Source organism: Amblyomma mixtum, chromosome 10 (assembly GCF_055824585.1).
Source record: "Amblyomma mixtum isolate Tamu chromosome 10, ASM5582458v1, whole genome shotgun sequence".
Taxonomy (NCBI): domain Eukaryota; kingdom Metazoa; phylum Arthropoda; class Arachnida; order Ixodida; family Ixodidae; genus Amblyomma; species Amblyomma mixtum.
The window spans coordinates 120540445-120828802 of NC_143021.1; the positions used below are offsets into that span (position 1 = coordinate 120540445).

At 48.4% G+C, this 288358-nt stretch overlaps 3 protein-coding genes and 1 long non-coding RNA gene across 5 annotated transcripts; 1 reads left to right on the forward strand and 3 right to left on the reverse strand.

Annotated features, from left to right (window-relative positions):
- Window positions 1–3199: 3199 nt before the first annotated feature.
- On the reverse strand, window positions 3200–53677 carry TSG101 (tumor susceptibility gene 101). 2 transcript variants are annotated; one of them, XM_089562542.1, is made up of 11 exons: window positions 53360–53677; window positions 49920–50004; window positions 42804–43033; window positions 41497–41620; window positions 34888–35043; window positions 30664–30824; window positions 26461–26580; window positions 23325–23417; window positions 19435–19568; window positions 15687–15789; window positions 3200–3576 (listed from the first exon to the last, which is right to left on the reverse strand). In XM_089562542.1, the coding sequence occupies exons 1-11, from the start codon at window positions 53402–53404 to the stop codon at window positions 3496–3498; spliced, it is 1332 nt and encodes a 443-aa protein (XP_089418668.1). In that variant the 5' UTR covers window positions 53405–53677; the 3' UTR covers window positions 3200–3495. The 2 variants fall into 2 exon arrangements, with proteins under 2 accessions (XP_089418668.1, XP_089418667.1); XM_089562541.1 differs by having other exon boundaries at window positions 26461–26583; window positions 53360–53676.
- A 17465-nt stretch (window positions 53678–71142) lies between these two features.
- Window positions 71143–194363, reverse strand: LOC149326794 (sodium/iodide cotransporter-like). The gene is made up of 16 exons (XM_089564675.1): window positions 194333–194363; window positions 191727–192001; window positions 171126–171191; window positions 169578–169629; window positions 161209–161276; window positions 147824–147981; window positions 134808–134948; window positions 112905–113034; window positions 110178–110266; window positions 107238–107347; window positions 101729–101796; window positions 92678–92764; window positions 84383–84543; window positions 81045–81163; window positions 71617–71714; window positions 71143–71487 (listed from the first exon to the last, which is right to left on the reverse strand). The coding sequence occupies exons 1-16, from the start codon at window positions 194361–194363 to the stop codon at window positions 71401–71403; spliced, it is 1740 nt and encodes a 579-aa protein (XP_089420801.1). The 3' UTR covers window positions 71143–71400.
- Window positions 132659–134079, forward strand: LOC149326795 (uncharacterized). The gene is made up of 2 exons (XR_016285937.1): window positions 132659–133137; window positions 133589–134079. It is a non-coding gene; the product is annotated as an uncharacterized LOC149326795 (long non-coding RNA).
- A 65796-nt stretch (window positions 194364–260159) lies between the features above and the next one.
- LOC149326796 (uncharacterized) lies at window positions 260160–261373 on the reverse strand. Its single transcript, XM_089564676.1, has 2 exons — window positions 261304–261373; window positions 260160–261016 (listed from the first exon to the last, which is right to left on the reverse strand). The coding sequence occupies exons 1-2, from the start codon at window positions 261371–261373 to the stop codon at window positions 260160–260162; spliced, it is 927 nt and encodes a 308-aa protein (XP_089420802.1).
- Between the last annotated feature and the right edge of the window lie 26985 nt (window positions 261374–288358).

Here is a 288358-nt window from a genome sequence, read left to right on the forward strand (position 1 = left end):
GGGGTACAGTGTGTTACATGGTGAGACGAACACGTCACGGCAGCCAGAAAGAGGAAACTGACTCGGTCGCGCGCGAATGCCGCTGGTTACGTGTGGCTGAGTACTTGCCGCCACTGCAAGCACGGCCACATACACAGGCACCGCTGGATTGGTCGGAGTTGCAAAGACATCATAGATGTGACATCACGGCAGTTCATTTTTTTGCAGCCGCTTTGAATGTGGAACGGTTGTGAGACTTCCTGGTTTTTCTCAGCAATGCAGCCGCCTTTCCGCACAGAGAAAAAAGGTCAGTAGTGTTTCCGGGTAACAATCCCTCAGTCTTGCTAGTTTGATGTCCCTATTTGGTGTCCCTTTAACGGAGCTTAACACTGTGAACATGTGCAAGGTGATTTCACTTGCATTTATTTTTCATTTTGGTTCCTGTTTTACTTTTCAGCTCTTCACGTGCAGCCCGAGTGTAATGAAAAATTGGATCTTATGCAGTTTCGTCTATTCCAGATGTTCCTCTGTGCAAATCATTTACTGGTGGTTCGGGAATTCCATGCGGTGATGCAAGTTCACTCATGTGACACACACCATCCCTCTAAGGCAGTTGTCACCTTCGCAAGAAATTTTACTCAGGAAAATCATGCTAGACCCGAATTATTCGGCAAAAAAAAAAAAGGTCCACAAAATATAAGGTTCAAGTGGGTGCAGTGCCACTACCGTAGGCAGCAGACAAACTTGAGGATCCTGCCGTCTTCGACAGGCAGCATGGGAGTTTGCGTGCCTGCACGTCGGGGTTCGTACATGCCTTACCGATTGCTCTTGCCGGGAACTCTGAAGGCCTCTTTCTCCCCGCGTGCCTCTCCTGCTTGCAAGCCCTGGCCCCTTGTTCACGCGCTGAGTTTATCGCCCAAGTTTCTGCCCGACGCTGTGCCTCCGTGTGACTGATAAGGAGCTTCACCTGCAAATGCCATGACCCTAACACACGACTGAGGAAGAAGCTTCGAGGCGGCCCCAGTGTGTGGCAATGCCACAAGTGATAGTAGCATAGATGGAGACATGAACATCTTTAACCCTTTCAGGTGCTTTGTACACAATTGCGTAAGCACCAAACTTACAGCTTCTTCTGAGAAAATGGAGCACTCAACAGTGATTTCATCATTTCAGTCAAATTGAGCACCCTTCTTGTTGCAAATAGGCTGCTTTTTTGGTATCATGTAGTGAATGCAGCAAGTAATATTTCACACAACAGTGAGCTAGGTAGCACTTTGTCCGCCATTTTTGAGCAGACAGATTGTGCCGCGAGTGAAAACATCGATTGTTTTTGCTCAATTTCGAGCGTAATGTGCATCTTCAAAACACAAAGTGATTCCGCGATCCCTAGGGTGTTTACCTGACACTAGAGAATATTTCGATGTTACTATTTCTAACAAATCTGACACTGTACGGAATTCTCCACATCCTTGTAAGAACTGACCTGCTGGTCTTTCACGCTCGAAAACAAACAAATTCCCTTTCTTGAGGCCTGAATATACTACTTAGGTGAAAAAAATAATTTATTTCAGTCAAAACAAAAAACAGCGCCTGAAAGGGTTAATTTGTGGAGGCTGCATCCGATCGCCCAAAGCATCGAGGGATGCTCGAGCCATAGAGTGTGGACCTGTGATAGCACTTGATAGCAATGTGGTAGCACTTAAGCTGTCTTCTTGCAAAAACTGCCAGGTTTCTCTGTCACGAAAGTCCTTCATTCGTTGAGTGAGTTGTGATGACATCAGCACTGCAAAATATGAAAATCTTAGGAGTACAATGTTCGAGTACCTTCCATTGCATTATCATATGGGATTATACCATTATCACTAGCTAATCCATCTTGATGCACCCACTAATCCACCTTAATGCGTTTTTTGGAACGGGGCTACTTCCAAAAATTTTGGAGTCCCTTGGAATTTTTGGTGCGGGCCCACTTCTCAATGCTATATTATTTTCTTTAAGAATGTTGTTAAGAAGGACCCAAGTTTTAGCTTAAAGGAAAGAAAAGGCGCAGTCTCACTGGGTGGACATCTGGAATGTTTTGTTCCGTGAAGGAATTACGGACTGAAAGGGACAGACCATCATGCAGACAGACACTTGAATCAGGTGTACACCTCTAGTCATGCACAACACGGTCCTTTTGTCCTTTGCTGTGGCTGCACATGATGCTGGTTCAATCCCAGCTGAGACGGCTGCGTTTCGAAGGAGGCAAAATGTAACAAGGCACTCATGTGCTCTGCAATGTTGGTACATGTTAATGAACTTCAGGTGGACATAATTTCGGAGCCCTCCACTATGGCACCTCCTACTTCTTCCCCTCCCTCCCCATGTGGCATGGTTGAGGTGTCCAGCATGGTTGAGGTATGCACTGATTTGTGAGACCATTACTGTGCCATTCCTTTCCTCAAAAACAAATTAGTAAACATACGATGTTGCCAGCCTAGCCCCGACTATTACGCATAGGCTGGAAACATTCACCGTAAAGGTGCGCTGAAGAGGAATCTGAACTTGTCTTTTTGCCGCGGGAACTCGATCTACACGTTCCTAGCATTCTTAGAAACTGCGAGTTATTGCCCTGTGTGGCCGCTTTCCCTAATTAAATCGAATTAATGCCCGGCTCCCACCTTTTTTTTTTAATTCTCCCTCGTACGGTGCGGGGACAACCAGCGCATGGAGCGCCTTTCACCCAGTCCCGTGGCGGCTTGCCGCTCTGCCATCAGCGGAGTAATACGTAGTAGCAAATAGTCCGCGCGTATTTTTATTTCTGCGGGCTTATTTTGCGGCTATATTATCTGCGAATGAAACTATTTATTCATGGAAACCTAAAAAACAAAATAAAGCGAAAGCAATGCCTCCACGGGACTGGGTGAAAGGCACTCCACGCGTTGGTCGACTCCGCCCACCGTATGGGGGAGAATTAAAAGAAAAAGGCGGGAGCCGGACGTTAATTCGACTTAATTGGGGAAATCGGCCACACAGGGCAATAAGTCGCAGTTTCTAAGAATGCTAGGAACGTGTAGATGGAGTTCCCGCGGCAAAAAGACAAGTTCAGAATCCTCTTCACTGCACCTTTAACAGCCAGAGCTCTTGAATTGCATGGGGCCAACCCTTTAGTGCAGCTTTTTGTGTAGTGTTCTGAACCTGCCTCTAATTTCCGCGTAGAAATCACAGAACACACTGCCGCTCGTATTCCATCATCATCATTTAATTCAGGTTGGCATTACAGCATGGCCACCTCCATCGAATGACCAGAGCTCTAAATGTGAACGGAAAGTGCGCAGCAAACAGAAGTCACTCACTGAGCAGCTTGCGCATTACAAAAGAAGCTGCTGCTGCACGCACAAGTGTGTCATTTCTCTGGAGCCTGAAGTTGTTCAGAGAGTCAAACCAGAGGACACTGCCCAGCCCACTTCATCAAAACAGATTTCTTCCACACGTGGGCCTGTCTTGATGGAGCAGCGGCCAAACCGGGGTCCCAGACTACGGCAGCTGGGCCTTCTCTCGACACTTCTGCATCAGTGCCCGCAGCAGAAACTGCTTCCTGGACAGCTCCCGGACATGCTGCAATGGGGGGGGGGGGGGGGACAAACCGGGGCAAACACTGTTACTACCACACTCACACCAGGCATCATCATCAGCCTGACTACGCCCACTGCAGGGCAAAGGCCTCTCCCGTGTCTCCCCAATTAACCTTCTCCTTTGTCAGCTGTGGCCACCGTATTCCTGCAAACTCCTTAATCTCACCCGCCCACCTAACTCTCTGCCGCCCCCTGGTACGCTTGACTTCTCTTGGAATCCACTTCTCTTGGAAGCGCCGGTCCTGTTGTCCTCTTTTCTTTGTCCTTCTACTTAGCGCTGTTTTTTCCCAGCAACATGTACCAACTAGCTCAACTCTCCGTTTTATTGGAATCCACTCCGTTACCATTAAGGACCAGCAGTTATCTTGCCTTCGCATTACATGCCCTGCCCAAGCCCATTTCTTCCTCTTGATTTCAACTAGGATGTCATTAACCCCCGTTTGTTCTCTCACCCACTCCGCCCTCTTCCGATCTCTTACGTTGCACCTATCATATTTTTCTTTCCCTAGCTCGCTGCGTTGTCCCTGACTTAAGCTGAACCCTCTTTGTTAGCCTCCACGTTTCTGCCCCATAGGCGAGTACTGGTAAGACACCAGACGTAGCAGAGATGGATGCTCTGACTGGTGGCGCGTCTCACTGTCACAGATGCAGTGCCATTCGTGCCAAGGCTGACACTGCTTGCTTAGTCACACTACATTTCCACCGCCATGGCAACCATTCCTAGCATGCAGTCTCTCGCACGTGCCACCCAGCACGCTAAATGCTTTCTAATCCCTTCAGGCACTGCAATTACCATATTTACTCGCATAATAGGCGCAGTTTTTTTTTTTTTTTTTTCAGGAAACCCCGCTTGAAATTTGAGGTGAGGTAAACTTTCCTGAAATTTTCAGACTCGCAAAATTGAACATACCGCATAAACGCACCCACGTATGGGCCGCATCCTGTTTTCCCGAAGGAAATATTAAAAAAAAAAAAAAGATCCGTGTAAGGGCCGCACCCATACTTCCCGCAACCAACGCAGGAATAGCCCTCAAAGTGCGCGCCGTTGCTTGCAGCCAGAGCTGATCGGGGACGCAGCAGAGCGTGTATTTCGTGGGTCGTGGAATGTTTGGGTGCGGCCCTTACACGCATTCATACGGCAATTTTGAAGCATTTTAATACTTCTACCGTAGAGACAAGGTGTAATGGCACAACAGGCACGTTCAAAGTCATGTATTTTTTAACACACAAACCATTACAAGAAGAAATGAGACAATGCTTTGAAGCAGTGTCGATGTTGCGCAAAAATGGCGATCAGAAATTGGGGCTGTCGGCCTACATGCGAAGCCAATGTATTTGTGGCGTGTGAGAGCTATCTGTGGGACCACCGATGGCCGGTGTTCACTGTGATTTTCATAGATTTCATGATTTTCATTTCATAGTTACTAAAATAGAACCCAATAAATTCAGGCAGTTGTTAACAGCACATTTCAAGGGCTGAGTTATTTTGTCGTGTTTATGAGTGTGTGCATGTGCTTTTTTTTTCTTATCTCTCTCCAAGTCGTTCTTGAGCTGCTGTGTCTTTCTTATGTTAATACTTTTGATAATGTTGATAATGTTAATGTTGACCATGAACCCTGCACTTTGTATTTCTGGTTGATGATTACCGACCACTGTATTATGTAACTGCTGCTACCCCCCCCCCCCCCCCTTATGTAATGCCAAGGGCCCTTAAGGGTAAATAAATAATGATGATGATGATGATTGGGTCATTGCACAGCTACTGCTTATAAGTGATGACTCCATGAACACCTGCTTGTGGCGTATGCACCTAGGGTACCTACACGTACGGCACTGCCGTAGAAGCTGGGGAAACTGCCTTTGCGACAACCATCTTGGGCCAAGCGCAGAAATGACGCGCTATGGAGCGTTGGCCGGTATTCCTGTTCAGCTTGCACTTGCACTAGCAGGCTCAGACGTGTCCAGTTCTCACACGTATACAGTAGAACCTCGATGTTATGACTTTCCGCATAAAACCGTCGTATAACTGAAAATCTCACACAAGCGATGCATTCGTGTAACAAACTCGTCTGCCACTCTGGCTTTCGAGAATTAGTTTATTAATTTAAGATCTTTTCTGGCAAGAATTAATGCGCGACAAGACGGCACAAAGTAGGAGAAAAAAACGACAGGACAGGCGCTAACTTGCAACACTTTATTGTCTTCATAAACCGCCGCGTATATATCACACACAAGGGGGAGGGGGGGTGTAAAGACAGACAGGGGTGAACACAGTTGAAGAAAGCACGTGCGTAGGAACTCGAATGCGGCAAAACAAGAACAGGTGATTCAGCAGATAGTACGTATTTACTCGCGTAATAGGCGCACTCGCATAATAGGTGCACCCCTAGTTAGGGCGCGAAAAATCAATTTTTTTTATGGTATGCCATATCTAAAAACTGACATTCTTTTTTGTATAGCATGATCGACGGGGTGCTAACACATGCACTCCCACTCTGACATATTCGATTTATGAAGACATTAAAGTGTTGCAAGTTAGCGCCAGTCCTGTCGTTTTTTCCTCCTTCTTTGTGTCGTCTTGTTGTGCTTTAATTCTTGCCAGCTATGAACCAACATGCCCCGGAGAGCGTTTTACTTAAGTTCTTTTGTCTGTGTGTTATACAAAAGCACCCATTTTCATTCTGTGAGAATTAGTTCTGCAAACATGTGCAGCCAAGGCTTTCTGGCATCGAAGAGGAGGCTTAATGAGGCACGCGTCCCTGTGCATGTCACGTGCACCCCAAAAACGATGATTTGGATGACGTCCCAGAAACATGGCTGTTCCAACCCTTCAATGATGTTTTGCAGCATGCAGCATGGCCATGCCAGCGACACGCCTTTCTGTTCAGACTTCTAGGACCACTGTCACTCCATGGCAGCAGTGTCTGTACTAGGAACTCTCATCACAAACGAAAAAATAAAACACAATTATCGATTATCACCCACCGGGTGATTTGCACTTTTCAGCAATGGTGGTGCCCCCACACGGTTTTGTTCTCAAGGGGGGAAGAGGGTCTTAGAAATAAATTTTTATCAATGAAGTCACAGCCATGAAACCTTCAGGGAACATGCATTTTTGCGTGCCGATTACAAGTATGTAATTTAATTTTATGCACAAGAAGTCCTTGCGCACTTATGCAATACGTTGGGTGACTTTTGCCGAGGGTTTGAAAGAAACTCTACTGCAGGGAACTTGTTAGACTGCATGCCATTGGTTTCTCATGACATCAAGCTATGCAATAAGGGTAAAATTATCATCCTGCCTGTTATAGGAGGTGAATTATAGGATTCTGAAATCATCAGTTCCTTCTCGTTTGTAAAGTGGCAAATTCAAAGCCCTGTAACTCAACTCCTATGATAGGCAGGATGATAATTTTGCCCTTGTTGCATAATGTGATGTCAAGACAAGCCAATGGCATGCATCCTAGCAAGTTCCCAGCAGCAAAATTTATTGAAGGCTCTTGGCAAAAAGTTACATAGCGTATCATATAAGTGCACAAGGACTTGTTTTACATAAAATTATATTGCATATTTCAATTAAGCAAGCAAGAACACATATTTCTTGAAGATTCCATTATTATGACTTCATTAACAAATTTTTTTTCTAAGACCAGCTTCTCCCATTAAGCAGTTGAGTTTGGTTTGGTTTGGTTTATGGCGTTTAACATCCCGAAGCGACTCAGGCTATGAGGGACGCTGTAGTGGAGGGCTCCGGAATGATTTCGACCACCTGGGGGTTCTTCAACGTGCACTGACATCGCACAGTACACGGGCCTCTAGAATTTCAAGCAGTTGAGTGGTGATGAGTGTCCACAGTGCAAGCTGCTACCCTTGGTGCAATAGATCTGCTGACGTGAAAAGTGGAAAACAATCGTTTGTGTAGTGTCCCCCAGTGCATGAATCGCCCAGTATGAGGTGAACAGAGCCTGCACAGTTCTCCTAAGTACCAAAAATTGAAAGCACTTTGGAGTTGGAGCTGTGGATCGGGAATAAAGTGACTGATTCGAATGCAGTGCTCATATAAAATGAGCACGTCTAGAAAGATTATTTCTTCTGGCGTCACATCGGTGAGTTGGCTGCCATAGCGTGACTGGTTACGGCGTTCCTCGGTCTGGTGTTTTATGACTTCAAGTCATATGACTTATAACTTCATGCCCTGTGTGATTACCATGGCTGAAGGCCGGCACCATGTAGTCACTACAGATTGCCATGCACTCTTACGACATGGTGGCAAGAACGAAGAAAAAATAAAAAAGCACAAGCTAGCTAGGGAGGTTGCAGGTATGTGTGTGGTTTGAATGTGAAGTGTTGAAGATGTTTTCACAGTGGCGCCCATGAAACATTTAAAAGTAGAGGACAAGATTAAAGCAGTGCATAGAGCTGGACGTGCTAATCGCTGTAATTTACGATATACAGTCCGCACCCATCAGCATGGCTCAATTTCTTCTGAAGAAATTTTTGTTCAGTACATTGTCCACACCGAATAATTTACGATATACAGTCCGCACCCATCAGCATGGCTCAATTTCTTCTGAAGAAATTTTTGTTCAGTACATTGTCCACACCGGATACATATAGCCCACAGAAGCAATAATGTGTGCAACTGGCACATAAAAATGTATCTGTCTGCATGCAAAGCGAAAGTATACCTTCATAACAGAATAAGTATAAGGGAACTTCATGCCATATCCAGTGATACTGAAAGATACTGTACTGTTCGCGCCTATAGTAAGTGCGCAAATTTTCAGCTTCTAGACATGTATAGCCCGTGGACTGTATACCTGAAGTTACGGTACATGCAAGTCAATTAGTTAGCCATGCATGTTAAAAAGTTGCAGAGCAAAGTAACGCAACAGACGACCGAAAAGAGGCACATGGAAGTGTTTACTTCGTCCCCTGCCTTCCTTTGCACTTCATGGCTCCAACTGCTCAGTGGATCACATGACAGGCATTAAAAGGTGTCTCATCTTCTACAATCCACCTCTGCACATCTGAAGTGCGCGACAGAGTCACTTTGACAAGCACAACAGGGCTCTTTCATACGTGCACATTTCCATGGCCCCTCCATCACCGCTCCGTTCCCTATGACGACGAATCATAAACGCCAGCTCATTTCCCCCTGAGGTGGTCCACGTAAACGTACGAATGACGGTGTGTTTGGTAGAACAGCACAATGGCTTTCATTTCTGAAGTTTTAATCAAGGTGACCTTAGTTTAAAGCGAGAAAAAAAATCGTTGAAGTTGAGATCTTGCGCTACGAGTTACGTCATCTCTTAACACTTCATCACTGCAGAGTGCGGCACTTGGCATGACACATAACCACTACAGCTTGCCCTCAATCGGAGCCGTGCATTTCTAAGGCTGGAGCTAAGGCAGATGTCGCACGACATTCAGCGATAAGCGAAATCGTTTTGGAAGTTCCAACAGACTCGCCAGGTGCCAGGCAGCCAAGAGCAGAAAAATGAGGGCATTCAATGTGACGTCCCACATGGACCACAAGAAAGGAACGACCAGCCAACACGGCAACCGCAACACCTATCCCTCATTTATGTCCGAGTGAAAACGCGGAGAGTGCGCTCCTCGGAGCACGAGACATGCTGGCCATCATCATCATCATCAGCCTGACTACGCCCACTGCAGGGCAAAGGCCTCTCCCATGTCTCTCCCATTAACCCTGTCCTTTGCCAACTGTGGCCACCCTATCCCCGCAATCTCATCCGCCCACCCAACTCTCTGCCGTCCCCTGCTACGTTTGCCTTCTCTTGGAATCCAGTCAGTTACCCTTAAAGGGATACTGAGGCGGTTTTCGAATCAGCTAACCTTCTAGGGGTTTGAAGTAGTGTCATTGCTGATCACGTCTGTGAAATTATTTTCTCGATTTTGGCTAAAACAGTGGCGCAAACACCAATTAAAAACGCGATGTTTAAATTTCCCGCGCCCCGCGCGAGCGCAGGAGAGGGGAACAGCGGAGAGGGAAACCTCGTCTATGTCGGCCAGCGTGACGTCATGTTGAGGAGCCGGGGATGCTTCGGCGCACACGAGCGCGCTTTCAGCGCGCGTTGTTTCTCGTGCTGCATGCGTTGCGACGTACAAAGCGTGTCAGCCGACCTTGAGAATCAGATTCAACAGGTACTACTCTGCGTTCGTGTCCACGAACAACTACGGCCGCGACTGTGTCGTCTTCCACTGTTTTCCGCAAGACAACAAGCTCGCAGCGCAACCGCCCGCTGCTGTTACAAAGAATTCAAGCCGACTAAAGCAAGCTTACTCTGCTCGAAACACTTTCGTAAAAGCGGCTACAGGCAGAGCTTGTCCTAGTGTGATCTCTGGAGATTTCTGTCGAAAAGGCGCGGCTGAACCATGACACAGTTCCATCGATTTCCTCGCGCATAAGAGGCGTGTCACCATTCCGAAGAAGCGCCTCTTTTAAAAGTAGAAACATGCTCACTTAGCCCCTGAAGAAACCTTATAGAGGCTTAAGCATGTGTCGCTCTCCTCAGCTTAGGTGCGGCCAGACCACCTGAGACGTGCTCAGCAAGGCTCGGTTAGTGATTTTATACTCGGTTCGACGTCTCCAAGCAAGCAAGCAAGCAAGCAAGCAAGCAAGCAAGCAAGCAAGCAGAGCAAAGCACAATAAAGCAAAGCAAGCAAGCATCGAAGCTCTTCATATGCGGCATCTGGTTTAATCCTAGCTAAGCAATTAAAATGAAAGCGTTCGACGTTGATTTCGGATGCAAATTTATGAGTGAAATGAATGCCAACCAAGTTTTTGCAAAAAAACACCGCAACCTTACTCGGTTTCTTCATCAAGTTGTGGCAGCGGGCGAGTTGCAGCTAGCTTGGCTTTTAAACACACATATAGTTGGCAACTACTTCACTGAACCTAAACTGTAAATCTAGGAAGGGCGAACGTTTCCGAGGCAGCGATTAATATTTTCTGGCATCTGCTGAACGCGCCAGGAGTGAAGCGTATTTGTGCGCGTATTTGGCTTGGTTTCCAGCGCACCATGATTGCGTCACTATCTTGTGGTCACATGCCTCGCAGTGCTTGGCCACTGCGCTTCGCTAATTTTGACACCAACTTTGTGCTCCTTCATCGTTCACTTGAAATACTTTCTTGCCCCAACCTGCAACGCCGGGTACTGAGAACAAGATTTACACAGTGCTTTGGGCCTTTTCTTTAGGATGACGCTCTTCCGGGCGAGCCAGGAGGCGTCCGGTGGTGGTAATTGACTTGAGTATTGTTCGCACCCCTTCCTTTCCGAGAATACGAGCCGATGTTGTGCTGGCACCTTTTACGCATCGTCTGTATCGCGTCATTGACGCTGGCGTACGCTTGTGCTAGGCATAGAATTTTTTGCTTGTGTCTTTTTTGGTTTCAGGCGATACGTGGAATGAGCAAACTGTAGTATCCTTTTCTTCGGTGGCCAGTAAAAAAAAATAGTCGCCGTATTCGCTTTTACAACGACACGGAAAGCTGCGATCTGCCCTCAACGCAGCGCCGGATCCGCATCGGCAGCTTCTCCAGTCCTCAAAGTGACGTCACGACCTCTCTTGACCAATCACGGGCGGCGGCGCGCCGCGCGGCGTGCCCCGCGGCACAGGCCGCATATTTCGGCTAAAAAAGGCAATTCGCGCTTGTTTTTGCCTTAATTGGATGCGATATTCCAGTATACAGCATGAAAAACTATAGGATGCCGCTGCCAGCCCGATTTTCAGAAAAAGTGCTTCAGTCTCCCTTTAAGGACCAGCGGTTATCTTGCCTTCGCATTACATGCCCTGCCCAAGCCCACTTCTTCCTCTTGATTTCAACTAGGACGTCATTAACCCTACCTTGATTAAAACAAAAATCACCTTGATGAAAACTTCGGAAACAAAAGGCAATAAACTGTTCTACTTAACCCGCCATCATTTGTATTTTTATCTGAACCACTCCAGGGTAAAGTAAACATGCTTTAAAGAGCACTTTTCTGCAATTTCAGAGCTCGGCTCTGCTGTGTTGTGGTCCGCCCGAATGTAGTCATCTGAGGCAACATCCACCCAACTATGCGTTAACTACGCGTTGCCGCAAATCTAGCTGCGTCTGATCGTGGTGTTTCCGACAACGTCATTGTCACAGAAGTGGCGGCAGCCTGTAAATTTCTTTTGTTTGTATAAAACTGATGCATCCGCGTTTCTTTGTATGTGCCTCGGGAAGAGCAAGAATGCATGCACGCTTTTTCCAGTTATTTAGACAACCCCTCGCATTGCGAAAGTGGAGGCGGCTCAAAGTCGACCCCGATACTGCCGAAGTCTGGAGCTGACCATTAGCAGGAAAGAAGTTGCGGCTTAAGTGACTGCCTTTTTGGTTGTTTTACTTTTTTGCGTTTCCAAGGTCACCGAATCGAGAGTCGAAGCCTGGGGCTTCTTTTTAGTTGTGAGTTAATTTTTTCCTCCTGGAAGATGGCGGCCATACAGAGTCAAAGCGTAGGTGCCTACGTGTTCTTGTTGCGCTTTTTGGTGTTTCGTTTTTTTGACGCCGACGCTGTGGCGCCGCGAGTGCTCGCTCGCTAGCGCCCGAGGGCTTTAAAAGGGGGCCGTATGGAAACGAACTTCAGTCCGCTCGTCGGTGGAAACGCTGCCGCCGCGAACTCCCGGGTCTCCGAGCCGCCGCACCGCATCCTCGAAACCGCAAGCTGCCCTGGACGGACGTCGCCTTCGGGGGCCGCACTGACTGCGTGTTTGGGATGGACTGTAGCCGCGCTTCCCGGTTCACTGTATGTTTGTTCACCTTCCGACTTTTGATCGAATGTATCTAATTGGCCTCTCACTTGTGTTCTGACCTGTGTAGAAATATTCAATGTATAACTTAATTCAGTGTGTTTACTGCTATGTGCTTTCCGCAATTGTTTTGTAGAATGTAAATTATGTGTCTGTGAAAGCTGCCGCATTGTTCAATCGAAACTATAAACGTTGTTTTGTTGTTGTTACCTCTTAACACGCCTCGGTCTCAGTCTCTACGTTTGCTTACCGGCTACGCCGGGCATCAAACGGCCACCCCCTCATTGTCCGGACTCGGTGATGATGTCGACTAGTCACCGAACCCGTGACAGTCATCTATGGTTCCTGGACCCATTCAACGACGAAAGTATAGTAGTGCACGTGCGCAAAGAATGTGTGAGCCGCGCTGTCTGCTACCTGGTTCTGCCTGCACGTGGTAGCCGCACACAAGGTGAGGCCGACTCGGCGGGCGACGCACACCGCATTACCGGCACGGCCAGCAAGGCATTCAAACTCTTCAAATCGCTACCGCTAGTTCATCCACATTAGCTTCACTTTCGACGCTGTCACTCTCCCCCGCTTCCATTGGGGATGCTTCTCCCAGCCGGCTCACACACAGGCAATGACTGACCATTGGCGCGTGTTTGGCCGCCAGTTATTTGCAGTTTCAATGGCGCCTTTTAAGGCGGAAGCCTTTAATGCCTCATCGTTGTAAGCAGGAGTTGTACACAGAAATTCCAAGCTTTTCAATTGGTCGAAACGGTCGTGACGTCACAGTGGGCGAATTTCAAACGGGGCCAACTGTACCTTGGCTAGTAACCATGCAACCAATTGAAGGGATCGTATAGTGATGTTCCAACTAAGTGGAACTGAGTTTAGTTCATTGCTTAATTAACCGATTAGCCTAATTAAGTTTTCTAGTCAGACCAGATAAATAAATAAAACCGAGAAGGAATTTGGTCAAGTTCGGGAATCGAACCAGGGTCTCCGGAGTGTGAGACGAGCACGCAACCACTCCGCCATACCAGCTCGATGGTTTGGAATGAACAAAGGCGCGTCTAGTGAATACAGTGTCTTCATTCACTCCCATCTTCCTTCCTTCCCTTAAGGGGGGACCCTGGTCTTTGAAAAAAAAATTTTATTAATGAAGTCACAGTTATGAAATTTCCAGGCCACATGTAGTTTTGTGCATTGATTCTGGATATGTCATTTAATTTTGTGTGAAACAATTCCTTGAGCACTTGTGCAATTTTTATGCAAGTATTTTGGGAAAAGTATTGCAGAAAATTTGCTGCAGGAAACTCGCTGAAATGCATGCCATTGGGTTCTCTTGACACCAAGGAATGCAATAAGGGTAAAATTGTCTTCCTGGCTATCATAAAACTTAAGTTATAGAGTTTTGAAGTTGTCGCTTCAGAAATGAGAAGAAAAGTGTGTATTCCTGTTTCTGAAGTGGCAGCTTCAGTACCCTATGACTCAAGTTCTATGATAGCCAGGATGATAATTTTACCCTTATTGCATTCCTTGGTGTCAAGAGAACCCAATGGCATGCATTTCAGCGAGTTTCCTGCAGCAAATTTTCTTATATGCTCTCTCCAAAAGACTTGCATAAAAATTGCACAAGTGCTCAAGGAATTGTTTTACACGAAATTAAATGACATATCTAAAATCAGCACACAAAAATACATGTGGCCTGAAAATTTCATTGCTATATCTAGATCAATAAAATTTTCTTTTCAAGACCAGGGTCCCCCCTTAAGGCAAGGTTCAAGTGTCCACCGAGATATGCGAGACAGATACATTTCCTTTCCTCAAAAACCAATTTACCGACGAGCAAGGCGTACAGCCGAACAGGCGATGGCGTTCTGTGGATTCCCTGGCAGCATTGCAAGATGCTGTCGCGTTCTACACTCAGAGGCGAAGCTTAACATCGTAACCACACATAAGTGACACTAGCAGCAACACCATGCTGAAGGCTTTCGCCTCTCCGTGCTTTAGGTCAACAAAGCGCCCCCTGAATTTTTTGTTGCTTTTCTGTGTTGACATGTTCTGTCTCGGCGGAGTCTTGGGGGCTCGGAGGCGCTCTTCAAACTCCGCGCTTACCGGTTGCGCGGATTTTTCTACTGCGGAGCCCAATTAACGGCCACCTCTTCATTCGTTCTACCTGACTTACGTCACTACGCTTGTTCGTTGTATCTGAGACGAATTGCCATTGTGTTGGTTTCTGTTCTGATGTTTTGTTTTGTACCTAGTTTTATATAGGCTGGCCCAGAGCAATAAAACACAGTTGTTAGTCAGCGCTTGTGTTTGCGTCCTTCTCGTCTCGCTGCAAATTTCCAGAATTGCCATTGCCTTAATGCATATTTTGACGGTAGCGCCGCACTCGTTTGTAATAAGCGAGCGTTCGTTACATCTGCGGTCGTCGTAAGTGGGCTCGACTGTATTCAGTTTCACGAGCTGTAACATTTTTTATTGGTAACAGACATCTAGGGAAGCAGGTTGGCCATTTGTTTATTTCCTGCAGGAAGTTGATATGTAAAATTCAATGCCAAAGTCATATAACTTTTACATTTTATTTACATTCTAAAAAATATTTATACCGTCGAAAAATATACGATCTAAATCACATGGAAAGCCAGAATCTGTGCAAATGTCATTAATATATTCCTGGAGCGTTCTAAAAATTACGATTTTTTTAGTCGATTATTCAGCAATGGCTGGTTTCACATCTTTTCGAAACATTCAAACTGAGCTTACCAGACAAATAAATTTCTTTTCAGCAAAAATATTTTAGGCTTAGATTATGGCGGTTGCGATGTTTCCACGAATTCCTTTTTTTTTTTATAAACCGGAGATGTTTGAGAGTGCAACGTCTGGGACGCTTGGGGCGGAGTGACACTACGCTGAAATGAATAGTTGTGGGAGACAAAACGTGTTGCTCAGTTTAGACCGAGTGGTTTTGACTATAACCGTTTCTTTATCAAAGGTACCCGTTACTAGGTACCAAAGGTACCGTTACTAGTAATGAATAACATATACAGTTGTGTGATGTAAGACGTGAAATGGGACCCCAGTTTCGCATTACTAGTATAGCCCGAGTACTTGCTCTATCCAAGTTACTGTTAATGGGATTCTACTCGACTTGCCCCTTGTGGGTTTGGAGTGGTGGGTCATCCTTATCGACATTCACAGTACGCAAGAGACACACGCATAGAAGAAATGAGTTATACTCTCTCCTGTGCTACGGATGGCCCCAGGGTTTCTCCAGTGACCACCAACTGAAAGAGCACTGACCTTGAGGAAGACATCCAGGTCGATGACCCCCTTGCGCAGTGCCTCCCCCAGATAGTAGATGGCGTCCTCCGTGGCATTCTCCTCAGCAAAGGCATTGACCAGCCTGCACACAGAGAACATGGCAGATGATCCCTTCGAAAATGGCAGCGAGATGAAATATACTTCAACTCAGTGGACTGAGGCTCCAACTCCCTGGATGTCTTCTTTTCTGCGGATGCACGGTCATCCACAAGCCTGCCTAGAGTGCTCTGCTGTGGGTTTACGACAGTCACCACTGCCGGGCGGACCTTATATACCGTATAAACGCGTGTAAGGGCCACACTTTTTTTCCAGACTCGAGGGCCAATTTTCATGGTGCGGCCCATATATGCGATGTGCGATTTTTTTTTTCAAGTAAAAACATGCCAATCAGGGAATGAGCGGCATTTATTCTACGTTCAATCATCACTCGTGGAGTATTTTGACTCTTGACCTGGTGCTGTGATCTGGTGCACGCTCATCCAAAGAAGCCGCGCAGCATATCAGCTGTCAACGCATAGCTGTTATTCCGCACTTCCATCCCATAGGCAGAGCAGCTCTTCTTCCAGTTCGGGAAACTCACACGGCTTGCCTCGGAAAGCGCAGTTTTTGCAGCTTGTGCTTCTCAATGCATCTTTTTGGTTGCACCATTGTCAGACGCACTTCTCGGCCGCATCAAATTTCCTGCCCACTGCACGCTTGCCGTGTTCGAGAGAAAACTCCCAGCCATGTAGCTACTATTAAGGCATCGTGCTCCATCGTGCTAAAACTGCAACGCTCGGCGGCAGCACGCAAAAGCTACAACCATCACTACTACGGTGAATACACTAACACGCCACAAAAGCAAAAGGCTGGAGCTCACGATATTGATGCCGACGTGGATAGCAGGAGAATGCAGCGAAGGAACAAGTTGATGATGATGATGATGATGAGCCGCGGCCTCAGGTGCCCTCTATGGACGGCACTTGGAAGCTCCTGTGTGCATGCATGGCCTCCGCGATCAAGCGCACCATTGCTCGCAGCCGGAGCCGATCACGGAGGCCATGGCGCGTGTATTTAGAAGGCTATTCGCTCCTGGGTCATGGAAATTTCGGGGTGCGGCCCTAACACGGATTTATTTTTTTTTAAACATTTTCTTCGGGAAAACGAGCGCAGCCCATACACGGGTGCAGCCCTTACACTTGTTTATACGGTAGTTTCTAAAGACATTAGGAGTTAAACACGATCCACGGAAACGTGTATGCATTATAAGGCCTAGTTTTGAGCCCTAGGCCACTCGCAAATGACACACAAGTGTCTGTACATGTGTGGACAAGGTCTTAGTTGTATGCCAATCAGCACACAGATCCACTCTCGGCTGTACTCGAAGAGGACGGGCTGCTCTCACTTCAAGCCATTTTGTCATAATCAGAGTACAACCATGATTTCAAAATCCTATAACTCACCCTCTATAACACGCAGGGTGATAATTTTACCCTTATTGCATAGTTTGATGTCAAGAGAAACCAATGGCATGCAGTCTAACGAGTTCCCTGCAGCAGAATTTCTTTCAAACTCTCGGCACAAGTTACCCAACATATTGCAAAAGTGCACAAGGACTTGTACATAAAATTAGTTCACATATTTGTAATCAACACGCAAAAATGCATGTTCCCCGAAGATTTCGCAGTTGTGACCCCATTAGTAAAAATTTATTTCTAAGACCCTCTTCCCCCCAACACCTCTAAAAGAAGGTAGCTATACTACTATCATGTTTTGATATCATATTTGAGCCTCCGTTTTCAAGGCCATCTCAGCCAAGCCAGGGACTGAAAATGAGCATACAGAATCATGCCCCGAGCCGACCTATCTGTGCTATATTTGCGGGGCCAATGGTAGTTTTGGCCTATCAGCAGGCAGTAGCAAGCCGCCTGTGTGCATAATCCTGTACATAGAACCAGTAATTTAACAGCTTTGGCAGGTCATCCCAGTGCCACAGGATTGAATGCCAGATGCATCTCACTGACCTGAATGATGCATTTGGTTCTGCACATTTCAAACTACGCGGCTTCACTGCCTACACGACGTGCTAACGCTGGCAGTCTGTTCAACAAGCAATGAAAAACTTCAGCAGTTTGCGAGCACGCGTCACGTTCGAGTACAAAGCTGCGGCCACAGCAACAACACGACCTTTGGTGGTGGATGGCGGTTCATTTGGCCACTCACTGGCATCATCAGTTGCGACGCAAGAACATGCGAGTGTTGGAAGGCGCACTGTTTCATCATCACCGATCTCTGTTAGACCATAACAGTTGCCCTTGAAATACATCGTCACTTGCCTTGCTGTTACATTGCGACATCTTAACCTGGGCACACACCACGATGTCAACATGTTGCGGATCACCCCACACATCATATTTTGGTTGGGTTTGGTATATGGGCTCAGAAAAGCAAGGTTCCAGGCTAGTTGGTAATAGCGTTCAAAAAGAAGAAAGCGCAAAGAAACAGGGACACACGAAGAAAGGACACACACACTCGAGCGCTGACTCACAACTGAAATTTTATTCTGGTGGAAAGACACTTAAAAAGGGAGGGGGGAAGACCAACTCCCTCATGTTTTCTATTTAAGTGTCTTTCCACCAGAATAAAATTTCAGTTGTGAGTCAGCGCTTGTGTGTGTGTCCTTTCTTCGTGTGTCCCTGTTTCTTTGCGCTGTTTCTTCGTTTTGAATTGGTATATGGGGTTTAACATCCCAAAGAGACTCAGGCTATGAGGGGCGCCGTAGTGGAGGGATCCGGAAATTTAGACCACCTGGGGTTCTTTGACGTGCCCTGACATCGCACAGAAGATAAACTTCTAGAATTTCGCCTCCATCGAAATTCGACCGCCGTGGCAGCGGGATCGAACCCACGTTCTTCGGGTCAGAGTTGAAGTTTCTCGGTCATCTGGCGAGTGCCGATGGCGTTAGGCCCGACCGCGAGAAAACTGCTGCTGTCGCCGATTTTTCCGTTTCTACAATCCAGAAAAGTGTGAAATGCTCTGAGTAGCAAGTGTAACTGGGTCAGTGGACTGCTCAATCGTCATCACCATCATCATCAGCAACCTGACTACGTCCACTGCAGGGCAGAGGCCTCTCCCATGTCTCCCCAATCAACCCTGTCCTTCTTCGCCAGCTGCGGCCACCGTATCCCCACAAACTTCTCAATCTCATCCGCCCACCTAACTTTCTGCCGTCCCCTGCTACGTTTGCTTTCTCTTGGAATCCACTCCGTTACCCTTAAGGACCAGCGGTTATCTTGCCTTCGCATTACATGCCCTGCCCAAGCCCATTTCTTCCTCTTGATTTCAACTAAGATGTCATTAACCCGCGTTTGTTCCCTCACCCACTCCGCCCTCTTCCGATCTCTTAACGTTACACCTATCATTTTCCTTTCCATAGCTCGTTGCGTTGTCCTTAACTTAAGCTGAACCCTCTTTGTTAGCCTCCACGTTTCTGCCCCACAGGTGAGTACCGGTAGGATACAGCTGTTGTATACTTTTCTCTTCAGGAATATTGGTGAACTGCCACCCACGATCTGAGAGAACCTGCCATATGCGCTCCACCCAATTCTTATTCTTCTAGTTATTTCCCTCTCATGATCCGGATGTGCGGTCACTACCTGCCCTAAGTAGACATATTCTCTTACTACTTCCAGCCTCTACCGCCAGCCATATTTCTTCCCCCCCCCCCCCCCCCCACCATGGTACTCACTGCTTGTAGAGGGGGGCGGTGGTGACCACTGCCTCGTCCACGTTGATGGCCCCCTGGCTCTCCATCTTGCGGATGAGCTCCTTGAGCTCCTCGTTCCGCTCACGCAGGTTCTGCAGGTTGGCCTCCAGCTCCGCCTGCGTGTTGTCACCACGCCCCGCTCACATCCCGCCTGGGTCTCCTCTTTTTCTCACTCTTCAAGCAGCCATGCGTACACACCCTAGTTTTTCATGCCAAGCCAAACACATCTTTAAACAATCTCTGAAACAGTGGCTGTCAAGGAGACAACAACATGTGCGTGCCATGCACTCAGCCTCGTGTCACAAATGTGCCCTCATCCATTATCAAAAATTTCAATTAAAAAAAGAACCAATAAGGCAGTACATTTGCTTCCCCACTCAAACAGTGAAAGTTTGTGAATCTGAAGTTGAAGTGACCAGAAAGAAAATTTTGAACTAACGAATGACCTAAAAGAAGCTGTCACAAACTGCTTGCTTAGTTTGACTTAAGGCGGTTTTAACGTCCCAAAGCGGCTCATGCTATGAGGGACGCCGTAGTGAAGGGCTCCAGAAATTTCGACCACCTGGGGTTCTTCAACGTGCACTGACATCGCACAGCACACGGGCCTCTAGAATTTCTCCTCCAAAGAAATTCGACTGCCACGGCCGGGACAAACTGCTTGCAAATGGTAAATTTATTTGGTGAGTGGCCGGGCAATGGGTCCCAGATTTTGAGATGAGAACCGCATCGCAATGAATACTTTTCATGTTTCCATGAAAACTACATTACGTGCACACTGCGGGCAGTGTTAAAACAGGACTGCTTTGGAATCTAACGACCGCCTGCATCCTTCACGGTGTGATGCAGTGGAATTTACCACATCGCACCCGTCACAAGTGGCACTGTTGAGCAGAGGAGGCTTGACCGCACAAACAGCACGCGACGAGAACTCAGTTTTGATGCACTGGTGGAAGAACAGAACCACATGGACGCAAGTGAAGGAAATAGCACAGAAGCCGCAATAAAAGAGAACGGGTGGGGAGAAAACCCTCAGAAATCCACCAATCACAGTCAGAAATGGTGCCTATAGCTGGGTTTAGTTGGTTGGCTCATCAAGCCACTGTCGCTGCAGGCTGGCACGACGCTCAGAAAGCAAAACCGAAACCAAGCGGTCCGACTGTTTGGCTGCCCGTTCGTCGTCACACCTGCTGCTGTGCACAAGTCAGAGCTGTGCGAGCAACTACGCAGCTTGAAATTCAGGTTTTGAGTAAGGCTGTGTCGACGATCTCTTGCCGCACCGTTCATATCCGGATATGGCCTCCCTTCGAGAGCGCGCTCGAATTAATTGATGCGAGACCCGTCCGTAGCGTATGGTCTGACACCATAGTCTTACATAGGTGCTGGCTGGGACCGAGCTGGCAGTTGGAATTATCTAGATTAAAACCAGTGTGCACTACATGTGTGAGTGAAGGCTCAAACCCCCTTAGGTTAGGTTAGGATAGGTTAGGTGAGGCTAGGCTAAGCTAGGTTAGGTTAGGATAGGTTAGGTGAGGCTAGGCTAAGCTAGGTTAGGTTGACCCTCCAGGCCTGAAAGGTGGCTCCTCTGCAATACCCTCTGGTCGGTGCACGTCTGAGCATCCACCTACTAAAAATGCATCTCCACTTACAAGCCTCCACCCAGTAGCGGAACGGAAAAACGGTGGCGAAACCAAATACGCAACAGGAAGGCGATCACTGTAGCCAGCACTGCTGACGTAGATCTGTTGCATCACATCGCACGATGGCCTGGGCATTCCTTTTCCAGGCATTATTTCAAATCGCCTTCCGGTCATTCCACAAAGGGCAGCTGGTCCCCCCTTCCCCGAGTGCTTTGCCAGGACCAGTGTCTCTTCCCCCTTTAAGTACTTTCATTTCATTATGTACTTTTCACAGAATTTATCATAATCCTCACCTTAAAGAGAAGTTATTAAAAAGACCACCCTATATTTCAGCACACATTGATCACCGCCACAAAGTTTGGATCCCTCCTTGTCGTACAAGATGTTTTCACGATTCATTCATACCCAGAACTTGTGTCAGCTGGAATCACCTTCCCCACAATATTGCTGTAATTACTGACACTGCTGCATTTCGTAATGCTGTCATTAATTTTATATAAGTATGTGTCTATAACTTTGTTAATTTATTAGCTGCTGTTTTCTTTTGTGTTTTGTTTTGTGAAATGCTGCCTTTTGTTAATTCTGTTATTGATTTTGTACCAGTGTGTGCTGTAACTGTATTCAATTTTTCTAGCTGCTGTTTTGTTTTTGGTACTTGCATGTTATTCCCACTCCCCTCTGTAACGCCTAACGGCCCTGAGGGTAAATAAATAAATAAATAAATCAGAGGGTGTTTAAGGGGGGACACTGGTCTTAGACCTATTTTCCTTATTTTTAGTCTAGTCCTAATGAAACTATACCACCTTGCTCAGTCTATTATACTGATTTCAACAATGAAATGAGATGGTTCCCAAGATAATTAATTTTAATTAGTCATCCATTAGTACCTCGGTGCGAAAAAAAACTGCTCAATAAAAAATCATTTTTAATCCATAGCTCCATAGTACAGTGAGTAAAGAGTGCAATAATCAAACCATTTTTCCATTTTACCCTCATTAGTAATTTTACAGCACTTGGAATATCAATATTCAAGGCGTGAATGTAATGCATCGATAAACTTTGTGAAATTATAAATTTTTGAAGTGCGATTGAACAGACCTGCTTCGATTACTGCACACACTGTGCCTTCAGCTTCCCTCAGCAAACATTGTGACATCTCTGTCTGTCCTAGATGTTGAGATATCGACACACTAAGACAGCCAGAGGTCCAAAATTTTCATGCCATTAAGTTGTCTGCTCCTGCATAAATTCAGCCCACACGGTGATCTGAATTTAATATTATGGTGAAAATGATGACTTCTTGAAGGAAAAAAATTGGCACAGTTGGTAAATAATAGCTGTAGATTCCATAAATGTCATTTTTTGACAATTGATTTTTCTGTCATTTTTTGGTCTCAAAGACCAGTGTCCCCCCTTAAGGCGGATGCCTCCAGCACGATGGCATAGCTGTCCCTTTCTGCGTCCTCCTCACACACACACTGACCAGAGGCTGTGTTGGCCTTAGAAGCATAAGACAGCGCAGCAGACGCAACCAAGAAGAGAGGACGCAAACACAGATGCAAAGCCTTCGGGCGGTCGACGTCGGGTTGGTTTTCTCTGCCCCAAACAAACTGGGAAAACTCTGCAAGCTGGTCAACTGAGCAGATACGTTGCCAAAACAGTGTGGGAAGAAATGTGAAAAAGCTTTCGTTGACTGCCCAAGGGAAGTCGTCCACGATATCCCATTATCGTGTGCACCGTCATACATTGGACAAACTGGGCGCTGCTTGAATGACAGGCTCAGAGAGCATAATAGAGATATTAAAGACGGCACGAGAAAGAACTTGCCTGAACACGTGACCACTTGCCAGTTCTTAAACGCTACAAGAACCAGCTTGAATGTGAAATATTTCAAGCGTATGCCAGTCATCAACGAGCAGAGAAGTGTGTCAGTACTCCTTCCATTAACTTGAAAAGAAAAGAAATTAGATTTCTCGATGGCTGATTGCAAAGGAGCTTCTCACCTAGTTTTACAGTTTTCATGTTTTTTATCATGCGGGAAAAAAACAGCACCTGTGTTTGTGCCTTCTCTTCTTGGTCCTGTCTGCTGCGCTGTTTCTATGCAAATAATGTACCCACTAGCCCGGCTTATTCCTCTCTTGGCCTTAGAAGAATGCTCCAGAAGACCCCTTCTGTGTCTCTATGCACAGCCCACGAAGAGAGAGCAGGAGTGGAAGTGTGGCCCCCCCCCCCCACCTGTTCTCGGTCCATGCGGCTGATCATGTCATCCAGCTTGGTCTTGCCCTGGGTCAGCTCATCGTGGGTCCGCTTCAGGACATCCATCTCCGCCTGGTGGAACAACAACAGAAGCACTGTCGTCACACACACCTTCTTCCTCCACACATCTGTGTTACAACTCCGTTATTTACTTATACATGCACACTATTTATTTATTTATTTATTTGCAGATACTGCAGACCATACATATACATGGCCCAGGCAGGAGGGGCATCCGCGGCAAAAACATGAGTACACATATAACAAGCATACAGCTGTTCAGAAACAAATTTCGCACAAAAAATTTATAACGAGCGAAGTACAATTAACAGCGCAAGAATGGACGCTCCAGTTCTTTAACAAAGTCACTGGCTGCGAAAGTGTGCGAAGGCAGGGAATTCCATTCAGTGGTAGTCCTGGGAAAAAAACTATGCTTATAGGTCCAACCCGGGCCAAGGTACAGATATAACAAGCAGTACAAATATAAAAACAGGCCAGTGCGATAAAATAAGCCTATGCACTCATCATCAGCCTGACTACGCCCACTGCAGGGCAAAGGCCTCTCCCGTGTCTCCCCAACTAACCCTGTCCTTCTTTGCCAGTTGCGGCCACTGTATCCCTGCAAACTTCTTAATCTCATCCGCCCACATAACTTTCTGCCACCCCCTGCTACACTTGCCTTCTCTTGGAATCCACTCCGTTACCCTTAAGGACCAGCGGTTATCTTGCCTTCGCATTACATGCCCTGCCCAAGCCCACTTCTTCCTCTTGATTTCAACTAAGATGTCATTAATCCGCGTTTGTTCCCTCACCCACTCCACCCGCTTCCGATCTCTCAACGTTACACCTATCATTTTCCTTTCCACAGCTCGCTGCGTTGTCCTTAACTTAAGCTGAATCCTCTTTGTTAGCCTCCACGTTTCTGCCCCACAGGTGAGTACCGGCAGGATACAGCTGTTGTATACTTTTCTCTATACACTAGTGTTTTAAATATGTGGAAGACAAAATGCAAAACTGCCCTTGGGACTGTGCACTATTCAAGTTGGATGCCATGACAGGAAAACAAAAAAAGGTATCAGAAGCAGTTTTTAAAAAATCTTCACACAGAGACGTGTTTATTATGTTTATTGTGGCTTGAGCGTGTCATTGCTTCATTTTTGTGTTGTTCCTTCTTGACATGAACTAAACCATTTGTGACACAAAAGGCAGTTTTTTTTTCTTTTCGGCCTGTGAGAAAGGGAAGACAAATCTGCTCTGGCATAAAGTCGCATCCGACGGTCAGTATCGGGAGAAAATGAAGTGTAATGCTTGCCTCTGTGCCTGTTCAAGCTTAGAGACCGACTCTTTGTAGTATGGGTGCCACATTACATGTGTACTTAAGCAAGAGTCGCGTTTAGTCTGTGGTGAAAAACCTTATACAAAAAGGGTGACCTGTGGGCCCACAAAAGCTCATTTTAGGATGCACCTGGTATAGCCAAATCTTTTGTTTCCTGTCCCAACAACGCATGTTTTGTCCAGCTAAGGCTTGAAGTTATGGCCCCGGCAAGATGATGTTTATATTCAGTCACACAAGAAAGTAGACGGCCTTGCAAAGCACACACACAGTCCAGCTGTTCATGCTTGTGAGTAACTGCCCTGCAAACTGTCTTGTGCGGGTTCAACGACATCTGCCACTGAGCACACCAATTGGTGCGCTCATGTACAGCTTTGTAATGTTTATCCGTTCCTACTTAGCACCGCCAGCATGCAGCTCTACCACACATTATCTGTGATGCAAGAAGCGACCAGATTTATCTCTACTGATCGCATCCAGGCAGAGACGATTCTACGTTGATCCAGAATGTTTTAGTAACTTTGCATGTTTTATGTCAAAATTTCGCTACCAGCTACGAATTGAGCACGACCAAGAGCAGCGTGCATTATGTTCGACGACCGCCGAGCTCGCCTGTTGCTACGCTGTCACCGAGTCATTCAGTTCTTTGCGGGTGCAAGTCAGACTGAATAAACAGTTTTGATTAGAAGCCATTTAGACTGTCTTCCTGCTCTATGGACTGCAGTCCCCACTATGTGACAATATCACCACAAAGCACTGTTCGGGAGTTTGCAACTAGGCATCGGAAGGATGGAAAAGCAGGCAGTGTAACTGTGGCCATTCACAACTTCTGTTTTTCAGCACAAACGGTCATGAAACTTTTGCAAGTGCACCAGCGAGTCAAGGTGGCACTACTGTTTTGGTCACATGCCTTTCGTGACTTCAGGGGGGACCCTGGTCTTGAAAAGAAAATTTTATTAATCTAGTCATAGTTATGGAATTTTCAGGGCACATGTACTTTTGTGTGCTAATTCTAGATATTGCATTTAATTTCATGTAAAACAATTCCTTGAGCACTTATGCACTCTTTATGCAAGTATTTTGCGAGGAGTTTAAAAAAAAATTTGCTGCGGGAAACTCGCTGAAATGTATGCGATTGGGTTCGCTTGATACCAAGGAATGCAATGAGGGTTTTAAAATTATCATCCTGGCTATCATAGAACTTGAGTTATTGGGTACAGAAGCTGCCACTTCAGAAGCAGGAATGCACACTTTTCTTCTAATTTCTGAAGCGGCAACTTCAAAACCCTATAACTTAAGTTCTATGATAGGCAGGATGATAATTTCACCCTTATTGCATTCCTGGGTGTCAAGAGAACCCAATGGCATACATTTCAGCAAGTTTGTGCACGAAAGTTTTTTCAAAGCTCTTCCCAAAATACATGCATAAAGATGACATAAGTGCTCAAGGAAGTGTCTTACATGAAATTAAATGACATGTCTAGAATTGGCACACAGAAATACACGTTCCCTGAAGATTTCTTAACTGCGACTTCATTAATAACATTTTCTTTTTTTCAAGACTGGGCTGCCCCCTTCAGTGTGGTCCTCTGTTGCGCAAGTTTGAATGCACTGAATGACGTCCGTCCTTTCAGTTTTGAAGGCAAAGAAGCAGCCTTCCGATAAGTTTCATATTTTAGAACAGGTGTACCTCTCAGGAGAAAAAAAAAAAAAGCAGACAGTGATGATGATGGAACAATGAAACAGGGCAATCTCACTACCCAACTGCTCACTGGTCCTCACCTGTGCCCCCGACAGGGTCTCCTTGAGGCGCGCCCTGACCTTCTCCTCGACGGCCGTCAGCAGGGAGGCCCGGATGTGCTCCTGGGTGATGGTGCCCGTCTGGGAGGACGCCTGCTGCTGCTGCTGCAACACGGGGGGGGGGGGGGGGGGACTCCTGTATTCCTTCTACAACACACTGTCCGTGCAAGCATGAGGAGGATAGTATACTGCAGAAGCAGAGCTCTATTTGCGGCTACTGAAAACCACACCACTCGAGGAGAGGCTCAGAAATGGCGGACTGCTGAGCACGCTCCGAAGCCAAAACTCAGAACCACCTCCACTCAGCACTTCGTGTTCTGCCTGAAGCTGCCTACGATTCAAATACTGCAGCACTGATAAATCACATTACCAAGAAGCGTAATCAGCAAATTTTTTTGGCCATACTTTTCTAGCTTACCCCTTTGAAGTCAAGAGTTTGCCGAAACGTCATCTGGTCAGGTAGAGGCATAATAAAAACATAGGGTCACTGACCAAGTCAAAATTTTTAATGAAACGTATTGACGTTTCGGAACAAGGAAGCTGTAGGGCTTCCGAAACGTCAATACGTTTCATTAAAAATTTTGACTTGGTCAGTGACCCTATGTTTTTATTAAGCTTACCTCTTTCAGGCGCAATTTTTTGTTTCAACTGAAATCAATTGTTTTTTACACCTAGGTAGTATATTCAGGACTCAAGAAAGGGAATATCTTAGTTTTGGAGCATGAAAGAGCAGCAGGTCAGTTCTTACAACAATGTGGAGAATTCCGCACAGAGTGTCAGATTTGTTATAAATACAGTCAAATCTCGATATAACGAATTTCAAGGGACCACCGAAAATCATTCGTTATTTTGAAATATCGTTAAAGTGAAAATCGCATAGAGTAGCGCCAATAATTAGAGATCACCTACCTCAGCTCTACAGCAGCGGGTATGCTGGGAAATAGTCATTTCCGGCCAATAAATACACACGGTTGAACACATAGCATTTATTTGAAAAAATCGGTGATCTTTTTCTGCTTCGTGGAGCACAAACGGTGCAAGACAAACGACTCGATGTCGTCGACTTTCTTGTGTACCGCTTCGGGCACACTGGCGGAAGCTCCAAGGAAGATGCGCACCTTCCCAATGGCACTCAAGACATCGGAGCTTGAGACGCAGTTGTCCGGGCGATCAGCGATCTCCGCCTCCACGTCGTCACTGCCATCGTCCGGCTCGCGAACGCTGCTCACGATGTCCTCGGTTGGGAGCTCCGTCGCCGTCCACGCAGCCTCCGCGTCGCACTCGACGTAATCGTCAAACGTCACCGAAGGGTCTATGGAGAGCTTTTCTTGCGCCTCCTCCCACAACTCGCTTGTGTTGTCATCGTCTTCGCATTCACGATCCTGCGGATGGGCTGGCGCTTCCTTCAGTAAACCTGCCTTCCTCCAGCAGTTTCGAATGGTGATAGGACTGACCTTCCACCACGACCCGGTGAGCATCTCCGCGGCCTGCTTGACGTTTATTGTGGTTGGCTGGTTCATTCGAAGCTTAATCAGCAGCCGTTGAACTAGGCGCCTTCGAAATTCTCCCTTCACGCTCTTGATTATCCCCTGGTCCAGAGGCTGGAGTAGTGAAGTGCAATTCGGGGGCAGGAGCTCGAGGCGCACATTCATCAAGCGAATGTTCACAAGATGCGCCGAGCAGTTGTCAACAATCATCAGGATTTTCCTGCCTTCCTTCTTCATTTCGCTGCCGACCTTGAGGAGCCACTCAGAGAATATATCGCACGTCATCCAAGCACGGCTGTTGGCTCGGTAGTCACACGGCAGCGACACTACATTCTTCATGCAACGAGGTTTTAAAGACTTCCCGATGACGAGAGGCCTGAGCTTCTTCGTGCCAGTTGCATTACAGGCAAACAGCACGGAAATGCGAACCTTCGATTTCTTCCCGCCTTTGCACTTCATTCCCTTAAAATGCATCGTTTTCTCCGGGAGGAGCTGATAGAGGCACGCGGTCTCATCGGCGTTAAAAATATCATCCTCGGAGTAAGACTGCACGACTTCTTGAAAGTGGCCGTTCGTCCACGCAGCGGCACCCTCCGCTGCTTTTTCTTCTCCGGAGGCCGTCTGCCAGGTGATCCCGCTTCTCTGATGAAAACGGTAGAGCCACCCGGCACCTGCTTCAAAACCAGCGACTTCAAGCACTGCGGCGAATTCCCGCGCTTTTTCCTGTAGCATTGGCCCAGACACTGGCACACCTTGCAATCGGGCATCCTTGAACCACGTCAGCACTGCTTGATCCACGTTCTGAAAATTCCCCAGCCGCAGCCGTTTCCTGCTTGGAGCAAGCTGAGACCCCCGGTGAAGCTCAGCTATTTTCACACGATCCTTCAAGATGGTCGCAATGGTCGACGGCGCCACTCCAAGCTCCTTGCTGATGTCGATCTGCCTTTTCCCGGCATCAATGTCCCGAAGAATGGCGACTTTATCCTGCAGCGAAAACTGCTTTCGCTTCTTTTCGGTGGGCACCGCAAAATTCATCATCGTCCGAGGGGCAGAGTGATCGCGCGGCAGCCGAATATCAACACGTCCTCAACAAACAGAAAGACAATGGCACGGGCGCTCCGCAGGCTCAGGTTAGTGTGCAAGAAAAAGCAGGCCTAGTTACGCATGCAACCCACCTGCATGTTTGGATTTGGCTAGTTTCCCCGGACGCGGCCTCCGAGATTGACTACTGCCGGAGCTGATCGCGGAGGCCACGCATTGTATTGCTCGCATTCCCGCGATCGGTTCCGAACTTGCCGCTTCCCTTTCTGCGGTGGATGTAAATTCGTAGTAATGACGTATTTAACTTGAGTGAAAGCGATAAAATTGCAGTCGTTATTCTGAATTATTCGGTATTTTGAAATTCGTAGTACTGAAAAATTTTTACATTGAAAGCATACGCCTTCGGAAGGGGATTTTCGAAATGTTTGTAATTCTGAAAAAATCGTTAATCTGAGGTTCGCTGTAACGAGATTTGACTGTAGTAACATCGAAATGTTCTTCTGTGTCAGGTAAACACCCAAGGGATGGTGGAATCGCTTTGTGTTTAGAAGATGCACATTAAGCTCGAAACTGAGCAAAACCCATCGATGTTTTCACTCGCTGCAAAATCTGTCTGCACAGAAATGGCGGACAAAATGCTACCTAGCTCACTCTTAAGTCAAATATTACTTACTGCATTCACTACATGGTACAAAAAAGCAACTCATTTGCAACAACAAGAAGGGTGCTCAATTTGACTGAAATGATGAAATCACTCCTAGGTGCTCCAGTTCCTCAGAAATAGCTGCAAGTTTGCGGCTCACACAATTGTGTACAAAGCGCCTGAAAGGGTTATCAGAGCTCCACCTCCACTGAAAGTGGTGTCCTTATTGCTAAAAGGTGGTAATCTGTCCAGAGAGCACAGGGCACAAAACTGAGCTAGTTGGTATACATTCATTGTGAAAAATCCAGGTGCTAACAAAACGACACAGAGGGGACAGAGTGCTTACTTGCCACTACAGAAATTTTTATTCAGAAGCTTCCATATATGCAACAAAGACCACAACAAACCCAGAGTAATCATATGCCGCATGCCGACCGATGTGCAGGAAATTACCTCCAAGTTTTCAATTGCTCTTTCAAAAAACTTATCTCTCTACTAGACAAGCCAACTGAAGGGTCACTAACACATGTATGCCCCGTTTCTGCAATATGATAGGTTTCAACTGCTCCCGTCATTGTCATAACTCCAAACAGTATGGTTCTTTATAGTGGTAACTGCAGCAAGCGCAAAGCGTGTGTTCTTTTTCGTTACCGAGATTGTGTAACGCGGGAGATAGTTGAAGCCTATCATATCGCAGTAACGGGGCACACATGTGTTAGTGACCCTTCAGCTGGCTTGTCTAGCAGAGAGATAGGTTTTTTGAAAGAGCGATTGAAAACAGCGAGGTAATCTTTTCCTGCACATCGGTCGGCATGTGGCGTGTGATTACTCTGGGTTTGTTTTGGCTTTTCTTGTATATATAGAAGCGTCTGAATAAAAATTTCTTGTAGTTGCGAGTAAGCGCTGTGTCCCCTCTGTGTCGTTGTTTGTTAGCGCCTGGAGTTCTCACAATGAAGAGAGCACAAGTTGGATTTTGTCCTCGCAGCCCGCAGAGGAGAGGCAGCAGATACTCACGGTGCTGGCCGGTGGATAAGGGTAGCCCGCAGTGGCCGTGGCGGTGTTGGCAGTTGGGTAGGGCGGGTACGGTGTCGTGCCCATCGCCGGTGGGTACACAGGGTACGGGGGCATTCCTCCGGCCCCCGTGGTGGCCGGGGTGGCACCCGCTGTTGCAGACGCTGCACGCACACCGCGTACATACGTGGTTGGTATGTGTGTGCACCTCTGAGGCACTCATCACCCCATCCCCTTCAGAACACTCCTGGCTAGAGCAGCTTTAGCCACAGTTAGCAAGCCAGCAAGTTCCTATGTTTATAACTTTTTTATCAGGCAGAGCAGAACAGTGGGGCTGAAAACTAACACGCAGAAAACCAAAGTATTATTCAACAGCCTAGCAAGGGAACAGCAGTTCGCCATTGATGGTGTGGTGCTGGAAGTAGCAAGAGAATACTTCTACTTAGGGCAGGTAGTGACCGCAGATCCGGATCATGAGAGGGAAATAACTGGAAGAATAAGAATGGTGTGGAGCGCATATGGCAGGTTCTCTTAGGTCATGAACGGCAGTTTACCAATATCCCTCAAGAGAAAAGTATACAACAGCTGGATCCTACCGGTACTCACCTATGGGGCAGAAACGTGGAGGTGAACAAAGAGAGTTTAGCTTAAGTTAAGAACAACGCAGTGAGCTATGGAAAGAAAAATGATAGGTGTAGGGTTAGGAGATCGGAAGCGGGTAGAGTGGGTGAGAGAACAAACACGCGTTAATGATATCCTGGTCGAAATCAAGAGGAAGAAGTGGGCTTGAGCAGGGCATGTAATGTGAAGGCAAGATAACCGCTGATCCTTGAGGGTAACGGAGTGGATTCCAAGAGAAGGCAAGCGTAGCAGGGGCAGCAGAATGTTACCTTATATTGCTGCGCATAAGTCAACGTTTTTTTTAAAATGTCCTTCAAAAGTTGGGGAGTCAACTTATAATCGGAGTCGACATATATGCGGAGTCTTAAAGTCAGCCTATATGCGGGGTCTAAACTAATTTCGACCGAGTCGCAGATAATATCACGCTCCGTGTGCTCGTAATTTCATAATAGTTGTCAGACACGGTGCGAAAGGGGATCTGTTTAAAAAAACTTGAATTTATTTGAGATATGCACCAAAGGTCTGTTTTAAAACAATAGTAACTTGTTATCGACAAACCTGTTGGGGTCGCCACCTATGAACTTAATAGTGGCGCCCTCTAAGCTGACGCGCAGCTAGGGGGTTTGGAATAAATCACTGCAACCCTGCAAGTTGGTCTTCATGGAAGTCTCGCTTCGAGGACTATGCTGCTGTCTCCGGACTGCGGAACGCTCCGCAAGACGTGCAAGTACGTACGCTTCTGTACTGTATGGGCCCGGAAGCTCGCTCGCAGCTAGACACCTTTTCACTCGCCGCTGCCGAGTTAGCCTCTTACGATGCAGTTGTCAAACGCTTCACGGAGCACTTCGTGCATCCCTGTAATCAGCTCTATGAGTCGTCTCGCTTTCACAAGCGCGTTCAACAACCTGGCGACGCATTTTACGCCCAACTGTTCAAGTTAGTGAAACGTTGCAACTACCCGTCACCGGCGGTGGAAGAACGCTTGGTCCGGGACAGGTTTGTCGTTGGATTGCTCGACACGCGTCTCTCCGATAAGCTTTGCTGCTCCCCGAAGCTAACTCTAAAAGAAGCTTGGACGCAAGCTCGTCAGTCTGAGGACGCGGACAAGGAACGTTCATTTGCACAGGCCACCTCGCAAAGCATGGTCAATATTCATGCTGCGACTCGGAAGTTTTCGCGACGGCCGGTCGACGACAGAACGCGCTCAATGGACGCGAAGTCTGAACGCTATCGTGACACACCGGTCTGTTTCTTCTGCGGCCGCGCATATCATGCACGCTCAGAGTGCCCGGCAAAGAGCTTTATCTGCAACAGCTGCGGCAAGAAAGGTCATTTAGCTGAAGTTTGCCGCTCCAGGAAGTTGAGGCAGGCCAAACTCAAAGCTATCCAAATGCATGCTCTCGAGACGCCAGCTGAAGCCAAGTATGTGGATATCACAGTCGACAACTACACAACTCAGTTCAAAGTAGACTCGGGTGTCAAGGTTTCCGCAGTTCCAAGTGACTTCCTCGGGGTCCCGGCGGAGCTCGCCAAGGTAGACGCTATGTTGACAGGGCCCGGTGGCCAACCTCTGCGTGTACGGGGTTCGTATTTGGCACAGCTATCTTGGCAAGGGAAGACCAGTTCCCAGCGTATTTACGTCATTGAGGCACTTTCAGTACCTTTACTGGGTCTGCCAGCCATCCAAGCTCTTGGAAGTTGTGAAATTTCTGGGTACTGTCAACACTCCTCAGCCAACGCTTCATGCGGAACTGTTCCGTGGCCTCGGCACGCTCAGAGATGAGTACACCATTCGCTTGAAACAAGATGTTGTGCTGTTCTCACTCAGTGCACCTCGACGGATACCAATCCCACTTCTGACACCATGTTGCGTGGGCGTTCCCGTGCTGTTGTGCCGGGAGAAAGAAAAAGAGAGCCAGGCGACCACTCCGCTCCAGGACCAAACACAAAGTGATTTATTCCCAAACCCCCTAGCTGTGCTTCAGCTTAGAGGGCGCCACTATTAAGTTCATAGGTGGCGACCCCAACAAGTACTTTCCTTTTTTTTTCTTTTTTGCTAAAACGTGGGTGGGTATGGCGTGAGTGTTGCCTTTTTCAATCACTTAGCATTGCTTAAGAACTTCTCACAGGTACGATGCACGATGCTCACACAAGCATGTTTAATTAAGCCTCACTAGCCTAACTGGGTAAATGGGGTGCGTCTTATATACAGTGGAACCTCGATTCTACGTCCCCTGGTCATGCGACGACCCGCATTTTACGACAAATTTGTGCGGTCCCGGCAAAACCCCCATAGAGACAATGCATTAAAAACCTCGGTTATACGACGCAAATTTTAGAAGGACCCCGCTTCGTACGACGTCTGGCTCGTACCGTCCGTCAAAAAAGGTCGTCAGCAAACGCAGGCCGGGATGTACCGTATTTTCGCGATTCTAAGCACCCCCCGAATCTAAGCAACCCCCCTATTTTTTTGCGCGGAAGAGAGCGTTGCCGATGACGCCAAGTGCACTTGCTCTCTTTTTCGTCGTGCCTGTGCAGTCGGAGTCCCGAGGAGGCGCGGCCTGCGCGTTGTTGTTGTTGTGACTGAGAGAAGGATAAAAAGGAAATTGCACGGGTCTGCCTACTGGCTCGAGCCGAGCCACCATCGCTGCCTCTTGCAGACAGAGGAGAGTTAAGAGATCAGAGGAAAGATAAAGAGAAAAGATAAGACGCGCGTCGCAGCAACAAATGCGTCCACCGGAGCGGACGCGCTCGCCGAAGCGAGGATATAGCGAGGACAGCGGCGAGGACAGCGGCGTCCACGGCGCTTTTTGTGTTGCTGCGTTCCGACACCACAAGACAGATGGCGGCACAGAACTGTCTGCAGCTATTTTTCTTTTGAATGTTTCCTAAATAAAATGTTTTTTCTCGCGCCCGTTTCATCGGGATTTCGCCGTGAAAAGAAAGGCCCGGGGGTGGGGTCTCACTTTGGGCATCGCGATTGTGAAAAACAGGGGGTGCTTAGAATCGAGTAAATACGGTAGGCACACTTTAGCCAGTCGATAACCGGTGCACCTTAATCTTTCCACCTATCAAGAAAACCGCGCGAGCCGCTGCCCCGCTGCTCACGGCAGCCTCAACGGCCATTTTATCTCTGCCGGCAAAAATGTGCTGCATTTGTGTTCCGAAAAAAAAGAGAAAAGGATGACGATGAAGTTCAGGCGTTAAAAAATAACACGCTTGATTTTCGATTATACGACACCCGGATTATACGACGGTTTCGCGCGGTCCCCTGAACGTCGTATAATCGAGGTTCCACTGTACCAACTTTTTCAATGACAGCCTGCATATATGGCGGGTGCGTCTTATACACCGGAAAATATGGTACTCGGCAATATACGGTAGGTGGGCGGATGAGATTAAGAAGTTTGCGGGGTATACGACAGCCGCAACTGGCAAAGAAGGACAGGGTCAATGGGAGAGACATGGGGGAGGCCTTTGCCCTGCAGTGGGTGTAGTCAGGCTGATGATGATGATGATAAGGATGGAGCCTAGAAGCAGTCCTTGTAGCGTCACCATAACAGATAGACACTCAGGCGCCCCATCAAGAAAAGTGCCCATACTCACGGTAGGGGGTCCATGGGGTGGGCATGGTGGTTCCCCCCGGAGGGTAGGGAGGCATGGCCGCTCCAGATGGTGGGTACGGTGGCTGCCCACCCCCCATGGCCGAAGGGGGCATCACTCCGGCCGTGGGGCGGAAGAAGCCTCCTCCCCCGGAGGCACCTGCACGGAGTACCAAAGGTGCAATGTGACGCCAACACTACGGGCAGGATGCGAAAGCACTAGACAACTGCGCCAGCTGTCTGTCATGAGGAAGGGCTTCACTTAGAGTCCATCTCGCAAGTTGTCTGTAGCGCTGTGGCCATTTGAGCCAATCAGAAAACATGTTCCTCTCCCCTAATGCCACAATGATGGCTCCATCCTAAGGAAGGAAAGAGCACCAGTGTCCTGCTACTGCACGATGGAGACACGGCCAACTCAAAGGATGCCATGCTCATGAGTAGAGGCACACCACTTCGCAACAAGCCTCCACACTTCTATGCACATGCGGATTTTCTCTCCCTAATTTAACCAGCGAACGAAAAGCTCACTGTGCTTTGAAAACACCATCCTGAATGGCCTTTTCAGTAGCTGCAGTAATTGTTTAATAACCACCACACCACTGCAAAACCATTTGAGGGACTGTTTTTGATATTCCTACTAACAACCTGTGAGATTCTTTCTGTTCTCAATGAAGCATGTAAGGCACAGCAAAAGATGCATCTCCCCTGGCTATCACAAATGGTGGCAAAGCCGGTTAAAGAAGGCACTTCCCCCCTTTTCTGTTCAGAGAAGCTCAAGCAAGAGCAACGATTAGTGGAGCCTCCATGATGGGAGTTACCTTGACTCAAGCAACAGCAACAATTAATGCCGCCTCTGTGGTGGGAGTGAGATAAGGGCTTGGAACTGTACCATGGAGCTGCTACGCTGTTTCATTCATCTTTTTTCTTACAGCGGATTTTCACTTTCTCTGTCACAACAGAAGAACCAATTCTGTTGCATTCCCCGCCACTTCTTTGCTCTTGCTCTTGCCCCAACGCCAGAAAGAATGCCGCAGCTTCCTTGGTTTGGCATCATACCGTATAGTGCGGAATATAGGTCGAGGTTTTTTCCGAAAAATATTACCAAAAGGTCACCCCTTGACTTATATACCGGCCTTTGGCACAAACTGAATAGTCGTCTGGCAACATGTGTGAGCCGCGGACATTTTGGCATCCGCATCATTATCGCTTCCATGTTGACGATTCTTTCCTTCCTCTTTGTCAACCGACGCGGCTAAACGTTGACGGCGGTAATCGTTCTTGGCATTGCAACGTATTAATTTCATGACAGCCCGCAAAATGAGTACTGGTACTCGATGTACCAGTAGGGACCGGTAGTGTGAAGAGGCCTTGCATGCCCTCAAGCAGCCATTGACTTTGCCTTCCGTGCTCCCCACTTTGATGAGGAAGCGCACACCATTCTTCACACTGATGCTAGTGGACAAGGCATCGGCGGTTCTTTTGCAATGCTTCATCATCATCATCATCATCATCAGCCTGACTACACCCACTGCAGGGCAAAGGCCTCTCCCATGTCTCTCCAATTAACCCTGTCCTTTGTCAGTTGCCGCCACTGTATCCCTGCAAACTTCTTAATCTCATCCGCCCACCTAACTTTCTGCCGTCCCCTGCTACGTTTGCTTTCTCTTGGAATCCACTCCGTTACCCTTAAGGACCAGCGGTTATCTTGCCTTCGCATTACATGCCCTGCCCAAGCCCATTTCTTCCTCTTGATTTCAACTAGGATGTCATTAACCCGCGTTTGTTCCCTCACCCACTCCGCCCTCTTCCGATCTCTTAACGTTACACCTATCATTTTCCTTTCCATAGCTCGCTGCGTTGTTCTTAACTTAAGCTGAACCCTCTTTGTTAGCCTCCACGTTTCTGCCCCATAGGTGAGTACCGGTAGGATACAGCTGTTGTATACTTTTCTCTTCAGGGATATTGGTAAGCTACCATTCATGATCTGAGAGAACCTACCATATGCGCTCCACCCCATTCGTATTCTTCTAGTTATTTCCCTCTCATGATCCGGATCTGCGGTCACTACCTGCCCTAAGTAGACATATTCTCTTACTACTTCCAGCACCTCGCTACCAATTGCGAACTGCTGTTCCCTTGCTAGGCTGTTGAACATTACTTTGGTTTTCTGCATGTTAATTCTTAGCCCCACCGTTCTGCTCTGCCTGTCTAACTGATTGATCATGCTTTGCAGTTCTTGTCCTGAGTGGCTTAGCAAGGCAATGTCATCAGCGAATCGCAAATTACTCAGGTATTCTCCATTAACTCTTATCCCCAACTGTTCCCATTCCAGTCCCCGGAATACCTCCTGTAAGCAGGCAGTGAAGAGCATTGGCGAGATCGTGTCTCCCTGCCTGACCCCTTTCCGTATTGGAATTTTATTGCTGACTTTATGGAGAACTATAGTAGCTGTGCAGTCGTTATAAATATCTTCCAATATTTTCACATAACACTCTTCTACACCCTGATTCCGCAATGCCTGCATAACAGCTGAGGTTTCCACCGAGTCAAATGCTTTCTCGTAATCAATGAAGGCTATATATAAGGGTTGGTTATATTCTGCGCATTTCTCTATCACCTGATTGATAGTGTGAATGTGGTCTATTGTCGAGTATCCTTTACGAAAGCCTGCCTGATCATTTGGTTGACTAAAGTCCAAGGTTGTCCTGACTCTATTAGCGATTACCTTAGTAAATACCTTGTAGGCAACGGACAATAAGCTGATTGGTCTGTAATTCTTCAAGTCCTTCACATCTCCTTTCTTATGAATTAAGATAATGTTAGGGTTCTTCCAAGCTTCTGGTACTCTCGAGGTCACAAGGCATTGCGTATAGAGGGTGGCTAGTTTTTGTAGCACAATCTCTCCTCCGTCCTTCAACAAATCTGCTGTTACCTGATCCTCACCAGCTGCTTTCCCTCTTTGCATTGCTCCTAAGGCTTTCTTTACTTCCTCCTTCGTTACTGGCAGGATGTCCCATTGCTGTGCTTGACTGCCTCCATCAGTAACTTGATGATTACATTCCTCGGTAAGGTCCGTTGTAGCGACCACAGAATGGTAAGGTCTCGTGTTAGCTTAGATTTGCAATGCTTCACTACGTCTCAAGAGCAAGTTCTGGCGCACGCCAGCCATTCCCTTACTGCAGCTGAGCTTAACTACTCAATAGCAGAACAAGAATGTCTCGCTGTTATTTCGTCTGTCCAAAAATTTCGCCCCTACTTGTATGGTTGCCATTTCACCATAGTTACAGATCACCACGCACTGTGTTGGCTGTCAGCATTAAAGAACTTATCCAGTTGCCTGGGTGACTGGGTGTTCTGCCTTCAAGAGTACACGCTTACCATCACGCACATATCCGGCAGAAAACACCTCGACAATGACACCCTATCTCACTGCCCATTAGCTTCTGCTCTCGCACTTCCACCTGCAACCTCTTCTACACTCTGCCTTTCATGTCCGCCTTCCGTTGATCATCTGGATGCTGCACCCATCGCTGTGGCTCCGGTGGATATCCGCATTGATTTCCCGTACCAGCAGCTGGCTGATCCCTACTGCTGCACAGTCACTGCTTGTCTCTACGGTCAATCAGCAGCACCCAACTGTCGCTTCCGACATCAGCTCTGCCAGTTCCGATTCCAGCATGGAACATCGCTACACTTGCCACCGTATGAGTCACCGGTGGGTTCCCGTTGTTCCTTGGTCCCCTTGTCATCCGAGTTTTAGAAGCTTACCGCAACGACGTCACTGCCGGTCATTTAGGTCACCACAAAATGTACAACCATATCAAGAGCCGCTACTTCCGGCCTGGCCTTTCTACAAGCGTCGCCAAGTACAGGGTCCGTCAAAAGTTCCAAGGCCACAGGGTTTGCTTTTGAGCAGCATAGTCGAGCTGTTGAGATACCTTCGAAGCTCAAAATATCTGTAGAGAATAGAAGAAGAATCGTTCTACCATCTGAGAACCTCGATAGCTCTATCGGAATCTTAAGTGCCAGGATATACCGATGAAAAGCGGACCATGTGGCCTAGGAACTTTTGACGGACCCTGTACATACCATCCTGCCCCTCTTGCCAGCATCGTAAGCGGTCAACATCTCCTCCTGCTGCCCCCTTGCAACCTCTTCCTTGCCCATCTGTGCCTTTCGACTCTGTCGCCATCGACTTGTTTGGCCATCTACCCACCACGCTAGCTGGCCACCGTTGGGTTGTCACCGTCACTGACCACCTGACACAGTACAGTGAAGCAGATGCTCTACAATCCGGTGCCTCTTCTGAAGTCACCAACTTCTTCCTGCACGTGGTAATCTTGCGCCATGGTGCTCCCCGTATCCGGGTTAGCGACCATAGGAAGACGTTTCTTTCACAAGTACTTGAGGAGGTACTTCATGCAGCCAACACCATCCACAGGACATCCTCCAGCTATCATCCTCAAACCAATGGCCTCATCGAGTGTTTTCCCCGCACGTTGCCCGACATAGTATCCATGTACACCAGTCCCGACCTCAGGAACTGGGACATTTTCCCCTCTGTCACCTTTGCATATAATTCCGCAATTCAGCGTGCCACTTCTTCCCTTTCTTCCTGGTTTACGGCTGCCAACCTTCATCTGTATGCGACGCCACCTCCTTCACCGCCCCAGTCTTTCTGCCCACGTCACTGGGCGAACAGTTCCCTTCTTGTATGGCCCACTGTGATCACCTTGTGTGCATCAACACTGAAGTCGCCCAGCAAGTACAAAAACACCGTTACGATCAGCACCACCGTACTGTCCCCATTCAATCCTGTGATGAAGTTCTCCTTTGGACACCTGTCCACACTCCTGGCTTGTGCGAGAAGTTTCTTCATCACTTCATTGGGCCTTACACGGTATTATAACAAACCTCTCCCGTCAACTACAGTGTTGCCCTTTTCCACACCAGTGCCAATCATTGCCGACGCTCAGAAAAGGCCATTCACCTGTAGGGCCGGGCTGTCCTGGAATGAAGACATTCATCGAAGCGGTGGCTCACAATATTTTGGGTCTGTTATATCCCACAGAAAACGCCTCTCTTCAATCATTGCGATCAGGTCATTTTCCTGGTGGCACAAGAACAACGGCGGCATGTTCACGTGCGGAACTGGCACACTCGTCTGGCGGTGTCTACATGGGTGGTTCTCACGCACAGCCATGTCAAGACATTGCTGGAGCTCACGGCCGAGGCGGTCCCTACATGAGGCGCAAGCCATTCCTTTTGGCTCCCTACATGGCTCCATTCATCATCAGAAAGTGCACGCTTGCAAGAGGGATCCTAGGAAACGTGCTTTATCAAGGCAGCCCCATCCGCCAGCTGACAGTGGCCACGGCGGCCTTCCTGTTTGTATGCACCTGCTTGCAAGACGCTGTACCACGGCAGGCAGCATTGCAACGAAAGGAAACGCTCTTTCTTGCACTTTGAAAATGTTTCCAAGCACAAAAGGCACAAAAGTGGCGAATCACCGCAAAGTGCTTGCTTTGGTTGGCTGGTTTATTGGGGTTTAACATCTCGAAGTCACTCAGGCTAAGAAGGTCGCCATAGTGAAGGCCTCCAGAAGTTTCGACCACCCGGGGTTCTTTAACGTGCACTGACATCGCACAGTGCATGGGCCACTAGAATTTTGCCTCCATCAAAATTTGAAAGCAGTGGCCGGGATCGAACCCGTGTATTTCAGGTCAGTAGCTGAGCGCCATAACCACAGAGCCACCGCGGTGTCTCCAGGAAATTCGCCCGGCCAGCGAACAGGGCAAACGGGGCCCACGAACACTTTTTGTTTATTCTTGTGGTTACCAAAAGCTGTCATACCGAGGCAACACCCCAGCAAACCATTCTTGTTTCTCAGCCATTCATGCAGTGTCACAAGAATTGTGAAGAGAGTTCGTTAGGCGACTAGCTGACAGCTTGCTAGCGAACGTATTTGGTCGATGTCACTGCTGTGTTCCCGCAGTGTGACACGGGCTTACGTGTCACAGGCACCCCCCTAAACATACCTCTCTCTGGGCAGGCACATGAGTGCCTACCCAGAGAGAGGTATGTTTAGGGGATGCATGCAACATGTAAGCCCGTGTCGGAAGAGATCAGAAGCAGGCAGAGTGGGTGAGAGAACAAACGCGGGTTAATGACATCCTTGTCGAGATCAAGAGGAAGAAATGGGGGCTTGGGCAGGGCATGTAATGCGAAGGCAAGATAACCGCTGCTCCTTAAGGGTAACGGAGTGGATTCCAAGAGAAGGCAAACGTAGCAGGGGGCGCCAGAAAGTTAGGTGGGCGGATGAGATTAAGAAGTTTGAGGGGATATCAGATGGCTGCAACTGGCAAAGAAGGACCGGGTTAATTGGGGGGAGACATGGGAGAGGCCCTGCAGTGGGCGTACTCAGGCTAAAGATGATGATGATGATGACGAGTGCACCAGTCTACGTCAAACACGACCCTCACAGCTGCATTTCCATGAAGGCGAAATGCGGGAGGCACCCGTGTGCTGCACGATGTCAGTGCACATTAAAGATTGTCACCCATCCCAACCCCCTTCCCCAGTGCACAGTGGCAGGGGGAGATTATGACCCCACCTGTGGTGGCCCTGGGCGGGTAGGCGGCGGGTGATCCCTCCTCCTGGGGCTTGGTGAAGACGGGCGGGGTCTCCCCAAACACGATGATCATCACCTGGATCAGGCCCAGCAGGTCCGACGAGGCCTGCCACAACAGAGGACGACGGGCAGGTCAGAATCAAATTAATCGTCAATCACTGGCTGCATCCACCGCAGGCACATCACACCCGTCAGCTTCCAATTAATCTTGTCCTGTGTCAGCCACGGCCACATATATTCCAAGTGCTGTAAAATTACTAATGAGGGTAAAATGGAAGGCATTTTGTTGACCTAAAGTGCAGTGAGGCGAAAGCCTTAAGCACGGTGTTGCTGCTTGTGTCACTGATGTGTGGTTAAGATGTTAAGCTTCGCCTCTAAGAGTGGAATGCGACAGTGTCTTGCAACGCTGCCAGGGAGTCCACAGAATGCCATTGCCCGTTGGGCTGTACGCCTTGCTCGTCCATAAATTGGTTTTTGAGGAAAGGAAATGTATCTGTTTGGCATATCTGGGTGGACACCTAAACCTCGCCGTAAGGGAAGGGAGGAAGATGGGAGTGAACGAAGACACCGTTCTCACTAGACGTGCCTTTGTTCATTCCAAACCATCGAGCTGGCGTGGCGGAGTGGTAGCGTGCTTGTCTCGCACTCTGGACTCCGGGGTTCGATTCCCAAACTCAACCAATTTCCGACTCGGTTTTATTTATTTATGTGGCCTGATTAGAAAGGTTAATTGGGCTAATTGGGTGATTAATAATTAACTAAACTCATTCCCACTTGGAGCATCACTATACGATCCCTTTAATTGGTTACATGGTTACTACCCAAAGTACAATTGGCCCCGTTTGAAATTCACGCACTGTGATGTCACGACGATTTTGACCAATTGAAAAGCGTGACATATCTGTCGACAACTCCTGCTTACAACGATGAGGCATTAAAGGCTTCCGCCTTAAAAATGGTTTTGATTATATTGCACTGTACCCACCATACTATGTAGCCATACATTAAAAACGATTTTTTATTGAGCAGTTTTTTTTGCACCGAGGTACTAATCAATGAGTGATTAAAAATAATTATCATGGGGACAGACTAATTCATGAGAAAGGTCATTTCATTGTTGAAATCAGTATAGATAAACTGACCAAGGTGGTGCAGTTTCACAAGGACTGGGCTAAAAATAAGGAAAATAGGTCTAAGACCAGTGTCCCCCCTTAGGAGGCCGGCCCATTCCTCGACAGCTTCCCTCCCAAGCGTGCAGAGCAGAAGAGCAGGCAAACAGAGAGGCTCACGGGGTTCCACTCGTGCAGGTAGGGCAGGAAGACGCGCCCCGTCTGGTCCACGTGGCGGGACACCTTGATCTGCATGTAGGCGGTGGGCTTGACGTAGCACATGGGCGAGTTGTAGGGGTGCGTGTCCAGCAGCCAGATGCAGACGGGGATGTTGTAGGTGGCCCCCTTGTAGGTGACCGGGATGGTGCCGTCCAGGCAGAACAGCTCCTTCTTGGTGCCATCATTGAACACTGTTAAGGGGGGGGGGGATCAACATCCCTTCTTTTACCAGCACTGCCTTCCTTCTGTGCGGTCACCGGGAGATGGCTGCAAGCACTATGAAGGGGCAGGGTGCCGCTATGAATGTACAGTACGGTCCACTGTTAAAGGGAACATGCGATCGCATGGCCTCCGCGCTACGCGAAGCCATGTTGCCTAGATGCCGCGAGAATGGGCGGCATCAGGCACATGCGCGAAAAGACCAGCTGACATGCTTACTGTGCATGCATCTTATGCCGTAGATTCTCGCACATTCCGGGTGGCAGCGCTTCGCGAAGCCCGGAAGCCACGCGATCGCACGTTCCCTTTTGACAGTGGACCATACTGTACATGCCAAAAAGGTAGCAGTGCTCGGTGAATGCACGCCAGTGCAGCCTCAAGATCGAAAAAAACACACTGGTGGCGGTGTAAATCTGCAAAGAAGCATTAGCAGTTTATCTGAACCCTGCAAGGTGGGAAGAGTGTTTCAAAGGTGAGTTTTCTATTTTTCGACTTAGAGCGATGAAATCTGGCACAGTGGCTCAAAACAGCATCAAACAATCAGATATAGAGTTTCACAACGACAGCTTCAGCACTAGGTTCCCTCTGATCACTGTTTATGTGTTGTCACTTACGTGTGGAATGCCTCGCATGACAAAAAAAGCAGGCTACAGGCCTGTAAATGCTTGTAATATATTTACTAAGACGTGTGGTGTAAATCAAGACTCTCGTAATTTTTTAATTTCTCTGTTCTTTTTTAAACGACACAGTATGCATCTTCTCTTTATAGTTAGCGCAATTATCTTACGCTTTAATTAAAGGTACATTTATTTACTCTGATTACACCTCCTTTTATCTCAATCAACAATTCTGGTTTTCAAATTTGGTGCCATGGTTGCCTTCTCGTCCTCTTACAATATCCCCTGTCCCCTATAGTTGGCCACACAAGGTTAACCCTCGCCGCCAGGAAAAAAAGGAAAATCCAAGAAGTGAATAGGAGGCAGGAGAGTTGTGAGAAAGAAGATAGGAAAGTGAAAGATGGAGGGGAGGACAGGAAAAGGCGACTGCCGATTTCCCCCGGTCGGGTCAGGCCGGAGGTGCCGTCTACAGGAAGCTGGAGCCAAAGCGGTGTGTTGATGATGACAAAAGTATTTTTGTGGCATCTGTGGCCAGAGAGCGTTATGGCCCAAGGTATTTTTCTTCCACTCAAGGTGGGGTCCAAGACCCAGTTTCCAAGCATTTCACCCTGAAATAAGTTGAGCACCAGACCAGGGGAAATCTTGCGCCCATTGTATGTCACTGGTGGGTACCCGGCGGCACTGGGGATCGAACCCCGCATCTCTTGCATGCGAACTGAATGCTCATCCACTAGGCTACCGCTGCGGTCAAGGCAATGTGTTGCCTCTGCCGAGGGGTTTAACCCTTTCAGGCGCTTTGTACACAATTGTGTAAGCGGCAAACTGACACCTTTTTCTGGGAAAGTGGAGCACTTAAGAGTGATTTCGTCATTTCAGTCAAATTGAGCACCCTCCTTGTTGAAAATAAGTTGCTTTTTGGTACCATGTAGCGAATGCAGTAATATTTCACATAGGAGTGAGCTAGGTAGCACTGTGTCCGCCATTTCTGTGCAGACAGATTCTGCCAAGAGTGAAAACATCGATGGTGTTTGCTCAGTTTCGAGCGTAATGTGCATCTTCGAAACACAAAGTGATTCCACGATCCCTAGGGTGTTCACCTGACACACGAGAACATTTCGATGGTACTATTTCTAACAAATCTGACACACTTTGTGCGGAATTCTCCACATCATCGTAAGAACTGACCTACTGGTCTTTCACGCTCGAAAACTAACACATTCCCTTTCTTGAGGCCTGAGTGTACTACTTAGGCGAGAAAATAATTTATTTCAGTCAAAACAAAAAATGGCGCCTGAAAGAGTTAAAGGTCCAAATGCTTGGCAATGGCTCAACCACCAGGATCCCCTTTTTCTCAAACATGGTGATGCCACGCACGGCTAAGAGCGGGTGCTCGGGTCCGTGGTGACGCACTGCTCATCATCATCCCCCAACTGCGGGGATGTCCCTGCAGATGCTCAGGAACCCGTGGTGTCGCAACTCGCCCATGCGGGGGGGGAGCTGACACGTGCATCTGTATATATACACCCATCACCGACAATAAGGGGCAGTTGTTCAAGACACAAGGTGAGGCGGTTGTCTTCACGGCTCTCCGGCTTCACCGGTGTAGTTGGACAGGACACAAGATCATCCACAACATAGTTCCAGTTTCAAAAGGGTGGAAATTTGGGCTGGTTGGTGCATGATCTTAGGAATAAAAAACAGCGCAAACGGGGACAAAGCAAAGAGAGGGACACGACGCTGTCGTGTCCCTCTCTCTGCTTCGTCCCCGTTTGCGCTGTTTTTTATTCCTTAGTTCCAGTTTCTTTCAGGAGACGTGCCAGTGCCATTGGACCGTCCTGTTCACACATGCACCCCCCCCCCCCCCCCCCCTCCCCATGTTTGAGCTGGGATAAAAGCCGCTGGTTTTTAAACTGATCTATCACTGCTTTAAACCATGACGATTGGCTTTGGTATCCGTGCCCTGCTAACATTGTATAAGTTTATTCTTTTGGTTTTATTCTTTTGGTATCCGTGTGCTGCTAATATTGAATAATTTTATTCTTTTTTGTTCTGTAACAATGTAAGTTCACTCCTGCTTGGGCTAAGCAGTGGCCTGCAGTATTATGAAATAAATAAATAGAAATAAATAAATATACTACATAGAGGTACGCTACAGAAGCGCTCCCATCTGAATTTGCTTCAGAAGATTTACTACACTGATCAAACATTAAAGAAGCTCTGAAAGGGGTTCTCAATAAGGTTGCAGCATGCTAGGATGCCAAAGGATGCCACTCCACAAATATCCTCCAGAAATAATAATTTTTCGAATGCGCTTGTTAGAAGCAGAGTTATCTGCCGTCAAAATTTGAATTTCAGCGTCTCCGTGCTTTTCCCTCTCCGCTTGTCACTTTTTGCACGCTGAAAGGCCGACACTCCACCGCTGGCCCCAGTGCTCACGCACACAGAAATTCCCAGGGGAGGGTGGGGGGGGGGGGGGGGGGGAGCTTCCTGACCTGCTGGGGCAATGCGGCTGACCGGTCGTGAATATAACCAATAGCCATCTCTTACACGGCGTACGCAGAAGCGTGAAACGGAAGAGGGCATGAGCAAGAAAAAGTCACCCGAAAAATGTCGCCAACTTACGCACGTGACTGTGTCCGCTGCTGTGTGTACAAGTGCATTATTTGTCTCAGGTGTTCGTGACAACACAATGCAATGATTGAGCGTGTTTATGTACTCTCATCGAAAGGTGCTTCAGAGGCACAGCCCCTTTAAAAACTGGTTTTCTTCAGCAAGAGATGTTGTCGGGCTAGTTGGCTTGATACTTGTAATGCCATGAAAGGTTATGCGCAAAAAAAGACGACACGAAGAGAGAAGACACGACAGGACGAGCGCAAACTAACAACTAGTTTATTCAGAAGTTGACACCTCTAAATATAAGACGATGAGGTGCACGTGCGGTGGATACACCCACAGCATGCCTTGTAAACGTGATAACACCATCATACCCTACAAGATAGATCTTAACAAAGCCGACTCGCTTCTGTACAAGTAAAGAAAAGTAGTGCTGATGCAACTGTGCGCATTCTTAAAGGGAAGCTGAAGAGTTTTTCGAATTCGTTAAAATGCTCACGTGTGGATGTGGCAACTTTATAAATCATGCGGGTAAATTTTTTTTACACATTCATAACTTAGGAGCGACGTAATCGCCGTTTAAAATTACGCGGTAGCTCCGCCCCCCGTGGTCTGCCGAGCGCTGCTGATGACCCTGACGATGCGAGCCAAAACCGGAAACCGCGGAGTGGTGACGTAAACACCGGTGATCCATCGCTTCAGAGCCTCCGCGGCCGTGCTTGTTTCTGCGTGCGTGCCATCATAAGCTGCTTCGAGCTGCCGTGTGTTTCTTTATTTGTGCGTTTTTATGTTTGTGGTGAGGTACAGAAAGGTGTGCAGCATCGAATGAAGCGGTGGACCCATCATGCCAGCGTTCTGTGCAGCCCTCGGCTGCACGAACATCCGCGGCCGCGACGATGTGGTCTTTCATTATTTCCCTCAAAAAAAGAACCTCTCCGCGAAGTGAGCTGCTGCTGTGAAGCGAAGGGATTTCAAGCCGTCAAAGGCAACAGTGCTATGCTCTGGCCATTTTCGTGATTAGAACTATCACCAGAGCCTGTCGACAATGCATTCACTGGGCATGTCAACAGTCAGCTTGACTGAAACCCGGTGCAATACCGTCTGTGTTCTGATAATTTCATTAATTTCTTGGCAGCACCAGCAGTCTTCTTCATTCTACACTGGAATGCAGCGGACGGAGGAACACCTGTTTTGGAAGTAGAGTGTTTACAATGACATCACCCAACTGCCAGGAATACATTTCTATTAACGCATGTAGTCGTAAAGAATTGCCGACTGCCGCATGGCTTCATACATTAATAATAATATTATATAATTGCGCGCCAAGTGTGCTACAGCCAGCCTTGCGATTCGTCCTGCTCGGTTGCAGCACGAGTCCATCTAGTTAGTGAAAAAATCCCTTGCCGCTAGATCTGAGAACAAGCACGATAAAGGCGGCGCAAACGGATGAAAGTATTCTTACAAGAACTTGTAGCATGAACCAACTCGCCTAAGCAAGGATTTTAATTTACTGCTAGCTCCCATCTTGGCACGCAAAACGGAAGGCGCACGTTTGTCACCTAGACGAGTTTTGTCGCAAAGCGCTGCGAACTTGTATGTTATGAATCGAGCCGGCATGCAGCTACTATGAAGTGGTGCAAGCATAAAATTTGCGTGTAAAAAGAGCCTGGCAACTTCTTGCGCATGCCAATGATCTTTGTGGATTACAAGCAGATTTGTGGCAGCACTGACAAGCGGCAAGACAAAAATGCCGACGATCGCATCCCGCTTACATCGTATTAGGAAAATTACGTCAGGCAGTGCTATACTGCATTTGCTCACCTCAAAATTTATCCATTGTATCTCTGAATGTAGTTTGGCAAGAAAAGTATACTTACTAAAGTCATTTCCAACACGTGGAGATGCTGACACTTCGCTTTCGTTCGAGTCAAAATCACGGCTTGCACCAGCAACGTTTCTTTCTTGGAAAGGGTTGCTCTTTGCAATCGGTTCTATTATGTAGGGGATGACGCCAAGATACTCCGGGTAATCTTCGATGTGTTCCATCGTCAAATAAGGAAAATAACAACCTCGAACCGCCGAGTACCGCGGTTCATGTGCAGCGGCGGCGGCCGAGCCGACCGAGCCAGCGCCACTGTTGACGTCACGAGGCGCCCAACCAATCACAGGCGGCAACGAGGCGCGCGAGCTCGCCCGAGGCTGCCGCTGCACTTCTCGCCAAAATAAAATAGGTTTGCGCTTTCCTTTGCCTAATTTCGACGAGAAATTCGAATTCCGAGGGTGGAAAACTGTAAAGTGCATCTCTCCACTCATTTTCTGGGAAACCTTTCAGCATCCCTTCAGACCAAGAAGGATTCCATTATTTCTCGCGTCACAGCGTTGCTGCCCTGGCCAACAGTGATCGTGCAGGGGAGCATGAGCGCACGTTAAGTGATAAGGTGAGTGGCACAAATTTGGCCGAACATTGCCGAAAATGCCAGTGCAGACCTCGACTGAATGAGATTAAGATTCTTGGCCAGGGTAGCAACACTGTGGCGCGAGACATAATGGAATCCTTCTTCATCAAGAATGCACACAACTGTGTCAGCAATACGCCTCTTACCTTGTATAGAAGTGAGTCACTTTGTTAAAATCTGTCTTGTAGGATATGATAGTGTTATCGCGTTTACCACGCATACTGTGGGTGTATCTGTCGCACGTGCACCTACTTGTCTTATATTTAGAGGTGTCAACTTCTGAGTAAACTAGTTGTTAGTTTGTGCTCGTCCTGTCGTGTCTTCTCTCTTCGTGTCGTCTTTTTTTGCACATAACATTTCATGGCATTACCGGTTTTCTTCTTTCTCCACCAGGTGAGTCTCCAGTCACCAATTAAAAGTTCAGGCCTTGTCTGCTCCGCTTCCTAATTGCCACAATGAGTGGCACCGCCCTTCTAGCTAGAAATGAAGGTACTACACTGCCCCTCTCTACAGTGCCCCTGGGGCATGTACGAGGGATAAATGGATGCACAAAAGAAACTACACAGGAGAGAACTAGCAAAAAGGGAGTGATTACTCACTGACATCCACCCAAGCGCAGCCATACGGCTACAAAGGAAAGCTATACAGCTTTCTCAGAAACTTCGCAGTTAGAGAAAAATTCGTCCTGGTCCAGGGTTAGAACCGGGGACCACCGCTTCACCGGAGCAGTCGCTCTACCAACTGAGCTAACCGGGACGGCAAGCTTATGGTAGGGCGAGAGCGAATTTATGAATAGCTCTTAGTGGGAACTGTGTTGGTCAAATGTTTAGGGTCAAATGTCAATTCGCTCTCGCTCTACCATAAGCTTGCCATCCCGGTCAGCTCAGTTGGTAGAGCAACTGCTCCGGTGAAGCAGTGGTCCCCGGTTCGAACCCCGGACCAGGACGAATTTTTCTTTAACTACGAAGTTTCTGAGAAAGCTGTATAGCTTTCCTTTGTAGCCGTATGGCTGCGCTCAGGTGGATGTCAATGAGTAATTACTCCCTTATTGCAAATCTACTCCAACTGGGGGTTTCCCCTAAAAAGTTTACCAGGAGAGAACTAGCTGTCAGCTCCAGTCAGGCCTCTTCCACAAATCCCAAGTGCGAACAAAAGAAGAGTGCCCTCCTCACCAAACTGTGCAGAGGTGGGCGACAGGTTCCGGTAGTGCTGCAGGGCATTGGTGATGTCCTTCTTGGCCTGATCCGCATAGTGGTACTGCGGAACCCAGTGAGACCACACACACACTTCATTAGGGTGCGACTGGCAAAGACCAGGCACTGAGAATTTTTTCACTCATTCAGACACACCCGCAAAACGGGACGCGTTCACACGGCGAAGAAATACACATGGACAGCGCTGTCCATGTGTATTTCTTCGCCGTGTGAATGCGTAACATGCACCAACTGGCCCAACAAGCTACGCTTCTTCAATCAGACACACTCTTTCTGGGCCCATGCAGGAGTGGTTACCTAAAATACTGCACAGCTGTGTGCAGAAAAAAAATAAAAACAAATGGTTGGTTGGTTGGTTTATGGGGTTTAACGTCCCAAAGCGACTAAGGCTATGAGAGACGCCGTAGTGGAGGGCTCCGGAAATTTGGACCACCTGGGGTTCTTTAACGTGCACTGACATCGCTCACGCTAATAAAACACAAAATGGATGGAACAGGGACAATTAAAGGGAAAAACTGAGGGGACGCCCAAGTCTCCTTAAGAGTGGAAAGTGACAGCGTCAGACTTCACATTTGTCGCAACTTCTGTGCATGTTTGTGCCAGTTTCTTTGCAAATGTTGGTCCATCTCAAATGCTGCATTTGGACTGCTAGCTACAGCAGCATACATCCACTATGCCGTGATGGTGCTGACATACACCACATGGCCGCACGGTCTTTCATGCCATCTTTTTTGTGCTGTGAGAAAAGTGAACACGTACCAACTAGCCCAAATGTCTGCTTTATGCAGCAGAACAATGCTTCTGCAGTAATTCACTCGATTTGGCCGTTGCGTCGATATCATTAATATCGGACTACACTTGCTCCTCGAGAAGTGGCACTGTTCTGGCACGACACTTTTTGGTCTCCTCGATTTGGTTGCACTTTCTGCACCAGTTCAGGCGGCGCTGCCCTCGCGCCCTCGATTTGCCAGTGCAGCTAGAGCCACCTACACTTCGGCACTCAATTTGATGCAGTGCTGCACGAGTTCTCCTGCACTTTTGCACTAGCCTCCCGGTGAGTTCTCTTCTCATGCAAGTCATGCAAGGTGCGGCTATTTCCTCGTTGGCGTTGCATAACCCTTCTCGCAGCGCCGCCCCTCCTCCTCCGCTCTAAGAGTGCGTTCGCCGTATTTTCCCATTTTCGTTTGTTTACTGGATGTTTCTATTGCACTGATCTGTGCATATTGCTTGAATTATTGAACTTCGGTTTTCCCGCATTGAACTTACACTGATACCGCGAAAACGCTACCACGTTCAGGAATTGCCGGATAAGTGTTGTATTTGGCATTCGAGGGAAAAGGCAAGAAATTAATTTATGCTTTGAGCAAATGCAGCGGGAATGAAACAGACTAGATGCAGCATCACTATTCTCTCCATACACTTTTTGAGAGCTGGATGCATTCCTTCTAGGACTGTGGCAAGCAGTAGGTGAACTTCACACAAATTTATTTCCCTCCAGTACAAAGCAAGGAGTGCAAACATTATAAGAAAACCCAAGTCGCGGCTACGAATAATTAAACCAAGGTGCACAGATCAGTGCAATAGAAACATCCAGTAAACAACCGCAAATGGGAAAATACGACGAACACACAGCTAGAGTGGAGGAGGAGGGGCGGCGCTGCGAGGAGGGTTAGGCAATGCCAACGAGGAAAGAGCCCAAGGTACTTCGCGCTCTGTAGCAGACGGCTCCATGGCCACGCTTGTTTTAGTGAGCGGTGTTGAGACCATGGTTGAGACAGCTGCATACCTGTGCTAGACGTGGCATCTACACCGTGCTCTCACTAAACAGCTGAAATGACAGTGTGCGTACGTGTGTGTGTGCGCACATGTGCACATGCGTAAGCGAATGGCGGGCATATGGTGCACTACGTATCGGTTCTCATCTTTCTGTCCAGCCTCGCATGTTGCTTTACACCACTTCTCTTTTGTGTGCAAATATTATTACTACTCGCAGCACGATGGAGCATTTGTATAAGAGGCAGATGGTGAGATGTTTTTCAATACGTGGGTGATCGCAACGTTTGTGATGACTCGCTACGACGTCAGTATACCTCCGCTTACAGCAGTGATCGACTGGCCTTGTGGTCGCCGTCAGCCCACACCTTTGCCTGCCAGTTGATCTCCGATAGTCACTCTGCCGTCACCGTCTGGCGACAGTGAATGTGAGTTGTTGAGTTCAAATATAGTCCGAGTTATCAGACAACTCTTTTCTTCTGTAACTGCGGCAGTCACTTTTCGATAGAACGGCAACAGCCTGAATCACATGTATGGACTGTCAAAGACTGTCTCGAGCAGAAGTCTGAGTAACCTCTCGAATTCAAAGCTTGTTGCCTCTTCAAAGCACCCGTTGAATCAGTGACGGTTGACCGGCCTGCGACACTTTACACAATGCAATGGAAAGGACGGTGTCAAATTCTTCCTCACTTTTGAAATTTACAAATTTCTGAGCCACTCCACTAGATGTGTCGTTTCGTCCAAATGCTAGCACAGCTAGCACAATCCTGCGCATATGTCAAACCACGTGACAGACACCAACAAACGGCCGCAGCAGACGAACTTTCTGCACTCTTGCATTCCATTTGGCCGCTGCACGGAGAGCACTAGTGTCAGGCTACACTCGCGCCGCAAGAACTGCCACGGCACTTTTGTGAACTAGTGCAGCGTGCAGCCAAATCGAGGAGGCCTTTTGTGAACTAGTGCAGAAAGTGCAGTCATATAGAGGAGGCCTACGGTTTGCTCGTAAAACTGGTTCTGCGGTCAGGAAAGTTTCTTTTTGGTGTAAGGCTACAGCCAACCAATTCGCAAGGTGAAAGCGGCTAACAGCGCGGACAAGCTAGCTCTGACAAGTGGAGTCGATAACGGCCAGGGCCGAGTGAGCGACGGTTCCAGCCTCTGTTTCAGTGAACACAAGGGGTACGTGACTTCCCCGCCACACACGGAAAATGAGTGCGATGATTACCAGCAGTCAACGGAAAACATCCGTCACGCGCGATTTTGGCTACAGTGCGTGTACTACAACTCGGCGGGGCAGTGAACGCCGCTTCGGACAGTCGAGGGCCCCGATTAGGCCGCGGTGAGGCAAACCAGACGTGCTCTGCACGATAGGGAGCCTCATGCAGCTTTTCTTTTTGTCTTTTTAACGCTGTATTGAGGCATATGACCCGCTGTCAGGAAACTGTCGATTCCAGCGAAGCGGTGGTTCCGTGACGGAAACCATCCCCCCCCCCCCCCCCCCCCCGTCCCCCACCGCCCTTCCCCCTCCAAGACTGCACAAAACAGCAGTACTGCAACACTGCAGCCAGTGACCGCACAACAGATCACCACTACGCGAAGACGCCGACTGCGTCGTGCTGACTTACCTTTGTAAGTAGGGACGACAGGTACTGGTCCAGAGACTGGGGCATTTCCGCAGAGGCGATCGGTTCGAACGGGCTAGCACACACTGCTCGAATGACGCACACTAGGGCAGGGACGCCGTAAACACACACACGGCGACGCTGTTCACTGCAGTGTCCATGAAAGCTCTTAAAAGCCAACGCACAGCCACACACCACACAGAGAGAGTGAACTCCTACCAACACCCATCAGCGCTCACGATAGTGCGACCGCCAGCAACATCACTGCAACAAGTTCACAAACCACCCAGTCAAGATCCCCACTGCTCCCTATGAGGCCTATCGGGGGGGGCCTCATCGGTCTAAAAATCAGAGGTAAACTGGCTGTCGCGGCGCCTGCTGCCAATGAGATAAACTATCAAAGAGGCAAAGGCAAAGAGAAAGAGATAGCGAGACACTTAATATACAGTTTTTGTGTCCATAGAATTTCAAAATGTTAATATTTAGAAAGTTTTTTAAGTTGGTAGCGCTTGCATAACGAGGGCCGGCTGGTCATGCAGCTGGTCTGAAGTGAGCCAAGCATTACACGAACAAGTTCTTATCTACCGCTAGCTGGCGCCACCATCTGCAAGCCTGTGATAGACTTCTGGCGCGCACGCGAGTCACCAGCCATTGCCTTTGTGTGTCCGCGTCAAATAAAGATTTGTCATATTACTCGCTCAGCCTCGTCTCCATTCCTCGGGGCTTCGTCCAACTGGCTAGCCAATTCCTGTTTATCGCGTGCGACTGATGTCGGCGTGTATATTGCGGAAAAAGGAAGGGGAAGCAGGTACTATGACCAAGGCCCATGACAGGCCAAGGCCCACAGCACTGTGCCAACGCAAGAATATAAAAAACAGCTAGTGTCAACGAAGCGACTTCGAAAAGCTCCCGTTGCTAGCGCCAGCTAAATGCGTTTTGTGTGTCGGGAGAGGAGCAGTATTTTAAATCTCTACACATGGTCAGGTCCTTACAAAGGCAGTGACAATGTAAGGACTTACGTATGTGTACGTATGTGGCATGCGTTGCACGCAGTTGCATCGAGTTCCCTTCTGGTCACGTTCTATTACTAGCATTTAACAAATAAAAAAAATTGTCGAAAACGCGTTAGCAAAGCGTAGTTTAAAAAGAGAGTGGAGTAGTATTGGTAGTATCTCCGCGGTTGGTTTCTGTTCGTGCAGTACTCAGAGACGAGGAGTAACCCATCACTGGGCTATAATGCTCTAAAGTAACTGATATCGAAACCGTGGCCTCCGCGATCGGCGACCGACTCTATCGCAGAGGCGGTAGACAACATCGAAAAAAAAAACGTGCCCAGTTTCGGTTTTGCTTTCGTTGCTGCCGGGTCACAACTAGCAGCCAGTTTGTGCAAAGATGTGCTACGCCAAAAGCTATAGTTATTTCAGGTTGTCTACATATGGTCCTCACAATGCTTATCTGTATCTACATGTGCCCACGCCAACCATGCTGGTAGGTCCGTTCGATGCGTCTGGCGTCTTCCTCTATGCCTGACGCCTGACGTGCACCTGTTCACGGCCGCTCCATAAGCGCGCATGAGCCGATCCAAGGGCACTGCTTGTGTAGGACAGACTTCAGTTTCCAAATCGGAAAGCGTGTTTTGTTTGAATTTCGATCATGCAGCTTGAACTTTAATTCAAGCTATCAGCAGCCACCAACAGGCTTCGAATGAATGAGAACTTGTGTCTGAGTGAATCAGGGTGCGAAAGCTGCTGAAAAAGTATAAGCAGGGTAACGAAGAATGCTGAAAGGAAACTGGCAATTTCGTTTCCGAGCTTCAAAAGCGTGTTCGGTTAGCCGCCCTGTTGTGCTGTTCTGTCTTTATTTTTAGGTTTTAGTCGAAAATTACAATTTTTTTGACGTCAATTAAGAAGCTTGTGTTTAGTTAATATTGACTGCGGCAAGTGTTTTAAATATTTAACTAGGATTCCACAGCGCACTGAATCTCTTGGAGAGGCTTCTCTCTTGGAGAGGCGAATAAATGAATCAGAACTTGTGTCAGAATGAATTAGAGCGCGACAGAAGCTGAAAAAGTGTAAAGAGGGTAACGGAGAAGGCTGAAAAAAAAAACTGTTTCGAGCTTCAAAAGTGTGTTCGGTTATCCGCACTGGGATGCTCTTCTGTCTTTAATTTTAGGTTTAAGTCGCAACTTATAATTTTTTTGGTGTCAAGAAACTTGTGCTTAGTTATATTTAAGTGCAGGAAACGTTTCTATTAATTAATTACGCTTCCACAGAGCACTGAATCTCTTTTGCACGCGTCGTTTTTCAAATCGAAAAGACTTTCGATCGTGCAGCTTGACTTTAATTCAAGCTGTAAGCCGCCACCAACAGCTGGCGAATGAATGGCAACTTGTGTCTGAATGAATCAGAGTGCGACAGCTGATGAAAAAGTATAAACAGGGGAATGACGAAGGCTGAAAAAAACTTGCAGTTTCGATTTTGAGCTTGAAAAGCATGTTCGGTTAGTTGCTCTGTCGCGCTGTTCTGTCTTGATTATTAGGTTTTAGTCGGAAATTATAGTTTTTTGACGTCAAAAAACTTTTGTTTAGTTAATCTTGACTGCGGCAAGCGTTTTAAATATTTAACTAGGATTCCACAGCGCACTGAATCACTTGGAGAGGCTTCTAAAAGACTTTATCCCAGCCCACAATATTCAAATTATCTGGACCCCAGCCCACTCGGGTCTGGTTGGAAACGAGGCCGCCCACAGGCTCGCCCGCTCCTCTTTACCCCGGGGAGCCGTGGACACCTCATACGAATTCAGCACTAAAGAGGAAACCAATACCTTTAATAGCATCACAGACATTCAGAAAAAGAACAAAAGGATCTATGTTCCTCCGGATAGATCGCTTAGCTCGGCTGAGGCCTATGACTGGAGAAGACTCCAAGCTAGAAACTTCGCATCCCCGCTCTGGAGGAGCTGGACAGGAGGTGACACGAGGAAGGATGCGGAGGTGTGCGAGTTCTGCGGGCATATCGCTACACTCGAACACATACTATGGAGATGCCCCAGTGCCCCAGGATATGGCAGAATCAATAATGCAGAGGAATGGGAGACCATACTCAGAAGTGCCGACCTTAGCATACAACGATACGCTACCCGCCTGGCAGCAGAAGCTACGCGACTATACCGTTGCTAGTCTTCCAGCTGCGACGCTGCCCCTCCCCGGACGCCTGCGTGCGGACCCGGAGGGGCACGGGTCTTCTTCTGGCGGAAATAAAGTTTCTTCACTCACTCACTCACTCACTCACTCACTCACTCACTCACTCACTCACTCACTCACTCACTCACTCACTCACTCACTCACTCACTCACTCACTCACTCACTCACTCACTCACTCACTCACTCCGTTTTCAAATCGAAAAGCGTGTTTTGTTTGCCTTTCGATCATGCAGCTTGAACTTTAATTCAAGCAATAAGCCGCCACCAACAGGTTGCGAATCAATGACAACTTGTGTCTGAATGAATCGTGTGCGACAGCTGCTGAATAGTGTAAAAAGGATAACTAAGAATGCCGAAAGAAAACTGGCAGTTTCGGTTTCGAGCTTTAAAAGCGTGTTCGGTTAGCCGCTCTGTCGCGCTGTTCTGACTTTATTTTTAGGTTTTAGTCGGAAATTAAAATTTTTTGACGTCAAGAAACTTGTGCTTAGTTATTTTTAAGTCCAGAAAACGTGTTTAATAATTAACTAGGCTTCCACAGAGCACAGAGAGGCTTCCGTTTTCAAATCGAAAAGCGTGTTTTGTGTGCCTTTCGATCATGCAGCTTGAACTTGAATTCAAGCTATAAGCCGCCACCAACAGGTTGCGAATCAATGATAACTTGTGTCTGAATGAATCAGAGTGCGACAGCTGCTGAATAGTGTAAGCAGGATAACAAAGAATGCTGAAAGAAAACTTGCAGTTTCGGTTTCGAGCTTTAAAAGCTTGTTCGGTTAGTTGCTCTGTCGCGCTGTTCTGTCTTGATTTTTAGGTTTTAGTCAGAAATTACAATTTTTTGACGTCAGAAAACTTGTGTTTAGTTAATCTTGACTGCGGCAAGCGTTTTAAATATTTAACTAGGATTCCACAGCGCTCTGAATCTCTTGGCACGGCCGCTCAATGGAGACCCTAGCAAAAAAACTGATAGAAATTTCTACAAGTCTCTTAAAAATATGTATAGGTCGTACAGGTCCTTCTATTAGTCTGATTTATATTCCTACCTGACCCATAGAACTCTGTACCAGACTGGTAGGGAGCAGATAGATCTCACTGTGCCATGTACAAGACCTGATAGGATGATGTATCAGTCTTTTACAGAAAACAGAGATCCTCATACAACATATAGAATTCCAACTGACACACTAATAAAGCCCGGTAGAATATTACAGAAGAGGGCAAATACGGGCTGGTTGGTACATGTTTCACGAATTGGAAAAGCGCTGGTGTAAATTCCTAGTCAAAGTTTGCTTCAGTTTCGTGTCTTTCAGGAGTGCAGAGATATTGCATTTTTTTTCTCCACCTGTTCTGTGGTTGATGTTGATTGCTTTTTGTAGTTTGCTTATAGCAGTTTTCTTTTATTTCCTGCTACTCTGGGCTCAAGCTTTTACTGTTTAATGCGAAAATATTATTCCTGTTTTAAATGTGATCACCCTTCTGCTATTCCTGTTGTGTTCTTGACGAGAAGGTATGTGTTCATTTACAGTGAATTTCTAGTCAGTGGCTCCTTTCGTTTGTTTTATGGTTTACAACTTGCAGGATATGCAGTGTTTTGAAATACTTTCTGTCACTCCTCCTGTTGGTGTGGTTGATTTTTATTGGGTTAATACTTTCTTCACAGCATTTTTTTTTGTTTCCTGCAGGACAAGGCAGGTGTGAATACGATGTGGGTTTCATTGTTATTCAATGTAAAAACCTTTGCTGTTTTAAATGTGATCAATTTATTAGTCGTTTTTGAACTGCTTGGTACATTAATTTTGTTGTGTAGATTTTTATTATGCATTCCTTCACAAATTGTTTGCTTCATCATTTGAATTATATGTACTGCGTTTTGTGATAATACAGAAAGATTGTTTTTTACTTATTTTCTTGGCTGCCGAGAAAGCTTGTTTCTCCTCGATGCACATACTACACCTATACAACACATATAGGTACTGATAGGCGCCATAGATCTGGTACACTAATACGAATACTCTAATACACTGATAGACTTATATACGCAGAATAACGCTGATACATCCAGAATAGAACTAAAAGGAATTTTATCAGTGTATTAGTTGTATCGTTTCATAATGCAATAGACAGAACTGATAGGATTCTTAACAGTTTATCCTATCAGAATTTTTGCTAGGGGAGTGCGCCTCCATTGAGCGGCCGTGCTCTTGGAGAGGCTTCCGTTTTCAACTCGAAAAGCGTGTTTTGCTTGCCTTTCGATCATGCAGCTTGAACTTTAATTCAGGCTATAAGCCGCCACCAACAGGTTGCGAATCAATGAGAACATGTGTCGGAATGAATCAGAGTGCGACAGCTGATGAAAAAGTATAAACAGGGGAACGACGAATGCTGAAAGAAAGCTGGCAGTTTCGGTTTCGAGCTTCAAAAGCGTGTTCGGTTAGCCGCTGTTTTGCGCTGTTCTGTCTTGATTTTTAGGTTTTAGCCGGAAATTACAATTTTTTGACGTCAAAAAACTTGTGTTTAGTTAATCTTGACTGCGGCAAGCGTTTTAAATATTTAACTGGGATTCCACAGCGCACTGAATCACTTGGAGAGGCTTCCGTTTTCAACTCGAAAAGCGTGTTTTGTTTGCCTTTCGATCATGCAGCTTGAACTTTAATTCAAGCTATAAGCCGCCACCAACAGGCTGCGAATCAATGACAACTAGTGTCTGAATGAATCAGTGTGCGACAGCTGCTGAATAGTGTAAAAAGGATAACAAAGAATGCAGAAAGAAAACTGGCAGTTTCGGTTTCGAGCTTTAAAAGCGTGTTCGGTTAGCCGCTCTGTCGCGCTCTTCTGACTTTATTTTTAGGTTTTATTCGAAAATTACAATTTTTTGACGGCAAGAAACTTGTGCTTAGTTATTTTTAAGTCCAGCAAACGTTTTTATTAATTAACTAGGCTTCCACAGAGCACAGAGAGGCTTCCGTTTTCAACTCGAAAAGCGTGTTTTGTTTGCCTTTCGATCATGCAGCTTGAACTTTAATTCAAGCTATAAGCCGCCACCAACAGGTTGCGAATCAATGAGAACTTGTGTCTGAATGAATCAGAGTGCGACAGCTGCTGAATAGTGAAAGCAGGATAACAAAGAATGCTGAAAGAAAACTTGCAGTTTCGGTTTCGAGCTTTAAAAGCGTGTTCGGTTAGTTGCTCTGTCGCGCTGTTCTGTCTTGATTTTTAGGTTTTAGCCGGAAATTACAATTTTTTGACGTCAAAAAACTTGTGTTTAGTTAATCTTGACTGCGGCAAGCGTTTTAAATATTTAACTGGGATTCCACAGCGCACTGAATCACTTGGAGAGGCTTCCGTTTTCAAATCGAAAAGCGTGTTTTGTTTGCCTTTCGATCATGCAGCTTGAACTTTAATTCAAGCTATAAGCCGCCACCAACAGGTTGCGAATCAATGAGAACTTGCGTCTGAATGAATCAGAGTGCGACAGCTGCTGAATAGTGAAAGCAGGATAACAAAGAATGCTGAAAGAAAACTTGCAGTTTCGGTTTCGAGCTTTAAAAGCGTGTTCGGTTAGTTGCTCTGTCGCGCTGTTCTGTCTTGATTTTTAGGTTTTAGTCAGAAATTACAATTTTTTGACGTCAAAAAACTTGTGTTTAGTTAATCTTGACTGCGGCAAGCGTTTTAAATATTTAACTAGGATTCCACAGCGCTCTGAATCTCTTGGAGAGGCTTCCGTTTTCAACTCGAAAAGCGTGTTTTGTTTGCCTTTCGATCATTAAGCTTGAACTTTAATTCAAGCTATAAGCCGCCAGCAACAGGTTGCGAATCAATGACAACTTGTGTCTGAATGAAACAGAGTGCGAGAGCTGCTGAAGAAGTATAAACAGGGTAACGACGAATGCTGATAGAAAACTGGCAGTTTCGGTTTCGAGCTTCAAAAGCGAGTTCGGTTAGCCGCTCTGTTGTGTGTTTCTGTATTTATTTTTAGGTTTTAGTCGGAAATTACAATTTTTTGACGTCAGGAAACTTGTGCTTAGTTATTTTGAGGTGCAGCAAACGTTTTTATTAATTAGCTAGGCTACCACAGAGCACTTAATCTCTTGGAGAGGCTTCCGTTTTCAAATCGGAAAGCGTGTTTTGTTTGCCTTTCGATCATGCAGATTGAACTTTAATTCAAGCAATAAGCCGCCACCAACAGGTTGCGAATCAATGACAAATTGTGTCTGAATGAATTAGTGTGCGACAGCTGATGAAAAAGTATAAACAGGGGAACGAAGAATGCTGAAAGAAAACTGGCAGTTTCGGTTTCGAGCTTCAAAAGCGTGTTCAGTTAGCCGCTCAGTTGTGCTGTTCTGTCTTTATTTTTAGGTTTTAATCGGAAATTACAATTTTTTGACGTCAAGAAACTTGACTGCGGCAAGCGTTTTAAACATTTAACTAGGCTTCCAGAGAGCACTGAATCCTTTGGATAGGCTTCCGTTTTCAAATCAGAAAGCTTGTGTTTGAGTTTCGATCATGCAGCTTGAATTTTAACTCAAGCTATAAGCCGCCACCAACAGGTTGCGAATCAATGAGAATTTGTGTCTGAATCATGGTCAGAATGAAACAGAGTGCGACAGCTGCTGAAAATGTATAAACAGGGTAACGACGAATGCTGATCGAAAACTGGCAGTTTCGGTTTCGAACTTGAAAAGCGTGTTCGGTAAGCCGCTGTGTTGTGCTTTTATGTCTATTTTTAGGCTTTAGTCGGAAATTACAATTTTTTGACGCCAGGAAACTTGTGTATAGTTAATCTTGATTGCGGCAGACTTGTTTATTATTTAACTAGGCTTCCACAGAGCACTTTATCTGTTGGAGAGGCTTCCGTTTTCAAATCGGAAAGCGTGTTTTGTTTGCCTTTCGATCATGCAGCTTGAACTTTAATTCAAGCCATGAGACGCCACCAACAGGTTGCGAATCAGCGAAAACTTGAGATATCACTGTGAAAACTTGTAGATTGTGATTCCTCTGCAATATCGGGGCGATTACTGCGAGTAATTTAAGAACCACATGATAGGATAACCTTTAATATATATATATATATATATATATATATATATATATATAGAATCGGATGATTTGTCAAAGAAAACATACACTCGCCAATTATGCACAGAAAATAAAAAGAATTGGCGTTTTGGCTACCGTATAGGTGCTTGATCACAGGTTGCGCAGGGTGCGAAGGTATTTTTCGCAGGGTGCGCAGGTGTATCTCTGGGAGAGTGCCACGGGTCCGGTTATTCGTGTTTGGCGTGGATTGAATGTACAATGATTCTATGCGAAGGCGTTTTGGTAATGATTTTTTCTTTGCAATTACACGTGCTGCGTCCCAGCCAATGGTATGGCCAGTGTCCGGATAATGTTGCGCTAAAGCTTTTGTTAGATTTTCCTTTGGCGACGTCATTTTGTTGCTGTTTGAGTCTTGTCTTGAATTTTCCTGTTTATCCGATATAGGAAGCGTCACAATCACGACAGGGGATCTTGTAGACCACACCTGGATAGATATCGAGGTCAAGAGGGTCCTTGACTCGCAAGAGTCGTTGCCGAAGTTTGCACGAAGGAACGTGGAACGTCATAATCTGAAAAGATGCGAGCAAGGTTCTCACTCACGCCGTGGGCATACGGCATCGGAACCCGCCTCTTTGCGCATGATACAGTTCGGATAGTCGGAGCAGAGATAACTTAATATACGATCCGAATATATATGCCTAATATACGATCTCGTGCATGTCCATCAAGCGTGAACAATAGATGTGCAAAGTATGTTAATGTCCACCAAACGCGGACATTGGACGCGCCATATATCTTCGGCGGCTTTAGTGCCACACTCGAACATATAAGAAAAGCCTGAATCCTAAGATGTGCGCCATGGAATGAATTTATTACAGTTCTCTTCCATCGACAATTACTCAGCTTTTTGGCCATAATGCAAAACCTTGATAATGCAAAACATTGCCATCGTTTCTGATAATACGCTGAGGAATCGACCTCGTCCGACTCACAAGCAAGGCTACGAGCGAATGTCCGCACACGCTATGACAAGGCAGAAGCTGCGAGGCCGGACGTTCCCAGGCGGCCTCGCCTCGCTGGTGGAAAGCGGAGCGCCACGCCGACATCTGCACACGACCAGTTACCGAGACGAAGAGGCTAGAGGGAGCTGTCCCCCGCGCGCGAGCGCAGCAATCACGCCATCCGTGGCAATGCGGCTCCGGCGCCCTCCCTTGTTATTTCAGGTAACAGTAACTGTACTCCGTTTCATACATAGCAGGCGGCGCTGCCAAAGCTAGCGCGCCTGTTCGCGCAGGCTAAGTCCGCACGCAAAAAGTAGTTCGCCATACAACCAAAGCGAATGCGAACATATCTCGTAGCGACAAATCTTAAGTGCCGTGACTGGCACCTCCTGGACTTCGCTTTACCTTTTGCCACATTTTCGTCCTGTGACTCGTCGAGGTTTCGAGAAGCAAAAACTACACGCTGCGGTATGATACGTGGTTGGTAGGGTGAATCGCTCCTACTAAATCCGCGCCCAAAAAGTTGTTCCCTCTCCGTGAAAATTATGGCCGGAGAGCCCGAACACTGAGCGCCCCAAAGCTTCGACCGTGATTTTCAGTGCTACCACATCTTTTTATACCGCTCTTTGTATTCGTCCAAACTATGATCGGAGTTTCGAGAAGAACGAATGATACGTGGCGGAGTAATACATTTTCGCGGACTCACTGCTTCAGCAACCTCCGCAGCGTTGCCTGCTATGTATGAAACGGAGTATATAGGGAAGACTCATGGTAGGGAAGCAAACCGGAGAGGACGGAGCGGGGCGGGGCGAGTCCCCGCAGGTCTTAGGTTTGATTCCCTTCAAATTACCCCTATTGTCTTTAACTGCATGTCATAATGATGCTGGAGTCATGCTGCGACCTTGTAATTGGAATTTATGTTTTAGCCTGTTTTCTATTCCGCAGCTCCGCGTATGATGCAGCGAACCTCTCGAACAATCGGGATTTTCTCGACACGCCAAAGCCAACTACGACGCCGGGTTTCCCCTCTGAACGGGGCTCTTAATCGTATTTTGTCGCCAGCCGGCGTTGCCATTTTTTCAGCAGTAAATGCCTTGTTTGTGTCAGCCAGTGTCGTTCCTTTGTTCCCCCCAGAGCAAGGCCCGACGTGGTCGGCGTGCGCTCGGTAGCGATCACAGGGTGGGGTCGGCGGTTTTGAACTGTGTGAGCCGCGGTTAAGAGGGGAGAACGCATTCCACTGCACGGAACCTTGGGTCCCAAGTCATAACATGCAGCGACGACATAACCACCCTTCAATCAGACCTAAACGCTGTTTTTTCGTGGTGTAAACATGGCTAATGGAACTTAACATCAATAAGTGTAAATCTCTGCGTATCCAGGACTGACAGAAGTACCCCCACTTATTTCCTGAATCATATTCCCTTAGAATCAGTGCACTCGTACAAGTACCTTGAGCCTGCCCTGACATCTACGCACGACATTGAAGCGGGAGGCTCTTCAAATTCGTCCGTTCTCTGTGATTAGGGATCAGCGGCCGTTGACGCAGAATGCACTCGTGATCTCAGTTTCCTTTTCACAAATATTCGAAGCCTCTTGAATAAACGCGACGCCCTATCCTCCCTGATTGACATGTGTGGTGCCGATGTGATTATTTTCACTGAAACATGGTTGTCTGGCAAAATTGATAACTCTGAACTGTTTGATTGTGAACGACATTATACTGTTTATAGACAAGATCGCTCTGGGCGTCAGGGTGGCGGGATTTTAATCGCCGTTGCGGATGACTTGCTTTCTTATGATGTTCTCATACCCTCAGAGTTTGAATTCCTTTGCACATGTATTAAGATAAATCATAAGGAAACCATATTTTGTGCCTGTTATCGACCCCCCCCCCCAATCAGCGATCAGTTTTTGTGATAACCTCCATGACTGTCTAAACAAAATTGTACTCAGGTTTCCAAAAGCACCAATTTTTCTCTTAGGCGATTTTAATTTCCCTGCTATATCATGGACGGAAGACCACCCTGTTGTTTCTTCAGAATCGCTAACCTTCCTTGACTTATGTTCAACATTTAACCTCTGTCAACTTGTGAAAGAGCCAACTCGCATTACAGCATCCACTGCCAACACTCTGGACCTTGTTCTAACAACCTGCCCTGATTCCGTTTCATCTCTTGCACTTTTGCTTGGACTAAGCGACCATTCAGTTATCAACTTCACTATACCGTCACGCGCACCCCGCCCAGTCAAACATTGTGAGGTAATTCGAGATTACAAAAATGTAAATTATTCTGCAATCAACACCGAACTAGAAAAATTTGCTGACTTTTTTTTCCCTCAGATTTTGGGAACGTTCACTGCACGATAACTGGTCTCTTTTCAAAGACAAACTGGAAGCCCTCACTGATAAGTACATCCCACTCCGTAGAATAACGTGCACTAAACGTTCACCATGGTACAGTGTTACCTTGAGGCGACTGCTAAACAAAAAAAAAAACGCATCTTTCGTCGCTGCACGGCATCTAACTATACTGAGAGATGGAAGGCTTATCATACTGTGGCATCGCAATACAAAAATGCCCTTTTCGCCGCCGCGGTGGCTCAGTGGTTATGGTGCTCAGCTGCTGACCTGAAAGACGCGGGTTCGATCCCGGCCGCGGTGGTTGAATTTCTTTGGAGGAGAAATTCTAGAGGCCCGTGTACTGTGCGATGTCAGTGCACGTTAAAGAACCCCAGGTGGTCGAAATTTCCGGAGCCCTCCACTACGGCGTCTCTCATAGCCTTAGTCGCTTTGGGACGTTAAACCTCATAAACCAAACCAAAAATGCCCTTTTCAGCGCGGAACGCAACTTTTTCCAAGATACCTTGCCCAGATTACTGATTACTAACTCACGCAAGTTCTTGACTATCCTTAACGTGAAAACAAAAAAAAGATATGATACTGAAAGATAACCAAGGCGCCCTGGTCCCACTAAATGAATATTGCACATTATTAAATCGTACATTTTCTCTATGTTTCGTAACAACTACGCCAGTTACTCTTCCCGACATGCCTACCTTTGATTCCCAGTTGATGGATGCCATCACCATTGACTGGGAGGGAATTCACAAACTTATTGATAATGCTAAAATGTCATCTTCGGCAGGTACTGATGGTACCAGCAACAAGATGTTGAAAAGCACTATTACTTATTCTTCTCTTAAGTTGTCCGAAATTTTTACTCAGTCATTGCAGGCCGGCGTGCTCCCTGACCGGCGTGCTCCCGTGCTGCCTGACGACTGGTGGTTCCAGTACACAGGTCGGGTGATGTTCACAGCCCTATAAACTACAGACCAATATTATTAATTTCTATTCTATGCAAATTACTTGAACATGTAATCTATTCTGCCCTCATAAGTCACCTTGAGTCCAATTATTTTTTTACAGCCCATCAACATGGTTTTCGAAGAAATCATTCATATGAAACACAGTTAATCGCATTTACTAGTGGCGTCTTTGAAGATTTGGATCGTTCTTCGATTGTTGATTGCATATCCATTGACTTTGCTAAAGCCTGCGATACCGTTTCTCATCCTCTTCTACTTTTCAAACTCAGCAAACTAAATATAGATATAAATATGCAAAAGTGCTGCCATCTACCGCAAGAAAACCGAAACAAGCAAGCGACGCCATGTTGGGGGCTTGTGGTCATGGAGTCAACGTAGTTGCTTGGTGTGGACCGTGTGCGATCGCTTTACTTTAAGTTTTTATTTTTTATTATATTTTAAGTTTTTCATTTAAGAGCTTTTGGTGGCTTTCGTGTTTTCTTCGGACATGGAGAATGCAGACACGGATGGTACAGCCGTGACAGTTAGCCTCCTGCGCCCACTAGCTATGTTCCTCAGGAAGTCATTTTCTGTGAAATGCTTTGAGCAGATGCGGGCAGTCGCAATGTTGAACGGGAAATCTCTCTTTATGGCGATTAGCCATGCTTTGCGCATGTTCAGCTCATCTGGGATGCAGTGGAAAGACACCTGCAAAAGAAAAACGCACAGTAAAATATGCTGCATACCTGGAAATAATTTTTTTCTGCACTTGGCTCAATGCATGCTTTGCTAAACATCTTGTTTACATTGGAACTAAGAAGAGATTTTGTAGTTATGTTCTTCTGAAAACTGCTGCTTAATGGACAATTGCAAGATAACTTCGTGTACCATGCTACAGTGAGGTTAATTATCTGAAATAAGTAAGAACAACAATTAGTCGAGCATTAGGGACGATACGTTATGAGCTGTTTTCAAATTGACATAAAGCCTAAAATGCCTGGTGATAGCATAACCACCTAGTGGCTACGGCGTTGTGCTGCTCAGCCGAAGGACGTGGGCTCGATCCCGGCTGCGGCAGCCGTTTTTCTGATGGAGGCGAAAAACGAAAACGCCAGTATATCGAAGTTTCGGCACAGGTTACAGATCCCCAGGTAGTCAACATTAATCCGATGCCATCCACTACTGCGCGCCTCATAGCCCAGGTGTAGCTTCGGCGCGTAAAAATAATAATAATAAAGACGACCTGAACATCTGGGTTGCTCGCATTTCTGCTCCCCACGATTCGTATTCGGCAAAGTGATCGCCCGACCATGACTGGCGACGCTGCACTGTGGGTCATACCTTGAAAAATACGATCTTCACAAAATACGCGACGATCGAAAAGCCGACCACGAACTGTAAATGATCGATTTACGCTGCCTACAACGTACGCAAGTCACTGACACGGGCTACGCGAAGGTCCGTTGCGGATCCGTTCGCCTGTGACACTTCCCAAATTTAAGATTGTATAAGTCTTGCATAAAAGCTAACCGAAGGTTCAGGATAAAAAAACGGGCACATGAAGCCGAGCGGCAGACACAAAACTAATCCCGCGTGAGAAACTACTAGCTGACCGACGCAGTGCGCCGTAACTGCTAGCAGGCAGGAGCGCTCCTCGGCAAATACAAGATGAGCAAACATCCGACCTATTAGCCTTTTTAGTTCTGTAAATGTCATTTGTGTTGCGACTTCGTCTACGATCTGATTGTTAACTCTCGAAAAGCACTCGACACCCGCAAGAGGCTGCCTGCTGCCTCGCATCGTGCTCCAGGCGAGAAATAAAAAAAAGTGCACGAAGCTAGCACTCTTACCTTGTTTCCTTGGTTATCCGTGAGTCCTCTTTGTGTGCAGCAAGGTACAGAGTAATATTTGGGCATCTTGGACGACGATAAATGCCAGCGTGCGCGTCGCTATTCCCGCACTGCCATATAATACGGTATCCGTAAGTCCCCAACATGGCGGAAACGCGCGCGGTCAACGCAAGGGGGCGCCAGTTTTTGCATAAGGTCTATTGAATGTTTTTTGGCCGGTCGTACTCAGTATGTAACAGTTAATGACCATGATTCTAATCTTTCTCCAGTCACATCGGGCGTTCCTCAAGGATCTGTTCTAGGACCTCTCCTTTTCCTAATCTATATTAATGATCTTCCTGACCTCATAACATCATCTATCAGGCTGTTCGCCGACGACTGTGTAATATACAGAGAAATTTCCAACCCATCTGATACCTTGGTTCTTCAATCTGACCTTAATAACATTTCTGCTTGGTGCGACACTTGGCTAATGAAGCTTAATGTATCTAAATGTAAAGCAATGAAAGTAGCACGAATACCTTACAAAGCTAACCCGCATCCATATATTCTAAATGGCTCCCCTTTAGCTTTTGTTTCTGCATATAAGTATCTTGGCGTACACATTACCAATGACCTCTCATGGAAAATGCATATCGAACACATAACTAACAGTGCTAATCGAATGCTTGGTTTCCTTCGCCGTAACTTTTCACTTGCTCCGGTTAGTTTAAAACTGCTTCTGTACAAAACTGTAGTCCGATCTAAAATAGAATATGCGTCTTCCGTGTGGCACCCCAACATCAAGTCACTGATTAATACTTTAGAATCAGTTCAGAATCGTTCGGCACGTTTTATCTTGACTAACTACTCGCGTTCGTCTAGCGTCACACTCATGAAGAGAACTCTGGACCTTCCAGATCTTTCACGGCGGCGTCATCTTTCTAGGCTTTTCGCTTTCCACAAAATATATATTACACAAACCAATCGCTAAAACAAAGTCTTTTCACTGCCCCAAGTTATGTATCATCTCGTATTGATCACCGACTCAAAGTGAGTGTTCCAAGCTGCAGAACTAACCAGTACTTTTATGCTTTCCTGCCAAAGACCAGCTCAGACTGGAACCACCTGCCCGCCAGCATCGTCTCCATTTCAGAACCAGAAGCTTTCAAGTCTGCGCTTCTTCATCACCTGTGTTAATTGACTCTCCTTTTTATATTTGTTTTTGCATAAATATACTTACCACTCCTATCTGTAACGCCTCAACGGCCCTGATAGTAATGAAATAAATAAATAAATAAATAAATAAATAAATAAATACGTCCAAAACTAGAATACGCCGCATCCATCTGGGACCATCATCATGAAAACCTTTATCATTCACTAGAAATGGTCCAACATAAAGCAGCCCGCTTCATTCTCTCCAACTATAACAGGACCGCTAGCATATCCTCAATGAAATGAAGCCTTAATCTGCCATCCTTAGCATCACTTCGCAAAATGTTTCGTATCTGCCTATTCCATAAGATGTTTCATCATCCACACCTGCGCAGTGAATTAATCTCTCCCCCGCATCACCTATCATCAAGATTAGATCATGCCTACAAAGTCGGTGTCCCATTTTGCAGAACTAACGCTTTCTTTCAGTCGTTTTTACCTCGAACAGCAATGTCAGAGTGGAATCACCTTCCCGCACCAACAGCAACCATCAAAGATTACCACCTTTTTAGGAACGCCTTAGCTAACATTGTATGATGAGACACATCTGGAACTTTTTTGATAATAGCACAATTTCGTTTATTGCATTATTGTTTTTTTCTCTTGTAACCACTCCCCTCTCTGATGCCAATGGCCCTGAGGGCATACCGAATAAATAAATAAATAAATAAATAAATAAATAAATAAATAAATAAATAAATAAATAAATAAATAAATAAATAAATACACGCTACCCTTATGCCCCCAAGACACGCGTTCATTCAAGGGAGGCCTTGTGTGCCTTGACCGACAGTGGACGTGTCTGCGAAGTGGTATTCTAAGAGGTGCCCAGGTGGCTTTTAAAGCGGTTTTACCTTTTACCAGCTCTAGGAGTTTGTTTACATTGCGCATGTGCGCTGTTTTTTTCGTGTGTGTATATTATGACGTGCTTCTTCCTAATAAAAAAAATCAGTTGTACGTTCAGCGCTGTGTATGCGTCTTCTCTCCTTCTTGGTCTGTGCGTGTTTGCGCTGTTGAACCATCATTATGGCTATAGAAGATCCATTGATGCAGTAAATTTCAGGTTCTTTATCTTCTTTCCTCGCACCAGAGGTGCCTCGCCAGAGACGGTCTGTTTAACTTGAAGACTGAAGCATGATCTTCGCACCAGGGGTGCCCCGTCAGAGACGGTCTTGTGATGATTTCAGACGCAGGGATAAAGGGAATACTGATGTACAGTTTATGTACAGCAATTTACAATAGATACAAGTTAAGGCACTAGAGACAAATTAAATGGCACAAAGATACAAACCAACAAAAAGGTGGAACTGGCTAATACTAGGGGAAGGCCCCTACTCGGCGTAGCCGAAGATGCATAGCATCTCACCTTAGCGCAGAACCCCGCTTCCGGCTCAGGGACCCGGTTTTAAAGCCCTAAAGGCCCGGCCCACATTTAGTAGCACCCAATCATGCCACACTCCCAAAATGATTGGCTCATCGAGAGCATGGCCAGCCCTTCCCCTTCCGTAGGGCAAAACGCCCTTTCCATTGCAAAATAAAAGTAAAAACAAACACAAATACACACGTGCGCGAATCGGTACCGCGGGGCGGGGGACACCCGTTCTTCCCAGCGCGTTCGCGAACGGGTGCGTTCCAAGAAAGGAGACGCTCCGCGTTGAGTACCCCCAGCCGCGTTCCAATGACCCCGCGTACACTACCGATCCCTTACAGATGCCATCGCATCATATGCTTAAGACCAAGCTTAAACTTTCCGCTCCGTTGTGTGGATGATGACACAAGCTGGGCCATGCGTGGTCGACTCCATGTGCCGGGGCCGCGGCCCAGTTCGTGGTCCTTCATGTTCGAATTGCGATGATGACATAGAACGTCGCCTGCTATTGACGGTCATGTGGATTGCACTGAAGTCGTGTTATCTGCGCAGTTCTCTTCCTAAGGTTCCCATTGTGGGAGTTGCTGAGTTCGCGCTCACGCTTCGCTTTGCCGGACATGAGTTGATGGAGCCCTGAAAAGTGCGGATACGGACAAACCATTTGGTGCCGTCCTATAGTCGAATACAACTATAGAACTCAGCAGAAGGGTTTGCTAGGCTTACTAATTTATGTCCTTGTGTAGCTCTACGACTACAGCTTTCACAGAAACACTGCACGAAAAGACACGGATAAGACAGGGCACGGGACTAGCTCAGACTCGCAACAGATATTTATTTGCAATCAAGCACGCCCTTACATAGATCGTAAGATGTGCGCGAATAAAGTGTGGCTGATCTAGTACTTGGAATATCGCTTGCGTCGAGATAAGCAGGGTTGACATTAAAGGCTCGCTTAATCAGTTATTTCCGTTTTTTTTTTGGATAAGAAAATTGTTTTACGAAAGCAGGGCTAGTTCATTGGTGAGGCTTTGGCCGAGGCAATGGGAAATGTCACTATCGGTTGAACGATGACAATGGGCTTGAAGGGCTCAAACGTTGGCCTCTGCCTGCAGAGGTCGACTTTCCAAAGACGAGTCACGGCGGTCCCGTTCGCTGACTGCCACGAATCGGGCCACCTGTAAAGGGTGAATGAAAATACATTACGTAACACCGTTGCCTTTTCTGCTTTGGCTGCAGCATGTGCACGAGCATCAAGTTTGATCTGTACGCTTAAACAAGTGAAAAACGGCCATATATTCTCTTACCACCGTCGAAGGCTGAAAGAAGCCGAATCTGCGCCAAAGCTTCAGCACCAGAGGACTCGAGAGACGAAGGGCGCTCTCCAGGTCGCCCACCGGTCGAGCTGCGTAGAGAACATTATTTCTCATTGTGTTGCACTATCGACGTTATCAGCTATCTTCAGTCCGCAGACAAGGTACATCATCACCATCATCATCATCAGCCTGACTACGCTCACTGCAGGGCAAAGGCCTCTCCCATGTCTCTCCAATTAACCCTGCCCTTCTTTGCCAGTTGCGGTCACCGTATCACCGCAAACTTTTTAACCTCATCCGCCCACCTGGCTTTCTGCCGCTCCCTGCTACGCTTGCCTTCCCTTGGAATCCACTCAGTTACTCTTAAGGACCAGCGGTTATCTTGCCTTCGCATTATACATGCCTTTATGAAAAGTTTACAGCCCGAGTGGGTTTGCTTCTGAGCCGTGCCTCTTGCTGCATGCTTAGAAGTACTAACCATCGGAGAGAGGAAAAACGAGCGCCTTCAAGGAATTTGGTACGTTGCTGATGCATGACGAGCCACAGGATGCGGCCCACCTGGGCTATAAACTTTTGACTAAAGCTGTACATGGTAAACGTAGGGAAAGGGAAGCGAAAGACAATACTCGTTTTGCTGAAAGGTTACGGATCGGGCTAGTTGTCCATACACGTAATTTCCAGAAGCGCTTCAAACACGGGCACAGAGAAAGACAAGGACGACCGCGACTTTGAATGCTAGCTGGATTACAATTATATGCTGTTCCGCTAGTCATGTCTCCAGATAGTTTTATTAAACACAGTTTCATTCTGGTCATGATGATCGCAGAGTTCCGAAGCGTTGAGTCGCAGCGTTTTTTCTTTTTTTTTTCACATTCAGCTCTTGAGCGGCCGTTACTGGTTTTCACTTCGTAGTAGTCGTCGGCGTAACCAAGCGGTGCGTTGCCATCGGATAAGCATCGGATAAGCGTTGCCATCGGATAATGCCATGCACTGAGCCATGCACCGCCATGCAGCGGAGCTTCCCAAGTGCGCAGTCCACAGGCACTTGTACTCTGTTTTTAACCAGCGAGTGACCGGCGGTGGGAGTCGAACACCCCACCTCCCGCAGCCGAGACGGGCGTCTTAGCCCCTACGCCACGACTGCGGTGATTGACTGCGGTGATTGGCAAGTCAGACAGCCGGAAAAACCACCATGTCTAGTCAGCTGTGATACTCTGAAGTTTTCTCTTCGAAACGAAGGATCGCTTACAGTGTTTGTCTTGAGACACGCTGGTTAGAGCGTACGAGTTTTGAGTCGGAACTCCTCACTTTGCAGTGAAATTCGGTGACACTGACGCCTGCATACTGTGGGACCGTTTTAAGCGCATGTACCACTACTGCATTGATAACTTTGTGCCGAGCAAACGTAAGAAAGTTAACAAACAGACTCCATGGATGACGCGTGACATCATACACCAGAAGCGCAAAATCAAACGATTAAAAAAGCAGCGAGTGCAACCTGGCATAATCAAGAAACTACAGGAGAACCTTTCACAGTCAGTCCGCGATTCCAAAAGTTACTATTTCAGTACGTCTCTACCAAACTTTATAAAGAACGCACCAGAAAAGTTCTGGAATTACATAACCGGAAAAAAGGCTGTTGTGTCACAGATATCAGTCAATAGTTCCATAATCACAGACCAGAGAGCCATTGCGCAGCATTTTAATACACATTTTCAAAGCGTGTTTTCGAATTCCAGTTCATGTACCCCAATAGTCGCACAGTTTCATGACACCGAAGTCAATTTTGTTTCTTATGCTGGGATATTTTCTATGCTACTGAACTTGAAAACCAAAAAAGCATGTGGCCCTGATAACATTCCTAACATTTTTCTGCGAAGATATGCCGAATCGGTTGCAAAGTTTTTGTATGTACTGTTTCAAGCATCCTTGCGAACTGGGAAATTGCCTGTTGACTGGAAGACTGCCCGAATCATCCCTGTACCTAAGAAAGGAGATCGTTTAATGCTGTCAAACTACCGCCCAATCTCCCTTATTTCATCTTGTTGTAAATTAATTGAACACGTCATTGCTGATCGCATAAATGAATTCCTAAATCGGCACTCCATTTTATCCAAATTTCAGCATGGTTTTCGTAAAGGATATTCAACAGTAACCCAATTAGTAACAATTGTTCACTCCATTGCATTAAGCTTAGACAATAATGGCCAAGTTGACCTAATATTTTTAGATTTTAGCAAGGCTTTTGACAAAGTCCCTCATGATAAATTAATTCTAAAGCTTAAATCTATTGGCCTTCCTGAGATATTAGTTACCTGGATTTCAAACTATTTAACTAACCGTAAGCAGTATGTCTCGATTGATGGAGAGGAATCGGGAGCTCTTTCAGTCACTTCTGGAGTGCCTCAGGGGAGCGTACTTGGGCCTTTATTGTTCTTACTATATATTAATGACATCGTCGACACAACTGTTCCGGGCGTTGAGATTCGATTGTTTGCGGATGACTGCTTGCTGTACAGAGATATTACATGTTCAAATAACCAGATTGACCTAAACACTTCTCTAACTAACATCCTTACCTGGTGCCAGAAATGGGACATGGCTTTAAACAAAGAAAAAACAAACTTCCTTCGCGTGACACGTAAAAAAAATATTTTTGAGCACAGGTACCATCTCGGACAAACACCACTACAGGAAGTTTCCAGTTTTAAATACCTGGGTGTAACATTAACTAACAATCTGTCCTGGAATTCACATGTGGAAAATATCTGTTCGTCCGCCTTTCGCAAACTCTATTTTTTAAGAAATAAACTTTCCAAAGCTCCCCCTCAGGTTAAACTTCTCGCGTTTAACTCACTAATCAGGCCTAAGCTCGAATATGCATGCGTGGTGTGGGATCCTTATACTAATACTAATATTAAGAAAATTGAAAGAATCCAAAGAAAAGCCATAAGATTTATTTATTCTAAATTTTCACCTTTTGATTCTCCGTCTGAGCTAATGAAATCTAACCGTATCCAACCTCTTGAGGTAAGAAGAAAAAATATTCGACGAGAATTTCTTTCCTTGCTCATAAATAACAAACTGGCTCTTGATCCTGCACCCTATTTATCGTTTTTAGCTACACGCATCACACGTCACCATCATCCCGGTTCACTTACCCCGTACTTTGCTAGAACTGACGCTTTTAAATTTTCCTTTTTCCCGCGTACCATCAGTGAGTGGAATTCTCTGACATGATAAAATGTAAGCGCATAGTCATCCTGCATGCCTTTTTTTATTTTTATTTTTAGTTTTTCTTTCTATTTTACTTGTTATTTCTTTTTATTTTACTTGTTACCCGTGTATCTGTGTTATCTTGTTCTGCTTGGATCTGTAAGATGATCTGCAGTATGAAATAAAAAAAAAAAACACGAACCACATTTGCAGGCTGAGTGCTCGAAACTGGGTTGCCCCCGAAGGGGCGCAGCGGGGTTTACGGAGCCTGTTAGCTTTGTTGTTAGCTTAGAATGAGGAGGAGGATGTGATGTGAGCGGAGAAATGCAGGACCGGCAAGGGGTTGCCGTCGAACGATGAGCCTACGGTGAAAACGTAACTGCGGGGCGGTTACTACGAGAACCGCCCAGAAGGAAGAAGGAGGATATAGCTAGAGTGAAGGAATCCCCAACCGCAGGAGGAGTTGGGAGAGCACGGCAAGACCACAGGAGGAATGTAACACGGTCCATGTGCGGCGGCGGCTGCGAGACTCGTCGCCCGAGGAGAGCGTCATGTAGAGCGGCGGACTGGAACACACACTCTTAATGTTCCACGTTTGGTGAGATAACAGCCTTATTTCTTAATCCGCCGCAATCCACACATATGAAAGGGCTCCAGAAGCCCTTACAACAACACACAAACGCGCGTTAATGATATTATAGTTGAAATCAAGAGGAAGAAGTGGGCTTGGGCAGGGCATGTAATGCGAAGGCAAGATAACCGCTGCTCCTCAAGGGTAACGGAGTGGATTCCAAAAGAAGGCGAGCGTAGCAGGGGACGGCTGAAAGTTAGGTGGGCGGATGAGATACAGAAGTTTGCGGGGATAGGATGGCCGCAACTGGCGCAGGACAGGGTTAATGGGAGAGACATGGGAGAGGTCCTTGCCCTGCAGTGGGTGTAGTCAGGCTGATGATGATGATGATGTAAGGGCTCTGAAAAATATACCGGTTGCTAAGCGATCATAGTACTCTAGAAGTCTATTACCAACGTGGCTGAAAATAAAATTGTATCACTCTTTATTCTACTCCAGGTTATGTTATGGCATCTTAACATGGGGCACAACGACATATTCTAACTACAACAGGTTATTGGTCCTACAAAAAAGAATGTTAAGAATGTGCGAAAACTTCCATGGAAACATCAGAAACTTACCCACACAACCACTTTTCACAAAATATTCTATGCTCCGGGCCGACCAGGTGTACTATTTCAAGTTACTTCTATGGATTCATAAATACAAACTCTATCCAACTTCCTCAGGTAATTCATCTCGTTATTCAATCCGAAACCCTACACTTAGACTACCAGCTATAAGAACAAACTATGGACGACAAACATTAAACTTTCAAACAATTAAGATGTTGAACAGAACCGATTTCAATGTAGATTTCTACAAAAGATTTCCTGTATTCAAAAAAGAGTGTAAAAAGGTTTTGGTTTCAAGCGGTTTTTCCTTTGCTTTGTAAATACATTGTGTGTTTTTGTATGCGTATTATCAACTAGAAAGAAGGAAGTCAGATAGAAAAAAAATATTTTGTGCTTTCTCTGTTCCAAAGTTCATTATTTTAGCCTTGCTACTACCCTGTTTTTATGCATTTATTTACATTTCATTATCAGATGTGCAAATGTTTTGTTTGATTCACAAGTGCAGTGCCGCTTGCCGAAATGTATTAATATTTTTTTTTTTTGTGCTGAATTTGTATTGGGGGGCCGAGGCCCCGTCAGGCGTTGTTACGCCTTTAGCTTCGGCCCCCCCTTAGACACGTTCTAAGAAACAAATAAAGAAAAAAAAAAGGTGATTAAATACCGATCAAGGAGTGTGTCAGGCGAAGAGACACAATCTCCCTGGTACTGTTCGCCGCGTATATACAAGAGGTGTTTAGAGAACTGGATTGGGAAGAATCGGGAATAAAGGTGAATATCTTAGCAATCACCGGTTCGCTGATGACATTGCTTTATTAAGTCACTCACGGAAGAAATTGCAAACCATGATTAAGGACCTAGGCAAGCAGAGCAGAGTATTGGGTCTAAAACAGAATATGTAGAAAACTAAGGTATTGTGTAACTGTCTCGGAAGGTAGCAGCGGCTTATATTAGGGAGGAAGATTTCAGATAAGGGAACAAGGCTTAGGGCAAGTAGCGAGCGCAGGTCCGGACCACGACAGTGAAATAACTATAAGAATAAGGATGTCGTGCATTATGAAGTAGTAAATTTCCAACAGCCAGCTACGTCGTCACCTTCAAAATATGTAATATTATTTATGCTAATTTCTAAAGTCCACAATTAATTCCACTTCTCGAAATGCATTTTTTATGCTGAGAATTGTGACCGCGGCTAAGGCGAGCTTGCTCCAATTCCTCCACAAGGAATGACCAAGAGCAAAAAAACGAAGACGCAAGACTTTTTATAAAGTTTATCTCCCCTTTGTGTTCGTTTCTGGTCGATTTCTAGTAAAAATTGCTGGTTTGTTTTGGTGCAGTTATTCAGCAGTGAGAAATTTATGCTTCGCCAAATACTCTGCAGTGCTCACAGAAGCATGTGTTTTCGATAGCGCGGGCAGCTCTGAGTGACTGACACAACGGACGGCTTAGACCGGTGAGCGATGACAAGCCGATAGTGCACTAGAAGAAACAACTAATGTTCAGCCGCCGGAGGTATGACTAGAAATATTCGCCTACATGAGCTAACACAGGACAGGGAGCCCGAGTCTCATGCTGCGAATGCATGCTGACGCACTGAACCCTGGTGTGCCCCCATTCGATCCCCTTCTTTTGAGGTTTTTCTTCGCTATGTAGATGTTCGCTCTGCAGCGAAAGCCGTATATTAACACTGAGCAATGGTGCGATTCAGAAGTTCATCTTTCTTTCCACCTTTCTCTTTCTTTCTTTCCCTCTCTCTTTCTTTCTTTCTCTCGCTCTTTCTTTCCTTCTCTCTTCCTTCCTTCCTTCTTTCCTTCCTTCCTTCCTTTCTTTCCTTCTTTCTCTCTTTATTTCTTCCTTTTCTTTCATTCTCTCTTTCTTTCCTTCTTTCTCACTCTCCTTCCTTTCTTCTCTTTCTTTCCCTCTCTTTTTTTCTTTCCCACCTTTATTATTTCCTTCTTTCTTTCCTTCTCTTTATTTATTTCCCTCTTTATTTATTTCATTCTTTTTCTCTTTCCCTCTCTCTCTCTCTGTCTTTCAATCTTGGTTTCTCGTTCCCTTTCGTTCTCTCTCTCTCTTTCTTTCTTTCCTTCCTTCTTTCTGTATTCCTTTTTCCTTCTTTATTTCTTTCTTTTTTCTTTCTTTCCTTGTCTCTTTCCGTCTTTCTTTCTCTCTTTCTTTCTTCCTTTCTTTCTTTGTTTCTTTCTTTCCCTCTTCCTTCCTTTCTTTCTTTCCCCCTTCCTTTCTTTCTTTCCTTCTTCCTTTCTGTCACCCTCTCTCTCTTTCTTTCCTTCATTATTTCCTCATTTCCTTCTTTCTCTCTCTATTTCCCCCTCTCTTTCTTTCTTACTTTTTCTCTCTATCTCTCTCTTCTCTCTTTCTTTCCTTCTTCCTTTCTCCCTCTCTTTCTTTACTTCATTACTTCTTTCTTTCCCTCTTTCTCTCCGTCTTCCTTTCTTTCCTTCTGTTTATTTCTTCCTTTCTTTCCTCCTTTCCCTCTTTCTTTCTTCTTTTCTTTCCTTCTTTCCCTCTTTGGAGAGGGCTGTCTCGGGCTGGTTGGTTCATGTTGAATGGTAGACTTAACAGCGCTGACGGACGGGACAGAAGAAGACAAGACAGTGCATGTGTCTGTCTCGTCTTCTGTCCCGTCTGTCAGCGCTGTTTAGTCGTACCCTCTTTCTTTCCTTCTTGCTTTCTCTCTCTCTCTCTCTCTCTTCCTTTCCTTCTTTATTATTTCTTACTTTCTTCCTTTCTTTCCTTGTATCTGGCCAGCCGCGGTGGCTCAGTGGTTATGGTGCTCGGCTGCTGACCCGAAAGACGCGGGTTCGAACCCGGCCGTGGCGGTTGAATTTCTTTGGAGGAGAAATTCTAGAGGCCCGTGTGCTGTGCGATGTCAGTGCACGTGAAAGAAACCCAGGGCGTCGAAATTTCCGGAGCCCTCCACTACGGCGTCTCTCATAGGCTTAGTCGCTTTGGGACGTTAAACCCCATAAACCTAAACCTGTCTCTCATTCTTTCCTTGTTTCTTTCCTTCTGTCTTTCCTTTTGTCTTTCTTTCCTTCTCTCTTTCGTTCTTTCTTTCTTCCCTTCGTTCTTTCCTTCTTACTTTCCTTCTTTCTGCCATTCTCTCTCTCGGTTACCTTCCGTCTTTCTATCTTCCTTTCCTACTTTCTTTGTCTCTTGCTTTCTTTCCTTCTTTTTTCCTTTCTTTCTTTTTGTCTTTCTCTCTCGATGTTACTTTCCTTCTTTCTATCTTTCTTTCCTACTTTCTCTGTCTTGCTTTCTTCCTTTTTCCTTTCCATCTCTCTTTGTATCTCTCATTCCTTGTTGCTTGCTTCTTCCTTTCTTTCCTTCTTTCTTTCTTTCCTTCTTTCTTTCTTTCCTTATTTCTTTATTTCATTCTTCCTTTCTTTCCTTCTTTCTTTCCTTATTCCTTTCCCTTTTTCTTTCCTTCTTAACTTTCCTTCTTTCCTTCCTTCTTTCCTTCCTTCTTTCCTTTTTTTCCCTTCTTTCCTTCCTTCTTTCCTTCCTTCTTCCTTCTTTCTTTCCTTCTTTTTCCTTTCCTTCTTTCTCTCCTTCCTTCTTTCTTTCCTTCTTTCTTTCCTTCCTTCTTTCTTTCCTTCCTTCCTTCTTTCCTTCATTCCTTCTTTCTTTCATTCCTTCTTTCCTTCCTTCCTTATTTCGTTCATTCTTTCCTTCTTTCTTCCTTCTTTCTTTCCTTGTTTCTTCCTTTCTTTCTCTCTTTCTTTGTTTCTTTCTTTGTCTCTCTTTCCTTCCTTCTTTCTTTCTTTCTTTCTTTCTTTCTTTCTTTGTCTCTTTCTTTCTTCCTTTCTTTGCTTCCTTCCTTTTTCCTTCCTTCCTTCCTTCCTTCCTTCCTTCCTTCTTTCTTACTTTCCTTCTTTCTTTCTTTCTCAACCTTGAGAGTAGTCTCACTATCATTAGACCTGTCTACAAGGTCTAGTTTGTGCGCCCTTCGCGGGCAGCCTCGTGTTTCACTGATCTTGAGGCTTCCGTGCCAGCTGCCATTTCATATGAGTGAACACTACCCCTGTTCCTCAGAGGATTCGGCCCCTGTCTACAGCCACAAAAATTTCTTTAGACAGTCAGCAGACTATCTAGAGAATTTTGCCAATAGACTGTATAGTCAATCTGTACATTTATGGCCATACTGTTAGTATATTTTTGCCTGCTGACAATCTATAGCTTATGAGTAGACAAAAGGAAGTACTTACAGGAAGTCAACAGAGTTCATGGGTTTAACGTTCCAAAGCAACTCAGGCCATGAGGGACGCCGTAGTGAAGAGCTTCGGATAATTTCGACCACATGTGCTTCTTTAGCGTGCACTGACATCGCACAATACACGGGCCTTAAGCATTTCGCCTCCATCGAAATACGAGCGCCGTAGCCGGGACCGAACCCGCGTCTTTTGGGACAGCAGCCGAGCACCATAAACACGGAGCCACCGCGGCGCAAGGCCTATAAAGAGTGCATCGAAATTCTTTAGCTCGTTTTTATAAGGGTACAACAGTTTCTCGTTACAGCCGATGAGTATTACGCACCAGACGCGCATAGAGTCAGCGTGACCACGTGGTTTTTGTTATGTCGGATCTGCCTTTCTTTGATAAGATGTTAACAGAAAATTGGCGGAAGACTGCCGCCACTGCACTCACTCAATAGAGCAGCCTGCCACTCTGGTATGTCAATAGTTAAATATGTCAATAGTATGTCAATAGCTTAAAGCAAGACAGTAAGAGCTTCATGCGACTTCTGACTTGTTGACTGGAAGCTCATTTCGGTTTCCGCGGCAAAACAACGCCGACGCTCGGGACATGCGGTGCTGGAAACGAAATTCCCGTGCCAACGGCTTTCACCACTGCTGGCTAACTCTGCGGTTGATACCGTGTTCAGGCAGCAAACCTTCGTGGAAGAGGACAAGCCAGCTGTCGGCGCAGGACAATAATTTTCTCTGGCACTCGTCACCAAGCCGAGGCCAATCTCCAAGAGGCCTACGTCAAAAACATACCTGTGACGCTGCTTAGGGCCAAGCCGAGCACCACGGTGGAGCACATGGAGAACAGGCAGCACCAGTAGGGAGACAGCCGGTACAGGGCGAGCACGTCCGGCCTCGAAGAGGGGTCAGCACTGCAGCAGAACAGTGGCCAATCACTTAGGGAAACCCCGTGGCTGCCACTATCGATTATGAAGTGGCCCTTGAGTCTCCATTTGAACGTGGTGGACTAACGCCGCTGGCACGCTCATTGTTTACTTATTTTCCGTTGGAAAACAAAAAACAACTATCGACAAACGAAAGGGCACAATAGGAAATGGGAGGAAGTCATCTCAAAACTGCTTCGCAGTAGTGTGATGTCAACTAAAACGCTACTACCCTTTCGTTGTCCACGCCTCCTCCTTGGGAATAAATCTGCATTCTGCCCCGTCGTGGAGAGCAAGCATAAAAGCACCGCAGCGCGTTATGGCGCTGATGTCGGCTACCGTACCGTCCTCTCGCTGCCTTCGCGGCTTGGGTGTTCATCAGACCCGCCTCTCTTCCAGCCGGACAGGCCGCACCTCTTCGGGTGCTTTACGATATACTCAATCTCAGCAATTCCTGGCGCCACTACCAAAGCTGCGATGAGCGTCGGGTATAAAGTGTGCATATGGGATAGTGTACGCTGAAAAAATAGTGTGCATTATAGTGTACAGTCGGGGACAAAAGTCTCTGGACCACGTAGTCCGCAAACGAAGCCCCTAGCTCTATAACAAGTCGCCGGCTGGAGACGACAGTTGTGGAGGTGACAGAACATGATTACCTTTCGCCTCCACATGTGTCATCTTCATTCGCCGAATAATAATATAGCTATCAGCCTCGTTTGCGGAGCACGTGGTCCAGAGACTTTTGTCCCCGTCTGTACATGTGCCAAACGCTATTGAAAATTGTTATTCAAAATCCAGACTGACCATACGCTCTCGCTACGTATGCTATTTACCGAGTTTACCGAGCGCGGCATTTGAGTACGCTATAGTTTCCAAAATGGCGGCGCCCTTCGAAGCAGAACCCCTCGCTTCGAGCCGGGTGCGTCATTGTCACTGGCACACTCACTTTAAGATGCGAAGAATACTGTACCTTTGTTGAGAGCCCCTTTGAGACCACCTTTAGACGAATCCTTGGGAGTGAATATGTAAGCAGCTCTTATTTGTTCTATAATTGTGCTAAACGAATCCGACTTGGATTATGGCGTCACCCGCTCGGATGGTGATAAACTGCCGTAACGCGCAATTTTAGTAAGAAAATCCAAAGCTTCATGCCATTCCACTTCACAGAGAGACCTGCTGGAACCGGCGCTGGTCACCTAATCAAGTGATGCGGAATTTTAAAATTCAGGTTGTCCACATTTTTGACCCACCGACGGTGCCCCTGGACTCCCACTGTTTGCAAACAGCCCGAAGTGAATTCTTTATTTGCTACGGACGAGGCATTTCCGCTCTGCTGCTTCCGTTCTCCTCCTCTTTCACGCCTGCGCTCTAGGAGTAAAAGAAGAGGGAGATAGAAAAGCAGATACCTAACAGTAAGGTGAAAAAATTATGAGGTGCTCTTAACACTCCATACGTGCGGAAATGCGAAAGCTGTGCGAGGTCCGCCATTTGAACTTGCGTCTTGAATATGGCTAAGTGGCCGAGCTGGCGTCTGCTGCGTTACTGCGCACGTGCCATGTGGAGCGCCAGCGTGGTACATTGAGAGGGCGTTTTCAGTGGATGTCGCATGATGGCGCTATGACACACCGAGCAAAAAATTAGATTGATCGGAAACGTACTTTGGTACTCGCTTAATTGCAACATCTGTAATTTATCTGCTCATAATTGCTCATGTGCGCCTCACTACATATCTCGAAGATAGGTTTTTGAGACAGCTTTGTACCCACTACACGCGCCTTTATTCAGTTGCGAACGTGGCTTCCTTATCTGGATGCACCTGTGTGCCTCCCAGACTTTTGATGTTTTTGAGGGTGGGGATATGCAGGGGCACGGTGGGCTCGTATTACACAGTCTGGTGTTTTGAGGCATAAGCGTACTCAGATTTTCCTTGCCGGTACTATTTCCATGCAAAAAAAAAAAACGTCGTAGCGCAGTGGAATTGTCCCCGTCGCGCAGATGTGAAAGCGCGACACTTCTGTCCACTCCACTCATAAGGTAAGAAATACTTTCGTGTTAAAAGAGACCGTCATCGCTTTTGAGACACGTAGTTGTGTGCATGGTGGCGGGCAAGGATATCATTTGCAAAGCAGTGCCAGCGCTTCGAACAGTAGGCCGGGTCACTGAATTCCTTGGAAAGGTACAAAAGGGACGCCTGGAAGTTCGAGTTCTGGCGTATACTCTACCGGTAACCAGAGAGCCACAGTGCTTTTGTTTTTTTCTTCAACCAGTTTAGCTGCAGCACCTCACGAAAAAATGTTATGGCTATAAAACTGGGGATGGGTATGGCATTTTGTCGAATGCCCTCTCTGGGAAGCACCCATTTGGAATAAGGTTTTGTTTCTCTTAAGTTTCCACTCGATTTGTGTTCTGTGTGGAGGTGTTGGGCCGCTCAGTTAGGCTTGACGAAGCGTCCACTTGCATCAACTTCGCGGCCTTGCGAGCAATTTCTCTAAGAAGGGCTAATTTCTCTGGAGTCACAGTATCTGACTTGCTTTGTTAAAGCGATGTTGCTCACGTACCACTTCAGGTGCACGCTGATTGGGCACACCAGAATGACATCACACATGACATCATGGCCACGCGGACCGGCCACAGGGCCAATCCCAGATTGATCCCCACAGAGCGACGTCACTCGTTAGATCGCGAGTCATCCACTGGAGCTTACTTGTGGCGTTGATGCGTGTGTAGCGGCACACACGCAACATACATCCACACCCCTACTCAGAAGAGGTCAGAGTGGGTCAGGGATCAAACACAAGTTAATGACATCCTAGTCAAAATCAAGAGGAAGAAATGGGGGCTTGAGCTAGGGCATGCAATGCGAAGACAAGATAATCGATGGTCCTTAAGGGAAACGGACGGAGTTCCAAGAGAAGGCAAGCGTAGCAGGAGGCGGGTGAGTGGATGAAATTAGGAACTGTACAGGGATAGGGTGACCGCAGCTGGCAAAGGACAGGGTGAAATGGAGAGACATGGGAGAGGCCACTGCCCTGCAGTGGGCGTAGTCAGGCTGATGATGATGATGACTGACGTGACGATTTCGCACCGCGGCAGCTGTTGCTGAACTTCGCATTGCTGCATATGCAGATGTCCGGCCAAGCTTTTCTTAACGGTCTCGTTAATGGCCTTCAGGGAGGAAGCGAAAACGGGACAATCAAAACGTCTCACCGGCTGAAGTTTGCCTGCGGCGACGTCTCGTTCAGCGTTGTGTTAGCGGCACATCTGTCGACGGTGTAAGCCATGGAGAGTGCCTCCATCTTGGACAGGAAACGACCGGCCGTCTGCCACGTCTGAAGGGCGAAGACTCCGAGAGCAGCCCATGCCGTCCCCTGCGCAGCGGATACGAGAAGCCCCGAGAGGAACGCGGTCACGGCCGTGTGATCCGCCGCACTGTGGCTGCGTTTCGGTGGAGGCGAAAAGGCGCCCGTGTGCTGCGCGATGGCAGTGCGCATTAAGGGTGGTCGAAGTTAGTCCGGAGCTCTCTATCATGGCCCCACTTTCTCTTTTTCTTCTTTCACTCTCACCTTTCTCCCTCTCCTCACGGGGCGGTTCGGATGTACACCGAGATGTGAGATAGTTACTGCTCCATTTCCTTTCTGCAGAAGCAATTTTCACCTTGTCGGAATAGAGGCAGAGCCTCAAAGGAGGGAGGTGTCTCACTTACTTATTCTTGCAAGACCTTTGCTTAGGCCTGAAAAGGTGCCAACCATGAGAAACGCCACGCAAAAAAGGGGGGTTTAAAAAGCGTGAAAATAGTGCCAAGAAAGAAGAACAAAAGACAGTTATGAATAATTAGCGAGGCATCAGTGGTACTTTATTGGCTACATTTGAGATTCAGGTGAACACAGAGCTTATGAGGTGCACAGCGAAGGCACGGAAAGTAGATAGAACGGCGGCACGTAGCGCACATAATTAATGACTGGTTTATTCACAAGATTCATGTGCATCCATCTAGGAAGCATTGCGCTTTTTGAGAAATTACAACTTTTTGTCAAGAGCTTGTTACTTAATTGCTAGAGTTTTCGAAGGTTCCACAGCGCGTTTCAGCCGCCGTAAAGAGTTAACGCGTCCGGCTTGCGATGGGGGAGCCGCTGTGCGATTTGATTCCATACTAACACTCAGTTCTCTTTCAGATACGCCTCCAGAGGGCACGTTACTCGTACGACACATTATGGTTTCAGCTGAAATGCGCTGGACTCTTCAGAGGAGTTCGATACGAGAGAAATGTTTACTCCTTCGAAATGGTTTGCTGAAAGTATTTCACCCAGTGTTGCAAGGATTGCGGTACGCTGACAGCGGCCGCTTTGTATTACCCCTGCTGTGAGACTGGCTACGGCCCATGCAGGTGGCAACTCTCTAAACATCCCAGCTCTCTCTGCAGTGTTCGTGCACGAAAATCCGACGCACCTGTTACGCTCGACTCCTCCCGCTTAAGCGCCGAAGCATTGGGACGGCTCCTTGGTGCCGTATGTGTTAAAGACGCGTAACGCCGGTCTACAAAGAATCTCCAGACATCTGGAAACTGTCAATAGACAGGACTTCGGAGAGGCGTCGGCGTGGCGGCCCCGGCACCCCGAAAGCAGGGAGCGGCGTCAACAAGGGGACCCCCTGGTGGTTTATGGGGGGACATCCGCTGCACGGGAACGGCTAAACTCCCATTAGCGGTGCCAAACCCAAACGAAACGCAACGGCATGGTGTGTCGGCGGCTGTTCTGTGTTGTTTGTGGCCAGCGCGGGTGCTGGCGTGCTCGCGCTTCGGTAACGGCTTCCGGTCTTCCTGGAACCTTTCGGCGCAAGTGCGACGCCGGCCATCCGTCCCCGCGGCTCGCTGTGAAGTGCAGGCGTCGGACTCGTGTTTCGGCTGACGAATGGCTCGAACTCAACGGCTTGTCATCGTTGCCGCGAGGGATCGGCCGGACAGCATCTTCGAAGAAGTGGCGAGGGTGAACTGGGGGACGTCCTTGTGGGCGGACCACTACGAATGGACACGTGACCCAGTTCACAGTGATTGGACACATTTTTGATTAACCAATTTCCCTAACTAGGGACCTGGGGACAGGACACCCTATTTAAGCCGCTGTTCGGCATGGGAAAGTGGCTTTTTTCTTCAACCTTGTAAACTTGTCTACCTACTTTCCTTCTTGTCTCACCTTTAATCATGTATTAAACCTTCGTATTTTACCTGTTACCTTGTCTGGGAAGTTCGTTCTATGTGCCGGCAGATAGAGGGAAATTATGGTATGGTAGGGAACACAACTGGCGCAGTCGACAGGATCTGCTTAGGCTGAGCGGAAGAACTTCACCGGGGACAAGCGACAACGACGACGAGAGTGGCGGAGGGAGCGACCGAGCTACCAAGGAGACCCACCAGACCTCCAGGCTCATATGACCCAGCCGGGGCACCGACAGCGACGCTTCGGTAGCTAGGCGAGTACCCGTTTGGTTTCTTGTGTTTGCGTGTAATGTCAAAGCCTTGGGTTTTGAGGAGTGACATCGCTAAAGAAACCATAATGGCGAATCCGGGTGTAGATGGGGAAGGGGGAGAGGTGCCGGCGCTAACAAGCGAAATGGTAGAAGGCCGTAGTAACGCCTCGCCACAGACGGCGTCCGAGCAGCAAGAAAGGCTGCTGGAGTTACAATTGAAAATTGCTGAAAGGGTCCTAGAAACAGTACGTTTGCAATCGCAAAGTGGAGTCGCGTCCGTCGAGGGGAGCAGCCGCTCAGGTGCGGATTTGCGGTTGGAGGAGGACCGGAGACTAAAATTTGCTAGCCTGTTGAAGGGGGTACTCGCGACAATGCCTACTCAAGAAGCACTAGTGCCGGGTTGGTTCGAAGACATCGAGGCAACATTGGAATCCTACGATGTACCAACAGAGTGGTGGGCCGGACTTGTGTTGCCGCGACTCAGTGAGAGGGCGCGGGGACTCCTTACACGTCTGTCTTCAGATGAAAGGCGAGAATATGCCATTCTAAAACGCAAAATTTTGCAAGGACTCAGATTATCAGCTGCGGAGTACAAACGCCTTTTCCAATCATCCAGCAGGAGACCGGAAGAGTCGTGGGAGCAATTCGCGGTCAGATTAGAGAATTATTGGGAGTACTATGTCGAAAGCAGTGAAGCAAACTCGTTGGAGGAAATTAAACAGCTGGTAGTCTCAGACCGTCTGAAGGATTGTCTCAGCGCAGACGCAAGAGCACACATTGTGCTAAATCAAAGCCAAAAGCGAGGATTCCTTAAGCCCGAAGATGTTGCTACGATAGCACAGGCATTCGAGGAGAGTGTCAGGTGCAGAGTAACAGCGGGAAGGACATCAAGTGCGAGCGAAAAGCAGAAAGCTGAAGGGACACTGACATCGCGGCCTTCAGAAAACACTAGCCCCCATTCGCGGCGCCGGAAACAATGTTTTAATTGCCACAACTACGGGCACGTAGCAAAGGAATGCCCGCAGGGTGCATTATCAGCGAGGGAGGCGACAAAGAAAAATTGTAGCGAGAACAGAGAGGTCGTTGCTCGGGTAGCCGCACCACTTGAGGCGGGGGACGCGCCAGTGCGAGTAACAGAAGTCGGCGGGGCCAGCACAGTTACGATAAAGAGTGCAGGTCGAACATTCGACGCGCGAATAGACTCTGGGGCGGACGTAACCGTCATTCGCAAATCACTATGCCCAAGGTACGACAGCGCGGGGTCGACTATCAGACTGACAGGCGCGTTTGGGGAGCAAGTAGTTGCCGAGCTGGCATACGTGCCGATGTCGACTACGGAGGGCGCTCCAGGTGTCTCATTTTACCCCTCGGAGAAGGGCATACTGTGTGCAATCACCGACAAGTTGGCAAAGGGCATAGACGCGCTGATAACCCCTAATGATTACGAGCAGCTCTTGGAGGACAGAGTGGCAGCACCACCTATCGGCGAGCCTGAGGGCGAAGATGAGAACTTAGACCCAGGGCAGGAATCGTGCGAGAACGAGAGCGAGGAAGTAGTGCGCGCAGGCGAGGTGACCGTCGAGAGCACCTCGCAAGAGGCAGCGCAAACGACGCGGCAGACATTCCGCGAGGCGCAACGGATGGACGAAACGCTGAGAGAAGCATGGACACAGGCGAAGGAAGGCACGCACGGCATGCTCGTGCGCGACGAGTTGCTTTATCACCGAGAGCACGTCGCCGGGCACGAGGGCTGCCAGCTCGTTCTGCCATCAGAACGCCGCAAGGAAGTCGTAGAAATGGCCCATAATTGTCAGATGAGAGCCCCTATGCTAACACAGGACCGCGTGCCGATCTCACCTTTAGCTAGACCGGGCGTCGCATTCCAAGTGGTAAACATGGACTGCGTAGGCCCGCTAAAGCCGCCTTCCGCTAGAGGACACCGTTATGCTTTGTGTGCAGTGGACGTCCATTCAAGGTGGCCAGAGGTAATATGTTTGAGGGCCTTGACTGCGAGGGCTACCTGCGACGGGTTACTTCAGATATTTGCGCGACTAGGTGTCCCAGAGACGATCTGCTGCGATCAGGGCACAAATTTCACAGCTAAGTTGACTCAGGAGCTCCTTGCAAAGCTAGGCCCAAAGGGCATTCGACGAGGTCAAGGCTAGGCTAAAGTCCGCGACAGCGCTACGCGCGCCAGATCCCACGCGAGAATATGTTCTCGCCACAGACGCGTCCGACTTCGCCGTCGGCGCGTGTCTAGCGCAACTCGACGAGGAGGGTGGGGAGTGCCCCGTGTCCTTCCTGAGCAGGACACTGAGTCCGGCCCGGGCCCGTTGGGCCACCATTGAAAGGGAGGCTTATGCCTTCATTTGGGCACTAGATAAACTCGAGGAGTGGGTGTTCGGCACTAAGGTGCGAGCATCACCGACCATAACCCTCTTCACTACCTCACCCTTTGCAGTTCACATAGTGCTAAGCTCACTCGACGGTCGTTGGCTCTGCAAAAGTACAACCTCACAATAGAACACAAAAAGGGGGTCCAAAATGCCAACGCCGACGCCATGTCAAGGCTTGTGGGTGCCGGCTAATCTCCAGCGGGATCTCTGTGTGTACGGGGGAGGGGTCAAGTAGTTTTTTTTTTCTTTCTCTCTCTCTGTCTCTCTCTCTTTCCTTTTGCGGTATGGGGAGATAAGTGGGAGAAGGCTTTGACTTTGCACGCGGCGCGGGAGGCCATCGGGAACTCCCGGCCGCCGGGGCTCGGGCTTGTCGAGCTATAGGCTCCCTGCAATAGCCAGGCGGCGCCGCTGTCGCGCTGCTTACAGCGCCGCCACCATACTTTTTTTTGACACTGGGTAGGCGGACGCTCGTTGCGGCGTGCGCGCCCAGTACGAATTTGAAGATGTCTGTGGTTTTATATCGCGGATTCAAGCCTATTGATGCCATCGATGTGTATTTTCGGCGACCGGAGCTCGAAAAAGGACGTCGCCTTTATGAGAGCAATCATGTGCAGTCAGTGAAGGAAACGGACGGCGCTGAAATTTCGGCCGAGGCAAAGCTTCTAGAAAATCCGCACGCTGCACAACCTAACCATTCTCCCAGACTCCCTCGCAACGCTTTTGTGGCCGCAGGGCACTGCGCGCACCCGTGAGCGATCAATGGTGAGCCTCTGTGCATTCCTCGAAGAGGCGGGCTTGACGTCCCGCCTGTTCTCCGCCAGGTAGTTACGTGCAGTGACCAAACGCTCCGCGTGTGCTACCTCGGACGATGAACCGCTGGACGCCCCCACTCCAGCTGTTTCTGTGTTTTGTGTCGTGCGCGTGTGATTGTACTGTGATCTTCCAGATCTTCACGCGCGTGCAACCTGTATATATGTTTATATTTACCATAGAGTTGTGCACGGGCTCGGGCCGGCCCGAAAGCCCGTACCCGGCCCGGCCCGGGCTCGGGCCACGGTATATTTGTCTCCGACGGGCCGGCCGGGCTTCGCGAGCGAGTACTTGGCCACAGAGTCGACCCCTTGCTCAGAGTTTGAGCTATCACAGTTTTGGAGAAGCAAAGCAGCGACGTACTCAAAGCTTTCTCTTCTTGCCAAGAAAGTGTTAGCCATTCCGGCTACCAGTTCAAGCAACGAGAGAAATTTCAGCGCTACCGGGTTCATTATGCAGGAGCGCCGCACTTGCCTCAAGCCGTCATCAATGGACGATTTGTTGTTTTTACATAATAACTTGGAGTGATAACTCTCTACATGCGCCGTGTTTGCATATACTCACTAATTTTCATCTCGACCATGAGAGCCGAGCATTTTAAAAACATTGAAATAAACTGATTTTCCTTAAATTATCTCAGTTTCATCGTCAGTTCAATTTCAGTTTTGCAGGTCGGGCCGGGTCCTGGCCGGGCCTTATCTCGGGCATGGCCCGGGCGGGCTTAGGTTTTTTCAGTGTCGGGCTGGGCCGGGCCTCCGTCAGTAGTGTAGGGCTCGGGCCGGGCGCGGGCTGAAATTTGTGGCCCGTGCACAGCTCTAATTTACCATGTAGATATGTAAATAGATTTATTGACAGTGTACTCCTTCCGCTGTCCTTTCTGCTATCCCCTCACCCCCTTCCTTTCACTTCTACACACTGCCTGCTATCCTTTATTTCGCTGCCCCAGCTCAGGTGCTTCCAGCTGCGATAGCAGGTGCCGGGGCCGCAAACATTCTTTTACCTTCCATATTAAATGTACCAATAACCACTACTGCTACTACTACAACCTAGCTGTTTGCGCCTTTCTCGGGAAGCAGGGCCGGTCTGGGCGCGCCGAGCTGCCTACTCAGTGCTTGTCTCTTCGGCCGCGAGACGGCGCCACATGTAGCGGCAAACTACACTGCAGGTTGCCTATTCTGGTGTGTTGTGTTGCACGCTAGGAAAACCATGCAACACAGTTGGTGCGGAGGTGTTACGCTCGACTCCTCCCGCTTAAGCGCCGAAGCATTGGGACGGCTCCTTGGTGCCGTATGTGTTAAAGACGCGTAACGCCGGTCTACAAAGAATCTCCAGACATCTGGAAACTGTCAATAGACAGGACTTCGGAGAGGCGTCGGCGTGGCGGCCCCGGCACCCCGAAAGCAGGGAGCGGCGTCAACAAGGGGACCCCCTGGTGGTTTATGGGGGGACATCCGCTGCACGGGAACGGCTAAACTCCCATTAGCGGTGCCAAACCCAAACGAAACGCAACGGCATGGTGTGTCGGCGGCTGTTCTGTGTTGTTTGTGGCCAGCGCGGGTGCTGGCGTGCTCGCGCTTCGGTAACAGCTTCCGGTCTTCCTGGAACCTTTCGGCGCAAGTGCGACGCCGGCCATCCGTCCCCGCGGCTCGCTGTGAAGTGCAGGCGTCGGACTCGTGTTTCGGCTGACGAATGGCTCGAACTCAACGGCTTGTCATCGTTGCCGCGAGGGATCGGCCGGACAGCATCTTCGAAGAAGTGGCGAGGGTGAACTGGGGGACGTCCTTGTGGGCGGACCACTACGAATGGACACGTGACCCAGTTCACAGTGATTGGACACATTTTTGATTAACCAATTTCCCTAACTAGGGACCTGGGGACAGGACACCCTATTTAAGCCGCTGTTCGGCATGGGAAAGTGGCTTTTTTCTTCAACCTTGTAAACTTGTCTACCTACTTTCCTTCTTGTCTCACCTTTAATCATGTATTAAACCTTCGTATTTTACCTGTTACCTTGTCTGGGAAGTTCGTTCTATGTGCCGGCAGATAGAGGGAAATTATGGTATGGTAGGGAACACAACTGCACCCATTGCTCCAAACGTCCGAGGTTAGCTGACTGACAGCGTTCATTTCAGGCACGGTTGGAAAGACGTGCTTCAGCAATGAAGACAGCAAAAAAAGAGACATGGATTGAAGAGCCTCTTTCTTTGGCTCACCGAAGAAATGCGAACTGGACAGAGATGACGGGATAGAGACACTTTTTTTAATGCTTTATCTGTCTATTTCACTTTAAGTTCAAGGCGCATGAGCGAACTATCCCCTGAAAAGTCTTACTTCTAATACGCACAGTATGGTCAAGGCTGGAGACTGAATGGCTGGATGTTAGTAACGCCCCCTATGAAACGGGATGGCAACAGGTGCCATCGTGCTTGGTATATCTTCTTCTTTACACTTCTATGAATCCATAAGTCAAACTTAAGGGTATCATCTATAATTTCGCTTCTTTTGTCTTTATAAAACTTCGAGTGATTTTTCAGATTGACGACCAATTTTTAATGCCTAAGATGTATCCTTACGTCACGGCCTTGCCGTTGAGCCACAAATCTTCAAATCGCTTTTTGCTAACGTCTAGCGCAGATTCACCCACGTTACCTTTGTTATCTCTCAAAGCCAGGAGCTTGGGGAAAGTGACTGTGCCTGCATCGACATCCGGATGGATATTCCCACTCTCTAGTAAGATGTGTTAAACCCGCTTAGCGAGTCGGACACGCTGCGAGGAAGCAAAAAAATAAAAAATAAAGAGAGGAGAGAGGGGTGAGTAATGCTCTCTGCTCACCTTGGCATTCGCCCAGGGCAGCAGGAATGCGAGAATGATGATTGCTGCAAACGGGCCAGACGCTGCGGCGTAGAGCGCGATGAAGAACTGCGTCGCGGAGGAGAAGATGCATGAACACAAGATCGGCAGGATCGTTTCAATAATAAAGGGAACGCGGGAGGGCGTGGGTTCCGCGCTTTGCGAGGCACTGCCTCCCAGAGCCTCGGCTAGCATGGGTGGCATGCGGGGAAAGAGCAGCAGGCCGTGCTTACTGCGCATGACAGCGCTTCGCGAAGTGCGGCAGCCACGTGCTCCCAAGTTCTCTTCCACACCGAGCAACTCCGTAGGCGAAATTCTATGGCTCTCATCTCTGAAGAACGGTCGATGTTTCAGAACTTCTCTAAATTACAGCTATGGCCATCGTTGCGTTGAGGTACGATAGAATGTTAATGGACTTCATGCAGGTAATTATATACCCTAATGTGTATGTAACACGCCGTAGTATAGGGCACATCAAATAACTTCGAAGCTCTAAGATAGGAACTCATCTTGGACGGTTTGGAATGGCTTTGGAGTTACAATACAGCTCGACGAGACGAGGGGGAAAAGAAAAGAAATGCACGCACGGGCGCTGTCCCACAACTACTAGTTTTGTTTCTTTCCAAGGCAACAAATATACAGCATAAAAAAAAAACATGAAAAAAAGAACTACAAAGGAGATGTGTAAAATGGGTAGAAAAAGCGAAAATATGCCCACAGGGCAGACTTTTCTCACTATGTACTGATGGAAGATACGCAAGCACTTTTTTCTTGTCAGAGACGGAAGAATCACTTCCGCATCCACCACCAACGTTGGCTATGAAGCACTTACCCATAATCTCCCTCGTGTGCTGATTGCATCTTTTCTCGCGCACCGAAGTTTCGCGGGTGACGTTTGCAATTCGCCAAGTGCTCACATAATTGAAAAGGCGCTGTCGGCGATGAGGACTTTTTATGCTCCAATAGCCGGGTACTGAGGCAACACGGCCAGTGTGGCTGACAAGAAAAATTAAAGGTAAAATTATAAGTTAATATCTCGGTAGTCCCATTACGGAGTAACATGCACCCGGAATTCAACGAGGGAAGACGCAAGGGAAGGGCAAAGGCACTGCACCATATACGAGGTCTGGTAGAAAAGTATCCGACTTTATTTTTTTTTGCGAACACCTGATGGATATGAAACAAGCGCGCTTACAGCAGCCGACCTTGAACCCTCGTGCGCATGCACGAATTTTTTCCCGCCTGCCGATAGCGTCAGTGGCTGGGAAGCAGCGTTTGAGTGAGGCAGTGCGCAGTGCTCTCGTCGGTTTTTTGTTGCAAGGAAAATAGCGGAGGGAGAGGAGCAGCGCTACTACCTCACATTTTGCCAGAAACTTGGCGATAGCCAAGAGGAAACCATTCGAAATGTTCAGACGGCTTTCGGTGATGATGCTATGAGCAGCACACAGATTAAGCAGTGGTGCAACTGGTTTAAAGACAGCCGCACATCGGTGGAGAGCGAGCCACGCTCCGGTCGGCCATCAACATTTCGAAATGACCAGGTAATTGCCGAAGTGAACGCTGTGGTGATGCGGGACTGTTGTGTGACTATCCGAGAAATTGCGGCAGAGGTGGACATCAGCAATTTTTCTGCACATTCCATTATCACCGAAGATTTGGCCATGGAGAAAGAAGCGGCGAAATTCGAGCTGAAGCTGCTGACGGTGGAGAAAAAGCAGCTTCGTGTTGAAGTCTCACAGGAGGTGCTGAATTCCACAAACAGTTACCCTGACTTCACCGAAGCCGTAATCACTAGTGACGAGTCTTGGGTGTACGGGTATGACCCGGAAACCAAATCCCAGTCGTCACAGAGGACGCATTCCACGTCATCAAGACCAAAGAAGGCCCGCCAAGTGCGCAGCAATGTCAAAGTGATGCTGACTGCTTTTTTGACTCCCTCTGTGTGGCACACCACGAGCACGCACCCCACAGGGTCAAAGAATGACTAAATAGTACTACAGGCGTGTCCTCCATCGCCTACGTGGTGCTGTGCGGCGCAAGAGACCGGAATTGAGGTCAACAAGAAATTGGCGCATCCCTCGCGGCATTGCTCCTGCACATTCCTCGCATTTGATTCAGACTTTTCTGGCGAAAAACCAGACTCCAGTAGTTCAACAGGCTCCTTACTCTCCTGATATGTCCCCCTACGACTTCTGGCTGTTTCCTTAAATGAAGAGGGCATTGAAAGGAGCGCCATTTCAGTAAAGAAAGGACATTATGGCTGCAACGACAGCAGAGCTAAATTCCATTCCGAAAAGGGCCTTTTCGGAATACTTCCAACAATGGCAGCACCGCTGGGAGATGTATATGGAGCCCCAAGGAGACTACTTTGAAGGTTATTAGGTTTCTAACGCTCCAGTATGCCAGTTTTTTTTCTTCGGCCAAAGGTCGGATACTTTTCTAACAGACCTCGTATATGGCAGAAATGTTGACATAGTCACAGTATACGCATCGGATATAGCACAAAGGCGGATGAATGCGCCATAACTATCTCAATACGAACAAGGCCATCGAAGCGATCAATAATTAGCGTCACTGACCAGAAAACTGGCGGTCGCAACTACTCACAGCGACAAGCCTCCCCTATCGCGCATACCATTCTACATTGCACTGATTAAATGACGAAAACTCGCCTCGTCTGGATACCTGGGCATGCGTCTCTCTCTGGCAACGAGCGCGTTCATGTGACCGGCACAGATCGTATCCTCTGGGCGTCAGTGGAGGGCTAACTTTGTCCAGAGGAGGCGGAGCTTATCCCACTCACCTATTTGCACATACTCCAACATTACCCACTCTATCGCTGAACGTAATCACCACCTCACAAAATAGTCCTACGAGAGGAGGCGGCCTTTTGGAGCCAAATGCAGACAAACACTTTCCCCATCTTGCGCTTGGGGACACATTATGTCCCACGGGCTACCCCGGAAGTTACCCTCTATGTGGCGCACATCCAAACTTCTACCATTCCACATGCCAGTCCCCAAGTACATAGTTGCGAGGTTCGGGCTGCGGACTCGGTGAAGGTTAGGAACTGCGAAGTCCGGCGATTCCAGATCGTCGAGGTTGCCTATGAATGGTTGCCTCCACGCCAGGCCTTTACGTTGTGCTGCGACGAAGGTGACTCCCTGAGCCACGTAGCTGAGCTCCGTTGATCCCGGATCCTCGAAGGCGCTCTCTCGTCAGCAGTTGTCCACCAGCCTTGTCCTTATCCCGCCGCTGCCAACCAGTTTGTTGCGAGGTACGGGCTGCGGACTCGATGAAGGTTAGGTATTGGGTCTTTATTTAGAGAATTTGGCCCCCAAAAGAAAAGGGGGCCCTTGGAAGGTACAGACTGGCTCCCCGAGCAGCCGCTCTCTTCCACTGCTGGAGGAAGACTGCTTGTCCGTTGTCGGCCGTGTTTTCGAATGCCGTATTCACGTGTCCAAGCTGGGGGTTTCTCAGACGGAAGCGTCCTTGCCCGATGACGGTCGCATTTTCGGACGCCGTGTTCACGACGAGGCCGGCACCCTGAGGCGCCGAGGGTAGGCCGGAACGCTCGCGGCACAAACAGTTTCCGGAGCTCGAGGGCCCACAGGCCAGCAGGTCATAGACCAGCAGCAACTTACCATTCCCCGCCCCTCCCCTTTCCAGTGGGCAGCCGTCCTGCTTAGCACAGCCCTGGACGATCAGCATGACCTGATCGCCCGATCCGCCATAAATAGGGCCTTGGACTAAGGGATTCAACCTCTGGAGGCTCCCTCCTTGTTGCAAAAGCAACACTACGCTAGTCGCCGAGCCATTTCGCGGAGATGAGGTAAGGCCAAGCTGCGCATGCGCGAGGAGCGGGTGACGTGACACGGCGCATAGCTGGCGCGCCGGGGCCGCCGCCGGAGCAGCCACCGCGCGCTCTCCATCGCCTAGCCGACAGTCTCCTTCTCTCTCTACCTCCCTCTCTGATGCGTAGTAGCGATTGCGCATTGCCACCTGCGTGGTTTGTGGTGTATATAAGATTGACACTGGCTTAGCTCCGCTATGCCGAGATATACGTAGCATGAGGTGAGGGCGAGGTGTCCATATCTGGTGGACACCTGAACCAGAGGGAAGGTGCATAACTGCCCTCTTGCAACAGTGGGCACCTCAACCGTGCTTTAAGCTACGTGGTGGTAGTGACAGGTGTGCGCTACATGCGTCGGCATTGACAACGTTGTGCCAGAAACGCGGCGCTGGACATATAGGCCTTTCAGCCTTCAGTGCGTTCATGGACGTTGGCGTTGTCAACGTTTTACACTCCGATCATTTTAAAGAAAGGAAGGAGAGCGCGCGCGCGGTGAGGCACGGCAGCTGTGCGTAGTGACGTCACTTGCTCCTCGCGCATGCGCAGTATGGTCGTGCAAGAGCACGCGAAACGGCGAGACTATCGGCAATGTAGCTCGCGCAACAAAATATGGCTACGCGCAGATGTTGTTTTCGCAATCCTCCAGGATTAACCAGAGCTATACTAGCCAATTTTTTTCTCTCTGCCTTAAGAATAAATAGAGAGACCGTTTGTAAGACAGCGATCATGCCTGCTTTTCCTTTCTTTTCAGAGTTTTTTTTATTCAGGCAGCAACGGTTGCCTCGGAGGCAGAAAAAAATGCAACAAATGCCTGGCTCAGTGTCGGCCCCCCTTTCCAGGCATATCGTTCAGCAGCAGTGCAATCATATATTGCAGCCACATCGCTTTCTACAACTTTCAACAATAACCCCATCAACACGAGATAGTGCCCATTATTAATTAATTTCACGAGAAATGCAGAGCCAAGGAAAAAAGGATTTTCATGTAGAAAATCCAGGCAAATAGAGTATAAGAATGAAAGAACATTCATAAGTTTATGGGGGTTTACCATGCCAAAGCGACTCAGGCTGTAATGGACGCCGTAGTGGAGGGCTCCAGAAATTTCGATCATCTGGGGTTCTTTAACGTGCACTGACATCGCACAGGAGACGGGCCTCTAGGGTTTCGCCTCCAAAGAAATTCGACCGACGCGGCCGGGATCGAACCCGCATCTTTCGAGTCAGCAGCCGAGAGCCGTAACCACTGAGCCACCGCAGCGGCTGTACATCCATAAGTGCAACTATGCTTGATGCTTGATTAGCACCTTGAAAAAATAAAAATTAAATAATAAACGTGCAAACTCGCGTGCACAGAAGGAATGTATTTATGTTTCTTCTTCTCTAGTCGCGTTGAATTGTATGAAGCTGTGAGATGTTCAACTGGCACCAACATTTACCTGCCGCGGTGTCTCTAGAGCGCTCGACTAGAGCCCGGGTTCGAACCCGGCCTCTGCGGCCGCGTTTCGATGGGGGCGAAACGCAAGAGGCGCATGTCAGTGCGTGTTAAAGACCACCAGGTGGTTGAAATTATTCCAGAGACCTTTACTACGGCGCCTTTCTTCCTTTATTCACACTCCCTCTTTTATCCCTTCCCTTACAGCGTTGTTCAGGTGTGCACCGAGATATGTGAGACAGATACTGTGCCATTTTCTTTACTCAAAATGAAATTTTTGAATTTTAACCAACATTTTGTTTTATTATAGCCGTCAAGGCCACCACCGGAATCACGTCCGCTGCAGAGAAATACCAGGATGGGGGCCTCAACGCGCTAGCCAACGTGTCGCCAAGAGGGCTCGCCATCAGACGAACGCAAGTCCTGTTGCGGAAACGTTGGCTGGCGGGCTAAAGCCTGAACCACAACGCAGCGCTTGCCCGGCGGCACTGTAGCGTCTCGTCTACCGACGTTGGTGCTGGGTGTCCGAGGAGAGAGCGACCAAACATGTCGTACTTGAGACTCCAGAGGGAGGGATGCTCGAAGAATTATGCCCTGTTCATAGCTAATCGGCCTATTACGCGGCGGCGACGATGCGAACCTGCTGCGGGGCAAGGAGGACAATCACTTGCGAACACTTGTGCCGCAAACGGGCCTCGCCGGTTGCGGGTGCAGCAGCGCGGATTAATCCGGAAGCCGCAGCTGAGGCACGGCTCTCAGTGTCCACCTCCTCCCCAGTCCCTACCTGCGAGGCTGATATCAGGAATCGCCAGATATCCGCCTCTCCCTACGTCGTCTGGCTCCAAGCGCTGGAATTTCGCCTCCGGCGACGCCGGTATTGTTAATATGTGAATATTAAGTTTGCGGAGTTACAACCATTCATAATTACAATAAACTGGAGCGACTACAAAAAAAGGTGCTACGAATTCTTGAGAACTTTTATGGAAACCCTAGCCAGCTATCTACTGATCCCTTGTTTACTAAACATAATATGCTTAAAGCAGCTAAGTTATATGACTACAAACTGTTTCTGTGTATGTATAAGCATAACCTTCCAAACGATGCACACCGTCCCATGCATGCTTACTGCTTACGTAGGGAACTGAAACCAGTGCCGCGTACACGAACGAATTATGGCCGGTCCAGACTTGACTTCCGCATACCATCACTTTATAATAAACTTAAAACCCACATTGATTTTACTGCCCTACTTAGCTCATTTAGGTACGAATTAACGAATTTTCTGATGAGGCAATGAATGTGCTAGCATGTATTGGTTTGTTTCTTTTTAAACGTATTGAAATCAATTATATGGAAATATTATTGTATACCTCTTCAGGAAGTATAAACACGTACTGCATTTGCTGTTTGTAAGTTTCATGTTAATATTCATTTTGATACCTGGATATCTGTTGTGTGTGTAATTCTTTAGGAAATGTAAGCACTATATTTGATCTGGGTACAACCTTCATGTTCATATTCATTTCTATAGTGCTGTGAGATCCACTGCGTGATGCTGCCTGTAGGCCCCCAGGACCCAGTCAAGCTGTCTGTGACAGCTTTTTGCCTGGTGGACCCCCAACTTGTAGGTTGGAAATAAAGTGTATTTGGATTTGAATATGTGAATAGATTTCTTGTATTGTGTACCTCTCTCCCCTATCCTTACTGCCCCCTCAACTCCTCCATTTCATTTCTACACCCTGTCTGCAGTGCTTTTATTTCCGCTGCCCCAGCTCTGGTGCTTCCCGTAGCGATTGCAGATGTCGGGGCTAGCAAAAAAATTGCAGGGCAGATTGCACTCTCGTGTAAGACTGATGGCACAGCGAAGCTGTTTGAATGTAGTTCGACTAAGTTAACCGTGATTGTACTCGTCATTTCTATCTGCTGTCGTCTGTAGTACCCCCCACTAATACAATAGTTGTCGTCCGCTCCGACGGGGGGCCTCAGGCGTCTGTGGGTGACCTCATTACTGCGAACACAGCCGCTGCGCAGGACTAACGGAACAGCCTCCGGCTTAGGCAGTATCGCTGTTAAAATATTCTCCTTCCTTAATTTTAAGTTTATTAAAACCGCCACCACTACTACTACTACTACACCGGTATCCGAGACACTGACGCGAAAACCGAAGAAACGCGGCTTTGCTTCCATTCCACATTTTCTTCATTTTGTGCTTTTCGGTAGGGTTTGTTCTCTAAAGCGGGTTACGCATCACGGACAGGTTTTCATCGTAGGCGTCAGGTTATGTCTCGCTTCCAGCCCGTGGCTGGCCATTTTGTTGGACTTCTGAGACAGGCAGAGCTAGCGGACGACGGACAAAGACAAGAAGTGGACAGATAACTTTATTTCCGAAGATTGTTGCTGTTGCGGCTGCAGGAAGAGTGGAAAGGAAATTGCACACCCGCTGGCTCCAGCTGAGCCGCAATCACGAAGCCACGGGCAGACAGAGGAGAGTTGAAGAGACGTGGGAGGAAAGATTGAAATAAAAAATTGAGGGGGCAATTTAGCTCCCTAAAGTGCTGCAAGGCGAAAGCCTTTCCTGGCGCACTGTTTGGCATTGACTGCGAGACTGTGCTGTACCAGTGCTTTATTTGACTACACATTACAACTACACACTAACTGTTTCTTTAGCACGTCTCTCTCTCTGCCTCGATGAGTTCGGTTGTATTCATGGCTCTGTTCGCATTAATGAGGTATGTAATGTGGTCCCGCACGGACGCCTTACGCCCCCTGTCTGGGCAGACGACAACTATTTTTTATTAGTTGTCGTCTGCTCCAAAAGGGGGCGTCAGGCATCCATCCATGACCTCATTACTGCGAATCCGCGCACTCTGACGTCATAACCATTTAGACCAACCGAAAAGCGTGACACTTCTGCTTACAACGTTTTGTCAGCAGCGATGAGGCATTAAAGGCTTTCGCCTTAATGACGGGCGTCGCAACAGGTGCGTCCGGCGAAGCGACGACGCCGGCTTTAGCAACAGACACCCCCTTCCCAAGTCCCGCTTCCCATTTCCGAGCGCTCATCACGTTGTCCTTCTTCATTCTTGACGTCACGAGGTTGAATATGGTGGCGGGAGAAATATGTTTCATTCTGAAACTGAACTTAATCCTTAATTTGCTGCTGAACAAGCATCAACACAGCAAGTAACAGGTACAGAATCGATTTTTACTTAAAAACAAAAAATACGGAGTAGGTACATTCAATTTCCGTCTCAACGTTACGGCGCGACAGAGCTAGTTAATGGCTGCTTTCAGCGGCTTGGGTCCTCTTTGCATATCACTTCGCTGACACATACAGTTTTCTTTACTTTATTGTAGTTTAAATTTTTTACTTTTCGGTGTTTCTTATTTTTGCATGGTTTATTTCCCACTTTGTATTTCTTTTTATTTTCAATTCTTCAGTTCTATTCAATTCAATTCCTAAATTGCGATGTTTTATTTAAATAATTTTACCTTTTCTGCTTCTCATTCTGTTACTTGCAACGTCATGCCCCTGCTAGCTGATCCAGAGCCCGTAACGCCACGTGGTCATCAACCGATAAGAATTTCGTTTTCGCTCCACATGCCTTGCCGCCACTCTAGCGCTATCGCGTCAAAATTCGATGGAGTCGCCCCCTCGACAAGCGACGGCATGGCGCAAGTGCAGTGGCCAAAGTATACATGACCCAGGAGAGCCAACCCAAACACCGCGGCAGTGTCGAAGAGCTCACCTTTGCCGCAGAGCTCACGTAAGGAAGCACGAGGCTGGCAAGGGTCATGATCGTCCCACTTGCGGTCCCTGAAGGGAAAAGAGCGGGTGATTAGCGCCAGTGCGTCTGCAGCGTTCTTAGAATAGGAAAAAAATGGGTTTGCACACCCTGAGGAAAAGGCGGGCTCAGGTCAGACAAGACACCTCTGAGGATGCGCTTTTAAGGCAAGCAATACTACGAAATGCCGCGCCCTGCTTGGATTCATTGATGGCAGCAGCATCCAGGCTGACAGTTAGAAAGTGGAAATTAGACGCGTATTAATTTCAGCCAAGAAAACGCGTTTTTTCCGGCTTCTACGTATTGCTGGAATATGAAACATAAAAGCGTTCCGATGCCCGCGTTCAGGCAGGACCGTTGTCCCGTCTCGGGACATTTCATCATAGCGAAAAGCACTGTCGGGCACGCCCATGCGGATGTTCACGACCCCATCACAAGCTTTCTAAAGTTCTGGCAACGCACTACGCCCGCTTTGCGTCCGAAGATAAACGATCACTCGTCGCGAATAGCTTTCGCGGCCGCCTTCATGTTCTAGGACGTTAAGGCGTTCGGGTCCGCCGCTGTATAAGGAAAACAGCGTCCGCTCTAAGCTTAAAGGAGAAGCGCAAAACCGCCTGAATTATTGTACACTGAGTGCACCAAGAAACGCGGTACAAAAGAAAAGAAGTAGACGGGACGGGGGCACACACACAGCTATATTTTATGATGAAATATTAAGCAAAATGTAGAGGCGAACCTGAGGATAGGGACATGCTTAGAAGACATCTGCAATACCGCTGCTGTCACAGTTGATGTGGCATCCGAAAAGCACTCCTCGCTATGAGCCAGCGACACGGACATTGATCGCCTCTACTGCGGATACACCTACTATATTGGAGTCGATCTGTCATTGTGGCGACATAAAGTGCATGTTTTCTTGAAAATTGGCCCTCTGTGAGGCTGAAAGGGTCATTGGGAGCCTCCAGAGAGTGCGTCCCGATCGAATTCAATGTGCACTGAGAATTTCCGGTCACTCAGTTCGGGAGCCATTGACTCAATAGACAATGGAACCTATAATGCGACAGGACTCGTGAGACCCAGGGGCCGTATTCTATAAGCTGTGGATTTTCCCTGGTGCATTTGGTCCTCGCTAACTATGTCACTCAGGACAGACTCTCCAAGTGCATTAATTCTAAAGAGTAATTTACACTTCTTTGCAATAAGAAGAAAAGTTACCCGTCTAGTACTGCTTTATAATTACATGTGTGGAAATCTGAAGGCAGATCTTCCTGATTGTGCGAAACTGGCGAGCACTAGGAGAACACGACATGTACATGAGCAGTCATTAGCACCAATTTTCGCACGAATTAGTGGATTTAAGCATAGTTTTTTTTCCGAATTTTGTCGCGGAGTGGAATAGTCTTCCTTCGGGTCTTTGTAAATCTAAATATTTTGAGAAGGAGCTGGAGAACTTATTGTATGGCTCCTGGTATCGTTGTTTCATGACTCTGGATTTGTGTCCTGACTTGCGGTGTTGTAGCTGATGCTCTTATAGAATTTTTTTTTAGTTGTATGCCCCTCCTGCTTGGGCCAACTCTGGCTTACAGAATACTGAAATAAATAAAATAAATAAATATACCCGCGGCTTTCAAGCACCTGTGGCGAGTGACCCAGCCATTGGGCGGTTGGGGACCGGACCTCACCACTGGCTGCATATCGCAGTCAATAGCAGCCAGGGGACAGGACCGGTAGCCAGGACCGAATGGACGCGAAATGGACAATGCACAGCTTATAGAATACGTCCCCAGGCTGTATTTTCCAAGCGCCCACAAATCTCATGCCCACGGTAAGCAGGTGGAAAGTGCATTGAATTTATCTGAATTAATTTCATCGCCTCCCGCTACGGGGGGCAGGTTGCTCACCACCTGATGAGCCGGCTACTACCTGCTTCTCGACACGCCGATGCCGGGTTCTCGGCTGAACACTGTCGCGTTTGTGATGCGGTGCAGTTTCAAGTGGTCCATGAAACGCGCCTGATGGATTCTCTTCTGCCGCTAGTATCTCGTATCTGCACTCATTCGGTCGAAAGCTGCTGAATGCGGCTTTAACGTCTCGGAAGCGGCGGAGAGGGTTTTGTTGCGAGCCATTTTTGCAATATTGAAAAAGGCAAGTTGCGTCTACCAGGAACTTGGGCACTAAAAATTCATCAAACAGCACAAAAAAAATTGTCATCACAAAGACATTTGCACTTTCGCATCGCCTTTCATAGGTGCAGTGCATAGGAAACCAGTCACCTTCTACGGGCAGTGAGATTTATGTTTTAATTGCTGTCCACACTGAAGCAACAAAAGTGCATGGGTCCCCAGTGAGCTCTGTGCATTTTCGTCCTGTACTTTGTCCGGACAGCGAATTTTCGTATTAGTGAGGCGTAATACACTGGAAAAGCTTGGTGCTCATAAAAATTGTCTACAATTAAGGCACAACTGTGCAGAGAAGGAGAAGGGTATGGCAATAGCGTAGGATCGAAGAAGGAGTAAATGTAGAAAATTAATAAGATTGCTCCGTAACTGTACATGTATGCATATCGCTCTTAAATTCCTTACCTCAATATATCGAATGAAAATCCCTCAGAAGGTGTCGCTGAATCTCACATTACACAATCATAATCATCCTGTGAATTTTTTGTGCCGTCATTTATGTGGAAGGCTCTGAGCTCATGACACTTGGCGAATCAGTCCTTGTTCTTTTCAGTCGTATGGCGTACATATCAGATTTCATGATGTAGTTGGCGCCAAAAACGAGGACCAAGGTGGAATAAATACACAACCGCGTGTTGTGTGTTTCTCCCACCTTGGTCCTCGTTTTTGGCGCCAACTAAATCATGAATAAGATTCAACTCGCCCAACTTTCCACCTTACTACTGTATATCAGGTTTGGCAACTTCTGCCCGAGCATTGAAAATGGCTTGCGGCCTGCAGGAATTCCTTTATTTCCTAGCACCCTCGAGACTTGCCCGCTAAGGGCAATAACATGTTTGGGAAAGACAAGTTTGGTGCGCTTGCAAAAGGAGAGTGGAGCGCCATCATCCCGCGTTGGGCGGGACAAAGAGAGCTGCTAGTTTCATTTCATTTCAGTTCATTTATATTCCATAGAAAATTCTGGTGGGACACCTAAGCTAAAAGCTACTTTCATCAGCTTGACGAGGCCCAGGGCCCAGCGTATTACAAGGCAGGGCAAGTCCTACAAATATTGGAAACAGAAAAGTAAAGGAACATAAAAATATAAATACTTAAACACATAGCACAGACAGACATGGATAATGTGGTTACAAGTAGAACGTGTATACAGTTTTGAAGTAATGTAAAACTGAAAAAGAAACCTGCATATGGACGATTTAAACACATTCAAAATCAAAATGAGTCCAACCCGAGATAGAAAAACAGTGCAAAAGAAAATAACAAAGAGTTTATATAATATGGTTACAATGGTTCTTACAATAGTTACAATGGTTACAATAGGGCGCCGTGCCCGAGGTCTGCAAGTGTTGCAGTTCTTCCCTGTTCTCCAGAAAATGTGACGTCGGCATTGTCAACGTTGTGAGCGAAAAATGATGAGGCAGGCAGCTGACATGGCCGGGCACAGATTGGTCGTAGGGTTGGGCGACGTCACGTGACGCGGCCATTTGGGAGGAGTTCGAGTTTCACAAATCAGATGGGAGGCTGGCGAGAATTTAGCCCTCCCGCATAAATCTATTCCGAGTCGTACATGATCACCCTAAGCCGTGGAAACACGGTCGTATGGCTTTATACGGGCGTTAACCCACAGAAGCTATCGTGTCATACACTCAAGAGTGTAAGTGTCTCCTTCATCTTTTTAATACGATAGAATTTAGGCGGTCGTAATGCAGTTTCCGGCCTCTCCGCAACGAAATTATCTGTTTGATCAATTGCTTTCACATGACGGTCACATGACCCCAATTGACCAATCAGAGTACCGCCAAATTAGAAAAATGCAACATGCGCTAGTCACGTCACCACAATCTGACCACCGAATTGTGGGAACGCTGCCTAATTCAATGCATTTAATACCTGCCCATCGCGGCGCTGCGCGTGAGACTTACGGAAGCTCTGGAAACCAACCTGACGGTTTTAAGCGCTTCTGGTGGCTGTGCATGAAACACATTACTTAACCACTGCGCCAGTAGGGGCATGAGGAACCCCGCGAATGAGAGTGTTGTAACGTCATCGAAACTGCGTGGCCACTAATGAACCAACATTGCGCATCGCCAATTTTGAAAATGTCAGGGCGCCCCTAATTTGGTAGTTGGCCCAAGCTCGAAAATTCCTAAGGATCCTCAGAATTTTAGGAGTGACCCATCACAAAAAATGGATTAAAGTGGATTAGTGGGTCGGATTAGTATAATTCCCATGATAATCCAATGGAAGGCACTCGAAGATTCTAGAACGTGATGATTTCGTTTAGGAGGGTTTAACGTCCCAAAGCGACTCAGACTATGAGGGATGCCGTAGTGAAGGGCTCCGGAAATTTTGACCCACACTGGTTCTTTAACGTGCACTTACATTGCACAGTAGACGGGCCTCGAAAATTTCGCCTCCATTGAAATTCGATCGCCGCGGCCGGGATCGAACCTGTGTCTTTCGGGTCAGTAGCTGAGCGTCATAACCACTGAGCCACCGCGGCGGCTTCTAGAACGTGGTGACTCATGCCTACCATTTAGGAGCAATTGAAGTAGTTCGAACCAAGGCTCGGCGGGAAGATTGCAAGAACATTACACACTCATTGTAGACACCACAGCAGGGAAACTAGGTGCTATCGCATTCCCATCTTTAAGAATGTGGTGAAGAAGGTCGTGAGTTGTCATTCACTCATAAGGTCGTCCTGTGTTGTCCAGATGGCTGTTGCGCAGTACGGATACACAGCTCTTCAAATAATGCTATAGTCGCTTTCGCTTTCTATCATGATGCTTCTTCTTAGCCACGCAGGTTTCTGTCGAAGACGTTTGCTTCCAGGAACCCTTTCATAACTCACGCGCGCAAGCATCCATCTACGGGGAGCACGACGCATGCCTCGGGCCCGGTCCCTGGTACCGAGGTGTGCCCTTTCTCTTCCTTCCCGCTCCCGTTTCCGGAATTGCAATGCCTGGTGCTTTCTGCGTCATCCCAATGGGCATTTAAACTCCCTTTGACATCCTGCAGACATTCAGAACGTCTTCAAAACGTCCAAGGGACGTTCAGTGGGATTCTGTTTCTTCCCTTCCCTTCTGACATCTCCACCCACGCTGACCGATCCTAATGAGCACGGCGACGAACAGGTAATAAGGGGGGCAAATTAAATTGAATTCATATCGTCTATTTCATAGGGGACGGGGCGGACGGCTAGAAATACTAAAGTTGAAGTTACGCCACTTCAGCTTATTCTGTTTGGCCGAGGGAAAAATATACATCAGACAAGAAGGTGATAAACGTGAGCTTACCCAAACAAGCGATCAGCAGGGCCGATTTCCTTTCCGGAACACGAAAGTTTGGTGACACTATGTCGACGAACAAGACAGCCGCATGGGAATTCACAACCGAGGATATTGTGCTGAAAACCGAAAGAAGAAAAAAAGGCCCACTAAACCGCAGGATTACCACGCGGCAGCTACATTTACCGACTTGTTTCATTGTTATAGCTTGTCGCTAAATTTGGCTGCTGAATTTCCTAATTATAGTAACTGCTGATGTAAGGTTGCCATACGCTACGAAAAATCTCGGGACCTGCTCATTGTTGGTTAGTTTAAAGTTTAGAGTAAAATTCTCTTATATGTCCTGGAAGAAAACATTATAATTATCATCATTACCAGCCTGACTACGCCCACTGCAAGGCAAAGGCCTCTCCCATGTGTCGCCCATTAACCCTGTCCTTTACCAACTGCGCACACCGTATCCCCTCAAACTCCTTAATCTCGTCCGCCCACCTAACTTCCTGCCGGCCCTGCTACGCTTACCTTCGCTAGAAATCCGCTCCATTACCCTTAATGACCGGCGGTTATCTTGCCTTGGCATTACATGCCCTGCTCAAGCCCCCACGTCTTCCTCTTGATTTCGACCAGGATGTCATTAACCGGCGTTTCTTCTCTCACCCACTCCGCCCTCTTCCGGTCTCTTAACGTTACACCTATCATTTTTCTTTCCATAGCTCGCTGCGTTGTCCTTAATTTAAGCTGAACCCTCTTTGTTAGCCTCCACGTTTCTGCCCCATAGGTGAATACCGGTAAGGTACAGCTGTTGAAGACTTTTATCTTGAGGGATATTGGTAAACTGCCATTCATGATCTGAGAGACCCTGCCATATGCGCTCCACCCCATTCTTATTCTTCTAATTATTTCGCTCTCATGATAGGGATCACCGGTCACTGCCTGACTGCACGAAGCACTGCTGTGAAAAGATTGCAGTCCACCAGTATTGAAGAACGAACACTTTTAAGGAAGATCCCGCACTTAAAGGTGCACTGAAGAGGAATCTGAACTCGTCTTTTTGCCGCGGGAACTCAATCTGCACGTTCCGAGCATTCTTAGAAACTTCGATTTATTGCCCTGTGTGGCTGATTTTCCTAATTAAATCAAATTAAAGTCCGGCTCCCGCCTTTTTTTTAACTCTCCCTCGTACGGTGGGCGGAGTCGACCAACGCGTGGAGTGCCTTTCAGCCAGTCCAGCGCTTGCCGCTCTGCCGTCGGCGGAGTAATACGTAGTAGTCCGTAGAAGCAAATAGTCCGTGCGTATTTTTATTTCTGTGGGCTTATTTTGCGGCTATATTATCTGCGAATGAAACTATTTATTGACGGAAACCTAAAAAACAAAATAAAGCGAAAGCAAAGCCTCCACGAAGCTGGCTGCAAGGCACTCTATGCACCGAGTTATTTAGTCGTTGAGTGCTGTCTCACAAGTTGGGGAGGGCCTTCTGAAGTGCCGAAGTTCTTGCCTTGAACCATCAACACCTCCCCCCCCCCCCCCCCCCCCTCTGGTTCCGTTCGGGCCACTGTTGCATGCAGGACGAGATAAACACCAATAACAATGTAACCCGCTTCAACGCCCCCTCCCCCCACCACCACACACACACACTTTTGTCATTAGGGGGCACTGAAGACAACTTACGAAATTATTTGTCCTAAAAAAAATTCTATGGATCTTTCTGGATACGTTCATAATGGTTAGGCAGAAAAAAGGGGATTTATTGCTGCAAAAGCTGAATTTAAAATATCCCGCTATTCGATCGAAACTCGTGGATTCGAGAAATGACTCCATTATCCCTTAGAAATTGAATGGCGGTATAGACTAGCCTCAGGGATCTGAGCTGAAAAACTGTTGACGTTAAACCGGTTGCATACGAAAACGGCTGGTTGTGGCGGCAACTGTATTTAGTTTTTTGGACTTTGCCTTCTTGGGTTTTCAAGAAGCTTTCTGCCTTCTATCCCACCATCTTTGCTATCGATGTGACAGGGCAGCCAAGAAGAGTACTCTATTCAACGTTCATAGATGCCTGGGAGTCCGCAACCACTCCTGGAGCAGTGACGCAGCGGTTAAGGGATCTGCGCCACTGCCCTGCGATGGCAGTTCCTTCTTCGCGCGGGGCTCTTGGGATCCAGGTTGCTCCTTCCGAGCAACCGAGGTGCTCCTTATGCAAACAAACCAGATGAAGCCTCTCAGCATCCGAAGAAAGATAGCAAGAGTAGAATTTTTGTACTGCTTAATTCAGGGAAAGTTTAGCATCTCGGCAACTCCTTATGTTACTCCATCATCAGCTCGAAAAACGCGACACACACACACACAACTACAGCTTAACTGCTCACTTTGCAAAAACAAACTCCCATAAGTTTTCATTTTTTCCTAAAACAATCAGTGATTGGAACTCACTACCTGAGGAGGTTTTTACGTGTGCTAACTTCAAAGAGGCCATTACCAATGTCTTTTAACCACTGAGAATGCCCTTCTGAAACTTGCATTTGTGCCTATTTTAGATCTGACGAAGATGCATCTCAGAGTGCTTTTATATCTGCATGCATGAATTTTAAACATATGTATGTACGTAAGCTGCTATTTGTTCAATGCTCTGTAACCATTTATTGTACAATTTGCTTTTGCCCTCCCTGCTTAGACCAAAAAAGTCTGCAGTATCATGTAAACAGATAAATAAAATAGCACGAAAGAATACTCCCATTGTAAGAAAAGAAAACTGACAAAATCGGTCCTCCGAGCAGGACCATAAACAATGTCTGGCGGCGTTCGTCGTGCCTTGTTTTTCTTCCTCATTGTTCTTTCGCGCTGCTAACCACCCAGGCATGTGGACCAACCAAATGGCTGAGCTTGCTAGTAATTCTTTCTTTTCAGCGACGTCTCCCAATACTTTGAGTCCAATACTTCTGAGTCCTCATTACCTAATTGATGCGCTCAGAACTCCAGCCAAGAATAGACCTCGTACTCCGTCCAGGGCCTTTGTGTTTTTGTGTATGTAGTACGGGACAATCTGGAAGCAAAATTAGCGTAAAGAAATAACGTTTTTGTACATCCCATTTAACAACAGCACAGAATGCTGTTCATTCAAGCAAAAAGAGAATAAAGCAAGGCGTTCTTATGGGAGCATCTAACCCTACAGACAGAAAGAGCTGGCAGGGCTATCAGAGTTAATAAATAAGCCGTAGGTAGCTGACATAAGCAAGTTAAAATGGAGAGAATCGATCAGGCTCTAAAGCGCGAAGGTAGCCTAAAAATGGTGAAGAGGAATCTAGACATAGGTAATAACCAGATGTATGCGTTAAGAGGCAATGAGGGCAATGAAAGGCAAGCGAATTGGGCAGGAGAATAGCAAGTGTAAAGTGAGTCATGGAATATAATGGACTATTAGTCGATCTTGAGGGTCAAAGGAAGGCTGTAGATTCTGATGCAACTGATGCGAATTCCTTCGGCGCTTGCGCAAAGAAGGAAGCCTGACGGAGCATTTGGTTTGTTAAAGGGACTCCGAAATGATTCTGATGGTGCTATTTTAATGCAGTAAATATATGCGGTTGGTCCTGTGAGCTTTGGAGTTAAATTTAGCAGCTCTCTGTGGACTCTATAATTTGCAAAGAATTAAAGAAATCAAACTATGCTCACAACCGATGAAGACACCTCTTCGCACGTTCTTAGCCGGCCTTACCCCGATGTCGTGAATGAGCAACCTGGGCAAGCCTTCTCATTGGGCGTGTCGCAGTGACGTGGGCATGATGGGGCGCGGAGGGGTGCAGTTTCGACCTATTTTTGATTATTTTTTGTTGCGGCCGCGTGTATGAGTTGAGGGGGAAGAAGAGGAGCATCATTTTTAATTGGCGATATCTTCGGTGTTAATGAAGCTAACTTAAATATTATTTTTTCTGGTGAAGTGACAAGCGATGTAATACGGATCGCTCGTGCTCTTTTATTTAAATACTATTTCATGGTCCCTTTACCTGAGGTGAGGAAACACTACGCCAAGTTTGCGCGTAATGGTATGATACGCTATCGCGAGCTTATGCTGTATAGATCATGCGCGGAGGATGCCGTAACTGGCTCTTGAGAGGAAACAGCGGCCTTGGTTGGTGAGCAGTTCTGCGAGGAGCGCCATGGCGAAGAATGACGTTTTTTAAGAAAACATTTTCGACATCGGTAGCACAGCTTGTCGGCAAGGCACGTGTGATGGCGTACCGCGTCGCTTAGTCAGTCGCGACAGCGATCCACTTGATCCCCAATAGGTTCGTGTAGGTCGAGGACAACAGTGTAAAAAGGCTCCGGAGGTACAGGCTTTGGCAAAAGTAATCAGGCTGCACGGTTTGCTTCTCAGTCGTATATGAAAGCTATTATGCCAGCCCTCAAGCTCGAAATCTCCGTATGGTAAGAAGAACCCCTGCCCTCACCTTCAAAGAACTTTTTGATCTTTAGGGGAGCCGTAAGGGGTCTACTATACGAATGAGAAGAAAACCATGGAGCCTGGTTGCTTTGAGTAAGTTGCAGAAGACCATCGGGCAATATGAAGGGCCTCGTCTCACGCTGACACAAGTCGCAGGCAGCGATGTAGCGCTTGACAGTGCGATATGCGGTGCGGCGATGTTTACGAGACAAGCGATAGCTAAAAGGCAAGGCACAATATCAGCTTCAACAAGATCGAGTGGCTCCACAGGGTAGCGAGATAGGCAGTCGGCGTCTTGGTAGAGACGTCCTGACTTGTGCGTGGCGGTGTGTGAATATATTCTTGAAGGCGCAGCACGCAGCGGCCGAGGCGAACTGCGTGCTTTTCTAGTGAAGACAGTCAACAAAAACAACGGCCCAACAGGCTGGGCTTGAATTTGCGGCTGCCCAAAAAAGGGCAACGCACTCGCGCTCAGCAGTAGAGCAAATTCTCTAGTCGGTGGAAAGTAGGCGGCTGGCATGAGCGATGACATAGTAGTGACATCAGTGACAAGGGGCTAGCACGGCACCGACCCCGTATCCGGGGGCGTCGGTGCGAACCTCTGTGGGAGCCAACGGGTCGGTATGGGCCGAAATCGACGGAGTGGAGTGGGAATGAATGAGCGAAGAAAATACCTTTTCCTGGGCAGGACCTCAGGTGAAGAGGATGCCGTTGTTCAAGGGACCGTGACACGACATTTACTGAGGTTAGGAAAAGAGCAAGAACGATCGGTATTCTATCACTCGTTACCACACCGCAAAAAATGTCTAAGCTACCTTCATTAACGCAGAAGGTATTAGCGATTAAAAGTGATGCTCCTCTTCGCCCCCTCAACTGATATCCGCCAACCCAGCAGAAAAATAAAGAAAACAGGCAAAAACTACACTCCGGCCCCCTCCCAGCCCATGGCACTCTATAGAGACTGCCCGGTGAGAAGGCTCGGCCAGGGCACCAGTCCCTAGAAGTCGTGGCTTTCAATGCGTTTGTGCACGCTTGCGTACGGTCACTTGTTGCATCAACGCCACAAAACGGAAAGCTATGACTTGCAAAACTCGAAGCGCAAAAGGCAGATCAGGAGACATCAAGGCGTATTTGCAACCTTCGGAAGCAGCCTGAGCGCACAAACAGGAGCAGTAAATCCAATAACCTACACTTACGATCAGCACCGCTGCAAGCAAATAGAGCAACAGTAAGCGTTCCTTACCTGATCGTAGCGAGTTATCACACCGGAAAGAACAGGATCACAGTCCCGATACCAGTAGATAACAGCCAAAGCTGTCACTCCGATAAGGCCGTAGAAAAAGGACACCAAGGAAATCCCAGCAAAGGCCACGCTGGAAAATAAAAGGGAGGACGAGTGAACCGCTGTGTAAATCATTAGAGGAAGCGAGCAGCGCGCAGTGGCTGCAGCACGCGACAAAGAAGGGAGACAAATCTTCCACCTCTGTCGCATGCTCCAATCATTCTGTGCACTGCTCGCTTCAGCACTGCACGACACAATTTGGCTCAGTATATAATCCTGTTATAAGAATGGAAATAACAACTGAGGCGGCGAATGGATAAGAATGAGGGCATTTTTTTATTTGACACAAGAGATGAAAAACAGAGGGCGGAGAAAAATCTGCTAGAACGCAGTTTTACAGCTGTCCATCAGCCCAAAGGCAACAGTAACAGCTTGCATATTTCATTGCTAAGATACCACAAAAAAGGCTATAAATTTCAAAGTTCCAAATTTACATGGCAGAAAACAAATACAGGTTAAAGACTAAAAAGCGAACCTTCGTTCCCTAAAATGCAGGGTTAGATAAATTACACTTCAAAAAAACTCATTAACATGCTACATATTTGTTTTTGTTTATGCATAATACATTTCACATCTTATTTCACATCACAACGGTTTTAAATCACATCAGAAATGTTGGGCGCAATGGTTTAAATGCTTTCATTTTCTCAACAGCTGTAATGACATGTATTGTAAGTTGCCTCTAGAACCTTGGCCGCCTTCTGTTAGGTGACGGCATCCCAACGATGGCTCTGAGTGGAAGAAGTATTGTCACGTGGTCGTGACGGTCATGAACGACAGACGATCAAGTTGGCCTGAAAGTGAAATTTTTAGTGCGAAAGAATTTATAGCCACACTTCCTGAACTCCAGCGGTGTGTGTCTTTGTATGTGTGTGATGGTGGTGGTGAAAATATTTGAATGAAATAGTTTAGGAGGTTGTAGCGGCGGTTGGAGCTCTCAGACGGGAATCCCATTGGCGTAGGCTGCCGTCCGGGCTCTTTCGATGAGTTGCTTTTGACTCTATTCGTCCGAGCTGGTCAGAGCTGCCTCCCACCCCTCCTGCGTTGGCTGGTTATTAACAGTGATCGCCTGATTTCGGTGGCAGGCCCATACCATATGGTACAGGTCCGCCTTCTCCCCGCAGAATCTGAATTGTGAGTTAAATGACTGCGGGTCTACTGCGTGTAGTCTTCGTGGGTTGTTGTAAGTGTTGGTCTGTAGCTTTCGAAGGTGTTGTTCCTGCCCTTTGTCTAGTGTCTTAGCCGGCGGAGGGTAGACCCGATGGCATAATCGTAAGTGCTGAAGTATTTCGTTATAAGTTAGTAGTGGGGTAGGAGGTGCCGCGGCATCCGTGCTGGGTGGCCGGGGGAGAAATGCTAGAGCTGAGGCGTGTGCGCTCTCGTTCCTTGGGATGACCTGATGGCCTGGTACCTATATTAAGTTTTTTTGTGTGGGTTGGTAGCTGCAGGATTTTAACTGCTAGCGGTTAGACCCTGCTCCTGAGGTAATTGCGATACGCTGTCCGTGAATCTGTGAGAATGTATTCTGAGCTAGTGTGTGTTGCAGCAAGAGCAATCGCCACTGCTTCCGCAGCCAGTATGTCCTGGCTAGCCAGTACTAGTCCGTCCATTGCTTTATTTTGGTGCACTACCGCGACGGCTGTCATTCCCTGGCCGGGGACCCACAGAATCGACATAGAACAGGCCCTCGCGCCCGCCGTAGTGTCCTTTCATGGCTTCGGCTCGTGCTGGTCGTCTTGACTGGTGAAAATCGGGGTGTATAATCCTGGGTAGTCGAGCTGCCTTGAATCGTCCTCTCCATGAGGCTGGGATGTCGGTTTTGGTGTCTAGCTGTAGCAGGCAATTGATGTTTAAATCACTGAGGACTTGTCGGCCAGTCCGAGTAGTGGAGAGCCGTACCACTAGCGCCGTAAGGTGTGCCTCTATCAGCTCATCTATCGTGTTGTGCACACCTAGCCGTAAGAGCCGGACCGTCGATGTCGCAAGGAGGAGGTCCAGGGCCTTCTTGTAGGCTGTTCTGATTATGACGTCGAGGTTTTTGATGTCACGCTTCTTGAGGCGGAGGTAGGGCGCTGCGTACACGACGCGGCTTACGACAAAAGCCTGCACCAGTCGCAGAGTATCTTCTCGCATCCCTGATTTCCGCGTCGTTATCCTGGCGAGCATCCTGGCGATCATCCTGGCGATCATCGTGGCGACTTGCTCGCTCACGAGCTTTAGTTTCTGGAGGGTGAGGACGTTGTTGCCGATGTTGTTTATGTACAGACCCAGTATCTTGAGGGTCTGAACTTCCTTGATGGGTGAGTTGTCAACGCGGATGTCGATGGTGTCCTGATTCCTGCAATGACGGAAGACTTTGAGTTCAGATTTTTCGGGTGAGCACGTTAGTCCCGACGGTCGTGCATAATTTTGAACTGTTGTCGCCACTGTTTGTAGTTGTTCTTCAATCATTGCCATACTTCCCGTGGTTGTCCAGATGGTTATATCATCAGCGTACAGGGCGTGTATATGTGTGAAACCTCTGAGTAGCAAGTGTAACGGGCTCACTGGGTCAGTGGACACCTGAATCTCCGTGTGAGTAGGCGATAGCATCCACCTACAAAAAGAGGCAGTTATGCACCTTTCCTTTTCTTAAAGCCAGCGGATGGTTTAGACTCTCTGGACACCGTTGATTGTCAGGAAATAAAAGACGCATAACTGTCTCCCTGGGTCAGTGGACGCCTCATTCGCGCTTTGAGGAACGTGGCGTGGTGTCCACCTGTAAAAACCATGCTTAGCAATGCTAAACCGCCAGCCATTTTTTTTGGTGAGTGAACCCGGTTCTATGAAGGAAAAGAGACCATGCTATCGCACATATTCGGATTTGGCCAAACTGCGCAAATCGGCTGCATTTCATTTCTATTTCATTGGCGCCAGTTTTCTCCAAGCTCGGCGTAGCGAACGTTCCGTGCTGTGCTTTCCGTGTTTTGCTCTTCCGTTTGCATGATTAACTTAAGCAAGTGGCCTGAAATTGGCCTCACAGTTTTGACGACACCACGAAGAAAGGTTAGCGCCTTGCGCAAGAAGCAATCTCTTCCCAAGAGAACAACAAGCCCAAGAATTTTGATCCTACCACGATTAGCCTTGCTGGTGATGCAATGCGCATTAATTATTGCTCGAGTTTAATATATACACTGATTCAATCTTTTCTGTTGCTCTTGCTTGCTCCTTTTTATTTTATTGCTGAGGCAATTCGTAAGTTACATGAAAAAGTTCTTGGCGTTCAGCGGGCTAAATCTCATGCTAAACTTCCTCATCTCGCAAATTTACGACTTTTATTCAGTCAGTCCAGCAGCACCATAGATGCTGTTTTTTACACCTTTCATGATTTTGTGAAGATCTATACAGAAGACCTATTCTTCTCAGCATGCACTTATGGGCTCTTTGGTAACTGAGATACAAGAAACGCAGACTTTGGAAAAGCGTTTGTCTGCGGGTGTGTTTTGGTGCAGTGGGCTTTGCACCTTTATAACATAAGGCGAGATTCTTACAGCAATATGATTGGTTAAAAACCCTAAGCAATCGCTTACGATTATGTAAATAAATTGTTATTTGTACGGTTTAACGTTCCTATACAGCACATGGCGTAAGAGTGACGCTATAGAGGAGCAAGACAAGTTTCAGCTAGTCGGTGGATGGAAATCGTAAATGGCGCAAGAAAACGAGGACCAGAGCACGCAAAGGACAGGACAGGCGTCAGCTACCAACTGATTTTATTGAATAAAATCATTGTATTCGATTTACGTAGAGGAGAGCTCTGGATTAGTTTATATATTGTGGGTTGTTTAACGTGCGCTGAAATCGAACAGCACTACGGTCGACCAGGGTAGTGAGCACATGTCACAGGGAGCACCGGACAAAGCGCGCGTACCTTCGAGGCACTTCCCCTACGTCGTCTGCCCAAAGGTTATCCGTCAAATATTATCGTCACACTGTGGTGTACTTGAGGGCGTAGCGGGGCACGGCGAGATGTAGAGTTTCAGGCGAGAGACGTGGACAGCGTCACGTTGAGGTTGGCGGGAGATGGCGTCTGGGAAGGCCGGAATGATCCCGTATGTGACGACGGTGACCTGGCGCAGCACATGTATACGGGCCAACATAACGGGATAGACGTTTTTCCGAGAGGCCGAAGCGGCGAGATTCGGATCAAAGCAAGACGAGGGAGCCAGGAGGGAAAGGAGACTGTGAAGTGACGGCGGTTATAGAACTCCTGCTCAGAGGCCTGCCAAGCGAGTAAACGGGAGCGTACAAGTTGATGGACGTGCTCGGCACGGGCAATGTCGTCGTGGGCGCATTCAGATGGCGGTGTCCTGCTGCCGCAGGAATAGGCAGCAGCGTGTCCAAAAGGAATTGGGGCTTGAGGCCGTTTACAATGTAAAAAGGGGAGCAGCTGGCAGTATCATGACGGGAGTTGTACACGAACGTAGCATACGGGAGAGCGAGGTCCCAGTCGCGGTTATCTGGGGAAACATGCATGACGGGCACATCGTTCAGAGTGCGTTTAACTCGCTCGGTAAGGCCGTTTATTTGGGGGTGATAGGCAGTGGTGAGCTTGTGCTTAGTAGAGCAGGAACGGAGAATGTCTTCGACAACCTTGGAGAGAAAGCAGAGGCCTCGGTCCATAAGGAGTTGGCGGTTGCACCATGATGTAGATGAGATTGTACAGCAGAAAGTCCGCAACATCTGCAGTGCCTGCGTGATCGCGTAATGGGTAGCGTAGTCCGTGCAACTGCGACTCATTCGTTGCCGGAGGTGGATTCCGGAAACGCACCCAGCAGGTCCAAGCCGACGCTGGGGCCACGTCAAGGGGTTGAAGAGTGGCAGGGCGTTTCCTGCGCTCGCACTCATCTCATGCAACAACATAGCGGCCTATGGAGCGGTAGAAACAGGGCCAAAAGAAGCAATGACGCACGCTGACGTAGGTACGCGATACAGCTAAGTGACCAGCAGTGAAGGATAGCAGCTCGTGGAGTACAGCAGCTAGTGGAGGATAGATAGCAGGAAGAAGGTACTTGGGCACAACCAGTAGGAGGGCGGGGCCAGCAGAATTAAGGCTGCGGCGATATAACGTTCCATCATGGATCACAAAGCACCGCATCGGAGGATCACATGGGGCGGAGTGGAGGCGATCGATAACTGAGCGCAACTCGTCATCCCTGCGCTGTTCTTCGCCCATGTCGGCAAAGACAGAAATAGAGAACAGGTACGGACTTGTAGATCAGGACGTAATCGTACTCTTGCAGGCGCAGTGCCCAACGACCAAACCGGCGTGTAGGGTCTTTCAGAGGAGAGAACCAACAGAGCACATGGTGGTCCGTTTTAACCTTAAAAAAGGGCGGCCGTATAAATGGGGTCGGAATTTCCCAACTGCCCAGACAAGGGCTAAGCACTAACGTTCCGTAGTGAAGTAATCGCTGTCTTGGGCAAAGAGAAGGAGGCGGGCGTAGGCAATGACAACCGATGCCGTAGCCAGTTACGTCAGTATGTACTTCAGTGGGGGCTAGTACGTCGAGGTCGCCAACACTGGTGTGGTGGCCAGGTTGAAGATCAAAGTGTAAAAGGCGCGTTATTGGTCAGGTTTCCAGAAGAAGGGGGCGTCTTTCTTCAAAAGGTTGGTGAGGGGGCTGGCGAGTTCGGCGAAGCATTTAATGCATCGAAAGGAAGTAAGAGCAAAGCCCCCAGAAGCTCCGGACACCGTCGCAAGATCGTGGAAGTGGAAAGTCTTTCATGGTCGGGATCTTGTCGGGATCAAGGTGAACCCCCGCGAAGTCAACGACATGGCTCAAAATGGTGATCTGACGTCACGCAAAACGACACTTCGAAGAGTTAAGGTGCAGGCCGCCAAGACGAAAGAGTGAAAGGATCTGCGAAGTGTCAGCGAGGTGGGACGAAAATGTGGGCGAAAATACAACGAAGTCGTCAAGATAACACAGGCATGTGGCCCACTTAAAGCCTTGCAAAATTTCGAAAGACTGGAAAGTAAGTAAAGTTACCCCAGTGTTTAAAGGAGGCGATCGTTCCGATCGCTGTAATGATCATCCCATCTCGCTAACGTCCTTTCCACGCAGTCTTCTTGAAAAAATATTCTCAGATCGCATCACACTTCGACAACAACTTTTTTTTTTTACGATAAACAACATGGTTTCCGGTCAGGCTTCTCGTGTGAGTCCCTACTTCAAGAATTTACAACAGACCTTCACCTTAACCTCTAGTCCTGTTTTTTAACTGACGTCCTCTTTCTTGATTTTTCTGAGGCTTTCGACCGTGTTCCACATCAGCGGTTACTGACTAAACTTTCATGCCTTCGAATTGATCCCTTAATCTTATTCTGGATGCACTGCTTTCTTTTAGACCACTCGCAATGCACTCTTATAGGCAATCAAGATTCTGCAATAACGAAAGTCATCTCAGGCGTTCCCCAAGGCTCGATGCTGATATCATCACTCATCTTAATATTTATTAACTATATTCCTAAAGGCATATCATCGAGTATACGTCTCTTTGCGGACGATTGTGTTCTTTATCGCCGCATTTCCATTAACTCTGACCAGTCTTTGCTCCAGCACGATTTAAGTCTGATTGAATCGCGGTGTTGAAAATGGCTCATGGAGCTTGATGTTTCAAAGTGCAAGTTTCTGCATGTTTCTCGAAAGCAGCAAAACCTCTGTTACTCGTATTCATTACATTCAACAGCCCTCTCTTAAACCGTGTCCTATCGTTACTTCGGCGTCACCATCAACAACAAACCAACCTGGTCAAGCCACGTTCAAAAACTTAGTGCAGACGCTTCAAATCACTCGGTTTCATCAGATGATCCCTCTCCGATTTCGCTCCCTTCTTTCGAAAACTCGCTTACGGAACTTTCATATCCGTATAATAATAATAATAATAATAATAATAATAATAATAATAATAATAATAATAATAATAATAATAATAATAATAATAATAATAATAATAATAATAATAATAATAATAATAATAATAATCTTTATTTCCATCGGTATGATGGAGGAGGTTGTGGGTAAAAGCTGCTCGTAAACGGCAGCTTGACAAAGGCCCACAGCCCCCCTGTACAGGGCAACAGCAGCAAGGCATGGAACAACATAAATATACACATCTAAACTCTTCCCGATTTAGCAGAGCCAAAATAAAATACAGTATAAAGAAAAAAGAAGAAAAACAACAACAATGCAATAAATACAGAGGGCACAAAGAGGTACAATAAACAAAAGATTAAATATACATATCATAGGAACAAAGGTACAATTTTTAGGAGTGTATGCAGTGAAGCTGTCGAAATTCGCGTTTAGATATATTAAACAGGTCAGTCCCGGATTTTTTATAGTTATTTAATAGTGTTGGAAGGGTGAAGGATAATTTTTCCATTGCATAGTTGGTTCTAGGAGTTGGTACAATCCACTCCTCTTTATGACGTGTAGGGTAACAAACAGTTCTTTTTTCCAGTAAAGACAACTCATGCAAAGATTCAAGATGACTTTTTAATTCGCGCTGGAATGCAAGTGTTAGCTTATAATTGTATAGATTGAATACTGGTATTATGTTTGCTTTTGGGAAAAGACCTTGCGAGTGACTGTTGTATGATTGATTGAAAAGTATTCTGATAAGTTTTTTTGAAGTATGAAGATCTTTTGCAAATTTGTATACGTGGTTGTGCCCCAGATTAAAAAACAGGAATTAAGATGAGAGTAAAACAGGGAATTATAAAGCAGAATCTTTACTTGATACGGAAGAAAAGCTCTGTAACGGGAAATAATGCCAACTGCTCGAGATAACTTGGTTAAAACAGCATCAATGTGACCATCCCATAGCATACTCTGAGGAAATGTAACACCCAGAATTTTGATATTATTTGTGATTTCTATTGGTGCTCCACTATAAATTAAGCTTACATGAAAATTTAACTGCCTAGATTTAGGTCTAAATATTACAGCTTTCGTCTTATTAACATTTATGCTTAAATGGTTCGCTATTGACCACGTTTTAAGCTTGGTAAGGAGAGAGTTCGCGTCGCTGTGTAAGATGTGGCAATCTGGAGCAGAAAGAAATATGCTAGCGTCGTCGGCATATAAAACATACTTAGGCTCAGTAGAGAGGCATCGGATAGGCATCGAATAGGCATCGGCAGTCTGGAGCCCCAATCAAGCATATCTAATTAATACTATGGAATCCATTCAGAATCGTGCGGCCCGGTTCATCTCATCCCAGTGCGACAATCGCCTGAGGAAAACTGGTATCACAGCCTTCCTTGACCTTCAGCCGCTGGAAATCAGACAAAAAATTTCGCAACTTTGTCTGTTTTATAAACTATACTATCACTTTTCTCATCTCACTTTTCTCTCTTACTGCCGCCACTACGAACTTCTCACCGCTATTTTAATTCAATGAGTGTTCAACGTCAGCGCGGTCACACTGATGCTTTCAACAGGTCCTTTTTTCTCAGAACAATTGCAGCATGGAATGAATTACCAGAATCAATAGCGTCCGAGCGCGACGCACTTTAAATTCAGGACTAAACTTGGTGCCCATCTCAACAAAACTCTACAGCGATTTTCTTTTTGTGTAATTTTTATTCTTTCATGTTTATGTGATTGTGGTCCGTGTTGAGTTGTCGTAATATTGCATTTTACTGCTTATTGTCTGTATGAGGATTTTTTGAATTTTGCTTCGTTACAATTCATGGTGTCCTCGCATTCTTATGGTATTATTGTATTGTAGTGCCTGTTCTCGTTTTTCTATTACTGACCATTGACATATATGTTATCGATCTACCCCCCCCCCCCCCCCCCTCTTAAGTAATACGCCACTTAGGGGCCTTTAGGGGATAATTAAGGATGATGATGATGATGCAAAAGGACGTCCATCATGCGTTAAGAAGTGTCTGGCGGGTTGCATAAGCCGAAAGGCATCACTTTGAACTGATAAAGCCCATCAGAGGTCGCTAAGGCGGGCTTCCCCAGGTGCTCCTAAACTACGGCGATTTTCCAGCAGCTGGATAGCACATCTTTTGAGGAGAAGAGCTTGGCACCGTGCAGACAGTAAAGAGCGCGTCAATACGTGGCAGGGGCGCCCGTCCTTTTTTATGATCTTATGAAGGTGGCGATAGTCAAGGCAAAAGCTCCAGGAGGCCCAGTGAGGCCCAGGGACTGTGGGGTGATTCGATTATGGTCTTAGAGAGGATTTTTGCAACGTTGATGACCTTCCGCTCGGCGCGGGTGATACGGTATAGGGCGATGGCGGATGGGAGGGGCATACCCGCTGTCAATGCGGCGCGTCACGGCGAGAGTTTTGCCGGTGTTTGCCAGGTAAAACATGTCACAAAACGATTGTAGACGGTCATGAAGCTGAGAAGCCTGGTCGGGGCGGTGATCGGTGGGCATCATGGTCGTGAATGCGACCGACGACAGATGGGCGGACTGGGGTGGTATTCTCCTGGTGTCGCCTTTTGCGACATGTCGCATTCGCTCTTCGCTGATTGGCTCGAGCCGCGGTGACGGCGGCGTGACGACACGGATCCGCCTTCCTGCTACGTCATCGTGACATCGCCCCAATTTACTACGCTTAGTCGAACAACGGAATGCGCTGAAGCGATTCGCGCGGGCGACGGGCTACCGTTAGCGTACGAACGCAATCGGCAGTTGCGGCTTTTGCGCCCTTGGCGTGAAAACATGGCGACGTCCTTTCAAGCGAGAGCCGCCCGCTTCAGCCAATTCAGCAGTCCTTGCGATTCCGGTCGGCATGTTTACCGGCAACTACTGGTGTTGTTACTTTTCGATATGACTTACCTTGCTTCGACGATAAAGTTTAAGCTGCAATTCAGCCTAGTTTTTTAGATACGCTCTCGATTCTGGAGCGCGCAAGCCTAATGGAACCGCCAGCTACACTGCTACCGTCTGCAACTGCCCGAAACGCAGCCGAAACCTAGCACAACCGTCCGGAACGAAAGAAAAATAGAGGGAGCTTTTTCGCGGTGTTTTATAGACTTAAATGAAGTAAAGCGAGTTTAATTAAATTTGCAAATGTTTTTTTGAACATTAGACGTCATGTGATGGCAAATATTCTTGCTATAAAAGATACGAAACTACTGCTGCTAGTGAATCAGCAGTGGTAAATTGTCGCTTCTCGGAGTGAATGAATGCACCGCAGACGAAAGTGCCGGCGGCTTTTTCCGTTTCTTCGAGCATCTGTAAGCACTCTTTTAGGCCCCGCCCATATGCGACATGTCGCAAAAGGCGACACCGGCAGAATACCACCCCTGGAGCGAGCCTGCTGGGTCGCTAACAGGAGTGGCGTACAATGCCGCCACATAGCATGGGCGAAGGGGGACAGCGTAGCGACGCATATGCTGGCCGGAAGCACGTCGGAGGGAAACGTCTTGTCGGACTCGCTCATGGTGGCGTGGAAAGAGCCAATATGTCCTGCACACAGGCCACATAACTTTCCGTCGACGACTGAGCACGAGAAGCAAGTTGTTCTTTGGCAGTGAGCTGCCTATCGTCAGGTCCGCCAAAAGCGTTCGCAATTTCTTTTTGCACGCGTCCCAGCTTGTGAGTTCATCTTCGTGGGCCTCATACCAAAGCCTCGCCGTGCTATTCAGATTGAAAATGGCATTCGCGAGCATTTACGTACGATGCCAGCGGTTATAAGTGCTTACTCGCTTATGAAGGCTCAACCAGTCGGCAACATCGGTTCCGTCGGTGCGGGAAAAGGCACCAGGGTCATGGGGTGGAGCCATGACCACGAAAGGTGCGACAGGAGTGGTCTGTGACTCGCCGGGTTGAGCCTTGGTAATGGTGGTAGTAGCTGACGACTGGTGCGGAGCTGCACGGTGTGGAGTTCGTAGCCTCGCTCATCGATCAAAGATGTCACGTTGTCCGAAGACCAGTGGGACGCAAGGGCGACCAGGGCACAGAGCAGAGATCACAGGGAGCACCGGACAAAGCGTGTGCACCACCGAGGCGCTGCCTCTACGTCGTCTGCCCAGAGGTTATCCGTTGCAAAATGTTACACTTGTAAAGAGGAAGATGAGCAGCGGCGGCAGCCGCACAGCTAGCGCGCGACGCGAGATCGCTGGCTTGATGACCGAAGCTTGGACCGGCATTTTGGCTAGCTGTCCTTAAGCTATTTCCCCGGAAATCCTACTACAGTTTGGTGGAGCTGTGCTGGGTACAGCCTTTGGTCTACGTCCTGGAGCTTCGCAGCAGAACCATCGCTTCAGCTATGTCTACCGAAGCAAGTCAGTCATCTTCCCTTTCGCCTACGCCCGCCATTTGCTTTGGCGCTCTCCGACAGCGGGACCCAGCCATTTTTAGCGGGTCCGATGATCACGACGTGGAGGATTGGCTTGCCTCCTACGAGCGGGTAAGCGCCCACAACCGGTGGGACGACGCCATGAAACTGAACAACGCGGTGTTTTGCCTCTCGGACGTGGCCAGCCTATGGCACAGGAACCATGGAGCAGACCTTACCGCCTGATCTGCCTTCAAACGAGCCCTTTCAGATATCTTTGGGCGCCCTGCAGTACGCAAGCTGCGCGCCGAACAGCGCCTGCGAGTGAGAGCCCAACTGCAGGGAGAATCGTCCACGAGTTATATCGAGGACGTCATCAACCTCTGTACAAGGGTAGACTCGTCTATGTCCGAAGCGGACCGGATTAAGCATGTCCTGAAAGGCATCGATATCGCCCGGAACCCTACTGCCGTTGCCGACGTATTTGCCCTGTGTCAGAGCAACGACGAGCTCCGCAAGCAGCGCATTCTGGTGTCATCACCGTCCGCGCAGCCTGACTCGCTTTCCAGCCTCGCTGTAACAAGCTCTCACAGCTCGCTGCTTGACCAGATAAAAGACTTTGTACGTGAGGAGGTGGCTCGACAGCTGTCACTTCTTCACGGCGTTCAGGGACCTCCCTCCAACCTGGATCCGAACTTCCAAACTGTGATTCGCGAGCAAGTGACCGAAGCGCTACCACCTGTTCGTCCGCCGATTCCTGATGCAGCGCCGCTCACATACGCTGGCACCGTCCGAAGACCACGGGCCGAGCCGTTTGTCCCGTTCTATCCTCCGACGCCGCTGCCTGCCTTTCCAACCCGACCACCTCCTGCTCGTGTCAACCCTTGGCGCACCCGTCACCACCTTCTCACTTGCTATGCATGTGGTGTCCCTGGTCACGTTGCGCGCCTCTGCCGACGCCGTTTGCCACCTCCCGTGGATGACCCCAGAACCTACGTCTACGCGGCACCACAGCCCTCACCACGTCTGTCAGCTGCCGAACAGCTTGATGCTTCCGATCGCCGACCGTATTCTCGCCGCCGTTCGCCGGCCCCGCGCCGCCGTTCTGTTTCGCCATTGCGTCCTCATTCCCCTAGGCGCCAGGAAAACTAGTTGCCGCAGTTCCCGAGGCAAGAACTGCGTATTCGACAAGTTCAAGGCCTCGTTTGTCCCCAGCGAATGTGCTCGACGTTTCTGTGGAGGGACACAACGCCTTGGCGCTTGTCGATACTGGCGCTGCTGTTTCTGTGATGAATGAGAAACTGTGCCGCAAACATCGTAAAGTAACGACGCCGTTATCCGAATTTTCGCTTCATACAGCTAATGCGCAGCGAATCTCGCCTTTAGCCGCCTGCACAGCCAGGGTGATCATTCAGGGTTCTTTATATACTGTTGAATTCGTTGTTCTCTCATCGTGCTCGCGTGACATTATTTTAGGTTGGGACTTTCTTTCCCAACATGAGGCGCTCATCGACTGCGCTCGCGCCGAGCTCGATCTTCTTCCGTGCAGTGCTACCTCGCCTGATACGTCATCCTCGTGGGGCAAACTGTCTGTGGCTAGCGACATCGAGGTTCCTCCATGCTCATCTGTTCCTGTCCCTGTCTCCTGCCTCACTGCATCTGACGGCAGCGTCGTCTTTACGCCATCCGAGGTCTTCATCTTTCGACACGGTCTGCCCCTGCCATTCGCTGTGCTCACTGTTCAAGACGGCTGCAGCCTCATCCCGATCTCGAACCCTTTTTTGAGCCCCTGCATATTTCTCCGTGGCGAATGCCTTGACCACATTCAGCCCGTCGACTCTTTGCTCGATCCCGAACGATGCGCCGAATCGTGTTCTCTTGCTCTTACTTTGCCCGCGTCTCCCGCTTTGGCCACAGACGATGCCTTTGCTGATTCCGTCGACGCCAGTCTTACCGCACCGCAACGCGCCCGACCTCTTCACCTACTGAACCAGTTTCGCACTTCTTCCGACGTGGCTCAAAACCGACTCGGCCGCACGTCTACCGTGACCCATGAGATCGACACCGGAGCCCACTTGCCGCTTCGTCAACGCCCGTACTGAGTTTCGGCAGCCGAACGCCAGATTATCAACACTCAGGTGGACGACATGCTTCAGCGAGGCGTCATTCAACCGTCCAGTAGTCCATGGGCCTCTCCTGTCGTTCTAGTGAAGAAAAAAGATGGCACAATACGATTTTGCGTCGATTATCGGCGGCTTAACAAGATCACCCGCAAAGACGTTTACCCGCTGCCGCGAATCGATGACGCCCTTGACTGCCTCCAAGGCGCGGAGTTCTTTTCTTCTTTAGACCTGCGTTCGGGGTATTGGCAGGTCCCTGTGGCGGAGGCTGACCGTGCCAAGAGGGCTTTTGTTACACCAGATGGCCTGTACGAATTTACCGTCATGCCTTTCGGCCTCTGTAATGCCCCAGCGACTTTCGAGCGAATGATGGACTCCATTTTACGCGGCCTGAAGTGGACCACATGCCTGTGCTACTTAGACGACATTGTCGTCTTCGCGCCTGATTTGGAGGCACACCTTCACCGCTTGGAGCACGTGTTGACACGTTTAACTGCCGCGGGGCTCCAACTTAATCTCAAAGACTGTCGCTTTGGCGCCCGCCAACTGACAATTTTAGGTCACGTCGTCTCTAAGGACGGCGTGCTTCCTGACCCAGCCAAACTTCGTGCCGTCGCTGAGTTCCCCAAGCCGTCGACTCTGAAGGAACTTCGCAGCTTTCTCGGCCTGTGTTCTTATTTCTGACGTTTCGTCCGAAATTTTGCCTCTATCATCGCGCCACTTACGACCCTTCTTCGGGGCGCCAACGACATGTCCGATTGGTCACTTGACTGCGACGATGCATTCATCAGCTTACGCCGGCTGCTCACAGCGCCGGCGTAAGGTGATGCGACACTTCAACCCCCCTGCTCCCACTGAAATTCACGCCGATGCCAGTGGCGTTGGCCTCGGTGCTGTCCTTAAGCAACGTAAGCCCGGATTTCCCGAGTATGTCGTTGCCTACGCGAGCCGTGCACTGACAAAACCAGAATCCAACTACTCCGTAACCGAGAAGGAATGCTTGGCGATTGTTTGGGCGATCTCAAAGTTTCGCCCTTACGTTTATGGCCGCCCTTTCGATATCGTCACGGACCATCATTCCCTGTACTGGCTGGCCTCCTTGAAAGACCCTACAGGCCGCCTCGCTCGCTGGGCCCTACGCCTACAAGAGTATGATATCCGTGTCATCTATCGTTCCGGCCGAAAACATAACGGCGCCGATGCATTGTCCCGCTCTCCACTGCCGCCAGACGTCTGCCACTCGCCAGCCGGTTGCGCTTCGCTGCCGTTTCCAACAGATACCATGGGCAGCGAGCAACAAAAGGACCCCTGGATAGCTTCGCTTGCACGTTTTCTCTCAAATTCCTCGGCGGCACCTGTGCCTCGTGCCCTACGCCGCCAGGCTGCTCACTTCGCCATTCGTGATGGTCTCCTGTACCGCCGCAACTACGTCCCTACCGGCAGGAAGTGGTTGCTTGTCGTCCCTGCCCATCTGCGGTCGACATTCTGCGCCCTGTTTCAGAACGACCCGCAGTCTGCTCATGCCGGCGCCTTTAAAACATACACGCGACTCCGCGTCCGCTATTATTGGCGCGGAATGTTCACCTATGTCCGCAAATACGTCCGCTCGTGCCCTGACTGTCAACGTCGCAAGCCGGCTCCTCACCACTCAGTCGGCCAGACGCAGCCTCTCCCTTGCCCTTCCCGTCCTTTTGACAGAGTTGAGATTGACCTCTACGGCCCCCTTCCTTACACTGCTGCTGGCAACCGTTGGGTTATTGTAGCCGTCGACCACCTCACGCGTTCCGCCGAAACCGCGGCTCTTCCTGCTGCTACGGCACCACACGTTGCCTCTTTCATCTTGCATCACTTCATTCTTCGCCATGGTGCGCCCCGGGAACTGCTAAGCGACCGTGGGCGCGTCTTTCTGTCCGAGGTCGTGGAATCTCTTCTCAAACAGTCTAAGATCACTCACCATACCACCACGGCCTGCCATACTCAGACTAACGGTTTGACGGAACTGTTTAACCGCACCTTGGGCGATATGCTGTCGATGTACGTGTTTTCCGACTAGGACCGGTTCCTGCCGTTCATCACCAACGCAACACCGCCACGCAGACCACCACCGGCTTCTCGACGTTTTTTCTCCTCTACGGGCGAGAACCTTCCTCACCACTCGTCACAGTACTTCCTTACCGGCCCGACGTGTCTGAGTGCACCACTATTTCGGAGGCTTCCAAGCATACCGAGGAGTGCCTTCAGCTCGCTCGGTTGTTAACATCCGGCGAGCAGAGGCGTCAAAAATTCCGTTTCGACACAAGCCACACCGCTGACAGTTTTCTACCGGGCTCTCTCGTCTGGCTTCGCGTGCCGTCTACCGCACTTGGCCTTTCCTCCAAACTTCTCCCCAAGAACCACGGACCTTACCGCATCGTAGAGCGCACTTCCCCGGTCAACTACATTGTCGACCCGGTGATACCCTCCACAGATCAACGCCGACGTAGCCGCGAGACTGTTCTTGTGTCACGCCTGAAGCCGTACTATGACTCGTGTGTACTGTTGTCTCCCCGACTCGCCAGGATGGCTTCGCCTTCAGCGGGGGGTGATTGTAAAGAGGAAGATGAGCAGCGGCGGCAGCCGCACCGCTAGCGAGCGGCGCGAGATCGCTGGCTTGATGACCGAAGCTCGGACTGGCATTTTGGCTAGCTGTCCTTAAGCTATTTCCCCGGAAATCCTGCTACACACTCATCGCCCGTGACTGAAAATTGCTAGACGGCATCGCCTTGCGCTCGTAAAACAAATAATATCGTTAGAATCTACAATTTTATCCACAGGGGGTTGAAATTAAACCGGAGCCCTCGACTATGGTGTCCCTCATAGCACATGTCTCCTCGGGACATTACCATATACTGCATAAACAACATATCGAAACAGAGCCCTTGTGACCTTCCATAGTTTTCTGCCGCGCTTTATTAAGGAAGCTTCCTTGACTCTAGTGTAAAAAGAATAGTCAGTGAATCGCAAGATTCAGTTGTGATTATGTGTGGTTGCCACCACTGCTCAAACCCTTGAAATTACGGGATTGTCAGAGCCACTTCATGCACAACTGCCGCGCCACAACAGCATTCTGATCATGTAGCTACACACTAGGGCTGGCGCCGCATTCACAAATAATTTTAAGGCGGAAGCCTTTAATGCCTCATCGTTGTAAGCAGGAGTTGTCGACAGAAAATGTCACGCTTTTCAATTGGTCGAAATGCTCGTGACGTCACAGTGCGCGAATTTCAAATGGGGCCAATTGTACTTTGGCTAGTAACCATGCAACCAATCAAAGGGATCGTATAGTGATGCTCCAACTAAGTTGGACTGAGTTTAGTTATTTGCTTAATTAATCAATTAGCCTAATTAAGATAGAGGAGAATGAAGAGGTCAGAAGAAAGAGGAAAAGAAAAGACGCGCGCCGCAGCGACAACAGCGTTCGCTCCACCACCACGCACTTCCCCACTCAGTTCGACGTTGCTCGTTTCATATACGTTGTGTCGAACATCCTAGACAGTTCCAACAATTGACAGGTGAATGACAGAACACGATGGATAGAAATGCAATAATATAAATATGAAATAGCCTAATTAACCTTTCTAGTTAGACCGCATAAATAAATAAAACCGAGAACGAAATTGGTCGAGTTGGGGAATCAAACCAGGGTCTCCGGAGTGCGATACGAGCACGCTAGCCACTCCGTAATGCCAGCTGAATGGTTTGGAATGAACAAAGGCGCGTCTAGCTAATACGGCGTCTTAGTTCACTCCCATCTTCCCCCTTTCCCTTACGGCGAGGTGCAGGTGTCCACCCAGATATGCGAGAGAGATACATTTCCTTTCCTCAAAAAATAAATTTACCGTCCAGCAAGGGGTACAGCCGAATTGGCAATGGCGTTCTGTGGACTCCCTGGCAGCGTTGCAAGACGCTGTCGCGTTCCACTCTTACAGGCGAAGCTTAACATGTTAACCACACATCAGTAACACACGCAGACAGCCAATGGACGTGTTATTCGCTGGCAGCACTTGAATCATCATTCACAACCACATTCGTGACAGAATGCTGTACTAAGGCTTTCGCCTTGCACCACTTTAGTCGCCAAAGTGACTCCTAATTTTTTTGGCAAGAAGGCATCCCAAAGAAAAGACCTGCGTTGCGCATGCGCGGACACACGAAGCAGAGCAGAAGCAAATACACACGTGCTAAAGGTAATACTAGATCCTATGCACAACGTAAAACATCTCGCGACGGAGGAAAGGCGTGAAGTATGAAACAAACTCGGCCGAAATCGCGTCTTGAAGTTGAAGTTGAAAGTTGAAGTTGAAAGTTTATTGATTAATACAATAAAATTTACAATTCTATACAGCGAGAGGTCCCATGGTACAAGACCGCGGGCGGGACCTCCCATGAAAATAAATTTCAATAAGCAACATAATATAAAATACACAACACATAAACTAGCGACGAAACAGAATAAATATAGGCACATAGTGTAATATTAGTTACTGAAATATTTAAATACAAACAATGTAATGCACAATAATGTAAAAATAAAACACTCACAGATGCCGCGATACATAGAATCAATAACATAACAAAAAATCACAAATTAAGAAGGAAAAGCTTTAGTTTGACCTTGAATAAAGAAAGCGTATTAGTTTGTTTGATGTCCATGTTCAAAGAATTCCAAAATGATACGGATGAAAAATGAAGGCATTGTTTCCCGTAGTTAGTTCTGACCTTAGGTAGTAAAAAGTTATTACGCAGCGCAAAACGAGTGACGGTGTTGCTCATGATCGTGCCGGGAGGAAATATGCTTAGCGGGAGATAATGATGAAGAATCTTAAAGAATAGGATACCAAGGTTGTAAAAATAAAGGGCCGAGATAGGTAGAACGTTTAAATCTATGAACAAAACGCGGGAGGGTGACATTCGAGGGGTATTGGTTATGATGCGCATGGCTTGCTTTTGCAGTTTTATTAAAGGCCAGAGATGAATATGATAGGCATTACCCCAAGATGAGATACCGTAGTTTAAGTGGCTGTGGATGAATGCGTAGTAAAGAGATAATAAAGTTTGGACTGGAAAATAGCTTCGGGCTTTAATTAGTGCGCGTAATCCATAAGAAATTTTCTTGCACGTTTCAGCTACATGATGATGGAATTTTAAGTGAGGGTCAATGATAACACCAAGAAAAGAAACTCGATCTTGCGGTGAAATAGCAGCAGAATTGAGGTATAGAAGTGGTGTGATGGGCAATGACTTCTGAGGGGGATGGAAAATCTGAAAACAAGTTTTAGTGACGTTCACGGACAGGCGGTTAATGTGGCACCAACGCTCAAGAGAATTAAGATCATTTTGTAGGTTAAGAATCAGCTGATTAATGTCCTGGTGCGATGATAGCATGGTAGAGTCATCTGCGTATAGTATACTATACTTAGTATACTATACTATAGTATACTATACTATATAGTATACTATATAGTATACTATACTATAGTATACTATACTATACTTCGTTACCTCCATCCGCTTCGGTGGCTCAGTGGTTAAGGCGCTCATCTACTGAGCCGCAGTACCAGGGTCCGAACCCGACCGCAGCGGCTGCGTTCTGATGAGGCGAAACGCAAGAGGCGCCCGTGTGCTGTGCGATGTCAGTGTACGTTAAAGGTCCCCCCAGGTGGTCGAAATTATTCCTGAGACCTCCACTACGGCACCTCTCCCTTCCTTTCTTCTCTCGCTCCCTCCTTTATGCCTTCCCTTACCGCGGCGCGGTTCAGGTGTCCAGCGGGACATGTGATGCGGATACTGCGCCATTTCCTCTCCTCAAAACAATCGTTTTTTTTAAATTTTTCATCATCGTTTTCAATTCAGGCGGTCAAAGTAAACCCAGCCTAGTCTTGAATGTTACTTTCAGTATTGTCGATGCTGTTATCACCATTTCTACAAAATTAATGTACGCTATCGTGCAGCAGACCTGGCCCAAAAACTCGCGCCTCCACTGACTGCTGCGGCTGCGGCGAGCCCAGTGGGCGTTTAGGAGAAAAAATTGGCAGTGGTTTAGCTCTGGTTAAACCTGGAGGACTGCGAAAGCAGCGAGGAGCGAGAGAGAGGCGATGGAGAGCATGCGGCAGTGGCGACGGCCCCTGCCAACACCACCTAGACGAACTTAAGGCCTCTGCCAACACCACCTAGACGAACTTAAGGCCTCTGCCAACACCACCTAGACGAACTTAAGGCCTCTGCGCTGAGAGCTGACGTCACAGCAACGTCACAAGGATGAGGCCGGTGTCGCGACGCGGCTCTGCTCCTCTAGAGCGGGCGCGCATCGAGGCACCCTAACCGTGGAAGTCGCGACGGGGCGCGAGAAATCGGTCTGCCCCAAGCATGCCTTCCTTGAATTCCTAGACGGGAATCGGGAAGCCACTGCACGTGGCTCCGGCAGGAGCGGTCAGTCGCCTTTCGTGTCCGATGGTGTGTTCACGGCTTATTTGGCTGCCGTCTATTTCTTCTGTGCGCGAGTGCTGTGATGACGCTTCGACATTAACGCAAAAATGCCGAACAAATGTTGTGTGCCTCAGTGCCGAGGTAACTATAAAACGGGACCAAAGGTTCATGTGTTTAAGTTCCCGCAAGATAAAGCGCTGCAGCAATCATGGATACGTGCCATTCCACGGAAAAACTTCGTCCCTTCTGAGCATTCCAGGGTAAGAGATGAATAATTTTTTCCATTCGTCCTCTTTTGTAGCTTTTAATTGTAGCACCGCCAAACTTGCAAAACGTTTTGGGTACTGTTACGTTCTGTGCGAGCCGAGTGAGACGCGCGCCGGCGTTCTGGGCCAGGGGAGTGAGACGCGCGCCGGCGTTCTAGGCGAGCCGAGTGGGACGCGTGCCGGCGTTCTAGGCGAGCCGAGTGGGACGCGAGCCGGCGTTTGGGGATGCTATACAAACGCCACGGCAGAGCGCTGCGCCGCTCTTTCCTGCCCGTCTGCCAAGTTGGAATAAAGGCGTTCCAGACAACCTTCGGTGTCGCCGCTTGCTCGTCCGTCGATTCGCTCGAAACGTAACAGTACCTTCTAAATGTGTATTTAATATTTGATCACGGTTTCTTATTTGTAGCAGGCTGTTACTTATATTAGACAAATATTTCTTTTTTAGGTCTGTGAGCATCACTTCACAGACGACGACATCGTGCGAGAGGCGTCATATGTCGGCGATGCTACAGGTAGAGTGACGACAGCAGAGTTATCGCATCTGCGCCTTCGGTCAGGTGCAATTCCATCATTATTTCCAGGCTGCCCTAGTTACCTATCAAGCACAAAGACTTTAAGAGAGGAGCCAGAGGCGAAGCGAACACGCCTGGAAGCTGCTTCAATGCGAAGAGGAATTTCTGAGTCAATTCAGACATTTCGCAATGCCGAGGAAGAGGACAAAATCACCACCTTAAGGGAGCCCGAACCAGCGCCGTCTAGTCACCGAACTCACATTACAGCTGCTTGCAGATCAAGAGTCATCAGATTTTGACACCTGCGAAGATGGGCACACAGTTGAGCTTCTGTTGAAGCATGTGTTGTGGAGCAGTACTAACATTCTGCTCAAAAACTTCAGCCGCAAGCTCAACGATGATGTAGCCGATGCAAATGCTAAGGCTAAGGAAAGAAAAGCTGCAACGCTTTCAAGGAAGTGAAAAGTTGTTTGTTTGTTTGTTGGACTTTTAAATGTATATATTATTCCGCATCAAGAACAGTGCTACAATAATCGAAATGTAAATAAATGTTTTGTACCTGTAAATCTCTCCACTGATGTCTCAACTTGAGTAAAAACAATCTTTTGCAGCCAACTGTGCTGCCGCCTCATATCCTCGCGCAGTAAAAAAGAAACATACATGCTCCTCGGAAAAACCGGTGAGGACCCATCCCTGTGACGTCACTGGAGGAGCACTGAGGCCTTAATTTCGTCTAGGTGGTGTTGCCCCTGCACGCTAGCTATGCACCGCTACTGCGCATGCGCAACTGGCGAGCGGGGCGGCGGCACCTCTGAGTCACCCGCACAGCAACGGCGGCGGCGCGCCAGCTGTGCGCCGTGTGACGTCCCTGCTGCTCGCGCATGCGCTGTATGGCCTTTCCTCGGCTCCGCGAAATGGCTCGGCGACTAGCGTTGTGCTGCTTTCGCAACAAAAGCGTGTCGCCTGCTCGCCAGGGAGACTGAAGGAGAAAGGCGCAGCGGGGAAGAAAGTGTCGCCACATTCAAATTATCGAGGTACTTGAGCTTCGCCGCCTTCGCGCGCGCTCACCCGTGATCGCGTGCCCCTGCTGGACGGAGCCACACGTGCTACCCATGGACAGCTTTAACTGCAAAACAACGGTCGGCAACTTACATCCTCGCGTCGGGCAGAGAGCGTGCTGCCAGGAACCTCTGCGTTATCATCTGGTCCAAGCCAACTCGCGTCAGCTGGAAAGGGAAGGCCGCGACCGACGCAGCCCACACGGTTTCGTCCGTCTCCAGATCCAGGTCAGTTCTGCACGCCAGGACATACGGTATAGTGAACTAGTGAACTAGAATACTCATCTAGTGGCGCGAACGGAGGCGCGCGGCAGCGTAGCGGCTGAAGCAAAACGCCGCTCCTCGCCGCAAGGGGCGTCACTGCGCCTTTTACTAGCCCTGCGCCAGCCTGCGCTGCCGCTGCCGTGCTGCTTCTCACGTTCAGAACGGCTCTCCGGGCGCTGAACCGAAGTGTTTTGTGTGCGTTCTACGTTTCGGCGTGACTCCTCGAGATGTGAGTGATCCGGAGAAAATCGTATTGCGTGTGTGAAGTTGGTGCTATATACTACAGAGAGGCACGATGCTGAAAAGGAAGACGGACTCCCATTGCTTTGCTCCGGGCTGTCGGAGCGGTTATCCGGGAGCTCCTAAGGCCTCTTTGTTCGCCGCACAGTATTTTTACCAAGAAGAGAACATCCGTGTAATATATTTTGTACATTTCAGTTGTCACTGAGAAAGGTCCGCAGAGCCATTGCTCTAGATGGCAAAAATGCTGCATTACAAGCCCTGTACGTGATCACATGTAGCCACACCAACCCAAACAGTTTTGAGGTTCACAGGGTGTCACATGCACTGTGGCATCAAGTGACAGCCGGCTAATATTTTATACAGCTGGTTATGTCGCCAGAAAATGTGTCCTGAAGACGGGCTGTGAAAGCTGCCGAAATTTCCTTTTGTTAACCAAAGAGGCGGCTGGGAACTGAAACCTAGCCCCGTTCACTCGCATGAAAGACAACGGTGGTCTTCTGTATCCCGCTGCTCCCCTCTACAAATTTGTAGCTGACCTAAAAAATGCCTTCACGACATGTTTTAGACTCCTAGAACTACATGCAGACATTATCGTTGATATTGTACACAGGTGGTTAAGGCAAAAACAGAGCTTCGGCTTGGCTGTCCTGACCTCTGTGAGAATGTGGCAGCAGAGCTCACTGCTTTTTATATAACAACCCGCCTTCACTTTTTTTATGAAAAACATCAATAGCAGCAACAACCAGAAGCGCCAAGCTTCTAAGTACCTGAAAATGAGTCGTTGCACTTAGATCTCCGAAGCACCTTGTTAGGAAAGCTACAAGCCCTGCCTTAATTCCGCGGATGACATTGCTATGTAACCTAATTTCGGCTGATTACGCCAATAATTAATGTGCCTCCCATCAAACCAATATTCGCTTCATTTTTTCTTTCACATCTCCGCACTTGCCAATAAAGGTATAATGCTTGCCTCTCGTGTCTTCTCAACTTGGCATATGTCATGCATACATTGCAAGACTTGCCGAAAATTGGGGTGGAAATATTTTCAATCGTGAGTAACATTCAGTGAATAAAATACGTTTGAGACCTAGGATTACATGATAGAATTCCGGAAAGAAACGCGCAGGCAAAATTACAGACCAAAGTTAGAAAATTACTCACTATTAAACCACTTCCAAAAAACATGCACCCTGCTTTTCACGAAGGCAGGAGGAGAGCCAGAGCAAAGGCCCTTGAAGCCAAGCTCGAAGGCTCTGAATACACAACCTATGTAGACGCGGCGGAATACGAAGGAGGCGACTCCTTTGTGGTCGTGGCCGTGAACGCCTCGGGTGAAACATTAACGGCCGGTTCGGTCAAAACAAAAAACTCAGGGACAGCGGAGGAGGCGGCTATCGCCATGGCAATGGCCAGCACCAAAGCAGTCACCATAATTAGCGACTCCAAGGTGGCTATCAACAATTTTGCGCGGGGTATGATCTCCCAGGAGGCAGAACGAATATTAAGACATAAAGACTGGGACCAAAGAGAGGTGGAACTAATATGGGTGCCGGCACACTCCGGGAACAGGGGAAACGAGTTGGCTCACAGTATAGCTCGAGGTTATGTCAGCCGAGCAGTGAGCCGGGTTGAGTCCCCAAATTTCACGAGAGATGCATTCATATCATTTCACGAATACACCAATCACTTTAAACTGGCAAGGAGGTTCTATCCGCCACCAGACAGAAAGCTCGACAAAAGCCAGGAGGTAACGTGGCGTCGGCTCCAGACGCGAGCCTTCTTTAGCCCGTCGAGACTAGCACACATGTATCCAACACAATACAACGCTACTTGCAAACAATGCGGCGAGATAGCCGGATATGACCACATATATGGAGCTGCAAAAAGGCGCCGCCACCGGCGGACCTACTACCAGTCCCTTCTCTAGAGCGGTGGGAGGCTATACTGGCCAGCTCAGACCCGTTGACGCAAGTCCGGGCCACTGAGTGGGCTCACAAGGTCGCCAAGATCCATGGGCTCGAAGCCACCTAGTATAATGCCTACTAGGGCTCAGTGCTGACAATAAACGTTTTCCAATCCAATGAGGCCGCTTAACCGCCTCAGAAAAAAACTGATTTCCGTAAACTAGATGACACGTAGGCGCGCGGACAGACGAATGAGGAATGTAGTTTTCTATAACTGTAAGCCACCGCGGTGGCTCAGAGGTTATGGTGCTCGGCTGCTGACCCGAAAGACGCCGGTTCGATCCCGGCCGCGCCGATCGAATTTCGTCGGAGGCGATATGCTCAAGGGCCGTGTGCTGTGCGATGTCAGTGCACTTTAAAGAACACCAGGTGGTCGAAATTATCCGGAGCCCTCGACTACGGCGTCCCTAATAGCCTGAGTTGCTTAGGGACATTAAACCCCACAATACCAAACTATAATCGCAGGTAAACAAAATGAGCCAGGTAAGAGATGCATCTAGACGACTAACACCCACCGGCAAAACCGTGAGCCTCTCTCATTGCCCGTTCTCGGTTGCCTACGGCATGCAACGACGCGGTCTTTCATCATCGCCGAACTGCTCAAAGGGGCACGGCGGGGAAAAAAAGTGCCTATCAGGTTACTTTGAAGCTATTTGAAGCAAATGGCATGCATGTTTATTAACTACAGGCGTATTAGAGCAGCACACCGACATAACGACGTGGAGAAACACACACAAGCTCCAAACGGAGCCGCGACGACGCCGCTGGAAAAAGTTGCAGTGGCGCCACCTGGTGGCTTCTACGCCAAAGAGCACGCCCGCGCCCTTCCGTTCGCGCCACTAGGATAGTATTCTAGTTCACTATTCTAGTTCACTATAACATACGGGAATCTCGTTCAGTGTTTCCCTTTCAGCCTTCTTGAACAAATTTTTTCAATATTGTAATGTCATGTAACTGTTAATTCTTGTAATGTCTCACAATACATCTGTTTTAAAGTTTTTCAACCAATGTCGCCTTATGTCGCTGTATTACATTTGTGCGCTCCTTTTTACTATTACTTTGTTCGTTGTAGCAAACCGATTATTCTTTCGGTTAACCTACTGCCTTTCCTCTTCTACATCCTCCTCCTCCTCTTTGCAGTGTACAGGGTCTGTTCTGAAAGTAGTAGGACTGGTTTTTTCCTGGGCGAACGGGCGGGTGAGAGGTGGTCTGCGCGTGCAGGATCGTTGAAGGGGGATATTGGGAATGCTGGGGAAAATCGGCAGTCGGCTGTCGGCCGTTGAAGAGAGCAGGTCGCTTGTACTGTGAACCCCTGTCGAAACGTCTCGTCACGCAGAATCACAGAGCGTTTACTGGATCAGCGATACGCGATCAAATTTTGAGTAAATCTTGGTAAAACGGGCAAAGAGACTAACAACATGATTAAGGAGGCCTACGGTGACGCTTCCATGGGTAGATCACGTGTTTTTTGAGTGGCACAAGCTTTTCCGAGAAGGTAAGGAAAGAGTGGAGGAAGACGACCACTCCAGACGCCCTTCGACCAGCAAGTCCAAAGAAAATGTGCAGCGAGTGAAACATTTACTTAACTGTGATCGTAGAATGAGTATCAGAATGATTGCTGATGACTTGACCATTCCTCAAACCCAAGTTTTTGAGTTCGTGACAGAAAACTTATCCATGAGGAAAGCGTGCGCGAAGTTGGGGCCGGGAGTGTTGTCAGAGGAGGAAAAGGCCAACCGATAGGATCTTCTTCATCATGTGAATGAGGACCCCGATTTTTTGCCCAGCACAAGGAGGCAACACTGCCTGAGCCCCCCTAGAGCCTCGACTTGGCCCCGCCAGACTTTTTTCTATTCCCGAGAATAAAATCGACGCTCGAGGGGAAACATCACGGATCGGTAGAGGTGGTTCAACAGGCCGTGACGAGGGAGCTAAACAGCATTCCGGTCCAGGCGTTCCTGGAGGCGTACGAAAACTGTAAAACTCAATGGCAGCAGCGTGTAGGTGCGGAAGGGTGCTACCTTGAAAAATTGTAATCGTTTGTACTATTCTCTTCAATAATCTTGTAATAAAAACAGCGCAAGGACACAGGACGAGAACAGAGAGTAGACACACACGGCGCTGTGTTGTCATAGATAAATCTTGTTCATACATAACGATCGTAGCACGTGGGAAGTAGCAGAGGCATTTCATATCTTGAGAAACGGAAACAGATGTGTCAGCCAGCCTTCAGTAGCATTGTCCTCTAAGGAAATGAAGTTGCTAAACAGTGGTTAGCACCGATAATCACACGTGCCTTTAGGAGACATTTTATTACCCGATAAGTGTATTTTTGACAAAGCGAATGCGCGCGCTTTCTTGACGCCCTGCCTTGAAAAGCAGCGTGTTTTTCCAATATCAGCGCCGTGTGTGTCTACTCTCTGTTCTCGTCCTGTGTCCTTGCGCTGTTTTTATTACAAGATGCTTAACCAACTCGCCCAAACTGCCATTTTACTACTCTTCAAAAAATTTTGTAAAAAAAAATGAGTCCTACTACTTTCAGAACAGACCATGTATTTACAGTGTTCAATGCTTCCTTTTCGGATATTAGTATCTAATCTTCCTCCAACTTTGACACTTGTATTCACCTTTTACTTTTTTTCGCATGAAAAGAACTGCGTTCAGTGTACTTACCTTTCTTATCAATTTGTTAACAAGTGTATACTTTTGGTGTGTGCAAGTCGTACATGCTTTTATGCGAAGCATATTACTAGAGCTACACTACAGCCCGTCGAGCGCGGCAGTGGAGCTGCCATTGACCTTTAGCGTGATCACGTGACACCACGTGACAACATGACGTCACAGCAGAGGAGAGATGGGCTGCCGGCTCGCGCGGTCGGCCGCGGCGGTGGAGGCTCCACATCAGAGGCGCTGCAGCTGACCACGTGACGCTACAGCAGCGGTATAAAGCTGAGCTTGCCTCGCTCTCCGGGCACTTACGAGGCGGCCAGGTGTTGGGATGCCGCCTAGAAGCAGGGCTGATTTGAACAAGAAGCGAAAGCTTCAGCGTGCCACAGAGACCGATGAAGAGCTGGATGAACGTCAACCAAGGAAAGCCATGTATTACCAAGCCTAGCCATCAATATGCTTCGCATCTGACTAGGCTTAACCTTAGCTAAGCCTCAGCCATTTTTTTTTTACCGTTTTTGTATTGTACGGGCGGTACATTCTATACTTTATCATATATATATCTTTTACTTTATCTTCTTTTTTTTTCTCTTTTCATTTTTCGAAGTAATATGTGCCGGGTTGTCGACGTGTACTGCTGCTGCTTTGTAGGGGACGAGGACTTGTCAGGCTGCCATCGCAGCTTTTTGCCTCGCCTCCCCCATCTTTGATGAAAATAAATGGAGTAATAATAATCTAAGACTGCCATTGAAAACCACTGGGGAGCATATTTGACAATACCAAACGTGTTAACAGCAAAAAAAAAAAAAGGCAAGCCTGTCGACTGGAGATGTGTGGATGTATTGATTGCTATAGCGAAATCTCACAAGATATGAAAAATTGCATTCGTACACTTTTTTCCTGTCGAAAAATGCTTTTGTCCAGAATTGTTGGGTGCGCATTGCAGGCTTCATTTTTAGACCGTTAGCTCTACTTGTGCCGTTTCTAGCCTCCGAGTTCTGGTGATTCCACGGATAGAATCCAAGATCGTGGCCTTCATAGCAACGACATTGCATCCTTGTGGTTACCATGGTAACCCGGGTGGTTACGTAATTGAATAAAATAATAATAGGCGGCAGCGTAATGACCGAGCACCGCAACTCGTAACTAAATGATGTCGATCCGGTATATACAGGGCGTCTCGTATTTATCTATCAGGGTTGAAAAAATTCTCCCCTAATCAAAGGTCTATTTCTGGAAAAAAGGAAAAAGTACACGGCCACTGGCGAAGTCTAGAAATCCGATATGTTTCGGAACCTCGTACGGGTTCCTTGGTCACTGAGCGGGACAGGCAGCGCCGCGACTTCTATACGCAACACGTGGCGTAACGAGCGTGCGTAGATTGGCGGCATAGTTACTTTCATCCGGTTCATGGTAGCTGGTCTCGATTGGATGATTAGAGATTCTAGCAGCCGCCGCGATGACACGTTCCTTTCCTTCGCGAAGACAGTGACTTGATCCCACACAGTCAGTCGTGTGAGCATGCTGGGCAATTGCGTTCGTCACGTGATTATTACTTTTACGCTATGTTTTGAAGCGAAAAGCTTCACTAGGCTCGACAAAACCGCTCTTCGCGTGAGCCACACTACAGTGGCGTCACGCGGAGCTCAGGTGACTGCTGCTGCCGCAGCCGTTGTCGCCGCCGCGCGCTGACTCCGTCGTCTGAGCGTCGCCGCTTATCCTTCTCGCCACCGGTTTACCCTTCGCCGCTGCCGCGCGGTCGCCGCCGCCGTCCCAAGAGGAGAAGGTTCTTTCGCAAGGCATTGCGAGAACGTGGGAGCGGCGGCGGCGACCATGGAAGAGGCGGCCATCCTCGCCACCATTTGACGTTTCACACGCAGCCGTGCACAGTGCACATTTGAAAGGAGGGGTATATAAGGCGCGCTTGCCCATAGAACTGGCGCAGACACTCGCCATGGAAGGAGAAAAAGAAGAAACAGTCGGTCTGCGGAGAAACACCGATGCAGAAGTGGTAGCTTGGGAGTTGGCTGAAAAGCAGCGAGAGCTTTTCGCTTATCCAGGTTTAACCTTAGCTAAGCCACAGCCAATTTTTTACGTCATGTTTTTGGCCGTTAAGTCGTATTTAGAACTTTCTCGTTTCGCCAGTATAAACCATGGGCAATAAGCGCATGGGATCTGGAAGGTGACGCCTGGAAACGCTTCAATCAGGAGCCTGTCTTTCACGTTCAAGAGCTGGTTACGGAGTTTCCTGGTCGGGATGTGGGCAATGAGCATGTCTCAATTCAAAAATACGTGCGACAGTGCCTCGCTGATTCCCTGTTAGTTAACTGATTTGTTAATAGCAGTTTGGAGCCTTAATTCCATGAAAGGACACGTCAAGGACTTGAAAAATTACAGACCGATCAGCTTACTGTCCGTTTCCTACAAGGTATTTACTAAGGTAATCGCTAATTGGGTGAGGACAACCCTAGACTTAAATCAACCAAATCATTAGGCAGGCTGTCGACCACAAACGTGCCGGCTTAACGACCGTAAACGTCGCACAAAAAATAACAATCACGCAACGAACGCCACTGCCTAGCACGTGCTAGAACATGCTCACGCGATTGACTGGGACCACGCCGCTGTCGTCGCGAAGGAAAGGAACATGTCATCTCGGCGGCTGCTGGAATCTCTAATCATTCAATTGACACCACCTGGAGCCCTCCACTACGGCGTCTCTCATAGCCTTAGTCGCTTTGGGACGTTAAACCCCATCAAACCAAACCAAACCAAACCAATTTACACCAGCTACCGTGAACGGCTTGCAAGGAACTATGCCTCCCATCTACGCACGCTCGTTACACCACGTGTTGCATAAATAAGTCGCGACGATTCCTTGTACCGCTCAGTGATAGGGAATCCGTACGAGGTTCCGAAACGTCTCAAATTTCTGGACTTCGTCAGTAACCGTATTCTTTTTGCTTTAATTTAATGCCTGACCAGACGAATTTTCGTCAGACCAATGATAACACCAGGTCTATTTCTGCTCAAGCGCAGACCACAGGGTAGCTTATGGTAGTCGGTCTTTTTCGATAAATAATTTAACATCGGAACTTACCTGGACTGGCCGGAACCGGCGAAAAACAAACCATCTGCGTACAAAATTTTCGTCAATGTTGGTAGGATAGATAGGTTGTCTTGCAGTGCGTCGTCTGGCGAGCCAACCAATATCTCTGCTCGGAGCGGGGGTAGGTCTCGCAGTACCCCAGATGGCGCAGCCTGTCAGGGATGCTGCTCCGCTCGCCCAGACGAAAATTCCCCGCGAAGACGAGTGCAAATTTTACCGGATACCGGACAATTCAAGCAATTTCTGATGTTTAAATTCTTTACAAAAAACGCAGGCTATCTTAAGCTACCCTGTGTACTGCGCTTGAGCCGAAATAGGCCAGTGGTTTGCGCAGAATACTTTTTAAGGCGAAAGCCTTTAATGCCTCATACTGTCGTAACCAAGGAATGTTAGCAAATGTGTCCGCGTTTCGGCGTCACTACTTAAAAAGAAACTGTGTCGAGGCTGGGAATTGAACCAGGGCCTTTGGCATTTAAAGTGGAGACGCTACCACTCCGCCAATAAAGCTTTTTTATGCGAAGCATACTACTTTAGCTACCACTTCAGCCCTTCGCAGTGGTTATGCGCCTCCAAATCACGTGATACATGACGTCACACCACGTGACACGATGACGTCACGACAGTAGAGAAACGGTGGCCCACCTCGCGCCGTCGCTGTGGTTGTGCGCCTCCAAATCACGTGATACATGACGTCACACCACGTGACACGATGACGTCACGACAGTGGAGAAACGGGGGCCCACCTCGCGCCATCGCTGTGGTTGTGCGCCTCCAAATCACGTGATACATGACGTCCCACCACGTGACACGATGACGTCACGACAGTGGAGAAACGGGGGCCCACCTCGCGCCGTCGCTGTGGTTGTGCGCCTCCAAATTACGCGATACGATGATGCTTCGCATTCTCCAGGCTTAACCAAATTAAGCCTCAGCCATTTTTTCTTTCTGGCATGGTATTTTCCTCTCCTGATGCGCTGTATATCCTTACCGGCCTTTTAGTTCTAATATGTTTACTATCATATTTGTGCCACGTAGCGCCTACCTAGGTTCTCTGTAAAACATATGTATATATATATCCTTTCAGTACAAAACCATGTAAATACCATGCTCCGCCACGAAGGCGCAAGGTATGAGCATGAATAAAGGCGCATCTAGTGAATGCGTAGGATTGATAAATGCGAAGAAACAAAAAGAAAATAACTAAAAATAAGAAAAGGAACAAAAATAAAAAATAAAAGAGAACAAAATATGAAAAATAACAAATTCAAAAAGTGCGCCAGGAAAGGCTTTCGCCTTGCAGCACTTTAGAGAGCCAAAGTGCCCCCTGAATTTTTTACAACCCGGAGACGTAAGCACGGAACGCTCTGTATATCCCAGTCTGGCAGGCGTCAAAGTGTGGCCACTTAGCCACAACAATCGTGTACCCTTTGTGGGCCAACCGTCTGCGCAGAATGTTCCGGGTGGTGGCATAAGATTCCGCGTTTCGTGCAGCATAAACTTACTAGTTAAGTTAGAGTCTAGCTCACGGCATGGGTTCGAACCAGGGACCTATGTTAGGTTTGTTAACGCCCGATATACGATCGTCGCCTCAGAGTCTGATCTATTTTTTTGGCATACATCTCTGTTCACGGCTGCCTCGTTACAATATCGCCCTTACCTTAAAGCCTGAGCTCCATGTACGCGAAAAAATAAGCGACGCGACGAGGCGGCGCGGCGACGACGGCTGGCTGTCGCTCCATCGCCCACCGGCCAAGCTCTATGCGTTGCGACAACGCGAACGCGAAATGGAGACGACGATCAGTGTTGCTGGCATAATACACCGCAAAGCTATACCACCTATAACAAGAGTCACGTTATTTGCAAGGATTAGAATTTTGGGCAGAAAAATGCAAAATAAAATGCGTTTACAGCTTTGTCATTGCATGTCATTGTCACGGGCGCCGCCATGTTTCCTGAACGTGGGGCGTACACCTGTTTGAACCTCGCGCGCTTTCTGACGCCAAACGAGGCATACTCGCTAAGCCTAGCAGCACTGTAAACACAGAAGCAATTTGAAAATCTGGGGTGTTTTATGGCTAAAATTTTGTGGTTGAGGCAAGTTCAGACAAAGCGAAAGCTTCGTGCGCATTTAGTTTGCCGTGAACGTGGGGCACAGCGTAGCGACAACGACGAATCGGTGGTGAAGCAAGAGGCCCGGCCAGAGCCAGCAAGAGGCTCAGTAGTGACTTGCGCTGCCCGATTAGCTGCTATTGGCTAATCGCGTTAGCTACTTCCGGGCGACGAGCGAAATTTTCTGTGAGTGCAGATCCGAGCGACACGACAAGCGACACGGGCATTTCGCTTCCCGCGACGGCGTCGCTCGTCGCTTGCCGCTGTCGCGTTCGCGTGAGTTTTCGCGTACATGGAGTTCAGCCTTTAGTGTGGAAGCGAAGGAGGAGGAGGAAAACTTTTATTCCTATTTACAGTGAGAGGTCGATGGGGCGAGCCGGAAGGGCCCGCCCCTAACAAACACTAGGAGGGATCCCTAGTCCGGGATCCCTGTAGCTTCCGCAGCGGCCCGGGCTCTAGCTACCAATGCCTGTTGGGCTTGGAGTTCGGAGCAGCCGCGCAGGGCAGCTTCCCAGTCCTCTCGGGTGGGGTGGTGGTGGAGTGGGTAGGCAGGATTGGAAGGGCATGCCCACACCATGTGGTAGGTGTCCGAAAACTGCTCCTCACAGTGTGGGCACGCGCCCGAGAAAGAAGAATTGAAGTTTGGTTTGGTTTGGTTTATGGGGTTTAACGTCCCAAAGCAACTAAGGCTATGAGAGACGCCGTAGTGGAGGGCTCCGGAAATTTCGACCACCTGGGGTTCTTTAACGTGCACTGACATCGCACAGTACACGGGCCTCTAGAATTTCTCCTCCAAAGAAATTCTAGCCGCCGCGGCCGGGATCGAACCCGCGTCTTTTGGGTCAGCAGCCGAGCACCTTAACCGCTGAGCCACCGCGGCGGCAAGAATTGAAGTGCTTAAGTACTGCCGGGAACAGTACAGTATCGGTATAGAGGCGGAGAAGCCAGCGCTCGAGCCTCCCCCTTGGTGAGGCCTTTACAGGGAGGGGGATAGAGACCATGAAAGTTTTGAGAAAGAGAGGTGATCTCTTTAAAGGTGATGGCCGGATTGAAATTTAATTCCGGATCAGGCTGCGGATGAGGCGACGCCCGGTGAGTAAGCGCGCGGGCGGCAGCGCCGCGGCTACTCGAGGTCAGCAGCCGAGCTGCGGTTGAGGTACCTTTATGAGAAGTGCAACTATACGCCACGAACAGATTGCACCTTGCTGACGTGTTAAGAAATGATTCAGTGCTAACTTTTTTTCCTATTGTAAATTTTATTAGGTACTCGAATCGCAATCTCGGGCTTTTAGGCAAATGATGATTCGGGAAAAATAATTTGCGCAAACGTGACGTGCATAAGCCATGGAGGTCGCCATTATTAGACAGTAGATAAAAGTCAAAGTGCTAAGGATAGCAGTTCAGTATTCAAAACACGAAATAATACTGCATGACACCGTCATGCAGAAGGATTCCAAGAGAAGGCAAACGTAGCAGGGGACGGCAGAAAGTTAGGGGGGCGGATGAGATTATGAAGTTTGCGGGGATACGGTGGCCGCAACTGACAGAGGACAGGGTTAATTGGGGAGACATGGCAGAGGCCTTTGCCCTGCAGTGGGTGTAGTCAGGCTGATGATGATGATGATTATGACAGCGTCATACATGAAATTGACTCGATTTCAGCAGTTACAGCCACATATTTCTGACACAAACAATTTGCGTTTGAACGTTGTTCTAATAATTTACGATCTTATGGTAAAAAGAAAAATTGGAGTGGATACTTTAGCCGCGACTTGAGGGTTTTTCGAGATAGCTTTAGTGGGCTAATGCGCATACATGCAGAATTGGTCATTCTCTACATTCATAGACACCTGGGAGTCTTCCTACCACTCCCGGCACTGTGGTGCAGCGGTTAAAGAATGCGCCACTGCCAGCAATGGCAGCTGCTACCATTGATGGGGCTTGTCCGCCCCGGGTTGCTTTCCGCTGGCAACCTTTCGCGTACAATCATTAACTGCCACCTGCTACGGTGTTTAGTTTGCTTACAATCTGGTTGGCAGGTTTTAGATGACGCCACAAGGTTACGTGACTTGGTGGCCGATCTCTTGTAATTTTTCATGCATTTTTCGCTCATTTGAGGCGACGTCGACGGTGACGTCTGATTTTCTGCGACACTAGCTCCTTAACGCGCTTGGGCAGCATCATCAATCCCAGGTTCGGAAACGAAGAAAAAAACAAGCACTGCTGTGCGGTCACTTATGTGATCTTTGGTATCTTGGTATCTTTCCGTACTTTTCAAGCCTGCGCGATTGTATTCCGGGACAGGAGACGAAACGAGCAAGATTCATAGGTTGCAGGAAGTCCTCATGCCAATCCTAGTGCAGTGGTACAGCCGCGTGGCTGTATTTGAAACAGTGCCGTTTCAAACACAGCAACCGCCGAGGCTTGTGAGGCCCGGGTTTTTCTTCTCGAGCAACGTCTCGCGACCGATAATTAATTTAACTGCCATCTGCCATGAATGGGCAGTTTGGTCACAGTCTGGTGGGCAGGTTGTGATGACGTCATAAAGTCACGTGATGTGGAAGACCTGTGGGTCTCCTGATTTTTCGCCCACAATGCTGAAAACGCCTACGCCAAACTTTTCTACAAAACGGGAGACTCGCCGCTATCGCGTCACTGCCTCGCTAATACGGCGTTCATCAACACCATGCGCCGCGAACTGCACTCTGTGTCCGTGGCGAATGGCCGCAGGAAGTGGAAGCTTTTCCGACTCACCGCAGGAAGTAAGCCGTGACGTTGAGGTCGGTCAGCGGCCGTGGCGGGTCGAAGCTTTTGGAGGAATCGTAGACGACCTTCCCGATGATGACCAGCGGGGAGCCGGTCATGATCACTGCCTGCACGCAGTCGGCCCACACGACGCTCCGGAGCCCCCCCTGCGGGAGCGACGGAGAACCAGCATCTCCGCACCTGAGAGGTTCTGCTGAGCTGCCGAGCTCACAAACTCCCGGATAAGAATACAAAAAGCACAATGCGTGGATACCGAGACTTAGTTAGCACTTTCACTGAGGGCGGTACTGTCGTTCGGCTGTCAAGAAATGCATACTGCAGAGTGCTTCTCGACTGTGGGGAACCTGCAGTGGTCCTCCTTCGGAATAGCATGCTTGTAGCACACAGCGCAAGAAAAAACAGTATACGAAGCCAGAAAGACGACAGGGCGGAGCACTCCGTCCTGTCGTCTGCCTTGTTTCCTGTGTTCCTTTGATTCTTGCGCTGTGTCCTGCAAGCGTGGAAACAAACCAAGTCGCCCATCAGCAAGTGTTGACTCCGGAATTGCAACGTAGAGCGTGTTTTAAGCTTTATTAGTGCGGCTTATCCAATAAGGCAAGTATGACGTGGGCTCATGAGCTCTGTCTATTTAAGCACTGAAGGCCTTTGGCGTACTCCGTTTTGCGCATTTCTGGCCAGCACTTTGAATGTCGTGCTGACATGAGCTGGTGGAGTAATTGGGACGAGACGTCCCCGCGTCTCGCCCCGTCTTCCCGCCTCGAACCGTTGCGCTATTTCAATGGCGCTGGGTGTGCAGTGAGGGTTTGTAGTTGACAACTGGCCGTGTATGGTGCCTAAGCATGTACAGAGCGTGGCTTGGTTTTCAATAAAATCGACCAGGTAGCTGAGCGCTTGTCTTGCTGTTTGTTCCTTCGCAGTCGTCCCCATTTTTTTTTTGCGCTGCCATTATCCATGATGATTTATACAGTAGCTCTGTTCCTTCTAGTTTTCTTGTAACCGAGCATGCTCATAGAAATCCCGGGATAACTCAGAGGTTGTGTGAACTCAAACAAAATAAGCGCGAAATTTACTGCAATTAAACTTTTCGCTACAAGGTTGCCAGTTAACTTTCGTGACATAGCAGCTCGTGCCGATGCTAAACTTCAAAGAGCTGAAGATTCCACTCTTAAAGCTTTCGAGGAAAATGTGAAAAGTAAGCGTAACGAAGTTTGGAAGTACGTCGGTGGAAATATAGAAATTAATATTTCAGTACTACCTTTCAAACGCGATAATAAAGGGGCTCATCATGATGCAGAAAAAGCAGAACCGTTAATATATTCCTTTGTTCTGTCATTCAGCCAACATCATACCGCAACAACGCTTTTGACAAGACATACAGGTATGATGTGAAGCTTAAAATAGTTTTCAAGTCCACCTTAAATGTGCACCGATTTAATGCTATAAAGAATTTAGCCCCTATGATATTTATGCATGTAGTATAATGAGCACATGCTCCTTAATAACCTGCATGTACGTTCATTTCTTCTCTTCCTTACCCTTCATTAGCCAAAATGAGAAAGTTTCCGAGGTTGTTCGAATGCAGAATACTGGCGCCAGGAACGTTGTGTTTACCTATCGCCATGTTTTTTTGAACTGTTGCCACGTAGTCGTGATTAAGTCCGGTGAGCAGGAAGAGAGCGAGAATGGCTTCCAAAGGAAACTCTTCATTTGGGCTAATACAGTAGAGCCAATTTTATACACACAAATTAGTACCGAGACCTACGGATGCAACTTCCGGAATCGCTCTCAGGATGACTTCCGCCATGGCATCTCATTCGTAACAAACAGGAACGTAGGAACAAACAGAGGCTGACACCTGGCAAAAGTTAGTGGGCCAGTATTTGCAGCGACACCTGCAGTCCCTTGATGTGCAGGACCCCTGCTACGTTGCAAGCGCAGCTGCTGTGGTTGAAGTACTCAGCGACGGCATTCCCGGATCCAACGCTGGGTTTTCTATTGACATCGAAGACTTGTTTTACAGCATCCCTCATGACGAACTATTTGTTGCAGTGCGTGAAGTGATTGAACAGAACGGCCTAGTTGCCTTCCAAAACGCTTGTGGCATCTCCATCGATGCGTTCTTAGAACTGTTAACTACTTATCTTTCATCTACCCTTGTAGATTTTAAGGGCGGTCTGTTCATACAGAAAAAAGGAATCTGTATTGGTGCTAGCGTAGCTCCTATCTTGTGCCAAATTTTTTTAGCAAAGTTTGAGAACACACTTTTAGGCTCTTTTCTTGACAAACGAGTGTGCAAAGTTTTTAGATATGTTGACGATTTCTTGATAATGTTAAATCTTTCACCGACTGACTCCTTGCATGAGGTTGTAGAAAATGTCTTAGAAGATTTTAAAGCTTGCTCAAGCTCCCTTTCTTTTACCTTTGAACTACCCGCTAACCAGTCGATTCGTTTTTTAGAACTTCAACTAACTTTTCCTGACGATGGCCATGTATGCTGGTGTTTTTTACCTAGGAGTAAGAAGGCTTTATTACCGTACTCGTCTGCACACTCAAAAGTCGTCAAGAGAGGGATTGCCATGAGCTGTTTTCGCAATGCTCTGCAGAAGAGTCAAGTTTCGACAACCATGTTAAGCGTTTGAAAGAGGCCGGTTTCCCAAAACCGCTTTTGAATGCTGTGGCAGAGTCGTTGCTGCAAAGAATTAAGAGCCGTGACGAAAAGGTGGCTGACCCTACTAGGGCTGAAAGAAGAAAATTTGAGGTGATGCCTTATGCGCATGGGGCTTCCCACAATATCAAAAAAGTTGCTGCAAGACAAGGTGTCAATGTTGTCTTTTCTGCTCCTTGCAAACTTTCAAGCCTTTGTTCACGTGTCGCGCGTGGCAGAACTAGACCACCTGTTTGTTCGACGCGGCATCAAAACTGCTATGTTCCTTGTGCGACACGGGTGGTTTATAAGATTCCGCTGACATGCGAAAAAGTTTACATCGGTCAAACTGGCCGGTGTATAAATGAAAGGCTACGAGAGCACCATAACTCTCTGACTCCGGCTGACGGAGCAAACTTGCCTCGCCATTGCCGCGATTGCGGGTGCTACCCGTTGTTTTCCAATGTCACTTTTCTCGGTAGAGGCAAGGGTAAGGTTGAGCGGGAAATCCTCGAAGCATTTCACATTAGCAATCATGGAGATAACTGTGTTAGCACGGCTTCTATCACGTTGATGCAGAAAGAATTAGGTTACTTGTCCCGTTGACACCGCAGTTTGACTATCGTACGAGATCGCTGTTGTTTTTTGTGCTGGTTTTGCGGTGCCGTTGAGTTGCGCATGCTCTGTTGGGTTTTCTTGGAGACTGGCTGTTTTTTCAATAAAGCACAGTTGATAGTCCAGTCGTTGTGTGTGCCTCGTCTCTCCTTTGTCCCCGTCTTTTTGGCTGGTTTTTCTTAAGTATAATGTACCAACTAACCCAGATTTCAACTCTTCTACACAACTGAGTTTGTACGTGAATCGGTTGAACCTCTTAGTGACCGCAACAGCACGGATTATAGTTTTGTTGAATTTAGAGAAGGTTAGTTGCTGGGCGAGTTGGTACCGATATTCCATGACTACAGCGCAACGAACGGGACAGGAAAAAGGACACAGGCAGCGCTGTGTTCTGCCTCTGCCTGTGTGCTTCTTGTCCCGTTCGTTGCGCTGTTGTCATGAAATGTTTAATTTAGCAAGTCCTTTGATGATGCTGCCCTGCAGGTATTGCTAATAGCGATGTTTCGTGACTACAGGCTTGATAAAAGGGGGACAGGCTGGTTGCAGGAATACCTGTTCTGCCGGTCAACCATCCGAATCCTCTTTGGCAGCCATCCTCCCTGGAGAACAACTTGGCAAGCTCACGTTTCCCATTCCACCATCCTTGCTTCATCACACCCTCCTCACCAACAAAAGAGATTCTTCCTCATAGCGAAGGCCCTGTTAAATCCGTCAATGATGACCGCTTTGCCCATTCGGAGACAAGTCCTCATGTCGAATCGTAGGCTTAAACTGAGGCTCCCCCTTGAACCCTTGTTCACTTCATTTTGTGTTATTAAGAATTTCAACCCCCTAGCCTATCCCTCTACCATAGACCCCTGCTGTGAAGCCTGACGGCGCTATGGGATCTCGCATAACTAAGGGCTCAAGTGAATTTGTCGCACATACAAAATTCCCTGCATTTGTAAGCTTGTGGCCTCGATAAACTTACATTGATAAATCGTCTTTCTTTCTTTGGTAAATATGATGCACTTTTACCACTTCTCATTAACAAGGATCAATTAGCCGGTTTTCGATTCCTGAATGATTACTTTCGATATGCTCAAGTTGGCAGAAGCTGGGGATATTTCGTTTTCGGGAAACGACACTGCAAGAAACTATTTGGCACAGCCATGGGTACTACATCAGTATCGGTTGTATGCACATACGTTGCTTTGGATTCGATTGAAGATGCGGCATTGGGCTCATTTAATTGCGCCCAATATCCCACCTTCGTTTTACGGATGAATGTTTTTAAGTGATTCGCCACCGAAATGCAAGTCGATTCTTTGACTATCTGAATTCGCTCCAGCCTACCGTGCAAGTCAGCATGGAAGAACAAAATCGGGCCATTCTCTTACTGGACGTCCTTCATCAAAGAACAATGAACGGGATAGCAACGTTGGTGTACCGAAAGGCCGCTCACTCTGATTGCTGCCTGAGGTTTATTTCGGCACACTTCATTATCATCGTCATCATCATCAGCCTGACTACGCCCACTTCTGGCCAAACGCCTCTCCCATGTCTCTCCAATTAACCCTGTCCTTTGTCAGTTGCCGCCACTGTATCCCCGCAAACTTCTTCCCATCTGCCCACCTAACTTCCTATGGGCCCCTGATACGCTTGCCTTCTCTTGGAATTCACTCCGTTACCCTAAAGGACACTTGATTACACCTGAACCCTGCGTCTAGTCGACACTTTCCAATGCGCATTTCTCCTGCGTTCGCCGAGCTGCAGGACGTGAGGAAAGATCTTTCCATAAACGGATACCCGAAACAAATGCTTAAGACTACAGAACGCCGGGATCCATGGCATATTTCCTAATAAGCAGTCACCGAGAGAAACAAGCCAGCTTCTTTCTGCCGTTCCCAGAAATCAGAGATGCCGTAGCCATGCTTTTCAATTTCTACGTCGTCTATATCGACCACCTGCCATCAAGCAGACTTATGCAGTAACTTGTTGCGATGAAACGACCGGTGGTACGCCGTCACGGGCCGCACGATAAAAAACGGCTTGAGTAGAGATCATAACACTTAGAAACTGGCCATGAATTTGGATAATACCTCGGGTCATTCCGACGGGGAGGTATCTATCGGGACGCCTGCTTTTTAGAGCGCAGCTCTTAGGCGCCCGTTACTGTGTTTCGCGGCGTCGCCGTCGCCGTCGCCGTTGTCCGTTGTAACCAGGAGAGGGTAAAAGCGCAAACTGGTCCCCTCCTTAGCAAGAAACAAAAAAAAAAGAAACAGCGCCGCACGGACGGCTCTCGCCGGCGCGCGTCGTAAAGCGGGAGAGAAGGAACCCCTGGAGAGCGACTAGCCTTGTGTGCGTGGCTGCCCCCTCTCCCCCCGCTCGCTGACGCGGCGGCCGGGAGGATTGCCGTCGATTGCTCTAGACTTTCCGAGTCGTTTCTACGCGATGTTGACGGAGAGGGCGCAGCATTGCGTGCGCTAAGAGATGCCCTCCATCTCTTCATTCGCGCGACGGCAGCGGCGCCAGAACAGAAAGTTCGAGATGCTCCTCGAAGCCACTCCCGGCCTCTGACCAATGAGGACGCGCGTCCAGCGCGAGAAGAAGCAGGAGACTGCACAGCCGACACTGTGTGTATGTGCACGCGTCTTTTCGCACGAAGAACAGACAGACATAGAGCAAGCCTATATAAGAAGGGTGTTGACCGCCCGACCCACCGTTTAACCTTCAGTGAACAAATTGTGTTTTGTTTGTTTGCCTCTTTCTGTTGTGGTAGTGCACTTTAACTGCAATAATTCTTTTGTGTTGTAATATCTCTCAAGCGTAACTTTACTGTTAGTGGAGAGTTTCTTGAAGAAGAAATATGTCTGAAAAATAAAAAGCGGCCTGTAATTGTACATACATGTCTTGCTCACATTCTTTGCCTCAGTCTATCGAAAAGCTGAAATAGCTGATGAGCTGCGCTCAAATTTCGCATTAGGCAAAAACATAATGGTCGGCATGTTTTTTTTTAGCGTGCAACCTAGATTGAACGTTGCACGTTCAAACTACGACGCATGCTTGAGACCGAACGCGGGATAATGTTCCAGAGATATGCACACGGTGACTGCGGCTTCTATGCCATCCCAAGCCACCACTTTCGTCCAGTCGTTGTCATTGTGAACTAGGGACCCGTACGGGCAGAGACAGGCCAGTTTTTCTTCTTTTTGCTTAATAATTCGAGCGTTCGTATTTTTTCCATTAAACATTGTATTCCTCAAGATGGAACGTTCTCTGTAAGCGACGTTCTGTATGATGGCAACTACAAAACTTTTCAGAAATTGTACTGCCGGTGACGAGGTGGTTTTTTAGGGCATAATAAAGCCCATAAATATGCACATTAGTTAAAACTTTACTGAAGCAACTTGGAATGTCTTGCTGCTAGTAATATCAGATATATCTCTACTTTATGTGCAGGGCACAATACAGCGAACTAACAAGTTTTTCTTTCGCACAGAACGCAGTTAGAATTGCACAAACCGAAAGCCACCTGATGCTTTCTTCTGGAACATTGTATGCAGGCATTGTGCTTCTTCAACTTGGCGTCATCTACAAATGTCATTAATGCCCCATGGTTTCATTAACGACAGCATCTACGGGACCCGCCGCACGAGCTCATTAACGTGTTCCCCATAACAACTTCCAAGGCACCAGAAGTGATGACACGCGTGTTCTCACGATAGCAGTGGTCAATTACTTATTTTCTCCATTTATCCAAAGGCTAACAGAAAAACTGGAGACGCAGCCCAATAGACCGATTTCACAACGCCTACTGCGCATGCGCGCGTTTACCGGAAGTAGCCAGCCGCCATCTTGGTTGTAGTTCTTCGTGGCGTCGTCTGCACGACAGCCCACATTACTTTGCGCTTTGACAAGCATTATACCCGGCCACACTTTCCGCAGTTTCGTTTATTGTGTTGAGCTCTATAAAGGAAACAGAGGCTCCACGGCGGAGTTTCGAGGGGTGCAATGCTGATCGCGGTAGGAGCAGCGCAGAGAGGGTGGTCAGTTGCCCCTTGAAGTGGAGTGAACGCGGTGGCGACGCTGCGCTTGTTACTAGAACCTTGCTTTGGAAAATGCTGCAGGTGACGATGCAAACGCGCTTGACCGCCGCTTTCGTTATTTTTGTCAGCAGAATATTTCAACGAATAGCGATGCACGCGATTTAATTAACGTCTTCGGGCAGTATTTACATTTCTTGCCACCTCATTTAGCTGTTTCAGTATTCGCTGTATTCATCCAGGCATTCGCTATAGACGTTGTGCACAGCGTTTGTTGTCTTTATGTTTTCATCATAGCCCTTGCTGAAAACTGGCCATAATTTCGTGACCAATAGTTTTATTTTGATTATTGCTACACTAATTACTTTTTTATTTAGGTTAATATAATCTTTTGCCAGGGCGTCTCCAGTACGACTCACTTTCGCTATTTTCGCAGTACGAGTACAGTAGATCGCCCAATTTTTTTTTTCGAAAACAACGGGCAAAATGTGGGTGATATCCCGGCATAAATGGCATGTGGCTGATGCTGGAATCCCACTTATGCTCAAGTACCAGTGAGCAACAAAACGTTAGGAATTATTCCACATTTCTACAGTTTTATAGCCTCGCTTTCTCATTCCGTGAAATAGAGAAAGCATTATCGCTGGTATGGCCGCTCGAGACATCACGAGTGAATACATGTATCAAACGAACATTGTGGATTCCTGAATATAACAATAAATCTGAGAACACTTGTTCCCTCACAACCTTGCACCGGGCAGAAATCTCTGCACAGATGGCTTAACGACACAGCACGAAGGTAAATCCTATCGCCTTCTTTTTAACAATTTAAGGGACCGCCAAAGCTCAGCGGCACGTAAAAGGCATTTCATGCAGCTTCAGAACTTGAAAATTTGCCATTTGTCAATGTCCACTGATCAACAGGGACAATACGGCTAAATGCACTGAACACGGCTGCGGCGGTTGAATTTCTTTGGAGGAGAAATTCTAGAGGCCCGTGTACTGTGCGATGTCAGTGCACGTTAAAGAACCCCAGGTGGTCAAAATTTCCGGAGCCCTCCACTACGGCGTCTCTCATAGGCTTAGTCGCTTTGGGACGTTAAACCCCATAAACCAAACCAAATGCTCTGAACAGGACTTCTTCACCTGTCTTTCGTAAACAGCTTCTACGCAATGTCTTGGGTACTTTTTCTCTTCTATAAAACGGAAAATCCGGGACCCTCTGCTTCGCACAGTTGTCGTAGCTCATGACACTCCTTAGGTGTCCATACTTGTGCCGCAAATGCAGCATTCATGCAGAGAAACATCGTGTGGCGACGCTAACAGGGCTGCTTCTTGCGCGTGCGCCACGCACCGCGCCGACGCGGCCGCCGGCCGGAGTACCACAACTCCCAGAGTGCATCGCGGCGGCGGTGGCGTAGCGCAACTGCTTGTGAAATCGGTCTATTGCCGGTGGCGGCGCCAGCAAGTCGCTCTCTCAAAAGAGGGCAGCGCCTCGAAGGCGGAAGTAGTTTATTTGTGGGTCATCAGACTGGCGTATTGAACTGGGCATTCGCAGGTGCTTTTAGCCCGGTAATGTCCAGGCATTTAAATCGTCGGATGAGTGTTGTGAACTTCCGGAATTTTTTCACTGATAGTTACTTCATTGCAGAAATGCAGAGAAGGTGCAATATTTTTGAAGAAAAAGATGACTACGGAGTAATTAAATTTAGCCGCGCGCCGATACCGGCGTGCTCACAGAAAATCGAGCGCGAAATTTAAAGCTGCGCCATCGCCTGACTGAGCAGCTCAAAGATCGCAGAAATTTAGGCTGTTTTGCACTTAGCGTTAGCCTCTGCATGAATTTGACTTTCAGCTGCAGGCCTCCTGCACCACTGGAAGCGAATGCTTCGAACTTGCAATATTAAATGTGTGTTAAACCAGTGTTTCTTAAATTGCGTTAGGAAGTCATGCAGTTCTGCGAGAATTTCAGTGCAGGACTTGTTCTCATTTCTTCTTGTTTCCTCGGATGATGCGCAAAAATGGAAGGCCTTTTTCGCTGGCTGAAATCTCGATGTATGCGGGAATGCATTAATTCATTCATTGATGCATGATCAATGAATTAGACAGGCAGAGCAGAATGGTGGGGCTAAAAATAAACATGCAGAAAACCAAAGTGATATTCAACAGTGTAGCAAGAGAGCAGCAGTTCGCAATTGGTGGCGCGGTGCTAGAAGTAGTAAGGGAATACGTCTATTTAGGGCAGACAGTGACAGCTGATCAGGATCATGAGAGGGAAGTAACTAGAAGAATAAGAATGGGGTGGAGCGCATATGGCAGGTTCTTTCAGATCAAGAACGGCGGTTTACCAATATCCCTCAAGAGAAAAGTATACAACAGCTGTATCCTACCGGTACTCACCTATGGGGCAGAAACGTGGAGGCTAACGAAACTAGTTCAGCTTAAGTTAAGAACAACGCAGCGAGCTATGGAAAGGAAAATGATAGGTGTAACGTTAAGAGATCGGAAGAGGGCGGAGTGGGTGAGGGAGCAAACGCGGGTTAATGACATCCTAGTTGAAATCAAGAGGAAGAAATGGGCTTGGGCAGGGCATGTAATGCGAAGGCAAGATAACCGCTGCTCCTTAAGGGTAGCGGAGTGGATCCCAAGAGAAGGCAAGCGTAGCAGGGGGCGGCAGAAAATTAGGTGGGCGGATGAGATTAAGAAATTTGCAGGGATACAGTGGCCGCAACTGGCCAAGAAGGACAGGGTTAAATGGAGAGACATGGGAGAGGCCTTTGCCCTGCAGTGGACGTAGTCGGGCTGGTGATGATGATGATGATGCTGAATGTTAAGAGTACATGCACCTCAATACGGGTACATTCCTGCACTTTTAACAACCACGCACATAATACAAGCATATGCTCTGGGCAAAAATCAAACCAAATCAAAATGAGCCAACAAGAAAACGGGACGCCGAAGCAAAAGAAACGCGTTCTCCTGCTCGTGTCAACCACGTTGCTCTGCCAAGAGCTCGGCGATGAAGACGGCTGGCGCGGTGGTGTAGCTGCAATGCGGCTGCTGCATGCACCCAGCGAGCAGATCGCTTCGCATGCGTATGCAATTAAGAGGCGCCGGTTAGCTGCTCGGAACTTTAGCCGACAGCAATCAAGTAAACTTTTTGCTGGGCTAGTTGGTCCATTCTGAAATGCGTGAAACAGCGCGAAAGAAGAAGCCCGAAGGCGAAACGAAGAAGGGACAGGAAAGAGCGCTGACTTCTTCTCCAGGTACTAAATCAGGATGTTGGCTGTTACATGCTGCACGCAACCCATCATTGAAGAGTCGCACTTGCCTCCACAGCTCTGAACGTAGAATTCTACATATCCTCTTTACGTAGCCAAAAGAAGGGCAGACTGCGCCGAAAAGGACTTTGTGGTCACAGGGTACCAATCCCTTCTTCATGCAGAACGTGATGTACCTGGCCCGGCAACCTGGCCCGGTACCTGGAGAAGAAGTCAACGCTCTTTCCTGTCCCTTCTTCCTTTCGCCTTCGGGCTTCTTTCGCGCTCTTTCACGTATTTCAGAATGGACCAACTAGCCCAGCAAAAAGTTCTGCTTGATTACCTTTCTTATACAGTGGTCCCTTCGTTATGTATTTCTGCTCCTTCGGTACAACTGAATGCCCTCGTCAAAGCATCACACGGTCAACCTGCCGGGCCAGGTACGCCACGTTCTCCATGAAGAAGGGATTGGTACCCTGTGACCTCAACGTCCTCTTCGGCGCAGTCCGGCCTTCTTTTGGCCACGTAATAAGGATAATAAGAACGGTAAACTGGGCTAGTTGGTAGGAATTCATACTGAAAACTGCGCAAAAAACGAAGACACAGAACGAGAAAGCACGACACGGGAGCAGACTATCAGCTATCAACGGTGAAAAAGAACTTCAAGGAAGTAGCTGTAAAGCCCGCTGCCATCAAAAAGCAAGCCGTGGCGCTGCTGCAAGGAAGCAACCTTGAAGGACTGGCTACGGCCGTCAAGAATGGTAAAGGTACAGTTCTGGACTTATTCTTTACGGCAAAGACTCACAAGCCGGGCGTCCCTTTCAGGGCAATCATTTCTGAGCGGGATACATGGCAGCATGTTGTGTCAGGGTTTCTACAGAGGCACTTGAGATCACTCAATCTTTTGGACCCCTTCTTGGTGAACAACTCTGAAAATGTGGTTGAGTTCCTCTCAGCGCTGGACAGAAAAAAGTACTGCGCCTTCAGCATCGATGTGGAAGACTTGTTTTATTCGCTGCCCCATCCTCAGCTGATGAATAGAGTGAAAGACTGCATTGTTAAAGACAATGACGAGTTGGCGTTTATGGCAGAATGCGGTGTTTCAACAGAGAGTTTCCTAGAACTGCTTTCTTTTTACTTGGAATCGACCATTGTTGGGTGGGGCGGTAAGGTGTACGTCCAGAAGTCGGGTGTTTGCATCGGCTCCCGGGTTGCACCTGTATTGAGCGATATTTATCTGAGCAGGATGGATCAGGAACTGGCGGAGGATCTTGGTGATCAAGCGCTAAGAGTTTTCCGCTATGTCGATGATTTTTTGATCATTTTGAAGTCAAACTCTCCCACGGCGGTTCCGGACGTCGTAAAAATGCTCAAGGATGCTGGTGGCGGCCTCAAATTCACTTTCGAGATGCCCAGCTCGGATACCCTCCAGTTTCTAGATCTCAGTATCGAGTACCTGGATAATGGTGTGTGTTGGGAATATCACCCTAGAACGAAGAAGCCACTGTAGAACTTTAGCTCGGGGCATTCCAAAATAGTCAAGGCTGGTATAGCCACGTCCTGCTTAAAAGCGTCCCTTGCGAAATCCTGTAACCACAAAGTTGAGGCTAGCTTCCTGGCACAGGTGGAGAGGCTGAAGGAAGCCGGGTTTCCGGAGCAGTTGTTGGCTCAGATCTCCGACAGGATCCTGGCCAAGAAAGGGAGCAGTGGTTCCAATAACAAATAGGACGAGGGACGGAGACGTGTGGTGGGAATTCCGTACGTTCATGGAATTTCACACCGGCTCAAAAAAGTGGGGGCGAGGTACGGAGTGGACGTGATTTTCACGGCCAAAAATAAGCTTGCGCGGATTTGTAGTGCTGTGCGTAGAAAGCTAGAGTCTGAGGGCAGTTGTGCTGGAACTGGTTGTTCGGTAGCGCACAGGAAGGAAACTAGGATCACAGAGTGTAACACTGGAGTTGTTTACGAAGTGCCACTCTCGTGCGGAAAAAAGTACATCGGCCAGACGGGTCGTTGTGTAAACGAGCGGATGGCGGAGCATCGTAGGTCGTTGAAGGGCGCGGCTTCCTCCAATCTCGCCGTGCATTGCAAGGGTTGCGAAAAATGCTACCCTCATTTGAACAGGACCAGCGTCTTGTTCAAACATAGCGATCAGTTATGCAGGGAGATGGTGGAGGCTTACCTAATCAAGAAAGACTCATATTCCTGTGTGGCATCACCATCTGTGGCCTTGCTTGATAGGGAGATAACCTTTTTGGCCAGTTTTCATAAGGCGAGCAGGAGATATGAGTCTTTGGCGTGATATCAGCGTGACCGTTAAGGTTGTCGTGGTCTTGTTTGTGCGCAGTTTTTTTTTGGAAGAGTAATTGACGGTTGCATCACGGTGCACGCGAAGGGATAGTGGGTGATTGTGTTCTGGGTTGATTTTCACGGTTGTTGTATTTTTGTGCTTGTCTCACTGTGGGCAGAAGATACTTATATAGGCCTCTTCACTTGAATAAAAAATTCAGTTGATAGTCTGCGCCCGTGTCGTGCCTTCTCGTTCTGTGTCTTCGTTTTTTACGCAGTTTTCAGTATGTAAAGAGGATATGTAGAATTCTACGTTCAGAGCTGTGGAGACAAGTGCGACTCTTTTATGACGGGTTGCGTGCAGCATGTTACACCCAACATCCTGATTGGGTCACTGAGAAGAAGTCAGTGCCCTTTCCTGTCCCTTCTTCCTTTCGCCTTCGGGCTTCTTCTTTCGCACTGTTTCACGTATGAAAGGAGTGTCGGCGCATTTGTGAAAGCGTCCAGCGAGCAGTTGACCCCCCACTGGGGGCAGCTTACCAGTGCAGCGTAGGCAGTCCCTGCGACGCCAAGGAGGACGCTCGACGCTGTCAGCGGTATTCTCAGCACTGCGAAAGAAGAAAACGTGATTGCATCGCTTTGTGCAGGGGCGCCGAGGTGCTATAAGAGTCACCCGCTGGACGCGTCGGTTTTCCTTAAAAGGCGCGGGGCCAGCGGACTACTCGTTTATTGTCGGCGTCCACATGCGCTCGCACCATGTCTTCACAGCGGAAAGCTCGAACTGGCGCGTTGAATTTGCGAACTGTTGCGAGCCTAGCCAAGCACCTCTCTTGTAGCGGGAGCGTTCTGGATCGCCTGTGCGCGTCATGTAGGACGCACATGGGAGCACAACTTGCTTAAACGAGGATTGGTTGGTTTGGTTTATTGGGGTTTAACGTCCCAAATCAACTGAGGCTATGAGGTACGCCGTAGTGAAGGGCTCCGGAAATTTCTACCACCTGGGAGTTCTTTAACGTGCACTGGCATCGCACAGCACACGGGCCTCTAGAATTTTGCCTCAATCGAAATTCGGCCGCCACGGCCGGGATCGAACCCGCGTCTTTCGGGCCAGCAGCCGAGCGCCGTAACCACTGAGCCACCGCGGCGGGGTCCTTAAACGAGGAGCAAAAATTCTGTGTTGGGTTCTATGGCCCATAAGCAACTAAGGACATCATGTGCCAAGGTGAGTGTGTGGGAAAAGTTTCCTGCAGAATTTTATTGAAATGTGAAAAACCATCGGCGGTATAGAGGGCCTAAAACGTTCGTTAGTACTACCTACTGATTACAATGGGAAGAAATTTTAGAAATGGCTACTAGTAGAAGCTTTAAAAAGGGTCCGGTAACCTCAGCGGCCATCCTTGGCTGGGCAAGGATCTCCAGGTTCCCAAAGAACTAAATAAAGACCTCAGCCTTCCCCTCGAGAATGAAGAAATGGCTGAGGTGCATCGAAAATCAAGCGAGCCAGTGGGTCAGAACTTAGTTTCTTGAGAAAACCTGCTTCTCTTAAAACGCTAAAAAGAAAAGACACCTCAACAGTTGCACTATTACCTTAGAGAAGTGCTTGATGGGAAGAAATTCATTCGTTATAAAATTGAGTAGCGTACTTCTTTCTTATTCTTTCCAGTTTTGCGCAAGGGCATAAAATGTGTAACTGCAAGTTCATCTCCAGATTCTTCACAAAAAGGTTTGTGAAGCTTCACAAGACCAAAGAAAGGGCCACAAATTGGGCTTATGCCGCACGAGGCGGACTTATGGTTGCTTGGCGGGGGAACTTATCACTCATCCGTCAAGGCAGCTGTTTGGTCTAAGACCCTTTTCCCAAGCATTTCACCCTAGAAGAGCCGAGCACCAGGCCAGGGGAAATCTTGTACCCATTAAAGAAACCGGTGGGTACCCGGCGGCATTGGGGATCGAACCCAGCACCTCCCGAATGCGAGGCGGATGCTCTACCACAAGGCCACCCTTCCTTCCTTCTTTCCTTCCTTCTTTCCTTTTTTCTTTCTTTCCTTCTTTCCTTCTTTCTTTCTTTCTTTCTTTCTTTCCTTCTTTCCTTCCTTCTTTCTTTCCTTCCTTCCTTCCTTCCTTCCTGCCTTCTTTCTTTCTCAATCTCTTTGTCCCTTTCTTTCTATCTTCCTTTCTTTGTCTCTTCCTTTCTTTCCTTTTCTTTCTTTCTCTTCCTTTCCTTTTCTTTCCTTCTTTCTTTCATTATTCCTTTCTCTTTCTCTCCCTCTCTTTCTTTTTTCCTTCTTCCTTTCGTTCTTTCTTTTTCTCTTGCCTTCTTTCTTACTTCCTTCCTTTATTTCCTCCTTTCTTTCCTTCTTTGTATCTTTCTTCCTTTCTTACTTTCGTTATTTCTTTCTCTGTCACTGTTGCTTTCTCTCCATATCTCTCTCTTTCTTTCAGTGGCTCCCTCATTCCCTCCTTCACGGCGTGGTTGGAGTAACCATCGAGGAATGGGGCAGTTACGGAGCCCTTTCCTTTCCTCGTGACCGATTTACAATACGCTATAGGTTGTCTTCTTAAATCGACTTTAACTCCTTTACATTTTCTTGTTTGGTTTTAAAACTGTCACATGACGAAACCTTCCGAGTTGTTGTTCTTCCGCGGTTTCTTCCACGGTTTTTTTTTCACTCTCGGTGCAGATAATTATGTGGTGGAAGCCATATTAATTTCCTAATCCGGCAGCGTGGAGTGTGGTTCTGGGTTGAACAAGCCGCGCGCCATCTTGCAAGTTCCTGGCAACACCGCCGTAGGCGATAGGGGTGGAGGGAAAGCTCTCTGGGAAGAAAGCTATAGGCTTAACGCGAGGGCTATTGCTTCTTCTGTTCTCGTGGGTCGGATGCTCCGCTGGGTATCCAGTAAAAGGGGAGACTACGATGCAAAGATGGCCTGCGGCTGGCCAATGCATTCGTAAGCAGACGGATTTTATATTCGGCTCCCTACCTCCACCTACGCAAATGTGACGAGAACGCCTTAGAAGTAGTTCTTCACAAGGTTTATAAGAGAGCGCTCGACCTCCCCATAACGACGTCTAACAAGCGTCTCCTCGGTCTGTGGATGACCAGCACCTTTGGGGAGTTACGAGAAGCTGATCTTAATAATCAATACTTGCGCCTGAGCAAAACACCTGCGGGAAGCCGCCTTCTGACCCGCTTACACATATCCTACGCAACACAGACAGAAGAACGGGTCCTCATCCCTAAAACCTGGCGCTTTGCACTCCAGGCGCCTCCCCTTCCGAGCAACATGGCTACAGACACCCAAGATGGTCGCCGTCTCGCGCGGGCGGAGGCTATTTCCCAAAAATATGCCCATAAGCCAGTTGTCTTCAGGGCAGTTGCGACCGCCTCACACCATGGGGGTTGGTACACGGCGGCCGTCATCCACCAAAACACTACAGTTCAGGGCCTTACTTTCCGTGCCCCAAACATTATTATTTGCGGAAGAGATCACCATTGCACTGGCCTCCACAGATCCAGAGTCCCGAGTCATTATCACGTACTCCAGGGGCGCCTGCCGCAATAATGAGCAAGGGCATATTCCAGACCGTGCTTTCAAAATCCTTCATGCGAGTACACAGGGTTTCCGACCCATCGTACCATCGTGTGGGCTCCGGCTCATGCGGATCTTGAGGGGAACGAGACAGCCGACGCTGGCGCCCGCGCGCTTACTCACCGGGCATCGCCTCATCCGCTGCCAGATCCGGAATTCAATTTCAATCCGGCCACCACCTTTAGAGAGATCACCTCTCTTTATCAAACCTTTCGTGGTTTCCCCCATCCTGTAAAGGCCTCACCAGGGGGGAGGCTCGAGCGCTGGCTTCTCCGCCTCTATACCAATACTGTACTGTGCCCGGCAGTACTTCAGCACTTCAATTCTTCTTTCTCGGGCGCGTGCCCACACTGTGAGGAGGAGTTTTCGGACACCTACCACATGGTGCGGGCATGCCCTTCCAATCCTGCCTACCCACCCCACCTCCACCCCGTGCACTCGAGAGGACTGGGAAGCTGCCCTGCGCGGCTGCTCCGAATTCCATGCTCAACAGGCAAAGGTAGCTAGAGCCCGGGCTGCTGCACAAGCTACAGGGATCCCGGACAGGGGACCCTCCTAGTGTTTGTAAGGGCCGGGCCCTTCCGGCTCGCCCCATCGACCTCTCACTGTAAATAGAGAATAAAAGTTTTCCCCCTCATCTTCCTTTCACCGCAGCCATCACTCTACGCAAAGTTCTCAAATCGCACCAGTTGACAAATCGGGACATACGTCCAGTCGCAACTGGGACACGCCGGTCGAGTGCGTGTGGAGGAAGTAACATTCGTCGGTATATATGGAGCATACGGCTGTTAGAAATTAGTGCCGATATGGCACAGCCCTCGCGCTCTGGGACCACCTTTTGTATTGATTCATTGATTTCCCATGTGGGTCGACGGAAAAAGCCACCAATTGTCTCCTGATGTGCCCCCTGGTCTTGCGGGGCAGCAGGTAACGGCTTCGCAGGAAGGGAACAAACGATAGCTGCCGAGCAGCTGGCACATCTTGCGAGGAAATCTAGGGCGCAATAATAGCAAGAATAAAAGGAAGGAAAGAAAGGAAAGGGAGAAGTAAAAGTAAAACGTAGCACACAGGGATATACGTGAGGAGGTATTTAGGCCTCGTCAGAATTTCAAGAAAAAAAGAAAAAGAAGTCAAAGAAGCAATGAAAGCATGGCACAACCTAAAAAACAGCACGTACACTCGCTATTTCATTCCTGCATTTTCGTGACATATGAATATTTCCAGCCTGAAACTCGTTTTGAGAGACATGGCAACGTGTTCGCTAGGCTGTGAGTGCCAGACATTGTGCGATACGTATGAACTGGCCTCAGTTCACTGTGTCTGTCTGGGTGAATTTTTACGTGTACAGAAAGCCCTGCCACGTCACGCATGTGCTTTATATTTCGTTTTGCATCTTTCTTGTACACTTCAGCCAGTCTAACTTCATAAAGTTCAGACATTTTTACAACATCGCCTTGGCCAAATAAACCGCATGTATCTCCACACTGGTGAACAAAAGTCAGAGCCCCGCTCACTCGTGTTCCGAAGCTTGCCGCGCTGCATGGGGGCGTCACCTGACGAAGCCCTGCTGCAGCTGTAGAGAACGGCTTTTGCCCATGACTGTACTCTTAACCAACGTTTAGTGTTGTACGTAATACTTCACTTGTAAAATGTATATTTTGGTTTGGTTTATTGGGGTTTAACGTCCCAAAGCGACTGAGGCTATGAGAGACGCCGCAGTGAAGGGCTCCAGAAATTTCGACCACCTGGGGTTCTTTAACGTGCACTGTCATCGCACAGCACACGGGCCTCTAGAATTTCACCTTCATCGAAATTCAGCCGCCGCGGCCGGAATCGAACCCGCGTCTTTCGGGTCAGCAGCCGAGCGCCATAACCACTGAGCCACCGCGGCGGGGCTAAAATGTATATTTTATTTTGACAGCTGTTCCCGAAACTGGGTAAGCATACTCTTTGAGTGACATAAAGAGGGACTTAATCAGGAGAAGCGTAACCTTGAGTGGAAGCAATTGACGGTGCCGGTTAATCACAGCCATGACGTGAGAAAGCTTACTGGTGAAAGCGTTAATATGATTGTTCGAGCTTAGCTAACTTTTAAAATTTACGCGTTATAACCTGATTTTTTTCTACAGTCTCGGTCACTTATATACCTAGCCGCGTGATATCGTATTGCATTTACTGTTTGGTCTAAAAATAGCACCATGTTTTAGTTACATTAATTTCCAAAGATTATTAAGTGACATATGGAGTATACTCAATGCCCAATTTTCCTGGTATATCACATTTCACTTGTGGTGGAGAACAACAGTGCGACGTCATCTGGATACATAACACACTTCAGAGTAGGACATTCATTAGCGATATAATTAACATATAAATTAAAAGGTACACGGCCAAGGATACTTCTTTCAGGCACGCCAGCAGCTCCTTCCTTTATCGAGGATTGGCACCTAACAATACTAACACATTGAAAGGTGTGCGCGAGATATGACGCAACAAGCTCATGAACGATACTCCTGAAACAGCTTCCACCCTCGCCGTTCGATGGCGTTCTACGTCACACCAGCGGTAACTCAGGACGTTCCACGTCCGCCGCTTGCGAACGTGGGTGGCGCTGATGAACACTCTCAAGGTTAGGTTATTTGTAAACATAAATACCCCCGAAAGCAGAAGGTTTGACAGCCGTCGCCGCAGCTCAGAGGTAGAGCACCGGACGCATAATTCGGATGTCGTGGGTTCGGATCCCACCGGCGACATGTGGTTGTTTTTTCTTCTGCTTTTCTAATCAATTAGCTTTAAGCGACAGTAATATTCTTACTTGATCAACACCACAAAAAGAATAAATAAATTTTAAAAATATCCCCTGTGCTCCTTGGTTTCTGTGGCTGTTGGCTTCTCTCATAGTCATATACGTTTGCTAAGAATAGTTTATGACTAGTGCGCTCAAAGACGTGCAAAAATCTATACAAACACTCTAAGATATATTCTTTACGGCTTAGTAATGCTGTATCTGCTGATTTATGTTTAATAAGACCAAACTATGAATCTGTTATTATATAGTGTGCGTCACAGAACGCGACGTTTGGCTGTGATTAACTTTTCCAAAAGATCGGCAGCATCGATACCGGCCTATAATTTGAAATACCTGTCTTATACAAAGGTGAAACTTTCGCAATTTTCATGCGCCATGGGAACACTCCGCATTAAAGACTTAAATGTTATTTGCTAGAATTAAAGATGTACTATCTAGTGCATACCATACAGGCCGGATCGGCAATTCATTGACATACATCACCTAGTATTCTTCATATTCCTGAATGCTGCGGTTTCTTGAGAACACGTAGTTATTTGTACTTTGCCTGATGCGAGCTTCATGGGCTGTGTTTGAGCAACTGAGGCATTTTCAGATCACGAAATATTGATTAAGCACTTCCCCTATGTCCTCCCCATTCAGATTCTGTCCTTTAATAAGTGCTTCGTCAGGAGAGAAAATATGCTGTGTGCGTAAAACAACACAGTTAATATGGTGTTACAGCTTTCGCATATCGCTGGGGCATGACTCGAATTTAACGTAGCAATAAATATCCCTTGAACGTCTTATTTCTTTTTTGAAGTTATCTCTGAAAGCTTTCTATTTTAAGAATAGTTGCAATCGTGTGTATCAAAGAAATGTTTGTACACTTTTCTTTATAGTGTACCTTTTCTAGCAGCTGTAAAGCCATCCACCCTTTGATTCCTTTATTTGGGACCAAATAAAGTCTTGAATTGGTAAGATTGGCAGTTTGACTATATTGGCTAGAATCACACGACTGTGCTATGATCTCTATTTTTAAAATATTAAAAATTCGCTGGAGCAGTTATCGACAGATCTAGCGCAGGACCAATCCACCTGTATCCAAATACAGGCTTCTCTTCAAACTTCGAAACCCTCAATTTTTTGATAAGGTGCACAGAGCACATGCGCAAACGTGTGCAGATGTCGATGCTTTCTGCGACATGAAATGATTTTAATAAGTACATTATCTCATTGCTACTGCAAACAACTACGGGGCGTAATAGGAGCACGCAAGCATAGAATTCCATAAACACAGCTAAAGTGTCTTACGTGAAAATTCGACTACCGCTGCTCTTATTTGCATTCTAGTTAGTGGCATGCTTGCTTATTGGATTCTATCCCCTTATGACCTTCTTAATTATTCGCGCGTTATAATATTATCATTCGTTATATTTATTACTTGCACGTGGACTTGCTTGACATTTATTGCCTCAAATGGATGGAGTTATATTTTTTGCAATACACTAGAAAAGACATGCCATGTTTACTTTGCAGGCATAAAAATGCGGCGGCACTTCATACATGTGCAGCCAGGCCTGTAAACACATGTCTGGCTGCCATCAGTCTCATCATAAGAGTCGCGGTTGCTGTGAATGTAGAGCACACTGCTGCAAGCACCATATGAATGATGAGAATTGCCTGACTTCTCTGTAGTGCTATTCTATACTCTGCACGACGGGTGAGTCCGCCGCGGGGGCCTAGTGGTTATGGTGCTCGGCTGCTGACCCGAAAGAAGCGGGTTCGATCCCGGCCGCGGCGGTTGAATTTCTTTGGTGGAGAAATTCTAGAGGCCCGTGTACTGTGCGATGTCAGTGCACCTTAAAGGACCCCAGGTGGTAGAAATTACCGGATCCCTTCACTACGGCGTCTCTAATGGCCGGAGTCGCTTTGGGACGTTGAACCCACATAAACGAAGCGACGGGTGCAAATTGGTTGAAGTACACCTGTGGAGAACTGGGGTATGCGCAACTAAAATGCACATTTTGTGGGTGTTTCAGGCCCTTATATCCATTTTTTGGAACTGCAAGGAGTTACAGAACACCAAAGCCCACTTCAGGGCACTTCTTTGTTACAGAAAAACAACTAGCATTTTGTCATAATCTAATATACAACTAACCACAAGAAACACAAGCTACCGATATAGACCATTAATGCAAACGGGGAACCTACATGTACACAGGAATACAAGCTTACCGGCCGTACATTAAAAAATGTGAAAGAATATGATAGTGGCAATGTAATTCACCCCATTGTTATCGGGAAATTGGAATGTTGCATTGCGTAGACAGCTGTTCTTTCACCACAGAATTGAGGCAAGCAGTGATGGAAAAGACAATAACTGCAACTGACTCCGAAGATGCGGAAATATTAATGACAGAGCTTTAGCATTTCACTATGGGCTTCAGTTAAAAAAAAAAAACTCCTTCGCATGCTGTATTACCCCGGAATCTCTTAAATGCAAGCAAAAAATTACTTTGCCGCTTACTTGTTGTCATGGCCTCGGCTGCCGCATAGATGGTAACCGCGCCCAAGGTTTGCTGCAACAGGAAACAATTCTGAGAATGTAATGGCATGATGTGGAACGGCACGTGGTATGTGGGGATTCGCATCTCGAAGCAACACATGAGATATGAGGGCTATAAACGCTATCGACAAAAAGTGCGGGGACATTTCAACCTAGCTCTATTTAATTTATGCACTTCTGTATTCATCACCATCAGCCTGACTGCGCCCACTGCAGGGCAAAGGCCTCTCCCATGTCTCTCCAATTAACCCTGTCCTTCGCCAGTTGCGGCCACCGTATTCCCGCAAACTTCTTAATCACATCCGCCCATGGAACTTACTGCCGCCCTCTGCTAGGCTTGCCTTCTCCTGGAATCCAGTCCGTTACACTTAACGAACATCGGTTATCTTGTACGTGGCCAGCCCAAGCATATTTCTTCTTGATTCCGGCTAGGTTGTCATTAACCAACGTTTTCTCCTTGACCCACCATTAGATATTCCTGTCTCTTAACGTTACACGCATGGTTTTCCTTTCCATAGCTCGCTGGCTTGTCCCCCAGTTTAAGTGGAACCCTTTTCGTTACCCTCCTAGTTTCTGCCCCATAGGTGAGTGCCGGTGAGATACAGCCGTTATATGATTTTATTTTGAGATTGTGGTAAACTGGAAGTAATGATCTCAAAACCTGCCAAATGTACTCCACTTCTGCCATGCAACGCTGCCTCATGTACAGGCCTCGGCGTTTTATTTACTCTTTTGAATACCTGATCATGATGAATGTTGATGAGCGCTTTGGCCAAAGAAAAGATATTTTCGCCTAAAAAATGATCGTTGAAACACTCGTTTCCCAACCACTTCGGCCCACATAAGCCGAGCACCAGGCCAGCAGAAAGTTTGTGCCCACTTTAACATCGGTGTGCTTCAGGATGTACCGAGGGTCGAACCCCGCACTTTCCACAAGAGAGGCAGAGGCTGAGAAAACTGCGCCACAGCTGCAGCAAATAAACACAAACACTTCTACATCATATAACAACAATCAGTATTTTAAAGCTATATAATAGCGGGTCGAAATTAAAATTGATCATTTTTGGCTCGAACAATGGAAGTATTGTTCCAGGTAATCCTTCCACAATAAAATATGTTGGCCGGATTGGTTTTGGACTTCCATAACTACAGCGCATTTGATGGAACATAAAAGAAGGCACGCAACAGAGCGCTGCATGTGTTGTTGCGGCGCTCTGTTGAGTGTCTTTTCTGTTCTGTGAGATGATCTGTAGTCATGGGAGGTAATCCTTATTAGTCCATGAATACCAGCAGCAGACACCTTTACTTGTCAGGTGTCTGCCTACACTCCTTAACAGGAGTGTAGGCAGACACGTGAGAAGGACAGGTTGGGATATTTACCGCAGAGCTTTTAGTGAATGCACCGCAATGCCTTTTAGGATTACAGCGGTAAATTGCAGAAATCCCTTCGTTCGTCCAATGACACATCGCGTGCGAGAGGTTTGGAAGAGACAGCTTTCGTGTACTTACACTGAGAACGAAGTATATCACAGACGCAGCGAGGCCCACGCTGTTTCCATAGCGCATGCGAAGATACTGCGAGAAAATGAAAAAAAAAAGATAATTAACGCAAGGAAATCGCCTAGGAAGCATAGCTTTGCCGTTTTCTTGCCAGAATAAAGACATTTTCTAGCACAAAAGAAATCTTCACGTTGCCTGCAAGCTTTTTTGCTTGCCACTGGGACCTTGTGTGGCCTCAATGACACCATTGTTGACATGAATAAGGGCTCTGAGAGCGTTACACGTAATTTTGGCGGAAGCAAACGCTACGCAAGCAGGAGTGCTAGTAGTTTCAGTTCCTTTTGCGCTCCGTTTACGAGGGCTAACATTACTCGTAACAACCCTCAGAAAAGACGCTTCCTCAAGGCCCTACTAAAAGACGCAGAAACAACATGGCGATCACAGTCGTTTCATTGACGACAAGCGTTATGCGTCGTCGGTGAGGTATGGAAGAATAACTCAGTGCCATAACTCGAAATCCTAATGAAGCAAAAGCTAGACAATTCCAAGCAACCGGATTGTCACGTCATTCCTCTAGCTCCATCATTTACCCCGTGGATTGAGAGCAGAAAGTGCTGGCATAAGCTTTAGCAACTATGCGTATAAAAGTCCGACCAGAAGATGGAATAGCTCAGGGCAGCCCCGTAGAAATCAGCTGAAACAAGGCAATACAAGTGACTCGACAAAGCGCTATTACATATTTGGATCATGGACTGGAACAAAATAAATCAGCAATATATTCCTTGAGTTCTTGGTTTGCAATGCGTTGCGTGCTTTGTATGCTAGCATGTAGAATTTTTGTTTTGTGTGTTTTGTTTTTCTTTCTCTTTTTTTTTCTTTGCTGCCATTACCTGAGTCTACCCAATGTGAATATTGTGTCAGTATTGTATAATGTTCTTTCGCTTTCTCTTGTACCTGCTCATTATTGTATACTTGTTATCACGCTTTGCAACTGCCTTTTGTATTAAAAGCCTTGCTGTCAAGCTGCTGCCAAGCGAAAGGGGGCTGCGGCTTAGTCAAGCTGTCTCTCACAGCTTTTTCTGCGCCTCCGCTGTCTGTATCTTTACAAGGCAGAAATAAAGAATTTGAATTTGAATCGCGCATACTTTGAATATTCAACTTAATGAAGCCACTTCCGCTTCAAGATCACTTGTAAATTGTGGTCTGCGGGTTCAACGCCCAGAAGCGACATATGGGCACTTAGGGACGCCGCAATGGAGGGCTTCCGAATAATTTGGAAAACCAGGGATGTTTTTAACGGGCGCTGACATGGCGCAGTCCACAGGAGTTTTGTTGCGAAAGCAGCCGTACGCGAGTCGCCGAGCCATTTCGTGGAGCTGACGCAAGGCCATACTGCGCATGCACGAGGACGGCGCACAGCTGGCGCGCCGCCGCTGTCGCTGCGCGGGTGCCGCCGCGCTCGCCAGTTGCGCATGCGCAGTAGCGGCGCAATGCTAGCGTGCCGGGGCCGCCGCCGCTGCCGCGCGCTCTCCATCGCCTCTCTCTCTCTCCCATCGTTGCTTTCGCAATCCTCCAGGTTTAACCAGGGCTAAACCACTGCTAGTTTTTTTGCACTGTGACTCAATAGAAATACGGCCGCCGATGGCGGGGTCCAATAGCGCGCGACCGTGGAATCAGCAGCCGAACGCCAAAGCCACACAGCCACCGTCGCGAGATTCATGATCCCTTCGTGATAATGAACACTGTATATTCCTTTCAGCAATTGTATACATAACCAAGGACTGGCTAACATATATGTGTCGCTGATGGCAACTGTAGAAACAGTTGAAGGCAAGAATAAAATCCTGACAGAATGCAATCAAACACACAGTTCAAACAATGTAATAAGAAATCCATGGCTTTTTTTTACGTGTGTAAAAAAAAAAAACTTGCGCTTTTGGCAGTATTTCCGCACACACAAGAAAGGACATGAAAGGGTACAAAAAAAATCGAAGTATGAAGCACCAAATGGACCAAATAAAACGCTTCCAAACTATCACGTTGCCAGCACAAATGATATGATTTTAGAAGGACCCAAGTTTCTTGAAACAGACTTCGTAATAAATGCAGTCATAGCAGGAAGAATCATCTTTATTTAATGGCAGGAAAGAAAGAGTAGCTCTTTCACCCCGAGAAGGGTCGTAAAAAATCCAGCAGCCCTATGGCTTCTCCCGGTGGACCCGTTTTCGCTGGTTTGTAAGGCCGGCTGCAGAGCGTACTCCAAGGATGAGCTTTATGCGTTGAGAATGGGGCACGCCCAAAGGAAAAGGGGGAGGTCGGCAACTGAGGCCTGACGGGTACTGCAGCGAGTGGAGTGGACGTTAGGGTGGATGCGCAGTCGGGGCACGCGAAGGCATTGCACCCAGGGGACAGCCGTTGACGCTGAGTTCGATAAGGGCATCATGTGGTCGCAGTAGGATCAAGAGGAGTTCTGACTTCTGTGGTGCGCGGGCCAGCTCCCTCTCACCCGCAAGCCTTTTCACGCTCTACGCAAAAGATGAGGACACAAGAGACGCGTCACGGACACCACGAGCGCTAAGTTCCAACAAATTTTATTCTCCTGAAGCATCACATTCATACGCCAGAGGACAGGAATAACATGTGCCAACAGTATCAGTTGGAATTGATACTTTTCGCACATGTTTGGTTTAGTTTGGTTTGGTTTATTGGGGTTGAACGTCCCAAAGCGACTAAGGCTATGAGAGACGCCGTAGTGGAGGGCTCCGGAAATTTCGACCACCTGGGGTTCTTTAACGTGCACTGACATCGCACAGCACACGGGCCTCTAGAATTTCGCCTTCATCGAAATTCGGCCGCCGCGGCCGGGATCGAACCCGCGTCTTTCGGGTCAGCAGCCAAACGCCGTAACCACTGAGCCACCGCGGCGGTCTGTTCGCACATGTGATTTCTGTTTTCTGGCGTATAAATGTGATGCTTCAGGAGACTAAAATTTGTTGGAAGTTAGCGCTCGTGGTGTTCGTCTCTCGTCTCTTGTGTCTTCGTCTTTTGCTGCGCTACAGTGTACTGGAACTATGTAACAACAAGCCCAAAAAGCCACGCTACTGATCTACGCCGAGACTCGAAGGGTGCCCTGTGCCGCGCCGATAGACCCTGCTGTGTGCGGAGGGTGATGCCGTTTGCGTACAGTGCGCGATGCAGGCACGGAATGGCGGCCAGCGCGTGCGGGGAGGAGACATGGCCACATTAATCGGTAAAGGAGAGATTAGAGCTCCCTGCAGGGTACTGCGGCCTGGAAGTAAGAACATGGGCATGCACACTGCTCCGACGCTGAACTGCGCCTTGCGCTCTGTGAGAAAGCCCTTTGCAAATTTCCAGACTAGCGTGCCGCATTCGGTGGTTGCAAATGTGCAGGGAATGTGGACATGCCCGAAGTGGTGAAATGCAGAAACGCATAGGGGACGCTAATTATGCGAGCTATATCACAGCTGTAAATTGGCAAATTGCTTTTTGAGGAAAGGAAATGGCGAAGTATCTGTCTCACATATCTCGGCGCACACCTTAACCGCGCTGTATAAGAGAAAGGAGGAAGGTGGGAGTGAAAGAAGAAAGAGAGAAAGAGGTGCCGTAGTGGAGGCCTCGGGAATAATTTCGACCACCCGGGGATCTTTAACGTGCACTGATATCGCACAGCACACGGGCGCCTCTTATCTTACCGGTTTTCAACTACGGGGCAGAAACGTGGATGCTAACGAAAAGGGTTCAGCTTAAGTTATGGACAACGCAGCGAGCTAGCTATGGAAAGAAAACTGATAGGTGTAACGTTAGGAGATCGGAAGCGGGCTGAGGGGGGGGGGGGGGGGGGAGAAACGCGGGTGAACGACATCCTAGTCGAAATCGCGAGGAAGAAGAGAGCTTGGACAGGGCATGTAATGCAAAGGCTGGTCCTTAAGGGTAACAGACTGGTCTCAAAGGGAAGCGTAGCAGGGGGCGGCAGGAAGTTAGTCAGCGGATGAGAGTAAGAAGTCTGCGGAAATAGGGTGGCCGCAGCTGGCAAAAAACAGGGTTAACTGAAGAGGTATGGGAGCAACGATTTTTTTCTGCATTGAGGGTAATCAGGCTGACGATATATGCAAATTTAATTGCGGCAAAAAGTAAACTGAGGTGAATTAGGCAGGATTCGAAACCACGACCTAAGATTACGAGGTGCGCACGCTACCCATAGGACACAAACGTTCTTCGGTTTAAGTGGCTTGTATTCAAACCAGGTTAATTCAATTTCTCGGATAGTCGATAGTACTTGGACAAAGTACAGATTGAGGCATAAAAATGAATAAAAAAAAACGAGCCATGGACAATTTGGTGCCCGTGTATGTGGGATGTATCGATGTGTAAGGTGTGATTCGAGCATCACTAATCGGGGAAAGTGAGAGAGGTATACCGCCGCGGGAGAGAGGTAGTCTGCCACCGAGTCTGCCGCCACGTGGTGATGCGATAGTACTTTGACATTAGGCCTCCTCTCTCCGGCGGAAAGTTTCTATCCGTCGTTAAGTCCACCGAGGGGCTCTGCGATCCCGTTCGTCTTGGGGAGTCTCCATGCAAAAGCTCTAAAAAAAAAGGAGTGCGTGTAGTAACCCTGTTCGTCTTAGGAAAGGAAGTTTCTTAGGGAGCGCATCACTACAGACATATTTGACGAAACTCCGTCATGCCGACATCTGTGATACGTTATGGTCTACCGCAAGACCTGTACGGCTGTTTGGAGCGGTTTTAAGAGATATATATAATGCTTTGTGGTGGGACGTTACAGGGCCCTTAGCACCCCGTTGTCGAATTGGCTATGTCAAGGTACTGCTTGCAGCGCGCGGAAGCAATTTTATTAGCGACTAAATAACTGCGGAGTTTAAGCCACCGCAATGAAGCAACTTAGACCCATCTTCAAGTAACAGCGCAAAAACACACAGACGGGACACACAGAACAAGAACACACAACGAGCAGCGCCCGTTGTGTGTTCTAGTTCTGTGTGTGCCGTCTGTGTTTTTTGCGCTGTTACTTGAAGATGGATAACCAACAAGCCCAAGCCGCTGTTCTGGCTTAGACCCATTTGTTTCTACGATGCCCTATCCGAGGAGCTTGCTCTCAGACGCCGGTTGGCTATCCCAGGGAAGAGAATTGCGGTTTCTCTTCGTTAGGAGGAGGCGGGGACGGAATATGAGTTTTAATTTATTTTCTGTGGAATGTGAATTACGAGATCCTGTGCGTTCGTTATTCTTAAACTCTAGTAGCGTAGACTGCCACGCCATATGTCGAGCAGTCCCGGAATCTGCGATTTCGCGCTTAATGAACGACTCAGCGCCACAGCGGAATAAAAGAACAAAAATGAGGCACTAATACGCTGCGTGCGAAATTTTCCTGAAGAACAGTGCGAACTTGGAGGAGGACTGAAGAGAGAGAGAGAGAGACTCTTTAATGAAATGCTGAGAATTTAGCCGGCGCTTAAAAATCGCTGGCTTGCTACTCTGCGTAGGGAGGGGAATTTGGGAGAAAAAGACAGAAGGAGAGCAGCGTGGAAGAGGTAAAAGAAAAAAAAAACGAAGATAAAATGCGGCCATGAAATTGGTACTAAAATGCAATGGCGAGTATTGATGTAACCTATGGAATGATGGAGCGCATAGTCCGACAAATGAGCTGACGAAGTTCGCTGCATGAAGAATGCATGAAGGTAACGTGCAAGTGAATTTAGAGCTTATCGAGATGTCCAATGTCTTTTAAATATGTAAATAGAAAGTTCATTGCAAGTCTCTGTTGCCTGAAGCAGGCTAAGGGACCTAAAACTTTGTCCATTGTTATGGGCACTGGGCAGAGCCTCTGCATGCAATGTTCATAGTTCGCACGCTCGTTAGCATACGCAGGGCACACACGTAGGATATGTTCCACAGTTTCTATCGAGGCACAATTGTCACAATGCGGACTGTTCGTTTGTCCAAAACGGTATCGCAAGCCGTTTGTATATGCAGAATTCAGACGAAGTCGGTGATAAAGTGTTTCCAGTTGTCGAGGAATTCTGGGTGAGAGTCTTGATCTAAGATGTGGGTCGATTGAGTGAAGAAATTGGTACTGATGTGTCGGAAAACTCCAAAGCCGATACGTTTCTTCGTAAGCAAAACTTTTAGCCATTTGGGACACATCAGATTTCGTGAAAAAGGTTCGAATGTATCTCCGATGTTGATGGCCCTTACGGGCCGCTTAATCTGCTTTTTCATTAGCCAGAATGCCACAGTGAGCAGGTACCCACTGAAATGTTATGCAGTGGCCTGCGGCAATAGCTAAATGATGTATATACCCGATGTCGAGGGAAACTGGCTGGTGATTCGTTTTCTTCAGCAGGTTGGCCAGGATCTGCAGAGATGCTTTTGAATCGGTGAAGATAACCCAACGGCCGGCGGTTCGGCGCAGGATGTAAGAAACAGCTTCCTTAATGCCGTGAAGCTCAGCTGTCGTAGAGGATGTCCTCCGCTGCAGCCGGTAAGAAAGGGCATGGTCTGTTGAGGGCACATAATGGCCACAAGAAGAGGTTTCTTTAGTAGTTGAACCATCGGTGAAGATATGGGTGTGCTTCGTATATTCCTCCGTTAAGTAGGCGAGAGTAGTTTGCAGAGGCGCTGCCTGTGGCATGCGGCTCTTTGCATTCACACCTGGAACAGACTTCTTCACCTTTAGAGGAGAGAGTGTCCATGGAGGATAGGCCAGAGGTAGTAGCTTCTGTGGCTGATTAATAGTAGGAAGGGGCAGGAGCTGCACTGCCTGGCCAAGGCTAGAGTTGCTTTGAGTTAGATGGACACGGTGTAGGAAGTGCTTCTTCCCTTGCAGGACATGGCGGAGATGGGTACGCATAGTTTCCTGGGCGGCAATCACCTCTAGTGGGAGACATCCTGCCTCCGCTACTGTTCCTGACGCAGAGGAACCTTTTGGGAGGCCAAGACATATTCGCAGGCAGTTGTTCCGTGCGGCATTGGGAGTCTTATTGCTTGATGTAGATAATCTTTGAAGCACTGGTAGACAGTAGCGCAAGGTTCCTTCAACGTAGGCTTTTTCAAGCAGAAGCATTGATCGGCAGTTGCTACCCCACCTTGTTCCCGCCATGAACCTGAACACTTGCGATGCTGCAGTAATCCTCTGGCGGAGTTTTTTGATCTGAGGTGACCATGACAGATTGCAGTCGATTACAACACCCAGGAATCGCTGAGATCGTACATATGGCAGCGATCGTCCGCCTAGGAGCAGCGGATATCGGGTCATCGTTTTTCTTGTAAACGCCATTGCAACACTCTTTTCTGGCGATAGACGAAGACCTCTGGAAGCCAGGTACATCGAAACGTGCAATAGCGCTCTCTGAAGACGTTGCTGGGTAATATAGCGCGAACGTGATGCGGTCCAGATGCAGATATCATCAGCATAAACTGTTATGCGGACCCCTCGCGGAAGGTTTCTTGTTATGTGAATAAGGACAATATTGAACAAGAGAGGGCTGAGCACCGCTCTCTGTGGTACGCCCCTCTCCACTGCGTGAAAGCGTGTTGGACCGTCTGGAGTGGTCATAAAAATTTGCCGTTCTTTTAAATAATGCCCAATCCACTTGTATAGCCTTCCTCCAAGGCCAAGACTGCCAAAGGCTGCGAGAATTGCATGGTGAAAGACAGAGTCAAAGGCGGCCTTGATGTCTAGGAAAACGGCTGTCGGGATGTACCCAGCATGAAGGTACTCCTAAAGTGATGAGACGAGGGCGATGATATTGTCAGTGGCAGACCTGTTTTGACGGAACCCGTTCATTTCTTGGGGGAACTCATTTCGGCTTTCTAGGAACCAAATTATGCGTTTGGAGATTATGCGCTTCATGAGCTTACCTACGCAGCTCAGTAGGGCAATGGGCCGGAATGATGCGTAGCTTGTTGGCTGCTTACAGGGCTTCAAAACGGGCAGAATTTTTGCCAGCTTCCATTCCGTGGGGACCTCACCAGCCATCAAGGAAGAATTGTAATACTCCAGGAGTCGAAGACGGGAGGTGTGGGGTAGCTTAGCAATGGCGTCATAGGTCACCTCATCATGACCCGGAGACGTGTGTGTGTGTGGAAGGCACATAGACGGGCGCTGTATTATGTATATAGAGCATATCATATATATTATATTGTATATTCAGTCTTGAAAAAGGACAGGGTCTGTCCGAAACATCGACTCGCAATAAATGTTTACCTAAATCAAGCGTTTCTCAGTTTGGCATATATATATATATATATATATATATATACGCTTCGTTTTGTACCTTTCTTCCCTTGCCCCACGTGTGAACTTGACTCTCCCCGCCTTCATCTAGCGCGCATTGTAGTGTTCACCTCACCCCTATTTTTCGTCTTTTTTTGCTCCTCCTCCTCTCTCTGTACATATCCCATTCCACATCGAGACGATGTTTGCTTTCGCGGGGGGGAATAATGCCACGCGCCTAACGCGCCGCGCGGCCTCCGCGCTGAGTCGAAGACGACGACGAAGGGCGGTGGGATAATAGATAATCTCAGAGATGGATAATCAGGTGGGATAATCTCAGAGATGGGATAATAGATGCGAGGAAATGGAGAAAAGCATGGGAAAATCTAGTACATGGCAGTTGCTCAAATTTCTTATAGACCCAAATAAATCTAAGACGGCTATGAGAACTGAGCAAATAAAAGCTAGGTATAAGTTTAATGGCACGGATGAGCAACTTATTGACGCGCTCAAGTCACTGTATATTGCTCCCCATGGGGCCGCTAAATATGACGACTATAAGGGACAACCAAATGAGGAGTTGGATGCCCCCATATTAAGAGCCGAGGTCAGGATGGAACTGCTGAAGCTAAAACGAAGGTCAGCCCCGGGGCTCGACAGAGTAGAAAACAGAATGTTGAGAAATCTGGATGAAGAATCAATAAATAGCCTCACTAGGTATCTCAACCAAGTGTGGAAAGCAGGCGCTGTCCCCGAGGAGTGGAAGAAGGCCAAGATCACGCTTATACACAAGCAGGGCAAACCTCCGTGCTTGGAGAACCTCAGGCCGATCTCACTAACATCATGTGTAGGGAAACTGCTTGAGAAGGTCATCCTGACCAGACTGACCAAATACATGGAGGATAACGGCCTCTGGCCAGATGAAATGGTCGGATTTAGGCCTGGGCTCACCACCCAAGATACAATGCTAAGACTCTATGGAGATATAGTAGATCAGCTGGACCTCGGCAACCTGAAGGCGATCTTAGGTATAGATCTTAAGAAAGCCTTTGACAATGTCAGCCATGACGCCATCCTTGATGGGCTAAATGAGATAGCTGTAGGAAAAAACACCTATAACTACATCCGATCGTTCCTAAGGGACAGGACTGCTATCATTACCTTTCAGGGCATCACATCCGATGAGTTCCCCATGGGATGCAGAGGAACCCCACAAGGGGCTGTCCTCTCCCCATTTCTCTTTAATCTGGTAATGAGGGACCTTCCCCGCAAGCTTAGAGAGATAGAAGGCTTAAACATCAGCCTCTACGCAGATGATGTAAATGTCTGGCTAAACAAAGGAGGCGAATCAGAAATGAAAGAAAAGCTACAGAAGGCAGCGGATATCATTAACGAGCATGCGAAATGCGTGGGTCTCAGCTGCTCTCCGCAAAAGTCTGAGCTATTTGTAGCAATGAGCAAGCGCAGTCAAAGGATACCGGCAATCGAGGTTACACTTGAAAATAGAACGATACCAATTGTCGAGGAAATAAGAATCCTAGGCATGTATATTAACAGAAAAGGGAAAAACAAAAGTACGCTAGACAAGCTCAAAGCGCAAGCTGAACTTGTCGTCAGAGCCTTCAGAAAGGTATCTAGAAGGGGGGAAGGACTCTCAGAGTCCAGCAAACTAAGACTCACGCAGGCCTTCATCGTTAGCAGGATATGCTACGCAACCCCATTCCTGAAAATAAACAAAACCGAAGAAAAGGCATTAGACACAATCATCAGAAAATGTGTCAAACGAGCGCTAGGGCTACCCATTTCCACGTCCAATGATATACTGGAGAAAATGGGCCTGCATAACAATTGGAGAGAACTGACTGAAGCGGTTAGAACATCACAAATCGAAAGGCTAACATCCACACCCGCAGGAAGGAAATACCTACAGCTAGCGAAATGGGCAACCGTAGATAGCACAGTGAACACCAGAACAGATCTGGGAAGAGAAATAAGAGAGCATCTTATTATCGCTCCCATACCTAGAAACATGCATCCCATCCACGACAAAGGCAGAAGGAAAAGCAGGGTCGCACAGCTGACTGCTAAGCTAGGCAAGATGCCACAGGGAACCGTGGCCTACACTGATGCCGCGGTAGGCACGCTAGGAGACACCGTCTCCGTAGCCGTCGGGGACTCAGGCAGAACGTTACGCGTTGTAAGACACCTTGACTTAAAACCCCTTGTGGCGGAGGAGGTTGCAATAGCGATCGCTCTAACTCAGCCAGGTACCAAATACGTAGTAAGCGACTGCAAAGCCGCAATTAGAAATTACAGCAAGGGACGCATCCACGAAATGGCGGCTAAATATCTAAAAGACTTTATCCCAGCCCACAATATTCTAATTATCTGGACCCCAGCCCACTCGGGTCTGGTTGGAAACGAGGCCGCCCACAGGCTCGCCCGCTCCTCTTTACCTCGGGGAGCCGTGGACACCTCATACGAATTCAGCACTAAAGAGGAAACCAATACCTTTAATAGCATCACAGACATTCAGAAAAAGAACAAAAGGATCTATCCTCCTCCGGATAGATCGCTTAGCTCGGCTGAGGCCTATGACTGGAGAAGACTCCAAGCTAGAAACTTCGCATCCCCGCTCTGGAGGAGCTGGACAGGAGGTGACACGAGGGAGGATGCGGAGGTGTGCGAGTTCTGCGGGCATACCGCTACACTCGAACACATACTATGGAGATGCCCCAGTGCACCAGGATATGGCAGAATCAATAATGCAGAGGAATGGGAGACCATACTCAGAAGTGCCGACCTTAGCATACAACGATACGCTACCCGCCTGGCAGCAGAAGCTGCGCGACTATACCGTTGCTAGTCTTCCAGCTGCGACGCTGCCCCTCCCCGGACGCCTGCGTGCGGACCCGGAGGGGCACGGGTCTTCTTCTGGCGGAAATAAAGTTTCTTCACTCACTCACTCTTGAGGCGCGTTTGTTCTGTTCGGTGTCCTGGAACCTGGCGCTGTAATTAAAAGAAGGCTCCCAGTCTTGGCTTCTTCCCAACGCCCATCTCCACGGCCTCTCTGGTCGTGACAATATATATATATATATATATATATATATATATATATATATATATATATAAGAAGGGGGTGAAGATCGGATGGATCCGGTAGAACATAAACGTAATTCGGTTGACACACGGTAGAAAAACAACAACTTTATTCTAACGTTTCGACCAGGGTCTGGCCTTCGTCAGAGTTCACTCTGACGAAGGCCAGACCCTGGTCGAAACGTTAGAATAAAGTTGTTGTTTTTCTACCGTGTGTCAACCGAATTACGTTTATATATATATATATATATATATATATATATATATATATATATATATATATATATATATATACCGTATTGTGCGTTTTATCGTGAAGACTTTAAAAAATTTTCCCGCCTCAACCGCTCGCTCGTTCGCGGTGAAACTGCGCACAGAGCTTGCGCAATACGGTAACTTTTGTATCGTAGCAAGTTTTACAACGGTACTTACTTAGTTGCGCCGTGCATGATGCGAAATCGTAGTTGTCTGCGTAGAGATCGTCGAACCAAAACCCGCAGACGCTGTTTTTTCGCTGAAGGACGGCAGTGGCGCCATCTGTTTTCAGCAGTGAAAAGCGTCAAGACAAGGCGTCGAGGTAGCCGAGGTGAGCGTTGCATGAAGCGCGTGCCTATGCTGTACGCGTGCCGTTTGAATATGCCGTTTTTTCGGCCAACTGAGCGAAAAAAATTATCAGAACAACTGATTTAACGAGGCTTTACCTTTGAGATATTATTTGCAAAATCGCCGCGGCGCCTTGTCGTGACGCTTTTCACTGCTGAAAACAGATGTCGCCACAGCCGCCCTTCAGCGAAAAAACGGCGTCTGCGGGTTTTGGTTCGACGATCTCTACGCAGACAACTACGATTTCGCATCATGCACGGCTCAACTAAGTAAGTACCGTTGTAAAACTTGCTACGATACAAAAATTACCGTATTGCGCAAGCTCTGTGTGCAGTTTCACCGCAAACGAGCGAGCGGTTGAGGCGGGAAAATTTTTGAAAGTCTTTACGATAAAAACGCACAATACGGTATATATATATATATATATATATATATATATATATATATATATATATATATATATATATATAATGACAGAAGCCAACAGCCACAGGAACCAAGGAGCACAGGGGATTTTTTTTTAAAGTTATTTATTTTGTGGTATTGATGAATTTAGAATATTACTGAATATGTTATCGTTTAAAGATAACTGATTAGAAAAGCAGAAGAAAAAACAACCACCTGCCGCCGGTGGGATCCGAACCCACGACCTCCGAATTACGCGTCCGGTGCTCTACCTCTGAGCTACGGCGACGGCTGTCAATTCTTCTGCTTTCGGGGGTATTTATGTTTTCAATTAACCTAACCTTGAGAGTGTTCATATATATATATATATATATATATTTAGTATTCTATTATACAGCGCTCGCCTCTGTGCCTTCCTCTAGTCCTCGTCCAAGCTCGCGCTGTTGTTCAGGGAAATTTCGTACCAACTCGCCCAAGCATCCGCTTTAACTGCCTGCGAGCATTCTTCATTGCCCATCGGCGAAGGGGACACGATAGCACAAAACAGGGGTAAGTGAACACACGATAGTCAAGAGTCCGTGTTCGAGATAAATAGGCCAGTTTCTCGTCACATAGGTGAATCGACGGAGAGCATATGTCTTTATCGCTCTTTTTGATTATGTTGAACCCATCCCAAGCCTCACGGGTTCGCTTCGTTTAGTAATGCTCGATGATGTGGCACCTCTGGAATCTGTGGGGAAGTATTCTGTAACGATGTATTTCATTTTCCATTTCATTTGCCCGCGACGTCAATGCGACGAAAGCAACTGCAGGCAGGAAAGCGAAAGCCTAACGACAGATGCCGTTCTGCTCGCGGCGCCTCATCCAGTCCGGCTGAGTCACACGGATCACGCGGCGCCTATGCGTCGCACAAACGGCGCCCAGTTCGTTTGCCGAGACTGAATCAGCGGCGATGAAGCTCGTCAGGCATTTTGAAACGCATGTTCGTGCTCCGTCACTCGTGGGCGTCGGCGCCTGTCAGCCGCTGCGACGTGGGCTCGAGACACGTTTGCGAAAGCAGATGGCATCATGGGCATATTTTGTGTCACGGCCGGCCTGACCTCATCTCTAATGCCCCACAGCGAAGGGAAGAGCAACCAATGGCAGAGGACCGAATGGAATGGAAAGTAAATGTATCGCTACAGAATACAGTGTGCGGTCTGACATTGACCGATTAAGGGCGCTAACGCAAACGCTCATTAAAACACCTGCGTCGGCATGAATTCCTAGGAGTTATTGTCGCACATAACGTACACAGGTAATCTGCATATTGTTGGACCCCTTTGTTATAGAAAACACCTTTTAAAAGGTGGAACAGATTGTCACCAAGTTTTCAATGCAGAAACAAGGCATTCAAGCTTCGGAACCTGTGATTGTTACTTTTGTTTATAGCTTGGTCGGCGCCCACATTTTACCGTTTAATATGGTTGCGCATGACCAGACGAGTTCGCGTCCATAATGGTGGTTCAACAGCGCAAACACACACAGACCAAGAAGGAGACAAGACACACACATCAGCGCTGTGTGTTTGTCTTGCCTCCTTCTTGGTCTGTGTGTGTTTGCGCTGCTGAACCATCTCTATGAATCTACACCAACTAGCCCAATCCGCAGTTCTTCTAGAGTTCTCGTCCGACTCTCGACTTCCGCAAAGAGCTTTTACAGCGCTCTGGAAGATTATGGCTATGTTCCGAGGTGAAGGTGAGGGGTAAGTGGGCTCATGTTCAGTGGCTGGAAGCTGGGAAGGCGGAATCAGGTGATCGTTGATGTCGCAGTCCCGTTCACCAGTGAGCGGTGAGCCGGGGTGTGGGTGCAGGAGCGGAGAGTGGCGTGTACGCCAGCTTTCTCGCCTCACAACATCCGCGGACGACGGTCGGAACCAGGAAGTTCCTCGGAGGACTGAGCTCGAGAGCTGGAGCATCGAGTCATGCACTGCATGTTCGGGATGTATGCAGTAAATGTCACGCTAAGCCGCACAAAATTGCGCTGAGAGCAGAGGTAAGCATGAAATGCCTTGAAGAACTGGCCTAGCACATGCTTGAGACCGAACCTCTTCGTAAGGCTTTCGTCCCTGCCGAACGCCATCATCCGTTCGCAGAGTCGCTTAAGGCCGATTCACACGACGGTGGCCCGAGCACTACGTGTTCATGCATCACCACATTGAGAGGCGCGCTGTCAGCCCGCGGCCTGGTCAGCGCGCCTCTCAATGTGGTGACGCATGGACAAGTGATGCGCGGGCCGCGGGCGAACGGACCGTCGTGTGAATCGGCGTTTGGGAGGGAGAGTACAACGCCTTATGCTGGGGTGCCTCGGCGGCGAGCGCACATCCAGGCACCGTACCTCGTGCTTACATATAGGCTGAGGCTGGCGAAACTTTATTGTGCATAAGCGTAGTGGATTAAGCTAGCGTGCCGCAGGCCGTGCGGACCTTTGGCGACGCTGGCCCATTCGATGGCCTTGGACTGAATGTCGGGGTCATCGCTGCACCTTAGCTTATCCCAAGCTTCTTTATAGAGAAAGCTTACCTCGTGCTACCTGGTGCGGAGCCATGACTCCATCCTTCGGCGCGGTGCGGAACCCGTTTTAAACAGTGAGAGCGGTGGAAGATGAGCGGAGGGTGTTGCCCGCGGGCGCTCAGATTGCGCAACAGGCTCGGTGCGAGCGTCGCTTTCATTCGCAGCGTTAAAGGGACACCAACGAGAAATTTAAGTTGGCTTGTATCGATAGGCTACCAGCTCCTAACCACAAAGACATCACCCTTACTGCAAAAAGAGCTCTTGTAACGTAGAAAAGAGCAAAAATTAAAACTAAAGTATCGCCGCCACAGGTCAGTGTCGCAAGTACAAGCGTGATGACAAAATAGGATAAAAACCACAGATCTGTGGGGCTGACAAATATGCATTATAAATAAGCGTTCGATCGATATTGAAACATATAAATTTTGTTTTTAAACCACTAGTTCACTTTTATCACACGAAGAACACGAAAAAAAAGACAACCTGAATGTTGGAAGTCCAGGAAAACCTGCAATTGGCTTCGCAACAGGCGGCCAGCTGAGTTTCGGCATGTTTTGGGGTGCTTCGCGGCTATTCGTTCTGCGTGCCCGCATGGTTTCGCTATGCGCCTCTATTTACAAGGGCAGAGCAGCAGAGGACATCCAAGTGCCTTTTTAAGTGCTCCTCGCACGAGGTTCACGCAACGGCACGCAACTGCGACAAGGAAAAAGAGCTGTGTATAGCAATAGTGTTCCACGCGCCTCCACGTTAGCAAACCCACCGCTCGGCGTGTTCGCTTCGTCAGCGCACCAAGACGCTAAGCTGTATGACCAGCTCTAGGAGGACTATTATAAAATAATTTAAATATGCCTGCACGTACCAGTCGCTACACATCAGAAGTGACGGCGGCTCTGCGGTGACAGCGACGCTGCCGACTCCTCGGCGCTAGGACTTTCTCGAAAGACCCGCGGCTTCAGCCCTGAAATGCATCTCACGTTGTGTAGGGTTGAGGTCTCTGAATGCAGGCCGCAGTTCTTTGCGAGAACTTCTTTGTCGAAATCTGGAACTTGATCCATCGTAACGTTGGTGCAAACGTAAACAAAGCGACGACGGCTGATTGACGCCTACAACGTCCTGCCGGCAGTAGTTTTCATTTCGGCTGCTGGTAGGCGGGAGCGCAGCGCTCGCGGTCAGCAATCACGGAGTTCTCGCTTTCGTTTCTGCCGCTTTATGTCACTCTTCTTTTATTTGGTCATCAGAGAGTCCCGAATTTCAATGGTAGCGACGGGAAAAAGTTTTTCCAACTTCGAATCCAAATCTCTTAGCAATAAATGCATCTTTCGCTGCCGGAAAAGAGGCAACAAAGCCACGAAATGCCGAACTATCGGATATTACTAACCAAAAAAAAAATTGATAGTGTTGTCCTTAGTGTCACCTTTAGTGTGGCGCTGTCGATGAGCGCTATGCGTGAAGACAATTTTCTTCTCTCCAGAGTCTGAGGGAGCTGCTCTTAAGCACTTGTGTGTCCGTGAACTTCGGCTGTTTTCATTTTAGAAAACGCGTCCTGGTAGCTGTGCTTAGGAGGCGACTAAGTTCCTGTCATCCTTTTTTTTCTGTTTTTATCTATCGGATATGATTATGAGGGACCTTTGTGGAGTTTTCTTAAGTAGTTTTGTGATTCGATTTCTTCATCCCTCGTTTTCCCAACAGCATTTACTATATGACCCCTCCAGGAGGCAGACTACAAAGGTTCTGACTCTTTTACTTCCTATACCGATGTAGCAGCACCCTTTCCTCGGCTTTCTCCAAATCAGTGCATCGGCCACAAAAACTTTGCCTTGTAAACTTCACACGTCGATCTTACCTGTCAAAACGCGGCTTCGCGGCAAGGGGACGTTTGTGTCGTGGTCAGAAAATATGCGCCTGTGTGTGCAACCAGACATATTGGCCATTGGTGTGTGTTGCGTCGCGATGCTGTGTTGACCTCGGCCATATTTCAGTGCACCCTGAGAAGGGACATTGAGATCACGCCCTATACTGTACGGTTCCCGCCTATAATTGAGAAATGTGGGATTGCCTGTGATCAGGGGTTTCCCGAGGAATTGAAGTTTGAGGGATGTGAGGGGGGGGGGGGGGTGCGAGGGGAGGGCGTTGAGGGTAGAGGAAGAAGGTAGTAATTTTTTTTTAGACCGCGTAGGGCTGGCAACGTTTATTACTCCAACGCTCATGGTTTATATTGTTTATTGGTTGTTTAATGTCCCAAAGCGACTCAGGCTATGAAGGACGCCGTTGTGGAGGGCTCTGGAAATTTCGGCCACCTGGTGTTTTTTAACGTGCACTGACATCGCACAGTACACGGGCCTCTGGAACTTCGCCTCCATCGAAACTCGACGGCAGCGGCCCGGATGGAACCCGCGTCTTTCTGGTCAGCAGCCGAGCGCCATAACCACTGAGCCACCGCGGCGGGAAACTTTATCATAATTTCGCACATTTACGTGACAGCCTTATTCTGCTCCCCTTGAGATCCTCTCGACGTTTGTTGAATTGCAACAGTGTTCAGCTTTCAATAATTACTAATGCTTTCAATAATTACTTTTTGCCAACAGTTATATCCGAGTGGAATTTACTTCCTGACGGTATTGGAAGTGAAATCAGCTCAGTGATATTTAAACACTTATTGAACGCTTATTGCTGTCCTCAATACCTGTAGAAAGCGTTTTTATTTACCTATTTATTGGCTTTTTAATTTCAATGCATTTACGGTGATTATTTGTGCTTGCCACTTATATTCGTGTTCTACCTTTGTAACCCGTTATTACCATTTGTTTCCCCCTCCTCCATTCATGTAATGCCCCATTAGGACCTTTAAGGGGAAATAAATTATGACGATGATGATGATGATAATATGTTCTTGTCGCAATAATATGCAGAGTGGAAAGGCCGTTAAAATTTTGTATTTGAGTAGACAAATAAGACACTGCCTGAATAATAACCTTTCTCACACACTGCAATTGCCATCACACTGCTTGCTCTACTGTCTGCACATAATTTATGTTAACCTGTGAACTGCCAGGCTCACCGGCATCTCTGCTCGCACACTATCTGGTCGCCAAAGCGTTTCTCTTTCTCGGTGAGAGATCCTTCTCAGGGATCGGTGACTCACATCCTGGCGTAGAATGCTCATTGCACAAGATCAATTAAGCTGCTTAAAAATAAAAGATCAGAGCCGCTTGCTTACATTATAACCACACAGATGCCACTTCGCGGCCCACAATGCTAAGTTGGCAATTTTTAAACAGAGTACAGCGCAGAAAAAAAAATAAAAATGAATGCTCTGGCTTCAGGAATGCACGGTGGGCAAGAACAGAACTAGGTGCCGGTGAAAGTGAGGAATCTGCTATTGCAAGCAGCATCAACCACTTCAATCAATCCAAGAAAGAAGGGAATGGGTTCAAACTATTTGTGGTCTGCCTCGACAGGTCAGCGGTTCCATTGAAACTGCAGGGCGCTCAGAAACGGGGCAACGTTGGCATTGCAGAGCCAACCACCATGCAGCAATGCTTAGCACATTTCAATGAACTGAAATAGGCCTCGTTATTGTAGCTTTGGAATGTGTGTAGGATTGGTGCTGTGGTGACCACACAAATGTGAATGAATAAGTGCGCCAGGAAACCTAGCCGATGTTGTGATCGTACTTCTGGCCACGTGGGCCCGAGCAAGCAGCAACCGAGAACGATCGACAAGGCCGACAACCTCGCGACGGCAGCAGACCAGTGTAGTGCTTGTGATGCCCCCCCCCCCCCCCGCCCGCCCCCCTCCCTTAGCCTAAGTGGATTAGGGCAGCGGACTCCCTCGACCGGGGTGACTACGGCGGCAGCGGCGAAGGTTGAAGACCGGCGAAGACCGAAGATGCGAAGGGGTCTAGCGAGGGCATTGGCAGCGGCGGAAACAGCAGCGGAAGCAGCGGCGACGATGGCGGCGTCAGTTGGCCGAGTCTACCCTCGGGTCGCCGGACGACGGAGTGGTGCTGCGCAGGGTCAAGCTGTTGCTGTTAATTGAAAGACGACTGTGTCATCGACAGAGGTCTCGTGTTTTGGACATCCGGCGGGGAAGCACCAGGACGGTCGTTCACCTGCTGGTAGACTGCGGTAGATTCATTTCCCGCAGTGTTTGATTACTCAGCCTTTACCCATCGACCGAACTGCGAGAGAGCGGGACAGCCCAGCACCGCCCCTTCCGTGGGTGGTAACACCAGCGTCCACATCTGTACATCCGACTGGACAGCGTTATTTTTGTTTTTGTTTTTCGTCAAGGCTGAAGGCTAGTTATGCACACCTTGCTGTGTGGACTGTTTTGCTCGGGAACCCAAAATGTGAGTTGCTTCCATTGAGAAGCATAAGCTGCTGCCACGCTTTGTTTGCATAACACCAAGCGAAATGCTAATGAAAAAGGCACATGAGTTGGCACATATTAAGCATTTGTACACTGTGAACTAGCTATGATATATAAGCGGCAATCGCGTAATACCGCTTAATACCACGTTGTTACAACCTAAACCTGTTGTCACTACCTATTGCAGACATAAGTCCGCACAGCTGGCAGGAAATAAAAATAAATGACGCTCTCAAGATAAATTTGCACTCCACACCGATGTTTTCACATAGGTTCCACAGTGTCGTCGGCCAGTCTTAACCGGAGCACCCACCATCAAAAAATGTATTGAATGCAGCACCAAGGCGCAGAATTGACGACGTTGGTGTTGTCGCCGCAGAAAACAGTCCGACGGACTAGCTGCACAACGCCTCGTTCATTTCAGCATTCGGAAAGCACGGCGTGCGTAGTGAGCTTTCGCAGGTGCAGATTTAGCTGTCTTGACGCAGACGCACTCGCTCCGATCGCGATCAGTTTCACTACGCGGTCACTAGTGGCTGTGCTATGCAGCTCATGCACGCACAAGAAGTTCACCGTGAGCAGCTGTTACTCGCCGCTGTGTGTGATGATCCTGTGTGTGATGACAACCACGAACAGCTCGATATAAACACTTTGTGACACCGCCAACGCGCAGGTCTTGCGTCGGTTTGAAGGGGCGCTCTGTCAACTCCATCAGCGTTGATGATAACGAAATTAAACTCGGGGAGGTGTCACTCGCCGCTGCTGCACGCGAAGTTCGTAGTCGCTCTGAACGCTCGTAATATCAACATGCAGCCATTATAATATGCTGCGTCACATAGCTGCCGCCTGCCCGTGCGTCCCTGCCCGGTTCAATTACGGACGGCCATCTTGCCCCCACAGATGTGGAGGTGGAGGGGCCTGAGACGTCACGCAGAAAGCAGCCAATAGCTGCAATCCTGTGGGCGGCCGGACCCAGATATTCGCAAAAAAGTTGAAGTTTTAACCAACCTTTTCCTCGGTCGCCGGACCGGCCGAACGCGTAATGTCTGGCCTATGTGCTGCGGCGTACGCCTGCTTGTGGATCAGCACAAAAAACGATCACACGATGGCCTTAAAGGCGCAAGAGCGATAAGTTTGTATTTAGGGTGAGCTGACGTTTGCACGCTTACGCTGAACTGAGAACGTGACAAGAGTCGTGTGCAGCCGGGCCTTCGGCAACCAGAAGCGCCAAGACGCGGAGATTAAAATTTGTTTCAAGCGCAGAACCTGCAAAGTGCGACGCTATTGCTTCCTGTCAGTAAAGAGAAACGCAACTGCAGTGCATACCTCGAAGATGGAGGTGACCTTGAGCTCGTACAGGACGGGCAAGAAGAGGTAGACGACGGTGAGTCCCACAAGCACGAAGACGGGCGTGGCCCACAGCGTGTGGAAGCCGTGGCGGTAGTAATGCGGCACGAAGGCCACGATGCCCGCCGCTGTTATGCTGGACGCCAGCATGGACAGCGCCAGTGGCAGTGCCCGTATGCTTCTGTTTCCCAGGAAGGCCTCGTCCCTGGTCGCCTGGACACCGCGCCTCCGCAAAGACAGGTAGAGACCGGTTCCTGGAAGAGGAGGCCGTGGTGCGATAAGCATTCAAGGAAAGGCCGCCTACGCTGCCTGGCAATAGCGCAGCTCTCAAAGAAAATGATGGTAGCTGGGAAGAACAACAATTGAAAGGAATTTACAATGCGCTACACTAATTTCAGTGACAGTTTAAATGGCGCAATATGCGCGGGCCATTGGGAATGTCAGTAACTCTGAGCAAGGGTGCTAATGAGGAAGGACCTGAAAAATTTGTACGGCTAGACTCGCATTAGCGCTCCAGTCAGTGCCGTGACGTCACGAAGGACGTCATTGTGTCGAAGAATCAGTGATTGACATTCGGACCAAACAGCGTGGCGTACCAAGGACACCGGTGCCACATTAACGGGAAGTGCTGTCTTATTAGCTGTTGCAGCAGTAAAATTTCACAGCTTATCTTATCGCCGTCATCGTGATAAGATTAAGCATGAAATGCGTTGCAGAAGTGGACGGCTCTTACATAGCGCATGGTAACCGCACTCCGAGTCTTAGCGCCTCCATCATCAGACACTTTTCTGTTCTCATAGCCTGCAATAAAACAGGCGGCTTCCAAAGAAGAGGACGGGGCGTCAAGCACGCGCTACAGGTTACGGTCGCCTTCACGACCATTGCGATGCTTATTGCAGTTGCGTGGACGCGGCCATCGACGGAGCGGCGGGGGCGGCGTCCAGCCTAAATGAAAATTCGGACGTTCTTTGTGAACTCCTTTAAGAAGGTCGCCGGCGCTGGTTACGCGACTAGCTGCACGTGAAAGGAAAACTGCAGCGGTTCTCGATGTTCACAGATGTCAATAAAATTTGGCGCGTTCTTTTCAAAGTCATGCTTCTGTGTGCCAAGCGACACGATAGACAGACGCCTAGTTTTTTCGCAAAGTAATTTTAACGATAGCCTCCTTGTAGTGCATGCAAGTTTGTGGTCTGTAACAGGTGATATTTGCGACCAAACCTGTGCACAGTGACGTCACACATTGCACGGCCTGGCAAAGAGCAGACGAACAGCGGTGCGGCTCCCAGCAGCAGACAAGCTTCATGTGCTCGATTGCAGTTTTTGGCTCTCGTTTATTCTCTGTATGGTCACTGGTGTTGTGGGGTTGCGAAATGCACACGAATCACTCGAAAAAGACGACGGGAGTGCCTTCGCGAAGTAGATTTAGGCTTTCCAGCTCTTGGACTGGTTTCTGACACCGAGGGCTCGTGTTTGTCGGGAACATCTCACGCAGGAGTGCAACAAAGACAACATATTTTATAAAGAAGGATGTTTTCGGGCTCGTGACACTATATTTCTGGAGGTTGCTAAGCTTGGGAGCAGTGCCAACGTTATTTCAGTTATTCAACACTTGAAGCGCTAATTCCTGCAAGTATCTAGCATGAACGAAACTACTTGTGGTTGAACTACGGAATGTCGCGGTGTGTTTGCTTTAGTGGCGCATAAGCATCTAAGGCTATCATGCGCCAAGCTCAAGGAATAGAAAAATTGTTTTCTGGAGAATTTTCCAAAAATAAACTACGGAACGATCACTCGCGCTGTGGCTGGTGTGGGGGGACCTCACGCGTGTCCTGAAATTTGCACCTGACTAAATGTTGCCGTTCCCATTATTATGATTGTTAAACATAGTGCAGACCCTCGATAGCGATCAGTCACCTTCCACCTGCCGCGGTGGGTAGTTTGCTCACAACCACGTGGGCAGGTTGTGATCACGCCACAAGGTCACGTGACCCTGGTGGTCCACCTGCTCCGGTCGCTCCGTCTGCGAGGCTTGAAACGGTCGCCGACTCCGGACAATTTTTCCGTCATCAGGGCACTAAGGCTCTCTCGTTAAAAATTTGGTGGGGGCTTAGCTTTGGTTAAGCCTGGTAGGTTGCGAAAGCAGGTGTTTTATACTGCATATGCAGCGCCTCTAGTGGGAAGAGCGCAGCGCGCCGTGCCAAGCGGCCGCCATTGCCCGGACGAGCCGAGCTGGTAGCCCGTCTCTCACTCCTGGTATGACGTCACGTTGTGACATCACTAGGCATGGTATGACGTCAGGGGTCATTCTAAATGTCACGCGTGCCAAGTGGCCACCGCTACGCGAATGGCTGCTCTTGGGAGTAGTATTGCTTTCGCAATAAAAGAGCGATGCGCTGCGCTCACCTAGCATCGCCGTGTCAGGCCTCCTTTCTCGTGGCGAGCAATTGATACTGAAGTTGCTGCGCGGTCGTCATTGCACTGCCGGATGACGTGGAGAAGGAAGGAATTGAGGTCAGTCTTCGTACGTGCTGTTTTCTCGCCGATTCGCTTTTGGAGCAGCGCGGCATCCCGCAACTGTGGCTCACTTTCCAAGAGCGGCATCATGAGTGACGTCATGTATACCAGCCCTCCGGGCCGCGTGCGGCTGTTTCGGTGGAAAGTTTTCTTGCTTCTTCAAAAGTATTGTTCGAGACATATTTTAAAAAGTGAAGTCGTGTGCTCTGCTGAGAAAAAGCCGTCAGCAATAAAATTCGTTTATTGGTGGCAATATAAAATTGGTGATCGGAGGGCCGAGGATGAATTGATGTATTCGTATAGGAGGTGGCCAAGTGCTACACCAAGGTGACCGAATAATGTTTTTTCTTAATTTAGCCTTGAGTAGTAAAAAATGATAGAGATTGTCGACAACATTCGATTAAGTGCGAAAGCATGGGCCTTTTTCGGCAAACACTGATTTTACGGATTGGGCAAGCATGAATGACTGAACTGAGGTATACATGCGAGTATGTTTTGGCTGAGGTATACATATGATGACTGATTCAATTTTCTCTCTTTTTTTAGCGGAGATGCAAAACAAGTTCAGAAGCCCTGCATTAGGGCTACGTAGAAGACGAAGATGGGCGAGCACTGCCGCGGGACGGAGCGCTCGTGTATGGGCCATGCCACCAAGGCAATAACAACAACGGCTAGGCCAGCTGCGGACACGCAAGAGGCGATTTTGCTTGGGCCAGAACCACCGGATTAGAAGTCGACGATGAGGAACGCTCGCGCTAGGAACATACACGCAAGACGCAATTTTACTGGGCTCTGAACGCCCGGGTTTGAAATTTCGCTCTAATATAACTTCAGCTAAGAAGGCAGAAACGCGCATCAAAATCAATGATTTGAGATTTCACCGTTCTTTCAAACCTTTATTTGTTGACCGAATGCACTGTTGCGCCTCCTCTTGTATATTTTTTGCTTTATTTATTTTGATATATTACTTTTTGTCTTCCCTCCTGCTCCCCCGTTTTTTTTGTCCTTTCTCTCATATGATTTTGTTTAACTGCTCGTCACTTTAATGTTGTACCCACTACCCTTCTCTAATGCTTCGGCGCTGCAGGGTGGAGTGAAAATAAAATAAATAATAAAGCGCAGCGTATTGGACGCTAGAACAACGGCACGACACTCAGCTGCGCACACAGGGCACCGCACTTGCTGTGTACGTGTTCTGTGCAGCGACGTCCTGTCGCCTGCTAGTACCGTCCCACAGAGGTGCAAAGTACACTTTCGTTTGAAACGTATTTTCCGAAGACTGTGCTGGTCTCCTCATGTAGTTTACGGCGCAAAAGGTAGGCACTGTCTTGGAAAAAGACGAGAACGACGAAAAGATGAAATGCTAAGCAAAAAACGGAGACAAACTAAAAAACCATGCTAATTTCCACTTTATTGCACTGCGAAAGCGGGGGACGAAAGCGTGAGTCACTTCCGTCCAGGCTAATTGGAGAAACCTCAGGCACTGGTCCGCCTACCGTTATGAACGTAACTGGAGGATGAATTGGCGCTAGCGTCGGTTGTAAAGAACAAGACCGAACCGCAACCGTTAATGGGTGCGTTTTGTTCGGTAGGATCTGCCCCGCGTCCGTTGATGCGGTGTCCACAGGTTTGACTCAGCTGTTGCTCAGACTTGTTTTCCCTTCTTGCTAATGTTGTTGTTAGCTTTTACTTTGGCTCTGCTTTTGCTACAATTGTCTCGACTCTGCTCTTGCTGCTGTTTTACTTTTTCTTTTGTGTTTCTTTGTCTCCTTCACTGTTTTCTAGCATCCTGTTCATCGGCTCCGGTTACGTTTGGCTGTGCGACGCTTTCAAATTCTTGCGGATTATGGATTAGCGTGTTTTTAGTTTAATAGATGGATGACCCATTATTTGAAAATTCTAGTTGTGCTACTCCCGATCTCGTGATGTCACGTTGTTTGTGGACTGCGTATGAATTCTGCTCCCTGCTGTCATAAACTGTTGGTAGTTCAGCGCCAGTCCCGTTGTCCCTTGTCTATTCGCGCTGCTTCTTGTCTATTCGCGCTGCTTGTCTATTCGCGCTGCGCTGCAGAGCAGGCGGACAACGTTAAACCCAGGTACATCCAATAGCGGGCCTGATTTTGGAGCAGTCCAGGCGTGAAGCAGATGGCATGGAACCCCCCCCCCCAAAGATGGCTTGTCTCGGGCGTCCCTTGTCATGGAGATTAAATACTCCGTAACTGCGCCGCCAACCGCTATGAACGTAAGTAGAGGAGGAATTGACGGTACCGTCTGTAATTCGTGCCCGCTGAGAGGTATACGAAGTTCGCCACTCTTTTTACCCTTTTATTGGTCCTCTCAGAAAAGGTAACACAAAAAACATAACTGAAATAGAAAGGGTGCCCGGACCTCCAAAGCTTTGCCAGGCTCAACGCCAATTCAAGATAAATGAAAAAGAAGTGAATGTTCGAAAAAAGAAGAAAAAAATTTAAAGAGAAACTTCAGAGCAGCAACAAAAAAACTCAAAACAAGAGGAGACAAAAGGCACATCACAGTAAAAGTCAGTCACAGGCAGACAGCGAATGCACAGCGTGCAGTCCGCGGATTAAATAATAATAATAAAAAAGGAGAAAACCGAAGTCACAGTAACAGTCTAAACAAAGCACCGAGTGCGGTCCGTAGACAAAATCAGAAAAATAAAAACATAATCGAAACAACGCAAGACAAAACCAAAGTCACAGTCACACAGTCAAGGATACAGTCACAGTCACACAGTCACGCACGGTAACAGGCCACTACGAAAGCGCCGATCCCCAATAAAGGAGCACGGGGCTCTCCTCTGTACAGAGCTTGGGAAAGAGAAATTAGTGGAAAGAGAGAAATCACCGTGAATAATTTGGAATTGCATTACTTATGAGATGAACCATTTGAAGGAGAAGAGCGCAAGCAGCAGGGTGTCGTAGAAGGAAGGGGTAAACAGATGGTGTGATGTCCAATGAGTGAAGAGATTTTAAGCGAGGAACTAAAGAAGCAGTAACGGAACAGTCCCGGAAGTAATGGCGGTTGTCTTCGCATAATATTCCACAGGAACAAGTTGAGGAGAGAGACAGGCCAAATCTTTTAAACTAGAACGGAAATCTACCATGTCCAGTAAGTAAAGTAATAGGAGGATTCCTGGGTAGACGAATAGGGGGAATATTAAGTGTATCAGGGATCCAATTGAATAATTCAATGCCACCATTATTCTCGCGCCAAAAATGCCTCATAAAAGAAGTGAAGAATGATGCAAACGGGAACGCACGCAACGACGTTAAAAAGTAGAAGTGTGTAAACTGCAAACTGCCCGGCGCTGCCAGCGGCTTGGTCGGCTAACTCGTCGCCGAAAATTCCGGAATGACCCTGGATATGAAATAAAAAAAAATGGGGCGAGAGACTAGAGATATTTTTTAATGGCAATAATAATGCGTAAGCAAATCCTCGATAAGCTTGTCAGGGAGGGAAATGAGCTTGCTTCATTCTGGGTAGGGAGGGTGAGGTAATGGCACACGTGCCTTGAACGGATGAGTGCTGTTTCTTTGTTTTCTCCAGTTTTACGCATGTGAGTGGCAACAGTGTATCTGGGTTCGACAAGACGCCTTTGCGCATGTGTGTGTAAATGTATAAATTGACTGCCTACGTGTGAATAAAACTCAGTTGTAAGTTCAGCGCCGTCAGTCTGTTTCACCTAGTCCTCTGTCCGTGTTCTTAAGCGCTGGTTTTTAGAGCGCAGCTCTTTGGCGTCCGTTCCTGGGTTTCGCGTCGTCGTCGGCGTTGTCGTCGGCGTCGGCCTCGTAACCAGCTCAAGGGTGGGACCCGGAGTATCTGTTGTCGCTTCGGCGAGCGCGGCTTCGGCCGCTTCTTTTTGAGCAGCGTCCGCTCCGGCGGACGCAGTTGTTGCTGCGACGCGCGTCTTTTCTTTCCTTTTTCTCTTTCCTCTGATCTTTTAACTCTCCTCTGTCTGCACGTGGCAGCAGTGGTGGCTTGGCTCGAGCCAGTAGCAGGCCCGTGCAATTTCCTCTTCATCCTTCTCTCAGTCACAACAACAACAACACAACCAGCTCCGCCCCCCTTTCATCCGCAGCTGGGGTTGACTCACTATCGGCGTCAGCGGCATCAGTCAGTCGCTGCTATCTCTTCCCTCCTCCCTTTATCGTGTTGTCCGCTTGCTGCGCGCGCTTCTGCCCCCATCGTTTGCCGCTGGGTGTACACGCCGCCCCCCTCCCCCCTCTTCCTGCGAGTCTCCGGTTGTCAAAGCGCCGGCTCGAACTTAATTCCTTTCTTCGCTCCTCCTCCAATGCAACCCCTGTGCGGTGCCAATCAGAGAGCCAGATCGGTGGCGGCGGATCTGTATATGTGCATCGCCCGAGCCGAAATTGCCGCTGCCGTTCGCCCTGTGCGGTGGCAATCAGAGAGCCAGATCGGTGGCGGCGGATCTGTATATGTGCACCGCCCGAGCCGAAATTGCCGCTGCCGTTCGCCACTGCGAAATTATCTGCCAGTTCTTTCTGAGCCATGAGCGAGACGACCGATGGAAGTCCTCCGTCTGCTAAAAAAAAAATTCTGTAATAGCGCATACATGTGTTGCTCGATTTCTTTGCCTCAATCTATCGAAAAGGTGAAACAGCTTATTTGCTGCGCTCAAATTTCGCATTAGGAAGTAACGTAATCGTCGGTAATTTTTTTACGATGGATCACCACCAACTCGCCCAATCCTCAGTTCTTCTGCAATAATAGTCGGGTTGTGAGAAGTAACTGAAGACAGGGCAGAAAGCAGAGAATCAGTGTAAAAATGAACAGGCGTAAAGGGATGATAAGAGACAACATAACGACAGGTTACAAGATCATAGGCATAGGCGCTACAGGGTGGTTCTAAAGCTAAGGTTCTAAGGCTGACTTCCAGGACGAGGCCACTTAATTCCCATGGCTTCACTTCCGGGCTCCAGATGCGCCATCCATCCCCTTAGTGGTTATCAATGAAATTAACTCTTCAAAACGCATAATGTTACAATTTTTCTGCTACCAAGCTATGGCGAAGTAAGTCAGATGCCTTTAAAAAGTCGATATGAATGTCAAGGAGAAGGCGTTTCTCCTCAAATACATTTTCGAGCGCAGCTCTTTGGCGCCCGTTTGTGCGTTTCGCGGTGTCGCCGTCGCCGTTCCCGCCGCCTTTGTCTGTTGTAACCACCAGTGGACACCGTAGCCGCGCTTTAAGCTGCGAAACCAATGAAGCAGGAGCTTGGAAGTCAGCGGATAAAAATTCAGGGGGCACTTTGACTGTGTAAAGCGCGTAGAGGCGAAAGCGTTTTCCGCACCACTTTGCCTATGTGACACTGGTGACGTCACCACTGGATGAGGTCACACATAATTGGTGACGAATAATGACAAATTACTAATTAGTGGTTGATAACTGATTAATGACTAAATACTAATTAACTGCTAATTAATGACGCTTAAGCTTTGCCATTAGGAGTGGAACGTGACAGCGTGTTGTAGCGTTGCCAGGCAGTTCACGGAACGCCACCACCCGTTCGGCGCGATGCCTTGCCCATTGATCGCAACGCTTTTTGAGGAAAGGAAGTGGCGCAGTAATTCTCTGTCATCTCGGTGGACACCCGAACCGCACCGTACCTGGAAGGGAGGAACGCCACCCTGTTCTGCGGATGCCTTGCCCTTTAAACGCAATGCTTTCCGAGGAAAGGAAATGGCGCAGTAAATCTCTGTCATCTCGGTGGACACCTGAACCGCACCGTACAGGAGGGGAGGAAGTGGGAGTGAAAGAAGAAAGAGAAAGAGGGGCCGTAATGAACAAACTGAAAATTGTATTTGAGAAAAGGAAATTACACAATAACTCTCTCGCATATCTCGGTGAACACCCGTCAAAACACAGACACATCTGCCGACACGGCTGTCGACACAGCCGTCGACGCGGCTGCCGACACGGCTGCTAACGATAGTATGAGGCATTAAAGGCTTTCGCCTTAAAGTTAGCAAACTGGATTTTGAGCAAAGGAAATTCAGTATCTGTCTCACGCATCACCAGAGGGAATGCGCATAACTGCCCTCTTGGAACAGTGGACATCTCAAACGTGCTTTAAGATACGTGGCGGTAGTGACAGGTGTGCGCTGCATGCTTTGGCATTGACAACGTTGTGCCAGAAACGCGGCGCTGAAACCACAGGCCGTCGGCGTTTGTTACGTTCATTGGCGTTGGCGTTAACGTTTTACACACCGATCATTTTAAGGAAAGGAAGCGCGCATAACTGGCTCCTGGGTGAGTGGACGCCTGAATCGCGCTTACAGGTACGTGGGGTGATGAGAGAGAGATGTGGGCTGCAGGCATTGACAACGTTGTGCCAGAAACGCGGCGCTGAGTTCGAACCCGACCGCGGCGGCCGTATTTCGAAGGGGGCGAAACGCAAGAGGTGCCCGTGCGCTGTGCGATGTCAGTGCACGTTAAATATCCCCTGGTGGTCGAAATTATTCCGGAGACCTCCACTACGGCACATCTTCCTTCACTCCTACCTTCCTCCCTTCCCTCACGGCGCGATGCAGGTGTCCGCCGACATATGTGAGACAGATACTGCGCCATTTTTCTTTCCTCAAAAACCAATTTACTAATTTAGCCATATGCCGTCGGCGCCCATAGCGCTCACTGGCATTGGCGTTGACAACGTTTTAGACTCCGATCATTTTAAGGAAAGGAAGTGCGCATAACTCCTCCCTGGGTCCGTTGTGGCTGCATGCGTTACAAGTGATAAAGGTGAGCGAACTCTACCGATCAACCATTAACTGCCACCGGCCAGGGTGGCAGGGTGGGTGCGGACTTTAATTTATATATTAAGACAAAATAGAATTTCTTTCCACTCATGTGGGAGATCATCCCGTTCCTCCGGCTCGTAACGCGTCCCACGACCTTTACAACCTTGCGAAATACTTGCACAGACGTCGTCTTTGAGAACCAGGCATTGGTGCAGCAAGTAGAGTATGTACATGGTCAGTTCTGAAAGTAGTAGGACTCATTTTTTTAAACAAAATTTATTCAAGAGAATAGTACAAACGATTACAATTTTTCAAGGTAGCACCCTTCCGCACCTACTCACTGCTGCTAATGAGTTTTACAGTTTTCGTACGCCTCCAGGAACGCCTGGACCGGAATGCTGTTTAGCTCTCTCGTCACGGCCTTTTGAACCACCTCTACCGATCCGTGATGTTTCCCCTCGAGCGTCGATTTTATTCTCGGGAATAGAAAAAAGTCTGGCAGGGCCAAGTCGAGGCTGTAGGGGGGCTGAGACAGCGTTGCCGCCTTGCGCGGGACAAAAAATCGGGGTCCTCATTGAGATGACGAAGAAGATCCTACCGGTTGGCCTTTTCCTCCTCTGACAACACTCCCGGCACCAACTTCGTGCACGCTTTCCTCATGGATAAGTTTTCTGTCACGATCCCAAAAACTTGGGTTTGAGGAATGCTCAAGTCATCAGCAATCATTCTGATAGATCACTGTTAAGTAAATATTTCCCTCGCTACACATTTTCGTTGGTCTTGCTGGTCGAAGGGCGTCTAAAGCGGTCGTCTTCCTCCACTCTTTCCTTACCTTCTCGGAAAAGCTTGTGCCTATCAAAAACACCTGACCTACACATGGAAGCGTCACCGTAGGCCTCCTTAATCATGTTTTGAGTCTCTTTGCCCGTTTTACCAAGATTTATAAAAATTTGATCGCGTATCGCTGATGCAGTAAACGCTCGGCGATTCTGCGTGACGAGACGTTTCGACAGGGGTTCACAGTACAAGCGACCTCCTCTCTTCAACGGCCGAGAGCCGACTGCCGATTTTCCCCAGCATTCCCAATATCCCCCTTCAACGATCCTGCACGCGCAGACCACCTCTCGTCCGCCCGTTCGCCCAGGAAAAAACCAGTCCTACTACTTTCAGAACAGACCATGTATCCATCTATTTTTCCGTCACAAAACTTCCATCATGACAACAAAGAACTGTTAGTGAAGTGTTTCTTGAAGAAGCAATGTGTGTAAAAAATAACAATAACAAGTTTAGGTTAGGTTAGGTTAGGTTAGGTTGTACATATGTATCAAAAATAACAAATTGTCTGTAATTGTACATGAATGTCTTGCTCTAATTCTTCGCCTAAAACTATCGAAAAGCTAGAACAGCTGATGAGCTGCGCTCAAATTTCGCATTAGGAAGTAACGTTATCGTCGGCAATATATTGTGATTGTTTTCACTTCTCAGCGTTGCCTACGTCAATTTTTCAGGCGGTGCGGAAACGAATTCTGAGCCGTATTAGCAGCCTATGGTGAATAAATGCCTTTTAGGGTCAACATAAATGCCAAGTAAGTCGGCGTTTCTTCCGAGAAGCACCTCGATTTTGCTTGCGGTTTTTCAGCGCCGTTGCCGTCGATTTTTAGGTATAAAGTCGAACTGCTGATCAGAGAGAATCGAAAGCTTATGTAAAAAAGTGGCTGTTCTTTAAAACAGAATTTTTTGGAAGCCCTTCGGTAAAGTTGACAATATTGAACTAAGCATTTAACTTGAAAAATCTCCGGTACGGTCTGTTTAAAAATGAAAATAAGCAAGGTTTTCTTCAAGGCTAGTTGGCTCCACGTTTAAAGGTTTTCACCTGAAAACTGTCTTTGTTCACTACAGTATATTGTTGTCAATCCAATGAGTGCATTTCCTTCCTTTTCTGGGCACTGATGGTCATTTACTCTCCACCCGTGATAAAATGCATTGTTTTAATAATGCAGTAAAAATCGCTTGAATCTGTGCTTTTCTTTGTGATGAATGTATTACATTCTTTTCATATATGTATTAGTGTCGTACTATGTTTTGTTGTTAATTACAGTATGCAGTGATTTTAACCGTTGCTTGTGCTGCTTGTGTTGCAACAGCTGTAGGGTGCCAGGGGCCTAATCAGAGCATTGCATCAATTGAAGCAATGTTATGCCCCGTTACCCACTCCGTCATGTAATACCCCTGCAATGAGGCCTTTGAGGTAACACACATATAAACAAAGAAACAAAGAAACAAACAAACAAAAACAAACAAAAACAAACAAACAAACAAACAAACAAACAAACAAACAAACAAACAAACAAACAAGCAAGCAAGCAAACAAGCAAACAAGCAAACAAGCAAACAAGCAAACAAACGAACAAACGAACAAACGAACAAACAAACAAACAAACGAACGAGCGAACGAGCGAACGAACGAACGAGCGAACGAACGAGCGAGCGAGCGAACGAGCGAGCGAACGAACGAGCGAGCGAACGAACGAGCGAACGAACGAACGAACGAACGAACGAACGAGCGAGCGAGCGAGCGAACGAACGAGCGAGCGAGCGAACGAACGAACGAACGAGCGAGCGAGCGAACGAGCGAACGAACGAGCGAGCGAGCGAACGAGCGAGCGAACGAACGAGCGAGCGAACGAACGAGCGAACGAACGAACGAACGAACGAACGAACGAGCGAGCGAGCGAACGAACGAACGAGCGAGCGAACGAACGAGCGAACGAGCGAACGAGCGAACGAACGAACGAACGAACGAAGGAAGGAAGGAACGAACGAAGGAACGAACGAACGAACGAGTGAACGAGCGAACGAACGAGCGAACGAACGAACGAAAGAGCGAACAAACGAACGAACGAACGAACGAGCGAACGAACGAACGAACGAACGAACGAACGAACGAACGAACGAACGAACGAGCGAGCGAACGAACGAACGAACGAACGAACGAAGAAGCGAACAACCGAACAAGCGAACGAACGAACGAACAAGCGAACGAACGAACAAACAAACGAACGAACGAACGAACGAACAAACGAATGAACAAACAAGCGAACGAACAAACGAACAAACAAGCGAACGAACAAACGAACAAACAAGCGAACGAACAAACGAACAAACAAGCGAATGAACAAACGAACAAACAAGCGAAGGAACAAACGAACAAACAAGCGAACGAACATACGAACAAAGAAGCGAACGAACAAACGAACAAACAAGCGAACGAACAAACGAACAAACAAGCGAACGAACAAACGAACAAACAAACAAGCGAACAAACAAGCGAACAAGCGAACAAACAAGCGAAAAAACAAGCAAGCAAGCGAACAAACAAAGAAATACAGAAAAATAAATACACAAAAATAAATAAATACAGAAAAATAAATAAATAAATAAATAAATAAATAAATAAATAAATAAATAAATAATGTACTTCTTCCCTTTACCTCGGCACCTTGGCAATTTGTAAGAAGTTTCAATTAACTCAAACTCAAACCGAGGTTCAGGACGGACTACTTCATAGCGCAACAGTTGCTACACACACACAAAAAAAAACGATGAAGGTAGGCGGTACAAGCGCTCGTCCATAGCGCCGCCTTTCTTTTTGTGTGTGTCACGTGCGGCGCTATGAAGTGGTCTGTGTTTGACTTTCGCTGGGAAAGAATCCGGTATTGAGAGAGTATGGATGTGCGGTGAGGCCTTTCGTCTGAAAGCCCTCTTTGTCCTCTACACTACAACACCTCGTATTCATAAACGCTGTCATAACATAATCATCACTTGGCGGAACATAATCAGAGACTCCGGGCAGGTGGCGCATAAAAGCTGTGGCCTGCAGGCCCGTTGGCGAAACAGCAAACGAGGTGTTGTTGTGACCTTTATAATGTAATCGTTGGACTATTTGGAAAGGTCTGCCCCGCCGCGGTGGCTCAGTGGTTACGGCGCTCGGCTGCTGACCCGAAAGACGCGGGTTCGATCCCGGCCGCGGCGGCTGAATTTCTTGAAGACGAAATTCTAGAGGCCCGTGTGCTGTGCGATGTCAGTGCACGTTAAAGCACCCCAGGTGGTCGAAATTTCCGGAGCCCTTCACTACGGCGTCTCTCATAGCCTCAGTAGCTTTGGGACGTTAAACCCCAACAAACCTAAACCTATTTGGAAAGGTCTCCCCAGCTAAGAACGATGCCGTCTTTAATTTTTGAAGCGACACGGGGTCTGGGACTGGGGCATAAAAGTTTGTTGAGCTGATATTCCGCGCTGGAATTTTTACCAGAGATGGGATGAAAAGTATCGTTGCAATAATTAAACTGGAATACTTACAGTTGACGGTTAACTCGATTACGGTGTGTTTTTTTTTAAATTCATAGTTGGCAATCCTCACGACACTTGACTGCGCAGAGCGCTTTTCGTTTAAAAATTTGAAGAAAACGGTGAAAATGAACTCTCGGTTTGCGACTACACCGAAATGAGCTTTCGTATTTTTGAGCGGATCGCTTTATTTTTCACATTTTATGGGCGCTCGCCAAGCCGGCTCGTCTAAAGCGAGGCGAAGAGTGTGACGTCATAACATTCTTATCGGACAGGTAGCCAGCTGCGTTATTTGAAGCGCGCCATCGCACAGCTGTGTGAGATGAGGCCTGGTTCTGCCAACCACAAAATTCGTTGTGAAAGCGAAGAGTGCACCTCTGAGGATTAAGCGTCTTTGAAATAGCAGGAATAGGATAAAACAAGCTCCAACTACGAGCCGTTAGCGAGGACGAGCAAACGAGGACAGTGGAGGTGCATGCCGGCCGGGAATGCTGAGGCCAACAACATTTCGAGATTTCCGCGCGCATGCTTTAATTAAAATTGCATCAAGTTTTAGAATAGCGTTAAGTCGGCCGCTGTGCACATGGCTTCACGAGCGATTTGGTTTAGGGGGGTTTAACGTCCCGAAGCGACTCAGGCTATGAGGGACGCCGTAGTGAAGGGCTCCGGAGGTTTCGACCACCTGGGGTTCTTTAGCGTTCACTGACGTCGGACAGTACACGGGCCTCTATAAATTCGACCACCGCGGCCGGGATCGAACCCGCGTCTTTCGGGTGAGCAGCCGAGCGCCGTAGCCACTGACCAACCCCGGCGGCTGTCTCATTTCACTTCGCTCGTAACTTTGGGTTGTCCGACGTGATTAGAAGATTGCCTCTCCTGCCTCACTAAACCTGAGGGAACTGCAGCTTGTTGCCACTTAGCAAACGAGAACGTACGGAAACGCGAACGCGAGCGCTTATATAGTGACAGGAAACAGCGCTCTTTCCTGTCACTTCCTCGTTTCGCCTTCGGGCTTCTTCTTTCGCGCTGTTTTCACCAATGTCAGAATGGACCAACTAGCCCAGCAAAAAGTTCTGCTAGCTTATATACCAACACGGTACTGTGACAGGCAGTGCCACAATATTTTAATGCGGCTTTTAACGGGGAGTGGCTGCATTGTGGGTGCGCGTTCTCGGACATCTGCCACATGTTGTGGACATGCCCCGAGAGAGCGGGGAGGCGGCCCTGCTCGCCTGCGCTACCTTAGAGACCCAACGACCTGCCCCGGAAGCCACACGGGTCTTGATCTAGGCATCCCTCCGAGAATATGTAAGGGGCTGGCCCTTAAAGCTAGTCTCCACTCCCTCCTGTAAATATCCTTAAATAAGTGTTTTACACCCCCACCGCACGAGTGATCGTTCATTCCACTGTACTCGGGAGTGCAAAGCGCTGCACGGGATCAAGCGAATGCGAATGGACACAAGTGAACGCTGCGTTGAATCAGCAATTGGTGCACTGAATTGTGGAAAGTGTTTAGCTTACTGCTCTCTGAATATGAAAGCGAACCTCAGCGTTGTTTTCTTTCAGCTTAGTGGTCTTATTGTGCGCCATATAGCATACGCGTGCTATAGACTATGTGCTTAGAATAGTCCTTTGTTGGAATAGTTGGTGATCCATTAAAGCAGGTACTAGTAGCGTACACAGCAAGGACAGACAGGGAAGTGACGAACACAGTGCTGACTTTAGGCTAAGCTTTACTGAAAAACAAGGAGGATATTTTATACATCTCTGTTTCACGTGATGCAGTCGAAGTCAAAACGTCATATGACATGTGCCGTCTTGTACTGCAAACAGAAATGAACCAAAAACAAAAGCACGAAAACAAAAACAAAAATTAACAAATAACAAAAACACAATCCGTGAAGCGCTAACCACGAGAAAACACGAACGTGAACACAGCTAAACAATCAATCAGAACAGCATGGAATGAGCCGATGGAAAGCCTGGTTGAGCTGTATATAGGCTTTCGTTGTCAGGATGTAAAAGATAAAAAATATAAACACGTGTGAAAGGTTTAAAAGGATAAAGTAACGTTATTGAAACGTGTCTTGGTACCTTAAGAAAAACACCTACCGAAATAAACAGCGCTTACTCAATCATCGCCCGCTCGTGCTATGAAAAATGGGACGGCAGCCTTCCTTGCTTTTCTTGCTTTTCCATTTGCACTTCAGACAATGGATACTCAAATGCCCACCTCTTTTGTTTTCCACGTTGTAACTATATGCTCTCCTAACCTCTCATTTATGCATCTTCCCGTCTGTCCTGTATAATATTTGCCACATGTCAAGGCCACCCTGTACACGACGCCTTCTACGCATCTTACAAATGGCTTTTGGTGCCTGATTGTGCAAGCGGCCTTTCCCTGGTTTCCAGAAGTGCTTTTATTGCATAGGGCGCTCAACTTATTCGGGGCTGAAAACAAAACGTTTACGTTTACCCTGTTGCCAATTTTTCTCAGGTTGTGCGATAGCTTATGCTTATATGGAATAACAGCCAATTTTCTTTTGTCAGTTGTCTTATCCTGCTCTTGCTGGGTCGTAGTTTTCGTTTTTTTTCTTCCTGACAAGTGCTTCGGCCACTGATACCAGCAAGTGAAGCGGGTAACCCGCGTCTTGCAACATTTTTGACTGCAGAAACAGGCTCTCCTCAGTCACATAAGGGCCTTGGACACAACCTTCCAGACAACGGAAAGCGGTGAAAGCACTCCTGAATTTCCTAAGGGACTCGGGGTTGCATTCGCGCCTATAATCTTTAAGTGTTCAGTGCGCGCCCTCTGTCCCTGTGACATAGTGGTCGCTGGTCACTTAGAAGACTCATTTCCTTGCCGCTCTTTTTCCTTTTTTCCCCTTTGTTCCCCTCCCCAAGTGTAGGGTAGCCAACTGGGCATCGCCTGGTTAACCTCCCTGCCTTTCCGTCCTTTTCTCTCTCTCTCTTTGAAACCCTAAACGAGCTATGTTTCGTTTTATGAGCTTAGAATGCGCAGAAGTGAAAGGAAAAGGCATTTTTCCTTCCCAAGGATGATAACTCCAGCATGTGTGAACTTCTAAAAACTTTAACCTGATGTCAAGAAAACGTATGCTATTCTTTTCAGGCAGCTCATGTGTGACAACCAGTGGAGATAAGCAGTCTGGCAGAGCAGGGCTATGTTGTTGTTGTGACTGAGAGAAGGATGAAAAGAAAACCGCACGGGCCTGCCAACTGGGTCGAGCCAAGCCACCACCGCTGCCACGTGCAGGTAGAGGAGAGTTAAAAGATCAAAGGAAAGAGAAAAAGGAAAGAAAAAATGGCTGAGGCTTAACTTGGTTAAGCCTGGAGAATGCGAAGCATCATCGTGTCGCGTAATTTGGAGGCGCACAACCACAGCGATGGCGCGAGGTGGGCCCCCGTTTCTCCACTGTCGTGACGTCATCGTGTCACGTGGTGTGACGTCATGTATCACGTGATTTGGAGGCGCACAACCACAGCGACGGCGCGAGGTGGGCCCCCGTTTCTCCACTGTCGTGACGTCATCGTGTCACGTGGTGTGACGTCACGTATCACGTGATTTGGAGGCGCATAACCACGGTGAAGGGCTGAAGTGGTAGCTAAAGTAGTATGCTTCGCATAAAAGACGCGCGTCGCAGCAACAACTGCGTCCGCCGGAGCGGACGCTGCTGAAAAAACAGATAAGCGGTCGAAGCCGCCCTCGCCGAAACGAGGACAGATACACACTCACAGCAGGGCTAAGCCACTGCCAATCTTATATACACCACAAACCACGCAGATGGCGATGTGCAATCGCTACTGCGCATCAGAGAGGGAGAGAGAGAGAGGGAGGGAGACTGTCGGCGAGGCTATGGACAGTGCGCGACGGCGGCGGCGACCCCGCCGTGCCAGAAGAACTTTATTTTCCACCTACGCAGAGGACGTTTGATTGCTTTGCCAGGCTTCGACAGCACTCCTCATGGGGCTGGTTTAGCGGGCCGAGGTGGCAGCAAGAACCAATGGGATCCTGTACCTAGGAACACCACCTGCTGATCAAGACCCCAACCCCTAAACCCCGTCCCAGTTCGCGGAATAAAGTTTTATACTACATACTACTACTTATTTTCCACCGATGTTGGCGGCCCCCTACTCCCCCCCCCCTCCGCCCCAGCTGTGCTCCATGTGACGTCACCCGTTCCTCGCGCATGTCCAGCTTGGCCTTTCCAGAGCTGAGCGAATATCTCAGCGACTAACGTAGTGTTGCTTTCGCAGCAAAAATTAGCTGCGGTTCGACTTCTGCTGAACCTGGTTACACAGCGAAAGCTATGGCATATCGGGCAACTATAGATGGCTTGGCGTCTGTAACGCTGAGTGCGTTCCGGACAGTGGGTATGCTGTTTGGTTTATGGTATATAGGGGCTTAAGGGCCCAAAGCGACTCTGGCTATGAGGGACGCCGTAGTGAAGAGGTCCGGAAATTTCGATCACCTGGGGTTCTTTACGTGCACTGACATCTCACAGTACACGGGCCTCTGGAATGTCGCCACCATCGAAATTCGGCCACCGCGCCGAACCCGCTTCTTCCGGGTCAGCAGCCTAGCGCCGTAACCACTGAGCCTCTGCGGCGGCACTGTATAGGAAGCGCGCCCTCCAAGTGCCGCCGGTGGTGGTGGTGAAAAACATTTATAATACAATAAATATTTACAGAGAGGTGATTGGGGTAGGCCCTATTGGCCCTTTCCCCTAACAATACTAGGTGGAACCCCTATTCCGGGGCCCCATTGGCAAGCAACGCCGCCCGCGTCCGGTGAACCAAGGCCTTTTGGGTCTTTAGGTCCTGACAGCCGAGCAGGGCCGCCTCCCAGTCCTCTCTGCTGGGGTTGGGGTTGGGGGGGATAGATGGGTTTGACTGACACGCCCAAACCATGTGGAAGGTGTCAGCCACCTCCCCACAGAACTGGCACGCGCCATCAAAGGATGTATTGAAATGTTTAAGCACCGCCGGGCACAGTACAGTGTTAGTAAGAATTTTGATGAGGAGGCGCTCGTCAGCGCGATCCAGACCCTTACAAGGGGCCGGGTAGCGCCGGTGCTCCTCCTTGTAGTAATCGATGATTTGTTTGAATGTAATGGCCAGATTGTCTGATTGGGAGTACCCTTCCAAGGACAGTGAGATAGCCCGGGGAGAGAGTGCGCGGGCGGCCTGATCGGCCTGTTCGTTTCCCTGGAGTCCCTGGTGACCGGGGGCCCAAATCAGGTTGCGTGGAGTTGGATCTTCAGATCGACAGCTATATTCCAGTATGCGCCAGGCAAGCGGGGGAGCCCAGCCCAACTCGTAGTTCCGACAGGCCCCTCGCGAGTCGGTGATGATGTGTTTCGACTTGGGAGTAGTGAGAGCAAGAGCAATGGCAATCTCCTCCGCGTGTGTTGCGCTGTAGGCTTTGAAAGTGAGCCCGTTGACTGTGTTTGTGTTGTGTACGACTGCGGCCGTGTACCACACCCCGTGGTGTGGGCCGGCAACGTCTACGTAATACACATATTCTTGGTTACCATAGTATCGCGCCAACGCTTCCGCGCGCGCCTGGCGACGACCGCTATGGTCTTCTCTGGACATGTTGCGGGGAATGGGTCGGACCGGGAGGGCGCGTCTCCAGGGTTCTGGCACTCTCTCCCTTTCCTCAATATGGTAGTCATGTTTGATGTGTAACCGGTCCAAGAGGCGGCGACCAGACGTGGTCTGTGCAAGACGCGTGTATTGGTTGACTAAGTGGGCCTCTCGAAGCTCCCGAAATGTGTTCACCACGCCCAAGGCCAGAAGTCGCTGGTTGGACGTGGTGACCGGGAGGTCGAGAGCCCGCTTGATGACTTTCCGGTGGATGACCTCCAGTTGGTCATCATCATGTTTGCGCAGGTGCAAGTAGGGGGTTGAGTAGAGGATTCTACTCGTTACGAAAGCATGGGCAAGCCGCAGTGCATCCTTGCTTCGTAATCCGCCCCGCTTGTTGGAGACCCGGCGGACCATGCGGCCCACCTGGTCTCCCACCGTGCGAAGTTTGGCTAGGGTGGTGTCGACTCTGCGTTGGTGGTGTATGAAGAGACCAAGGACGCGGATCTCCTTGGACTCCCGGATCGGTCCCGAGGGGAGACTGATGCAAAGCGGAGTTGTGTCCCGAGGGGAGGGACGTATGTGCACAAATTCTGATTTAGACGGGGCGCACTGGAGTCCGCAGTAGGCCGCGTAATCGTCGACTAGGGTCGCCGCTGCTTGCAGGCAGGATTCCATGTGGCCCAGGTTACCTTGCGTGGCCCAGATTGTAATGTCATCCGCATAAAGAGCGTGATGTATCCCGGGCAAAGAGGACAATTTGGAGGGAAGATGAAGCATTGCCAAATTGAAGAGGAGGGGAGACAGGACCGCGCCTTGAGGTGTTCCCCTCGAGCCGATGGTGTATGGCCCGTGTTCCGCATCTTGTATGCGTATGTAGGCTTGACGGTCTGTAAGAAATTGTTTTATGTAGTTGAATGTTTTGTGGCCACAGTTGGTGTTACTGAGGTGGTCCAGGATTACTTCGTGTTTGACGTTGTCGAATGCGCCTTTAAGATCCAAGGCCAGGACCACCTTGTCGTTGTGGGGACATTCGACAGGATCTAAGATGTCGTGGTGAAGCTGCAGAAGTATATCCTGTGCAGACTTGTGAGGGCGAAAACCGAACATGGTGTCCGCGAAAGTGTGCTGTGTTTCGAGAAAATCGGAGAGTCTGTCGCGCACCATCGTCTCCATCAGCTTGCCGACACAAGACGTGAGGGAGATGGGGCGAAGGTTCTCCACATCAATAGGTTTGCCGGCCTTCGGAATAAAGGTCACGAGAGCCGATTTCCAATCGAGAGGGAGAGGAGTATCTCCGTCCCAAATGCTATTGATGTATTTGAGGAGCGCGGCGTAGGCTGCGTCGGGAAGGTTGGCCAAGAGCTTGACCGTAACCTGGTCGCGCCCGGGTGCAGTGCCCCGCTTCATTTTGCTCAAGGCCGCCCGGAGGTCGTGGAGCTGGAACGGCTTGTCCAGCTCCGTGTTCTCTTCGCCTGCATACGAGTACGCCGCCTGCCGGGGGTTCTTAGTGGTGCACAGGTATCGATCCCTGAGCGTGTGCGCTAGTTGTTTTGTCGTTCCTGTAAAGTTGTGCAAGGCCCTGTGTAATTGGCGTTGGGTTTCTGTGCGTGTTTGTATTGGATCGATGAGAGCGCAGAACAGGCGCCACGTGTTGCGGCCAGACATCTGGCGAGCAGCCGCGTTGCACCGGTCCACCCAGTTAGTGTCGGCTAGCTGAGTAGCATATTCCGCTGCCTGTTGTGTGAGTTCGAGGATGCGGTTCTTTAGGCGTCTGTTATGTTTCTGTTTCTTCCATCGCTTCGTGAGGCTGCGACGGCCCTCCCAAAGGTGGAGAAGGTGGTTGTCCACGTCTGTTTGGGTTTATGTGAGCTGTATCTGCTGTTCATGTTGTGTGAGTGTAGACGTCAGCGATCTGGACCAGGCGTCGTATCCCGACTGGAGGGGGTCTACAATAGGTAGAGAGGTGCGGAAAGTCGTCCAATCAGGGATACGAGCTTTTTTTTAGTGGGCGTTTCAGGGGACGCATGTAAATGGTTGTGTTGATTATACAGTGATCACTACCTAGAGTGTCCTCTGTATTCAGCCAGTCGGCATGTCGTATGTTGCGTGTAAATGTGAAGTCCGGGCAAGTGTCTCGTTGAATGGAATTGCCGACACGTGTTGGGTTGGCGGGGTCAGTGTGCAGGGTGAGTCCAAGTGTGGAAAGAAGTTCCGCAAGCTTCCTCCCACGCCTGTCCTCCCGGGGGTATCCCCATAACCTGCTCGGGGCGTTGAAATCGCCGACGATTAGGAGGGGATCCCTACCCGCCACCTGCATAGCTTGAGTGAAAATTTCATTGAACGTGACGTTCTTAAGTTTCGGTGGGCAGTAAATATTTAGAATGTGTACAGGTGGGTCAGACCGCTTTAGGGGCAGCACTGAAACCATCGTGTATGGGAAAGCCGCCGCAGTGGCTCAGTGATTATGGAGCCCGCGCCCATCCTGCCACCCTATAGAAGCTGGCAGTCAATGGTTGAACGCGGTTTGCTCACCCAATGAACGCTGTGGCCTATTGCTGCAGTGCCGCGTGTCTACCACAACGGTGTCAGCGCTAACCGCGGCGCTAACGCATGTAGCCCACATCTATCTCTCATCTATCTCACATCTATCTCAGTATGCGAACCTTGTTCGACATACTTAAAGGCGTGTTGCTGTCGCTGTTCAACAGCATTTTCTCAAGCGGCATGATCCCGGTGAACATGAAAGCGGCTATAGTTACCCCAATTCACAAAGGTGGTGCACGTAATAGGTATGAGAATTATCGTCCTATTTCAGTCTTGCCCTGTTTGACTCAAATATTAGAAAAACATCTGCTGTTTACAATGACAAGTTTTTTAGATAAGCACAAAATCCTGTCACCGTGTCAATATGGTTTTGTACAAGGTAAAGGGACGGAAATGCTTTTGGAGGATTTTTCTGACATGTTAAATCGATCTTTTGAACGTAACCAAGTGGTGTGTGCACTGTTTCTGGATATCAGCAAGGCTTTTGACAGCGTGTGTCACAGTGTGTTATTGTGTAAACTGTCCAAGTTAGGCTTCCGTGGGGCGTTTCTTTCGCTTTTGGAAAATTTTTTACTGCAGAGAACGCAATATATCTCCATTGGCCGGGCAAAGAGCGCTTCTTTGTTAATTAAAGCTGGCGTCCCACAAGGTTCTATAATTAGTCCCCTGTTATTTAACGTCTACGTGAATGACCTTTCAAACTTTGTTCCTGTAGGCCTGTACCAGTACGCTGACGATACTGTACTTGTAACCCAGTCACCGAACTACTCTGACTCAATTTCTTCTCTTCAAGCTGCAGCAATAATTTCTATGGACTGGTTCTCAAACAACCTAATTAAAGTTAACAGCTCTAAGACTCAGCTTATATGCTTTCACAGCCCGATGAAGAAGGTAGATTTAAACCATCACCTTTTCTTGCACGGATCTGATTGTTCCCAATGTCAATGTGTACCCTTGAGCTATACAAATACAGTGAAATACCTAGGATTATACTTTGACAGTGCTCTTTCATGGAATGATCACTTGTCCCACGTTTGTAAAAAGCTCCGAACCGTCTCCTGTGTGCTTTACAACATCAGGTACTACATGCCGCTTTCAATACGCAAAGTTATCGTAAACGCCCTTGGTTATAGAATACTCCGCTATGGCATAACGATTTATGGTCACTGTGCAGTTCGCTGGAAGTGCAGGATTAATTCTCTCCTACGATCTTTATTAAAAAAATATCGGCTATGATTTAGGCCTTCCCTCCAATTCTGATCTCTTTAAGGTATTTTCTCTACCTGATTTTGATCGCCTTTGATGGAAACAATCGTCCTGAAACATTTTTGGCTTAGTGACTATAAGATTCCGTATGTTCCCACACGGTCTCTTCGACCGAAGGAACCTTTTTGTATTCCCCGACGGTCTACAAGATATGGAAGGCGTGTAAGAGATTATTACGTTCCCTTTCTTTTTAACAGGTTACCTCCAAGTGTTCGCCGGGCAAAAACTAAATACAAAATAAAAAAGATGCTGCGATACATTAATTAGAGTGTTTACGACATCATGCATGTGCTTTACCACCTGTCAAGTAAATCTTGTGATTTCATTGCACTGATCTGAGGTATTGTCATGCCACTTTGGTTTTTCTTCCTTGCGATTTAATCTGATGAGGATTTTTTTTCCTTCATGTAACATGAGTCTTGTGTCTATTTTGTTCTCACCGTCATACTAATTTGATGTCCGTTATTTTGAATGTGTTTTTTTTTGCCTGTGTGTATGTCTGCGCGGTTCCGCTGCCTGTCGGGCTCTGCCGCTCAAGCCCTATGAGGCTTTGGCAGGCCGGATTTCTGTACATTTTTTTAAATATTTGGCGCAATAAAGTATTATTATTATTATTATTATTATTATTATTATTATTATTATTATTATTATTATCACCCCACGTACCAATAAGCGCAATTCAGGCGTCCACTGACCGAGGGAGCCAGTTATGCGCACTTCCTTTCCTTAAAATGATCGGTGTGTAAAAAGCTGTCAACGCCAACGCCAATGAACATATTGAACGCTTACGGCCTACGGCTTCAGTGGTGGTGGTGGAAACTTTTATTTCTAGACAACCTGGATTGTGGACGCAGAATCCACGGCTTCGTCAAAGCCTTCCTGTCCGATAGAACTGCCACCATCGGCATAGGAGACCTTCGATCGGACAAAATTCGCACTCCAAACAAGGGAACACCCCAAGGGTCAGTTATCTCACCCCTACTCATATGGGCCTAGCTCGAAAACTAGAGAAAATCGAAGGCATCAGACATGCAATGTATGCTGACGATATAACAGTCTGGACAAACACGGGCTGTCTCGGAGAGAAGGAAGAAAGGCTACAGCAAGCGGCCTCTTGTGTAGAGCAATACCTCGCAGAAAGAGGACTCGCATGCTCGACCGAGAAATCGGAACTGCTGAGAGTCTGGAGAGGCAAGCAAAACCGGACCGTCCCAACCAACGAGGACCTAAAACTCAACGTCTACCTAGAAGGGACGCCCATACCTGCAAAGACAACAATAGGAATTTTGGGCATGTGGGTTCTATCCAACCAGCGCAGTACTCACACTTTTGCCCTACTGAAAGCAACAACGCTACAAGTCGCACGCATGATCACCCGCATCACCAACAGGCGACATGGCATGCATGAAGAGGACACACTAAAACTAGTCAGAAGCCTAGTAGTTAGTCGAATCACGTACAGCCTACCCTACCAGTGCCTAAACAAAAACGAAATACAACAAGCGGATCCGACACAAAATTGTGTGGGTACCGGGGCACACGGGGGTGGCAGGCAACCGAGAGGCCGACAGGATAGCTCGAGGAGGCATTACTTTCCGAGCATCCGACGAGACCGCGGAGCTCGCGCCAGCACCCAGGGAATACTCCGCCATACTACAAAACTATAGAGGCAGAAGAATGCGATATCCCCCACCGCACAAATCTCTCAGCAGAGAGGAAGCTGTCACTTGGAGACAATTAAAAGCAGGCTCTTTCCCAAACCTACATATACTGAACAAAATGCACCCTACGATATACACGAACAAATGTCCCTGGTGCGACGAAAAACCCACTCTATACCACATCACGTGGGCCTGCCAAAACATAGACGTGGTCCCCAAAATACAAAACCCGAGTGCGGAGCAGTGGGAGACTCTGCTGTCCAGCGACCGGTGTGAAGACCAACATGGTCTGGTACAGCGACCTCAACGGGCGGCACTGGCCAGCGGAGCCCTGGACTGAGGGCAACCGACCACTGATTAGAGGCGGACGACTTCCGCAGAGAAGGCTCCTTGGGGTAGAACCAAGACGTCTCTGAAGATGCCCCCAAACCGCAGGAAAAACCATTAGTGTAAATAAAGTTTTCCCTTCCCTTCCCTTGCTCTGGCGACGAGGGCTCGTTGTTCCTCGAGGTCCGAGCGGCTTTCACCAACGGCGTCCTGGACTAGGGACCCGATCAGCCTTCCCTTCAACTAAGGCTTTAATAAACGTTTTCATCATCATCATCCTTCCCTTCCCTTGCCAATGATTTAAATCGCGGGGGCGAAGCCCCCTACATGGCACTTGGATGCCTCCTCAATATGAGAAGGAGGCACCCTTGAAACGCGAAGGATAGCCCCTGGAGCGCAATCCTTCTGTGAACGCTGGAGATGATCCGGCGCTGGTCTTGAGCGGACGAGCTGGTCAGAAGAGACTCCCAATAAGACTCCGCCGCGGTTGGTGATGGGGGATGAGGGAAGGTGGGGCATGTGAGGAGGGTGTGTAAGAAGTCTCCTGGTTTGCCGCAAAGTTTGCATGATGATGGGAATTGGTCTGGGTATCGGGCATGCAGCAGTATTGGGTATGGAGCAGTTCTGGTTTGTAGTTGTCGCCAATGTGCAGCCTGCGCTATGGTGAGGGATGGAGCTGGGGGTGCGTATTCCCTTCGTTTGTCTCGGTAGTACGAGAGAATTCAATGCCGCGTTTCTGCCACAACGTTGTCAATGCCAACGCAAGCAGCACACATCTGTCCACGTAGCTTAAAGCGCGGCGGAGGTGTCCACTGTTCCAGGGGACCAGTTATGCTCCTTTCCTTTGCTTTGCTTTATCTATTGACAGCGTGACATGGGCGCTAGTTATGAAGGTAATTTGAATATCAAACTTAGGATCACGGTGAAATTGGCTTCACATAGGGTAGTGAAGCTTTCGATTCAAAAAGAAGAGACGGGCAACTAACTGCTTCATACAGAGGTGCTCGAAATATGAGAATATAGAGGTGCTGCTCGAAACTAAAAGTTCGAATAAAGTCTCAAATATCCGATAAAAATGCTGGGTGCAACGTCTAGCGCGGTGCGAGACGTGGAGTACGTAATAAATTTTTGTTGCCAGAGAGGTGTTGCAGGCCTGAGCACGACCGAAAACTGAAAGTCTATCGATGCGGGACTAAACTTTGAGCATAACGCCGACTACCGGAACCCGCTCCTTCCAGTAACGTGCACTTGACTCAAATGCAAGAAGTGGAACGCTAAGATATTTATGCGGCACACATGACCTTCTATTCCGTCACAACGGAACGGTGTTGAGCCCCATTAACGGAACCACAGGCCAGAACGTTTGGAGGGATTCATGTGAGCGCCATAGATGATACTAAATTGATCGGTTGTCTATAGAACTTTGTCAATGCAGAAAAAAGCATGATCGTCAGCATATGCAAGTACTTTGACTTCATTACCCAAAACAGAGAAGCTTGAATACTACTGTACCACAGAACACACAAACAACACGGCTCCAGATAAAGAGCAAAAAGCAGAGGGGACATCGGAGAGCCTTGTCTCACAGAACAGCGGTGTGAAACAGGGTTTGCTAAATGACCATTATTAATTAAGCGAGACAAAGAGAGAGAGAGAAAAAAAAACTTCATATTGCAGAGGAATTCGGGGCTCCTCGGAGCCCTGGGTCTCCGCACGACCCCACCACACTAAACGTTCATGCCTAAAAGGTCCATGGAGCTGGCAGCGAGTCGAACAATTGGTGTAGCAGAGTTGAAACCCGTTAAGTACAGTCTAAGACCCAACATTTCCTCGCTCTAGAACGGAAAACAGGAATGAATGGCAACACGGTCAGACGCCTTCGCAAGATCGATCTGAGGAAAAGCGAGCTGACCATGACAGCAGGAGCAAGTTTAGAGAATTGTACACGCACTGTTTACATTACTTTCTTTTGAGGGGTCTCTCAAACCACATGTTTGGTGAGGGCCAGTGAGAAACGACATTGCGAATTGTAGGAGATCTGACAAAATTTAAGCAACAATTTTGAAATCCACATTTGCCAGCGTGATGGCCTATAGCCCTGCGCTGAGCGCTGTTATTCTCTATCAGTACTTTGTGGAATTAGAACTGTGTGACTCCTGGTAAAAGACTGTGGAAGAGCCTCTTCATCAAAACCCATTGTGAAGACCTGCAGCAGGATAGGAGCTAGGATAGCTTTAAATGATTGATAAAATTCACTCTAAGTCTCTTCAGGACCAGGCGTTTCTGAAAGATGAAAGTGATTGATAGATAGTTCTATCACCTGATGTGCGAAAGAGCCGCTAATAACGGAACAGTTCTCTTATGATAAAGGCGTTAGCAGAGATGTGAAGCGCTCGATGACGTCCGCATTTTTTGTATCAGTAGTACCACTATACAACGCCATGTAATAATCTACGAATACGGACAATATTTCGCTAGTACTTGCCTCTACAGTCCCATTGCATATCATTTCTCGTAGCTGTTCTGCAATCGCATGACGGCTCTCATCAGGCAAAGCTTGTCGTATCGGGCGTTCGCAACGCCTTGATCGCAACGCAAAACACACTTGGTACGTTCTTCTACATATTCCACGCCTTTTCCCTGCAAAAGGGCTGAGTAAGACGGAGGAGCGAACTTTAAAGCGCCTGCAGACAGGTACTCTACTCTGTCCTGCAATCTTAAAGCATTACGATCCTAACACGGATGGGCGATGCCCACACTGTGGGGAGACCTGTGATATCTTCCACATGGTGTGGGCATGTACTCAAAATCCCCACCTCCCCCCTTCCCCTACCCCTTCCAGAGAGGCATGGGAGACTGCCCTTCTCAACTGCTCCTCGCTTGAGTCCCAAAGGGCTCTGGTGAAACGGGCTAGAGACGGGGCATTGTCATGCGGTGTCCCGGACTAGGGACGCCGACCATGTAGCGGGGCCACTCTGTGGCTCCCAAACTCTATTTCAGTAATTAAAAGTTTTCACCACCACCACCACCACCGAAGCTCTGCCTGCTAACACGTGGCTCCGTAGGAAAAAAAATTTTTGTGCCTTCTGTTAACTGCCGTCTCTGCAGTGTACCTGAAACCATTGAACACTTTTAACTGTAAGGATGCGATTTTGTTTCGCGTGATGTGTTGCAGAGGACGCTAAAGAAATACTTTGTTCTAAATCCCTACATTGCTCGTTGCCTTGCGGCTACTCACCCTGATTGCGAACCATATGACATGTTTTCTGCTTCGAAGTGGAAAACGCGCATGCTGGGCCGAAACGCGGAACCTCGTTTCAGCCAGTCAAATGATGCTCCAACTCAGGGACATTTATGATGAGAGAGACTTTCTACCGGACTGATTTCCGCTGTTGATGCGGTGTGCATCTTTGCTGCCCTTTTAGCTGTGTTGTTTTTTTTTTGTATAAAGCTAGTGCAGTGGCATCCTTAGCTGAGTGATTTTGTAAAGATGCATATATATATATATATATATATATATATATATATATATATATATATATATATATATATATATATATATATATATGAAAGTTGTGACCCATTCACTGTGTGTATATATATATATATATATATATACATACACACACAGTGAATGGGTCAAAACTTTCCGATAATCGGAAAGTTGTGACCCCTTCACTGTACAAGTCTTCCTGGCCCATTGAACCATGAGACGTATATATATATATATATATATATATATATATATATATATATATATATATATATATATATATATATATATATATATATATATATATATATCCCCTTTTTGTACACACATAACCTCATGTAGTAAACACCGTGCTGAAGAAAAAGCCACCGTAGCTTCTTCTGCGCGTGCTCGCCTCGCAATCTGAATAACCTGGGTTCAATTCCCCGTATCTCTATGAATTCTTTTTATTTGGCGGTTCTTGTACTACAACGCCATTCACTCCGACACCGCCTTCACTGCGACACGACCTACGTACGCGTTAGCACAGGCAGGAACGCCGCAGATTTTTTACGCAAAGTGTATACTGCTCGTTCAGTAGAAAAGCCGTCGGCGCAGTTGGCATTGCGTGTCGAAAATAATCGGCAGGTGCGTAAAAAATTCGTATCATGGTAAGTGGTGGTTCTAGTTATTGGTGATTGATTTTGTGTGTGATGGGTGAAGGCGAGTTAATGAGATTATTGTAATTATTGTTTCATTAAAGAAATAAAAAATATAAACAAGAGGGGTTAAATGGTGGCCGCGTTTCGATGGAGGCGGAACGCAAGAGGCGCCCGTGTGCTGTGCGATGCCAGTGCACGCTAAAGATCCCCAGGGGGGGGGGGTGAAACTGTTTCCAGCGGATACAGACGGACTACCCGAAGCTTCCACCCACTTAAACGACGGGCGCTATCCCTTGGGCAGCCAGCTGGAGGAGCTTGATCTGTGTCCGCGGGTCGGGGCTGAGCAATACAGCCTCCCATATGATCAGAGTCGGTAATGAAGTGACTCGCGGGTAGGGACTGCGGGCAGTTCCAGATGATATGATTTAGATTGGCTTAGCTATCACAATGTTTGCATTTGTCTGAGTAGAGTCCTTCCGAATAGAAGCTACACAATTGGGGATTTGGATAGGTGTTAGTTTGAAGTTTACGCCAGGCATTGGGCTGTTGTTTAGAGAGCGTTTTATCTGCAGGGAGGAATCTTAGTCTTGCAAGCCTGTAGTGCTGCGGGATTTCTCTGTAAGAAAACAACCTGTTCTTGCCAGAGTATTGGGTGGGAGGGCTGCACGACACAGCTCGGAGGGACAGTTCTCGAGCAAGGTTATGAGCCACCTCATTACCAGCAAGGGAGGCATGAGCAGGCGTCCAGATTAGGCGAATGCGCCGTGTGGGCTGATAATTTTGCAGAATCCGTGCTGCTTATAGGGAAATTCTTCCCAACGTGTAGTTGCGTATCGCCAATTTTGAGTCGTTGACAATGGTTTCTGCCGAGGATCCCGCAATGGCTAGAGCTATGGCTGTTTCTCTCCAACATGTGTGTGCTGAGTGCATATAGTGCCCCCATTTATGAGGGTGCCATGTCCTGTGATGACCACAGCTACAACCTCGTCAGCCAAGGAATCTGCTGCATCTAGGTATACTACAGCGGTGTCATTAAGAAAATGTTTGCCGAACGATTTCGCTCTCGCTGCACGACGTTCAGCGTGGAAATCTAGGTGCATGTTCCGACGCACTGGTAAAATGACCAGAAGCTAGCGTATATGTTTGGGAAGGTAAATTGTTGGCCCGACTTGTCGTTCGTATGTTATGCCTAGTGTGGATGGAATGTGTCTGCCAGTTGGTGTAGCCGATAGCCGTTCGCATTGCGAGACGGTGACCGCTTTAATAATCTCGCTTAGGGCGTTATGAAGAGCGAGACCTAACACTTTCTCTGTCGCTGTGTGCATGAGTAGTGCGACTGCCTGTTTGACGCATTTTCTGAGTATAAATAATAATAATAATAAAAAATTATTTATTTGAAAAATGATATTGTACAAATACGAGCCTACCCAAGCCAACAATGGGCTTTTGGGGCAAAGCTCGGCAGAATGGAGCAGGCCAGAGAACGGCACAGTCAATCAATACAGCACAAAAATCAGAATAAAACTAAAGAAAGACAGTATGAAAGGACGGGAAAAAAAAAGAAAGGAAGAAAAGAAAAGAAAAAAAATTACACATACAAATCAAAGATAGCAGATTTCACTTCTTTCCGAGTGCTGAAAGATAAAACATTATCTGGCAGGTCGTTCAACACATCTGGTACATAAAAGGCACGGACACGTTTACCATATCTTGTCTGTACTCTGGCCAAGGTAAAGCTGTCGCGTGGACGTAGTGCTTTGGCGGGGACATACGGGAGGAGGAGGAAAACTTTCATTCCTATTTACAGTGAGAGGTCGATGTGGCGAGCCGGAAGGGCCCGCCCCTTACAAACACTAGGAGGGATCCCTAGTACGGGATCCCTACCCAAGTTTTGTTGGGGATCCCTGTAGCTTCCGCAGCGGCCCGGGCTCTAGCTACCAATGCCTGTTGGGCATGGAGTTCGGAGCAGCCGCGCAGGGCAGCTTCCCAGTCCTCTCGAGTGGGGTGGAGGTGGGGTGGGTAGGCAGGATTGGAAGGGCATGCCCACACCATGTGGTAGGTGTCCGAAAACTGCTCCTCACAGTGTGGGCACGCGCCCGAGAAAGAAGAATTGAAGTGCTTAAGTACTGCCGGGCACAGTACAGTATTGGTATAGAGGCGGAGAAGCCAGCGCTCCTCCACCCTGGTGAGGCCTTTAAAGGGGGGGGGGGGGGGATAGAGACCATGAAAATTTTGATAAAGAGCGGTGATGTCTTTAAAGGTGATGGCCGGATTGAAATTGAATTCCGGATCAGGCTGCGCATGAGGCGACGCCCGGTGAGTAAGCGCGCGGGCGGCAGCGTCGGCTGCCTCGTTCCCCTCAAGACCCGCATGAGCCGGAGCCCACACGATGGTACGATGGGTCGGAAACCCTGTGTATTCGCATACGTGGAGAATTTTGAAAGCACGGTCTGGAATATACCCTTGCTCAATATTGCGGCAGGCGCCCCTGGAGTCCGTAATAATGACTCGGGACTCTGGATCTGCGGCGGCCAGTGCAATGGCGATCTCTTCCGCAAATGTAATGTTTGGGGCACGGAAAGTAAGGCCCTGAACTGTAGTGTTTTGGTGGATGACGGCCGCCGTGTACCAACCCCCATGGTGTGGGCCGGCCGCATCCACATAGAAGACACCTGGCTTATGGCCATATTGTTGAGAAATAGCCTCCGCCCGCGCGAGACGGCGACCATCATGGGTGTCTGCAGTCATGTTCTTCGGAAGGGGTCGCACCTGGAGTGCAAAGCGCCAGGCTTCAGGGATGCGGACCCGTTCTTCTGTATGTGTTGCGTAGGATATGTGTAAGCGGGTCAGAAGGCGGCTGCCCGCAGGTGTTTTGCTTAGGCCCAAGTATTGATTGTGTCGTGTCCGGTCGCTGTGTTGAATGCAGCGAAAGACGCACACGGTACTTTAAGACTTCGTTTATTTAAAGCCGATGAGGGTGCGACCAGCGTCGACCGAGGCAGGAGCCGAACTGGCCGCCCGAAGAAAGGAGGGAGCGGAGAAGCGTCCACGGGAGGGAGTGGCTTCCCAAAACAGGAGGAGGATGCGGGGGCGCACCATGGGGGGGCATCTGGCGACAGCGTGCGACGAGGGGCAAGTGGTCGTTAGGAGGAGGATGCGAGTGGTCGTTAGGAGGAGGATGCGAGTGGTCGTTAGGAGGAGGATGCGAGTGGTCGTTAGGAGGAGGATGCGAGTGGTCGTTAGGAGGAGGATGCGGGGGCGCACACACACAAAAGCAATAAGGGGACACAACACTTCCTTCCCCCTTAGAAAGTTGCCTGGTATCGTGCAGGGGGTCGGCGCTCACGCGTGGAGGCGCGCTGGCTTTGTGCGCTCGGGGGAGAAACACTTGTAGGCTGGCTGTTGTTCGCTGTGTCTCCTAGGTCTGTCCTGGGCGAAGTCTCTTCTTCCGGGAAGAGGTGCCAGGCTATGTGGGAAGATGGTGCACGTGTTCTCTCCACTGGCGGACAGCTCTCAGACGGCGTCGTAAATCTACGCAGCTGGTTGAGATGTCGGCGTGCTACTGTGCCATGTATGTTGACGAGCCAAGAGCGCAGGCCTATGCGTCTGACAATTGTAGCTTCCTCCCAGCGTGGCTTTTTCAGAAACTGTCGGGCGAGGACGCGCTGCCCCTCATTAAGCGTGCCGCAGCGCGGAATTGCTTTTTCTTCCCGGAACGTCTCTGCCTTTGGCTCGGGGAGGATGGCTGTGAGCTGGGTTCGCATTTCACGCTCGAACATCATTTTCGAGGGGGTCTCGCCTGTTGTGCTCTGAACCGTCGAGTGCTGCTTGAAGAGAAAGCGCGCAAGGCGGCGCTGCAGCGAGCCTGTCTGATCTCTTTCAAGGGCGCGTTTTAGCTCGGCTACGTAGCGCTCGGCTTGTCCGTTTGTCGCTGGGTGGTAGGGGGCCGATGTAACTGATGAGATCCCGTTGTCGCGATAAAACTTGAGGATCTCCGCAGACACAAACGGTGTTCCGTTGTCCGACACTACCTTGCGCGGCAGGCCGAACGTTGCAAATAGTGATCGGAGGTTGTCAATGACTGCTGCCGAAGTCGTCTGTCCCATTTGCCTTATCTCAAGCCACTTTGTGTAGGCATCTACGACCACAAGGAAAGTGCAGCCCTCAATTGGTCCTGCAAAATCAATGTGCAGTGTGTGCCATGGTGTGTCTGGCTTTTCCCATTCTGGGACAGGAGCTTTCGGCGGGGCGCTCCGGCTGCTCTGGCAAGGCTTGCATTCTCGCACAACTGTTTCGATGTCGTTGTCAATGCCAGGCCACCACATGTAGCTTCTGGCACACTTTTTCATTGCAACGATGCCCCGATGTCCGGCGTGGATGAGAGACATAGCTTGTGCGCGTAGTTCTCTCGGCATCACAACTCGGGACCCAAATATGATGCAGCCGCGATGGGTGCTCAACTCTGTAGCTCGCCTGCGGTAAGCGTCGAAGTTGTCCCCTTTGAGTTTATGCACGTTGCCTTGTTGAACAGCTGTGTAAACTAGCCGGAGAGCTGCGCACTTCTGTGTAGATGCTGCAACTGTGCCTGCTGTAAGCGGAGGTTCTGGCAGTGCTTCGAACATCAGAACGTCTCCTGGTGGAAATGGTTCGTCAACAGTTGCGTCTAGTGGCAGACGGCTTAGCGCATCGGCGTTTTGATGTTTACTCCCATTGCGGTAGACCAGAGCGTAGTCGTACGCTGAGAGTTTGATGCACCAACGTGTCATTCGCGGAGACAAAGTTGGTGGCATAGGCCTTTGTGGTCCCAGAATGCCCAATAGCGGTCGGTGATCGGTTATAAAGGTCACCTTCCGGCCGGCAATGTACTGGTGAAAATGTGTCGCCGCGTAGACGATGGCTAGCCCTTCTTTGTCAAGTTGCGCGTAGTTGCGTTCTGCTTGCGACAACGTACGTGAGGCGAAGGCGATGGGAGCTTCCCTTCCTTGCTCGTCAGTTTGCGATAGAACCGCGCCGACTCCGTACGGTGATGCGTCGCAAGCCAAAAGCAGAGGCTTCCTTTCGTCGTAGTGGCGGAGGACTGTACATCTTCGAATCAGGTCTTTCAGGGCGTCGAATGACTGCTGATGGCGTGGCGACCATGTCCATGTCACATCTTTCCGAAGGAGTTGGTATAAGTCGTTGGCCACGGTAGCTCTTTGTTCCAAGAACCGGTCGTAGAACGTCAAGAGTCCGAGAAAAGCCTGTAGCTCCTGCTTGTTTGTTGGAGCTCGTGCTTCTGTGATCGCTCGCACTTTGTCCTCGGTAGAATGAATGCCTTCCGCATCAATTCGGTGTCCCAGAAATTGCACCTCTGGCACCGCAAAACAGCACTTCGATTTGCTTATGCACAAATTAGCGTTTGCTAGCCTTTCGAGAACGAGCTCTAGGCGCACTGCATGCTCTTCAGTGGAAGTGCCACTGATGATGACATCGTCAAGGTTGACACAAACTCCTGGGATGCCCTGAAGCACTGTCTCCATGAATTTTTGAAATATGGCCGGGGCTGCAGCTACGCCAAAAGGCAGTCGCTTGACTTTGTACAAGCCTCTCAGTGTGTTAATTGCCAATAATTCAGCAGTTGACTCGCTCACCTTCAGCTGCTGATACGCCTGGGTGAGGTCCAATGTGCTGAAGACTCTTGCGCCACGTAGTACACTGAATACTTCTTCAGGTGTCGGTAGCGGGTAAGAGGACGCTTTAGTCGCAAGATTGACGGTGCTCCGGTAGTCTCCGCAGAGGCGTATGGTTCCGTTCTTCTTGCGAACTACGACAAGTGGTGTGGCCCATTCTGAATGCTGCGTCGGCTCGATGACACCTTGCTGCTCCAGTTTGTCCAACTCTTTTTCAACTGAATCTCGGAGAGCAAACGGCACCGGCCTGGCCTTCAGAAATTTGGGTTGCGCGTTGTCCAACAACTCCAGTGTGACCGGGGGCCCTTCGTTTCCTGGAATCTCTTCCGAGAATACTCTTTCGTATTTCTCTTGCAGTTGCTCAACCATGTTCTGGCTCGGCGTCTGGTGTATGCCGCATATCATCACGCCTAGTGGAGAAAACCAGTTTCTCCCTAGAAGGCTTGATCCTGTGCCCTTCACAACAAGCAGAGGTAGCGTATGGGTCTGGCCGTTGTAGTTAACCTGCACGTTGGCAGAGCCCAATAGTGGCAGATTCTGTCCTGACCACGTTCGCAGGTGCGTGTCGTCTTGTTGCAGGGCGGGTGCGTCAGATGGCCATGAAGTTCGGAACGTGTCCTCACTGATCAGAGTACAGGCTGCGCCGGAGTCCACCTCGAACTTAATCAGCTGGTGATGTACGCTTACTTCTGTAAAAATCTTCGGTCGCGTGCCGAGATTCATGGTGTTCAGGTCGTACAACACAGATGGTGTTGCTGATGTTGTTCCATGGAGATGAGATAGCGGCGTATTCTCTGAGGCGTTGACGCTGTGATTAGGCTGGGAAGGTGACTTTATCTTGGCAAGTCTCCGTTTCGTAATGCATGCTCTTTTGATATGCCCTCGCTTGTGGCAAAAATTACACGTGGCTGACTGGAATCGACATCCCTGGGGGTTGTGTTGGTCGTCACACCGCCAGCAGCGTTGTGCCTTTTTGACCGATTTTACAACAACAGAAGGCTTGCGCACCTGGTTGCTTGTCTGGTGTACCGGCTCGGTGTTCCGGCGAATCCCTCTCTGCTGGTGACCGGCGCTCTCCGCTCGAACGGCGATGTCGTAAGCTTTGCTGAATGTGAGGTCCTTCTCAGCGAACAGGCGCTGCTGCAGTGACTCGTCACTCAGTCCGCACACAAATCTGTCGCGTAACATCACGTCCAAGGGAAGCATGGTGGTGTTAGCAGAAGAAGCTGCGTCTCCCTCCTGCCCGGTAGCTGTTGTCGACAGCGTTCCAAAATTGCAGTCGGCAGCGAGCTTCTTGAGCGCGGCTACGTAGGCGCTCACAGTTTCTCCTCCCAGTTGATCTCGTCGTTGGAAGCGAGCCCGGCTGTAGACCTCGGATGGCCTTGGGTCGTAGTGCTTTTGCAGCGCTTTTACGATGTCGTCGTAAGACACTGCCGCTGGTGTGCTTGGCTGAATAAGGGCGCAGACAGTATCGTAGGTCTGCTCCCCGCACAGCGTCAGCAGGTTGGCCCTCTTCAAGGCTGGGTCTGTGATGTTGTTAGCTTCAAAGTAGAACTGAAGGCGTCCAACCCACGATGACCACGATGAGCCGTTGAACTCTGGTATCTGATTGGGAAACCCTCGCGTAGCCATGGCTTGTCAATAGCGTTGCGTAGCGCGGGTCGAATCCACTTTCTCGTCGCCACTGTCGTGTCCGGTTGCTGTGTTGAATGCAGCGAAAGACGCACACGGTACTTTAAGACTTCGTTTATTTAAAGCCGATGAGGGTGCGACCAGCGTCGACCGAGGCAGGAGCCGAACTGGCCGCCCGAAGAAAGGAGGGAGCGGAGAAGCGTCCACGGGAGGGAGTGGCTTCCCAAAACAGGAGGAGGATGCGGGGGCGCACCATGGGGGGCATCTGGCGACAGCGTGCGACGAGGGGCAAGTGGTCGTTAGGAGGAGGATGCGAGTGGTCGTTAGGAGGAGGATGCGAGTGGTCGTTAGGAGGAGGATGCGAGTGGTCGTTAGGAGGAGGATGCGAGTGGTCGTTAGGAGGAGGATGCGGGGGCGCACACACACAAAAGCAATAAGGGGACACAACAGATTGTTAAGATGAGCTTCTCGTAACTCCCCAAAGGTGCTGGTCATCCCCAGACCGAGGAGACGCTTGTTGGACGTCGTTATGGGGAGGTCGAGCGCTCTCTTATAAATCTTGCGGAGAACTACTTCTAAGGCATTCTCATCGCCTTTGCGTAGGTGGAGGTAGGGAGCCGAATATAAAATCCGGCTGGTCACGAATGCATTGGCCAGCCGCAGGGCATCTTTGCATCGTAGTCCCCCCCTTTTATTGGACACCCGGCGGAGCATCCGAACCACCTGGTCCCCCACCTTACGTAGCTTGTTTAGGGTAGTGTCTATCTTGCGCCTATGATGAATGAAAAGCCCCAGTACCCGGATCTCCTCGTGTTCAGGTATCGGTCCGCTAAGTAGGGAAAGGGCAATTTTGGTTGTGCACTTTGAGTTGGGGCGTATGTGCACAAATTCCGATTTGCTCGGGGAGCATTCAAGACCACAGCGACGAGCGTATTCGTCTACAATAGCTGCCGCTTGTTGCAGGTTGGTCTCGATGTCTCCAACCGATTGTTGTGTTGCCCAGAGGGTGATGTCGTCCTCATACAGAGCGTGCTGCACACCGGCGACCTCTGCCAGCTGGGTAGGGAGCTTCATCATGGCCAGATTAAATAGTAATGGCGAGAGGACAGCTCCCTGTGGGGTCCCTCGTGTGCCAAGTTGATATGGGCCATATTCTGTGTCTTGCAGCCGGATATAGGATTGGCGATCTGTAAGGAATTGTTTGATATAATTGAAAGTATTGCGCCCACAGTCTGTTTGCGACAAGTGGGATGGGATGATCTCGTGGATCACATTGTCGAAAGCCCCCCCGCAGGTCAAGTGCGACGACTACTTTATCATTGCTGGGGTGCTCGACGGGGTCGAGAATCTCCTTGTGAAGTTGCAACAGGACATCTTGTGCGGACCGGTGTGGGCGGAAACCGTACATGGTGTCTGCAAAAATGTTTTGCTGTTCCAGGAAAGCCGACAATCTGTCGCGGACCAGAGCCTCCATCAGCTTCCCCACACACGAAGTGAGGGAGATGGGCCGGAGGTTGTCGGTGTTAATGGCTTTACCTGGCTTGGGAATGAAAGTTACTAGTGCCGTTTTCCAATCTATGGGGAGTGGTGTGCTTCCAATCCAGATAGTGTTGAAGTAATCGAGGAGAGTTTCGTAGGCGGGATCTGGGAGGTTGGCATTAAGCTTTACCGTCACCTTGTCCCGGCCTGGTGCTGTACCTCGCTTCATTTTAACCAGGGCCGCTTTTAGGTCATGGAGCTGGAACGGTTGATCCAAATCCGCGTTCTCGGAACCTGCATACGAGTACGCCTGACCACGGGAGGCAGAACTCATTGTTCCATATATACATAATGTTGTGTCCCCTTATTGCTTTTGTGTGTGTGTTACCCCTGCAGTGCTCCGTCCTAACGACCACTTGCCCCTCGTCGCACCCCCCTCTTGTGTGTTACCAGTGCAGTGCTCCGTCCTAACGACCACTTGCCCCTCGTCGCACGCTGTCGCCAGATCCCCCCCATGGTGCGCCCCCGCATCATCCTCCTGTTTTGGGAAGCCACTCCCTCCCGTGGACGCTTCTCCGCTCCCTCCTTTCTTCGGACGGCCAGTTCGGCTCCTGCCTCGGTCGACGCTGGTCGCACCCTCATCAGCTTTAAATAAACAAAGTCTTAAAAGTACCGTGTGCGTCTTTCGCTGCATTGAACACAGCGACCGGACACGACAGTGGCGACGAGAAAGTGGATTCGACCCGCACTACGCAACGCTATTGACAAGCCATGACTACGCGAGGGTTTCCCAATCAGATACCAGAATTCAACGGCTCATCGTGGTCATCGTGGGTTGGACGCCTTCAGTTCTACTTTGAAGCTAACAACATCACAGACCCAGCCTTGAAGAGGGCCAACCTGCTGACGCTGTGCGGGGAGCAGACCTACGATACTGTCTGCGCCCTTATTCAGCCAAGCACACCAGCGGCAGTGTCTTACGACGACATCGTATCAGCACTGCAAAAGCACTACGACCCAAGGCCATCCGAGGTCTACAGCCGGGCTCGCTTCCAACGACGAGATCAACTGGGAGGAGAAACTGTGAGCGCCTACGTAGCCGCGCTCAAGAAGCTCGCTGTCGACAACAGCTAACGGGCAGGAGGGAGACGCAGCTTCTTCTGCTAACACCACCATGCTTCCCTTGGACGTGATGTTACGCGACAGATTTGTGTGAGGACTGAGTGACGAGTCACTGCAGCAGCGCCTGTTCGCTGAGAAGGACCTCACATTCAGCAAAGCTTACGACATCGCCGTTCGAGCGGAGAGCGCCGGTCACCAGCAGAGAGGGATTCGCCGGAACACCGAGCCGGTACACCAGACAAGCAACCAGGTGCTCAAGCCTTCTGTTGTTGTAAAATCGGTCAAAAAGGCACAACGCTGCTGGCGGTGTGACGACCAACACAACCCCCAGGGATGTCGATTCCAGTCAGCCACGTGTAATTTTTGCCACAAGCGAGGGCATATCGAAAGAGCATGCATTACGAAACGGAGACTTGCCAAGATAAAGTCACCTTCCCAGCCTAATCACAGCGTCAACGCCTCAGAGAATACGCCGCTATCTCATCTCCATGGAACAACATCAGCAACACCATCTGTGTTGTATGACCTGAACACCATGAATCTCGGCACGCGACCGAAGATTTTTACAGAAGTAAGCGTACATCACCAGCTGATTAAGTTCGAGGTGGACTCCGGCGCAGCCTGTACTCTGATCAGTGAGGACACGTTCCGAACTTCATGGCCATCTGACGCACCAGCCCTGCAACAAGACGACACGCACCTGCGAACGTGGTCAGGACAGAATCTGCCACTATTGGGCTCTGCCAACGTGCAGGTTAACTACAACGGCCAGACCCATACGCTACCTCTGCTTGTTGTGAAGGGCACAGGATCAAGCCTTCTAGGTAGAAATTGGTTTTCTCCACTAGGCGTGATGATATGCGGCATACACCAGACGCCGAGCCAGAACATGGTTGAGCAACTGCAAGAGAAATACGAAAGAGTATTCTCGGAAGAGATTCCAGGAAACGAAGGGCCCCCGGTCAAACTGGAGTTGTTGGACAACGCGCAACCCAAATTTCTGAAGGCCAAGCCGGTGCCGTTTGCTCTCCGAGATTCAGTTGAAAGAGAGTTGGACAAACTGGAGCAACAAGGTGTCATCGAGCCGACGCAGCATTCAGAATGGGCCACACCACTTGTCGTAGTTCGCAAGAAGAACCGAACCATACGCCTCTGCGGAGACTACCGGAGCACCGTCAATCTTGCGACTAAAGCGTCCTCTTACCCGCTACCGACACCTGAAGAAGTATTCAGTGTACTGCATGGCGCAAGAGTCTTCAGCACATTGGACCTCACCCAGGCGTATCAGCAGCTGAAGGTGAGCGAGTCAACTGCTGAATTATTGGCAATTAATACACTGAAACGCTTGTACAAAGTCAAGAGACTGCCTTTTGGCGTAGCTGCAGCCCCGGCCATATTTCAAAAATTCATGGAGACAGTGCTTCAGGGCCTCCCAGGAGTTTGTGTCTACCTTGATGATGTCATCATCAGTGGCACTTCCACTGAAGAGCATGCAGTGCGCCTAGAGCTCGTTCTCGAAAGGCTAGCAAACGCAAATTTGTGCATAAGCAAATCGAAGTGCTGTTTTGCGGTGCCAGAGGTGCAATTTCTGGGACACAGAATTGATGCAGAAGGCATTCACCCTACCGAGGACAAAGTGCGAGCGATCACAGAAGCACGAGCTCCAACAAACAAGCAGGAGCTACAGGCTTTTCTCGGACTCTTGACGTTCTACGACCGGTTCTTGGAACAAAGAGCTACCGTGGCCAACGACTTATACCAACTCCTTCGGAAAGATGTGACATGGACATGGTCGCCACGCCATCAGCAGTCATTCGATGCCCTGAAAGACCTGATTCGAAGATGTACAGTCCTCCGCCACTACGACGAAAGGAAGCCTCTGCTTTTGGCTTGCGACGCATCACCGTACGGAGTCGGCGCGGTTCTATCGCAAACTGACGAGCAAGGAAGGGAAGCTCCCATCGCCTTCGCCTCACGTACGTTGTCGCAAGCAGAACGCAACTACGCGCAACTTGACAAAGAAGGGCTAGCCATCGTCTACGCGGCGACACATTTTCACCAGTACATTGCCGGCCGAAAGGTGACCTTTATAACCAATCACCGACCGCTATTGGGCATTCTGGGACCACAAAGGCCTATGCCACCAACTTTGCCTCGGCGAATGACACGTTGTTGCATCAAACTCTCAGCGTACGGCTATGCTCTGGTCTACCGCAATGGGAGTAAACATCAAAACGCCGATGCGCTAAGCCGTCTGCCACTAGACGCAACTGTTGACGAACCATTTCCACCAGGAGACGTTCTGATGTTCGAAGCACTACCAGAACCTCCGCTTACAGCAGGCACAGTTGCAGCATCTACGCAGAAGTGCGCAGCTCTCCGGCTAGTTTACACAGCTGTTCAACGAGGCAACGTGCACTAACTCAAAGGGGACAACTTCGACGCTTACCGCAGGCGAGCTACAGAGTTGAGCACTCATCGCGGCTGCATCATATTTGGGTCCCGAGTTGTGATTCCGAGCGAACTACGCGCACAGGCTATGTCTCTCATCCACGCTGGACATCGAGGCATCGTTGCAATGAAAAATTGTGCCAGAAGCTACATGTGGTGGCCTGGCATTCACAACGACATCGAAACAGTGGTGCGAGAATGCAAGCCTTGCCATAGCAGCCGGAGCGCCCCGCCGAAAGCTCCTGTCCCAGAATGGGAAAAGCCAGACACACCATGGCACACATTGCACATTGATTTTGCAGGACCAATTGAGGGCTGCACTTTCCTTGTGGTCGTAGACGCCTACACAAAGTGGCTTGAGATAAGGCAAATGGGACAGACGACTTCGGCAGCAGTCATTGACAACCTCCGATCACTATTTGCAACGTTCGGCCTGCCACGCAAGGTAGTATCGGACAACGGAACACCGTTTGTGTCTGCGGAGATTCTCAAGTTTTATCGCGACAACGGGATCTCCTCAGTTACATCGGCCCCCTACCACCCAGCGACAAACGGACAAGCCGAGCGCTACGTAGCCGAGCTAAAACGCGCCCTTGAAAGAGATCAGACAGGCTCGCTGCAGCGCCGCCTTGCGCGCTTTCTCTTCAAGCAGCACACGACGGTTCAGAGCAAAACAGGCGAGACCCCCTCGAAAATGATGTTCGAGCGTTAAATGCGAACCCAGCTCACAGCCATCCTCCCCGAGCCAAAGGCAGAGACGTTCCGGGAAGAAAAAGCAATTCCGCGCTGCGGCACGCTTAATGAGGGGCAGCGCGTCCTCGCCCGACAGTTTCTGAAAAAGCCACGCTGGGAGGAAGCTACAATTGTCAGAGGCATAGGCCTGCGCTCTTGGCTCGTCAACATACATGGCACAGTAGCACGCCGACATCTCAACCAGCTGCGTAGATTTACGACGCCGTCTGAGAGCTGTCCGCCAGCGGAGAGAACACGTGCACCATCTTCCCACATAGCCTGGCACCTCTCCCCGGAAGAAGAGACTTCGCCCAGGACAGACCTAGGAGACGCAGCGAACAACAGCCAGCCTACAAGTGTTTCTCCCCCGAGCGCACAAAGCCAGCGCGCCTCCACGCGTGAGCGCCGACCCCCTGCACGATACCAGGCAACTTTCTAAGGGGGAAGGAAGTGTTGTGTCCCCTTATTGCTTTTGTGTGTGTGTTACCCCTGCAGTGCTCCGTCCTAACGACCACTTGCCCCTCGTCGCACCCCCCTCTTGTGTGTTACCAGTGCAGTGCTCCGTCCTAACGACCACTTGCCCCTCGTCGCACGTTGTCGCCAGATGCCCCCCATGGTGCGCCCCCGCATCCTCCTCCTGTTTTGGGAAGCCACTCCCTCCCGTGGACGCTTCTCCGCTCCCTCCTTTCTTCGGGCGGCCAGTTCGGCTCCTGCCTCGGTCGACGCTGGTCGCACCCTCATCAGCTTTAAATAAACAAAGTCTTAAAAGTACCGTGTGCGTCTTTCGCTGCATTGAACACAGCGACCGGACACGACACATAAGGATCACAGTTTCTTTGAATAATAGCCTGAACGAAGGCATGTGCGAGAATGAAAAAAGACTGGAATTGTTAGTAATGTGCACACCACACATCACAGCCCGAATTATAGATTTTAGTAAAGAATTACCTTTGTTGCTCCAAAACACTCAACAGAAATAAAAAGAACAGATTCCATATCGCAGCACACTGTACGCCAATTCATGTGTTATTGTTTTCCTTATGTAAATTGGGCATAGTGTTTTAATAGAATATAGCAGGCAGGCTATTTTGCGCAGCCTTTCACAAACGTTAGCCAAATGAGTGTTCCACGACATGTTAGAATCGAAATGGACACCTAGATAATTGAGACTTGAGAGGTATGGAATAGGAGAGCAAGAGCAGTTGTTACACAGAGAAAAATGAAGAAAGACTGGAGTGATGACTGAAACAGATTTCAGCGGATCGTGAAAACAGACTAATTTAGTTTTATTTTGATTAACAGAAATTAAGTTGTTACGGTACCAACTGATAACATTTATAGAGTCAGTTTGTAATTCAGCCACGGCTTGATGGTAATTAGTATGACGAGATACTAAAAGCGTGTCATCTGCGTATTGGAACACCCGACAGTGAAAAATTGCTTGACTGAGATCATTAACGTACAAGTTGAATAAAAGGGGAGCTAAAATCGACCCCTGGGGAACCCCAGTGGTCAACTGTGTAGGTTTGCTTTTAATATTTCCGAAAACTACTACTTGGATTCGATCATGCAAATAATTCTCGAGGAAAGTTAGGAAGGGCCCTCGAAAGCCATAGCTGTGAAGTTTACGAAGTAACATTTCATGGTTTACGGATTCGAAAGCTTTTGATACGTCTAGAAATAATGCACAAGCGAATGCACTACTTTCGAGAGTACTATTAAGAAAATTGGTTTGTTCATCTAATGCTAACCTAGTGCCACGCCCGCAAGTAAATCCGTATTAATTAGGCGACTATATTGTGCGCATCAATGAAGCTCTGCATTACGTGAAAAATATGTTTTTCAAGTATGAGAGCAATACACGAAAGCATCGAAATGGGTGTGTAGTTTGTGACAACTTTAACCTGTCCGCTTTGGAAAAGAGGAACTACAAGCGCTTCCTTGAGGCCAGGCGGTATTACTTGTGTGGCTATAATGTTATTTATAATTGCTAAAAGAACATTCTTCAGGGCCTCGAAATTTTTGCGAAGGACGTCCACAGACACGCCATCTAATCCAACCGACTTGCGCTGTTTGAAGTTGAATAAGATATGAGGAATACCATCTTCAGTAGACTCAGGCAGGAAGGCAGACTCAACCACCGATTGTGGCATACAATAACTAGCCGTATTACCGGTCCAGCTTGCTGCAGTAGACGAGAAAAAGGAATTAAATTGGTCTGCGAACGTTACAGAAGGTGGAACGAAATTCTTAGCAATAGTTTGGTATGAGCCTTTCCGGGGACGACCCCTTAATTCGCTAACCACAGACCAAGCCTTGGACGGGTTATTTCTAAATTCAGAAAATTTACCTTGGAAGTGCTTTCGCCTGGCACCTCTAAGCACAGCAGTGACTTATGGCCTCCACTTCCTCTTTTTCAGACGACTTCAGACGCAGGTAAGGGCATATCAATGCGCGCCACGTCCAGCCGGAATGTGCCAAGTTTCCCAGGTGGTGGGAGTTATTCCGGAGCCCTCCACTACCGCACGTCTTCATCCTCGGCATGTGGATCCAAAGCAACCGTCGTATTGATCACACGGTCAGACAGCTAGCAAATACCACAGCACAGATCACCAGGATGATTGCAAGAATTGCCAACAGAAGAAGAGGTATGAAGGAGGAAGACACATGTAGGCTAGTACAGGCCCTCGTGGTCAGTAGGATCTTATACGGCGTCCCCTACCAAACACCGCTCGAGCAAGAAAAGGAGCAGTTAGAGGCAATTCTTAGAAAAGCATACAAATGCGCTCTCGGACTGCCGGTCAACACTTCGACGGAGAAATTCCTTAAACTGGGCATAAAAAACACAGTACAAGAACATATCGAGGCCCACCTTCTCGCGCAGAAAACAAGACTGGTACTGTCCGCAACAGGCCGAAACACGCTGCGGTTGCTCGGCATGAGGGACGCTTTGAAAGAAATCAATAGCACAGAGAGCGTTCCAAATGAAATCAGGAGGATTACTGAGATCAGCCCGATTCCTAAAAACATGCATCCCGATATACATAAGGCGAGAAGAAAGGCAAGATCTGAATTCCACGAAAGAAACTTCGCCGGGGCAAAAGACGTATTATACGTTGACGCAACAACATACAGACACCGATACGGCTCGGTAGCCAGCGTGGTGGATCACCAGCTCAGGGAAATCAACTGCGCTTCGATAAAAACCAACAACATCCTCGAGGCTGAGGAAGCAGCAATTGCACTCGCCATCACCCAGCAGAGTGACGAGCCTCATGCACACATCATTACAGACTCGCAAGAGGCGTGCAGAAGATACAGCAGTGGACGCATATCCACTGCAGCCATTCACATACTCAAGGCGAGGACGATCACTTTTACAAGTTGCTTCATCACGTGGACACCAGGCCATGAGGCTGTCAAAGGGAACCAATGTGCGGACGCCAATGCCCGAGGATACGCCAACCGGGAGGCGCGCACCGAAGGGGAACTGGACGCAGTCACTAGACGGTATGGAGCCATCTTAGAACACCAACGAGCCCTCCGTAGGGCCTACCCTCCTCCCCACAAAGACCTTAGTAGAGAGCAGTCGGTTGCCTGGAGACAACTGCAGACTAATACATACCCCAATCTGAGTTTACTCAGCAAAATTTATCCTTCCACATATGCCAACAAATGCCCGCTATGCGGTGAACACCCAACGCTTTACCACGTTACATGGGCCTGTCAGAAAATGCAGGCAGTGCCGATAAACAACACACCAACACCGGAGCAGTGGGAGGCTGCGCTGTCCAGCTCGAAGCCTGAAGAGCAGCTCAAGCTGATCGACAGGGCTTGCAAGACTGCAAAGGCCGCTGGGGCCCTGGACTGAGGGCTCCACCTACTCTTCGATAAAGAACACTTGTTGAACAATAAAGTTTTTCATTCATTCATTCGTTTCTTCTTTCAATTCCTCTTTTATCCCTTCCTTACGGCGCGGTTGGGGTGTCCACAGAGATACGTGAGACAGTTAATGCACCATTTCCTTTCCTCCAAACCAATTTCCAACTCCAAAGGTGTCAAAATCCTCAGAATGAAAAAGCCAATGCTTGATGATGGTAAGTAAAAAAATTTAGAATGCGTAATTTATTGAAAGAATTGAAAAAAGAAATGAGTTCAAGGTTGTTTCCAACGGGCAAGGCTTGGTGCCGAACGGGCTCGAGCGTTCCGTGGACTCCCTGGCAGCGCTGCAACACGCTGGATCCCACACAGCTCCACGTCCCCCGCCATATGCACCGCGAACTACTTATCAAACCTCTCCCCAGAAACATGCACCCCACCAACCACGAACCCCGACGCAGAGCTCGCACTCGGGCGCTCCACAAACACTGTGGCACGGAACCGTATGCTGTTTGGGTGAATGCTGCATGCACAGGTGAGGACGCGGTTGTAGCCATCACAAACCCTTCCCTCAAACCGATTGCCACCCTTCACATATCCCCCGCTGTCACTTCGGAGGAGGCTGAAGAGGCCGCCATTGCCCTCCTGGCCATCACATGCACGGAGGCCCGATTTATACTGATTCTAAAACTGCCATACTAAATTTTGCTCGCGGGAGAGTTCACGTCCCTGCATTTCGCATACTGAACTCCCTCGCCGCACACCGGCCCCGCCATATGGAGCTGATATGGGTGCCTGCCCACTCCGGGAGTCCCGGGAACGAGGCCGCCAACGCTTTAGCCCAAGGTTCTCTCAACCGGGCACCGGCGGCCTCCGATCTGGGGTTTTCGCGGGAGCGCATGCACTCATTCAGTGAAATGACGCAGGCCTGCAAAGCCGAGCGTCGACTCTACCCCCCACCCCATCCCTACCTCGACAATTACCATCAAACACTTTGGAGGCGACTCCAAACACGCACCTTACCCTCCCCTTATATACGCTCGCGCTAACACCAAGTGCACATAAACCCTCTTGTACCCTCTGCCACCACCCCAAAGCCACTCTCGACCCTATCCTTTTCCTCTGCCCGGGGGACTCTCCCCGGCGGGGTCTGGAGCACCTTACCACTATGGAGGCATGGGAGACCCTACTGCGCTCCGAGGACCCGGCCAAGCAAGGCATCGCCGTAGGCCGGGCTGCCAGCGTCATGAGCCTCCGGGACATGAACGTTTGAGTGCAGTGGGGCCCTGCGGGCGCACAAGGACCTACGTGTCCCAAACTCCCCCATTTCAAAGGAAGTTTTCACCACCACCACCTGGCACGTTCCACTCCTAAAGGCCAGAACCTCCAATTTTTTTTGTACACATTGATTAATGACTGTGCTCCATTGAATTCCCGCAGGAATTTATTCTTGCCAAGAACTCTCTTCTCGCCACCTGATTGTACCAGTTCATGTTGGTACGATTACTGTCAGTGACACTCGCTTTAAGAAGGCTTTGGTAATGTTTAGAATTGCGGAGTAAAATGCGCAGTATTCCCATCATCAAGTGGTCGTGGAACTCCCTGTGGTAGCTGCGTGGCTTTGGCGTTCAGCTGCTTATCCCAAGGTCGCGAGTTGTTCACTGATCTCCACTAGGGCTGGATGGCGCATCGGTAGCCCGGAAGTGAAGCCACCGGAAATAAGCAGCCTCGACCTAGAAGTCAGCCTTTGGCAGTGCACGAAATCGGACCTCCGCACGGTTTTCGGTTTCAGTTTTCGTTGTCCACTTGACATTTCTTTTTTTTTCGCTGTTCTCGCCCTTTTCCGTCCCGCTGCCTACCTATTGCGCAGTCAACTGCATAAGGAGACCAGCGAAGTCATCGCAAAAGACGTTCCAAAAGTAAGGGTCCGTTGCATCGCCATGGGACAACACTAGCAGACGACAGGTGGCCGCTACACACAGCATATACGAAGCTTCGTCTGCTCAGCTCTGTGTCGTCCCGTTGCGCTAGCGTCGCCAACTCTGTTCTTAATTGTGATGCACGCTCCCGCTCTCTAAGCCCAAGCTATACCACCAATGTCGGAAAAATTCAAGGACGAATCGGTGGAAACCATCACCAAGTAGTATGCTTTGCAGTGACCATTTTAACGAATTATGCTTGGACCGAACCGGAGCGAGGGCGAGGCTACTATCTGGTGAGGTGCGCTGTTCTGCTGGTTGACATTAGCACCTCCAAAAGGTATGGTACTACTTTTTCGACGGAGTATGTCAAGTACTCTTTCGTACTGTACCAAATTATGCCTGAATGGCCTTTTATTTATGATGCTAGGTGTAGTGGCAACTTCTAACAGCGATTTTCACGCGCGCTGCAGCATTCGTCTTTCACGTCAGTCGTTTCTATCGCACTGTGTAGCTGAAACGTTGATGTGCTATGGAGTCAGGTTAAAAGAACGTCTGGAAAGTGAATCGCTCCCTATAAATGAATAAACATCACCCACCATCGATGAGACGGTTGAGACATCGGCCACCTGCCACTCAAAGCTGAAACTGCAGCAGCTGTATAATGAGCGGCTCTTCGAGTGTAAGTATTTCTGTGCGATCACCTTTCCTTTGCTACACGAAAACTCGGTTTTAAGATGACATAGCCTCATCGCCATTCCACTACTGCTCCTTTGCACTCGAAAAACAAGAACCACATACGAACGTAGACTTTTATGCACGTACCCCTTTGCCGCAACAAGGCGACACCTGCATGCATAGAGTGAATATACTGACTCTAGAGGGAACGCTGCGCGTTGAGCCCATACAAGCCAGCGGGCAACGCATGAACACCGCATGATCCAACGGTTTGTGTGTTGCCAGCTGTTTAGACGCTTGCTAAATTTGGACAAACAACGGAGTTGGAACCTGGCAACGTTGTCCGTGGGAAGATGACGGTATGCAGTGCAGCTTTCGACCATGCTCTCGTCTGCTGTAAGCAACGCGAAAACCGTTGCGTTTGGAACATTTATGATCATGTGCAGCGTCGCATACCTATCGTAACTTCATGTGGATGCCTTCTTTTTCCTGAATTGTTATCTGAAGGTGAGTACCGCGATTGTGTCGGGCTTGGAGAGTATTTCGCCCGCCGAGCACACGGGATTATGCATGTCCTTTGTTGCCGATTACAACTATACGTAGGAAGTATTCTTTGGCACCCAAGAGGACGAACACAATTCCCAAAAGAAACGAAGGCGCAAAGTAATTGGAGAAATTGTTGTGCGCGATTTATTTTAAACGGTCAGCGTTTTGTTATAGTAAATGTCGAAGGTTTGTTAAACTACCCCGGGCTTCATGAATTTTGTTGATATCCTTCTCCTTCCCCGAGGAAGACGGTGCCATGTCTTTTATGGCTCGGGACGAGCTCATTCAGAGCTTCATAACGAACGATTGAACGAAGGCTGATACCGAAACGCACGAAACAGCATGTGCCGCTCGAGATACCTTCGTTTCATGTCTAGCATTCTGCGCACTAAATTGTGGGTGCTTGGTTCGTGGTTGTGGACTTTTGCTCTTTTTTTCTTAGTTTCGGACTGCTTTTGCTTCCAATGTATGACACGGCTTTTGTTATGAATGCTCGATACTGTTTTGCTGACAATTTTTTTTATTCCTCCCTTTAGTTTCAAAAACAATTTATCAGAAGCCAGTACCGCTAGTACTGTATACGCACGGGAAAAAAAGGTCTCTGCGATCACATTTATGCTGTCTTGTTTTCACGCCCATTTGCTGTCACTGGCTGTGCTGGGAGCGATAATACGCCGCGTCATATGTCTTGTGCTTGTCCTGAGCTGAGGATTATGAGTGTCCCTGCTTTCAGTCTAATAAACAGTCAGTAGTGTGCACATAAGTTGTTTTTTCTTGCGCTGTTGTCGTTGCGCGGCCGTTCTTTTTAGCATTGCAACCTTTACTTAACGCATGCATTAGTGCTGTAAAATGCAATACGAAACTTATTTAAGCAAGAACGCCTACATCCTTTATAAGCAGCATCAGTGTGTACTCTGTCCAGCAGATTGAAGCAATGGCTTTGAAGAAAGTCGAATGCCGTGACAAAATGAACCGGAAGCAAGGTTGATGTGCCTGGTGTCATCCGGGTTTTAAGAGAGTTCCGAGAGAGGGAGATTTTCATTCACTCGATTTGCAGTACATAGTTGTCGTGAAATGTGCAGATGTAGCATTTCCCACGTTTACTCACAAATGATGCGACATGCCCGATCCTTTTGGAGCTTTTGCCTTGTATTCAACGCACGAAGGTAGCATGGCGGTGCATGAGAGTGCGAGTGACTCTTTGTTGTATGCGACTCCTTGCAATAAGTGCCTTGATCTCATAGCTTAATCCCCTTAAGTAACCTGAAATCAGGTTCGAAATAAGAAGTTTAAAACCGAAACTCATGGAGCGTTTACTCAATTTACTCGGGAACATCGTTCACAATCGTCCGATAATAAAAGAAAAGACCACAGTCACTATGCTAAATATTACCAGATATGTTTAAAACATTAAAAATACGCGTAACAATGACATATAATTATTTTCTCTACCACAGTTTTCCGGGTTCAAGTTCAAACTTCACTCATCCTTGACTTAGCGACAAAAAACTGTGCTGGCCACAATAATGTGTTGTAAGATGGCGTCCAAGATGGCGACATATATGAGAGGACCGCTTTGCTAGCTCAGCGTTACCAGGATTTTTGGGCAAGTGGGAACGGGCCTTTAGGCGGTCGTTTCTGCGTTTCGCGGAGTCGCCGTCGTCGTTGCCGTCGCCGTTGTCCGTTGCAACCAGCAGCAATGGAGCGGGAGCTTGGAAAGGAGAAAATAAAAGCGTAACCTCGTCCCCTCCTTAGCAACCGGCACACCGGTGGTGAGTGCAGCTGTGCGTAGCAACCGTGACATCACACAGTAGCGGTAGAACGAGCGCGCGTGCGTCGGCGGTGGCAGCTACACCGCCGCTCCTTCGCCAGACGTCTCGTTGCGGTCGAGTGAGTGAGACGCATGGCTCCAAAGCGGCGCAGTGATTCCGCGCCAAACGGTTCGGGGAAGCGGCAGTGGGTTGACCACAAGGCTTTCACCAAGCACATTTTAGAATTTCCAAAGTGCCTTCGGTATTTTGTTTTGAGGAAAGGAAATGCGCAATATCTGTCACACACAGCTGCGAAATCAATAGAGTGGGGCTTGGAAAGCAGAGGGTAAAATTGGCAAATTGGTTTTTGAGTGAAGGAAAGGCGCAGTATCTGTCTCACACATCTCGGTGAACACCTGAACCAGAGGGCAGGCGCATAACTGCCCTCTTGGAAGAGTGGACACCTCAATCATACTGTAAGCTACGTGGCGGCAGTGAGAGATGTGCGCTGCATGCTTTGGCGCTGACAACGTTGTGCCAGAAACGCTGCCACCTGCCAAGGTGGCAGGGTGGGTTTGAAATTTAATCTAGATATAAAGACAAGCGGGAATTTCTTACCACTTCTGCGGGAGAACATCCCGTTCCTCTCGCTCGTAAAGGATCCCACAGCTGTGGCAACCTCGCGAAATACTTCCGCAGACCTCGTCTTTGAGAACCAGGTATTGTTGCAGCAAGTCGAGCATATATCTATCTATTTTTCCGTCCACAAAGCTTCCTTCATGACAATCAACAACTGTTAGTGGAGTGTTTCTTGAAGAAGGAATATGTGTGAAAAAATAACAAGTTGTCTGTAATTGTACATACATGCCTTGCTCGAATTGTTTGCCTCAGTCTATCGAAAAGGTGAAACAGCTGATGAGCTGCGCTGAAATTTCGCACTAGGAAATAACGTAATCGACGGAAAATTTTTTGCATTGAATTAGACAGCAGACACCAGGCTTCTGGGACATGCCGTCCAACTTCCGGTAGCTTTACTACCGCCCGCTCCGGAAAGCGGGATTGCAGTATCCAGCCACCTAGTGGAGATCAGTGGCGTTAATCGATACCGGCCGCGGCTGCCATATGTAGACAGAGTGGAAATGCAAAAAAATGGCTGAGGCTTAGCTAAGGTTAAGCCTAGTCAGATGCGAAGCATATTGATGGCTAGGCTTGGTAATACATGGCTTTCCTTGGTTGAATACTTGGTCATTCTAATACAACCACTAGAAGCCTTCGTCGTGGGGGAATACAACGGCAGAGAGAGAGAGAGAAAACTTTATTTACAAAGGGATTCGGGGCACGCCCCAGGGTCCCCGCACGACCCCACTGCACTCAAGTGTTTATGTTCCTGAGGTCCATAACACTGGCAGCACGGCCGGTGGCGATGGTCTGCACGGCCGGGTCCTCCGAATGCAGCAGGGTCTCCCAGTCCTCCCAGGTCTTGAGGTTCTCTAGGTCCCGCGGGGGAGGGTCCGCCGGGCAGAGGGAAAGGATGTGGAGGGAAGAAGCGAAGGGTTCTGGGCATAGGGCGCAAGCAGGAGTGGGGAAGGAGGGATGATAGTGGGTTAGGGTAAGGGGCGAGGGGAGAGTATGTGTTTGTAATCTGCGCCAGAGTGTTGCGTGTCTGTTATCTAGGGAGGGGTGGGGCGGGGGGTAGAGCTGGCGAGAGGCTCTGTATGCCTGGGTCAGCTCACTGAATGAGTGCATGCGATCCTTCGTGAATCCCCGATCCGAGGCCACCTGAGCCCGGTTTAAAGAACCTCGGGCTAAAAGGTTGGCGGCCTCGTTTCCGGGATTCCCGGAGTGCGCAGGCACCCATATCAGCTCCACTTGGCGGGGCGGGGGTGCATCGGGCGAGTCCAGTATGCCAAAAGCAGGGACATGAACTCGGCCTCGAGCAAAATTTAGAATCGCAGTTTTAGAGTCAGTTAAAATATACCGGGCTTCCGTGCGGGTTATAGCAAGTGCAATGGCGGCTTCCTCTGCAGCCTCTGGGGACGTATCTGGAGGGAGAGGTAGTGTGAAGAGGGTGGATGAAGAGGAGTCCACCGCAGCTGCTGTCGCTTCATCACCCGTGCAGGCAGCGTCCACCCATACGGCGTCCGGCTGGGGGCCGTACGCTCGATGGAGTGCCTTCGCACGGGCTCTGCGGCGCTGCTCATGGTCGGACGGGTGCATATTCCTCGGGAGCGGCCTGATGAGAAGCTCTCGGTGAAGGGATCGTGGGATGGCGAGAAGGGTTGGGTCGTTGGCCGGTATTTTGATTCCCAGGGAGTCCAGGATATACCGACCTGTGGAAGTTTTGGTGAGCCTGATGTATTGGGCCTGTCGGTGGGCCTCCACCAGTTCCCCGATCGTGTTGTGGAGGCCCAGGCCTAGTAATCTGTCTGTGGGTGTGTTGAGGGGAAGATGAAGTGCTACCTTGAATGCCTTGCGAATCAAAGCATCCAAAGCGTTTATGTCATGTTTGGATAGTTGTAAGTATGGGGTAGTGTACAGTACACGGCTGAGGACAAAGGCATGAATGAGGCGACATAGGTCGCGCTCCTTCATGCCTCTATGATGTCCCGAAACCCTGCGGATGAGGTGCGATATCGCGCCTGCAACCTGCTTGAGTTTCTTGAGGGTAGTGGTGTTTTTGCCATCGTTCTGGATGTGCAAGCCCAATACACGGAGGGTGCCAACCTCAGGTACCGGGTAACCATTCAATTCAATGGCAATGGGGGAGCGGGGACAGCGGTGGTTCTTAGGCCGGATGAGGAGCAGTTCGGACTTCTCTGGGGAGCAAGACATTCCGATGGTCCGTGCGTAATTTTGGGTGAGGGTGGCTGCTTCCTGTAAGGTGTTCTCTATGTCGCCGTCACTGCCGTGGGTGGTCCACAGGGTGATATCGTCGGCATAAAGAGTGTGCTTGAGGTGGGGAATAGTTGCCAATTTCCGGGCGAGGGGTATGAGGGTTATGTTAAAGAGAAAGGGGGAAAGGACGGACCCTTGAGGGGTGCCGATACTCTGAAGTGTGTAGGAGGTGGAAGACAGAGGCCCGAAGTGTATCTCAGCCGTGCGGTCAGTCAGGAATGCTTGAATGTAGGCATACGTGCGCACACCCACATTCAATGGGGATAGAGCAGTCATGATCGCCTGATGTTCAATGCGATCAAAAGCTTCGGAGAGATCCAAAGCTAAGACTGCCTTGGTGTGACCTGGAAGAAGCGGGTCAAAAAGGTCGTGTGTGAGTTGCAGCATGGCATCCTGTGCGGATAGATGAGGGCGGAATCCCACCATGCTATGCGGGTAGAGATTGTTGTCCGCCATGTGACTTGTGAGTCTCGCTAACACAACATGCTCGAGGAGCTTCCCGAGGCATGAGGTTAGCGAAATCGGGCGAAGGTTTTGAATGGTGAGTGGTTTGTTGGGTTTTGGTATAAATATTACCTTCGCGTGGCGCCAGGACTGCGGGAGGTTACCCTCCCTCCAGCACTGGTTGAAGTATTTCGTAATGTGGGTGATCGATTGGTCATCCAGATTACGGAGCATGGAGTTTGTGATTTGGTCTGCACCAGGTGCGGAGTTGGCGCGGAAAGTCAGGAGGGCCGCTCTGACTTCCGTCTCCGTGATGTCGGTGTCGAGTGTTGGATTTGCTTGTCCTGTGTAGTGCGGTAGAGGTATGGGGCCGCCTGGAGATGTGTACATGGTTTGAAGTGTGTCTAGAAGGGTGTCGGGATCGTCAATGTGTTCATGTGTGAGGCGTGTCACGTGGTGCTGTGCTGCTGATTTGGTGCGTGTGGGGTCAATGAGGTGTCGGAGGAGTTGCCATGCACGTTTGCTGGACAGGTTTCCGGCGATGCCGTCACATATCTGTCCCCAGTTGGATCGACAGAGCTCCTCAGAGTGCTGTTGGATTTGTGTCTGCAGCGCGGCCAGCCGCTTTATAAGCGTTCTGTTGTGTTTGTTGCCTTTCCAGCGTTCCAGGATGCTGTGATAAGCCTCCCAGAGGTGGGCTAGGCGTGTGTCAAGGGTCGGTGTTTCGGTTGTAGTTTCAATGTGTCGTGTGTTGTGGTGAACGTCATGCTTGAGTGATTGCACCCATGAATCGATGTCTGCGATGGGAGTGTCTGGGAGGGCGGTGCGTGCAGCGCGAAAGGCATCCCAGTTAATGAGTTCGTGTGTCATATTTGCGTGACGGGGTGGTTTGTATGGGACAGTGATTTGTATAATGTAATGATCACTGCCCAGTGTACGTTGTGTTCTGTTCCAGGTAACGCCGCGGATACAGCGGCACAGCGTCAGGTCCGGACTGGTGTCCATGCTGACACTGTTGCCGATCCGCGTAGGCGTCTGAAACGTGTTGTGCACAGTGAGTTGGAGGTTCTGCAGGAGCAGCCAGAGCCTGCGACCTCGATGTGTCGTGGTTGTGTATCCCCAGTCAGTATGCTGACTGTTGAAGTCCCCACCGATGAGTAGGGGATGTTTCCCTGCTAGATGGTGTAGCTTTCGCAGAAGTGATTCTAGCGGGGCCATCGGCAGGGACGGGGGGTGGTATATGTTTGCTATAAATATAGAAGGAAGTGAATGTGTGTGATGTACAATTTCCGTGATCACGCAGGGCGTCTCAGACGTAATGTTGGTTGGTTGGTTGGTTTATGGGGTTTAACGTCCCAAAGCGACTAAGGCTATGAGAGACGCCGTAGTGGAGGGCTCCGGAAATTTCGACCACCTGGGGTTCTTTAACGTGCACTGACATCGCACAGTACACGGGCCTCGAATTTCTCCTCCAAAGAAATTCAGCCGCCGCGGCCGGGATCAGACGTAATGTGATGAGTTTTGTAGGTGAGGCTGCGGTGGATGAGTGTGTACGCCCTGGGTGTGTTAGTGGTATCCGAGTGGGTAGATGTGTAGCTGGGGAGGGTTGCTCGGTGTGCAGTCTCCTGGAGAAGAAGTATGTGGGGCGTGGGTGTGATGGTGGGAAGGAGAAGTTGCAGAGGTGCGCGCTTTGCCCGGAAGCCGCGGCAGTTCCGAGTTATAATGGGGAGATAATTAGTGTTCACAACGGCATGGCTACAGCGGAACGCCGACTAACCCCGAGACGCGCGTTGGGTGAGCGCCTGGATTGCCACGGAAGCCGCGTCCGCCTGCCCGGTGGAGCGAGCGTTTCACCTACACCGAGTGCGAACGCGCGTTCGAAATGCGCGGGAATGCCGCTCGAGGACATTCCGGTGTCTGTGCGATGGCATCGTTCTCCCTCTCCCAGCGCGTGACGGCGGTACATGGTCTGCACGGCGTGCAACCGCAGCGACGGCACAAGTTGGAGCCCCGTCTCTCATCTGTCGTCACGTCATGGTGTCACGTGGTGTGACGTCACCATCCGCAGCGACGGCACAAGTTGGAGCCCCGTCTCTCATCTGTCGTGACGTCATTGTGTCACGTGGTGGGACGTCACCATACCACGTGGTCTGCACGGCGTGCAACCGCAGCGACGGCACGAGTTAGAGCCCCGTCTCTCATCTGTCGTGACGTCATTGTGTCACGTGGTGTGCACGGCGTGTAACCGTCACGAAGGGCTTGGGTTACTTATTGTAATATGCTTCGCATAAAACGCCGGTGTGCACGTACAGGGCGAAAGAACACCTGGTAGTCCAAAATAACCCGGAGCACTCCCTACGGCGTCCCCCTCAGTTTATTCGTCGCTTGCGGATGTTACACCCTGCAAGTGCTCATGAAGTAGACGCTGCATTTGTTCAATGAAATTTAGTGTCTGCGAGCGTATACCAAGGAAAACAAACACTCAAGCAATATATTGTTGATAACTTGTTTTGTTGCAGCTCATGATGAAAATATGGAAGAATGCCTTGTATACTAACTCTGATTGCCTGGTTTTCGTTTGTTTGTGCGGGCTGCCCTCAGCTACGCCAGGTTGGTTGCGACTCAACAAACGCGGAGGGTTACGAAGTAAGGATGCCTTGCGGCTGGCAAACGCCTTCGTAACTAGTCGAATTATGGCAATATTATGGCGATATTATGGCAACAAAACAGGTGTATACTACATGGACGCCTCCGGCCCTCACCACGGGGGATGGTACACGGCCGCGGTAGTTCACAACAGCCACACAGTTAACGGCCTCACTTTCAGAGCCCGCAGTGCAACACAAGCAGAAGAGGTCGCGATTGCTCTCACGGCCTCACATTCCAATTCAAAATACATAATCACGGACTCGTGAGGGGCCTGTCGGAACGTCGAACAAGGCAGCACTCCCTTCCTAACCTATCGAATATACCAAAATTGCATACGGGATACGGACCCCGCACACCGTTACCTCATATGGGCCCCGGCTCATCAGGGGTGGGCAGGAAACGAGGCAGCAGAGGCAGCCCGCCGCGCGCTCTCTCACCGGGCTGTTTTCTCCTCCCCACCTGATCAGGAACCCGATTTTAATCCGGTTTATACGTTCAAAAATATCGCAAACTACTTTCAAGATAGCCATCGCCTTTACCCTAGCCCATGTAAAGGCCTAAAGAAGGCGGATGGGCGGCTTCTTCTCCGCCTCTTCACCAATACATTGCTGTGCCCGGCAGCCCTAAAACATTTTGACCCCTCCTTTAGCGGCAACTGCCCGCACTGTAGTGCGGTGTCTTCGGACACCTATCACATGGTGTGGGCCTGCCCCTCGAACCCGGCCATTCCCCCTATCCCCAACCATACCCGGGAGGACTGGGAGGCGACCCTGCTCGGCTGCCACGACTTACAGGCCCAACAAGCCTTAGTCGGGCGCGCCCGGGCGGCGGCTACCGCCACTGGGGTCCCAAACTAGGGACCTCCACCCAGTGTTTGTAAGGATCAGTCCCTTACGGGCCGATCCAAACACCTCCTGTCCGTTCTGAATAAATGTTTTCACCACCACCACCACCACTCAGAGAAGGATGAAAAGGAAAGTGCACGGGCCTGCCAACTGGCTCCAGCCGAGCCACCACCGCAGCCACGTGCAGATAGAAGAGAGTTGAAAGATAAGAGGAAAGAGAAAGAGAGAGAGTGCAGACGCGCGTCGCAACAACCGCGTCCGCCGGGACGGACGCTGGCTGAAAAAAACAGATACACGGACGCAGCCCGAAGGCTGCGAACCAATCTCTTGTTTTGCCTTTTATATGCCTAGTTGCTAAATGTTGTGCAAGCTTTGTGATTTTCCTGATTTTGTGGTTGGTTATTAACCCAGCGGATAAAAAGAAATACGGAGAGCGCTTACGACTGCTTACGTCCTGCGAAGGTGAAAGCATGAATGCCTCATTGTGAGTTAATTGTCGTCGTTTGGAAGCCCTGTCGGAAGCTAGCCTCAAACTTGACAAGTAGATGTATGCTACGTGTAACGAGAAATCATATGACATCATCGAAAAGGCTGTACAACGAGCATTTTCGACAAAAGTTTAATATGAAAGTTGGAAAAACTCGCGCGACATAAAGGTCCGCCAGTTATGACGTACGAGTAAATGGCGCGTTGGAGGGGGATGAAAAGAAAAAAATGGGTTCCTGGGATTTGTTCACTTTCTTGTAGTGCAATGCAAAAAAAATTTCGGCATTTGTAGTCCGGACTGCAATACCCAAACAAGGTGTGAATATCCACACGGTCGTGCGCGGGCAAACTTATGGAAACGATGGCTAGACAGATGGCTAGGAGGTTGTAGAGAGGCTTTTGTCTAGAACGCTTCCGGGCTAATACGTCAGCTCAATATATTTGAGCAACACTTGTTGTTGGGCTAGTTGGTAATACATACTTCTGAAGGAACCAGCGCACAAAACACAACGGACAAGAAAAAGGTGGTACACGACGGACAGGAGCGCTGACCGTCGTGTACCACCTTTTTCTTGTCCGTTGTGTTTTGTGCGCTGGTTCCTTCAGAAGCTCAATATATGTTTTACAACTTCACAGGAAGGACATAGGTCACATTTACGGCAATAAAGGCGACAGAGCTATTTTTGCTTTGGATTTGAAGGGGTCCTTTGAAAACGACAAACACAGTAAGATGATAGAGAATCCAAACGGAAACTGCGGAAATCCAACTTACCACTGCGTAACACTTTATCAGGGACAGAAATGCATATATCACGGTAGAAGAGAGTAAATTCGGGCCCATAGAGATGGGAACGCGAGGTACGCCTCAAGGGGCGGTAATGTCGCTTCTAGTCTTCAACGTAGCGATGATGGGCCTCTCCGTGAGGCTCAACGCGATTGAAGGCGTGAGACACGCCATCTACGCAGACATCACCCTGTGGTTGTCGGGCGGCGATGTTGTACAGATAGAGGACGCCCTACAGGAGGCAGCGTCAGTGGTACATAAGTATGCCGAAGATTGTGGCCTTAGGTGCGCACCCATGAAATCAGAGCTCTTTGACATCACGGGGCACAAAAAAAAACGGCAGGCAATATTCAAGTATACTTAGATGGAACTAAGCTTTAGGAGGTAGAAACCATCCGCGTGTTAGGGCTGCAAATAAACAACAAGGGTAACAGCGGCATAGAGATTAACAGACTAAAGTCCACGTGCGAGCAAATCAGTAGGATGATTGGCAGCGTACCTGACAAACCCGGCGGACTCTTGTAAAAGGAGACGTTGCGCCTGGTGCTGGCTTTCGTCATTGGCAGATTAACATGTGCAGTGCCCTACCCCAAAGTGCGCCCGAGCCACAAGAAGAAATTAAACGTAATAGTGAGAGCGGTCATCAAGAAGACGCTTGTACTCCCCTCCAAGAAAACTTGGGTTGGACCTAGTTGGTACATGATGTTGTGAAGGTATAGGATGCGCAATCAAAGGACGAACCACGAACCACGAAGAAAGACACAGAGACACACACAAGCGCTTGAGTGTGTCTCTGTGTCTTTCTTCGTGGTTCGTCCTTTTATTGCGCATCCTATACCCCTCCAAGACGTCCACTGAAAACGCCTTCTCCTCCTAGTAATGCATAACACGCTGGAAGAGCTACCGGGAGCTCACCAAACAATCCAAATCGTGCGGCTATCAGCGACCAAAGTTGGTAGACGAGTCGTTGATGATTTGTATATAGCGCTGCCACCCAGAACAGAAGACAAAAACCCCACGACTAGAGAAATAAACTACTAGTTACATCAGTGTCAAAAACATGCATCCCGAAAAAAGGTAGGAGAGAAGACAGAGCAAGAGCTATAGAGGAGCAGTACGGCAGCAAAAATAGTGCGTAATATGTAGATGCGGCGGGCCTTGCGCTATCGCCGAGGAAGTGGCGATAGCGCTGGCAGCGACTCACTCTGATGCCACGCACACAATTTCCGATATTCAACACGCCTTTCGAAATTAGATAACAAGAAGAATAACGCGCCTGCAGCAAAGTTTTCGCAATCGCGCTGCATAGCTCAATCCAGAGAACAAAAGAATTTGTAGTGGTTCCCGGACACCAGGGAACAGACGGGACGAGGCTGCGCACCAGCCGTCCGAGCGTCTCTCCGCCGGAGTTCCACTGAATTCCACTAAGTTCCCTGACTCTGTCGGGACTCCTGTACCGAATCCGCCTACTACTTAGGTGCACATCACAGCATATCGCGCGCCCCAGCAGGCAGACGTTCCCAGAGCCCGCCAATGGCCTGGACAGAACTGCGGAACGACACCTCAGAAAGCTGCAAACGGGGTCATTACCAAACCCCGCGATTTTAAAACACATAGACCCGACTTTTGTTTTAAATGTGACACGTGGGCAGACGCATATCATACGGTATGGGCCTGGCAGAAAAATCCGGGAATAAAGAGTATAATTCAGCCAGCGAGAGAGGGCGGGGAGGCGATCTTCTCCGACTGCTTGGACCTGGAGTCGTAGAGGGCCCTGGATGAAAGAGCGCGGGCAGCGGCAACCCCCAATGGTGCCCGGGAATACGGACTACCATTCAGGCAAGGGAGCGGTGAAACCCTCCACTCTCCCCTAAAATGCCCACCAATGCATCTAATAAAATTTTTAGCGCTGTGTTCCCCTTTGTGTCTGTGTTTGTAGCGCTTGTGTTATCCACGAACTTGCTCAGTTGTCTGCCTTCATGCAATTAATTTATAGTGCTGTGAGCGCTTTCCGGTCTGTTTATTTTGACCTCTCCAATTAACCCACCAGTCATTGTGTCCCTGATCGCCATATGCGTTTTTAAGGACCGCGCGCTTGCTTGGAACGCCAGGTATGGGCGACGCCCTGGGGAATTGTATGCTGTGGGTGGTTTCATGGAGCCTTCGACAGGTCACACTAGAAGGTTCATAAAAATCCTCCGTTCCGAGTGGGGGTGTCAGACAAGGTTCTTTCAAGATCACCTCCTTACAAGGGTAATATCCTGTATAGAAAGTGGTCGGCGATAACAGACCAAATGACGGAGTACTTGTGGGTCACGGCAAGGCCTGTAGATTCCGAGGCATGGGTGGGAAAAGCCCACGAGAGAAGACAACATCGTCATTCGAGCGGTCAAGCTTATTCCGGAGGAACACCTGAAGGTTCGGCAGTTGGGACCGAAGTTTGGATTTCAGCCCATTATTCATTTAACAGAGAAGCTTGCTTTTGCAATGTATATGTGCTGCCGAGCTTCCAGTGTCTTTCGGCCTAGGTGCGAGGATGAGTGCATGTCTGTAGTGTAGAGGACCGAAGCCAAACAAAGGAAGGGTTGAAGCACGCATCATCTGGTCCATTACATGCTGAAGAACGACCTACGGTTTTTGGCAGCGGACAATGATGGTGTTTTCGTCGTTATGCCAGGCAGCTTGTTTGGCGAAAATGCAGGCGAGGTGGTGACGAAGAATTTCAGGCAGGTGCAATTCTGTGCGACAGCCTTCAAGAAGCAAGCCGAAACACTTTTGCAAGGGTGCAATCTTCAACGTCTTACATGGTCGGTTAAGGCGGTTTCGGCAACGCATCTAGAGGCCTTCTTCAGCGTGAAGACGCACAACCAGGGTATGTCCTTCCGGCGCATCGTTTCGGCAAAGAACTCATGGCAGGACGCCGTCTCAAGGCATTTGCAGACCCAGTTACGGCCCTTGGTGATTGATGATCCGTTCAGCATCAAGAACTCTGAAGCCTCGGTCACGTATTTGAGTACAACTATACTTGAGTGTATTTTAAAAACTAGAACACAGGCGAGTGCAAATCCCTCACTATTGATGTTGAGGACTTGTTTTATTCATTGCCGCATGACAGAATGATGAGGTGCATCAAGTCATTACGAAGATTTTGATGAATTCATTGTACGCATCATTCACGTTTGTTTTACGGTGGACCAGTTACACAAGATTATGTCTTGTTTCAAAAATTCCACCCAATCATTCGTAATGCACATTGGCGACGCCAGCTTTATTTAGCTGCGAGCGAAAACGAGAAAGCGACCAAGGCAGTGGAATGTACTGCTAATTACGGGAAAAAAATATTTTTTTCTCTATACGTTGCGCTGCCAAACGACGCAGACGAAAGTGACACTGCCGACTCTGCAAAATAGAAGCGGTTCATATTGATGGCGGGGGGACCAAGAGCGCTACACGGATCGAAGAACGGGAGGCGAAGCACCCTGACCGCGGTGGCCACTTTTCGATGAAGGCGGAACGCAAAAGGCGCCCGCGTACTGCGCGATGTCTGCGCACGTTAAAGATCTCCGGGCGGTCGAAAGTATTCCGGAGACATCCACTACGACCCCTATTGATTCCTTTCTTCTTTCACTCCTCTTGTATCCCTACCTTTACGACGCGGTTCGGGGCTCCATAGAGATATGTGGGACAGTTACTGCCTAAATTGAAAATCAATTTTCATTTTCATTTCAACGCGCCTGCCCCATACCAAAGTGCGGCTAGCACCATTTATGAGCAGATAGAAAACAGTTTTTTCTTTCTAGAGCGTTTCGCTAGATAAGAATGCAACGTCGAATTTGATACAAGGTACAATGTTCTAATCACAAGAGTCCTTCATTAAGGCGGCGTATCGGTGGCAGCTTTTTCCGAAGCCTAGCTTTATTGTCTCTTAACAGAAGCCTTTAATTACCTATACGACGCCAGAAGGACGGACGGACGGACGGACGGATGAATGGATGAATGGATGGACGAATGGATGGACGAATGGATGGACGAATGGATGGACGAATGGACGGACGGACGGACGGACGGACGGACGGACGGACGGACGGACGGACGGACGGACGGACGGACGGACGGACGGACGGACGGACGGACGGACGGACGGACGGACGGACGGACGGACGGACGGACGGACGGACGGACGGACGGACGGACGGACGGACGGACGGACGGACGGACGGACGGACGGACGGACGGACGGACGGACGGACGGACGGACGGACGGACGGACGGACGGACGGACGGACGGACGGACGGACGGACGGACGGACGGACGGACGGACGGACGGACGGACGGACGGACGGACGGACGGACGGACGGACGGACGGACGGACGGACGGACGGACGGACGGACGGACGGACGGACGGACGGACGGACGGACGGACGGACGGACGGACGGACGGACGGACGGACGGACGGACGGACGGACGGACGGACGGACGGACGGACGGACGGACGGATGGATGGATGGATGGATGGATGGATGGATGGATGGATGGATGGATGGATGGATGGATGGATGGATGGATGGATGGATGGATGGATGGATGGATGGATGGATGGATGGATGGATGGATGGATGGATGGATGGATGGATGGATGGATGGATGGATGGATGGATGGATGGATGGATGGATGGATGGATGGATGGATGGATGGATGGATGGATGGATGGATGGATGGATGGATGGATGGATGGATGGATGGATGGATGGATGGATGGATGGATGGATGGATGGATGGATGGATGGATGGATGGATGGATGGATGGATGGATGGATGGATGGATGGATGGATGGATGGATGGATGGATGGATGGATGGATGGATGGATGGATGGATGGATGGATGGATGGATGGATGGATGGATGGATGGATGGATGGATGGATGGATGGATGGATGGATGGATGGATGGATGGATGGATGGATGGATGGATGGATGGATGGATGGATGGATGGATGGATGGATGGATGGATGGATGGATGGATGGATGGATGGATGGATGGATGGATGGATGGATGGATGGATGGATGGATGGATGGATGGATGGATGGATGGATGGATGGATGGATGGATGGATGGATGGATGGATGGATGGATGGATGGATGGATGGATGGATGGATGGATGGACGGACGGATGGATGTTGCGAACGTGCTTTTGAAACGGTGTGGCGGCAGGTGCCATCATGCTCGATATATATTTCTTTTCGTTTCTTTACCCTTTTGGCAAACCTGACGAAAATATGTATGAATTCGCATTTTCTTTTCATATCTATTTCACTGATATTTACGCAGAACCAATTCGTTATTCTGAACTTGTATCCTTACGTCTGCGCCTGGTTTCGATCCACAAAGCTTCCAATTACTTTTTGCTGACGTCTACCGCAGAGTCATGCACATAACGCTTGTTACATCTAAACGCCTGGGCTCCAGTGAATGACTCTGCCTGTCTCAACATATATGTGGGTATTGCGGCATCTTAGTATATCCTTGTTGAAATCAAGAGGAAGAAGTAGGCTTGGGCAGGGCATGCAATGCGAAGGCAAGGTAACCGCTGGTCCTCAAGGGCAACGGAGTGGATTCCAAGAGAAGGCAAGCGTGGCAGGGGGCGGCAGAAAGTTAGGTGGACGGATGAGATTAAGAAGTTTGCGGGAATACGGTGGCAGCAGCTGGTAAAGGACAGGGTTAATTGGAGAGACATGGGAGAGGCCTTTGCCTTGCAGTGGGTATAGTCAGGCTGATGATGATGAGTAAAATATAATGTTTCTACGGATTGACCGTACACAGCAGATGCGTCATCCTCTTTGTCTAATTTATTTTTGTAGCTTCGAGTGCCAAGACATCCTGATCTCGCTTCAAATAGTAGGCCGCTGACTCTTGAATTATCCGTGATTAAATCCTTTGATTTGTGTTGATAACCAATACTCGTTAAGGGTAGTGCTGTGGATTCCAAGAGAAGGTAAGCTTAGCATGGGGTGGCAGAAAGTTAGCTGTGCGGATGCGATTAAGAAATTTGTGGAGATAGGTAGCCGCGGCTAGCCCAGGACAGGGTTAATCGGAGGCTTACGGGAAGTGCCTTTGTCCTTCAGGGTGGGTAGTCAGGCTGATGGAGGTGATGATCTGCCTTCTCCGTTTTTTAGGCAGGTCTTGAGTCTGCACGTTTTTTTCATTGAATTAATTGACTTTTTACTTTCCGCGTTTCTTCCCTGTCTTTTAAAGGTCTGCTTACTGATTAGTTTTCTAGTTCTCATCCGCCACTATGAGCCAATGGCTTTTCTGCACTTCACTTCACTTTACTTCACTTTATTCACCTTAAAGACCCCCTTCAGGGGGTATTACATAAGGGGTGGGTTAATATATTCAACAATAATAAATACATGTCATTGCACTATGATACAAGTGGTTACAGCGGATAAGAATGAAGATGGGCACGTGATGGCGGCAACATCGGCGGGGAGGGCATTCCAGTCCACAATGGTGCGGGGAAAAAAGGAACCTGAAAAAGTTGCAGTGCGCGATAGAGGCCGGGCGATCTGAAACGGGTGTGCAGTGCGGTGAGATATGCGGGTCGGATGAGAAATGTAAGGTGTCTGATTCAGAGTGCTATGGAAAAATTTGTGGAGCAAACACATGCAGGCGACGCGACGGCGAGTTTCAAGGCTTTCGAGACCGGAATTATTCTTTAGAGATGAAACGCTGATTGTATATGAATATGCAGAATGAACGAAGTGAATGGCGCGGTTTTGAACAGATTCGAGGGCATTTGTTAGGTATATTTGGTGTGGATTCCAGATGGGACTGGCGTACTCGAGTTTAGGTCTACTAAGGGTTATGTAAGCTAGAAGTTTCACGTGTTGCGGTGCATGACGAAGATGACGTTTTAGGAACCTTAGAGATCTGTTAGCAGATGATATGATTGTGGTAATGTGTGTTCGCCAAGAAAGATCGCTACAGAGTGTTACACCGAGGTACTTGAACGATTGGACGCTTTCTATAGATGAGTTGGCAGCTGTATAGGGGAAAATAAGGGGGTTGCGTTGACGGTGAAATGAGACGAGTTTGCATTTTTTAGCGTTTAGTGTCATTAGCCAGAGGTCACACCATTCATGGACGCGGTTGAGGTCATTTTGAAGAGCCACTTGATCAGAAATGTTAGTAACGGTACGATAAATTACACAGTCGTCGGCGAATATGCGGATGTTACACGATACTTGTGGGGCCAGATCGTTAATATATATTAAGAATAAAAGCGGGCCGAGCACAGATTCCTGCGGAACGCCGGATGTTATAGGAAGAGTGCTTGAGTTGTGATTGTTAATAGAAACAAACTGAGAACGGTTAGCTAGGAATTCTTTAATCCAGTCTAGAATATTAATGTGCAAATTTAAAAAGGATAGTTTGAGTAATAGGCGTTGGTGTGGTACCTTGTCAAAAGCCTTCGCGAAATCTAAAAATAATGCATCGGTCTGTAGGTTACGGTCGAGATTAGCATGCAGATCAGAAGTGAAGATTGCCAATTGGGTCTCGCAGGAGAGTCCCCTACGAAACCCGTGCTGAGCTGTATGAAAAAAGTTAGAATCGAGGAAGTTTATGACATCGGAATAAATGACATGTTCCATGATTTTGCAAGGCACACTGGTTAAGGAGATGGGGCGGTAATTCAGTGGAGAGTCCTTTAGACCTGATTTGTGGACCGGAATGATCCTCCCAACCTTCCAGTCATCCGGTAGCATTCCTGCTGAAAGCGATTGCGAATACAATAATGAAAGGTATATAGCTGAAATGTGTTTGGTGTTTTTCAGTATTTTGGAGTTGCTTTCGTCCACTCCAGCAGCTGATGAAAGTTTTATTCTGTCAATATGGTTAGTTATGCCTTGCACTGTGATGTCAAGGGGTGGCATTGTTGGTAGTGTTACAGTAGGTGGAGTGGGTAGTGATGAGTTTGTTTCGTCTGTGAAGACGGTCGCAAAAGCACGGTTAAATATTTCAGCACCTTCATCATCAGTGGCTTCCTCACCCGCGGCGTTTGTAATGGGTGTGTTGCATGTTGCTTGGGGGTTTATTATTTCCCAAAACCTCTTGGGGTTATTGGTTAGGATTTTTGGCAGATCTTTTTGAAAAAAGGCACGTTTGGCGGATCGAACTGCAGCATAATATGTTTCTTCAGCTGTATAGTAGCGTTCCCATGCATCGGCACTTCGATTCCATTTCACAGTATTATAAAGTCGTTTTTTTTTTCCTTTCTAATCTTTTAAGATCGTGTGAGAACCACGGTTTTTGGCGGTTTGCACGAAAGCTGATACAGGGAATGAATTTGTGTGATAGTTCGTTTATCTTGTTTTTGAAGACTGACAAGTTATCAATGAGAGTCCGGTGATGGAATACTGATTGAAAACAAGGCAGAAAAGCTTCTAGTGCGTTATTGATTGCTTCGTAGTTTCCTTTATCGTATAAGCGGATGGTTTTCGTGAACGTGTGGCGGGAGGTGGGGGAAAACTTGAACGTGGCATGAATAACCTTATGATCACTGACTTCGCGCAGGTATGTAATTGATGATAAGCTTTCAGGGTCGTTGGTGAGTATTAAATCTAGGATGTTTGAAGATTCGTGCGTAACGCGAGTCGGTTCAAGCACCATTTGCCTCAAGTTAAAATTTAAACAAACATTTACAAAATCTCTAGCTTCAGAGTTACCTGCTGTTAGTGGGCCTACATTTTGCCAATCTATACTCGGGAAGTTAAAGTCTCCAAAGAGAACAACTTGTGCAGTGGGGTATTTCTTTGTAATTTGGTCTAGAGAGTCGTTTGGTTTAGGAGCGAATAACGTGTTGGTGTTAGGGGCCCTGTAGCACACGCCAAGCAGAACGGTTTCCGGTGAAGCGCTGCATTTTATCCATAATATTTCTAGATCTGAAGTTATGTTAACAAGGGAGCACGAAATTTGGTTGTTAATAGCAATAAGAACACCTCCTCCGCGTTTGCCCTGACGATCTTTACGATAAACGGTAAAATTCGGTAAGTCATCTAAAACTTCATTATCACTGACGTCGCTTGATAGCCACGTTTCCGTTAGGATTAATATGTTGCTGCCAGAAGATAAAAGGAGATTAGACAAGGCATCGCGCTTTGGAAGGAAACTGCTTACGTTGGTGCAGATTATAGAAAAGGAAAGGTTAACTCAACAGTTAGTCGGCGGCTGCATGCGCGCTTTCCGACGGCGAAAAGAATCCTATGGGATTTCTTTGACTGACTGCGTAGCTTGGTCAAAAATATACCGTTTCGGCCCCATGTGCAGCGTTTTGTAACGGAGGGAAAATGGTGCAGACTTGGTCCTAGCAAAGGCCACAAGGTGTTTTCGTGCGTTTCGAACGGGTAGAGAAAAATCTTCGCCAATGCTGAAACCAGTGTCTTTAAGCTTAGTGCCTTTCGAGAGTATGATCTCTTTTGTTTTGAATGATGACAGCTTCACTATTATTGGCCTTTTGCGGTCATTGCTGTGGCGGCCGAGGCGGTGTGCGCGCTCTATTTCTTTAGGTTCTATCACTAGGTTGAGGGTGTCAAGGCAGTGTTGAATGATTGTTTTTTCTGATTGGTCATAAGACTCTTTTTCATTTGGGTCCGGAAGGCCGTAGAATACCAGGTTGTCTCTTCTCGAGCGATTCTCGAGATCGTCCAGACGCGTGTTCAAATAAAAAAGCTGCTCTGTCGTTCTATCAGCGTTTGCTTGAAGTGTTTGCACTTCGGCTCGAAGGGTGGTAAGGCACTCGCATTGGGTTTCGAGGTCAGCAATCCGTTTGCTTAGGGCAGATATTGATTCATCAGTTGCTACCAGTTGACTTTTAAGGCCCTGCACTTCAGTGATAAGTTGTAACTGTCCGGAAGACAGCTTTTGTAATTCAGTCATAATATCATCAAGATTAAGTGGTCCCGGATTCGTTTCAACGTCGCCCGACAGTAGTAGTAGAGCGCGAACGACATTTACACATTCAACAGCAAGTTCAAGGCAACACTGCGGGCTCGGCAGCTGTACCAGGCAATAGTTGCTAGTTTTCTTAGCACAAGTGTTTAAATATCTTATCTTCCCACCTGTTGCCATACGATTTCCTGAGGCGCACTTGATAAAAGATTTTACTCTGACCTTCCAGAGCATCGAAGGATGTCCAGCCCGAGTCCCCCTGTATTGCCTAATTTGCGGTTCTGACGCGGGCACCTGGCACTGATCAGGAGCGCCACCGGAGGTCAGCGAAAATGGGCGTGGCAGCCTCTACGCTTTCGAACGTGGATGTGCACCAAAGAAGACGTGATATCGGCTTCTGTGAGGCAATGAAGAGCAGCGCACAGCGTGCAATCGGACGCCATAGACGGGCACTCACCCAGGCTGGCGGCTGTAAGGGCGGCGAACACCGCCCAGTCGGCGACGCGAAAGCTCGGAGGGGGGTCCATCCTGGAGACTGGCCGGAAACAGACGACGCGATCGGCAGATGCGCGCATTCCTGGCGGTCGCATTTCACGCCTGTTCGGAGCGTCCCCTTGGCACTGGCAAAATTTATGCCTTCGCACGGATGCGCGTGACAGGCAGATAACGTCGCGCACAGTGCGACAGGCGAGCGGTCTTCATTATCTGCGCTGCTTCAATTTCGCAAATCGGGTACCAGGTGGGGAAGATGCGCATGTAGTGTGCAAGTGGCAACAAGGGACAGAAGACCCTACCGTGATTCTCGCGAGCCTTAAAATCAAGTGGAAGCGTTTTTTTTATTTTTTTAGACTTAGACGAGATTACTAGATTGGAATGCGGAAGCTTGGAGGTAAAACAAGTGCAGAATTTTGCATTAGTGTTTAAAAGGCTGGCGCAATCGCCGACTAAAGCCGCAGTGATATGCAGGCTTGTGATCACAACTTTGTGTTGTGGCAAAGAGTTCGCTGATGACGTCATAATGAGGTTTGGTTTAGTTTGCTTTATGGAGTTTAACGTCCCAAAGTGACTAAGGCTATGGGAGACGCCGTAGTGGAGGGCTCCGGAAATTTCGACCACCTGGGGTTCTTTAACGTGCACTGACATCGCACAGTACACGCGCCTCTAGAATTTCTCCTCCAAAGAAATTCAACCGCCGCGGCCGGGATCGAACCCGCGTCTTACGGGTCAGCAGCCGAGCACCATAACCACTGAGCCACCGCGGCGGCTCATAGCAAGAATTGTTCTGATATACAAGCGTAGTAACTTCCTGTTGCTAAATAATGATTTCATGTTTCAACGTCACTGTCTGAGCATATATATGAAGACATAATTTATTGAAATATGTTCGCGAGCATTTTTTTTTTGCCATCGAAAACCTCTTGAAATCATGGCATGCCATAGCTATGGCCACGCCCGACCGGCAGTCGTCTGCATTGTCAGCACGTGATTGTCGGAGTCTGTTGCGTCGGTGTTGCTGTGTTGCAACAAAGGACTTTTCGCGTCCTGGACATTAGATGACACACTTTTTTCAACAATGCTCTTGAAAACGTCGACCTAAATAGTTATCACGGGCTATTGTTGTGTTTTTACATCGCAGTGAGCTCCTCATATACGACGTAAGACACGTGGCGTACGTATGGGTGGTTTGTTTACGAAAGTAAGGGGGTGGGATTGGGGGTCATGAGGGGCCAGAGAGCACGAATGAATACAGCATGCGCTCATTGCAACTCCAGAAAACGAGACGGGCGCGCTGGCGCCAACTGACCTCACCTGCGCTTCCTGCAGATATCAGGGACTTCGGCTGGTAGCGAGGCTGGCGGGTCCTGCCCACAAGAGACCGCCTTGCGGCATGCGGCGTGGCGCCCTCCGCCCGATGGCCGCAATGCGGTCTCTTAGAAACATTGCGGCACGCAATATTCGACTGTGTAGTGGCGCGCACCTTTTGGATACTTGTGTCACGGATGTTTGTGACCCGCCTGGAAGCGCGTACTAGTTCACGCGAACTGTTTGCAAATATGCTCTTGTGTGTCGGCATGTTCGTTTTGTGGCGGCAGCGCGGAGTGGCTTCCTTAAATGGTCGTCGGCAAAGAGCGATGTTTCCGATGTTGCAGCGCCTCCGCACGCGCCTCTTTGAGCAAGCATGCGTGGACGCACTGTAAATGAGCGAGGCTGAGTTTCTGCGCAAATGGTCGACGTACTTCATCGCCCTGCGCGGCGGTCGAGTGTCGGCCTCATAACTACCTTACTGACGTGATCAGTGCAGCGGCACTGCGCATGTGCTTGAATGATCTGACCTTTTAGTTCAACCGTTTTGTTTTGTATTTTTGTTTCTTTCGAAAAAAATAAACTTCTCTTTCCATGCGCTCATTGCGCGGAGCAGTTTTAGGCCAAAGTCTTGCGCATTCGTTACTCTGACAATTGCAGATATATGTCTATGGGCGTCATGAAATGCATTGCACGACGTATTCTTGTGCAGGAGCGGCACGGCGCGTGTTTCAAATCCTGAAAGGGCTTTTCGGATGAGCGAGGACGACCGTTCCTTTAGCCTTCTTGATATTTGGATTGCTGACGATGATTGACAAGCCACAAAATACTCTAAACATGTGATAAGTTGGTACATAAGAGAGACAAATTGCCTGCCGACTCTGGAGCATCCTTTAATTTTCACTTTGAGAAAAGCAGTAGTATTTGAGGACGTCCAGTTTAATGTTTTTTTCTGCAAGCACTAGAGATGTATTGACAACCAGTCTTGTGTTCTCTTTTTAAATATTTTCAAATTTGCTTGTAGTAAGGAATGCAGTTATCTTTGTATCGAGCCTTTCTCTGCCAGGCCGGTCTTGGTTTGAGTCTAGCCTTCATGTCTTCATTCCTTATCTTGCCCTGGAATGAACAGTTTCCTTGCTACTCCATCTCTTTATTAAATACTGCATGCCGAATCACCACGTGTTCCGAACAGAAGGCGCACCATATAGCAAGAGGCCCTGTTGGTTTTTGAATCCATACCTGCTTGTATTATAGGTACACTCTTCTGTAGAACTTACATTGCAACCATTTCGGTTCGACAAAATCCGCAGATGGGATTCCGCCGCAGTGGCTCAGTGGTTGGGGCGCTTGGGTGTTGAGCCGGAGTACCGGGGTTCGAACCGGCCACAGCGGCCGCGTTTCGATGGAGGCGAAACGCAAGAGGCGCCCGTGTACTGTGCGATGTCAGCGCTAGTTAAAGATCAATTGAACATCTCATACTCAAATGTTATAGTATCCATCCGGATGTCGATGCAGGCTGAGTCACTCTTCCTGAGGCCATCGGGTTTAATGATAACAATGGTAATATAAATAAATGTGGGGTGGAAGTTAGCAAAAAGGGATGGGAAGATTGGTGGCTGAAAAGCAGTTAGGTGACATAAGGTTAGAAGTGCAGGAAACATTAGTGAAAGAAAATGGCGAATTTTAACGACATTTTACAACACAGTTCAACAAGAATAAATAAAAAGCAGTAATTGCCATCATCCAGTTTCAAAGGGGACGCCCGTATTTTACATCCATCGACGCTGTGTCTATGGGAGTGTCTTCTGCTATTCCTTCTTTTTCTATGCTTGGATGCCTTCGCCCATCTATTTACATGTGCCGTCGAATGCCTTAACTTAAGCTGAACTCTAGCAAAAAAATGCTTTGCAAGCTTCCCATGTAATTTCACTCATTCGGTTCCTTTATGCTCGCCGAATTCCGAAACCTCTTCAGTTGCGCTCTAAAGCAATATTTTTCGCACAGGCAACCGGGAAATGGCGGAAAAAGAAGATAGGCATTCTTTGGGGCACGTTTAGAAGATTGCAGTGCAAGCGTACTCAGAACTGCCCACACGAGGGATCACCGCCGGGAAAGCGCTGTTTCGCCGATAAAGGTTTTGACTGACGGCCGGGACAATTATCTAGCTAGAAAAAAGAACACGTCATATGTGGAGGGTGAAAGGAACATAGAAAAGTAAATGAAGACAAAAGCAATGCTGTCCTGATAAATGAAATCACTCTCCCTCACTGTGATTTATGGCTGAGGCATGTGGCCTTGTTTTTTTTTTCCTTCTTATGTGGACTGCCTCAATGATTTTCCGTGCTACGTGGTTATCGAAAGCTATGGCTGGTGACGTAAGCTGGCCTTTCTGGCTCCTGACTCATCGCACTCTGTCTCACTGCCACGGCGGCCACGTTACTGGTGACTCGCATTTCGAAGCGGCGCAGAACGAACGGATGAAACAAGACGGAGACGACGCTTCATAACGCGTAGCGCTAGAAGCTGCGGTGCTCGCGATGGTTGTGGTCTGGGCCACCGGAAAACGAAGCAACTCTGCGCTGGTGCTGGCTCGAATTGCGCTCGTCGCTGCTTTGTGTTGACGATTTGTTTTTTCTGGCCACTGTTCCGACGGATAATTTCAGAACGTTTTGAGAATTGCTCGCCTTTATGCTCGGCTTCCGGTCCTTTGCACATTCCGGACGATATTCCTCTGAGTTTTCCGCAAATGACTCTCGAGCTACTTGAAAGCACCTCACTCCAACAATTATTCGCTACCATGAGCTGTTTGACGGCACTTTTCTTCTACACTCTTGACATGGTTGTATTTAGTCAACTTTGGGAGCTCTTTGCAAGCGTAAGCCTTCCAATAGGTTTCCCTCATGTAGTGGGAGGCGTGTTTCCACATGCCTAGAGAAAAATCCAGCGGGCACTTTGGCTTTCTCAAGTGCTGCAAGGCGAAAGCTTTTCCTGGCGTCGTTTTTTTTCTCATGTTTTATTATTTTATTTTATTTTGTTGTTTTTGGTTGTTCTTTCTTTTTAATTTTTAATTTTCTTATTTTTTCTTTTTTATTCTACTTTATTTATGAAACGCGTGCATTAACTACTTGCGCCTTTATTCATACCGAAACCCTGAGCCTCGGTGGCGGAGTGGTAGCGTCTCCACTTCAAATGCCAAAGGCCCTGGTTGAAATTCCCAACCTCGACAGAGTTTGTTTCTCAAGTAGCGACGCCGAAACGTGGACACACTTGCTAACATTCCTTGGTCACTACAGTATGAGGCATTAAAGGCTTTCGCCTTAATATGCAGAACAGTGGTTCCACTTATTTTGGAGCTACTAGGTGGACCGGCTACATACGATAATGACACAGAGGACGTCCATTGTCCAGAGCGAGGCCTTCGCGAAATTTTGTTAACAAACGACGAGTAGATATGAACTTCTGGAAAGTGAAATTTTGGGTTAGTTGGTAAGTCATGACTTGGAGAAGGGCTTATCACGAGAGACATAGCGCTCATCATGTAACGCGCTCAAATCCTTGTTTCTTTCACACTACGCCAGTAAAGTTGTGCCGGTGGTGTTGGTCCGGTGGTTTCCAGCAACTGGGTGCACCGCTTGAAGGGCTTCTCGATGAAGTGACTTCCAGGCGAAGCGATTCACGGAGAAACGAAGAACTTTTATACAGGCTATTTACAGATGGGTACAAGATTCAGTACGGTCTAACTATCCGCGGCCGGCCTAGCCGACCGCCTTCACAGAGGCGAGGGACACCACGTCCCAACAGTCGAACTGGCGCGCCTTGCACCAGCTCTCAACGGCCGCTACTCCGCGCTCGGCCCGACTGAGCGCCTGACAGCTACGAGTAGCTAGAGCCAAAAGCCCTCGGGCGCGGGTCTCTTCACGAGTTCACCCCGATCCCGCGCCCCTTTCCACATGCCAAATTTGAACTGTGTTACAGCTTCCTGCCTGACATCAGTTTTAACGAATAGGAAAGCTCAGAACTGATGTCAGGGTTTTTCCCTCACCCCGAAATTCCTCCCTACGTGGCTGCGCAATCCTCCGCCAAGTGGACCGGAGGCGCGCCAGACGTGTGGGGACAACGGACACTTTCAGCTCCTAACCGTGCTGGCCTAGTATACCGCCCGTCGCGTAACGCGACGAAACCGAGACCGTTCTCGCTTGCTTATGGCCGGCGGCTTCTCCCCCCGGGAGGCAGGATTCCGGGAAGATGGGGGACAGGAGCCCAAGGTCGATGTCGGCAGAGAGCCCCGCCATCTGGAGTGGCAAGGGAAAACGCAAAAACGAACGGGGAGACCAACCGAAGAGCATGGGCGTTCGAGCCGCTCCTCCCCTTCCAACGGCACGCACTAAAACAAAACAAACAAAACGAAACAAAACGGGGCGCGCAGCCTAGTCCACTCTCTTCTCGCGGAATGTTCGTAACACATGTACAAAAAGAGGCGGCAGCGTGCCGAACCCTACACCTTCCCCCCAAGACTCGGCTAATCTATTAAGAGATAAGCCGAGGCAACAAACAACAAAAAGGGTTCGGCAAGTATAGCAGTTCAGTACATCGGCACGAGTAAGCCACAGGAGCCTGTGAACCAGCATGCCGCGACATTTCGTCAGACACTTCACAGATACATGCTACAGCGTCCACTAAACAAACACGCACAGAAAAGAAACACTTTCGCTGGGTTGAATCAGGGTGTGTCTCTTAAGTCCAACAAGTCAGTGTGCACTGTTCCCTGGTCCAGTTTCCCAGCGGTCACTGCGGGACGTCAGCAGGTGTACTATTCCAACAAGCGTTGGGGATCCCAGACAAGGCATCGGCGTTACCATGGTCGACTCCCCTGCGATGCTCAATGGTAACATTGTAGCGTTGGAGCGCCAGAGCCCAGCGCGTAAGCTTTATTCTTTGGGGCACGCTGCCTTTTAGAAATGAGAGCGGATTGTGGTCAGTGATGGCTGTCACGGTGGCGGCAAACACCTACGTCTCAAACTTTTATTTAATGCCCAGAATAACCCGAATTCCTCCCTCTCGATTGCAGCCCCCCGCATTTGCAACGGTGTGTCTGGCGAAGGCTCTCGGCGCCTCAGTGCCGTGGCCAGAAAGCTGCACTAAACATGTGCGCACTGCTACTGCCAACGCGTCGGTAAAAAGCAGATACGGCTTTCGCGGGTCCAGAATGGTCAGTGAAATCGCCTCGCGCAGAGCTTTCCTTACGGCATTCAAACATTTCGTAACAGGCAAACGCAGTTAAGGGTGGACTGGCCCCGGCCAACGCGACCGACGATTTCGGCGGTGTTCTCCCGGGTCGAACACCCGCACTTGCCGTTTACGACCGAACATCCCTGCGGCACCGGCAGTGCGCGCAGTGACGATATTCCTCTTTCGCAGCGCTGTTTTTGCTTCAATTGTGACACCGGCCGTCAGCGCACTCAGGCCGCGGGTTGTCACTCTAGACGCACTTTTGTGCGCTGAGGGCCCTCTCACGCACGGCATTCTCAGCTTAAAGTGTGCCGGTGTTCCTTTGTTCTGGCCACTGTGACTGACGCATTCCCTGTCACCACTACTGCACTTCCTTTCATCTGGTAATCGCTCTGCTGCCTTATTGTTTGTACCTGCATTAGCTGTCTCAGAATCAGCTCTCAGCAGCTGCGACACGGGTTCCTCGTGCGCCACCGCTGCTACTGAGGTCGCTGTTTGAACCACGTCATCGCTGCAACAAACCTGATGCACTGTTTCCACGTCGGTGGGCGACAAGAGCTCCCACGGGACACCAGCGCCTGTCCAGTCACTCGTGTCCTCATGCTCATGCGGTTCAGCCAAATGTCTTCCACGCCCTCACGCGCGTCGGCTACCTGGCCACTTTCGACGACATCTTGCATGTCACCCAGCACGCTCAAGGGGCTCATCTCAGTACAGGCAGGTCGGGATTGCTGTTCTCTTTCAGCCTGAATGTCCGACTCAGCTACATCCGGCAACTCTGCGTCAACACTCTCTGAAGTACTTGACGGGACACCCCATTCCACTCGCAAGCTCTCAATTTCAACCGGCTTCATGCCGTCGCGACCAGCCCGCTCATCTGCAGCATTGCTCTGCGCCTTACTGACCTCTCTATCTGAAGGGGATGATCGGCTCCGAGTTCGCTCTAGCTCATTACCGTCAGCCATCCGCTGGGGTAGGGTTTCGCATTCGAACGCCAAGACTGGCTCGGCGCCTTCGTCTGGCCCTGATTCATCCGGTCTGTCTTCACCTGGCGGCGACAGAGTTCCAACAGCCTGCACGAGACCCTCGCTGTCCGATTTGCGCGTGTCGTGCAGCTGTTCCCATGCGTCTGCCGAGATTAGACAATCGGCGTGCGTGAGCTTGTCAGTGAGCGCACACGTCACCGGTGTCGCATCGTCCACGTTTTCAATTAAGGAAGCACCTCGATACAGCTTCAACGGAACAACTGCCAGCTTCGCCTCTACTTTTTCTCCGAAGGCGGAGATGAGATCGATTGTCCCATTTGGGGATACAAACTCCTCAGGTACAAGGCTTTTGCGCACTACGGTGATATCTGCGCCGGTGTCCACAATGGCGCTGATAACTGCCTCCCGACAGCTGATTTTAACGTCCCTGAGCGTTGGCGGCGTGGTTTCCATGGCATGGGTGGACACGCGTGCCGTTAGCTTATCCTCGTGCGGCGGATGCTCTCGTTTGTCAGCTGGGTTCTCACGATCAAATGGGCAGTTCGCGACCACGTGCCTCCAGCTCCCGCATCGGAAACAGCCACCCGATCGCGATGCCTTTCTCTTTTCTCCTCCTGGCCTGACTGCAGCCCTTACGTCTCCTCGTTCTGCCCCAGGCTTCTGCGCAGGTGGGGATTCCGTCCTCGGTTTTGGCCGGTTGTCAAAACCCTTAAAGCTGTCGGCTTTCCTCTGTGCGCTTCCCCTCCCGGCGGCTTCCTCGTACGTCTGTAGCAATGCGGCTAACTCATCGGCGTTCAGCCAGTTTTCCCCCTCGCGCAGCTTGACATATCTGAGTGCTTCCTCTGATAGCCCCTCCTTGAGCTGGTCGGCGACCAATAGCTTAAGTAGTCCGTCAAAAGACGACACACCTCGAGACCTTAAATAAAAATTTAAGTAGCTCTGGACGCGTGTGACAAAACCCTTCCAAGTTTCTTCACGTCGCTTGGTGGCCCCAGAAAACCGCCTCTGGTACTCTGCAGCTGACAGTTTCAACTCGTCTAGGACCACCGTCTTTAATTTATCGTAGTCCCTGTGCTGTTCTGCGGTGAACCGAGTCGATAAGTAGGTCACCCGTTCGGCCAGCACTGGGAACACAAGCTGCGCCCAGTGTTCCTTCGGAACGTTGTAAGCCCTGAGCGAGCATTCCACTGATTCAAACCAGACGGGCACTTCACCGTCCGCAGGCAATTTGGGGAACGCGCCAGCGAGTAGCTTAGCGTACTGCCTCAACCGTTCGTCTTCGGAAGGCGCAGCATTCTGGCTTCGAGCACGAATGATTTGCATTTCAAGCTCTAAGGCTTTTATCTTTTTTTCGTACAATTCCAGCTCTTTATCAATGTTTTGGCTACGCCGTGGCCTCGACACCTCATTGCTGCCCTTGTCACCACCGTCCCCACTGTCACCATTGTCACTATCGCTGCTCATTGTGGATGCCTTGTCGGGGTTAAGATGCCCTAATGGGGTTGTGATTAACTACGTTCGCCGTAGTCAAACAGTGACCGCCAAGAAAAAGGAACCAGGGAACTCACTCGGAGCTGCTCGCAGTGTCCTCTTTTCGGGCAACAATGGAGTCGACCTCTTAAGGTGCCGATTGAAGCCGCTAGCTGCTGCCGTTGCTCGGGGATGCCACTTGGCGTCCGCTGAAGGTCGTGTCCGCTTCAATTTCCCAATTGCAGCCGTTGATCAGGGATGCCACCCTGTGTCCGCTGAAGGCCTTGTCTTCGGCGTTTCACGTCCGATGCTCCTCGCACCTTCGTACCCTTAGCCTGTCGTCCACTCGGTATCTCGCCTTGGATACCGAACTTCGTCCTCTCCTGGGGGCCGCTGCAGTGCACCAGTACTGTCGACTGCGCCAGTAAAGTTGTGCCGGTGGTGTTGGTCCGGTGGTTTCCAGCAACTGGATGCACCGCTTGAAGGGCTTCTCGATGAAGTGACTTCCAGGCGAAGCGATTCACGGAGAAACGAAGAACTTTTATACAGGCTATTTACAGATGGGTACAAGATTCAGTACGGTCGAACTATCCGCGGCCGGCCTAGCCGACCGCCTTCACAGAGGCGAGGGACACCACGTCCCAACAGTCGAACTGGCGCGCCTTGCACCAGCTCTCAACGGCCGCTACTCCGCGCTCGGCCCGACCGAGCGCCTGACAGCTACGAGTAGCTAGAGCCAAAAGCCCTCGGGCGCGGGTCTCTTCACGAGTTCACCCCGATCCCGCGCCCCTTTCCACATGCCAAATTTGAACTGTGTTACAGCTTCCTGCCTGACATCAGTTTTAACGAATAGGAAAGCTCAGAACTGATGTCAGGGTTTTTCCCTCACCCCGAAATTCCTCCCTACGTGGCTGCGCAATCCTCCGCCAAGTGGACCGGAGGCGCGCCAGACGTGTGGGGACAACGGACACTTTCAGCTCCTAACCGTGCTGGCCTAGTATACCGCCCGTCGCGTAACGCGACGAAACCGAGACCGTTCTCGCTTGCTTATGGCCGGCGGCTTCTCCCCCCGGGAGGCAGGATTCCGGGAAGATGGGGGACAGGAGCCCAAGGTCGATGTCGGCAGAGAGCCCCGCCATCTGGAGTGGCAAGGGAAAACGCAAAAACGAACGGGGAGACCAACCGAAGAGCATGGGCGTTCGAGAACGCCGCTCCTCCCCTTCCAACGGCACGCACTAAAACAAAACAAACAAAACGAAACAAAACGGGGCGCGCAGCCTAGTCCACTCTCTTCTCGCGGAATGTTCGTAACACATGTACAAAAAGAGGCGGCAGCGTGCCGAACCCTACAACGCCCCTCTTCAAATCATGACGAGTAGAAATGTCCAGCTGTTCTTGCACGCAGGCTATTCGAATATGCAAAGTACGAATGCGATTGTCGTCGTCAGTCCGCTAGCATATAAATTTAAAACAAACTAAGTTCAAATACGCTTCCAAACTCTATTCTGAGTGCTATTCAGTCTTGTATTCTGGAGCACGACCGGTTTTTGTGATATCTGCATTCAAATTTTTGAAAACATGACGACGAACTTCGCTGAGCTCCTTTGTGATGCGAGGCAGCTTTTGGGTACGGCTTTGTTCTAAGGGTGTGCAAAAAGTACTTTTTCAAGGACGAGCCCAATACGAAGTGTGGAGCTAAAAACTGAATTGAACACGGATCAGATAGCGGATATTTGCTACTTGTGTGAATATTCATACAAAATAAGGTATCGGCGAAACAATGAAGCGCTGCGGCAAAGTGCTATAACTTACGTAATTACAGCCGCAGCTCTTAAAAGACGCAAAATTTATCTTCACTTGGGAGTTGCTCACGAAGTCAGTATATACACTGTATTGCCGTGAACGTATACGTACAGCAAAATCATCGTCTGCTACGCCACATTTCAGCACATGAGACGGGTATGAGCCATCCCTTTCACGTGACCGTGGGTTTTGTGCTTAACCATGTCTGTTTCTCTAACAAAAATTATTTGCGAGTCTTGTGTCTGTGTCCGCGATTCCTTATTCGTTTCGTCCTGTCACCACGTAGCACGCTTTCAGCGCAGTAACAAAATAGTCATGAGCCATTGCATCGAGGTTTTGAACATCAATGCATGGTTCGCCGAATCTGTCTGAGCCCTGCCCCGTCTTCCATTCTCGGAGGCCATGTGTCAGGAACTCCGCTACACGAACGGAGTGTGTCGCAGTGCTGACACCTCCATCTCGTGCATGCCGGTCGCGGGCGCATGGTACGCGGCCCTTATAAAAATGGTCTATAGACAGTCTATAGACTTCTTATTGACTCTATTGGCTTGCTATAAATATTGCTTTTTGTCTATTCATAGCCTATAGACTGTCTATACTACTAAAAGTGTATGGCCATAAATTTATACAGTGTGTATAGACTGTCTATGGCATTTGTATTGCCTATAGACTTTTGTCTATAGAAAGTCTATAGACTTTATAGGTAGAAGTCTATAGACACTATATAGACTGTCTAAGACTTTTTTTTGTAAGGGGGCGTCGGTCTGGGCCCAGCTTTGGTACACTGGTGAAAGAAAATTACGACGAGCTTTGTCCCAATCGACTATTTGCGAAATGCACAGCGCCATCTCTTGAAGCTCCAAGAACTAAGCCCACTATGTTGGCTCCTTCGAGAAAACGAAACTGCTGCCCAGAGTTGCGTAAAGACGGCTGCGTTTCGCGTGAGGGGTGGAATGCCGACACATTGTTGTCCTATCTCTCAGCGAGGATACTGCGATGCGTGACAGAGCAGCGCGCGTTTCAGTTTCTTGTTTGTTATCTCTCAATGAACACAAATGGCAAAACAAGACATGTGTAAAGGTGCCGATCCATTTAAAGCCCTTGCTTTATGCGTTGATTTTTAACAAACCTTATCAGGTGTTCTGTGTTCATATTACTATACGAACTGGACGCGTTGCTGTCTGTGTTTAAAATGAACAGGAAATTTCGTGTATTTCTTACCTCTCCGTTAGCGCATAGCCGGCTGCACCTAAACATATCGACGTGTTATTGAAACGAATTTTTTCGCCCGGTGTACACCTTTCTGTTCAATCAATCAATCAATCAATCAATCAATCAATCAATCAATCAATCAATCAATCAATCAATCAATCAATCAATCAATCAATCAATCAATCAATCAATCAATCAATCAATCAATCAATCAATCGATCGATCGATCAATCAATCGGTCGGTCTGTCAAAGCAACTTTATTTCGCAACTTTACAAGGCGAAAAAGGTTGCCGGAGAAAAAGCTACTACACTGCACCTTGACTGGGCTCCAGCCACCTATCTGCAGTGGACGCGGCGAAACTATAATAAATGAAACAGAAATACATTAGAAATAAAACGCGCAACGGAAAGGACATATTATAATAAATTAATGAGGACTTAGTAAAGAGAATGTATGTGATAATAAAAGGGGACGCAGCTATGCGGTACATCAGTTCTACAAGAGCATTTAAAAAGAAAAAAAGAAAAAAAATCCAGCAAATGGTCTGAAAGGATATTGAACCATACTGACGCAGTACTAAAGCATACTAAAAGACATATTAAAGAAGAATAAATGCATATATTAGAGGAAAGGTGGTTGTATGATAAGAAATACCGCACAAAACATAAATATGGAATCGTGGAATCGTCACTTATACATGAACAAGTGTCCTTCAATTTTTAATGGAAATAAACTTGTCTTTTTTTGTAAACGTTATGATGCCAATATTCAGTGTGTAATAGTGGTTAACGTCGTAGGCAATTTATGCTGAATTTTCTGTAGTCCGTAGCGTGTGCGAGAAAAACGGACATGCCAAATCGGTTGACAGCGAAAAGCATATGTTCTAGGAGTGTGCCCAAGATGTGCAATGTCAAGAAAAACATGTAGTCTGCCTTGAATCGCCTTCTTGCACGAACATAATAGTGTGTAAGTGTACAAGTCGAGAACTCTAATGGTTTTATGGTTTGCGAAAAGAGGCTCAGTGTGTTCTAAATAGGAAACATTTGATATCCCGCCGACTGCCCCTTTTGCATTACAGTGAGCTTGTGTAAGCTTTCAGCCGTAGTGTTACCTCAAACCAGTACATAATAATAGAAATTAGAGCTGAACAGGGCATAATAAAGTAATCACCGAATCGTCACCGGGAGAATTTGTCTTTCTTTATTCATTATGCCAACTGTTTTGCTTAATTTAACCAATAACGACTGAATATGCTGGTTCCAGGACATACAGAGTCTGTTCGGAAAGTAGTAGGACTGGTTTTTTCCTGGGCGAACGGGAGGACGAGAGGCGGTCTGCGCGTGCAGGATCGTTGAAGGGGGATATTGGGAATGCTGAGGAAAATCGCCAGTCGGCTCTCGGCCGTTGAAGAGAGCAGGTCGCTTGTACTGTGAACCCCTGTCGAAACGTCTCGTCACGCAGAATCATGGAGCGTTTACCTAATCAGCGATACGCGATCAAACTTTGTGTAAATCTTGATAAAGCCGGCAAACCGACTCACGACATGATTAAGGAGGCCTACGGTGACGCTGCCATGGGTAGACCAGGTGTTTTTTGAGTGGCGCAAGCTGCTCCGAGAAGGTAAGAAAAGAGTGGAAGACAACGACCGCTCCGGACGCCCTTCGACCAGTAAGACCAACGACCAATGTGTAGCGAGTGAAAAATTTACTTAACAGTGATCGCAGGATGAGTATCAGAATGATTGCTGATGACTTGAGCATTCCTCAAACCCAAGGTTTTGAGATCGTGACAGAAAACTTAGCCATGAGGAAAGTGTGGGCGAAGCTGGTGCCGGGAGTGTTGTCAGAGTAGCAAAAGGGCAAGCGAAAAGCGATCTGCCAGGATCTTCTTCATCATGTGAATGAGGACCCCGATTTTTTGCCCAGTAAAAGGCGGCAACGCTGCCTCAGTCCCCCTACAGCCCCGACTTGGCCCCGCCAGACTTTTCTCTATTCCCGAGAATAAAAGCGACGCTCGAGGGGAAACATCATGGATCGGTAGAGGCGGTTCAACAGGCCGTGACGAGGGAGCTAAACAGCATTCCGGTCCAGGCGTTCTTGGAGGCGTACGAAAACTGGAAAACTCATTAGCAGCAGCGTGTAGGTGCGCAAGGGTGATACTTTGAAAGATTCTAATCGTTTTTACTACTATCATGAATAAAGTTTATTTAAAAAAATGAGTCCTACTACTTTCAGAACAGACCCTGTATGTTCATTAAATATTACACCAAGATTGGTTTGGTTTATGGGGCTTAACGTCGCAAAGCGACTCAGGCTATGAGGGACGCCGCAGTGAAGGGCTCCGGAAATTTTGAACACTGGAGTTCTTTAGCGTGCGCTGATATCGCACAGTACACGGCCCTCTAGAATTCCGTCTCCATCAAAGTATGACCACCGCGGCCGGGATCGAGCCCGCGTCTTTCGAGTCAGCAGCCGAGCGCCGTAAACACTGAGCCACCGCGGCGGCTATTATACCGAGTGTTATCGCACTTTTTTTCAGTCGAAACAATGTACGGGCCAAAGATAATGGATTGAGGCACTTTAACCGACGTTCCAAGCGCACGAAAGAGAACGCACTTTGGTTGGTTGGTTGGTTGGTTTATGGGGTTTAACGTCCCAAAGCGACTAAGGCTATGAGAGACGCCGTAGTGGAGGGTTCCGGAAATTTCGACCACCTGGGGTTCTTTAACGTGCACTGACATCGCACAGTACACGGGCCTCGAATTTCTCCTCCAAAGAAATTCAGCCGCCGCGGCCGGGATCGAACCCGCGTCTTTCGGGCCAGCAGCCGAGCACCATAGCCACTGAGCCACCGCGGCGGCAGAACGCACTTTGTTTTGGGTTCGTTCCGCGTCAGGAAATTGCCTTGCACCATTCGTCTAAACTATGGCAAAATGCACCTGCCTCGATAGAGACGTGCGCTAGATCTTTTCGTACAAAGAGTACGGAGCAATCATCTGTGCAGATAAGAAATTTGCTAATTTTATTTATTTGTACTATGTCGTTGATGTAGAAGATGAATAGAATAGGTCCAAAAATACTTCCCCGTGGCACCCCTGATAATATCTCTTTGAAGTGCGATTTGTGTTTTCTTATCTTGGTATATTGCGATCGACCTGTGAGGTATGAACGAATTAGTTCCAGCGCTGCTCGTCTGAATGCATAAAGTTCTATTTCATCCAGTAAGATGGCGTCATTTACTGGGTCGAAAGCTTTGCTAAAATATAAGTACCACCCCAGTGTCATCAATGTACTTTCTAAGTTTTCTAATATCATTTCTTCTTGGACCAAAAGGGCACTTTGTGCGGAACGACATTTCCTAAACCCAAATTGATGATTATTAGGAGGTTAGAACTGCAGAAGAACTGAGGATTGGGCGAGTTGGTGGTGATCCATTGTAGAAAAAACCAGCGCTTGCGAACACGGACAGACGACAAGGGAAACAGACTGACGACGCTGAACTTACAACTGAATTTTATTCATACGTACGCAGTCAATTTATACATTTACACAGACATGCGCAAAGACACCTTGTCAAACCCGGATACACTGTTGCCACTCACAAGCGTAAAAATAAAGAAAACAAAAAACACAAAACACAAAAAACAGAATCATCCATTCAAGGCACGTGTGTCATTGCCTCACCCTCCCTACCCAGAATGAAGCAGGCTCATTTCCCTCCCTTACAAGCTAATCGAGGATTTGCTTGCGCATCCCTCGCCCTTCCTGATGATGTGAAATGCTTCCGCGATCTCCCTCGTGCGCTGATCATGATGTACAAACAACACTTCCGTGTCAACAAAATACGGAACACAATCACACGTGAGGCAGTGTTGTGCTACATTTCTATTATCTCTGCTGCTGACCGAATTGGCGTGTTCTGTGAGGCGAATGTTGATACAACGGCCCGTCTGGCCGATGTACACACGGCCGCAAGACAAAGGGATAAGATACACCACTCCCTTCCTACAGGCAACGTACTTGTTTCCATGCTTAACTTTGCAAACATTCTTACTATCCTTCCCCTCGCGTTTCCTCTGCACTGCATCCCCTACTTTTGCTAGTTTATTGGGAGCAGAAAAAACCAGGCTTACTCCGTATCGGGCCCCTACTCTCTTAAGCCTGTGAGATACTGCGTGAATGTACGGCATAACTGCCACATTTCTTTATTTAGAACCTGTACTAAGTTCTGAGGAGTGGCCCGATGCCTTCACCTTTTTGGACATCTTTTCAGCACAGGACACGATAAGGGCCTCCGGGTACCCTGCATCCCTGCACCTGCTTGCCTGCGTAAGGAAGCTGTTTCCCATCCTATGGTGACATGATTTAGTCACAGCCATACCAAGGCTAGGAGGTTATGTTTGCCGCAAAAACTGTCAATTCGAGCATTAATCACCTTTTCAAAGCCACTCGATAACACAGGCGCAATTGAGACTGTAAGATAGTTAGAAGAAGTGTTTCTATCTCCACCTTTATGGATTACCCTTACCATAGCTACCGGCATGTTGTTTGGAAAAACGCCAGTAAAAATTGCTACTTTGAAGATATGCGAAACGACAGGAGTGATCACATCTATCACATACTTAAAGGGCTTAATTTGTAAGTCGTCTGCATCCCGACTATGGCTTTACTTAAGGCTTTCAAACATCCTATCACTTCTGCAATAGAAGTAGGCTGAATGACGGTAATGCCGAGATCGCGGAATACACGTTGCAGGAACAGAAGCGTTCGCTGTGTTACCTCTACGAGCAAAAAGCTAACGCAGTTCACGAGTTTTTCTCCTTCAATATGGCATTATCAACGACAAGGGGATCAATACAATTTGAAAGTGTTTCGGTTCAATATTGCATTTAATTTCTTCCAAATAGCATCAGAAAGAGTATTCTTCTTTTGACTTCCTAATTTCTTTTTTTAAGCTTATTTCTATAGCACTTAAATTCTGTGAACTAACTGGGGTCGCTAGACTGAAGAAACGACTGAAACATCTTGTCTTTGAATTTGATCATTTTCAGCAAGTGTAGTCCAACCCACGGTTTTCTCGATTTTTTACTCTTCCAAAAAGTTTTAATTGCAAAAGAGACATAATAGCACTGCTTGAAGAGTTCCAAGAACTTGTCATAAGACGCATGGGCATCTGTAATCGTCACTACTTCGCTCCAATCAATGTGCAATTCGTTTTCCCCCTAAAATTCCAACGTGAGTCTTTATATATATGGCGATAAATTATTTCTGCGGCTTCAAGTTTCTGGATCGTTAAGTTGGCAGTCTGGCATGTTACTGATTCATGATGGAAATGTACAGCGCCAATACAGACGAGGACACAGGGAAGACATATAGAACACATTAGCGCTGACTTGCAAAAATTTATTTTCAACCTGGGACCAGTATATACAGCTGAAAAAAACAGGGGCAAACATCACGCATGCGCAGTACGCGACACATTCATAGTTGACGCAAGCGTAACAGCTCTTTACCAGTAAGAGCAATAGATTGCTTGGCCGCACAGGGCCCACCCAACTGGTTTATCATTTCAGCCTCTATAATCTCACGAGTCAGTTGGCAGCAGTTTTTGGCGATAACACAGCAATCCTGATAAGCGGGCTGGCACACGAGCGCTTGATCTGAATCGCTATCATATTCATCTTCGGCGGTTTTCTTGCACTTGCTGCAGTGTGCGTCCAGAAACCCTCCTCGCTGTTTGGCCACATCGTTGCAATGTTCTCGGAGGCGGTCGTTCAAACACTTACCCTTTTGTCCTCTTCCCACATTTAAAAGGTTTGGTCTGGTTTAAGGGGGTTTACGTCCAAAAGCGACTCAGGCTATGAGGGACGCCGTAGTGAAGGACTCCGGAAATTTCCACCACCTGGGGTTCTTTAACGTGCACTGACATAGCACAGCACACGGACCTCAAGAATTTCGCCTCCATCGAAATTCGGCCGCCGCGGCCGGGATCGAGCCCGCGTCTTTCGGGTCAGCAGCCGAGCGCCGTAACCACTGAGTCACTGCGGCGTGGCTCATTTCGAAGGAATGCTGTAGACAATAAAATGCGTACACTCTACGAACTTTGTTCGGGGCTTCTTCTTGCCGTTCGGATTCTTCGAAAAACTGGGCCTGGACAGTCTGCACAATTTTTGCAGCTTGTCGGGGGCAGAAAAAACAATTTCACGTTGCTCCGTTCGCCGATCTTTTTAAGGCGATGAGTCAGGCCATCAATGTACGGGATCACAGCAATCCGTTTTGTGGAAGGCGGTGGTGACGTACCAGTATCTTTTCAGCACAGGCGCTTAAGAAGGTTTCCGCGGCACTGATAAAAACATGAGTAGCATACCCCGCGGCTCTGAGACCAAGGATCAGTTCATTGAAGCTAGCAGCCATTATCTCAGGACTAGATTTACAAAGGGCATTTTCCAGGCATACCCCTACAATGCCCCCCTTTACCATTTTGGAAGGCGCGGAACGGAATGGAAGGAGTGGCTTGTTAGCGGGTCGCTTGTACTTGCAGTAGATCTGTGCGTTGCGAAATAAGTAGCTCATAAATTGATTACTGACGACAGAAGACATCTCAGGCGTAAATTCTAGAGGCGACAAGCCTGCGCGTAAAAAGGTCAGTGTGTTAGTAGCTAGTACTTCAAAATAGTCCTAACTACAGTCGAGGAATAATAGAAAATCATTAGCATACCGGAAAATTTTGTTTACTTTAAAATTTGGTAGGCAATTAAAAAGGGCCGTGTCAGGATTAGCTAAATAAATCACTAAGAACTGGGGCAATACAGGAGCCGATACAAATTCCTTACCCCTGCACATAGGGCTGGACTTCCCATTGGATAAAAGTTGACCGAAGATAAAACCAAAGAAGTTCTAGGAAGCCACTGCCGGATATCCCAATTAAATTCATAAAAGCTACATTTCCGGATATATGAGTATAGTCTTTTACACAAGAGAGCAAGCTTGACTGTGGCAGCAAATAGAAAACATCCTTAATGTCTACAGAGACCGCCCTGAGGTTCTCATGAGGTGAACGTTCACAGTTAAGGCATCCACAACTGCAAGGCGGCTCCGAGAGTTCTGTGTCCTTGTGGACCAAACCACCGCGCACTTCTGGCATCTTCGGGAGCTTCGTCCAGCCCTCCCTGAAAAACGCTCAGTGTCACTTGCTACTATACATGAACTTGAACAAATCGGCTTGCCTCAGGATGTACAGAAGGTACTCGCACTGGGACCAACGTTCGCGGTCCAGCAGAGGAGGTCAGCCCCGGAGCTCGTGTCCTATGTCAGGTAGGTGGCCCGGTGTGCCTCCGCGGAGGAATCCCTGCGCTGGGTGTCGGATGGCATGGGCACGTTGCATCACTGCAAGCAACCTGTACCTAAGGTCAAGCACGTTTGTCCTTTTTGAAAGAACGCGGCCTTTGCCCTCTAACGGCTGATAAGGAAGGGAGCTTTGCTATGCTGTCACACGGTTTTTTTTTAAGTTCAAGGCTTTAGAAGTTGTTTCGAATGCTTTTAATCCCTTCAAGAACTTAGCTATGTCAAAGGTGAAAACTAAAGAAAAAGAGCTGTGTACTAAGCTGAAGTTAGAAAAAGTTTGTAAGAATATATAAGGAAGTCGCCGTGATTTTCTTGAGATCTTTTTTAGTGTCAAAACGCATAAGGTTGACACCACCTTCAGGACAATGGTCTCAGAAAAATGGCACTTGACAAAAGTCCATTGCCATATTTTCAATAAAAGCTCGACCTGTTAGGTATTTACGACCATTTCCAAGTTGAGAACTCTGAAGCCGTCTTGAATTACCTCGAGTGTTCACCTCACAGGAACCTCAGGGCGTTCTCTGTAGACATTAAGGATCTTTTCAATTCGTTGCCACAGTCGAGCTTGCTCTCTTGTGTCCAGGACTGCATTGATGTATCCGGAAATGTAGCTTTTATGAATGAAACTGGGATGTCCAGCAGTGGCTTCTTAGAACTTCTTAGGTTTTATCTTCGGTCAACCTTTATCCAATGGAAAGTCCAGCCATATGTGCAGAGGGAGGCAATTTGTATCGGCTCCTGTATTGCCCCAGTTCTTAGTGATTTATTTTTAGCTTATCTTGACACAGCCCTTTTTAGCTGCCTACCAAATGTTAAAGTAACCAAGATTTTCCGTCATGTTGATGAGGAGGAGGAGGAAGAAGAGGGAAGGCAGGGAGGTTAACCGGAAGAATGATCGGTTTGCTACCCTACACGGGGGAAAGGGGTGAAGGGATAAAAAATTAAAGAGAAAAGAGAGTAGCAGAAAGTTGAAGTCCCTCTAAAAAGTCATTGTTCGTTGATGTCACAGCCTGTCGTGCAGGGCAGAAGTTCGCTAGAAGCGGACCAGTGCCTTGGAGGCCTTCACCGCCAACCATCGCCGCGGACAGTGGGCGAGAATCTTCATTTCCGTCAGTGGCCGTGGATGCAGACGCTCCAGCGCACGGCTGAGAGACTACCTTTCAGCGCTGTAGGCAGGGCAGTCACAAATAATGTGGGATATAGTCTCGTCATACCCACAGATGGCACATGCAGGGCAGTCAGCCATGCCGATTAAGAAAAATTAGTGGTTGGTGAAAGCTACCCCGAGCCACAGGCGACACAACAAAGTTTCTTCACGTCGTGGTAGGCCGGATGGAAGCCGGAGCTTCAGATTTGGTTCCAAGGATTTTAAACGTGAAGTGGGAAATTGGCCGGAATTCCACGCGGCAAGCGTGATGTCCCGCGCGAGTGCGCGAAGCCTGGCCGCTGCGTCGGATTTCGAAATGGGGTTCGACACAATATCACCGTCGTGGTGAGCATTTCGCGCCGGTAGGTTGATAATTTTCTGGTATGCCTTGAGTGTAGTTAGGACTCTTTTCAAGTACTAGCTACTAACAGACTCGGTGGTATCTTTTCAATACACACCTATGGGGTATAAATGCAAAGGCTAGCGAAAAGGGTTAAACTTGAAACTGAAGACATTGCAGCGAGCTATGGAACAGAAAATGGTAGGTTTAGCGTTATGCGACAGAAAGAGGACAGAACGGGTGAGGGAACAAACTACAGTTAATTGCACCCTAGTCGAAATCAAGAAGAGGGTATAGGCTTGGGCAGGACATTTAATGCGAAACCAAGATAACCGATGTTCATTAGGGATAACGGACTGGATTCCAAGAGGACGCAAGCTATCAGGAAGTGGCAGAAAGTTAGATTGCTGTCAAGCGGGCAAGTTAAGTGCACTTACGGGGAGTGCGCTTCGGCATCCCGAGTGAGACTTCGGGCTACACGGCGCTAAACGGGAAAGCAAAGTGCACTCGTAGTAAAAAAATAATTGCGACAGAAAATGAGCGGAATTTCTGAACAGGACGATGGAAAAGAAAAAAGACGCATAATATTTGATTGCTTAACGTGATAGCGCAAATAAAACGAGGCTCAACAGTTTTTAACGATGAAAAAAAAAATGAAAATAGCAGAAAAGCCAAGGCCAGCCTAGACTATCCAGAATTTCGACAACAAACAAGATGGCGGTGGCAGCGATGTTGCATCTGATCACGTTTACTTGTTTTGTTGCTTCGCTTGTAGCTATAACCTACGAACTTTTTTCTGAAACAGTGTTATAACCCGTAAAATAAAGTTGTAAGTACGTTTTATGCATTATAAATTTTGTACCATTGGAACCGCTGGCGTCGAGGCTACGCACTCGGCCAGCACAGTGTGGTCCGTGAACGCACTCCTAGCGGAGTGCACTCTCCCGCGAGTGACACTCCACTTGCGTCGTTTAGATGCGGCAAAGTGTACTTACAGCGAAGTACACTCTCCATAAGTGCACTTAACTTGCCCGCTTGACAGGGGTATTAGGTGTGCAAATGGCATTAGGAATTTATGAATACAAGGTGGCCTGAGCTAGTACAGTACCAGGTTACACAGATATCAAAGAAGCGGTTGCCCAAAGGCTGATGACGATGGTGATGATACCGCACTGTACTTCTGTTTGCTTGCATTTAAATTCCTTCTCATTTCCTTCCTCCCACTATCCAGTGTGTCTTTTTTGTCATTTTTATATTTTCTAAGTGGAGCAAGTATATTTCTTTCACGCAACCAAACCAGCCTTACTTGCTGTCTCGAGTACGCCAATGCGTCTGTTCATTCTCATCTTCTGCAGGATTTTGCTTTCACGCATACACATGCAACTGGTGGAGGCTACGAGCAGTCATCATCATCATCATTATAATTTATTTTACCCTTAAAGGCTTCTATTTAGGCATTACATAAGGGGAGGGGGCGCAAAGTAAATGCAACTGAGAATAAAACGTTAATTCAGTAAAACATAATTAAATACAATAAAATGAAAAACGATACATTACAATACGACATTCCTCAATGCTGAATGGCGAAAGGTTGAATTAGACGATACAAACAACAACACGAAAAATTATAAGTGCAACTGGATGAAGTTTGACACAATTGGCCAATATCTTTTATTCAATGCAGTGATTAATTAACCCCTATCGAAATTTAGAAGGGTCGCGCTCGTTTACAAAGTAGTCGGGTTGCAGGTTCCTCTTTTCTATTGCAGTTGCCAGAAAGGATTTATTAACTGGTAATGTCGATCCGTGTATACGTTGAATGTTGAGGAGGTTAAACAGGTGGTGCGATGTTCTGATGGGAGCTAGCAATAATGTGTCACGAAGATCAGGAAAATTGTAATATAATTTATGAAAGAGGCACAGTCGTGGGATTTTCCGTCGGATCTCTAGTGGTTGAATGTTAAGTGGAGATTTAATCACGATGATACTGTTGTGTATATTGTAATTTGAGGATATGAAACGGGCTGCTCGGTTTTGAATGGCTTCTAAAGTGTTAATTAAGCATGCTTGACGAGTGTGCCATATAGCCGCTGCATAATCAAGTAATATTATGGGTGAATGTTTCATATGCTTATTTTCGAACAGAAGGACGGGTTAGGTACAGGGATCTTCGGATGAGGCCGACTGATTGTGATGCTTTAGATACTTGATGTAAGATGTGTTCCGACCAGGTTAATTCGCTGGAGATAGTGATTTCAAGGCACGGATATGATTGGACCTGGTTTCCGTGTTTGACAGGAATGAACATGTGGATCGGAAGCTAGAACATTTTCAAGATACTTGCATGAATTGGCACTTTGAGACATTCAGCTGCATACGCCAGTCGGAACACTACCGTTCTATTTTGTATAAGTCATTCTGAAGCGATAGTTGATCCCTGTTAGTGACAATGCGACGATAAAGGATGCAATCATCCGCAAAAAGCCGAATAGTGGATGAAACACCGGAAGGAAGGTCATTAATGAAATTTAGAAAAAAAAGTCGGCCAAGAACGGAACCTTGGGGAATGCCAGAGAATACGTCAGTAGTACCTGAAGGACTATTGATGATTAGTGTGTATTGGGAGCGACCCGTTAAAAAGCAGTGTATCTATGATAAAACGAGAGGATCGATGGACAGTCCAGAGAGTTTAGACATGAGACGAAGATGGGGCGCGTGATCGAAGGCTTTAGAAAAATCTAAATAGTTAATGTCAGTTTGGTTTGAAGAGTCCATAATTAAGTGGAGGTCAGTGGTAAATTCAAAAAGCTGATTTTTTCACGAGAAACTGGAACGACAACCATGCTGCTTAGTAAAAAAAAAATTGTTCTGATCGAGGTGTGATGCGGCATATTAATACATGACACTCTAGAAGCTTGTGGGCAATGCATGTAGGAGAGTTTGGGCGATAATTGGAAGGATCTGATGTGTTACCAGCTCTAAATATCAACGCAACTTTGCTTATTTCCAGTACGCCTTTCGGAAGGAACCCCGTTGACAATGGCGGTTGGAAAATCACTTGAAGGATTAGGCTAGAACTTTCTTAGTGATCTTGAGAAATTTGGCAGGCATTCCGTCAGTGCCTGGTGTGCTCGACGTTTTAAGCCCATCAATTATTTTCACAATGCCTTCCACTGTAATGCGAATAGGGGGCATTTGGGGAAAATTTGAATTAGGAAATCAATGAAATAGGGGGTTCATGAGTGAACACCGACGAAAAATATGAATTCATGGTATTTGAGCGGAGTTGAGTGCGAACAGGTACATCACGTTCATCAAACAAGGTGATGTCTCATGAACGGTGAGTGCGTGGTGGCAATATCGACCAATATTTCTTAGGGTTATTACGAATAATGTTCGAGAAGTCCAGACCAAAGAATTTCTTTTTACTGTGTTGTAATAACCCTGTATACTCGTGAAGACATTCTTGGTATTTTTGCCATTTAGAAGGAAAAGTAGAATTTTTTGCTTCACGGTAGAGGCGTTTCTTTTTATTCGATATTCTTCTCAGTGCGTTGGAATACCACGGCTTCCTAGCCTCACCGCGAATACGTACGAGGGGAACGTAAATATCAATAAGCGATAGGATTTTATCTTTATAGAGCAGCCAGTTTTGATCGACTGTTAGAGGAGGAGAAAAATTTAGGAAGTGCGAAAATATTTATGAAGCTCGGAATTCATCTTAGCGCAATCGGCTCTTTTGTAACTGCGGATGCATTTTATTGCCGGTTCATTCAGAGGCATTGGAATAGAAAGATCACACACAATTTATGACCACTGGGGAAATCAACACATGACAGTGACTGTATAAAATCTGGATTTGAGACAATGATAAGGTAAAGAATATCGGAGCCCCTGTTTGCATGAGGTTAAATGTGAGTACCATGTCAAGGAATATATTGGACTGACGAGAAGGTGCGCACAGATGGCTGCAGTCAATGTCTGGAAAGTGGAAATACCCACAAACCACATGTGCAGCATTCGGAAAGCGAAAATGCTTTCAAGTTCGAAAGGACACTGGAAAGATCGTCAACAAAGGTGCAATCAAAATCACGCGCACGGTAGCAAGCATTGATGATAACAGTGCTAGAAGGTAGAGAGATATTCGGACACATGTTATTTCGTGGCTACAAGTAATCTCGACTAGAAATGAAGGTATACTCGATGTTACAAAACCAGCACTCCGCCTCCCCTGCGCCCCAATCTATCAAACCAATGGATAGTGAATACTTTCGCATCGTAAAGTAACTCTCTGTTATCAATGTGAAAACATAGCCACGATTCCGTGGAAATGGCAATGTCGGGGTTGTTCTCATGAAGGAGGGTTTCAATAGCCTCTGTTTTTTTTATAAATAATCGCAGATGTTCGTGTATATTACTGACATGATCTCATGAGCAAGTACTCTATTACGGCCCGACTGTTAACGAGAGGGAGTAAAAAGGGGGGGGGGGCGCTGTCATCGGCAGTGAGCGCTATTACTTGACCTCTAAAACAGAATAGAATTCGGCCTGAATTTGCTTTTCATCGATAAGTTTGTGAAAACGCGTCCTGAACTTGCTCTTATGTTCCTTGCCAGAAGCGTACAATTTCTGGCGGGCTAATAGGACTCGTGCACAGTAGTGTTCACGTATTGCGTAGGTTGAATTTTTGAGCTGCGGTATAGCAGAAATAATTTCGGTTTTATCTTTCAAATGAGCGAACTTAGCAATAATTGGACGGTTCTTTTCGGGCTTGAAACGGCCTATTCTGTGAGCGCGTTCAATCGCGGGGTCACTGATATTGACGTCTAGTTCCTGGGAACAGAGAGATATTATATGCAGTTCAGATTGCGTTCATGTTTCTTCACTGGCGCCACAATCCCAAAGAATATCATCGTTAAGCTGTTTAATGCGCATGGTCATTTCGCGATTGAATCTGTGGCTGCTCTGCTTGACATGGGATCTTCAACACCTTTTTCCAGTGCGTCTACGTGCAAAGAAAGATCATTTACAAGTTTGTCAAAATTCTTTTGAGCTGTGCGGATGAGTATAAGCTCTGCGAGTACGGAGTTCTGGGTGGCTTCTAATTGGGCTGTTGATTTGGCAATAGTTTCAAGTGTGACATCTGCATTACTGTCAATGGGTCCGGTATTTAGTTCGACATCGCCAGGCATAACAAGCTGTAAGCCGACTACACAAGCGTTGAGCGCACATATGCATAAGCAACATAACATCCCACGGCAGACGTCAGGGGGGCACGACACCGCTATAACGAAAGGATCACTCGTTCAAGCACAAGCAGCGTGTGATAATAACTGACCTGCATCAGAAAAGGCATTTTTATGCCCATGTTCGCTGCGGTGTCGTGCCCCAACTGGTTTGAAGGCGTCGGTGGCTTTTGAAGTGACTCGGTAGGGTGGCTAGAATATGAGGTGTGGAGACCGCGGCGTCGCCACCATTGACTAGCGAGGCTCTGCAGCGCGTTTCTGCCACGGGGGGCAAATACGGCGCTGCCGTCGGGGGCGCCGTCAGTCTGGCCAGTCGTCCCGTAGGCCACGGCGCCGCGCTGTGTTCGCTGTGTAGTGCTGCTATGTTTCCTTTGCGTTTCTTTAGTAATTATTCAGAGTTGTTGGCGTGAGCAGCTTTCGCTACCCCTTGACACGCTCTGAAAGATCATGCCAACAGCGAATAAAAAAACGCGAAAGTTGTCTTTTGTACCAGGTTTCGATGCCGGCTGCAAGTCGTGCAGCCAAAAGGTGTCTCTCTTCCGCGCGCCTGCCTGCAAATATGAATTTGATAAGTGGGCACGTGCTATTCCAAGGGCCGACAAGCCGCTGCAAGAGAATTCTGTGTTTTCCGAAAGGCACTTCGACGCAAAGTACGTGTTTAAGCTTCTCTCAAAAGTTGAGGTTTTAACCCGTCGGTTCCTTTTGTCGCTGTCCTTGTGCTTTCCACGCTAGTTCCAATGTCGCAGTCACTAACGAATACACACCAACTAGCCCAACTGTCTTCCATGATCATAACAACCCGATGCAACGCACGGGTCATGAGGGCAGCTGTAGTGAAGAGTTCCGGATTAATTCGGACGATCTAAGGTTCTTTAATGTGCGCTTACATCGCACAGCACACGGGTGCATTTTGCGTTTCGCCAACATCGAA

Excerpts from the sequence above, each read along its gene's own strand:
- TSG101 (XM_089562541.1), bottom strand. The coding sequence starts at position 53,404 with ATGCCCCAGTCTCTGGACCAGTACCTGTCGTCCCTACTTACAAAG. Across the intron at positions 19,569-23,324 it reads GCCGCATGGACCGAGAACAG|GCGGAGCTGGAGGCCAACCT; the intron begins GTGGGGGGGGGG and ends GACAACACGCAG. Across the intron at positions 3,577-15,686 it reads ACCTGGATGTCTTCCTCAAG|CATGTCCGGGAGCTGTCCAG; the intron begins GTCAGTGCTCTT and ends CCCCCATTGCAG.
- LOC149326794 (XM_089564675.1), bottom strand. The coding sequence starts at position 194,363 with ATGACGTCACTCATGATGCCGCTCTTGGAAA. Across the intron at positions 113,035-134,807 it reads TCTCTGCCCGACGCGAGGAT|CGTGGCCTTTGCTGGGATTT; the intron begins GTAAGTTGCCGA and ends TTTATTTTCCAG. Across the intron at positions 84,544-92,677 it reads TGCCCTGGGCGAATGCCAAG|GGGACGGCATGGGCTGCTCT; the intron begins GTGAGCAGAGAG and ends TCCGCTGCGCAG.
- LOC149326796 (XM_089564676.1), bottom strand. The coding sequence starts at position 261,373 with ATGGACCCCCCTCCGAGCTTTCGCGTCGCCGACTGGGCGGTGTTCGCC. Across the intron at positions 261,017-261,303 it reads CCTTACAGCCGCCAGCCTGG|GTGGGAAGATAAGATATTTA; the intron begins GTGAGTGCCCGT and ends GTATGGCAACAG.